General features: G+C 47.5%; 1 protein-coding gene across 1 annotated transcript; it reads left to right on the plus strand.

The window, feature by feature from the left end:
• Window positions 1-9,471: 9,471 nt before the first annotated feature.
• SLC25A10 (solute carrier family 25 member 10) lies at window positions 9,472-240,219 on the plus strand. Its single transcript, XM_086931128.1, has 11 exons — window positions 9,472-9,662; window positions 149,167-149,286; window positions 153,554-153,668; window positions 154,375-154,423; window positions 165,417-165,458; window positions 166,908-166,951; window positions 182,875-182,945; window positions 183,303-183,395; window positions 221,886-221,963; window positions 236,556-236,612; window positions 238,490-240,219. Exons 1-11 carry the CDS (start codon window positions 9,573-9,575, stop codon window positions 238,589-238,591), a joined length of 861 nt encoding a protein of 286 aa, XP_086787254.1. The 5' UTR covers window positions 9,472-9,572; the 3' UTR covers window positions 238,592-240,219.
• The last annotated feature ends 3,574 nt before the right edge of the window (window positions 240,220-243,793 follow it).

Raw genomic sequence — 243,793 nt, forward strand, 5'->3', positions numbered from 1 at the left:
CTGCTCTTGGGTCAGGCAGAAAGTGCCACTCCAGGCACCAAGACAAATGTTATTGTTGGTCCTGGGTGATGTCCCCATACCGAGCATGGGAGACTGGCAGACCCGGAGTTCCCAGTCATGGTCACAACAGGCAGAACTCGCAGTGAGCTTCTCCACGCTGATGTACAGCTTCCGTTTGACAAATTGGGAGTCTCAAGCTGCCTTTTTTTATAATCAATTTCCAGACACATTTGTGACTTAGTGTCTTTGTCTTTCAAGTTTATGTTCTGGGGTTTGCCCTCTTTGAAGGCCCCACTCCTTTGATGCACTCTTCCTTCATAGAGCAGCCTTTCACAGTAGCACAGTCTCCAATCTTGATAGTGCTAAACACAAGCCATGGGAGTGACTACACGTTCATATCTGGATGTAAGTAATGTGGAGTAATATGTGCATCAAAAGGTTACCACAAGGCCAAGTCCTCCTCTTTATGATTCCCTTATCAGCCCCATCTCCTTCCTCAGAATCGCTTAGGTCCCTTTTACCATAGACCTCTGGCAGAACCAAGAGTCCCTTTTTTATTTTCAAATCTGTTTACTGAATTTCTGGGAGAAAACAGAGGTCACCACAAACAGCGTAAAACGCTGGATAAGCATTAAGTCATTGAAAGGGTTCCTACAATAGCGAAAGGGTTGAGCAGTGAGTAGGAATCATACATCAGCAGGTACATTTTAAATAGGAGGGAGTGCCGTATAATAGCTGTATCACTTTTTATAATCCCCTCCCACTAATCACAGGACTGAAATTTATCCGTGAGGGTTTTTGCTTGGAGGTTAAAATATCTAGTTTTGCTGCCAATCCTCCTGAGTCTGAAGAACTACCCATAGTGAAGATTGTTTCTCAGAGGTCTAGGATCGAAGCTGTGGAACTTTAGAAGTGTGGTCCTGTCAGTGGGTTTGTGATACGTTTTCATGTGCAGTTTGCCCTCTTTGGCAAAAATAGTTACATTCAGAAGGCTCCTTTGCATGTGTTTGTTATATTCTATAGGGAAGTAAAGCAAGCCTTTACTCTTCTCACTCTCTTTTTGTTATTGTTTATAGCAAAACATGCCCAAACTTTTGCACAATAAAGTGAGACCCAATTTTATTTCAAAAAGCACACTGCAGGATAGGGACGTCACTCATATTACATATATATCCACACAATCCCATACTAGGATATGTCCATGGGGTCGGATATATGATCACTAAAGTGCATGGGTTTTTATTCTTACCTAATTTAGGCTTTTTTTGGGCCCCATCGCCTCTGAGTGGGTACGCACTTCCATATAGTCTCACTCTTGGGAATAAATATGTAATTAAAAGTTAAATCATCGCTACCAAGTGCCTTTGTATGTTATAGCTGATAATTAACTACAGACATTGAGGTAATCTTATTACTTATCGCTGATGGCTGCTTCTATTTTCTCCATAAAAGTGGGGGTGCTATCCACTGTTGGAGAGGCTCAAATCCAAATATCATATTGGCCAACTTGAAGAACAATCTTACTGTGTGAGGAGGGGCCTTGAAAGGGGCAGGCCCCTGTGCCGAGAAGTACCTGCGAGTCACTGCTGAACCCCATCTGGCTCCCTCCCACCCACCCCATAAAAGCTCTCTGAGGCTGGTACTGAGGTCTTGTGGTGTTTTCACACCTCTAATGGTAGTCTGCAGTTCAAAGCCTTGTAAAATGAGCTTGGAAAACCAATATTTACAATGGTTTTCAGCTCGTTTTCCCTGCCACCATGCGATATCTGCTCCTCACCAGGAGACCAAGTGGCGTAACATAGGCCTAGCTCTAGGGGGGCCCTTCAGCACAGTACCTTGGCCTGAGAGCTCCTGACTGACTCCAGAGGGTGGGTCCCTCCATGTACTTTGCAGGGGGCCCCCTCAAGTTTTGTTACGCCACTGGGGAGACAGTGTGATGGGAGCTGATACCGTGTGTCACACTAGGTATGAAATATCCTGATGTATTGAACATCAAAATGACTCTCCTCCACACTCATGATAGTGATCGATGGGTACTTATTGATTCTGTGGGGCTTTTGAACCGCGTTAAGGGTACTGTGTTGTGTCAATGTGCCAGAATATAATCACATCGTAGGTATTTCGAATCTCAGACACTATGAATTTGTGTCAACACCCAGGTGCAGAAATACACAAGCACTGCCATAATGCAAAGTTGTATGTTAATCACATAGAAAGTATTTCAAATCATTATATGTGATGCTTTCATCTCACTGGAGAAAAGATAACATACAAATATGAGGTATGATCCCGTAAGGTGAAAAAGACTAACTGTATTTGTTTGCTGACATTGGTATGCACAATGAAAGACCCAAGACAAACATATATGCCTTTAGTATCTCGATGCTAAGCCATGAATACTCTTCAGTACATATACTGTTTAAAAAAAAACAATGATAACGCATGCCACCATGTATATGGCGAGTGAGACGTTTTTTCTTAATATTTGAACATTCCTGTAGGATTTGGCATTAAATACACATAGTTATACATTTCATCGATAAATCCTTGTATGTTCACTGTTTAGATTCAGATAGTACGTGCAAAGGACTAATTTTCCTCCATGAAGTAACCGAAAGGAAAACAGACAGCGGTATACCTAAATGATACAATCGTTGGCATACGTGCCCCCCCTCCCCAGAAAGAAAAAATAATCTTGATGCGTTAAGGTAAGGTAAATTTATTGATTTATTTTCTTTTAGTTCAATTTCAATGTATTTATTTATTTGTTTTGGTACTCTTACGGAGGTCCACAAAAACACATCATCAATTTAAAAAGACAATTACATACAATACAAAAATGTCTTCCTTATACATTACTATAAAAATTGTATCAGACATACTGAAAAATTTGCAAATAATGCTATAATACGTAAAACAATCACATAACCGACCGATAAAAATTCTTATATCAAACATGCGTTTACTTCGTTAGCGCGTGTATGAGTTTTCATGAGAACATAATACTGTATTTTCAAATATCTTATTAAATCAGAGGGCCATTTATTGCCGTACTATACCTCTACTTGTACTTTGTAACCTGCACAAATGTCACTTTTTCCTCCTGTAATGCACCGTTTGCTACCTCTTGTATTTGTTAGCTCACGATTGTCACTTTTGCCTCATGTAACTTAACGTTTGCTTTTGTAATTTGTTCACTTGTAATTTTCTCCGCGTGTATCAGTTCTGTTCCTATTGTGAAGCGTTTACCTTCGGATAAAGTTTGCTGACCACGACCAGCCCATGACGCCTGTCCTGAAAATGGCAGAATTTGAGACCTCGACGCCGCGCGCAGCGCGCACCTGCACGCCTAATTACCGAGCTGTAATTAGTAAGTCCACAGCCTGTCTTCCAGATGTTTCATCTTCACTGGCCAGTGCCACGGCCAGTGCTTCCTGCAGCAATCGGACAGCTCTGCGGGCGTCTGCGAGTAATGCATTCCTCCATCAAAATCGCCATCCGCTTAACTCGTTAATTGTGTGGTTTTTATTTTGAACACTTTTACAGCTGCGCAGCAAATAGTGCCAGCTGCACCGTTTAGGCCTTTTACAGCTGCGCAGCAAGTAGTGCCAGCTGCACCGTTTAGGCCTTTTACAGCTGCGCAGCAAGTAGTGCCAGCTGCATCATTTAGGCCTTTTTACAGCCTGACGGCACATTAATCTCGGTTATTCCACCATAAACATTTGGATTATGCGCCCCCTTTTTGCCCTCTTATTTCTCCTCACTACCGCTCTCCCAGTAACACCCCTCTCATCTCTCCCTCACCCTCCTTCGCCTCATCTTCCCAACATGGCCACCTCTCGAGTTAAGTCTGGAGCCAATTGCTACAAAATCATTTATCCTCCCGAACAGACTAAAGCTACAATAAAACGACTGAAGCATAACACTATTGAACGTTTCCCGGACTCCCTTTTTGTCGATCAATTCTACAATGGTCGTCTTGGGAGGCTCAAAAACGATTTCATCTTCTTCACTCGCGACACCCCCTCTTGGTCCAACAGTTTTTACAATTCCCTTAACGTCACCTCCTCCTCCTCTATCCCTTATGGGAAACAACTAAAAATCTCCCCCTCTGAGTGCTTCAATGGCTACCTCACTATCTCACTCTTTAACAACGGTACTGTCATGATCCAAGGCAAAGACTCCTGCCTCTCGCTCTTTGACCACCTCTTCCCCTCCTTACTCCCCTTCTCTGCAACCGGGTCTCCCCTTGACTCTCCTTCCAGCTCCACCCATTACTCCCTTTCTCCTCCGCCGACCCCTCCTCACTCCAATTGGCTGCACTCTCGAGAAGCGCAGGTCGGCCCTCTTCCCTCCCCCGCCCAACTTACCTCATCTCCTATTCCTCCTCCCTCACATTATGTCCCCTCCCACATTACTTCAGCCTTACCACTAGCTAACACGCTCCTCGTCCCATCTGCACTATCATGATACTCCAATCTCTTCTCCTCCCCCATACTTCTTCCCATCACCCCCCTTTTTAGTCCACCTCTCTTCCAACCCTCTCCCCCAATTAACTTTCCCTATGCTCCCCTTATCCCTCCTTCCATCACTCCTCTCCACCCCTTCATCCCCTCGTCATTCACCCCGTTTTTGCCACATTCCCACTGCATCTCTCTCCTCCCTCCTACTCCTCCAGTACTGCTGCACTACCCCCTTTCCCCTCCTAGTTACCCCTTCCATCTCCCTCCCTCTGGCCCAGCAGAACCACTTCCCCTCCTCAACTTCCCTTTCTCTCAACCCCCCTCACCCTGCCAGATGACGTTCCCTCACTGCTACCTCTCCTAACTGATAGGACCCCCGCAACCACTGCACCTCTTTTCCTCCCAAACCTCCTACATTCCCATGACGCCACACAGGCCTCCCCCCTCCTACTTCCCTACCGATGTGTTCCGCACCTTTCTCCCTCTAAATTTGTCCTTAATTCCTCTCCCTCTTGCAACACCAACAATGACAACTTTCCCTTAACCCCCTATTCACTTACTCCCGCTCCCAACCTCCACCTTTCCCCACCTGTGAACCCCACCCCCCAACTCACCTCCTGTCCCCCCACCTCTCCCTGCCTTCCACCACCAATTCAACCCCCCCTTATTTCAATCGAGCCACCCAACCTTCCGTGCTCTGCCTCTTTTTCACTGGAAAATACGCTAGGCTCTCTGATCACCTCCATCTCTCAGCTTACAGCTGCCATTTCACTTTTATGCTCTAAGATCTCCACCCCTCCATGCACCTCTACTCCCTCCCAACTTCCCCGGAGATGCACCTCGCCCCCTCACCCCAATACAGCCAAGCTCAACCTTTTGTCTGCAAACGTCGTTAACTCACACAAGCCCTTGAACGCCACCCTTCTTCAACAGGCATACCCTAGCAACCCCACTATCTACACTATTCCGACCATCACCTCTGTCAGAACAAAGCGTCCACCTAAACCCTCCCGAGCACCCCCGCAAATGTACAATATCCCGATCACCCTTCAGAGCCCAAGTGCCCCTGTCACCAAAACAGTCTTGACAGAGCTGCGCTGTATGCTTCACAACTGCAGATCTGCAGTAAAACACAAACTTGAAATCTCCGACACCATCACCCTTCACAAATTTGACATGCTCTTCCTCACAGAGACCTCGTTCAAAGATACCTCTCACTCTATGTTTGATCTCCTATTACCCACAGGTTATTCCATATTTAGTAATGACAGAACTGAAAACACGGGGGGGGGTGTTGCAGTCATCTTCCGAAACGCCCTCCAACTTAAGGCGTCTCCTATCAGCTCCTCCCACACCTTTGAATGCCTTTCTCTTGAGCTTCAATTGCAACACCGTTCACCGCTCAGATTCCATATCATTTACCGCCCGCCTCGTAATGGCTCTTCGTTTATAGAAGATCTCAAAGACTTCATCAGTGACCAATACTCTCAAAGTGACAATCCGACCATCGTGGGTGACTTCAATCTCCACTGGGGCGTTCCGCAAGACTCCTCTGCGAACTCACTGGCCACCTTCCTCTCTGCAAATTATCTTATCCAACACTGCACTGAATCAACATACTCCAAAGGCGCTATCCTGGACCTTGTCATTTCTAAAGCAGGCATGCTTTCTACTACGACCCCAATTCATGTAGATTGGTCTGACCACCACCTCATCCCATTCTCTCTTCAACTTTCACACTCTATAACTCTTGGCCAACCCAAGAGGGCCATCTCCTGGTTCCGTGATGCCAAAAACATTGATGTCGGTCCCCTCTGTGAATCAGCTTTGCTATCACTTCCAAGGCTAGACCCGAACATAGCTGTTGACGATCTCACCTCCCAATGCCTCACAGTTCTTGCAGCTGAAATTAATAACGTCGCTCCACTCAAAAGCAAAAGGATAAGGCCCACTCCCTCAGCACCTTGGTTCAACAAATCCTTTTATGAGGAAAGGAAGTAGCTAAGATTCCTGGAGAAGCAATGGAGGCAATTGCCCTCCACTGACAATTTAGCCATGCTTCGCTCAGCAAGATCCAAGTACCACAAGCACATCTTCCTTGAGAAAGCGACGCACTTCAAAACCCTCCTTGATTCCGCCAAAAATAGACCCAAAAAACTATTCGATCTCATCAAGACTCCGAGCTGCTCTCCCCCAACCTCCAAGGTGGAGGATTCTACAAAGAGAGCAGCTGATTTCGCTATTTTCTTCGATGGAAAAGTGAAATCACTTGTGGATCAGGTTGCTCATCCTACACCTCCAGAGGAGCGTAAATCCTTAGCCATTTGGCAGAGCTTTGACCCTATATCTGAAGATGCCCTTCTCAAGTGCATACGCGAAACAAAGCCCTCCAACCATTCTCTTGACCCTATCCCCAGTGCCATTGCCGTTGACTTCTATACCCATTCCCTTTCCTATTGGACCACTCTGATCAACCTCTCCCTCTGGCAAGGCTCCCTTCCTGTCTCCTTCAAAACTGGGCAGGTCACCCCTCTGCTTAAAAAGCCCACTGCTGATGCGAATGACCTCAACAACTTCCGCCCCATCACTAACCTTCCCTTTCTTGCGAAGATCACAGAAAGACGTGTAGCAAAAAAACTCTCTCGTCATATCAAGGACAATGATCTACTTGACCATTGTCAGTCCGGCTTCATCCAAAACTGCAGCACTGAAACAGCCCTACTGCAAGTGGTTGATGATGCGCTGAGGATACTCGACTCAGGGGGGTCCTGTCTGCTAATTCTCCTTGACCTTTCCGCAGCCTTCGACACTGTTAATCACAACACCCTCCTCAATATTCTTCAACAGAGAATGGGCATGGAGGGCACTGTGCTTAAATGGTTTGCATCCTTCCTCTCTGACAGATCTCAAATGATCAAAATAGCGAACAGTCTTTCTTCTCCTGTGGCGGTGGTTCAAGGTGTTCCCCAAGGCTCTATGCTTGCACCCTCATTGTTCAATCTCTACTTAGAACCACTGGGAAACCTCCTAAGCAAATCCGGGATTCACTATCATCTCTATGCAGACGACACTCAACTCTACCTCAAGGTTGCCTCCACTCATGATCTCTCCATCCTAAGATCTACTCTTGACTCCATTCAAAACTGGATGTCAACTCATCAATTGATTCTGAATCCCTCCAAAACTGAATTCCTCCTCTTCTCCTCCTCACTCTCTCCTCCCCCGGTTCAATCATGGATGGATCAGATGAATCTACTAAACAATAAACCCATCATTGTCGACAGCGCAAAATCCCTTGGTGTCATTCTAGACAAAAAACTCAATCTAACTCCCCACATCAATTCTATTGCAAAATCTGCTCGCTACCAACTGCGCCTTCTTTGGGGAATCCGTCGCTTCTTCCCGGAGCAGGACCTTATAACCCTGGTGCAATCGCTGGTCCTCTCCAGACTAGACTACTGCAATTCTCTTCTTACTGGCCTCCCCAAATCTCACCTGTCCCTACTTAAGTCTGTCTTCCATTCAGCAGCTCGTTTCATTTATGGGGCCAAAAGAAGCGATCACATCACACCGATGTTATCCACCCTCCGCTGGCTTCCCTTCGAGGCTAGAGCTATCTACAAGACCGCTTGTATCACCCACAAAGCCTTGCACTCCTCCTCTCCCCGCTACCTGGCGAATAAACTGAAACTCTCTGGAGGCTCTAGGCCTTCACGCAATGCGGAGAATCTACTGCTTGAACCTCCCACTTTCAAGAAGGAAAGAACAATGGCCCAATCCTTTTCAGGCAACGTAGTGAGAATCTGGAACTCCTTTCCGCCTCAGCTCCGGACCACCGCCTCCTCCCAGGCCTTCAAAAGGGACCTCAAAGTTCTCCTCCTCCACAGACACCTCCAAAAGTAATTCACGTCCTCTTGCTATTTGGAGGAAGACTTCCCACTACTGATAGTTTCCACTTTCCATGACCATGGAAGTGCCTTCCCAATGTATTCCTGTGGTTGGAGTGTCTGCCTTTTTGCAGTATTTTCCATGTACCTGTGTTCGGTGCCCTTTGTAACTTGCACACACCACTTTGCCCTTGTAACACACGGTTGCTACCTCTCACATGTTTTTACCTTTGATACTTGCACAAGTGCAACCTTGCCTACGTAACGCTTGTTCTTGTGCCTGAGTGTCTAGCACTTATTGCAGTATTATACCTCAAATTATACTTTGTTTTCTCTTATAACTGCACACTTGTCACTTTTCCTCTTGTGCACCTTTGACTACCTCATGTATTTTTGACTGCTCACTATTTTTACTACCTCATGTATTTTGTTTGCTCACAATTGTCACTATTAACTTTACTACCTCATGTATTTTTGGCTGCTCACAATTTTTACTACCTCATGTATTTTGTTTGCTCACAATTGTCACTATTACCTTATGTAACGTAACGTAACGTATGCTTTTGTAATCTGTTCTTTTGCAATGTTTCTCATTATGTTTCATTTCTGTTCCTAATGTGAAGCGCTCTGACGCCTTCGGGTAAAGTCCGCGCTATATAAAAATGCATAAATAAATAAATAAAATAAAAAGTCCGCGCTATATAAAAAACGCATAAAATAAAAATAAATTAATAAGGAGACCAGCCTCAGTGAGGTAGGCCAGGACTGGGGAGGTGGTCGGTGCATGGGCTGGCAGTGCCAGTAAGAGCGCGGGGAGGGATGCAGTGTGGGTGGGGTTGCAGGAGTGGAGGTCATTTCAGCGCCTGGCTAACGGGCCTGGAGACGGAGCCATGGAGGCACAGACACGGATGCAAGAAGAGGGCTTCACAGGGCAATGACGCCCGGTCAAGGCTAACACTCTGGCCGAGGGCTGCAAGTTCCATGAGCCTGCCTCCCACGTGGTTACTATCTGCACCCTACAGGCCTATCTCCGGACCGCGGGGCGTATCCTGGCTCAGCCCCGCCCACACCCACAGTCAGCCCCGCCCCCCTCGCCCGGGCCTATACCCGCTGCTTCCACCGCCTCACGCTCGATTCCCCGCCCAGGCCACCTCACAGCAGCAGCAGGCCGAGCACGGCTGGCTCCCTGCCCCTGCCAGGCGCACACGCTGACTGCTGCACTATGGCGGAACGCCGGGTGTCTCGCTGGTACTTCGGGGGTATCGCCTCGTGCGGTGCGGCCTGCTGCACCCACCCTCTGGACCTGCTCAAGGTGAGGAGACGCAGGAGGGTGCAGCCTGGGGACCCGGGACAGTGGTGGCACCCATACGGCCAGGGATAGCTGGGGAGAATTAGTGCACAGGGGTGGGCTGTTGTTCATGGGGCTGTAAGTCTTTAACCATAGTGAGCGCTGGTGCAGCGGGAGGCACAAGGGTCGGTTCCACGGGGTGGGAGATAAGTGGCCCGTACCCCAGGAGCTCAGTGACCGCTGTGGAATCTGGCAGGCAGGGGGTCAGGGAATTTTCTCTGAGAGGTTGGTGGATGGTCCATTGCCTAATGCTATCTGTGGGCGTCAGGTGACTTGTCGAGAAACTTGCTGTGGCACGACTTGTGTGATGACCCCGTTTTGTAGGAGACTGACCTTTATGGTTGGCTGTATTCAGTTCATTATGGAAGTGGCCTACCCAGCGATTTGCGATTTAGACCAGTTATGGAGGCGACTGGTTTGTATCCAACCATTGGTATTTTTGTGGATGGTGCGCAGCACAATTTTGCAAATGGAAGGCTTGCACAAAACTGTCACCGCTGCACATGGCCAGAACTGTTTATGACTGGCCTCGGTACATCTCTGGACATTGTGCAAGTAGTTCTAATGCTCCCTTACCTTCCAGTGGGTTGTACGCATGCCGCGTTTTGCAAGGAACTGATTTCTGTCCCTGCTGTGGGCTTTGCCAGTTCTAATGCTGTGGGCTTTGCCAGTTCTGCCTGTGCTCAGCTGAGGGGATATCCAGGTTTGTAGGCAACTGATTATACTAAGTATGTGTCCACTTTCAGCTTGATGTGTGTTTAGTTTTTACCCACCTATGACTTGAGGAGAAGCACAGATCTGCAGGTGGCTGGTCTGTACTCAGCCGTAGGGTGTGTGATTGCACACACTGGTCAAGGTAAGATTTTGAAGTGAGAATAGTTTCCCCCTTGCTTTTGCAATTCGAGAGTGAATTGATTCCTTAAGGGGGTAACTGTTTAATTCCCATTTCTAACGTGAGTATCTGAAGCCTGTAAAATCTATATCTATACTACTAGTATAAAGAGAGAACAGAAACCTTTTGGCAAGGTAAACACGGGAACCACAGCGCCAATCTACACACCCAATACATTGTTGGAATCCTCAGGGTGTGTAGATGGACATAGGCGACATAAAATAAAATAAAAAAAACGTAAATTAAAAAATAAAAATGTCAAAACAAAGTAGTCCCCTAAAACTAGCGCTGGCCGCGACCTAGACATGATGACGACATGCAGGGGAGGAGCGGTGACGTGCGGCGAGGAGTGGCGGTGGAGTCTGGAGTGGGTGGCTCAGGTAAGGCAAAGAGCGGCAAGGAGAGGTGGTGAAGTCCGTTGCGGGCGGCTCAGGTAAGGCAATGGCAGGCTGGAGGCGGGCGGGCGGGAGGATCGAGGCAGGCGGGAGGCGGGCTGGGTAATGTCGGGGCGGGAGGCGGGCTGGGCAATGTCGGGGCGGTGGCGAGGCGGGAGGGATGCGGTCTGAGCAATGTCGGTGTGGGCGGGAGTGCATAGAGTCTTAAAATGCTGCCCCCAGCCCCCTTCTGCCCCGGGCAACGCCGGGGCGGGCTGCTAGTATTATATATAGTGATTTCAAATCAGATGTATTTGTGTTACAATCCAAGCATTCTTTGTTGCTCGAAATTCAGCGAATAATGCATTTCCATTGAAAATATCACTCTTTAGATAAAGCAACAACAGTAGTAGAACTTCTTCTTGTTGCATATCAGTACCAGTACTACTCGTACTCTGCAGTGAATCCATCATTGCGTATTTAGTTCCTATGGTAGTATTTGCCTAATGGCAGATTAAAACAGACCACTAAGTTGTTTATCTTTTTGGGCACCATACACAGTTCGCTTTGTGACCATCCTATTCCTTTACCTACCAGAATGGCCATGTGTACCTTTAATTTTGTTTGTGACTAGACTGGCAATGAACCCAGCCATGGTTGCAGGCCCAATACTGATTGGCTGTTTAGTTATGGTCTCTACGCAAGTCAGTGCTGCTGCTAACTAGTATGTACCCAGTAATTGGTTGGTTACACACTCCGTTATCTAGGTGACTAGGTTGTACACCTGTGAGGGCTTGCACCTGTACTAGTCTTTATGTGACTGAGCTGTATCCAGCTACAGGTTCTGCTGCTGCCAAGCCAAGGTCCTTAGGTATGATGCAGGTGAGCAGACCGTGCTTACAGCCTGCGTACACATTTACTTTGGTTAGACTGACCTGTGGCCAGCAGTTGGTTGTGCAGACGCCCAGTTCTGCAGGTGATTGATCTGTGTCTAGTCACGGTTTTATGTGTGCTGAGCTCTACAGCGTGACTGTGGTGATCCTGATGGCTGACGTTTGATACTGACTTGAAACATTTGTAACATTTAAAATGCAGAGGGTTTCTTCATGCACCGACATTAGAAGAGTGCCACAAAGCTTAAATGATTAAGCCTGCATACACAATTGTATATGTAGTAGAACTGGAAGCAGTCCAATAATTGAGATATGATAGCATTCTAATACCAAAACCTGCTGAAAAGCAGAGAGCTCAGTAGTTGTAATATACCCCAACAAGTAGGCAATCTGCTACAAGAAAGTGATTGTACAGTAGACAGGAAGTCATGTGTGTAAAACTCAGAGAGAGATTTAATTTCTAGTATCGCTGTTATTAGCGTCGGGGAATAACCAGAACAAGGTTATTTTTAATACAAGAAACCCTTTTGAATTCTTGTATTAAATGCAGTGTTGAAAATCCTTAAAGATGAATGGAGACCCTCAGTTATTATCCATGGTATCTGGGTTTGCGGGTTATAATTTACAGAAGATATTAGTGTAATAAATGCACGCACCTGCACTGCTGAAAGACACAGCACACCGGCTACTGCGAGGAATTGAGAATCATTCAAGGAACACTTTTCACATGTGTTGTGGTTAATCTATATACATCTTAAGCATAAACGAATATATTTGTATATTTTATACATAATATATATATTTGTTAAGTAGACCTAAATAATATCTATATATTGTTAAACCACAAGTAATATATATATTTGTGCAAAGAAATGCACATATCTAAATACATGTAATCAAATTATACATGTTTAAATACACAGGGATATGCTGTATGTTCAAGTATGGTGGTATTGTGCAAGCTCGTATGTATGTTGGAGTGAGGCAAAGGACACAACTCCTTCAGATCCCCATAGGTCTCTGATATGGGAGATCCCAATTAAGTCCAAATTACGGAACCCTTTAGTTCGGTTCAGGGTGCCCAGTCGTTGTGAAACCCATAGCGGGGTAGCCATAGTTAGAGTGTCAGCCCATCCCAGGTTACGTTGCACTGCGTGCCATACTTGGACTGAGTGTTTGGTTGGTCCAGTTAACTGGTACCTGCCAGGTTTAGAGTACAGGGCCGCTTCAAAGTTCCAGCCCGGCAAGAGCCACCTGTCCATTCCATACCCCGGGTCATTGCCATCACAATACCTGATTAATGGCGAGAGGTGTGCAGTAGTCTTTACGAATGTCCGGGAGTGCTATACCTCTGTCAAACCAGCCCAATGGGAGTTTCTGCAAGGAGATGCCGGGCGCTCCGGACCAAAGTAGTTCCCTCAGTGCGGTTTCAATAGCCTTGAAGTAAGACTGCGCGACCAAGTCTGGATGGTTTTGCAGGGCGTATAAAAATCTCGGCAACGCCATCATTTTCCATCATTTTAAAAAGCGACGCCTTTCCTAGCATGGACAGTGGGAGCTTCCTCCAGGAGACAGAGTCCCTCTTGAACCGCTGTAGTGGGGGTAGGAGGTTCCTGTCATACCTGGTAGCCCCTTCTTTGGAAACAAAGATACCCAGGTACTTAAACCCGTCTGTGGCCACCTTAATTGGGCCGTATTGCGATGTGGCATAAAGCCCGACTGGTCCGGGTGGACTAGTGTCGGCAGGACTGGCTTGAGCCTGTTGGCCAGTACCCTTGCTAGGATTTTGGGCTCCGCGTTCAGTAAGGATATAGGCCGGTAAGAGGCACATGAGTCTCTTGGCTTGCCGTCTTTGGGGATGGTCACGCGGCAATGTACCCCTCTCCCTGCTCTCCTCGAACATTCGTTTCAAAAAGGGGCTGAGGCCGTCCGGTTGGAGCTTATAAAGCTCGATAGGTAACCCGTTGGGCCCCATGGCTTTCCCCGAATGAAGATCACAAATATCTTGAGCCAGCTCCTCAACCGTGAGTGGCGCCTCAAGAGTGTCACGTTCTGCCTCCGCAAGGGTAAGAAGACGGATGTCGGTGAGCAGGTTAACGGGGTCCTCCTCAGGCAGGTCGGACCCTCTACCATAGACTTTCCGGTAGTGCCGCTCAAACTCCCCAACTACCTCACAGGGTTCCGTGATAGTAGCCCCTGATTCTGTCTTAAGCTCTGCCACCACCTTCTGCAATTGTTGCTTTTTATCCAGCCACGCTATAAGCTTGCCTGCCTTGTCTCCCTGGTCGTAGATTCTACCCTCCCTGTCTCTGAGTACGTGTTTAGTAGCCTCTGTGGCCAATGCCCTATATTCCGCCCTCTTAAGTGGCAGCTGATGTGGTGCTTCTGGAGCGCTCTCGGCGAGTGCCGCAGCTTCCAATTCCTGGAGATCCTTCTCCAGAGTGACCATTTACGCCTCCCTTTCCCTGCGGTGACCCGCAATCACCGAGAGGGCCTCCCCTCTAAGCACTGTCTTGAAAGCCTCCCCACAGCACTACCGAGGAGTCGACCGTGCCGCCATTGTCCTCGAAGTAGCGAGCAATCGCCAGAGTTAGTTTCTTTCTTGTGTCCTCAATTACGGAGATACCAAGCGTTGATCGGCGTTACGATCCCCTCCCTCCTTTCTCCTATCGTGAGATGCACCATTAATGGGGAGTGGTCCGAAATGCCTCTTGCCAAATGTGTGGCTGCCTGCACGGTGGTGCCCTGATGTATAGGTGCCAACATGTAATCTGTGCGAGAGAAGGTACAATGAGGGCCTGAAAAGAAGGTGTACTGGTTGTCCGTTGGGTGCTTGAATCTCCATATGCCAGTGAGGCCAAATGTCTCGGTGAAGTCAACCAACCATGTGTGGCCCTGTGGTATGTCTCTGGGGGGGTGTCTGTCGAGGTGCCCTGAGATTACTGCATTGAAATCTCCTCCCACTATAAGCTGCCCTTCCGGAAGGGATAAGAGCAGTTTCCCCAAATCTAGGTATGATTGAGTTTGGAGCCCAGGTGGGATGTAGCTAGTGACTAGATTAACTTTGAGGCCTTCCCATCTGCCCGATATAGCAGTGTAGCGACCAAGAGGGTCAGAATCTGTGCGTTCTACGACCAGTGGGAGGTTGCGGCGTGTCATTATGCCCACCCCACAGGATCCTGAGGTAAATCCGGCATGGATCACAAGTGAGTACCCCCATCTGTTAAGTGCATGGCATGAATTACACAGTAGGTGGGTCTCCTGGAGGAGCACCACGTCTGGCAAGTGACGTTTGATAAATTGCAGCACTATGGTTCTCTTGAGTTTGTTTCCCAGTCCGTTGACCTTCCAGCTCATAATCTTGAGGCTTTTATCCCACCTCATAGTAATGCTCACTACTAACTGCAATGAATACCCTGAGGTTCCTGGTACAACGCACCCTGATATTAGCAAAACGCTGTCGTGACAACACCAAACATTTCCCAATCCCTCCACCCAACCCCCACCCCTTCATTCCACCCCCCCCATTGTGCCCCCAACAATCCCCAAACAGGCAAGTCCCCCCCCCCCCCCTCCCCAAAGATCCCCCCACCCCGCTACCCTGCACTGCAGGCTTTGAACTACCCACATCCCCAATTAGCAGAGCGCCTTTCGCCCAGACCCAACCCGGAAGTGAGGAATCCTCCCCCTCCCGCTAGAACTCTGAAAGGGGAGGAGTGCACCGGCCCCAGCTCCAGCCGCCGCCTACGCCTGTCCCCTTCAGTACATAATATAGCTGTACCCAAGAGTACACTCTCATCACGTGAATACATTCTTCCAACTGTTCATGCCCCTTCTCTAGTGTTACTGCATGTGGGCCCCCCAACAGGGCCACCGACCCTCTCTCTTAGATCAGGAATGCCTTAGGTCGCCTCCCTACAGCGTCACCCTTAAAGGCAGTCGCCGCACTGTTTGTGGCGGGGGAGCCCCCCACCCAATTAGGAGCAGCCCAGAGTCTCATTAGTTCCATACAGTGTACGTTACAGTTTGTAAGGGCTGCTTCCGCCTTCGCCACCACTGAGCCGGTGTTAATGTCCGTGTGAGTCCCACTTGGGGCTAGCTGATCTCGACCGCCATGAGCGTTGACTCTGGACATCATTGTCCGATCTCCCTGCTGTGGATCCCGGCGAGGCGGCCTGGGCACCCCTCAAAGTATCGCTCTCCGTCCGAGGCTGTGTCTGAGATGACTCTCTGTCTAGCCAGTCCTGCACTTCCGATGGCGCTGTGAAGAACAGCGATTTTACCCGACAGCAATAACTTTCAGTTTGGCTGGGAAGAACATCATATATTTTAATCCCTTGTCTCGGAGGGCTGCTTTCACGCCCGCAAAGGAGCGCCGCTCCCGCTTAACTTGGATCGTGAAGTCAGGGAAGAAGCGGATAGTTGCGTTTTCGTATTTCAAGTCACCCATCTGCCTAGCCACTTGGAGTATTGCGTCCCTGTCCCTAAAGTTCAAGATTTTGGCAATTATGGTTCTGGGTGGCGCCCCCGTCTTGGGTTTCGGAACCGGTGCTCCTTGGGTGCGTTCCACCGTGAAGATAGTAGAGAGCCACTTCGGCTTCAGATGGGCGGTGATGAGGTCCTCCAGAAAAAGCTCCGCGCTGGTTCCCTCCGGCAGACCCACCACGCGGATGTTGCTCCTGCGGGCCCTTCCTTCCTGGTCCTCGAGTTTAAGGGCCATTTGTCGGTGTTGATAAACCAGATCGTTCACCCACCGTTCCAGTTTTTCAGTGGAGGTCTGGATCTCCTGTATAGCAGCCTCATTGGCCTTGGCCCTGTCCGTGGTCTTTCCGAGATCTGTCTTGAGGAGGTTCACCTCTATAGAGATCTTATCCATTTTAGTCTCAAGATTGGTTCCCAACGTTTGAATCGCCGCCATAATGGAGGTCAGAGACGGCCCACTCTTTCCTGCTTGGACCTCGGCCGTGCTTCCCCCGTGGGCCTGACCCACAGGGACTGCATATTTGTCCAATTTGTTAACCTATGTGGCGGCAATACCCTTGGGCCTCATGGTGGCGGCTCGCCCATCCAGTCCCAGCTGCAGTCTGAGGGGGTCCGTTATTTCAGTTCCCGCTCTCACTATGTGGCGCCCTTCTGTAGGCAGAGCCCGTCCGTCTCTTCAGGCCCACTGATGCCCAGTAAAGGATTGCAGACACATGCCAATGAGGGCCGCGTTCTCAGTTGGGTGCCGTCGCGCCCACAGGTCCGGCTCCGGTCCTTCAACCTCTGTAGGCAAGTCTAGGCCCGTCTCCTCAATTATGGGCGCCCTCTGCACAGCTACACCTCCTCCCTGACGGCACTAGTTCCCCGGGCTCCGGATGGCTGGCGCGCCCCGGGCCAGGATAACACAGGGGCCCCCTCACCTACCCCCTCCACGATGTCTGGCCTTTCAAATTCTGTGTGGTTTCCGGCGGTGGCTGATTTTGCAGGCCTCACCACGAGGCTTGACCGGTGTCCAGTGTGGGCTGGGCCTTCACTCGGCCCCAGTTTTGAATGTGGTCTGAATAAAACCTCTTTCGTTTTTTTTATTGTTGACTTGTATATTCTATTGCGTTTGTGTAGGGGAAGTTTGTCGTGATTGCTATTTGTTTTGAGCCAGATGCATTCAGCTTTTTGTATCTCTTTTAATTCTGCATTTCTCCAAGATGCTTGTTTAATTTTGTCATGTTTGTTGTTCTTAGTGGTATTGGGATATCAAAACCTTCCTGGAGCACTTCCTTAAGTTTTTCAACTGAATTTATTGTTTCTAGATCAGTGTTGGATGTTAGTTGTTTCTAAGTACTCAAAATTGAGTTTGGTCAATGGGTGGATGCATGCAAGGTGGCATTGGGTGTGTTGATTTGCGGTGTGCTGTGTTGGAAAGCTACAAAATCTGACCATGTGACTTGAGTAATCCTTTCAAAGGATTTGGGTTTGCAAAAATGACATTTAGGATTTGTCTAGAGATGTGTGTGGGATTTGTGGACGATCTGATGTAGGTTCAGTGTGTCTAGGCCAGGGATAATAGTTTTTGGATGTGGCATATTGGGTTTGTCTAACCATATATTTTTTTTCAATTCCCTGAATTTAACGGGATTACTATTCAATATGGAATGTGCCACTTATTTGAAAATGGATTGTGAAATCGCAAGCACTCTGATACCTTTCCCCATTGACTGCCTGAAGGCTGATGATGAATGTGTGTTATGCATTTGCCAAACCCTGTTGTAAAAGAGGAGATGGAGAAGACTCCAGTGAAACTGTTCCATTTTTGAGTGAATTTTGGGAAGTAGATCGTTTGAAATAACATGCAGTTGCACTTCTCTGCTTGATATCCGAGCAGCAAGGTCAACCAGGGAACCAGGTTTATACTTCCACTGGACAAGTAAAATATTTGGTGTGTGCCTTGGACTGCAGCTTGACTACTGAGGCTTTCAGTTCACTCCACCCAGCAGCAGTGGAGCAGCAAGTGGTCACTTAAAGAACTCACATATAGTATTCCACGTGCCAAACGGCAGGTCTTAATCGGTGGCCCCAGTGTGCTTTTCAGGTCGATCTCTCATTCCAGTGACTTCACAGGAATTCAATGTTTGCACCATTTCGAGATATACACGATTTTGACCCATTTGTAAGCCATTTCCACACTTAAAGTAGAGCCACTGGAAAATTAAAATGTGATTGTAAAGTTGGTGCAACATCACGTCTGACTCTAAACAAGCATTGGGATAGCCAATAGGTCTCGACTTTGGGACCTTATAAGTATTTAGTTATGCAGCACAATATACTTACTGCAACAACATTAACTGTTGCATGGCTAAACACTTATAAGGTCCCAAAGGGGGACCTATTGGCTATGCCAATGCTTGTTATTACTAAGAGCCATGTATCTGCCTAGTGGAGTATTACATGCCTGGAGTGTCAAATTGAAAAGACCATCTGTTCCACTATTGAATATTCTAATACATCCGCCCCATCCAAGCTAAGGGTTAATATTGCCGTATGCGTTGAAATTGAACCCTTAAGATATTGTGGCCCTTAAATGTAGCAGCATATCTTGTAAACGGTTAAATGAGAAGGTATTTTTAGCATTGTCTAAACTAAAGAAAGAAAAATCTATCATAGGACACACTGCAAACACGCAGACTGGCTATTACACTTTAAAAGGACAGGAGAAGCATTTTAGGAATAGCCCCTTTGCATGTTTATGGCGTGCAGTACGGGGTATGCAAGCAGCATTTATGTAAACTATATTAGTTTTATTGTCTCATTTATTGTGGCGCCCAACGCGCTCCCTTTCAATTCAGTCCGCTGTTACCACTAAAACAAAAACAGTAATAAACACAAATATTTCAATTATTGTGTCCACACATCAATTTTATTATAGCATCCGTGGTCAAAACATTTTTTTCAAAGTGCCCCAACCCCCTCCCTTGCGCTGCATTAAACCCACCAACCAATAGATGATTTCCACAGACTGTGTGTGCTATGGCAGCTCTGTAGATTAAGCGCCTGCTGCGCAGCTAAGTGTGAAACAGGAACTGAAGAGCATGAAACTAAAAATGCTTTGTGAAAAAGTAGGTGCACTGTGGTGGCCCAGGGGGTGGGGGGGCCTGCTGTGCAAGTCAGTGTGCAACAATTAAAGCACAGATCAGGTGCGAGCAGGGCTGCCCCCTCCCTTCATAGTTTCAATAGTGAAAGTAAACTAGAAGGCAAGTTTTTCTTTCGTGTGCTGTCGCTTTAAAACCAGATGAAGAGAGGTTTCAGGAAGTAGAGCCTGGGCTTTTGCAGATAAGAAACAAAACTTCTGCGCCCTTGTTGATGCCAATGGACGAAGAAAAGAAGAGAACTGACTGCTACGCTCAGTAAGTTTTTCCATGTTTGAAAGAATGATCACAGAGAGAAACATTGCAGGAACATGGTTTTAAACCATACACAGTCCACAGGCTGCAGCTTGAGTATGCTTGTAGGTAATGCGGCCTCGCTCCGTGTGACACTAAAACCTGCGTTGCGTGTACGTGCATCTTTTCAGGTCTACAAAATTGTGCACTAATGAATTCGTCTAAATGTTAACATAAGAATTTTGGAAAATACTCCATGCGGCAGCGGGGCAGTGAAGAACTCGGGCCAGTGACAAGATGCTTCATGTGTGTAAACTCGGCATCAACCACCACTTGTAACTCAAAAGTAGCCAATGAAGCAACCCATCTCTCAGCAGAGATAGAAAACATGACCGGAGGGGTGAGGAAGAGCAGGAGTAATGTCAACACCTCCTCCCTATGACTGAGGAGTGGAAAAAGATCTGAGGGAGAGTGTGTGATTCTGCTCTTGAACTGTGAGCAGGATACTCATATAAACAAGCATTGGCCGCGTTGCCGTGAAAGTAACACGGCCGCGCGACTGTAAAAGCGAAAGTGATGGCAGGGACGCGCTCTGTGGTAGGGAAGGGGCAGAGCAAGGCTCTTGGGAGAGCAAGGCTTAATGAGCCATGAAAGCCACATGGCGGCTGCGCACATGCTCGTGAACGCAAGCGATAGGCCAGACAAACCTTGTGGTAGCACTTTTTAAAGCCCCTACTAAATGTCTCTCCGAGTAGCGCATGCATTGGCATGCATTGGCTCAGCGAGACCTAAAAATTACAGGTCCTCTGTTAGCTGTTGTTTGCTGTATTCAGGCATCTAAATAGGTGACGATTTTTCCCATTTATGGTTCGATTCTGAGTTAGCTGGTTACATTGTGTACAAAAAACTCTCCAGGGCTAATCATTTGTGCACAGTATCTGGTGCACTTTCACGCCATGATAACATTTGCAAAAGTATTGAACTGTAGAAAATTATTTTTGGACAACTTTTGTGCACGATATTACCTCTAACGCACACTTATGCTTGAGCAATCTTCTCCAGGTAGGACTTGGAAGATATTGCCTCCGCGAAAATCAGATATGAGAGGTTTTTGTACTCGTCCTGTAATTGGCACTCGTTCAAACTTCTCGCAGGTGTCGGGCGTTCCGCAGATTTCAAAAACTTTGAAGACCTATGGGTAATTCCCTGAAGTGGAAATAATCATGCCTCTTTGTCATAAAACGGCCTTGCTTAACTGTTTACACAACCGTTCTAAAAACAGCAGTTGTTTCGAGAGAACTCAGATTTCAGAAGAATCTCGAATGTCCTGTAATAGGAACACAGGGTAAACTTTAGCTCAACTAAAACCAGTATTAGAATATAAACGGGATTAAATGAGAATTATCTGTTTCCTGCAAAAGGCCTTGTTTCTACAGAGTGCAATATTGGATGTGTTCCACTCAAACTAGTCTTGCGTGCTTCCATGCGAAACAAAAGTATTTATTTGGTGACTAACCTTTTAAATAGGGTCTGCATTTTTGTAATGTACTTTCTTATGAAATCACTGTACCGTTCAAAGCGCTGGACTTGGTATTTGGTGAGTGTTAAAATGTCAACATAGATAATGGTGCCCCAGAATGTGGTGATGCATAATTTGCCCCATGCTGCACAGTGTGCCTCCCCTCCCATGCGGCATACTTTTGACCATTTGCAGAAGTGGTTGCAATTTGCACACTGACGTTTTGTGTTGTGGATTGCAAGTGATGGCAGACCACCATTTCTGTGATTACATTCTCTAAAGGGAAAGTTTTATTTTTTATTTTTTTTAAAGCGGCCCTAGTTTTTTAACGAACTGGTGCGTCTTTAAAAAAACACAAGTTCCCATTTTGGAAGCGGGGGGGAGGGGGGGGGGGAAGCAGGCGGTGGTCCAAAGTACCAATGCGTACTACTCCCCTTGATGCTGCAACATGATTCCCATAGTGGGACGAGTCACAAGAGACCACCCTCCCCTTTGTGAATCAGTAACCACCTCCTTTGAGGAATCGGTAACTGGTTGCGTCCAGAAATGCTGTTGCAGACCATTGACGAATACCATTACAAGTCGCAATTTGTAAGGAATACCCTTGCCAGGCCCCTCACAAATTATAATTCTGTATGGACCACAAAAACAATTTTATGAGTACAAGCCTTAACACTTTACAGACCCGCAAAATGAGTTTGGTACATTTGGAATGGACGTTTTGCCCTCACAAACCCTGTGTGATTTGCCAATCGTAGGATATGCGATCGCAGAATGTTTCGTACATCTGGACTTTGTCCTTAATCGCTGTCTAGCTCTAAATAAATTTAACTACAATATGAAATAAGATAGGTGGACCTACGAATAAACATAGTGTTTGCATTTACACCTTCCAAGCCAGAGTTCTGCTCCACAATCTAATCTACTTTTGTGAGCCTTTGTGCGTATCATGTGAGAGGACAGGCCTGGGTGTGTTATTTCAACACTCGGCCCTGTCGCCGCCCACTGCCACGGGCGATGCACGTAAGCATGTGGTGCAATGCTAAACCAGAGCAAGCGCGGCTGCAGATGTGTTAATGTGTAACGTGACCACGTACGAGAAGCGTCCGCATCCGAGAGTTGCATTGGCTATACCTTTTTTTTTTTTTTTTTTTTTTTATTTCTGTAATTTTTTTATTGTATATAAAAAAATATACATTAATGGGGTAATTGAGCTGCCAACTCATGGGTACATTCAGGGCTTTAAATGGGATGAAAAAACTTGGGGGCTCTCAAAGTGCGCGGCCGAAGTAATTTAGGGCATGGCTTAAAAACACCTAAACTAACAAGCATTTACAATGCAATGGTCTCGGCATTATTAAAGGTAGAGCTATCAGCATTGCTCATGACTTTTTTAAAATCATAAATAAATGGCATTGTCATTTACATTGCCAATAGTCATTATTTGTTAGGTGAATGTATTTTGGTCAGCAGCGGTTTCCCAAAACACGTTGGTGAGCCTTTTTCACTTGAGTGAAATGCAGTACCTATGGAATTGATTGATCATGAAATCAGTTCCTTGTTTTTAATCCCGGTGGAATCCTTTAAGGGGGTCTGATAGAATAACTGCAATGCTTTTTTTCATTATGGGCGAGTGCAACTATTAGCCACTTGCATTTGTTCATTAATCAAGAGTGACAAAGCGAGTAACTTGATAAAAAAAAAAACAAAAAAAAAACATTATTGGTTACCCGTTCTAAGGAGCCATTTCGCCTAAACTGTTTAACTGAAAGTATTTTCCCTTTACTCATTCACATTTGTTCCCCCTTTATCTGTGGGTGGCCCCTACATACTGTCAGTGCTCCTAGAACCCATTATTATCCCACCTCCCTCTCTGTCTTGTTACCTCCATTTTCCACTTACATTTTTCAACCAGATTGCGTCACTGGGATTATCTATTGGGTTTCTTTGTTATTTTTAGCAAATTATATTTCTATTAATGTGCTTGTCCCCTTTAAACGGTATTACATTATGTTTTGTCTCATAAACCAACTACTTCTTTAGGAATGTGTCTGAGAAATTGCATTCTGCAGGCAAATTACCTGTCACTGATTTGGTCTATTTGACATTATTTTGCAGAATGTTTCTACTTTGCAGCCTGTAGGCGGCTGTGTGACAGTGTGGTGAGTGGCGGCTGTGTGACAGTGTGGTGAGTGGCGGCTGTGTGACAGTGTGGTGAGTGGCGGCTGTGTCAGATTGGTGAGTGGTGGCTGTGTGTCAGATAGGTATTCCGCCTCCAGGGGTACAGCTTGCTGTGCGAACGCTGCGTGCCAGGGTCGGAGGCATAGCCTGAGGCCGTGTAGTGGGAGGCCACGTTGGGTGGGGGGGGGGGGGGGGTTAAGAAAGAGCCGCCGGCTGTGGGGGGGGGGGTGAAGAGGCCGTCTGAGGGCAGAGCTGAGGTGTGGGGGGAGAGCAGTTGCTGCGGAAAGCGTGGAGGGGACCCCGGGGCATTATGTTACGGGGCACTAAGTGGTTATTACAGTACAATTAGATTTAAACAAGCATATAACCAAAAAAATTGCATTCTTTAAAAAAAAAAAAATCAGAGGTAATAATGAAGGGCAAAACATTATTTCCTTGACAAATTGGGCTGATATTTTAAGTAGTCAGCATTTTGAAAGTCAGCTTTATTACCTGTGGCCACATATTGTCGCAAACACGGTTAAAGTCAGTTAACTAGAGAGTCCACCCTTTTGAGCTTAAAACATCAGCACGTGTTGGAGTGATTATGAGGTACAAATTAATGGGGCAGTGACAAAATCTGAGTGATTATAGTATAGCGGTCCAGTGTCACCCATGCGACACACTTTAGCCTGTCCTGGCATTTTAACCATCAGCACTTTGAAGGCCAGGATTCACATGCCTAAAATGTGAACTGCAAGTCCCAGAATGCAATCTTCCTGCTAAGCCAGAACTGACCGATGGAGCCACACGAGTGGCTTAGTAGAAATGATGTAGATACATATGCAAAAGGGAACGCCTAGCGATTGGGTGTTATACAGCACAAACCACGGCAGTGGCGCACATCTGGCCTTGAGCCAGAGGTTGGTGTCTGGAGAATGTCTGAAACATTACTGAGAAATCATAATCGCTGCATTGAATGTAAACACGCACTGTGCAGCTAAAAACCTATAGATCAAAGCAACATCTGCGACCGGTACCACAAGGCCTGCTTTAGGACAATGATAAACTGTTGACAAACAAGTCTCTCCGAAACAGGTGTTATGTTTGTTTGCTGCTCAGCAAAGTCCGTGTGCACGCAGTGATCCTGCCACAGGCCGCATGATTAATTAATATTACACATGTTGCCAACCTCGGAGAAATAAACGTATGAGAAGGCTCGTCCGTACCTATTGTACATTAACCCGCTGAGCTATCCCACCAGTCTCCAACGAATAGCATCAAGGACGGAAATGCACATCATAAAGTGTCTGCGCTTGCATGAAAAAGAGAAATGGCACTCGGATAGGTAATACCCTACTCTTCAAACCACCCCCTTCCTCCCACCGCTCGCCCCCCTTACGCCCACCCTCTCACCCGTCCTTCTACCCCATCGGTAAGAAACTAACACTAACATATTTTAAAGTCAAAATATTTTATTTAGACCCTCTGGTATGGGTCTCGTTTCCAAGCTTGTCCTGGCTGAGTCCGGTGGTCCGAGGATCCGTCCAGGGGCAGTCAGGCGTGTCATGTGCTCGCGATCTCGAGGCCCTGGTCATCTCCCATCATCTTTCCACTATCTCTTTATGGGTTTGTCTAAGCAACAGTCCCGGGCTCGTCATGGGTGGCGGGACAGGTGGTTCTTTCCCTGGTCCTTGTGTAAACCCACCCCTCTGTTTTTCCACTTTTAAGCCTCTATTTAGCAGGGGCAAAAGTCAGATTGTCCAGGGTCAGAGGCAGACGTGCGCTTTCATACCGGGGCACAGTGCAGCCCCCCACCTCCTGTTATACACTGTCTTTCTTTAAGGAGGCGGAAGTCCATGTGGCTGAGGCAGACACGCACCCCCTGCCGTGCGCCCCGAAGCCCTAGGCCCTGTTCTCGGCACTCAGCTGCTTCATCAGCTCCTTGATGTAGTGGATGCTGCACCAATTTGCGTGTAGATAGATCACTGCATTCCTTCCTCATTCTTCCTCTATCTGGCCGCGAAGCGTCCCTCGAGGAAACCAGCTCCTCTACTAAGCCTGCGCTGCAAAAGACAGACCAGCGCATAACGGACGGACCCCCGTCCTCAAAAAGCCCACACCCAGGCCCACCCCCCACATCCCAGCACTGTGTAAGCGACCCCACAGGACCCGGTCTCCCCGCCCAAAGCCCGCAACCCATCCCCCGCACAGAAAGCCAGCTCCGACATCGAGAAAACATGGAAGGACCCAGGAAAAGGGAGAAGGAGGGGGGGGCGAGGGAATCACTCACCACACGGAAAAACAGCGTCCGGGGGCACTGGAGGAGATACTGCTGCTGTAGGTGCCATTGCCGTCGAGCTCCGTCTCTGCCTGCTGCTGCGTCTGTCAGGGCGAGTCACCTCCATAGTGAAAAGAGCTCTTTTAATGTATATCCAAGTGTGTTTGTCGCCCTGACTGAATCCCGTCAGTTAAGGCCACGGCAATTATGCGGTTGTGCGTCCGATGTGCTGGGGTACCATTTAACTCAGGGAAATGCGAAGCCCGCTCTCTGACCTCGACTCGCGTGCATTCTTAACAAGCATGAAGCATGGCGGACAGGGGGGGGGGCGAACGGCGCACAGACAGCAGGAGGGGGGGGGCGGGAACTTGCGTGCATGCAGGGGCTTTCGATTCGATTCTCTCTCGCAAATAGAAAATGGGCTCACAGACTGCCAGGTGGAGGAGGCTGCGACTTCTTGGGGCGGCTGTTGTCGAGAAATGGCCTAAAGAAAAGCGCCGCCATTTTCCGATTTGGGGGCGTGTTTTTTGCGCCCTGAGTGACAGACGACGTCACAGGGCTAAAGAATGCAAAAAATCACGCCCCCGAATCCGAAAAAGACGGAGCTTATTTGGAGGGACGGCTCTCTCCTCCAATGGCTGGCCTCCTTTTAGGAAGCCAGCCAATGGAGGTGAGACGGGCGAGGGAGGCGGGTTCCAGATACCTACTAAGTAGCATACGATCTCCTCCCGGAAATGCTGGCAAGCCAGCATTTCCGGTCCTCGACCGAAAAACCTGTACTTGGCATCGTTTGCCGCCCGACTGGTATTTTGCAGATTCTGTCATTGCATACAACGTGAAAGAACTATGGGCTTTGTCAGTGGTTGTTAGTTGCATACAAATAAGCAACAACAATGGCTTCATTGTATATACTATTGAAAACGCTTCCGTTCTGAAATGATGGAACTGTGAAAGAACTAAAGGAGTCTCTGAGATTACATCAAAGGCTCCGAGCAGTGGTACTGCTGCAGAGTTAAGATTTTTTTTTCACTGTGAGGTTAAGGGCAACAATGGAGAGCTAGATAGGGACCCGTCTCGGCACCTGCTTTTAAGGACACGGCCCACTTAAAGCCCTGGGTACCTTCTCAGCATGACGATGTCGTAAGAGCGCACAGGAGAGGCAGCGATTAGGAAAACCAAGACAATGGATACTAGTTCAGCAATGACGCGTGTAACGGAGATCCGGAATTCAGCGATAAGATTATATTCATACTTTTTTGACCAAGGCATCAAACGTTGACATCCCAGAATTGTTGTTCAAATTATAGTTGTGTGCTGTCCTATGGGAAACGCATATTTGTCACATCGAGGTGGACTTGGTTGTGAGCCAGACCCTCAGTGCATGTGCAGGAGGGAATTGAAGCTGGATATATCACATACGTGCAGTGCTTTAAATGGGGAAAAAGTGCAGGTACTCATCACATTGAGCTGTGGACATGGGCGGGACTTTGGGTGGGGTTAGGGGCGGTGCAAGGTGCCAGCATCCAATGAGATCAAGATATTCTCGGAGTACATCTGGGAATGTTGATGGAGAAATAGATACTGTTTGTTTGTATATTACTTCACCGACACTGGCACTGAAATATAAGTTATATAAACTGCATTGTGGATATAAGATATATGGTTGCATATAGAGCTCAAAGGGTTGAAGCCCTTTGAGCTCTACGGGCGTTGCGCGCCCGATAGCCAGTCTCATCAGAAACAGCAAGGCCTGTCCAAGCAACATTGCTACACCTTCGTAATATTAGCCTAGCTACTGCCCCAGAGTACCGGTACTCTCCCTGGCTAAGGAGAAGTTCCGGTACTCAAGGTGGAACAATTTGGAAGTGCCGGTACTCAGGACTGGTCCATTTAAAGCACTGCAAACGAGAGATAGCTCAGAGGCTGACTTTGGTACTACGTGTTGGCTGCTTCTCCGTTCATTTGCTCACACTTACGATATCTTCCTTTTAGTGCAACCCTCTGGTAGCATTGTGTCTGTCAGAGCAGCCCGAGGGCTTAATTAGCCCCGGTGGGTGCCAACACCATGTTTGGGGACTGGCACTTATTTTGCCTCTTCAACATTTCAGTTCCCAAGGGCAACCGAGGAAAACACTCAGAATAGAGAAAGAAACAAGAAGAGAAAGACGGAAACCAGGCACAAAGTAAGAAAGAAGGAAAGCAACAAGGCTGAGATAAAGGGGCAAGGGGTGGATTGAAGAGGGTCTGACACGCCACCTTCGATTCATGGACATTTACTAGCACGGACCTCGGGCTTCTGAGCAGAACTTTGACTACCAGCATTGCATCTTTTACAAATGAAGCACTGCAGCTCTCTGGAAACATTTCGCCACTCATTTTGAACTAATTGTTGGAATTTTTTGGTTCCAATGACTGTGGGCACGATTACGATACCGGTAGGATGAGCGTCCGACCAGCATCGCTGGGGTAAAGGGACTGGCCGAAAGGTAGTCTACGATCCCAAATTAGGATCCAATCGCTGTAGAGGCGGTCGTAAACATGCCTCTTTGCATTGAGGCTTGTGCGGCGGCCTGGAAAACGGGCGCAGCACAAGTCCCAATGCTAACAAGCATTTACAATGCAACGGTTTCGCCTTTGGAAAAGTTAGAGCTATTGGCATTGCTCATGACATTTCTTTTTTTTTTTTTACTTATAAATAAATGGCATTGTTATTTACATTGCCAACAGCTCTCTCAGCCCACACAGCTCTCACAGCTCACACAGCTTTCACAGCCCACACAGCCCACACAGCTCTCACAGCCCACACAGCTCTCACAGCCCACACAGCTCTCACAGCCCACACAGCTCTCACAGCCCACACAGCTCTCACAGCCCACACAGCTCTCACAGCCCACACAGCTCTCGCAGCCCACACAGCTCTCGCAGCCCACCCAGCTCTCACAGCCCACACAGCTCTCACAGCCCACACAGCCCACACAGCTCTCACAGCCCACACAGCTCTCACAGCCCACACAGCTCTCACAGCTCTCACAGCCCACATCTTAGTTAAGGGATGTTTCTTGGAATTATCAGTTTGTAAAGAGGAGCTAATTTAATCGTTTCTACAACTTATTGGGACACTCAGCAAGTTCCTATGTAAGTAACGCAGGACATTCTAGAAAATTCGGACGTGTTTGTTCCGGGGTGACTTATTTAAATATAAATATTTTCAGATTGGTAGAGTGCTGAACGCACACCTAGGAGACTGGATTCATGTCCGAATGTCTGGCTAGTACTATGTAAAATGTTGCCATTTAGGTTAATTTAATGTAAATATTCTTTGTGGATATCTCATAAATATTGCATGGAACCGTTCCTCCTGGACCTATAGTGGATGCCCATATGTAATCGAAAATGTACATAACAAATCCTTTGGCAGGGCAGACCAGTTAAATTAATCTAAAAACAGTCTCCCACAAACAAATATTATCCCAATACACATTTCGTAGCAGGAGAACCTCTTACACTGCAAGAAAAGCCTATTGCCTATAACTTTACCTCCGAGGATAACAGAGGGCTTACTTACCCACTCATGTCATAAGTGCAGCCCGGGCCACACAGTGGTTTCTTGTGGGTCCTGGTTAGTGCATGGGATTACTTTCAGGGTTATGAGCATGGCTGTTGATTTCTTCAAAGACAAGCAACGGAGAGTGAAAGGGAAGGGGGGGCGGGAACGGGCACACGGGGAGGGGGGCGGAACAGACACACGGACAGCGGAGGGGGGCGGGAACGGGCGCAGGACAGCGGGAGGGGGGGCGGGAACGGCGCACGGACAGCGGGAGGGGGGGGCGGGAACGGGCACAAAATGCGTAAACTTACAAAGTGAAAACACATTTATAAACAAAATGCTCCTTACCTGATCGCTTCGTGGGAACTCGAATCTTGCAGCCAACTCCAACAACAGACCCTTGTAAAAGGAAGAAAAAAGCCGACTCGAACAAAAAAAATAACACACACCCACCGCCGCGATGACGAACAGAAGTGGGCGGAGAGGGAAAAAATCACGGAACGCCCCCGAATCTGGTCCGGCCTTGACGGACAGATCCGGTTCCCAATGGCTAGCCTCCATTTATGGAGCTAGCCAATGGGAGCCGGGGGACGTTCCCGAAGCCCAGATTGTAAACAAAAGATTTCACCTGCGCCGAAAAGCTGCGCACAAGTGCGCAGCCTTCGGCCAGGCGAAACCTAAAAACTGGCTACTTTTTCCCTTGAAAAAGGCTTTTGTAGTACAAATTCTTCCACAATTTTGTTTTTAGAAAATGTTGTTCTTGGGTAACAGTTTTCCAAAGTCGACAAAGTTTGCAACTTTGTGAAGTTTCAGAGTAACGTTTCAGGATGGTATCAGCGATACAAAACTTTAATTGCAAAATGTTCATTTTTCATATATATATTATATGCTATCATTTTAATATCTGCATTTAAAAATAAGCACATTTTTACTAATACAGCAGTTTGAGACAAAACGTTTTCTGCTAGTTGCTAGCTGTCCACTCCCACGCTCAAACACACTGAATATGTTTGGTTGTGCATCAAATAAATACGGAAAATGACATGTAACACTTACTACACTCTTGCACTAAAAAGGGACTCATTAAGCAATATTCAAGAGTGCCCTACCACTTCCTGTTGGCTCAGGATGACAAGCAGTAATGAAGAAATGATGTAACAACACTACCCTGGTAAAGCGAAAGCACAAAGTGCAATAAAGCAGTTTCCACCGCTCAAAGTAATAAAACATTGGAAATCCCCTCCGTGTCACTGTGGAGAGAATCACGTGACTCCACGAGGCAGGACAAAATGGATAGTCCCTCTGCTTGCTCCAGGGCTGGGCAAGGCCTGATCCTTCAGAACAGGACTAATATCTCGAAAAAAGGCGGTAAACAACGCCAGGTAAACATAGCCATGATGGCAGAACAAATTCCAGCCGCCTAGCCACAGGACTCGTAGGGCAGAGCAGGGCAAATGGCAGCAGACGACGGTAGCATAACCCTGAGACCAGGCAAACAACAGCAAACAGTTCCACGAGAGAAGCACAGTTAACAGACCAGGAAAGACCTTCAGTGCCACTGGGGTTTGAAATACCCAGAAGCCTCCAGGAAGTGTAAACGAGGCACAGGGCATCGGGACGATAAACAGCACAGAACTATGGTCAACATTATACTGAAAGACAGCAACGCATGAAGGAGGGACAGACAAAACCAGGGAAATAAATAATACACATATACCGCAGACAGGAAGCACATGGCATCAGGGCGCTACACAGGGCATGCACCTGAAAGAACCACAGATCATTAGGGTATGTGGAGCACATAGTTGTCAGAGGGAAGGGCACATGCAGAAGGGCTGGTAGACATTGCATACGTAGCGCAGTGCAAGGCGCACAGCATCAGGGCGATGAACAGCGCTCGCATTCTTGGTAGAGGCCTGATATCTTCAGGGCAGTGGGCAGTAGATATGTGCACCCCAGACTGCAGGTAAGTAACACCCAAATGATAGAAAGAACACCACCAACAATGGAGGCCCAGCACTACTGCTAGGAACAGTACACATGAACCACCAACCAGGGTGCATGCCACCAGGAGCATAACATGCACTAATATGCTGGAAAGCAAATCCAATTATATCAGGCTCGCGGACAGTGCACGTATACTGCAGAGCAAGTCTAACTATATTAGGCTCACGGTCACTGCGTGTATACCATTGCTGCAGAGCCAATCCAATTATGTCAGGCTCACGGACAGTGCACGCATACTGCAGAGCCGATCCAATGATATCAGGCTCATGGACAGTGTACGTACACTACACAGCAGATCTAATTATATCAGGCCCATGAGCAATCATGGTCAGTGCACGTATACTGCAGAGCCAATCCAATTATATCTGGTTTACGGACAGTGCACATATGCTGCAGAGTCAATCCAATTAGGTCAGGCTCACGGACAGTCCACGTATACTGCAGAGCAGATCTAATTACATCAAGCTCATGGAGAGTGACCGTATACTGTAGAGCCAATGCAATTATATCAGGCTCACGGATAGTGCATGTAAACTGCAGTGCAAATCCAATTATATCAGGCTCATGGACACTGCACATGCACTAAAGAGCAGATCCAATGGAATCAGGCTCATAGACAGTGCACATACACTGCAGAGCAGGTCCATTTATATCAGGCTCATGGACAGTGCGCGTATGCTGCAGAGAAGCGCCAATTATTTCAGGCTCTTGGACAGTGCACATATACTGCAGTGCCAAGTCAATTATATCAGGCTCTCGGACAGAACTTGTATATTTCAGAGTCAATCCAATTATATCAGGCTAATGGACAGTCGGTCCCGGTTGCTCTCCCGCCCGCTCTCGACAATCCTACGAGCGGCGGGGGAGTTATGCAGGCACTCGGCAGTTGGGACAGCAGGCCGGGGGCACAGGGGCACTCACGGTCTCCTCGGCGGGGATGGGTCTCCTCCGGGAGGCTCTTCGTCGTGCTTCAGGTGCAGCTCCTCCGCCGATGGCCCAATCAGGTCGCTGCTTTGCAGGCGAGCCCTCACAACCACCCGGGAGTCAGCCAACGGCAGTGCGGCTCCCGGGGCAACCCACGATGACGAACCTTGAGCGGCCAATCCCTGCACAGCTTCAGTAGTGACGCGACGGCGCACGGGCCAATCCCGTCGCGGCGTCAGTGAGGGGGCTCGACTCCTGTGGCCAATGGGAGCGCGGCGGCTTCGATCTCAGCTACCGCAGCTCCCGGTCACGAACACAGCTTGCAGAGGGTGTTTCTGGCCCCGGGCCGCAACGGTGATTTAGCGGCCAGAGATTTTCGGGCCGCAGATCGCGGTCAGCCTGCTTCCTCGCCAGCAGATCGACACGGGGGATTATAAGGCACAGGGAAACACCACGGGTCTCCCCTCACCCCTGAATCTGTGCCGATGAGCACAGCGATCGGGCCAGCTCTTCTCGGGGGCGTTCCCGGCTTTTGGCTGACGTATCATGACGTAGCCAAAAGCCAAAGATTCTCGGGAACGCCCCCGTGTCTGGTCCGGCATTGACGGACGCCTCTCTGTTCCAATGGCTAGCCTCCATTTATGGAGCTAGCCAATGAAGCAGAGAGGCGTGTTCAAGTCACCCATACTAGAAACTACAGATTTCTCTGGAGGAGGAGCCTAACGGCTCCGCCCCCCAGCGAAACCTAAAAAGCATGTTTATAAACATCTCTGCACCCTGTGGCAGGCACCATGCAATGCCTGCCACACGATTCAGGGATAGTTACGGGGGTACCACTGCAGAGGGCCACAGGGGCCTTGCTAGGGGCTCCAATACAGTTTTTCCGCCAGCCTTGTCAGAAGAACCAACATGACTGGTGGAAAGGTGGATCGTAATACCCATGGCGGGGCCTGAGAAGGCACTACCTCCACTGTGGAGAATGTGATCCGACAGACGGTTTCAGACAGGCTCAAGGAACACTTTGGGCAGCCGGTCGGTCCCTGGAGCTATGCGGTCCGACCGACTGCTTTGTAATGTGGCGGTCTGGCCGCAGATGTAGATGTTGATGGGACCGACACTGATGGCACGTCGGAGTCTGTCCCACCGACATCGTAATTGGCCCCTGCTTGGATCAAGGTGGCCTTGTAAACACTTAGTTTTGTGAAGTGGATGGGCATCAAGCAGGCCGTTACTAACAGGAGAATGCACATGAGTAGATTGTCTGGTTGCTTTGGTTACCTGTACAGACTCTGTAGTATCTGTTTATCAGCATGACATGAGTCCTTCAAGTGCCTGCTGGTCCGTGAGAAGGAGTCTGTTTGCACCTCCGCCTCAGACAGTTAAATATTTCAGTCGCCTCAGGATTATTTAGTGGTGAAGTGGAATGGGAACTAGACTGTGATGTCCCTGCTCAACTCCCTGTTAGAGCCCGCATAGGGGCTTGTAAAAACTGAATACGCTCCATACGTGCATAAACAACACACCCACAGAATGCTGTGTTTGCACTAGGAACATTTGAAGACTAGTGCTGATTCAGGAAGAGAGAGAAAGCAATTCAGATGACTGCAAAAAATATTTTACTTTCTAAATTGAGAGAGAATGAGAAGGAATCTTCCATTGCAGGTTCCAATCTCCCTGGCACCCCCGGCCTGACTTGGCATGGGCTATGTATGCCCTTCTCTAGGGGGCAAAAGTAAAGTATCCATTTAATGAGACTGCACTGGTAGGGCGGGCGTCAAGAAAAATTGAGGCCGTGCCTATCACAATCAAACTAAATGGTCAAGTTAGGGTGTTGGTTTGTGTGGCTGTAATATGTCATGTGGGGCTGTGCTTTTGATGGCTACTACCGGACATATGGTGGCTACATCTTGAAAGGTGAGCCAGCCACTGGGCGAATGATAGCTATTTCTTGGTCAATGAAGCCATACCTGGGCATATGGTAAGATTTTTTTTTTTGTAAAGAGATGCAATTCTGTCTTCCTTAGATAGCATATGATTGCCTTTTTGTATAACATGGCAACACATCAGTTTAGTAGGCAGTGCCAAGTGTATGATGGCTAGGCAATATAATATAGTCACACTGTGTGACTGTCAGTGCTTATTTATGCAGGCTGCTCTGTCAGTCTTGATGTCTGTGGTTTTGGAAGGATTCCCATGATTTAGTTTTTGCAGCTGGACATTTGAGCCTGTCACAGGGCGTGCAGTGAAGTTGACTGAAATATGAGGGGAGTGCCTGTAATGTGATGGCTGTACTGGGCAGTGCAAGGCTGCGCCTCGCACATTAGAATGTACCCAGCATTTGATGGCTATGCCTTGTCATATTTGGCTGTACCGTGGCAAATTATGTTTAGGTCATATTGATACTGTGATTGGGTACATTGGCTGCACCTGGCAACAAAATAAACTCTAAACGATTGACTTGGTCATTGCTTTTACACATAGCTCCTTTGCCAGAGACTGGCTGCTTTGTATTGCTGCAGTGAACAGCAAACTTAACTTAATTTCCTTTATTTTGCTGTTTGCGGAAGGGCAGCATGTATGGATGTTATTCGAGTCGGTGGCCTGCAGTTTTCCCAGTCTTTCCCACAGCCGTTGCATTGATCCCCTTTGCAATTTTATCAGCTGCATAGGCCAGGAAAGTAGCAGAAGGAATGTGCTTGGTCACTTCCGTTTTTTTGTTTTAAGGAAGCATTGGCCATTTATCTGCAGTAATTGGAAGCAAAGTAGTTACTGATGAGGACAGCAAGAGGATGAAGACTCTTCGGTGCAGATGTTTTGTTTTTGTATTGTTTTGTATTCATGCCTGTTCTGCTGTTTGAGCAAGCGCACCCCATTTCGGGGTGTGTGAGGTTAGACCAGGGGGGGGCCATGGATCCCTATTCCTTCCATGCTCTTGTGATTCTATGCCTGAAGGCTGTTGTTTGTGGAATCACACAGGTGCCCGGCTGAGTACTTCCTGCCCTCTTGCTGTGTGCAAGAGTTCACTAGGCGCTTCGGGCAGGGAAGACAGAAAGTTGGTGGCTTGAACTTTGCATCAAGGTAGGCTGGCATCGCGGGAAGGAAGGGGTTATTTAGACAGGGATCATCTTGTTCTTTGCATTTTCCTTCCCGCTATCGCAGACCAGAAGGCCTGTCATGATTTACTCCCCACCCTCCCAGTCCCCAGGCATGTGAGTGAACTGCGCAGTGGTGGCTGGGAGTTGCAAGTGGATCTTATTGTGGGATAGAGGCCAATAGCAGCAGGCAATTAAAAAAAATCCTATCTACAGCGAAGGAACGTTTTCAATTCTATTAAGGAAATGGAGGCTAGGATTATGCTTTAAACTTTCTTCTTAATTAGCGCAGCAACCCAACATATACGATGGAGCAAAACATTAGACACAAGGGACTTCAAATCCTGTGAGTCCAAGCAAAAGTTTTTAAGTCAACCAATCTGGTAAGTCCGGCACCAAATATTAACGCCCCCCCCACCCCCCAAGGAACTGCACTTGCTCATTCTTTGTGTGATAAAGTCAGCTATGAGATTTTCTGCAATTAAATTGTTGCTTCTTGCAGTGCCTGTCAACAATAAAAAAGAATCAAAACTCTACACTACAATTAATCCATACAATTCAATTTACCATAATCATCAGAATAAAAGGAACCAAAAGTACAGGCACATCTCTTCTACTCTTTGTAATTGTACACTTGTACAAAAAAATGCTATCTTACCCAACGAAGAATTCAACCTTGGTACGTAGGGAAGGGATTAACTGGCAAATCTATCTTAGGTGAAATGCTCTTCGCCTACGTGTCCTTAATAGAATTGGAACTTTCCTTCATGGTAGCTAGGAAATTTGTATTGCAGGTCTGGAACGGAGGTTCAGATTATGATTGTTTCAATCTTACTTACCACAACTAAAGGCATTTGCATAACAGGCTTAAAATAGAACTTCTTAAAAGTGGAGTCATGTGATCAGTCTGCCACCTTCAAAATGTCCTCCAGAGTTCCACCCACAGAAAAGCCCGTAACCCTTTCGGTGCTCATGACAGAATGGTTCCATCATGAGCACCAGTGCTCCTGTGCTCATGATGGGACCATTCTGCCATGAGTACAGGGGCACGAAATTCCTCTGCAGCAGACAGCGGAGGGATTTCCTTTTTAGGTCGAGCTGGTGTAAGCAGTGCGAAGCGCTGTGTCCAGCGAAGCCTCTATTGTTATCTACTTTCTCTGGAACTGGGACAGGGGATGGGCACGCGCAGGGCCGTCGGCGATTTCAGCATGTGTGTGCGCGCACATACACCCATGCGCTGTGCCCATCTCCTGTCCTGCTTCTAAAGCAAGTCAGCCTCCTTCAATAGAGCACGCGCGCAGACACTCATACACACACACTCACCCACACACACGTATACACACACACCTACACACACGCATACACACACACACAACCCCACACACACACCCCCCCACCCCCACCCCCCAAACAGCACAATCATTAGACTAATGGAGATTCCCCCACTCACCCGGTCTGCGGGGGGAACTGCTCAGCAGCTGGCTGCGGCACTTTTCAGGAGCACTCCAGCTCCTCTGCCGGCACGACGCAGTGCTATCCGCTGGTCTTCACCCGGGCCCCCTCCTGGGACCCGGGACTTCAGCTCCCGCACTTCGCTTTGGCGCCGGTGCTCCCTCTTCTTAACGAAAGTTAGACATGGCGCGCATGTGCAGGAAGCCCCCGCCCTCCCAGGTCTCCTCACAGCTCTTATACTAAGCTGCTTTCTGTTTCGCTTATCTCCCTGCCTCAGCTTGTTGTCAATAGTGGTCTTCCGTGCTCGCTGCGGTGGCTGCTGTCTCTTTATTTATTTATTTAATGCGTTTTTATATAGCGCAGATTTTACCCGAAGGTGTCAAAGCGCTTGTTTGCTTGTTGTTACACAACAGCTCCGTCTGTTCGCTCTGACCCTGCATCTTCTTACTGTTGAAGTCTGTGGCTCTGCGGCATGAGGGACTTGGAGTGAATAGTTGAGGAAAACTTCGCCGATTGAAAGGACAGTAAGTATTCATCATTGTAGTATCAGAGTGCATCCTGGGACATGTAGTTCTATGGACTCTCGTTCAATGGCAGACCGATTACTCAGATGAATTTTCATGACGTCTGTAGACTTGCTGCAGAAAGAGATTGGAATGAGTTGGTGAATCCTATGGCGGAGCACATATTAGTGTTTGGAGACAACATTATTTTAAAAGTGGGAATCACTGGCTGATGTCCGATGGCAACAGGTGACAAAAAAACGTTCATGCAGTACTGCAAGCAGGGATGTCTGTCCAGGCTTTGCAAATTCTTATTGACATAAATGTAGACAACAGGTAATCAAATAGGTTTCTTAGGTTCTGAGATTATGCGGTTCCGTCATCTCATTGAGACCAAGAATGGCTGTGCTTAAATCAAGGGTTAAATAAAACTCTTTGCTAATCGGGCGGTTATCAACGGCCCCTCCCCGAGGGTCCGGTTCAATAACTGACCCCGGTACACAACGTACATCATCCTCTGTGTGTTGTTTTTCGGTAAAGTGGTTGACCAACTGTGCTGCCATAACTTTCTTACGTATTTATGTTGGATGATTCTTTGGAATAGTGCAAAGCTTTATTGTAATATGTAGGTTTTGTGTGTAGTGTTGACAATTTCCTGTCTCTAACAAATTCTTCTACGTGATTGTTTCACTGTTGCTATTCATTGAAGAAATTGATGTCAAGTTCTGCCGTAATAGCAACAGTGAAACAATTACATTTTTGGACGTTGAAGTATTTGTAAGAGACAGGAGCTTATTGACAACCTACAGATTGCAATAAAGCTTTGCACTGTTCCAGTGACCGTCCTCTCCGCCTCCGGGACAACTTGCCATATGGGCAATTTAAAAAAATTAGGCAGAATTGTACATGCAAAGACGACTATTTCCATCATGTGACATTATTGTTTGAGAAACGCAAAGACAGAGGCTATCCACGAAAGCTATTAAAGAATTCAATGAAGTGAGCATGGTTCACTTCTTGTTTTTCTTGCTTATACTTCATTGCTTAGCATTTGAAAGCTACAAAAGAAGTAGTCAATTTCTGGCGCCATTTATAACACCTCTTCTTCTTTGTTTAGTACTTTAGGCTACAAGTTAAAAATAAGTAGGATTAAAAGTGGCGCCATGTTTTTTACATGGCTTACTTTGTACGCTTTCCATTAAAAAAAGTTAGCTTAGTTTGTACGCTATCCATTAAAAAAAAGTTTGTTGTACAGCGCACAATTGCAGTGTAAATAATACCACTTGTGCGTGCATGCAAAACAATGCGCATGAACACAATGTTAAGCAATGTGCATGTATTTAGGTGTGCTATGTAAATGCTATCGCACTGCTGTCCCTCTTACACACTATGCTCTATCTAGAACACACACACATTGTTGTCTCTTACACTGCTGTCTTCCTCACGCACACTGCTGTCTCTTTCACACACACACACACACACTGCTGTTTCTCACACAATGCTGTCTTTTTTACATACAATGCTGTCTCTCATACTGACACTAACATACACCCCTCTCTCGACACCCATCTCTCGACACCCCTCTCTCGACACCCCTCTCTCGACGCCCCTCTCTCGACACCCCTCTCTCGACGCCCCTCTCTCGACGCCCCTCTCTCGACGCCCCTCTCTCGACGCCCCTCTCTCGACGCCCCTCTCTCGACGCCCCTCTCTCGACGCCCCTCTCTCGACGCCCCTCTCTCGACGCCCCTCTCTCGACGCCCCTCTCTCGACGCCCCTCTCTCGACGCCCCTCTCTCGACGCCCCTCTCTCGACGCCCCTCTCTCTCTCTCGACGCCCCTCTCTCTCTCTCGACGCCCCTCTCTCTCTCTCGACGCCCCTCTCTCTCTCTCGACGCCCCTCTCTCTCTCTACACCCCCTCTCTCTACACCCCTTTCTCTACACCCCTCTCTCTCTCTCTACACCTCTCTACACACCCCTCTCTCTCTCTCTCTCTACACCTCTCTACACACCCCTCTCTCTCTCTCTCTCTACACCTCTCTACACACCCCTCTCTCTCTCTCTCTCTACACCTCTCTACACACCTCTCTCTCTCTCTCTCTACACCTCTCTACACACCCCTCTCTCTCTCTCTACACCTCTCTACACTCCCCTCTCTCTCTCTCTGCACACCCCTCTCTCTCTACACCCCTTTCTCTACACCCCTCTCTCTCTCTCTACACCTCTCTACACACCCCTCTCTCTCTCTCTCTCTACACCTCTCTACACACCTCTCTCTCTCTACACCTCTCTACACACCCCTCTCTCTCTCTCTACACCTCTCTACACTCCCCTCTCTCTCTGCACACCCCTCTCTCTCTACACCTCTATCTATTGCCCTCACTCTATCTATTGCCCTCACTCTATCTATCGCCCTCACTCTATCTATCGCCCTCACTCTATCTATCGCCCTCACTCTATCTATCGCCCTCCCCCACTCTATCTATCGCCCTCCCTCACTCTATCTATCGCCCTCCCTCACTCTATCGCCCTCCCTCTATCTATCTATTTCACTCACTCTTTCTATATATTGCACCACCACAGCATCACTCAGCACCACCGCAGCATCACTCAGGGGCACCACAACATCACTATGCGCTACCACAGCATCACTGAACGCCACAGCATCACTCGTCCCCACCACAACATCAATCGGCGCCACCACAGCATCAATCTGTGCAACCATTCAACAACAACTAGTTCAAATATGTTCTCTCAATGTTTCAAGCTTTATTACAAATGTCACAAAAAGATGTTAATATTTCACTTCTGTTCTTGGAATTTCGTCACAATAACATACACTGAACATAATCTCCACAAAAGTTATTTACCAAAGTTTAAGCTATTGCCCTTATAAATTACAATAACTTTTATTTAAGTATTAATTATTAAAAATAAATAAAAGCCATTGTTATTTGTAATATCAATACATCAATGCTAAAGGTGTTACATTTGTGAAAGTTAAAACTATTGGCATTGGAAATGACAAAGCTATTAATTTAGCTATTTTCAAAACCAACACATAAATACAAAATTTGTCATTTACAATACCAATAGCTCAAACTTTCCTAATGCGAGACCTTTTGCATTGCCAATGCTTGTTTTTTTTGTTGGCCTCAGAAGGTTGAGGAAGAGCTTCCACATCCTCCTGAGGCGGTTTTGCATTTCCACTACAATGACAATTGCGTGCTGATGTCATTGCATTGAAAATTAAACTGAAACTTAGTTTCAGATTCACTGTTTGGTTGCTCGTGGGGCTGTCTCAGCAAAAGGTATTGTTGGAAAGGGGAGAAGCTCCCCTTTCCAATGGTACCCTTCCCTAGTGGATTCCTGCTTGGGGATCGCCCCAGGAAGGTGATCACCAAGCAGGGATCCACCCACTAGCCACCAGGAAGGGGGGGAACAGCCCCTTGGGCAAGGGCCTTTGCTCCCCCCTATAAAATGTGCCATGTCCAGTCTTTCTGCCCCCCGGGGGGGGCAGATGGGGCAGAAAGCACCCTAAATGCCAGGGATTCTTTTTTATTGGCATGTGGTGGGGGCTGCCCAGAAAGGGCATCCCAATGCCCTCACCCTACCCCCCGTAAAGAAGGCAGAAAGCCCACAAGGCACCAGAGATTTTTTTCCTCCAACGTTCTGGGTGGGGGCTTCCCAGAATGGGCATGCCAGTGCCCCCTCCCCTCCCAAAAAAATGCCAGTCTTTCTGCCCCCCCCCGGGAGGCAGATGGGGGTTGTAGCCCCTGAACTGCCCCCCCGGGGGGGGGGGGGAAATCCCACAAGGGACCAGGGATTATTTTAATTATATGCGTAGGGGTGGGGGCAATAGGCCCTTATCTGCCTTATTGGGGGGGGGGACAGAAAGCCCACTAGGCACCTGGGGTACTTATGTTTCAAAATTCAGGGATGGGGTTGCCCACAATGGGTATAATGCCCCACCTCCCAAAAACAATGCCACAGTCTTTCTGCCCCCCAGGAGGCCGATGGGGGAAGTAGCCCCTGAACTGCCCGGGGGGTCGGGGGGGAAGAGAGCCCACTAGGCGCCAGCGATTAAGCTGGCTTTTTTATATGTAGGGGTGGGGGCTGCTCTGAATGGGCATCCCAATGTCCCCCAACCCCCAAAAATAGCCAAGGTCTTTCTGGCCCCCGTGGGGGCATATTGGGCCAATAGCCTTCCGATTCTCCTCCCTCCCCAGGGCGATAGAAAGCCCACTAGGCCCCAACTTTTTTTTCGGAATGTGCCTACCTGTGGATTTCGGGTTCTTGTGCAGCTAGCACCCGAGGAAAGCTAGCAAACCTATGCATTTTTGAAAAGTAGACACCCAGGGGAATCCGGGATGTAGTGACCTGTGTGGCTCTCACTAGGTTCTGTTACCCAGAATCGCTTGCAAACCTCAGACGTTGTAAAATATACAATACATTTTCCCCACAGTTCTGTGATGGAAAGTTCTAGACTCTGCGCAGATCCGCAAACTTCCACCCACCCAGCATTCCCCAAAGTTGCCCGATAAAAATGGTACCTCACTTATTTGGGCAGTCCTATACCCGCGACAGGAAATGGCCCAAAACGCAACATGGACACACCACATTTTACAGTGAAAATTTACCCTTTTTTTGCAAAGTGCCTAGCTGTAGATTTTGAACCCTAGCTCTGCCGGCACCCAGGGAAACATAGCAAACATATAAATGTTTGAAAACTACACACCCAGGGGAATCCAGGATGGGGTGACTTGTGTGGCTATTAAGGAAAACAAGGGACCCCTATATGAATAACTAGCTATAACATAGGGAAATGAACTAAAGTAAGAAAAGTTATAGCTAGAAGAGGATATCTATCTACATACCTATAACACAAATACCAACTTGCTAGTGAAACCTAGCAAACCTATACATTTTTGAACACTAGACACCCAGGGGAATCCAGGATAGGGTGAATTGTCTGGCTCTCACCAGGTTCTGTTTAGTTTTCAAAAATGTGTGGGTTGGTAGGTTTCCCTAGATGGCCACTGAACCCGAGGCCAAAACCCAGGTGCCCCAAACAACCAGGTAGTTTTGTGATAGGTAATTTTGATGTCTCCACAATACATTTTGGGCCCTTGCCTGTCATGTGTACTTGGCCCACCCATACGAGTGCTGTACCATTTTTATCAGGAGACTTTGGAGAATGCGGGGTGGGTGGAAGTTTGCGAACCAACGCAGATTCCAGAACTTTCCATCACACAATTGTGTTTTTTTTGCAAGGGATTCTGGGTAACAAAACCTGGTGAGAGCCACACGTCACCCCATCCTGAATACCTCTGGGTATCTAGATTTAAAAAATGTATAGGTTTGTTAGGTTTCCCTAGGTGGCGGCAGAGCTAGGGTTCAAAAACTACAGCTAGGCACTTTGCCAACAAGAGGGTCAGTTTTCAATCTAAAAATGTGGTGTGCCCATGTCGCATTTTGGGCTATTTCCTGTCAAAGGCACTAGACCTACCCACACAAGTGAGGGATCAATTTTATCAAAAGATTTTGGGGAATGTGGGGTGGATGGAATTTTGTGAATCCAATCAGATTCCAGAACTTTCCATCACAGAAATGTGGGGGAAATGTGTGTTTTTTTAAAAAGAAATTAACAAAGTTTGAGGTTTGCAAGGGATTCTAGGTAACAAAACCTGATGAGAGCCACACAAGTCACCCCATCCTTGATTCCCCTGGGTTTCTAGTTTAAGAAAATGTATAGGTTTTCTCACTTTCCCTAGGTGCCTGCAGAGTTAGAGTTCAAAATCCACAGCTAGACACTTTGCAAAAAAAGGGTCTGATTTCACTGTAAAAATGTGGAGTGTCCACATTGCGTTTTGGGCCGTTTCCTGTTGCTGGCTCTAAGCCTACCCACACAATGGAGGCACCATTGTTATCAGGAGACTTAGGGGAACTCAGAATTGTAGAGCAACTATTATTACCTATTGACTTTCGATGCATTTTTGCCTACCAAATGTAAGACCATGTGTATAAAAATAAGTCACTTTAAAAAATATCCTATTATCCAAATGCTCGAAGGAGGTTGAAACACAAAAAATAGCAGAGAATAGGCTATGTCCCTGTAAAATGCGAAAACTGTGTAAAAAAGTTTGGTTCTCTGACAAAAGTCTGCCAGTCCCTGAAAGCTGGGAAGATGGTGATTTCAGCACGACAAACCCTTTGTTGATGCCATTTGCAGTGAAAAAAAATAGAAGCTTTCTTCTGCAGCATTTTTTTCCCATTTAAAAAAAACAACAAAATGTAGCTGTATCTCGCCTAATTTCTGGGTCTCCTCCAGGGGAATCAACAAACCCTGGATACCTTTAAAATCTCCATGATGTTGGAAGAAAAGGACGCACATTTGGCGTGGATATGTGGTCAAAAACGTACAAGGACCTAAGCACAAACTACCCAAAATAGCCAAACAAAAAGGCTTAGCACAGGGGGAGAAAAGACCTAGCAGCTAAGGGGTTAAAGGCCATTGTGCCACAGATTGAAAGATGTAGGGATCGATGCCCGCTTCAGTCATCACCCAACAGGCCCATCTGGCTATTGTGGAGATAGAGCCAGGCTGTAAAGGGTTTTCAGTGCAATCAATAAATGATTGACCCCAGCCTGTCGTACATTTGTGGTGAGCGCTTCATGAGCCCTAATACACCGCACTTCACACAATTTTGGGAGATCTGGGACAGCTGGTTAATGCACTGTTCTTATACTGGTCTTTGTGTTAGGTCCCACTGTCAAGGTGATGACTTCTGAGGTAAAAAGTCTCGCAGACACATCTAAGGCCCTTACACAGGATACACATTTGCATGAAATCAAACATAGAAGCATGGCTAGCTTACCTGCAAGTTCTTTCATTGAAAGGTATGCATTTTCCTGCCAGGAATCAAAAGGCATGGTACCGTATTGACGTCCCATAGTTGAGAATACCTTCATTGAGGAGTATTGGGCAGTTTTAAAAGTTTACATACCAAAGGATTCTCTTCCCTCAGGGATACCATACCAGGACTCATGGCCTGTGCAAATCGCTGAATGGGCTGCATTGATCCTCCTGTAGGTCAGACCTGCGGAAGCCACCTTCAACAAGAAATTCAGGATGTGGACTACATCTGACCCCATGGGATCCAGATCCCATTCGATACACCAAAGGGACCATCTGCGTCAAGCTGCACAATACTGCGGAGGGTGAATCTGCCCATGCTCTTCTGATTATATTTGCAGCCTGTCTCAAAAGTCCTGGGATGTCCCAAAGTACCCTGAAATCGTCAACACCATCAGCAAAAGTGACCCGTCCACGAGCAACAGATGTAAGTTTTCCACAGGTTCCTATAGCATATTCAGACTTTGGGGAAGTAGGGTTGGAAAATCTGTAGAATGTTCTAGAAGAACTGGAAACCACACTTGTGACCCTCAAATCAGAGTTACCAGGACCACAGAGGCTTTTTTTTTTATTTTAACAGACTTTATTGATGACTACATTATCTTATACAATGCAATACAATTGTACAGAGGCAGTCTTTTTTTCCTTTTATAGTAGTTACATTGCATATGCTGTATACAGATTCTGCGTATATCATTCTGTGTAAGTTATATTACCAATGATCACGATCTCAAGAATCCCGTTGGCAGTATAAGCTGAAAAACTAGATATAGGATTCGTCAAACACAAAGCCATGTACATTTCTAGTGAACAACAAAAACCTTTGTAACCCCAACTTCCCCCTCCCTAACCCACCCGCTCCCACTCCTGACCAGTACTGCTCTCACTGCGAAGGTAACCAGGGTAAATCATTCTAAACAGCACACTCTACAGGCTGTAGCTTCCTTGGGGTATAAAGTGCAGGCCTAGATCAGAGTCCGAGGTTGGGGAGCTACTAGGTGGGATTATGCGCTATGGAGTAGGGGTATCCTGCGGGGGTACTAAGTCCATTGATTCCAAATCAATCAGCATAGCCTCCCATTCCAACGAGATAGGCTGTTTTCTCAGGCCCCTCTCTTCCTTTCTATGAAGAGCTGAGCCCTCCGCTCTTCCCCACTAAATCAGGTCAACTTGCCAAATGGAGATCGCAGGACATCTGGGGGATTTCCACCTCATGGTGAGAGCTCGCACTACCAATATGAGGGCTAAGTCTAGAAATTGTAGCCGTACCTTCTGTACTCCTGAGCGCTTACGAAGACCTATGAGGCAGTTCAAAGCGTCAGTTGGGACCGGTAATTGTGTGACTGTATTCACTGTGTGGCACATACCCACCCAGTAGGCTCGGAGACAGGGGCAAGACCATAACATATGCAGGAAATCTGCCTCATCTCCTCTGCAGTGGGGGCAGCAATGAGGGGAGTCCGGGAACATGCGATGGCTCCTCTTAGGAGTAAGGATTGATCTATGAAGAATCCTCAATTGGATGAACTTCAGCTTTGCGTTATGGAATACCTTCTTGGGATGTTCCAGCAAACATTTCCAAGCCTTATCAGTGTGGTCAACATTAGTACAGAGGCTTGTTGACCTCTTGTGAGAAGTTGGCCCGATATGCAACGTTCGCTATTCTAGCGACCGCTATGTATCGTTCCAACGTCCCTTATGGTGTTTGGTTGTAAGCCAACCTATAGACCAGCTATCCTAGTAGCGTGGATACGAGCAGTCTAAGGCTAAAGACTCGAGAGGGCGTGTTAAGCCAGCTGTTTACCACACATGTACCCCTTGAACACCAAGTGAAAGGACACCACACAAGTGTTATGAAAATAAACAGGATATTTATTAAGAATCACAACAGCCCTGTACTCTTTATGAGGACAGGGTACTAAGCACAAACCAAATCTCTTTAGCAAATACTTCAAGTGCACAATAACAACAAGTGTCCGAGGACACGGAAAGGTTAAGGTCTCGGGCGGACCCGATAAGGCAAGTCGGAAGCGAGGGACTCGGGACCCTAGAGTAAGGAGGCAATGCAGGCACCGAAATGCCGAGTTACCTAGCCACGAGGGCTGCGGCTGCACAAGTCTTACAGGCGTCGGGGTCTTCGCTGACGAGCCAGGAGCCGGAAGAAAGGAGTTTGCTGGCCGGCGACCAGTGCTGAATAGTTCGTAGAGATCCAAGCCTGGATTGGAGATTGATGAAACCTGAAAGCAGAGGGGACCAAGTTCGTACTACTAGCCAGTAGTCAGAGGGTACCAGGAAGGCACCGGTTGGCCGTCACCTCGACCAGGTGAGTGGGCGACGCTAGGCTCTGCAGTCTCACGGACCAGGAGGCGTTGTCGGCGACCACGGTGGAGGTGCGAGCTGTCCCACGAAGGATGATGCTGTCGGCGTCGCTGGGCCCAGGATGGGGCAACAAGCCTTGGCAGATCTCAGGGCCACGTGGTGGGCCTAAGATGGCGTCTTGAGTGGACCAGGAGGGTCCGGGGTGCTTCTCGCAAAGATGGAAGCAAGGGCCAGTCTGGAGCAACCAAACCAGCAAGGATGATTCTCGGATGTCGTCACAGAAGGGCACAAGCCAGCGGCTAGTGACCAGACAACGTGCTGAGCAGCGAGCAGAAGGGCCCCACGCAGATCGTGGAGATGCTGGGAGACTGTACTTCGGTGCTGGAGCGGCTCAGGGTCGGGGCTTCTCGGACCCCAGAGCACTCACCAGAGAGTTACCTCGATGGTCGTGCTGGTTTTTAAGAGCGTGCAGGTTCTGATGATGGCCGGTCCCTCGAGGTCTCGTCGCACCCACAGATCACAGCTGAGCTGATGACGTGGGTAGAGGTCAGAGGTGCCAGGGAAGCCGGTTCTCGTCGAGCTGGGCCGTCGGATTCCTTGAGGAAGGACTTACAGCAAACCGCAGAGTTCTTAGTTGGTGCCCGCTGATGCAGGGTGACTACTCCTTAGTCACAAGGGAGAAATCTTGAGAAGAGTCTTGAATGTCCTTTCGTAGAAAGTAGTTCTTGAATCAAAGATGATCTAATTTGGAAGGGTCCCCGCTCCGGTCTTTATTCTAAAGAAAGGGGTGGGTACATGACTAGGTCCTGCCCTAAGGGTGGGACCAGGAAGGGAGGTAGTTACACCCCTCTCCCCTGCCGGGCTTTCCCCCAGGCCAGGGCTGTCGCCCCTGGAACTGGTTCTAACCGGCAGATGCGCAGTGAGCACCGGGGTGCCACTCCGCAGTCACCTTCTCGCCAAAGCCCTACCTACCCAGAATACACAAACCCTGTCTGGGACGGTGCGAACACCGCCCTCGACAGGAAACCCTTTGTCCAAGTGCTCCTCGCTGGAAGGACTCCCAGCAGCAGGAGGTCAGACTCGTGTCTGTGGTGGCAGCATCCATTTTGTGGAGCTGAGGCTTCAGTTAACTTTAACCGGGGTTCACAGTTACGTACATGTCGTGTCCCTCTAGAAGGGTGGGATGCTAACCTCATCGCCAGAATTGGTGAGAGGGGAGCACCCCGATTCATATGACACCTTACTCGACATGCCTTGATAGCGCGACACCGGAGTTACCGATATGGTACGCGTTATCATGGAACAGCTATTGGGTCTTGATTCCGCAAGCTGCAACCGGGCTCGGCTCGGGCCTGAACCTAGCTCACACGAGCCCACGCACTCTGCCTTCAGGATTGTTAAGGCCTGCCATAGGAGTGACTGATAGGAACTCGGGTGTCCATTGTATGGTTAGGTATAGAGCTACTATACCTAAAGCAAAGTGTGATTACACGACTTCGCCCCAGCTGTCATGCAGCCAGTTGTGTCAAATTTAGGAGGCCAGCCAGGGGTGGCATAATACATGCTGCAGCCCCTGGCGGCCCTGGGTACACCTATGCCCTGCGTTACGGGGTCTGATAAGGTGGCCCAGTACCAATTGGCAAATGCACCTAGGGTACATATCGTAATTTAGAAAGAGAACAGCCAGGCTGTGGGTCTGATTAGCAGGCCCACAGCCAGAGAAAGTCGTAAACCAGTGAAACAAAAGCAAAAAATCTGGGTGATCATAGGATTGCAGACCCTACTCTCCTACATGACCCCCCCCCCCCCAAACGTCGGAACAATAAGCTAACCTTGACCAGGTGAGTCTTCTTGTTCCAAGTGGAAATATCTGGAGAGCCCATCGGCATTGCCATGATCAGTACCAGGTCTATGCTCCACTGTAAAGTCCATCCCCTGTAGGGAAATGGACCACCTAAGCAGTTTGGTGTTTTCACCCTTCATCTGATTTAGCCACAAGAGGGGCTTATGGTCGGTCTGAATCTTGAAGTGAGTGCCAAACAAGTATGGCCTCAGCTTCTTCAGGGCCCAAACCACAGCAAAGGCCTCCCTCTCAATAGCTGACCAATTCTTCTCTCTAGGGGTCAGCCTTCTGCTTATAAAAGCAATGGGCTGGTCTTGACCATCAAAATTCAGTTGAGAAAGAACAGCTCCCACACCCAACTCAGAAGCATCTGTTTGGACAATGAATGGTTTGCAGTAGTCCGGACTCTTGAGGATAGGCGCCGTGCACATGGCCTGCTTTAGGTCATCGAATGCTTTTTGACAGCTCGCTGTCCACTGAACTTTTTTTGGCATTTTCTTACTTGTCAGCTCGTTTAATGGTGTCACAATTGAACCATAGTTCCTGACAAACTTCCTATAGTAACCAGTCAGGCCCAAGAAAGCTCGAACCCTAGTCTGGGTGGTTGGAGGAGCCCAGTCCCTGATTGACTGTATCTTGCTCTCCAGTGGCTGAACCTGACCTCCACCTACAAGGTGGCCCAGGTATACAACCTGTGTCTGCCCTATCTGGCACTTGGTGGCCTTGATAGTGAGACCCGCTGCTTGCAGTGCCTCTAACGTCTTCCGCAGGTGGACCAGGTGATCCTCCCAGGTGGAGCTAAAGACAGCAATATCGTCAAGATACGCCGCACAGAAGTCATCCAGCCCAGTAAGGACTTGATTCACCAACCGTTGGAAGGTGGCAGGTGCATTTTTCAGACCAAAGGGCATCACCACGAACTGATAATGCCCACCAGGGGTTGAAAATGCGGTTTTAGGCTTGGCGTCCTCAGCTAACCTGATTTGCCAATACCCAGCTGTCAGGTCAAACGTACTTAAGTAGTTGGCCGAAGCCAATCTATCGATAAGCTCGTCTGCCCTTGGTATTGGGTGGGCGTCAGTCTTAGTGACTGCATTGAGACCCCTGTAGTCTACGCAAAACCTCATCTCTCTCTTACCACCCTGGGTGTGAGGTTTCGGCACTAGAACTACGGGACTAGCCCAAGGGCTATCCGAGGGTTCAATGACTCCCAACTCCAACATTTTCTGCACTTCACTCTTGATGCAGTCTCTAACGTGATCAGGCTGCCGGTAGATTTTACTCTTAACGGGCAAGCTGTCGCCAGTGTCAACCTCATGGGTACACCAATTGGTCTGGCTGGGTGTTAGAGAAAACATATGTCTGAAAGACTGAAGAACCTGTTTACAGTCTCTCTGTTGATGTTCGGAGAGGCTGCCACAAAAGACAACACCATCTACCGATCCATCGTCAGGATTCTGAGTGAGCAGGTCGGGGAGAGGGTCACTCTCCTCCTCCTGTCCCTCATCTAGGGCCATGAGCAAACTCATGTCCTTCCTGTCGACATATGCTTTTAGCCTGTTAACATGAAGCACCCTGTGGGGGCTCCGGGGAGTTCCCAGGTCGACCAAGTAGGTGACCTCTCCCTTTTTCTCCAGGATGGTGTAGGGCCCGGACCATTTGTCCTTGAGTGCTGCTGGGGCCACTGGCTCCAACACCCACACCTTCTGTCCGGGCTGGTAAACAGTCAAGACAGCCTTTTGGTCATGCCAAGCTTTCTGGAGTTCTTGGCTGGCCTTAAGGTTTTCAGATGCTCTTTCCATGTATTCAGCCATCCGCGAGCGGAGGCCGAGCACATAGTCCACTATGTTGGCTGCAGGCTTTTTGAGAGGTCTCTCCCATCCTTCCTTCACCAAACACAGGGGTCCCCTTACAGGATGCCCGTACAAAAGTTCAAAAGGGCTGTAGCCAACCCCCTTCTGCGGGACTTCTCTGTAGGCGAACAAGAGGCAGGGGATCAGGACGTCCCATCTACGCCGAAGCTTTTCCGGTAGTCCATGAATCATCCCTTTTAGGGTCCTGTTGAATCTCTCAACAAGCCCATTGCATTGTGGATGATAGGGTGTAGTGAACTTGTAGTTAACACCACATTCCTTCCACATAGCAGTTAAGTAGCTCGACATAAAGTTTGCACCTCTGTCGGAGACGACCTCCTTAGGGAAGCCCACTCTGGAGAACACTCCAACTAGGGCTCTTGCTACAACAGGTGCTGTAGTGGTCCTAAGGGGAATAGCTTCAGGATACCTGGTGGCATGATCCACTACCACCAGTATAAACTTGTGCCCTGATGCTGTAGGTGGTTCCATGGGACCGACGATGTCGATCCCCACCCGTTCAAAGGGCACCCCCACCACAGGCATTGGTATAAGGGGGCATTTGTCGTGCCACCTGACTTACCACTGGCTTGGCAAGTGACACAGGAGCGGCAAAACTCCTTGGTATCTTCGTTCATGTGAGGCCAGTGAAAGTGTGAGACAAGCCTGTCCCACGTTTTCGTCTGGCCTAAGTGACCTGCTAAGGGAATCTCGTGGGCCAAGGTAAGTAGGAAACCACGCTGAGACAAGGGTACGACCAGCCTCCTGGTCATGCCAGGCTTGGGGTCTCTTGATTCAGTGTACAGGAGTCCATCTTCCCAGTATACCTTGTGGGTACCTGTGGCGTTCCCAGCAGCCTCAGCAGCAGCCTGCTGTCTGAGGGGTTCAAGAGAAGGGCAGTCTAACTGGTCCTTCCCCAGGTCTTCCCTTGAGGGTCCCCCCGAACCCAAGAATTCAACTTGATCAAGTTCGAATTCCCTAGGCTCAGTTTCCCTCAATTCCTGTAGGTCAGCCTCCTCTGAGACTTGATCCTCGACCTGGGGCAAGGGGGAAGGCGCAGCCTTAACCCTACTGCTCTTTTTCTTGGGAGGTGTCTGGTCCGTTGTTCCAGGATCCAGCACCTGTTCAGTGGGGCATTTCCTGACCTGTGACCTAGTCACAGCGAACACATGTGCTGGCAAACCTAACATTTCCATGTGAGTCCGGTGCTCCACTTCTGACCATTGTGACGACTCCAAATCATTGCCCAACAAACAATCCACTGGGAGGTCTGGACTAACTACAACCTTCTTTTGGCCAGTTACCCCTCCCCAGGAGAAAGCTACAATTGCCATACTGTGATTGGTAGTGACATTGCTTGCATTGGTCACCAGGAATTCTGTACCTGGCATGATCTGTCCAGGGTCCACAAAGTTAGGCGTCACCATGGTGACGCTGGCACAAGTGTCCCTATAGGCCTGAGCCATCTTTCCATTTATGAAAGGCGTCTGTCGGTATTTGCCCAAAGTATTGGGGCTTACGTCAGGGGATACGTCCGCGTCCCCTGTACTGACAAGGACAGCCTGAGTGAGTGTGCCAACTAAGTTGTCACGCCCCTCAGAACCCAGGGTTAACCCTACTAAACCCTTGGGAGGCGCACTACCACTGCTGACTGTACTAGGGGGCACAGGTGCCTTAGGGGCTGAAGTGGCAGGAGTCTGCCCTCCTCCTTTCTTGGTGCACTCACTAAACCAGTGAGATTTACTTTTACAGTACTGGCACCATCTTTTGGAGTGGCCTTCTTTCTTCTTTTGGGGAGCCTGACCCCCACCCTCTTTGGGTTGTTGGGGACCTGTCGAAGACTTCTGGTCATTTTGTTCCCCTTTAGAATCTTTACCCTTCTAGTCTGCTTTCTTCTGACCACCTTGATTCTGGCCCTGGTTCTGTTTAACTCTTGTACGAACCCATCTGTCTGCCTTCTTTCCCAATTCTTGGGGAGAGGTCAGATCCGAGTCGACAAGATGCTGATGCAACAACTGGTTCTGACAATTGTTTAAAATTTGTTCTCTCATCATCAAATTATACAATCCTTGATAATCAGTAACCTTACTGCCCAGCAACCAGCCCTCAAAAGCCTTAGTGGCACAATCGACAAAATCAGACCAATCTTGAGACTGCGTTTTCTGGGTATCCCTGAACAGCACCCTGTACTGCTCAGTGGTTAGGCCGAACCCTTCAACGAGTGTATTTTTCAAGATTTGGTAATTGTTAGCATCCTCCACCCTTGTGGTGAGGAGCTTGTCTCTTCCTTTACCTTCAAAGGAGAGCCACAAGATAGCTGCCCACTGACTCTGGGGAACACCCTGCACAGTGCAGGCCCTCTCCAAAGCAGTAATCCATTTGTGGATGTCGTCCCCTTGTTTAAAGGGGGGCACTATCTTACCAAGGTGTTTCGTATCGAAACTCTTTTCCCTATTACTAGGTACATTGCTGCCACCAGTGGGGACTGCCCCACTCAACTGTTGCTCTCTAGCAAAGGCAAGCCTCTCTTTGGCCAGGGCAAGTTCTTCCCTTTCGATCCTCAGATTAGCTGCCCTTTCCTTAGCTTCGTACACTCTCCGCTGAGGGGACGTCATCCCTCTTTGAGAAGAGTTGTGAGAGCCATTGGTTTGAAGGGATCTGCCAGAGTCTCTTGACAGAGATCGGGCTCGTCCATTCCCAATGTTAAGCTGACCTGATAGTGGCCCCAGGGGTCCCCCAGTACCGCTATCATGTTTGCTTAAGTTGGACCTGCTTAGTCTGACGACTTCTACCTGTCCCTTATCTGCCTCATCCCCAGAGAGGTCCTCATCCTCATCCTCCTCCACATCTTCGTTCTCAGTTGCGAGGTGGATGAGGTCAGGATCGTCTCGGGTTCCCTCGAGGGGAGGCATGTCTCCTTCTGGATTAGAAGAGCTACGAAGTTTCTCAGCTCTCCTGGCATCATAAGTCTCCAAGAGACCAATCAGAAAGGACGTTGTGGGGTTAGACCCCTGCTGAATCTTCCTGGAGTGACACAGTCGTCTTAACTCCTTGAAGCTCAGCACAGTATATCCTGAAGGGATGACCTGTGGAGGGTCAACTGACACAAGGGGAGACTCAGAGTTTCCTCCTTTGTCCGACATACTGCTTCTAGTGTGGTGTAAGTGATGCACCTACCTACACTACGTGTTTACCTACTGCACCCTTGCTAAGAGTTGTAGCCAAGGTGTGCTAAGCCTTGAGGAGCTACAACAGCTGGTTCAGTAGAACTCAGAGTATTCTAAGCTTTTAGTTATATGTACTAACAGTACTTGCGCGATCTTTCAACAAGATATTCTTAGGATACGTGTGGCAAAACAACAGCAAGCTCAAATCCCAACCGCTGCTCACCAATGTGAGAAGTTGGCCCGATATGCAACGTTCGCTATTCTAGCGACCGCTATGTATCGTTCCAACGTCCCTTATGGTGTTTGGTTGTAAGCCAACCTATAGACCAGCTATCCTAGTAGCGTGGATACGAGCAGTCTAAGGCTAAAGACTCGAGAGGGCGTGTTAAGCCAGCTGTTTACCACACATGTACCCCTTGAACACCAAGTGAAAGGACACCACACAAGTGTTATGAAAATAAACAGGATATTTATTAAGAATCACAACAGCCCTGTACTCTTTATGAGGACAGGGTACTAAGCACAAACCAAATCTCTTTAGCAAATACTTCAAGTGCACAATAACAACAAGTGTCCGAGGACACGGAAAGGTTAAGGTCTCGGGCGGACCCGATAAGGCAAGTCGGAAGCGAGGGACTCGGGACCCTAGAGTAAGGAGGCAATGCAGGCACCGAAATGCCGAGTTACCTAGCCACGAGGGCTGCGGCTGCACAAGTCTTACAGGCGTCGGGGTCTTCGCTGACGAGCCAGGAGCCGGAAGAAAGGAGTTTGCTGGCCGGCGACCAGTGCTGAATAGTTCGTAGAGATCCAAGCCTGGATCGGAGATTGATGAAACCTGAAAGCAGAGGGGACCAAGTTCGTACTACTAGCCAGTAGTCAGAGGGTACCAGGAAGGCACCGGTTGGCCGTCACCTCGACCAGGTGAGTGGGCGACGCTAGGCTCTGCAGTCTCACGGACCAGGAGGCGTTGTCGGCGACCACGGTGGAGGTGCGAGCTGTCCCACGAAGGATGATGCTTTCGGCGTCGCTGGGCCCAGGATGGGGCAACAAGCCTTGGCAGATCTCAGGGCCACGTGGTGGGCCTAAGATGGCGTCTTGAGTGGACCAGGAGGGTCCGGGGTGCTTCTTGCAAAGATGGAAGCAAGGGCCAGTCTGGAGCAACCAGACCAGCAAGGATGATTCTCGGATGTCGTCACAGAAGGGCACAAGCCAGCGGCTAGTGACCAGACAACGTGCTGAGCAGCGAGCAGAAGGGCCCCACGCAGATCGTGGAGATGCTGGGAGACTGTACTTCGGTGCTGGAGCGGCTCAGGGTCGGGGCTTCTCGGACCCCAGAGCACTCACCAGAGAGTTACCTCGATGGTCGTGCTGGTTTTTAAGAGCGTGCAGGTTCTGATGATGGCCGGTCCCTCGAGGTCTCGTCGCACCCACAGATCACAGCTGAGCTGATGACGTGGGTAGAGGTCAGAGGTGCCAGGGAAGCCGGTTCTCGTCGAGCTGGGCCGTCGGATTCCTTGAGGAAGGACTTACAGCAAACCGCAGAGTTCTTAGTTGGTGCCCGCTGATGCAGGGTGACTACTCCTTAGTCACAAGGGAGAAATCTTGAGAAGAGTCTTGAATGTCCTTTCGTAGAAAGTAGTTCTTGAATCAAAGATGATCTAATTTGGAAGGGTCCCCGCTCCGGTCTTTATTCTAAAGAAAGGGGTGGGTACATGACTAGGTCCTGCCCTAAGGGTGGGACCAGGAAGGGAGGTAGTTACACCCCTCTCCCCTGCCGGGCTTTCCCCCAGGCCAGGGCTGTCGCCCCTGGAACTGGTTCTAACCGGCAGATGCGCAGTGAGCACCGGGGTGCCACTCCGCAGTCACCTTCTCGCCAAAGCCCTACCTACCCAGAATACACAAACCCTGTCTGGGACGGTGCGAACACCGCCCTCGACAGGAAACCCTTTGTCCAAGTGCTCCTCGCTGGAAGGACTCCCAGCAGCAGGAGGTCAGACTCGTGTCTGTGGTGGCAGCATCCATTTTGTGGAGCTGAGGCTTCAGTTAACTTTAACCGGGGTTCACAGTTACGTACATGTCGTGTCCCTCTAGAAGGGTGGGATGCTAACCTCATCGCCAGAATTGGTGAGAGGGGAGCACCCCGATTCGTATGACACCTTACTCGACATGCCTTGATAGCGCGACACCGGAGTTACCGATATGGTACGCGTTATCATGGAACAGCTATTGGGTCTTGATTCCGCAAGCTGCAACCGGGCTCGGCTCGGGCCTGAACCTAGCTCACACGAGCCCACGCACTCTGCCTTCAGGATTTTTAAGGCCTGCCATAGGAGTGACTGATAGGAACTCGGGTGTCCATTGTATGGTTAGGTATAGAGCTACTATACCTAAAGCAAAGTGTGATTACACGACTTCGCCCCAGCTGTCATGCAGCCAGTTGTGTCAAATTTAGGAGGCCAGCCAGGGGTGGCATAATACATGCTGCAGCCCCTGGCGGCCCTGGGTACACCTATGCCCTGCGTTACGGGGTCTGATAAGGTGGCCCAGTACCAATTGGCAAATGCACCTAGGGTACATATCGTAATTTAGAAAGAGAACAGCCAGGCTGTGGGTCTGATTAGCAGGCCCACAGCCAGAGAAAGTCGTAAACCAGTGAAACAAAAGCAAAAAATCTGGGTGATCATAGGATTGCAGACCCTACTCTCCTACACCTCTGACCTGAGCCGTCAGCCTGGTGATCATAGATAGGGCTCCCAGTTTTATGGTATTTATTTTTTTGCCATTTCCGTCTGTATTCATATTTATTTTTTGGGCATTTTATCTGTATTTATCCACATTTATTTTTGCCACAAGCAAAAGTCGACGCTGCTGCTAGTATTTTCCCACGTTTATTTAAATTGAAAATGCACACATGCACTCGGTTGTTATTGGCCAACACATTACATTCATTTGAAAAAATTGCCATTTGCAGAATGTCCCAAATTTGCTTAAAAGTGCTATCACAAGCCATTTGTGTCAGAGCCTTGCAGTTTCTGTCATCGGCACAGAGTGCCAGATCCTCTCCCTCACTGAACACCATACTGCCCCACTGAGAGAAACACACTGCCTTCAGCTACAACCCAATTGTGCCCCGCTATAAATACATGGAAGCAACTCAATTCAAATTATTCACTAGACTAGAGTAATATGCTGCCTGAAAAAAAAGTAAAGGTGTACTGGAAAAAAGCAAACACTCACAGAGAATACACCATAATGCTTTTACACTCATTATTCAGAAATCAACGAGTGTATTTGCTTGAAAAGCGAACGACATGAAAATAAAAGTAGCGCTTCAATGGCAAACTCTAAAAGGAGGCGCTAATGTGTTTGGGTGTAAATAAAACCAAACTGGCCACTTTGCGATTACTCTGTCTTGTTTTATTTAGTTATGTATTTATTGCTTGCACCCTAAAAGCTTTTTTCTCTCCTCCTGAGGCTGCATTTTGGTGTAGAAAAATGTCAGACAAAGACATTTGCAGCAAACGTGTTTCTCCTTTTTTGGATCCATATCACAGAGAAACGAATGACAGAAAGGAGAGGAAAGAACAATCACGGTTTTCTCAAGTGAGGAGGAGCATGACAGAAAGAGAGGGAAGAAGAGGAAGAAAGAGGGTAGGGGGGCAGCAGAAGTGGACACTGTCCTTATCTTGTCCAGTAAAAAGGAAGAGACCGCAACGGTTATGGGCTATGCAGTCCAGCCACAAACTCTGCATACACTTCAGTCTGTGGCGTCAAAGGCTTAGAGTTTGTGGGCAGATTGTTCTTGCAGCCACACATACACAGTGTACTGCTCTGCAGTCCTGCCACAAACTCGGCAACACTCCACTGATGTAGCTAGACTTAGGCACACCAGGGGTTGCTGGCATTCGATTCCTGCTTTTGCCACCCCCAAAACTGCATACGCCACTGACTCCAGCCCCACCCCTCCCCTATTCCCCGAGGGCACTTACTTTTGTTTACGAAAGGCTGGTGCAGAGCTCACTCCAGGGGATGAGCGGAGCCCCGGAAATGGATTGGTCATCTACAAAAACGTTTCATGTTACTGTAGGCAGGCACTGCCCTGGAATCAGGAAGAGGGCTTGGCAACTCTGCGGGGAGCATGGCAATAGTATTTTCCCGTGTTTACATATAAATACAGACCAAGGTAAACTGCAAGGCTCTGACACATTTATATTTATATGTTTAAACGGAAAACCGGGAGCCTTGATCATAGAGAAGGGGGAAAGATAACTGTGTATCCGGCTTCAGTCCTGTAAGAATGTGTCTGTCGCCACAGCATCTACTCTCCAATTGAAGAATTGTGGAAACCTGAAGATCTATATGAGGCACCAACGGGTGTACCTGGCAAGGGCGCCATCTGTCCATGGCCAAAAGGAGACTTGGATCGAGCTTCCACAAGCTGAAATCCAACAGGTGTCACAAGTGCCAACCTGCAATGTGATTAGCTTCCCTGAGCGGTGCTCCACCTTGATCAAGATCCTCTTGTCCAGGCAGAAATGCCAAAACTCCTTGGTGTGATCAGCCAGCACCTTTGATCTCGTCCCTCTGAAATAATTGATGTATCGACTGCTGATACGTTGTCCATCTTTTACAGATTAGAACACAAGACCCTGTCTCTTTGAGAGACAGAACCGCGAAGGACCCTGCGAGCAGTTAAAAGCAGTTGACATGCAACTCTTTCCTCTTCATACCACACGCCTCATGTGGTAATGTCTCATGACGAGCTCTCTAGCCCGATCACCACATCTGGGAACGACCTGAAAATTGCACTTCCATTCCAGACCATTGTATGGTCTATCCACCATTGCATTTCCAACTTGGCCTCTGAGGACAGTATCACCATGGCTGTGTAGGAAAACCCTTTCCCAAGATAAACAGCTTTCAATCTCTGAAGAACACTGTAGTAATGGGAAACTGGGAAAATTGCCAGTATCGATGATTCAAAGAGACATACAATCCTGGCCAGATAGCACACAGATATGCGGACCTTCTAAAAGGCATGTCTCGAACTTTTATTATTAGGGATAACTTCTTGTGGGGAATATTCTGTGATGAAACCTAGCAAAAGCATGCACTGGGAGGGAGTGAATTCCGACTTCTGCTTGTTGATAATAAAACCCACATTTTGCAATAGTGATGGGCTCAGGGCAAGTATTGAAGAAGTGTTGACTGATCCTAATGCATCAATAGATTGTTGTTCCGGTACATAATTAGCTGGACCCATCTGGAGCACAGAGGCAGTACCGGAGTGCAGTGAATAGAGGAGTTGGCCTAACTGCTAGGGCGGTCGACCTCGAATCTGGGGAACTGGGTTCGAGTCTCGGCAATGACGCTGAATATCCTGTGATTCTGGACAAATCACTTAATCCCCCTGTGCCTAACAAAAATGTCCTCATGTAATGCAACTGGTGCTATGTAAGGTGCTCTGATACCCGATTCGGGTCACGTTCGTGCTATATAAAATGCTGTTAAAAAAATACGTAAACCTAGCTGTTTCACACACTGCAAAATTAGCAATGCTTAGGAAAGATTGGGATGGTGAAGTGAGTGTCCCGAAAGTCCAATCTTAGCATCCAGTCATTTGGTAAGAGAATATCTCTTACAAGATGAAGGTCTTTCATCTTGAAGGGGCTGTACACCAGCCATTGGTTGCAGTGGCGGTTCTTACATGGGGGCGTTTGGGCGCCGCCCCCCTGCTTTCTCGCCGTGCGAGAAGGCAGAACAAATGCTAGTTATCATATTATATAATTTATATAATATGATAACTAGCATTTGTTTGTGCCTTCTCGCACGGCGAGAAAGCAGAACAGTTTCCTTGTTTACGGTGGGAGTGACTGTGTTACTCGAGGGCAGGGGGAGTGGCTTGGGGGAGTGGCTTGCTCAATATTGTTAATACTGACTGTTTGGACAGCCTGAGGCCGGCGCCCAAACAGACAGTATTAACTACAGTGGGAAAGCCACTCCCCCAAGCCACCCCCCCCCCCCTGGCCTCAACTCTCCCTGTTCTCTGTATGCTGCAGCAGCAGCATACGACAGAAAATGACGTCACCTGGGGGCAGCCGGCCGCACCAATCAATCTGCGGCAGTGGAGAGGGAGGCTGCCTGCCGCCGCCGCCTTCCTGATGACGTGCTGCAGCGCAGGACAGGACTTGAAAACGAGGATGGCGGGAATCGGGACGGAGTCTCTGGTAAGTTTATACTAGTATTTTATTTAAAATATATTGGTTGTCGTTTCGTTTGTTTCCAAACCCCTCCCACCTCATCCCCTCAGGACCCCATTTGGAATCCCCCCAAACCCCCCCACCCCCACCCCGTAATGCCGGCGAATTAGAGTTCGCCATTAAAGGCTGTTCACCCTTCACGTCTCTTCAGCATATGACAAATTATATGGGAACAGGATCAGGGTAAGGCTAAAAACATCTTGATAAATGTATCATGAATTTGCTAAATGTCACCAGCATTCACCATGCCCCATACAGCCACCCCATAGGTAACTGTGGTAACAGATTTCACGGAGTAATGCTAGGGTGCAGCATGTGATAGGATCATTAGGTGCATACATGATGTCATGGATATAATGCTCAGCGTAGGTCAAAGCTATCAAAATCCAACACATCACGCTCCTCTGCCAGCTGAACTGTTTAACCGGGATGAACAATAAAACTCTGAAATTCCATTTAAACGCATAACTGAGTAACACATGTCTGCACAGGAGGAGAGCACACATGGCTGGCGCTGATTGTGCAAATGAGGAGTTAGTCGGGGAGTTAAGAATAATTATCGGTCACCATTTGCAAAGCACAAGTTTGGAGAATATTGCCAGTTGGCGCTACATTATTTTCAAGCGCTGTGCAGCCTACAAATTGTAGCCTTTTTAGAGTTATGCACACAGTTGGTTTACACAGACAGCAGCAATATTGTAGTGAAACAGTGCAGTGTCGTATCTGCAAAACGTGTGTACCCATGATGTCGTCTGTGATGCAAACAGTGCTGCACTAATGTAATGGTCGGCCTGATTTAGTGTTGTGCCGATGAGCACAGGTCTTGATAAAGCGCTATTTTGCAGTTGAGCGCTATCGTCACTTATATGGCCCCCCTGAGAGTGATTTAGGTGCTATATGCAACTTCCACAAAGGTTACACATGACGCAATGTTACCCATCCCGAATCATGGTCATTGTTTGGACCTGTTATCTTTTGGAGCTAGGAATTCCACGCACAGCCGGGTCACGCCACATTGCATGACCAGCTGACGTGTCACTGCATGGATGTGTTTGTGCTGTTTCAAGTCCTAGGGGGGTGTTTGTGCTGTTCCTGGGGGTGTGTGCTGTTCCTGGGGGTGTTTGTGCTGTTCCTAGGAGTGTTTGTGCTGTTCGTGGTGTGTCTTTTTGCTGTTCCTAGTCCTAGTGGTGTTTTTAGTGTTCCTGGGGGTGTTTGTGCTGTTCACTAGAAAGCAATTGCAGTTTTTATCGGTCTATGCTTTGTGTGTTTTTTTGGATCCATCCCTGGGAGTGAATCCCTGGAACCCCGTAGGTGGTTCAGGCTCGCCTGCTCCGCCCGCCACTTTCAAATGTCACCAGCCGCCACTGATTGGTTGAAATCTTTCATATTGATTACCAGGCGGAAACCCTTGTCTTTCTTCTCTTTGAGAAATAGATTGCTGAGAAACCCTCTCAAGTGTATGACTGAAAAACAAGAGTCCACCTCCCAGGAAATAAGAAACATGTCCTTGAACTGACAAATATGAGGTTGGGCCTTCTGGTTCGGGATATGGGTGTCGTAGAACTCTGTGAAAAACTGAAATTGTTTGTAAGACCCAAGCGTCCCCTGTGATGTCCCTCCACTTGTGGAGAAAAAGAGCCACACGACCCCCTACCCTTCGTGGGGTAGAATGGATATGCCTTACCTGAGGATCCACCTGGGTGTTTGCAGCTCCTCAGAAGCCTTCTGTGCCGCCGCAGACACAGGTCAGAAAAAAACTGTTAAAGCGCTGTTGGTCCTTGAATTGTTAGTTGAACTGCAAATTACCCTGCGACCAATGGGAGACTGTGGGGAGTATAGGTAGCCAAAAGGGCACCCCCCTGCGGGCCCCTCCAAAAGCCCATTTGCAGAAAAGGTTTTTCATGAATTGCTGGGCTTTGTCCAGCAAGGAGATGGTTGTGACAACTTTTTTTCAGTTCCTATATGAACCACTTCCCGAAGACGCCGCCATCTGCAACTGCCCCCCCCAACTTCATGTCGATAAGTAGGGAACATCTCTCATTAAAGAGGGCATAATTAGTGTTCAAAAGGAACCATATTGTTCTCTGTGGCCAGCCCAACAGTATTTCCAGGGAGAGTAGGTTGCCAGTCCCTTTAGCTTCCTAGGCCATGTCTAAAATTTTTGTTAAGGGTCTGAGAATCTCTATCAACTTGTCCTGGCAGGCCTTCCAGGAACTATCAATGCCATTTTAGGGTCTTTAATAAACTTTGTAATGAAAGTGCCCATTTAGCCATCTATCTCCAGTGTACGAGCAACTTTCCTGTCAAGGCATGGTGTGGACACTTCGCCCTAAGGTGGCTATAACTTCCTTGTCCAAGGGTTTCTGGACTTAGTTACCACATACTGGGATCTTTAACGACTGGAGCCCACACAGCAGAACACGGGAGCTAGAAAACATTTGTGTGTAGCATACCTCTATTTCCATTGCCGCCATCTTACTTACTAGGGGATGGCTCCAACCTGGGGCATTTTGAAATGCCCTCTGATCTCTAAGGTCTGCAAGGCCCACGTTCATTATTTGAATCCTTCTGGTCAGGGTCACTGTATTCTTTCCCATCAGCCTGGTCCTCACATAAAGTATGCTCTTCATTATCGATGGGTGTTAACCTAGGTCAGAGGGGATTCAAAGGATCCACTGAGGTCTTGGCTCTGAATTTTATAAACGCCAATCTGAGTTTCTAGATTGGTGTCCGAAGGAGAGGAGGAAAACATTTTAGACTGAGCCCTGCTTTGTGGTGGTGTGGCTAGGGGTTGAGGTGCCTCTTGAGGTACAAGTGACGTCTAGGGACTTATAGCTTCCACCAGTGGGAGGGTTCATGCTGCGCTAGCAACCACCATCAATAGTTTTCCCCTCATGGGCTGTAGTGCTAATGTCGGGGCTCTCTGAAAGGTGGCGTTTACTGCATCTACAAATTCCTCATCAAGAGGGAAGGGAATCTGGAGAGATGTGAGTGAGACAAACTCCCCCCCTCTGTGTTTCTGCCATTGATTGCCCTGGAACTAATATATTTTATTCAGGCCAAGGTGAGAAAATGATATCAATAGCCCAAACACATCAACGTAGATGTAGTGGGTAAATGAAGGGTATAACTGAGCCCGATAAGCCCTCACCAGTATACAATATCTCCCGGGTGGTTCAGACCGAGTTACAGAGAAAGGAGGGCCCAAAGCAAAAGCGTGTTGCCCTGTCTAATAAAATGCCCGTGGGTAGGGAAAGAAAAACCTGAATCATTGTGAGGCCTTGGCAGACATGAGATCACGCAGCTCGTTTCACTCCTTCTGGATAGCAATGAGACGCAACTCACATGAGTGTCTCCTATCGAGTAGTGTCCCTAGCTGCCAAAACTGGGCCCTGCACCCTGCAGTCTCTGTCCGCTCTGCCGACTTGCTTGGTAGACACAGCACAGAAAGCGGGAAGCCTTAGTGAGGCTCAGACACCACGCAGACCCCAATGGCAGCCTCTGGCTTGCCAAGATGTGTAATAGGCAACCTAATAGAAAGGCCTAGCTAGTATAAGAAAAACACCTGCATCGGGTATCCCGCTCATTGGACACAGTGCACCTGAATGAGTGCCAGTAAAATCATGTGCAATTAAAGCAAACGGACCATTAACTGGAGAACATAAGCACTAACGTTATGAAAACAAACATTATCAAAACTTGTAAATATCCTTAAACGTTTCCAAGAAAGAGCACTTATATGGCTGTTGAGCAGCGAAGAATGAGTAAGTCCTGCTCATTGGGGAAGTTATGTGGTGCCTGACTTACCGGATTGATTGGTTGACCTTAGCAAGCGTTTGCTTCTACTCATGGAATCTGAAGTCTCTAGTGTTTGATGCTTTGCTCTATCATACATGTTGGGCTTCTGAGCTATTCAAAAATATCCTTTAAAGCATAATCTGTAGCCAGGACAGGAATCCGGTTGGGCAGAGGTCCGGGACCGACTCTGGATGCAGGTGGTTTCCACTTGTGTATGTATTTGAGGTCGAGGACCTAAAGGCTGCGCTTGCGCAGTCTGGGGTCGGAGATTTAATGTCTCTTAGTAGCGCTTTGGAACCCGCCTCCCTGCCCTGTCTCTCCTCCGTTGGCTGGCTTCCTAAACGGAGGCCAGCCATTGGAGGAGAGATGCGTCACGCCGATTTAGCCCCGTCTTTTTCGGATTTGGGGGCGTAAGTTTTGCTGTTCTTTAGACAGTGACGTTGTCTGTCACTCAAAACCACGCCCCCGAATCCGAAAAATTCGGAAGCTGGCGGGCGCCATTTTTTCTCGTCTGCGGTGAGGTGAGGATCGATCGTCTTATGCCGCAGGACCTTGCCGCCGCCTCTTCTACCCAGTCCCCCACCCTCCTGTCCCCTGGGCACCCGGAGATCACTGCTGCCGCCGGCTCCGTTTGAAGGTAAAGCACATGATTTTTGATCTCGCGGGTCTGTCTCTTATTTTCTGCCCCGGTCTGTTAAGCTTTCGTGGACTACACTGCATGTCTTGCGCACCTCTCAGCCCTGCAAAATGGTAATGCTGCCAAATCCGCTGTAGGCTGCAAAAAACACCACACCCTACCCTCCTAGGTTTCCAATACATTTCAAATGTATTATCTGCCCGTTATTTTGAAGCTGAACACATCAAGGCTATGGGTCCAATTGCGCATATCTACCCTCAGATTGCACTGTTTACACCGATTGGGTGTAAGAACATCGTCTGCCCGGATCTACAAGAGGCCCCGTCATGCCGCAGGACCCTGCCGCCGCCTCTTCTACCCAGTCCCCCACCCTCCTGTCCGCCCGGAGATCACTGCTGCCGCCGGCTCCGTTTGAAGGTAAAGCACATGATTTTTGATCTCACGGGTCTGTCTCTTATTTTCTGCCCCGGTCTGTTACTACACTGCATGTCTCGCGCACCTCTCAGCTTTGTGTGCTTCGTCGAAAACCATGAACCATTTCATTCCCGGAGTAATTCATCAGTGGGCGTATTACCACCAGAACAAACTACTGCTTTGGATGTACTCTTAACTGCTATTTGGTTGGCCGTGACAGCAAAATTCCTTAGCTCTTCTTTTGTAGACTCTCTTCCTAGACGACTGCATGGAGTGAGCCTATTTTTGTCTCCCGTAAATAAGGTTTCCAATATCAGCAGAGCGTGCTTCAGATTGTCACTCGTGCACTAGACTATTTGTCGGCGTGTTTTCATGATTTGGTTTCGGTAGCTTTTGTTGACTGTAACCAAGGGGATCTTCCTTGGTCTGGAAAAGCAAGTCACAAATGTATAGCGGGGGCAAAGGAGTGGCTGTTTGCCATGTACATGGTGTGTTAGAGCACACATTTCTATTTCTTCCGTGATTACGCAAGAAAGGCAGTCGGTCTGCTCAAAGGGATGTGACATTTTTTTATTCCTGCTTTTACTTATGCACTTTGATACGATCGCCTGCTTGAGATGGTCGATTTTACATTTGCTTTACCCCTAATTTATTTTTAATTATCACAATTTTACTACATGATTGTGTTAAATCTAATTCTAATTCAAGCAGCTTCCATTAAAGCCAGGTGTTAGAGAAAAGACCATAAAATAGTGGTTCAAGCAACAAGCTTCAAAGGTAATCATTGCGTCAGTGTACCCGACCTACTATCTTTTCCTACCAGGTGAAGAACGTCTACTCTTTCTTTACGTGTCTTAATACCAACAAGTAAAAGAAGAGTAAGATGTAGAGAAAATGGTATACACAAGTCAGTTGTGCATTGACCATATTATATGTATGTCTGTTATTGCTAATTTGTGTGATGCTTTTTATATTAATAATTTTTTTATTCTTAAAACCATTTTAAACGTGCTTATTTTTTATTTACATTGTGTATAGGTTTTTTTATATTATAGCTGCTAGTTTATTTATTATCTAGTAATAATGTTTGTATGTATTTGAGTTTGATGTTTTTGACGAAAGTGCTGTAACGCGTTTATTACGGGGAGTACCTTATTTGAATACGTGCGGGTGGGGCACGTTTTTCACGGAAATGTCAGTTGGCGATATCTTCCGGCAAGTTCTGCAGGTAAGAACACCTTTTCTGTGATGTTAATGTAATATTTTTGGTTCTATGTGTGTAGCTGTGCGTGTGTGTAGCTCAGTGTATGTGTAGCTGCCTGTGTGTGTGTGTGTGTGTGTGTGTGTGTGTGTGTATAGATGGCTCAGTATCTTTATGTGGCTGGCTCACTATGTGTGTTAGGTGACTCTATGTCTGTGGCTAGCTCTGTATGAAGTCAGTGGCTATGTATGTGGATGTCTGTAGCTCTGTATATTTGTGTGCATAGCTCTGTGTGTCTAGCTGATTCTGTATGTGTGGCTCTGTATGTATGTCTGCGTGATACACTTTGTATGTGTGTGGCTCTGTGTGGGTGGGTCTGTATGTGTGTGGGGTTGGCTCGCTCTCTCACTACGTCACTCTCTCTCTCTCCCTAACTCTCTCTCTCTCTCACTACCTCACTCTCTCGCTCACTAACTCACTATCTCTCACACTACTACACTATCTCTCACTAACTCACTCTCTCTCTACCTCAATCTCTACCTCACTACTCAACTCTCTCTTTCTCACAGCATCACAATATCACTACCACAGTAAATATCTCTCTCTAACACACTACTTCACAACTTCATTCTCTCTCTACATCACTACCTCACTCTCTCCACATCACTACCTCACTATCTATTTCTATCTCACTATCTCTCTCACTACATCACTATATCACGACACTCTCTCTAAAGTTCACTACGTCACTCTCTCACTACCTCACAACTTCACTCTCTCTCTATCTCACTACCTCACTCTCTCTCTCTCAAATACAATAACTCACTTTCACTCTCTCATTCACTACCTCACTCTCTCTCTAGCTCACTACTTCACAACATCACTCTCTGTTTCTATCTCAATACATCACAACAACTCTCACCCTCACTACCTCATTCTTTCACTACCTCACTCTCTCTATCTCTCACTACCTCACTCTCTATCTACTTCACTCTCTCACAAAAAAAACTCTCACTACATCACTACTCAAAATATATCTATAACACTATCTCACTCTCTCTCTCCCTAACTCTCTCCCTAACATCACTCTATCTATTTCGATATCACTCTCACTACCTCACTATAACACAACTCACTCCCTCAAAATATCACTACATCACTCTCTCGCTAACTCACTCTCTATCTCACTACCTCACAACTTCACTCTCTCTCCAACTCACTACATCACTCTCTATCTCACTAACTCACTCTCTCTCTTTCTATCTCACTAAGTCACTTTTACTCTCTTTCACTATCTCAATCTTTCTCTATCTCACTACGTCACAACATCACTCACTGTTTCTATCTCACTACCTCACAAAATCCCTCTCCCTCACTAACTCACTCTTTCACTACCTCACTCTCTCTGTCTCTCACTACCTCACTCTCTATCTACCTCACTCTCTCTCACTACATAACTCTCAATACATCACTACTCGCCTCTATCTATATCTACCTCACTATCTCACAACTTCTCTCTCTAAAAACATCACTACCTCACTCTCTCACTACCTCACTCTCTATCTCACAACATCACAACTTCACTCTCTCTCTCTCTAACTCACTACATCACTCACTCTCTATCTCTCTACCTCACTCTTTCTATCTCACTAACTCACTTTCACTGTCTCTTTCACTACCTCTCTCTCTATCTCACTACATCACAACATCACTCTCTGCTTACATCTGACTACCTCACAACATCCCTCTCCCTCACTACATCACTGTTTCAATACCTCACTCACTCTCTCTCACTACCTCACTCTCTCTCACTACCTCACTCTCTCTCACTACCTCACTCGCTCTCTATATCTCACTACCTCACTCTCTCTCTGCTAATGCAATAGGTATCACATATGCAAAATATTACGCTAATGCCAACAGAAATGACAATGCCATTTATTTAGGGATAAAAAAAAAGCAATACCAATAGCTCTACCTATAATATTGCCGAGACCATTGCATTGTAAATGCTTGTTTTTAATTAACTTTGTACCAGAGTGCAGTATTATTCAAACATGCAACCAGCAAGTGTAAATAGGAGAGGGGGAACTGTGAATTAAGATGTGTTGAGTTGTTTTTGTGTTTTGGTGTGTAGCGTGTGGGTTGGCTTGCAGATGATGTCTTTGTTGGACTTACAGCTACCTGGATTTTACCTGGTGGTTCCCGCTTGGTTTCACTCACTTTCCTCCTGGAGTTTTGATTCTGCCTTCTTGCTTTGGATTTTGTGCCACCTCCAACCTTTTTATGTTTTAATGTTGGGGGGGGGTGGGGGAGGGTTCTGTCCCTCTCACTTTGCAGCTTGATCAAAGGAATTACCTTTTTTGCTCCAGTCTGCCATCTTCATCTCTGGTTTCCTTGTGCCTTTCCGTTCTCCTGTGGGTATGCCTCTCTTACTCCTTTTGGGTTTAGACCTTGTGGGTAGGTGTACCTTTCTGCTGTTTCCTACCCTTCTGCCCAGGTTTTGTTGCTTCCTCACTGCTGTAGAAATTAGAGAAATGTGGCCCGTAGACTCGCTATTCGACTCTTCTGTTGCTGTTGTGATTTCTTGTTTTTCTTTAGTGGTTTTTGCCCTATCCCACTTGTCTGGGTATTGGGCTATCCTGTGTGCTTCTTGTTGAAACGTGACCTTATCAAGGGGTGGGGTGTCTTTGTACTTTTAGTGGTGCTCCCTTTGCTACCTTATGGGGACATTGGTCCGGTGTTCTCCATGAGTTATTCTCGCTGGAATGTTGGCTTTGCAACACCTTCCACCCACCTTATTTCCTCTATTAGGGGTTGATAATGCCTAAATGTGTGACCCTGTCTGCCTTAATTGGCATTGCCTGCCTTTCGAATGTGGAAGTTGTGCCTGGTCACACTACTTTTTAGGTCTCGCAGACCTGCGTTGCAGCGCGCATGCACTGCTCGCTCGGCGAGGCTTCTTGTAATCGGGATACTTCAGAAGTGAAGTTTAAGCCCCCCCATCTTTTTGATTGGCTGACTTCATTGTCCATGCTAAACTCTAGCTTCTGATTGAAAAGGAGGCTTCTTAGTCCCTTCTTGTTACCGCCCTGTCTCCTTTTGGGACGGCCCATCCGGACTGGATCTTTTACTTGCAAATGTTACACAGTCTTCTTCATTAGTCGGTAAGCACGCACTATTTGGGAGATGGACACTGATGGGCACCACGGCGGCTGCACGCTATGCGCTCTAAAGTGTATATTTTTTTATTACTTTAATGAGCGTGGCACCCGATAGGGACAACGCGCTCACTTTATATTTGACATTTCTGTTGAGCGTGCCGCCCGCTTCAGGGACACTGCGCTCGTTTATATAGTCAATACTGTGATAATGTTGTTTTCTGTGCTGCTTGTGTGAAGAGAAGAAGAGAAAGAGGTGGAAGATTAATATAAACATCTCACTACATAAAATCCAATGCTGCTAGCCTTGCCTGTTTTGTTTTCCCTTGCACCTCTTAAGTAAATTGCATTTTCTCTCGTGTTCTTCCTTTATCGTTCTCTGCTGTAATCTAAACCTGCGCGTCTCCTTAATCTCGGCGCTTGTATGCAAAATTGCTTCAGGAGTAAACTCTTTAAAATGAAATAAGTAAACACGTTCCTCCTGACTGATTACAGACGGTTGAAAAGAGGAGCGGCGCAATCACGGCTCAGCACCAGCAGGAATTGTTTTGTGCAAGAGGTGCAAAACCACCAAGTGAAAAGTTAGAGATGAGAAAATGTCTGTTTTATATTCATTGTGATAATTTTGAGTGTTTCCGTTTGTGTTTCTCACTTAGAACCTCTGTCCTCCCAGCGTGTGCTGAAACACGTTAATTGCTTTCTCACTTTAGAGCATTGATTGAATGAATTAGGTATTTTAAGAGTTAGTTGATATCCGTGTTGTATGAACTTAGCAGAATGTCCTCATAATTACAGCCAGCAATGGTATTTTCAGGAAGGCCATTGTTTGGGCTTGGCCCTACTTAACAGAAAAATACAGACTCGTCAGTGTCCGTCACCCAACAAATAAAACAAGCATTTGCAATGCAATAGGTTTCGCATTTACGCAAGTTTAAGCTGTTGACATTGTAAATGACAATGCCTTTTATTTTTGTTTTAAAAACGAAAACAAAAATTAAATGCATTGTTATTTGCATTGTCAATAGCTTAAACTCGCGTAAATGTGAGAGTTATTGCATTGCAAATGCTTGTTCTCTTTGGGCCTGCCCTGGGTTTCCTCATTCTTGGGACTGGGACTCTGTTTTTTGTGTGATTGATCCTCGCACCATTGTTCCATGCTGGACTTGGAGTTTTGATTGGCGATCTCTTTGGACTCACTGGTTTGTTCTCTCCTTGCTTTCCCTCTCTCCTTCTCCCATTGCTGTTTGCCTTTAGGTGTGTGAGGTTGATTTAGACTGCCGTGGCGAAACTTTTTTCATTTTGCTTCTGTGACCTCACACCACCTTTTGTCTTTCGGATGGGGCATGCAACTCCAGCTGTGGGGTTCCACATGCTTGTGGCTTGTGCGGTTTTTGTGCCCCTCTTCTCCTTTGTTGTTGGTACTGTTTGCAATACTTTCTTGCCCTTCCTACTCTTCTCATCTCTGCTTGCTTGGCCTTTGCTTTAAAGGGTGGCTTCCTCTGCTGTTCCAGTACATTAATCCTCAGGTTTTGGTGATGACTCAAGTCGGGCCTCAGATCAGGGCAGTGGCTGATCTTGCTGGAGGATGAGGCTGTTTAGTTGTTTGCTTCTTGTCCTCTTTTATTTGTCTACCTATTCTTGTTTTTTGGAGGTCCTGCACTTGGCTGGTCTCGTTGTGCTGTGGTGTGGGTAAATGTGCTTTGGTGCATTGCATGCATGTATTTTCCATATCAGCTTGATTTCTTCATTATAATGCTGGGACCTGGCCTTTGTGTAAGGCGTGCCTCCCCTAGGTTGTTCTTGGCTTTTTTTTCCTGTCACGCTTTGTTCCTCTGGGATGGGTCTTCCCTTTCTGTGTGTTTGACACTGTTCAGCTGCGTTTGGTTGACTGTGGCCCTGCTTCTGAATTAACACTGTGATTGGTTGATGTGTTATTGTGTCTTGCTTCAGGTGTGTATAGTGTTTGTTTTTGGTCATGACTCTGTAATTATGGAAGTTGGATTCGTTTTGTGGGGCTCGGTCTCCTGTCTTGCATCTGGGCTTTTTGCTTGGCATTCCTATCCACCCTGTTGGTGAGTTTTGGTGTCAATTGGACTCTGGTTTCTGCATGTGCTAGGGCATGGTTCCTCTAATGGAGAGCCTTTGTGCTGTTGCATTTTTGCCGTGTCTGTCTCTTTCCAGTGTTGCTAACTGGGTTTGTTGACTGCCGCTGTGTTGGACTTGGCCCTTCTGGCAGGTTCACCCCTGAACTTTTTGCCTGGTATTATTAAATAATTATAGTGATTTCTGGTCTTTGCGCACTTTGACACTGTGGCGCAGTGTAAAGTGCGTGCGCTCCCTGAGTGCATGTGTGAGATTGGCCTGGCCTCCCATAGGAATGCATGGGGAATGTGTGTGTCCCTGGTAGTTCCTGATGCGTGGGGATTGCAGATGCGAGTTTGGTATGTGCGGACTTGTGTGATTAAATGCTGTGCGATGATGTGTGCGGCGTTATTGTGTCTAGTGTGGAAGTGCCACTTCTAGAAGTTGGTGTACCTGTGCAGTGAAGGTGCTGGCTTGTGATTGGCTGGAGCTGTCTGGTGTGCCAGGCTCCAGGAGTCAGGATGGGTCTGCCCCAGTGGTGAATGGGAGATCTGCATGTGTGATCGCTGGGGAGGAGTGCACCTGGGACCTGAATAGGGCTGGGCTTTCCCCACACAATGCTGGCTCCGCCCCTGTGGTGCATCTAATGGCCCTAGCATGGCCAGTGAATAGTGAGAGGGGCTGAGGCCATCAAGAGTGCTCCCAAACCAGCTGCGCCTGGTTTTGCCCCCACCCTGCACCTTTAGACAAAGGGATTTTTGTGTATAAAAAGAGGCTGTGACCTCTTGTAAAATGTTCTTGTTCCTGACTTGAATCTGCCAGGGGCGTACTGCTGCTGGGGCCCAGGGAAAGGCTTGCCTCCCTGGGCCCTGCCCAGCTCCTGGATGCCCTCCCCCTGGATGCTGGAGGACGTCTTCCTATGCTGGGAGTTGTTGTGCTCCACCTTGATGCTCCAAGGTTTCTGGGATCCTGTTAGGGCTCTGTTACTTAGCGCCCTGGTAGGACTTCACTTTTCCTACAGGACTGCGCTCTGATGGCAAGAAGGAGTGCTTTATTTCTACTGGTAATTTGCCCAGCTACGTAGGAGTCAGGGCTGCGCAGCACGATGATGCTCGCCTGGAGGGAATGCCCGGCGTAGGGATTCCCCCAAGATTGCCGGGACTTTGCGGGTGCCCACCCCGCTTTATCGGTGTGTTTATTAATGGCAGGTGCCCACCCTGCATTCTGACTGGTTTTATTTAAAAATGGAGCCCTGCGATGGGCCCCTGATTGTAGAGGGAACCTACCCCTGGTTATTGCGCCAAGAAAGGTGCCGCTGCTGCCGCTGCAGCGAAACCGGAAGTCAGGCTGGCCGTGACGGGGGCGGGGCCTGCCATCAGGCGGAAGTGCAGCCGGGAGGGAGAGGAAGTCTTCGGAAGAGGAGGCCGGGAGCCCACGCCGCCTCCTCAAGTGCCAAGATGTCCAACGTGGGAGGCTGGGAGCCCACCCCGCCTCCCGGAGCACAACTGCAGATTCCCGGGTGAAGAGGGAGGCGGGGCTCTCCTATGGAGAGAGAGCCCCGCACGCACCGCCGCACTGAGGAACCCCACAGGACCGGGTGAAGCGGTCCGGGTGCCTTATCGAAGCGGGGCTCTCGTGGTGAGAGAGCCCCGCAAAGCGCTACCGCGACACCGGGCAAAGGAGGAAAGCCGCCGAGAGGAGATGCCGCAGGAAAGGAGACGCCGCCTCCCAACCAGCAGGTGAGTGCAGGCGTCCCCGCGGGTCGTTCCTCTGCGCTCCCTCTGCCTCTGAGTCCCCGAGGGACTCCAGGGGGCATGATTTGGTCTTTGAGTCCCCCGAGCGGGACTCCAACAAGGGGCATATTTTACTTAAGAGCCCACGAGAGGCTCCTACAAACCCAGGGGGCATTTCACGGGGTAGAGCAGCCCCGGTTGGCAGCGGGTCGCTCCCCCACGTGGCCAGCATTTCTTTAGAGCCCACTAGGCTCCCGGGGGCATTATTGTGTTTAGAGCCCATGGCTCTGAGGCCCCAGTTTGTTCCTAGAGCCAGAGGGCTCCCATGTGCGCAGTAGAATGTGTTCTGAGCCTGGAGAGTCCCCAAAAATGCGTATTCTTTATGCCAGAGCCTAGAGGGCTCCAACCTGTGGCGCGGTTTGGTTCCTGAGGGGCTAGTAAGAGGCCCTGTCGCAATTTGCTACAGCTGCCCAGCAAGTAGTGGGCAGCTGCACCGTTTAGGGTTCTTTTCTTTCTAGGGACTTGTTCTTGGACTTAGGAGTGAGACGCACTCCTTCATCCCTACCTTGGCCTTCCCCAGCTGCGCAGCACTTAGTGCCAACTGCAGCGTTTAGGCCCTGTTCTGTCCCATGTCCTCAGCTGCCCAGCAAGTAGTGGGCAGCTGCTACGTTTAGGTTGTGGCGCGACCTGGACTTGGATGTGAGTTATGGGCTACATGTGATTTCTGCGCTAAATGTGATTTATATGCTATTATGATTCATGCGCTAATGCTTTGGGTGATAAAAAAACGCCACGCGTAGCACTGCGCATGCGTCACTCCCCGGTAGAAGTACGAGCACTTTTGACCCCGGCGTCAGTAAGAAAAATCACAGCGGAGTTCGCGTAAGCGTATTGAGCTGAGAGCAACGATTTTAAGGTGAGCGACATCGGCGTTTCACATAGATCACATAAAGTGCATGCTTAAAGAGTAAAGTCAGATCAGGCAAGCGTTTGGGCGGCCGACTAACACTGTGGCATCATTAATAAATGTTTGAACAAACGCGCTACACATTTTTCTGATTACACCAGATACGGAAGGCTGGCTAAGTGGAACACAAGAATAATTGAGCACCGAGCATTGTTCGGCTAGCGCGTAATGATTAACACGACTCTATAAAGCAGGAGCTTGTGAATAAACACCGCCATAATACTAATCCCTTATTTACGCTATTATTGTTTGTTTATGTGAACAGGACAGGTTGAAGCAAGTTTTATTTGTAAATTCACAGGTTTCCCTGATGAAGGTGCTGAGGGCACCGAAATGCATTGGAATTGATAAAATTGGGGACAAGATCAAAACATTTTTGAAGAAAAGAATACACATGTGAATACAACATGAACATATTGAAAAGTGATGCTGAATAAATTTGATTGAACCATTTTTTAAAGCAAAACAGAATCACGTTTGAATTTCATTCGCTGAAGTATCAGCCACTTCCTTGTGCCCAGGGTGAGAGGACTATGGGGTAATAGTCCTGCGACCAGTAGAATATTCATTTACACTCCAGGAGGAGAGTGATACCCAGGAGGCACGGACAACTATAGACAGAAACTAGGCTGTGCACATCCTATACTTTGTAGTAAATCCTGTTACTCAGATTCTACATCATCCCAGTCCTTACAACCTTCTCTACTGTGTGACCAGCTTTGATTGTGGTTTGTTGGGCCTCCTTTTAAGTGAACTCCAGCGGTTTCTGGGATAGGTTGTCCTCAGTTGGCGCACCAGTGTGGGAGGTGCAGGAGTTTGATTTTTGTTCTTTCTTTTTCTGGGTAGGCACCCTGTCTCAAGATGTGGACATATATCATGACTTCCCACACCAGCTCCGCAGCCGCACAAACTACTGTTTGCTCCCATCTTCCTTTGATTTTGCTTGCTTTGCTTTTTCCTGTTTTTCACTGCTTAGCTGTAACTGTGATATTTACCACATGTGACATTTACATAAAATGTCTTTATTTTTTTTTTTTTTTTTTTTTTTAATTTTTGAAAACCTTTATTTAAGAGCACAACACACAGCTATTTAGCCCAACATCCCGGAGGCAGGGCAGCCAAATATGAAGGAGGTCAATAGTGTGCAACATCAGAACATAATCATCAAAGGTTAATTTTATAAGAAAGAGAAAACAACTGGCGCCCGTGGGCGCGAAAGTGGCAGTAAGCAAAAAGTGTGAGACGCTGGGTGTCTGGGGACGGGTAGGGAGTAAGGCAGTAATACTATCGAAAAAGGAAAGAAGCAGGATGGGATAGAGGGAGAAGGGGGAGGGCTTCAGGAGAAAGAAACAATTCAAAGCTCAGTTGGTGTCACAGGTCAGGGCAATGCAGCCTCCTGCTGGTCAATTGGTTCAGGCGGTTGGCACACATCCCCCCTATATTCATTCCACGCCCCCCAGACCTTCATCCAATTCCGTGGCCTCCCCCTGGCTACATAGACTGTCTTTTCCATGAACATACACCAATCCATGTTGGCCTTCCACTGCACCAGCAGGGGGGCCGTGGTAGCGCCCCACCGCTGGGCTATGTCCCTCTTCGCCACCATGTTCCCCAGGGTAACCCACCTAGTCTGCGCGACATTATGATCGGACGGTTCCCAGACATTCAGGAGGCACCGACGGGCCTCCGCATGGGAAGCCACGCCAGTAACCTCCGCCATCACGCGGTGGATCCTCCTCCAATAGGAGGCGATCACCGGGCAATCCCAAAGGATATGGAGGAAGGTGGCAGGGGCCCCACACCCTCTGCGGCAAAGACCATCCGGGGAGAAACCCATGCGCATCAATCGGGGCCCAGTCATGTACACCCGGTGGAGGATCTTAAACTGCACGAGGCGAAGACGGGAAGAGATGGCAACCTCCTTAGGAGAGGAAACCGCACTTTGCCAGTCCTCGTCGTCCAGCTCAAGGCCATCCGCCACCCACTGATCTCGCAAGCCAAGAAGGAGGTCTGTACGTACATTTATCAGCTTCTTGTAGGCAAGGGAGATCGCACTGTCTGGCACATGCCCGTCTAGGATCCTATCCTCCAGCGGGGAACTTTCAGGAATGACGCCATCTGGCGGGGAGGCCGAGAGTAGCGCATGTCTCAACTGTGCGTAGCGGAAGAACTCCGTCGCGCCCAGCTGGTACTCAGTCTGTAACTGGGGGAAGGTCTTAATCAAACCCCTAGAAATCATGTCCTCAACCCTGCTGATGCCAATGAGGTCCCACTTGTCAAAACCTTTGGTGTGCCACAGCCTACCCAGGATGTCGGAGTCAAAGAGGGGAGTGAACTTCGTGAGCCTGCCCTGCCATCCCTGCGCCTTGGTAACCGTTTTCCAAATGCGAACCGCCGTGCGGGTGGGGCCAGTCAGTTTGCGGTCAAAGGACCTGGAATATAGGGCACGATAATAATTCCCGCCGCCCATCAGCCATCTGTCCATGGCGTATCCAGGGTTCTCCACTGGGCCGTAGAAACCATGGTTCAGGGCAGCGAGCTGCGACGACCAATAGTACCGGCGCACATCCGGGAGGGCTATGCCTCCATCATACCAAGGAAGCGTGAGTTTGTGGAGGGCCACACGGGGGCGGCCCTCCCAAAGGAGGTTACGAAGAAGGCCTTCGATGTCGCGGAAGTATCGGGCCGGGACAGGGTCCTGCGCATTCTGTAGTGCATAGAGGAATCTGGGAAGTGCCATCATCTTAAAAAGGGCAGCACGGCCCAGGAGAGAGAGTGGCAGGTGGCACCAGCTTTCGACGTCACGGCGCAGCCTCTGAAGAGGAGGGAGCAGATTATTGTCATACCGGAACTTGGCGTTGCTGGATATGTATATGCCCAGATATTTAAAGCCGCGCGACGCAATCTGGATGCCGCAGCCCCCGGGGAGGCGCGGGGTATCCCCTTTGAGGACATAGAGGGACGATTTGGCCCAGTTAATAACCAGGCCAGAGTATCGCCCAAACAGTTCGATGACATCGCAAGCCACAATAAGGGATCTACCCGGTGAAGACATGTATAACAGGATGTCATCAGCGTATAGAGAGACCCTGTCCTCAAAGCCGGGGGCCCATTCAATACCTCTCAGGTCGGGATGGGAACGCAGCTGTGCCGCAAGGGGTTCAAGAGCCAGAGCAAACAACAGGGGGGACAAGGGACAACCCTGCCTTGTGCCACGGCGCAAAGGGAAGGGCGCCGACAGGCGACCATTGACCGTGACATTGGCCATCGGGTCCGCATAGAGGAGTCTCACCCAACTGATGAAGACCGGTCCGAATCCGAATTTAGCCAGAACCGCCCATAAGTAAGGCCATTCTAGTGAATCAAAGGCCATGGTGGCGTCCAGGGACGCCAACACCGCTGGATCTCTGAGAGTGTGGGCCCGGGCCATAACCCCATGAAGGCGGCGCAAGTTCAGGGCGGTGTTACGGTGGGGAATGAATCCAGATTGATCGGGATGCACGAGGTCGCTAATAACTCCAATTAACCGATTAGCCAGGAGTTTGGCAAGGACCTTGGGTTCCACGTTAAGGAGGGAAATAGGACGGTAAGAGCGACATACTTCCCGTGGTTTACCTTCCTTGTGGATGACCACGATGGTAGCCAGTCGTTGGTCCAGGGGAAGGGAGCCTCTTTCAAAGGATTCAAGGTACATCTTGCGGAGATGCGGGGAAACCGCATCCGATCGGATTTTGTACAGTTCCACTGGAATTCCATTGGGCCCAGAAGCCTTGCCCGAATTAAGGGAGCGGATAGCAAGGTCAATCTCGTCCGCGGTGATGTCCCTATCCAGGTCTTCCCTTTCTTCCTCGGAGAGACTGGGGAGGTCGATATCAGCGAGGAAGGTCGTCGTTTCCGCCTCCGAGAACTCCGAGACAGACTCATAGACTCCGCGGAAGTAGTCCGCGAAAGAGTCCACAATGGCGCTGGGGTCCGTCAGGATCGTACCGTCCCCACCAAGGAGCTCCGGCACCACTCGGCTGGCCATCTCTCTCTTATCGAGCCATGCCAACAGTTTCCCGGCTTTATCACCCACATCGTAGATGCGGCCTTGCTGTTCCTTGGCGAGGACAAGAGCGGCATCAGTGGCCAAAGCTTGGTACTCCGCTTGTTTCAACGAGAGATTGTGGAGGGCCAAAGGGTCAGGGCCGGAGCGCAGCTGGGTCTCGAGGTGTAGCACCTCCTGTTCAACAGCCAGCATAGCCGAGTCTCTCTCACGGCGGGTGGCCGCAATGAGTGCCTGGGCCTCCCCACGGAGCACCGTCTTAAAAGCCTCCCACAGTGTGACGGCCGACTCCACCGAGCCCACATTTTCGATAAAGTAAAGGTCGATAGATTTGGCCAAAAGGGTGCGGGTCTTAAAATCGCGAAAATACCAAGGATTGACCGCCGCCGGGCGTTCCGACAGAGTCACGCCAAAGTCAAAGGAGACCCATAGCGGGGAATGATCAGAAATGCCCCGGGCAAGGAAGCGGGCCTCCGACACAGCTAGTGCGTCCGAGGCCAGCGTAAGGACATAGTCAATCCGCGAGAGACTCCCGTGCGCACCCGACAAGAAAGAGAATTGACGAAGCGTGGGGTGCAAAAGCCGCCACGTATCCACCAGCCCAGTAGAATCTAGAAAGGACGGCAGCCACATTTGCGGTCCACGTAGGTCTCGAGGCGGCTGGCGATCAAGGAGCCCAGAGCAAACCGAATTAAAGTCGCCCCCCACTATCAAACGACCAACCGGCATAGACAAAATGGCACCACCAAGGTCTCGAAAAGTACTGGACTGCAGCCCTGGGGGGACGTACACAGACAACAACGTGAGGGAACGCCCTTCCCATCTCCCGGACACAGCGGCGTACCTCCCCCTATCATCTATCAAAGTGGTATCTATCTCTAAGGGAAGGGATGAGCGCACAAGAATCCCCGCCCCCCTGGAGCCGGAAGAGAACCCCGAATGGGCCACCATTTTATAACCTTTGCGATTCAGGGCTTTACAGGCATTGCCCACCAAGTGCGTCTCTTGCAAAAGTACAACATCCGGCTTATGCCGTTTAACCAGTTGAATAACCACCCCTCTCTTGATGCGATCACCCAACCCGTTAACGTTCCAACTAAGAATCTTCAACACCCTACCCCTCATCCCTCCACCACCCGCCCCACCCATCACCCAAAGACACTTGCATCAATAAAAGTCCAGGATCACCATTGTCCGTGTGCCACAAAAAAGAAGAAAAGAGAAACACACAACAAACAAAAACTGTACCCAACCAACCCCCCACCCTGCACCCCTGCGTTAGACTAAAAAGCCCTCCCAACCTGCAGTGTGCCTGTCGCCCCATTAACTATTCTACCAAAGACCCAGAGGAGGAAGGAATCCCCGTGGAATCGTCCCGCCACCCACCATATGAATAAAGGAGAGAATAATCACACCAAAACAGTAGTCCGGCGGTCATTCGAGGCAAGGGTAGCCCCGGCTCCCAGTTCATTCCTGCCGTTCCGCTCCGCCCGAGGCGCCTCCAACATCTTCCTCTCGCTCTTCCCGTTCTGGTGTTACAGTGTCCAGCCACTCGCTCACATTGTCCGGGTAGTCAAAAAAGTATGCGCGGCCCTTATATTCCACACGGAGCTTCGCAGGGAATTGCATCGAGTATTTGAGACCCATGTCCCTGAGGCGTCTCTTAACTCCTGCGTAACTCAGCCTTTGGCGTTGCACCTGTCTGGTGAAATCAGGGTAAAAATGCACCTCCGCGTTCTGGTAGTGCAGTGGTCCGTGCGATCTGGACGCCTGGAGGATCGCATCTCGATCCCTGAAGTTAAGAAGGCGCGCCACAATGGGTCGTGGCGTCGCCCCCGTTTTAGGTGGACCACCCGGTACACGGTGGGCCCGTTCCACCGAAAAGAAGTTGCTCAGTCCAGAGGGCGCCAAATGCGTCTTGACCAATTCCTCCACAAAGAGGTCCGCCGCTCCATCCTCGGCCCCTTCCGGAACACCCACTAAGCGGACGTTCTGCCGCCTGGCTCGCCCCTCAAAATCCTCCAGCCGTTTCGAGAACTGATCGGCAGCCGATCGTAGGTCCCGGACCTCCGTTTGCAGTTCAGAGACATCCGAGGTCAGACTAGTGGTCTTAATGTCCAGCGCTCTCACACGGTCGTTCGTCTTGCCCAAGTCGGTCCTGATCAGAGCAATATCGATGGCCATGGAATCCACCTTGTGAGACAGGATCTCGTGCTGGTGTTGTGCGTCAGCACGGAGACTGGTGATGGCACCCATAATGTCCGTCAGAGTAGGATCCGATCCGTCCGGCAGGGCAGTAGCTGGGGTCCCCTTGGAGACCGCACCCGACGTAGGTGGCGATTTGAGGTTAACATACCGCTCCATGCGGTTGTTCTGCGTCTGTGGTTTGCCACGACTACCTTTATTAGATGCCCTCTCCGAATCGCCTCTGCCCGCCATGTTGGGTCCCCGAGAACAAAGGACCGGAGGTCTCAGGCAAGGGTCCACAGCCAGGAGTCAATCAGATCAGAAAAACCCCAGTCAGGTCGACCAGGGCAAGGCCAGATCACAGCGACTGCACCCAGGAGATGGCAGGCAAGGCCCCTTCCGTGCGATCGAGCGAAGTGGCGAAGTGACGAAGTCCGGATGGACAATGGCACCGTTACGGAGCGGAGTTCAGCTCGACGTAACTTCACTCAGGAGCCACCGATTTGGAATCCGATCGCAGCCCCCGCCTCAGCAGGCCGCCAGCCATACAATGCCACCAACGTGGACCAGGATTCTAAGCAGGATAATTGCGGTGGATCGGACGGTCCACGGAGCTCCGAGCTTACGCGGCCATCTTGGTCGCCCGCTAAGCTCCTCCTCCAAAAAATGTCTTTATTTTTGTTGTAATAAGTGTACTCTTCTATTAGCCACTTAAATTAGCATCTTTGTAAACACTGTAACTGTTACATTGTGTCATTGCTGCCTCAGTTACGCTTGCGCTGCATTCGCACCATTTTTCTAACTGCCGCTCATCACCTACTGCCTCAGTGCCCCTCCCTCTTCACAACCTTCTTAAGGGAGGCTGCAGCACGAGTGTGCTAAAGGCAAGCCCGTCTGCAAACCGTTGTGCCAGGATCGCGACCAGTGCCAGGAACCCTGGCTAGCCCACCACCTGAAGATATACCACAACCGAACTCGGAACCCTGGACTCCGCAACAACTGCTGTCTCACCTCGCCTTGATCCACAATAGGATTGTTCACCTGCCGGCACTGCCTCTTCTCCTGCAACACTGAAGCAACCACATGCACGGCGACCACCACAACGCCAAATCAACTTCACTGCCTCCTGCTCAACACTTACTCTATCTGCAAGCAAGCCACAGAGATCTGGGACACCATCCCTTCCCTCACCCTGATAGCATCTTCTCACCGAAATCTGTTTCAAGCTTGCATCCATGCCAGACATCGCCTCTGCAACATCAGCCTCAGAACAAGATTGCATCCTGAGACCGCATCAACAAACATGGAGGTGGAATTGATGTCATCCACAAAGAGACCATCCTCTACACCACCGTGGATGACGCCATCAAGATCATAGAACACCTCAAATCACCATGAGAGGTACCCTCACCTACAGACATCCAGAACCTTGCCCCAGCTTCTGCCTGCGACGCCATTCCTGAATTCATCGCCCTGCTAGTCATTGACTCCAAGCACTACATCTTCCTCTGAGACCTCAACTTTCACCTCAACCACACCAACACCGCAAACCTGCTACAAAGCATGAACAACATAGGCCTCTCCCAGCTAGTCACCAACAAGACACACATCGCAGGGCACACGCTTGACCCCCATCTTAACAGCCAGTGACAGTCAGTTACAGCCACATCACCAAGTTCAACTGAACAGACCACTCAATTGTCTATTTCGCAATTACAGGTTCCTCTGGCTTTTGCCACAAAGCTGTCCAGCACCCATCACCGCAGCTGGAACAAAGTATCTAAGAGTCAGTGGACCGACATCCTCAACACCTCCCACCCTCACGCCTCGAACCTAGATCAAGCTGTCAAGAATCTCCCCAACTGGATCACCGACTGTGCTGACAAAGTCGCCCCCATCAAACCCAGCATACTCAAGAGACCCTCTAAAAAAGCCGGCTGGTACACTGCAGAACTGAGAACCACCAAACAGAAATGCAAACGGCTTGAAAGGAGATGGCGCACTAGCAAAGAGCCCACGGACCAAGCCAAAGAAAGCCCTTTCCGACCGCATCGAAACCTGTTCCAACCACAGCAAAGAACTCTTCAACATAGAGAGTTCATCAACCCCTCAGCCACCGAAACATTGTCACCCCCTCACAAGGAACTCTGGGACTCCTTTGCAAACTTTTTTATGGCATCACCACCATCTACAAAAACTTCTAACCCCTACTCACTGCCGCCAACACCCCCAACCTCCTCGATCACACAAGAACAAATTACGACCACCTGTGACCAGCTCAACATTGCAAAGCACCACCACCATCATGAAATATATCCACTCTGGAGCATCCTCGAACCCCTGTCTCAACCACATCTATGATCTTGGGAGCAAGATAATCAGCCACTAATTCACCCTATCCTCATCGCCACGGCCACATTCCCCAATGAATGGAAACACGCATAAGTCAAACCCCTTCTCAAGAAACCTACTGCCGACCACAGCGACCTCAAGAATTACCATCTCCCTGCTCCCCTTCCCACGCAAAGACCTGGAAAAGGCCATTAACCAATGAACTCCTGGAGGACCGGGGGAACAACAGTCTTCTGGACACCTCCCAATCTGGATTCCACAACCACCACAGCACCAAAACTGCCTTAATCACTGCCACCGACGACATCAGAACCCCCTTGACCAGAGAGAAATGCCGGCCCTGATCCTCCTTGACCTCTCAGCTGCATTCGACACCATGCCCCACCACATTCTCATCAAGATATTCCACCACATTGAAATCTAAGGAACCACCCTCAAGTGGATCACTTCTTTCCTCATCAGAAGAACCCAGAGAGTCTACCTACCTCTTTGACCTCCGAACCCAAGAACATCATCGGCGGCATCCCTCAAGGCTTGTTCCTCAGCCCCACTCTGTTCAACACCTACATGACCCCTTGGCCTAACTCGTCAGAACCCACAAACTTAACATCATATCCTACACCGTAAACACCCAACTCATCTTCTCGCTATCTGAAGATCCCTCTACCATCCTGGCCAGCTTCCACAGATGCATGACTAGCAGTGCCCCAAAGATGAAAAACAACTGTCTAAAACTCAATATAGACAAAACAGAAGTGCTGATCTGGACAGCAAGCTCACCATGAAAAACCAGATCAATGCAGTTTACCCGCCTGCTTCTTCAGCCTTCGCATGCTCTGTGAGATCTTCAATGGCTCCACGTCAAAACAAGAACAGTCACTCAAGCCTTTGTCACCAGCCGGTTGGACTACGGCAATGCTCTCTACGTATGAATCACTGCACACCTCCTGAAAAGAATACAGACCATACAGAACTCCGTGGCCAGACTCATCCTCGACCGTCCCAGATATACCCACATCACCCCCCACCTCAGGAAGCTACACTGGCTTCCCATTCAGAAGATATGTCAATTCAAGATACTGACTCACATCTACAAAGCCCTAGACAACCAAGAACCACCAAACATCAACCATCACCTGAGCTTCCATTAACCCACCAGATATCTGCGCTTCACCTCCCTTGCTCACCCCACTACCCCCATCTGCCGAAACAACAGTGAACGACAGTCCTCCTGCTGCCAAGTCTTGGAACGACCTCGTCCTTCACCTCCGAACTTCATCCTCATTCAAGAAAGAACTCGAGACCCAGCTGTTCAACAGAACCCCCCTCCCCCCACACCGCCTCAGGGTTCAGAGTGTCTGGATACCCTCATGGCTGATTAACCACACTATACAACTCCTGAATTAGAGTAATGGGATCAACAGGTGGTCCTCAAAGCATTACTAAGTAATAACAAAAAACGTGGTCTATAGATCACTGGGAATCCCAGAACCATAATAGGTGGCCAGACTCAGAAAACATGACAGAACTATACTGATAGTAGAAACTGTTGTGATTACGGGTGTCCCTTCCAGGACAAACACTGCGCAAATGTTTGTAAGTACTTGACACAGCATAATATCTAACTTATTTCCGAAGATCCAAGATATGGCCGGTACTACTCTTTCTTGCTTTTCAACGTCTCCCTAACCTGCGGATCAAATTTTAACTTTATTTTAAAATAGTTGTACAGGTGCGCTCAGAGTCCCTGTGCCAACAGTATACCTGGATGTGCACTTCTTCAGCTTTTAAGTAGGAAGTCTGCTGGTCTTCCTTTAATCCTTTCGTGAAAGTGGTCCATTAGGTCTTCAGTTTCCTTTATTTTTGTTGCTTTGGAGAATAGTAGGTTTGTGTGTGGGATTCACGATCACGCAGATTAGTGGGAGCACCGCGCAGGTGTTTTATGTTGAGGGTCAGTGAGCTGTGCAGTATTTGATCGTTGCATATTTTCGTCGTAAGGTCTTCATGCATGCTGTTAACGTGGTAGAGCACGTAACTGCTTACTAAGTCTGCGTTGTGATTTTGACAAGTCAGCACGGGCGCGGTGGAAGTGAGTGCGTGCGTGCCGGCACGACGTTCACTTGTGAAATGAAGGAGGCCGGTAAGTCAAACAGGACCTTTTGATTTCTGACGTTCTTTGCCGTTGTCCCAGTGACCCCCTTTGCACCCATGTCACTGTAAATACTTGTAGCTTGGAGTAACCATGCAAAGTGGGAACGTGTTTACAGTCGCTTTCGCTCAGGCACGAGATTTGGCGGTTGTTTGCGTCAGGGTGGTGAAGAGGTCGTACCCTCTGCGGATCGGCACGTGCAGCCAGCGAAGCAGGAGTGACTCGAAGGTCACTGTGGAACGGCGCGAGTTTGAGTTGCTTAGTGAATGGTTGTAGTGCTCGTAAAATCCACATGTATTTATGTCAAGTTGCTGACTGGCCTGCCAGCACAGAGTTCTATTTTCTCCTGTGATGTTTGCTTTTCGGAACTGTTATTTTCTGAACAATTTAGGGTAATTTACTCTGTGTCCACGTGGTTCTTTGGTGGTGCTATGTTTGCATACCTTGCATAATGTTACCAATAGAGCTCACATTTTAATATGAAGACCATTGAAAACAACACTAGGAAAATCCATGCTTTCACGTTGAAGCCAATAGGAATAACCGGAAAAAGCACTTAAGGATTGTGTGCCCTGACTGAAGCAACGTTCAAGGCAAGGAATGTGTCTGCATTGGGGATGTCAAACTTCTAACAGGGAGGTGTGATTGACTCGGGGTTCTTATAACCTGCCTTGCTCTGAAGATGGGAAGTGTTTGACCTGACGGAGATGGTCTTGGAGTTCTGGGAAACCTGGGAGTTTTGGATGTCGTGTGCTACTGTAGATGCTTTGGGCTGCCTGAGAAGCTCCACTCTGTTTCCTTTTCGTACGGTTTCCTTGCTGAAACCAGTGTGGATTAGCAGGGTATGTATCCACCAGCCCCCTCAAAATGATGTCCTCAGTTCACAACAAAGATTTTAATATGCCGTGTACATCAGCTCATAGAACACTAGTCAGTGGAATGTTGTCAGTGTTTTTCTGCGCTATCTTCCTTACTTACTTGAAAACCAGTCTGTTCTTTGTTTCTTACTGTTGCTCTCCGAGCCCAAATCGATTTACAAAAGGGGGTGGTGATGAACAGAGTGTCTGAATTGAGCAGACCACTCTTACCCAGTCCAAAGATCAGGGCTTGATCCATCACCGTTATTTATCTCACTGCCCCATCCCAGCTCAGAACCTGGCTATATGCAAATCAGTCTGTCCCTGGCCCAGTGCATCATGGGAACAGGGCAGACTAAACTACCAAGCCAATTCTTTACCAGAAAGGAGACAAGCTACCGGGGACCGGTTTCTGGCATTTCAGCCTCTTCGGCCCGGCTTGCTTGAATCCTGATGGAGCAGTGAGAAAGGGACTCATGTCTGAGTATACCCTGCCACACCTATAGTGGCCAAAATCGATTTACAAAAGGGGGTGGTGATGAACAGAGTGTCTGAATTGAGCAGACCACTCTTACCCAGTCCAAAGATCAGGGCTTGATCCATCACCGTTATTTATCTCACTGCCCCATCCCAGCTCAGAACCTGGCTATATGCAAATCAGTCTGTCCCTGGCCCAGTGCATCATGGGAACAGGGCAGACTAAACTACCAAGCCAATTCTTTACCAGAAAGGAGACAAGCTACCGGGGACCGGTTTCTGGCATTTCAGCCTCTTCGGCCCGGCTTGCTTGAATCCTGATGGAGCAGTGAGAAAGGGACTCATGTCTGAGTATACCCTGCCACACCTATAGTGGCCAAAATCGATTTACAAAAGGGGGTGGTGATGAACAGAGTGTCTGAATTGAGCACACCACTCTTACCCAGTCCAAAGATCAGGGCTTGATCCATCACCGTTATTTATCTCACTGCCCCATCCCAGCTCAGAACCTGGCTATATGCAAATCAGTCTGTCCCTGGCCCAGTGCATCATGGGAACAGGGCAGACTAAACTACCAAGCCAATTCTTTACCAGAAAGGAGACAAGCTACCGGGGACCGGTTTCTGGCATTTCAGCCTCTTCGGCCCGGCTTGCTTGAATCCTGATGGAGCAGTGAGAAAGGGACTCATGTCTGAGTATACCCTGCCACACCTATAGTGGCCAAAATCGATTTACAAAAGGGGGTGGTGATGAACAGAGTGTCTGAATTGAGCACACCACTCTTACCCAGTCCAAAGATCAGGGCTTGATCCATCACCGTTATTTATCTCACTGCCCCATCCCAGCTCAGAACCTGGCTATATGCAAATCAGTCTGTCCCTGGCCCAGTGCATCATGGGAACAGGGCAGACTAAACTACCAAGCCAATTCTTTACCAGAAAGGAGACAAGCTACCGGGGACCGGTTTCTGGCATTTCAGCCTCTTCGGCCCGGCTTGCTTGAATCCTGATGGAGCAGTGAGAAAGGGACTCATGTCTGAGTATACCCTGCCACACCTATAGTGGCCAAAATCGATTTACAAAAGGGGGTGGTGATGAACAGAGTGTCTGAATTGAGCAGACCACTCTTACCCAGTCCAAAGATCAGGGCTTGATCCATCACCGTTATTTATCTCACTGCCCCATCCCAGCTCAGAACCTGGCTATATGCAAATCAGTCTGTCCCTGGCCCAGTGCATCATGGGAACAGGGCAGACTAAACTACCAAGCCAATTCTTTACCAGAAAGGAGACAAGCTACCGGGGACCGGTTTCTGGCATTTCAGCCTCTTCGGCCCGGCTTGCTTGAATCCTGATGGAGCAGTGAGAAAGGGACTCATGTCTGAGTATACCCTGCCACACCTATAGTGGCCAAAATCGATTTACAAAAGGGGGTGGTGATGAACAGAGTGTCTGAATTGAGCAGACCACTCTTACCCAGTCCAAAGATCAGGGCTTGATCCATCAGAGCCCAGATAGTTGTGTGGACGTCTTCTCCTTTGCTGATTCGTAATCCATCTGCTGCATAGAATTTTAATGGAAGGTAATCGAGTTGATCCAACTTTATTTACCCCCTCCCTTCTAGTTTTTGCCCAGCAGAGGTGGGAAGGTGTCCACCTGCTTCCTGTTTAACAGTTTTGCGGTGTTGCTCTTGCATATAAATTGTGACAGATCTGATATTCCTCATCGGCATTTGCTGAGAGGACGTTCGCCTCAACCCACTGGCGGGTTAGTGATTCTCTGCCCCACATGTATCCCATAACAGCAAGGGATAGAGACCAGCCCCTCACAAAGATTACAGTCGAGATCTCCTATTTACTGACTCTCTTGAATGAAGCTACCTGAGCTCTCAACCCACTGCAGAGACAAAACCACCGCTCTCAGACCCTAGATAGCTAGAGAACAGTGAATACCAATTAATAAAGGATAAAAAGTGGGGTCTGTACACATGGGCACCACCACACTTTGCTGAAAGAAACACTGACACAGTTGGAGCTGGGTCTTTAGTTATGGAAATATAATCCAGGCTGTACTCTTTCACATGTTGGAAGCAAACTAAAAGAGCAGAACCTTTCCTGCCTTAATTTGAAAAAGTCTAGATTGCATCGCAAGGGCCAGAATCCCAACGAAAGCCTTGTGACCAGTTATCAGAACCTAATCAAACAGGATACGGTACCCTAATCGGAATTGGAATGATTGGAGATATTTGGGTACTTAATCAATCAATCAATCATGAGATTTGTAGAGCGCGCTACTCACCCGCTAGGGTCTCAAGGCGCTGGGGGGAGGGGAGGGGTCGCTACTGCTCGAACAGCCAGGTCTTGAGTTGTTTCCTTAAGGAGAGATGGTCCTGGGTCAGCCATAGGTGGGTGGGGAGGGAGTTCCATGTCTTGGCCATCAGGTATGAGAAGGATCTTCCTCCGGCGGTGGATCTTCGAAAACGTGGGACGGTGGCGAGGGCGAGGCTGGCGGATCGGAGCTGGCGAGTGGGTGTGTAGAATGCGAGGCGGCTGTTGAGGAACTTGGGGCCCATATCGTGGAGAGCCTTGTGTGCGTGGGTGAGGAGTCTGAACGTGATCCTCTTGTTGACGGGGAGCCAGTGAAGGTCTTTCAGATGGGCAGAGATGTGGCTGCAACGGGGGATGTCCAGGATGAGTCGTGCAGAAGCGTTCCGTATGCGCTGGAGTCTTTTCTGGAGTTTGGCTGTGGTTCCCGCGTAGAGGGTGTTCCCGTAGTCCAGTCGGCTGGTGACGAGGGCCTGGGTGACCGTCTTCCTGGTTTCGGTGGGGATCCACCGGAAGATCTTACGGAGCATGCGCAGGGTGTTGAAGCAGGACGATGAGACGGCGTTGACTTGCTTGGACATCGTGAGGGAGGAGTCCAGGATGAAGCCCAGGTTGCGGTCATGGTCTGTTGGCTTGGGGGCGGTGCCCAGGGCAGGGGGCCACCAGGAGTCGTCCCAGGCCGAGGGAAACTGTCCCAGGATGAGGACTTCCGTCTTGTCTGAGTTCAGTTTCAGACGGCTGATCTTCATCCATTCCGCGACATCTTTCATTCCTTCCTGGAGGCTGGCTCTGGCGGTGGTGGGGTCGTTGGTGAGGGAGAGGATCAGCTGGGTGTCGTCGGCGTAGGAGATGATGTTAAGGTTGTGTTGGCGTGCGATGGCTGCGAGGGGGCTCATGTAGACGTTAAAGAAGGTGGGGCTGAGCCAGGATCCTTGAGGTACGCCGCAGATGACTTCGGTGGCCGCGGATCGGAACGGGGGAGGCGGACTATCTGGGTTCTTCCGACGAGGAACGAGATGATCCACCCCAGTGCCTTCCCTTGGATTCAGGTGTTGCTGAGGCGCTGTATTAGTGTGCGGTGGCATACTGTGTCGAACGCTGCCGAGAGATCCAGGAGGATGAGGGCAGCTGTTCCCTGTTGACAAGCAGCGATCTGATGTCGTCGGTAGCTGCGATGAGGGCGGTCTCGGTGCTGTGGTTAGCTCGGAAACCGGACTGTGAGGGGTTGAGTGATCCGTTTGTCTCGAGGAAGGCGGCGAGTTGTTTGACTGTTTTCTCGATGACCTTGGCAGGAAAAGGGAGGAGCGAGATGGGGCGGACGTTCTTGAGGTCCGTGGGGTCCGCAGTGGGTTTCTTCAGGAGTGCGCTGAGCTCGGCATGCTTCCAGCTCTCCAGGAAGGTGGCGGTGGCGAAGGAGATGTTGATGATGTCCCGGAGTTGGGGTGCGATGATGGAGTCGGCCTTGTTGAAGACGTGGTGAGGGCAGGGGTCGGTTGGGGATCCGGAGTGGATGGTGTTCATTGTGCGGGTGGTATCTTCGGTGCTGACCGGGGTCCAATTGCAGAGGGTGGTGGTGGGGGGCCTTGGTTCGGTGGTTGGGTGCGTGGTCTGTGCGCCGAAGCTGTTGTGTATGTCGGCAATCTTGCGGTGGAAGAACGAGGCGAGTGAGTCACATGGGTCTTGCGAGGGTGTGATGTCGTTGTTGCAGGCGCTGGGGTTGGCTAGCTCTTTGACGATGCTGAAGAGTTCCTTGCAGTTGTGGGTGTTGTTGTCCAGTCGTTCTTTGAATGTTGTCCTGTTGGTCGTGCGGATCAGCTGGTGGTGTGTGCGGATGGCATTCTTGCGGGCTGTCATGTTTTCTGTAGTCTGGTCATGTCGCCAGGCTTTCTCGAGGGTGCGGCAGTTTTTCTTGGAGGTTTTGAGTTTGTTGGTGAACCACGAGGCTTTCTTGCTGCCGGGTCTGCTGGGAGGGTTTTCCAGTGGTGCGAGGTCATCGGCGCAATTGGTGAGCCACTGTGTGAAGTTGCGGGCTGCTTCGTTGCGGTCCATTGTGTTGGCGGGAGGGTTCTGGCTGAGGGAGGTGGTGAGCTGGTCGGCAGTGATCTTGCTCCAGTTCCTGCGGGGAACCTGTTGCGGGTGGTGGTGGGTCGTGGTTCTCCTGAAGTTGAAGTGGATGCAGCTGTGATCAGTCCAGTGTAGTCCGGTGGAGTGGCTGAAGGAGATGTGCTTGCTGGAGGAGAAGACGGGGTCAAGCATGTGGCCGGCGTAGTGGGTGGGGGTGTTCACTAGTTGCTTGAGTCAGAGTTGGCGAGGTTGTCCAGTGGGGCGGCGGTGTTGCTGTCATTGTTGTTTTCCAGGTGGAAGTTGAGGTCCCCTAGGAGGATGTAGTCTGAGGAGGTGAGGGCGTGCGGGCTGATGAAGTCTGCGATGGCTTCGCTGAATTGTGTGCATGGTCCCGGGGGTCTGTAGATGAGAGTGCCTCTGAGGGTGGTCTTGGGGTCGGTGTGTATCTGGAAGTGAAGGTGCTCGGCGGCGGTGAGGGTGTCGTCAGAGTTGGTCGTGATGCGGATGGTGTTTCTGTGGACGATGGCAATGCCTTCTCCGGTTTGGTTGATGCGGTCCCTCCGGGTGATCTTGTAGCGTTCCGGGATATCTATGGCGATGTCGGGGGATGAGGAGGCGTTCATCCAGGTTTCCGTGAGGAAGGCGACGTCTGGTGATGTTGTGTCGAGGAGGTTCCAGAGTTCGACGGCGTGTCTGTGGACGGAGCAGGTGTTGAGCAGGATGCACTTGAGATGATTGTTGCTGGTGCCTGGCCTTGCGGATGCGGTGCATGTTCGGAGGCAGGTGAACTTGCCGGCTTGGCAGGTGAAGGGTCCGTGGGTGCGTTTCGGGGTGGCTCGGTAGCAGGCGGGGTTCTGGCCGGCGTTGAGTGCATGGAGGGTGGCGGCATCGTAAATCCGTTGTGTGGGTTGGCATAGTCGGGGGCCAGGGGTCCTGGCGCTGGGCGCGGTCCAGGCGCGGCCACGCAGCGGCCTGCATTATGAAGGGGTCGAGGGAGGGAGGAGCAGCTGGGAGGGGGAGCGGGGACCAATTGGGGGGCGGGGCCGCGGGGGACGCAGCAGCGGGAACGAGGGGGAGCAAGTGGCACAGAAACGTGGAGGGAAACAACCAACGTGAACAGAACGCAAAGGGGCACAAACGAAAAAGCGCTCTGGGAGTACAGGCAACACAGTACAGTCAATGGGGCACAGAACGTGAATCAAAAGAAAGGGTAACACAGTGGAGACAGTACAATTGGCAGCAGAATAAAGCAATAAAGTGCAGAAAAGAGAGCAAGCTCACGCCCACTGGACCACCAGGGAACGAACCGGCGGCAGCAGCGGGGCACAGGGCAGACACAGCGCTAGCACGGCAGGCTAACGCGTCGGGGGAGCGACCTGGCCTGAATCCATGGTCAAGGGTCGCTGCTAGGATAACCCATTTGAATTACAAAGGGACCCACACTCCCCGGATGCCTTATGGCATGCTTTATCATTGGGTCCCTTACCTAGAATGATGGTACATAGGGAGTTCTTGATATTGTAAGGATAAGGTATATGTTAAAAATGATCTATGGCATAACCCTACTTTGCCATTTAATAAGTGTCACCCTGATGAGATTAAACACAAATGAGTACTTCCTTAGTACTGAACCAGAACATTGGAGGCTGTCTACAGCCTTCATGGGTCTACATGTTACGCCCACCAATAGTTTGCCATTGTAGGTCAGGTTACGGAATACTAGAATATTGCTAAACAGTATTCACTGAATCTTGTTGTGATTCACATTTTGTAGTTAAAAAAAAAAAATAAAAAACATACATGCACACACTTTTGGCTTTTGGACGCTTACATATGATTTGCAGGAGACTCACTGGTCATCCTTGGTAAAGGCACACAAAAGCCTATAGAGTGCGTCGTGGGACCGGCTCTGTAGTCCCACTTGAAAGAGGACCTTGACATTGCATAGTGTCAGCCATGGTTGTGCTTGCACTTGTTGTGCAGCCAGTGGTCCAGGGATCAGTACAAATAGCCAATCCTCCCTGGGTTCACTAGGAATGGCCTATGTTTGGTTTTCTGAATGAATAGCTATATATAATACACCCAAAACCGTATGTATTTGTGTTATGTTGCTTACGGGTCTTCCTCCACATACCTTAGAGACTTTCTCTCTTGTGATTTATGGTAGTCTGAACAGTTCTTGAATGAGAACGTAGAAAGAATTCCTCGCAGCATCTATGCAATTCTTTAGTGCTCCTAACTGGCTGCAATTTTACTGACGGAGCTCTCATTTTTATGACAGGCCTATTGATAATTAACAGATACAAGCACATTTCTGGGTGGTGGATGCCACACGATTACAGTAACACTTCTCGTGCTGGGACACCTCTTGCCAAAGATTTTGTTTATGTTCCACTGATTTATAAAGCTCTTTGGGGCGGGTGGGGGGGGCTTCAGATCTGATCTACTACGACTATTGAGAAGTGTGGCTCACTGGTTAGAGGAGGCAGACCTGAAAGCAGAGGTCAGCCCAGGACCAGGGTTCAATTCCTGGCTCGGCGGGGTCTTGAGTCCTAAAATGTCCATGGACTCGACAATTCTCGCTCCGGTGCCTACTCGATTCACGAGTTCACACTCTGCGACTCTGGGCAATAGCTTGCTTAATCTCCACAACGGCCCCTCGCGGCGGGATGCCTGGCTTTCACCTTGCGGATACCCTGTCGGGGCTATCTCACAGGGGAATACCAGGATGGGTTCCCTAAGCAAGCGCTTAGAAACCGCTCGGTGATTTGCGCTATATAAATTCCAGTACATTTACATTTACATTTACATTGATCTGCTACAACCGAGAACTCCTAACCGAAACGGATCTATGCTGCAAACAGCCACCGGTCTTCAGCTGCTTTCTAAAGCATAGGTGATTGGAAGTTTTCCATAGATTTAAAGGCAAGTTGTTACACAGTGCCGGAGCTATTGCTCGGAAAGAGTGTCCTCCCTGCCTGACCAGATTGATGCTGGGTATCTCCACCAAATTCAAGACTGCCGAATGTAGAGACCTGGTAGGTTTATGGGGCAGAAGCACGGACTAAAAACTTGACACACCCTGCTTATTCATAATCTGGGGAGCACAGAGTTTTCAACTGAATGCTTTTCTCTTTTTGGAGCCAGTGCAATTTACAAAGTAGCTTAGAGGCTGAGCTGAACTTTGGCAGGTGGAAAAATAATCTCGCCACCGTGTTCTGAACAGTCTCCAGCCTGTTTTTTACATATCTGGTGGCACCCAAATGCAGGATTTTACAGTTGTCAAGGCGAGAGGTGATTCAGGACTGAATGACCATCCTCTGGGCCTGGGGGTGGAAGAAGCCAATGATAGTTTTTAAGGCTTCTAAGGATACCAAAGCAGGCAGCACACAGTTCCTTAACTTGTTGCTTGCAACATAATGCTTCATCAAACCAGACACCCAGATTATTTACAACCAGTTTTGGCTGCGGGTGGGAGGGGGTAGCAAACTAGACCACCAAAGATATCCCCATTCATGCTTATTTGCCCAACAAGAGGAGCTCCGTTTTATTGCTATTCGGCTTAGGCAGTTAGAGTGCATCCAGTCAGCAACATGAACATTGACCACGCTCTCTGTAGACCCCACCGACTGCGAAACCATAAACAATGTGTTGTCTACATAAGGCACTAAGGAAATACCAAAAGATTTCACTACGTCAGCCAACTACTTTACATAAATGTTAAAGAGGATGGGACTTAAGGCAGAGTTCTGAGGGACGGCGTATTCTAGAGTTCGCTCAGTAGATGAAAAAAATGGAGGCGATATCACCTGAAAGTATCGATCTCTTAAGAAAGGAGCACACCAGGCCAAAGCCTTGCCCCGAACTCTAATCTCTTGTAATCGCTGTAGGAGCACCTCAAGGGTCACTGTATCAAAAGTGACGCTCAAGTCTAATAGCAGTGCACCAAACCCCATAGTTACTAGGGACCGGGATATTATTCCATTATGGTGTTGAGTCTTTCACAGGGGCCTGATGGTGCAGTGGCACCGACATCATGGGACTGACAAACAAAGCAAAGAGCGGGTGGCACAACATGACTACCTGTTCATCTAGAAAAGGAGTCCATACCTTTAGCCTCAGCAGTGTTGTGGTAGGCACTTTATTATGGTGACATTTTACAGAAACTCGTTTTCTAACATTATCCAAATTTATAACTTTCCCTACTTTGCGGATTACTTCCACGAGCCAGTTGGGCAATAAATTCGATTCAGACCGCCTTACTTCTCATCAATTTAAATTGTATTACTCCTGTGTTTGAATGAGCTGTTATGATATGTTAAGATTTTCCTCCTCACAAAAACATCTACGTCAATTGCACATGTCATTGCTGTTTGCATGCCTTCCTTTAAAATAAACGGTTGACCTTTTCTGCTGCACCATTGAATTGTGGGCTACACATGGAAACCGTATAATGATTGTATACTCTACTCTTAAAAAAGGAAACAATTGTGCACCATTGTCCAATAAAACTTTGTTAAGCAGTCAATTTAAGTAAAAACGTAAGCTAAAAAATCATATGCTACCTCAGTATACATATCACCTACAAAATAATTGTAGACCCACTTTAAGAAGTAAACCATTAATACAATCAAATTATGCTTATCCGGTTGCAATTGCTATGCAAAATATATGGCTACTTTCTCCCACACTTAAATGGGGTACTCACTCGGGAGTACAGGAGTAACCCTCATCTTCCAACGCTTGTTAGATAACAAGCACTCCTCACAGTTGTTCACATACTCCTACACCTGCCTATCGTTGCCAGATCACCAAATGTTTTCCTCAAAGTTTTCTCTGAAGATTTACACTTACCCCCCAAATTACCACTACCTTGCAGAAGAATGCATTTCATACCATAAATATCCTGGAGGAACACATTTTTCATTTTGAAGTAACGAACCTGATTCCATGTAATCAAAGCCACTTAACCAGAACTATGCAGATCACTGCAAAGATTCTTATCTTTTGGCCACTCATTCGCCAAAAATTCAGGAGTACTCTCTAAAACCTTGTACTTCTGCTTCTTCATCACATACAGCACTTTTGCAACATTTACCAACATCTACGGCAGCAATTACACACTCTTCTTCATTTGTGTCTTAAATGTTGACAAACAGTCAGCTCTCACATTAGTTCAACCTGTAACATACCTTACATTGAAATTGTACTCTTCTAACTTAGACAGAATACAGGTCATCAATGGTGAGGCAATTTTTCTAAGAGATATGTTAAAGGCTTGTAGAGTGTGGGAAGAAAATGAAATGTGTACCCCCCACAAATGGCTCTTGAATTTTTCTATACCCCATGAACAAGTTAGCGCCTCCCGTTTGATGGTTCTGTGTTTTTTCTCAGCCACTTTCAATGTCCTGGATGCAAATGCAGTGGTATTATGTACACTGCCTACATGTTGGGATAGTACTGCACCCAAGCCTACACCACTTGCTTCGCCAGATAATGTGTATTCTCTCCCGTAAATATATTCATTTTCAAGGCTGGAACTTAGTCAGGATCCTCTTAATGTGTTCAAAAAACCATTGCTCAATCTCAGACCAAACACAATTCCCCATAAAAAACCTCCACTGACTTTTATCTGATGGAGAAGGAGATTCTCTTATGGCTTTTACCAGCTCATCCTTAGGCCCTCTCATTGCTCTAGATAAAAATTAGGCCAAAGTAATCCAGGGATTAAGTTAAGAATTTACATTTGTCTGTAGTAAACCAAGGCATGCCAAATGTATTTGTTTTTACTGAAGACCTCTTCCAACATGTGAAAATGCTCATTTTGATTTTCAACAAATATCAAAATATCTTCTTGAAATGCATAAATACCCACAACATCCTTAAAGAAGTAACTCCTCAACGGTTGAAAAACGCGCCGGCAGGGCCAAAAGGCATTTGTTGATAATTGCAGGCACCAAATGGTGTTCTGAATTAGGTAATTTACTGTGAATTCCTTTTTTAAAGGAAGTGGTAATGTGCAACATACAAATAGATTGCAGTGAAAAACGTGGCCTTACCAATCATTTATAACATTTCCTGAATTTTTAGTAGCAGAAATACTCCACAACAATACAGCTGTTTGAGGGGTGAAGATCTGCACATAATCAAAGTGGACTTCCAATTTTTTGCTATAATCGCAGCACTGATCCACTCGGATGCATCCACCAGTTCAATTATTCCTTGGTCACATATGTCTTTTAGATTTTTTTTTTTTAAATTCTTGCACTTGTGGGAAAGACCTGAACCTTGTGAGCTACAGGAACTATTCATTTCATCAAAATAATTTATGTTCAAATCCTTTAACTTTTCAATTTTTTCTGAGAACACATCCTCATATTTGCATAAAATATCTTCAGTCTTGTAATTGCTTACCCAATATTATTGGAGCGGTAGTGCCAGGCTTCAAAGTTATCACCAAATGGTCCTAAACAAACCAACCCTTAATATGCCTAACATTTATAGCTACTTAAGTGTTTTAAGGTATTGATCTACTCCTGAATTGAAGATTATCTTAAAAAGAAATTCAATCATTTTTATGTAATGGCTTCCATAAGCCAGTGTTTTGATATCAACCTGTTGCAATATTTTTCCAGATCCAATACTTGTTAAATGTTGTTTATGATTTTATAGTGATTGGGGACCCAGAATCCGCCATAATAAAATCCAACTTGCCAATGAGTACCTCTCAGTTTGGACATTTGGTAGTGGCCATTACACAGCAAGAATTATTTGTGTATTTTAATTTACTTTAATTTTCTTTACTATTCCTTGTGCTCTCAAAGTTTGATACACTGCTTACTCTTATAAGTCCGATACCTGTCTTAAAACTCTAATGAAATGACCCCCTTTTGAGCAGTTATTACATATTTTTCTAATTGCTGGACAATTGGAGTTCTTCCTCTTATGGTTGCGAGAACTACACTTGCATCGTGTTGCACTACTAATATTGGTCCTCTCCCTAAATCTATATCTAACTTTCATACCTTTCACGTTGGTCACCACACTTGCATTTGTGTTCCCAGATGTTTCACCTACACCTGAAATAGCCCATACAGACTCTGCTGATAGCTCTATTTCCTTAGCAAGCTTGAAAGACTCTGCAAAGGAAGGATTGCTGGAACATAGTAAGTTCTCTTGTACTAGAATGACAATTAAATACAGTTTGATCTCTGAAAACTTCTATTAATATATTAAAGTCACACATTTGCATGGACAGCCACATACTCGTCAATACTCTCCATACTGGTCTGTTTATGTGAACACAAATGTAACTTTTTCACAACAATGCTAGGTTCATCATAAAAATATTTTTCTAAAGGTTTCACTGCTTTGTTGTTTTCATCCCACCTCCTGAAATCCTCTTGTGTAGGTTGCAATTCAGGGAGATGATCAAAAACTCTTAGTTCTTCTGACCCCAAAGCGCAAAATAATACTGCCATCTTCTTTTTGGGGTTACTCATTTTTTGCATCTATGGCCACCAAATAATTCTAAAATACACAATATCATTACATTTTTTGAAACTGTGCACCAAGATTTTGTAAAAGATAAGAAGATAGTTGCTGGATGTCACTATTATTTGCCGTAGTTACAACTGGAGGCAAAGATAACTGGCATTGAAACATAGCTCAAAGCTTCGTAGAAGTACATCTATTTTTGGATCCTCTGTTACTTGCTTTGAGGGCCAACCAGCTTCCTGCTTAACCCCTTGAATGTTGATGGATGGCTAGGTGGTGTGGGGGAGCAATGGTCTGACTTAGGGGTGGCCACCCCCCTCTCCACAGCTGATCGTTATTTCTATAGCCGGATGTGGGTATGTAGGAAAGTAGGATCTGATTTCATGGTCATCCTCATTTTTTTTTTGCTGGTGTCATTATGTTTTACTGACCAGTCCGACTGGGATCCTGCTAATCAGGACCCCAGTCATTTTGCCACGTCCCTAAATTGGACATGGTGAGTATTGGACATGGTGAGTATTTGGGTACATGCTAGATTGCCTACTGGTGTTCCCCTTGTAAGTTTCAACAGTAACAACAGAGGGTCCCTGAAGACTAATAAAGTGAGGGGGGGGGGGCAGGGAAAAATAAACAGCCAGCAGCCTGAGCCCAGCAGACGTCCGACGGTCCACACCACAACACAGTCACGACTGAGACACAGTCAGTAGCACCTGGTAAAGCCTGACAACCTGAAACATTACGGCATTTTGGGGCAATTTTTCAGCAAACAATAAGAGGACCCCAACCTTCTTTGGTGCTCTTTCACCCTGGCTACCACCCAGCAAACACCAGTGTTAAAGCTTTGAAATTATCTGACCCGGTAGCGGACGTAGATGAAATGACCCTGACCCCGTGGAATTGAATCTGTGGGACGCTAGAGCCGGCCCGGTGGTACATACTATTTGCGAATCAACACTTGCTCTGCCTATTCCTCAGTTGGGCAGTACATTTTCTACATCTGGGAGCTTTTTTGCTCTTTATACTGAACGTCTGAACTTACAAGATCTGGTGTTCGTGACTCGTGCCCTTTCCCATTTATTTGGATCTGAATTCAGGTTACTCCTCAGAATCAGGAGTGTACCCCTGCATAACCATTTATTTGGATTTTTGACCTGGTATCCTAATATCCAGAATAAGAAACATTTATATGGAACCTATGATGTATTTGCGCCCTGACGAAGGAGTTTAGGACTAATAAGTTCCTTTTCCGAAACGCGCGTCAGCGCTTCTTTTTGTTTCTTCTTATGATTTTGTATTATTGATTGAAATGGACTGTTATTTACTGTTTACTTTTTGAATATTATGTGTGATGAGTTCGTGATTGTGACGAAGCTGTTTGTTTAGATGAAGTGTATGAGTGGTAGTGACTGACTGGGTATGTCTGTTTGTGTTCCTGGTTTATGGGGGTGCTTTTGTGTGTATATAATATAAATATGTATATATAGGATATTTGTTGTGTATTGTGGTCACGAATATTAATTTATATTATGCTCTAAAGTATCAGAAAAATGTGTGAATAAAAAGTGACAACATCTTTTGAATAACTTCTGTGTGTGGGACAATGTTCTTTGGCATATATATCTAGGATGTACCACCTAGTCTAAAATATTATTAAGTGAGGGGTCTGTTTTTGCTGTTCCCCTTGTAAGTCACTAGTATATGGTGCTAAGGTACCCAGGGCATAGGTACACCAGGGTTTCCCCCATGGGCTGAAGCATGTATTATGCCATCCACGGGAGACCACTCAAATTGTGACTACAGGCCTGCCATTGCAGCCTGTGTAAGCTGGTGCTAGCATACAGATATACGTTTCCTTATATCTGAGGTCACTTCACTTAAAACCTATAAGTCACCCCTAAGGCAGGCCTTTCAATCCTGATGGCAGGGTCCTCCTTTCTAGGTGTGAGGGTGTCCCTGCATGAGCAGGACACCCCTACAACCCTCAGAGTCCATTCTCCAGGGATGTAAGTGCATCAGTCATTAAGATACATAGAGTGGCCAAGCGTCATTATGCGATGACCATCTCTAAACTGGCTGTAACAAACCTTGTCGTGTTTGGTATCAAACATGTTGAAATCATACCCCCCCACACCGTTTAGGTAGGATTCCATGAATTGTAAATCTCCTTCAGGAACCCCTCAGTGCTCCCTGTACCAGTCTTCTAGACCTGGACAGCAAACTATGGGTGCTGCCGACCAGAGACATGATTCTTTCCTTCTGCTGTTGAGCCAAACTCGAGCAGGGGCAGGCGGGACAATAGGTATCCTGTCACAGGGAGGTGTGACCATCTCCCAGACAGGACTTAGTGTATTGGGACAGGGTTGAGCACCACTCACACTGCTTGAAGGGCACATTTGGTGCCCTCCTAGCATACTCTAGTCCAAACCAGTTCAGGGAGCCATTGGCTCCCACTCTGGAGCAAAACTGGACAAAGGACATGGGAGCATCCTCTCCACTGTCCAGCCCCACCTCTTGGAGGGAACCCAGAATCGTTCTAACCCTTTCCTTAGGGTACTTAAGGGCTTACCTGTGGGTGGGTCCCTAGATTTGTCGTGGTACAAGAGTCCAATCACATACCACTTCAGCTTTGACCATCTGGGCACTCTGTACCTTGCTGGACTTAGTGTTGGGAACCGAGACTGCAACTGGGAAGACTCCTGCTGCTCCTGGTCTCATCGTCCTGCATGTCTGCTGCATAGTCTGTCCCTGTGATCTACGGCGGTTTCCAATGTCACTTAACACCTATACACCGGCTTCCCTGGTGTAGGTAACCTGGTTCCTGGGGTATCCATGGGTGGGGTGACTCCCCAACCTTTCATCTTCCACTGGGTTTCTTCAGGGTCTGCTGGGAAGGGTCTTTCTTCTGTAAAATTGCAACCGCCACTTACCTACTGACTAACATTTAGCATGCAGTCATGTTCCCACTCCGCACATGATCTCCGTGGGGTTCCTAGATACTCACCTTGGGTGGTTCTTTGGGTCCCTGGCTCTTCTATGTCTTCTGGGTCCAGTCTCGACTTGGTTTGCATTCCACCATTTTAGTATATGGTTTGGTCTCTGCCTGGGGACCACTGTGTATTCTGTGCTATTTATCAATTCAATTGAAAAAGTATTGTGTGTGTTGTGTTTGTATTTCTGGGTAGGAGATAAAACATTGTGTTAGTGAGTGTTAATAATAAATACCTATTTTTTTTATAACTGCACTGTGTGGTTCTTGTTGAGTGCAAACAAGCTCTGTTCCGCTCGTGTGTCCTCGAGAGTATGAGCGTGATCAGTATCGCACTCATGCTCACCATTCTCATGATGTACGTTCTCGTGGAGAAGAATGTGGGGAATGTTATCATTAGAAAATGTGCGTTGTTCATTAACTGGTACAATATTTATTTTCGCCATTCTGCAACTGACTTGATGTTTCTGCATTGACTGGATTAAAGAGGATCTTCATCCACTCTGCGAGGGTTCATTCTTCTTTATTTTAATTGACAGAAGTAGGCTTTCTCACACTGGCGACGAGCGGGCACGAAGCGGTTTCATTTCTACATATTTTTTTTTATGATTTATAATCTTAAGGATATATTCTCCGATTCTGTTCCATACCTCCAGCGTGCAGTGTGTATCCTGTCTTCAGCGCTTCACGTTCAGCGTTTCACAAACATTCAGCGTTGTTTCCGCTGTTGTTTTCTCCATTGGCACAAGATTTAGAAAAATTTGGTTGCGACGTCGTTGCCGATGACCTCACTCCTGCTACCATAGGACGGAATTTGTTTTCCGATGTTAGCAGCCATTTCCTGACCAGCTGAATTGCGGTAGTTTTTCTACAATAGTTTTGCCTTCTCTCTCACTCGCTACCGAGTCACAGCTGCAACGTTCACGATTCTGCCCTGATCAGCTGTACTTTGATAGCGTTTCAACAAGAAATAATTGAACCTGCTATCAATCCTCACACCTGCAACACTTCATTTGTGGTAACGATTTTTGCTGACAAATATATTTCTGAATTATTTCTTCTACATTGCGTTCCTGAGCTTGTCTTTTGCGGTGACAAGCACACCTTTTTTTTTTTTTTTTGCTCATTACTCTTTTTGCACTATAAAATGGCTGGCATTGTTCCTCTGTCTTCGTTTTTCTCTTCTCCCGGTGAACCACCAATCGATTGGGAGGCATGGGAACCAGCATTTCTAGCTTATGTGCGAACCAGAAAGGAAACTAGCATTATTGAAACATTGTTTAGGTGGTATAGGTCTCAGGAATTAAAACAATTTCCAACTCTTATTGACCCTGGTAACATTAATGTGTATCAATACACATCTAAACAATTACGTTTGAGATATGGGAAAAAGAAAAATGTTGTTATGGAAAGGTTTATATTTTATTCTAGAAAACAACAATCCGATGAGTCCATCGAAGATTTTGTTTCCGCACTTAGGTCTCTTGCAGTAACTTGTGACTTTGAACACATCACCTACGAACAAGTACTTCGAGATCAAATTTTTATGAGGACTAACAATAAAAAAATTCAGGAGAGATCATGGACTACGTCTGACATGTCATTAAGTGCTGCCATCGACATAACTAAATCCATTGAGCACTCTGAGAAATTTGTGAAAGAGATCAGAGGTAATGAAAAGGTGAAGTATTTACAATTCCTAAAAAAATAGACAAATCCAAGAGAACCAATCCAGAAAATCTGAAAACTTTCAAAAATATGATAGGAAGTATAGAAGTTTTGGTGTTAACAATAGAAAACATGTATTTGTTTGTTATAGGTATCGAAGGCCTCGGCATTTGGGTAATTCAAAATTGTGCCCAGCTACTGATAAAATGTGTTCCAAATGTGGAAAAAAGGAAATTTCAGTAAAGTTTGCAAATCTAGTTCAAAAAGGGTAAATTATATTCAAATCTATCCTGATTACGAGAATCCTTATGATGATTATGAAAACAATATCAACTCTGTTATTAATATTTGTGGCAGTGAAACTTTCCTTCATGCACTATTTGTATTGATGTACAGATATTAGTAGATTCATGTGCTGCTTACACTATTATTGTAAAACAAATAATTGATAGCAAATGGCAAAACAAAAAATTGATTTCTCCTGATGTTACACCCCGTGGATATGCAGGTCATAATATTGGATTTAGTGGGATCTTTTTGGGCAAATTTGGAATTTTCAGGACGCCACACTTATGTAGCGAAATCCGGGCAATCTCTTCTGGATTGACCACAACAAGAACAAATGAATATCAAAATCGATCCTAAAGCAAACCCTCCTGTTTATGTGGTTGATGTACCTCCAACCCCTCATAATGACCATTTTATTTCTAATTTTAAAAAAAATCCTGAAGTTTTCACTGATAAGTTGGGAAAGTACCAAGGATTTAAACATTGTATTAAATTATGTGACAATGCTATTCCTATTTGTCACAAAGTAAGGAAAGTTCCATTATCCTATAGATCAAAACTTAAAGTAATTTTAAAAGATTTATGTTCCAAAGGTATAATTGAGCCCATTGAATCATCACCATTGGTTTCTCCGATTGTTATTTCGGTTAAATCCACAGGTGAGCTCAGATTATGTGTGGATTTACGCAGTCTTAATAATGTCATTTGGGTTGATGCCCATCCCTCACCTAATCGACATGAAATGGTTGCTATGTTAGCTGGTGCACAAGTATTTTCCACCATCGATTTAGCCAGTGCCTACTATCAGGTTGTCTTAGATGATGAATCTAAAAATTTCACAGCTTGCATAACCCCTGAAGATCTCTACAGGTATTGCGGTATGCCATTTGGTCTTGCCAGTGCCACTTCAGTCTTTCAAAGATTGATGAAAGAAACACTTGAAGGTCTGGCAGGCTCAATAGCTTTCCAAGGTGACATTCTTGTGTATGGTAAAAATCCTGAAGAACATTACCACAATTTGAACCATGTTCTTTCTGCCTTGTCTTCCAATGGCCTTACTCTTCACACAGATAAATGCAAATTCAAAGAGTCTCAAGTAGAATATTTGGGGCACACTATTAGTGGTGCTGGTATCAAACCCAAGAGTAACCATGTGGAGAATATCACTAATGCTGAAATTCCCAAATCCAAGAAACAATTAGTTCCTTTCCTAGGACTCGCCAAATTCTATGCTGAATTTTTAACCCCAATTATGCATCCAAAGTTTAACCTTTTTAGATGTTTTTTTTTTTAATGCAAAATTTGAATGGACCAATGATATGTCTACTGCTTTTGCTTCTTTGAAGTCCTGCATAGTTAATGCTCCTTGTCTACAACGCTTTGTAAGCGGAAAAAAATGCATAATAATGGTTGATGCTAGCAGTTCTGGTTTAGGTGGAGTTCTGATGCAGAGGGATTGTACCAAAGAATGGATTGTCGCCTATGCATCCAGAGAGTTACGCGATACAAAGAAACATTATTCTGTAATAGAGAGGGAATTGTTAGCTTGCTTGTGGGGTGCTGAACACTTCAGAACATTTATATGGGGGACCAAGTTTGTCATTAAAACTGACCATAAACCCCTCATGTTCATGATGGCACCTGGTGGTGGTCGTATTATGTCTGCAAGATTAGCTAGATTGGCTTCTAGGTTGCAAAGTTTTCAGTTTCAATTGGAGTATATTCAAGGTAAATCTAATGTTCATGCTTATTGCATGTCTAGGTCTCCTCCCTCTACCCCGGACACTGATGAAGTGATGAATTAATACTGTGAAGTAGCTTTTACTATGCATGACATTAATTCACTTTACGGTAAACAATCCATTGTTCAAGAAAATGTATGGTTAGAAGAAATGAATAAAGATGAGGAAATAAAGAGTTAAGCATCACATTCTACATGGGTGGTCTGAAGAAAGGAAATTATGTGGTGAATTGACAAGTTACTTCAAAGTTAAGGAGGAATTGGCTTTTGAAAATGATATTATTTTAAGAGGCGATAAATTTGTACCTCCTTATAATTTAAGGAAGAGCATTATTGGTTTAGCTCATGAGGGACACTTAGGGATTTCAAGTACAAGAAGACGTGTTCGGGAATCCGTTTGGTGGCCAGGAGTTGATGTGTCTGTAGATCATTTTGTTAGAAATTTTTTTAAATGTTCTTTTTGTGATAAGTTTGCAGTCTCTTTACATCCTGAATCACATCCTGTGAACTTTCCAGAGGATCCCTGGCGTAAGTTAGGTTTGGATATAATAGGACCTTTTTCTGTTTTACCTAAATAAGAATCCTTTGGGATTGTTTTAATTGATAATTTTTCAAAATGGTAAAAGAAATCACCTCAGAAAAGATAATAGAGTTTTTGGATAAGGTTTTTTGTAGAGAGGGTATTCCACAAGAAATTGTTACCGATAATGGGCCTCAGTTTATTAGTAATATATGGAATTATTCTTTCAAAAATTTTGAGTTATCCATAAGAAGATTGCAGTGTTCCATCCAGAAGCTAATGGCCAAGTTGAGAGGTTTGACAGGGTCATAAAGGAGGCCATTCAACTTTCAGTAAAAAGCGGACTTAATTGGAAAAATTCATTACAATCAATGCTATTAGCATACAGAACTTCTCCTAATTCTGTGGCTTTAATTAGTTCTTTTGAATTACTAAGAGGACGTAAAGCCAGTACCAAACTTGTTCCTTGGTGGCTAAAGGGAAAGCAAAGTAAATTAAGTGATTTTTCTGATGTAGACTATGAAAAGGTCCGGTGTAGAGTTGAAGAATACAAAGAAAAGATGAAACACAATGTGAGTAAAAAGCAGGGCTCTGTCAGCAAACAATCTGTTGAAACTGGAAACTTGGTACGTATCAAAAGGACAGATACTGTGGGGAAAGGTTATCCAATGTGGTCATCTCCCAGAAAAGTAATTCTTGTTTTTAGAAATGCTGGGAGAATAGATGGAGGTAGTGCTTGGAATCTCAACAGTATTTCCTTGTTCAAATGAAGAGCAATTCCCAATAGTGATAACGAGAGCAATGTTTTCCTTCATGTTAAGGAACAAAAATGCACCAAAGCTTCAGATTCTTGTATTACACAAATTGTTAATAGTTCTCAAAAGTACTTTCGTTCTTGTCGTCGTCCTGTGAGATTCCAAGACTGTCATGTCTTAAATTCAACATTTAATGTTTTAAACTTTTCTTTCTTTATTTTTATTATTATTTTTTTAAGGGGGGAAGGTGTGTTGAGTGCACACGAGCTCTGTTCCGCTTGTGTGTCCTCGAATATGAGCGCGATCAGTATCGCGCTCATGCTCACAATTCTCATGATGTATGTTCTTGTGGGGAAGAATGTGGGGAATGTTATCATTAGAAAATGTGCGTTGTGCATTAACTGGTACAGTAGCGATTTTCGCCATTCTGTAACTGACTCTTGATGTTTCCGCACTGACTGGATTAAAGAGGATCTTCATCCACTCTACGAAGACTCATTCTTCTTTATTTTAATTGATAGAAGTGTGCTTTCTCACAGTTCTTTTCCAATTAGCCTATACCATAAGATTAAGTGCTGGTAAAACAAGCTATTTTACACTCCTGGACTAAGCCCGAAGGCTGCTCTCCACATCTTTCTATGGTTGTTATAGACCACTAAAATCACCATAAGGGTTGACTGGATTAGTGCAGGTTGCTACAATTCCATAAGTAAGCAACAGAAACTAAGTCAGCCTCTCACACATGGTAACCCAGTTGCCACAATGGACCACTGTTAGAACTGGCTATTTCTGGTAGGCTAAGGCTGACGCCAAAGCCAGGCAGAAACCACCATTCTAGTCAGGGCAAGGAAGTCACACGCCAAGATAACCCCTGCTCACCCCCTTGGTAGCTTGGCACAAGCAGTAAGGCTAAACTCGGAGGCAATGTGTAAAGCATTTGCGCCAGCGCACAACAGCAACAACATACTAGGCACACCACAAAAGAAACTCCACACAAGGTTATTATAAAATAACTTTTGTATTGTCAAAGCATATCAGATAGTATCACACAAATTACATGGTGCCAACTTGCAAGGGCAATATTCACAAGGAATTATGTACAAGACAGGGCCACATGGGCCACTGTCATAATCAACACTTTCAGAAATAGAAATACGTGTCAAAAATTAGAATAAAAGGATATAAAATCACTGTAGCATAACATAACAGTTATAACTCACATCCAGTAACTACTGGGAACAGGTACCAGGACCTCACTAGGACCACCTATACTAAAAGAACAACCACCTAAGAATAAAATACATTTAGGGGTATAAACAAGAACACATTACCCATGATGCATGAAACATATTCAGAGGAGTAATAAAAGGAAACACATGATGTCTAAAACATTCAGAGGTGTAAGGACAGAGAACACATGATGCATTAACCTACACATCCAGCGGGGTTCAGAACAGAGCACATGATGCAATAAACTACATTCAGAGGTGCAGCGCAAGAAGACACATGATGACTAAACATTCAGAGGTGCAGCGCATGAAAAGAAAGACACATAATGCATAAGAGCATTCAGAGGTGCCAGAGCCATACAATAGCGCAAGAATCACATGATGTCTAAAAACATTCAGAGGTGCAGGAATAACACATGATGCAAGAAATCACATTCATAGGTGCAATAACCATACAATTGCGCAAAACTTACATAAGCCACCACCTGTGGCAGTCCCTAGGCCAACTGGCCTTGTGGGGCAAAGATGCCCTGAGTCCAAAGTCAGGGTGCGCTGCCATGCAGCGCCAGTCTCAAAGTACAAAAAGCCTAAACGTAGCAGGTGCCCACTACTTGCTGGGCACCTGGAATCATGAAGGAAACTGCGACAGGGTCCTCACTGACCCTTGGGCGCAACTGCACCCACTGTGGGAGCCACACAGGCTCCAAAAACACCTTCCTCGCAGGTAGGAGAGGGCGGGCACCGGCAATGTGCCCCAACGCCCCCTCTAACTAAATCTGGCCAAACGCTGGAGCCAAACAGGCTCTTAAACAAAATATGGCCCCTCTGAGCCACACAGGCTCTGTAAACAATGATGCCCCTCACGTTGGAGCCTACACAGGCTCTGACCTATTCACCACCGTTGGAGCCACACAGGCTCTAAAAACACTGATGCCCCTTGTCAACCAGGCATCGGCATCACTGGCCGTGGGGAACCCCCACTGGGGCTCTTAAATAGCATCAGACTGGCCCTCGAGCCTCTCGCGGGCTCTGCATCCACGGTGGGGCGACCCACTGCCATTCGGGGCCGCCCTTACTCAGTGCCTTGAAGCGGCACCAGCATTCAGCAGTGCGGGCCCTCAAGAGCCCCTCGCGGGCTCTGCAACCACGGTGGGGCGACCCACTGTCATTCGGGGCCGCCCTTCCTCAGTGCCTCGACCGGCACCAACAGCAGCCCCTCTGGAGCCCCCCCGGCCCTTTTGACTCACCGGGCCGCTCTCGCTGGGGACTCCACTCCTCCTCGGGCTTCACCGGCGGCGGGGGCGGGCACCGACAATGTGCCCCGCGCCCCCTCCGCTCTCTCTCCTCTTGTTGCAGGGCTCCCTCGACACACGGGAGCCCTGTTCACCGGCCATCTTTCTTCCTTGCCGCCACTCCGGTCTCACTTCTCCGAAGCAGGGCCCTCGTCATCACGGCTGGTCCAATCCCAGCGCGGCTCCTTCCTCGAGCCCCTGGTGACGACGTCAGTCCCGGAAAGAATTGGCCAATCCCTGCGCGGCTCCCGGACGAGCCCCTGATGACGCGTGGAATTCTTGGAAGCGCTCAGCCAATCCGAGCGCGGCCCCTCGCGAGCAGCCTGCCTCAGCACCCAATCAGGTCGCGGCCCCTTCGGTTCCTTCTCTGCGGCCGTGCACATGCGAACGGCGGCTTCTGGTCACCTTCAGGCCCCCGGGCAGCGGCAATCACGGCGTGGGCAGCCGAAGTTAAATAAAATTAAAAATAAGCGAGGTGGGCACTCGCCAGGTCAAATAAAGCGCTCCCAGCGCTACTGGCCAGAATAAGCGCTCCCAGCGCTACTGGCCAGAATAAGCGCTCCCAAGCGCTAGAGCCCCTCCCAAAGTCCAGGATCATCCCAAGATGGAGCAAGTAGCTCCCAAGAACCAGGGAAAGGTCCATCAGGTGCCCAGGGGCTGGGCAGAGCCCAGGGATTCCCCTGAGCCCAAGCAGCAGCAGCCCCTGGCAGATTCAAGTTGAAAACAAGAACATTTTGGAAGGGGACACAGCCCCTTCTTATACACAGAAAAGTCTTTGAAGTCCTTTGAAGTCTTTGTGCAAGGGGGCCCTGAGCCCGGTCTAAACCAGTTCTGGGGTTGCTGGAGCACTGAGGTATGTCTGGTTTCCCTCTGCCTGTCAGTATCCGGGTCAGAGGTGACAGTTGGCCCGCAGGAGGGGGAGCCAGCAGGGTGGTCAGGCAGGCACAGCCCGGCACTATCAGAGGCGATCTCCTCCCACCCCCCTGGCAGCAGATGCGGCCTTTCATCCACGGGCTAACCCCTTGGAGGCCCTGCAGACCCTGTCATCCTTAACCCAGGCAGTCAATCCACAACCGGGCCCAGGCACTCTGGGCCAGGCTCACCAGCCAATCACACGCCAGAACCAACTTACACAAATATGCCAACTTCTAAAAGTGGCGCTTCTAGACTAGACACAATCATGCCGCATATATCATCTTGCAGCATTCAATCCCACGAGTTCGTACATATCAAACTCGACCTTGCACTCCCCACACATCAGGAACTACCATGGGCATACATATTCCCCATTCATTCCTATGGGAGGGCAGGCCACTCACCACGCAGACACAGAGAGCTCAAGCACTTTACACTGTACCACAGTGAACAAGCATTAGAAATGCAATAGGTCTCGCAGCATTAGAGTTAGTGCTTTTAGAATTGTTAATGGGTTTTTTTGTAAATCTTTAGCATGAGGGTGAGGGTGAGTGAGGGTGAGTGAGGGTGAGGGTGAGTGAGGGTGGGTGAGTGTGAGTGTGGGTGAGTGGGGGTGAGTGTGAGTGGGGGTGAGTGTGGGTGAGTGTGGGTGAGGGTGAGGGATTGAGGGTGAGGGGTTGAGGGTGAGTGAGGGTGAGGGGTTGAGGGTGAGTGAGGGTGAGGGGTTGAGGGTGAATGAGGGCGAGGGAGGGTGAGGGGTTGAGGGGTTGAGGGTGAGTGGGGGTGAGTGAGGGTGAGGGGTTGAAGGTGAGTGAGGGTGAAGGTGAGTGAGGGTGGGTGAGGGTGGGTGAGTGTGGGTGAGTGTGGGTGAGTGTGGGTGAGGGATTGAGGGTGAGGGGTTGAGGGTGAGGGGTTGAGGGTGGGTGAGGGGTTGAGGGTGAGTGAGGGTGAGGGTGAGTGAGGGTGAGGGGTTGAGGGTGAGGGGTTGAGGGTGAGTGGGGGTGAGTGAGGGTGAGGGGTTGAGGGTGAGTGAGGGTGAGGGGTTGAGGGTGAGTGAGGGTGAAGGTGAGTGTGGGTGAGTGTGGGTGAGTGTGGGTGAGTGTGGGTGAGTGTGGGTGAGTGTGGGTGAGTGTGGGTGAGGGATTGAGGGTGAGGGATTGAGGGTGAGGGGTTGAGGGTGAGGGGTTGAGGGTGGGTGAGGGGTTGAGGGTGAGTGAGGGTGAGGGTGAGTGAGGGTGAGGGGTTGAGGGTGAGGGGTTGAGGGTGAGGGGGGGTGAGTGAGGGTGAGGGGTTGAGGGTGAGTGAGGGTGAGGGGTTGAGGGTGAGTGAGGGTGAGGGGTTGAGGGTGAGTGAGGATGAGGGGTTGAGGGTGAGTGAGGATGAGGGGTTGAGGGTGGGTGAGGGTGAGTGTGAGTGAGGGTGAGTGAGGGTGAGGGTGAGTGAAGGTGGGTGAGGGTGAGGGGTTGAGGGTCTTGAATATTAATATAGATATACCCGTTTGTGTGTATATTTTGCACTACTGCTGTACTTGAAATCAATTGTTTTATGTATTGATCAATTGACAAATGTATTACAAAATCTGCAGAATGTAAGGGGTTGAGGCAACACACTGGGTTATAAGGGGTGACTATTATTTACACTTCGCTGTGTTGAAAGTATATAAATAAGATACTAGGACAAACATTTTATTTTTATGTGTTTATATTTGGTATAATTCAGATTTTTTAAATTCATTCTGGGTAAACTGAGGCATATTCGAGTATTTGCGTGTTATAAACTTGGATATATTACTTTACTTAGAGCACTGCCATGATGAGTGAGTTTAGAGGTATTCGCGGCGCTAGTCCTTTTTTAGTTTCCGCTCTAAAGTTGGGATTGTGTGCCCCGGTTTAAGTCTAGTTGGTCCGCCCTCTATTTCTAAGCCCTAATATGGCGCGAGAGACAAACGCCTAAACGCAAACTTTTACTCTGGATTGTTGACGGGAGGGAATCCTCTTACCGTGTGATCCTTCCCCGTTGGATTTAATCTTCTACCCAGCAGTGACTTGAGTTGCGCTGACTGTGTAGAGCCCATTGAAAAAATGTGATCGACTCGGGACGCTTTAAATCAGACGGTCCCATTATTCGGTAAGGATTGGTAATATACGAATGACACGCTGTGTGTTATTCTTACGGGTTAATTTAGCTTTGATAGACGTGTAAGTTCCTTGTTTGGTTTAATGAGTATACTTCAATTATTCTTTACAGAAGATCGAGGAGGCGGAGAGTTGAGGCAGGCAGGCAGGCATGGGAGGAGAGGAGGAGGGGGGAGGAGAGTAGGGGAGGCACGGCCTAGCGGCCGTGCAATCAAGTAGTGAGGGGGCGGAGTTGTGGGAAGGCTGAGAGAGAGAGTAGGCGGCTGGGGGCATGTGCACGCGCATTTAAGCTCAATGCGCATGCGCATTGAGCTTAAATTTATCGTGCACTGCAAGGAATCGCCACGATTCCTTGCAGTGTGGATAAAGAGCGGATAAGTGCCAATACTCTCGCCTTGCTCGATGCGCATGCGCATCGACAGGCGAGACCTAAAAAGTGCGCAGAGGCCTAAAATCACCAACACCAGGTTCCATAAACAGGCTAGGAAAAAGCAAAAAGTCTAGGGGTGAACCTGCCCAAAGGGCCGGGTCCAACAACCACTGAGAGACCTTTTGACATTGATAAACTCCGCACTACTGATTCGTCTCACAAATGAAAAATGAAGACCCATGCGGATAGACGTTGCTGTGCTGGAGCACTTAGTTCAAAAGAGGAGACCAAGTCATTGTCAGACAGAAACGAAAACACAAGTCTAATGCTCCTTTTGATGCTGACCCTCTGAGGGTTGTGACTAAAGGACAAATGGTGATTGTTTGGTCATCATCCTGGAAAGTCTGTATGAAAGATTCTTCCTATCCCAAGTACCTGCCTCGACATTTGTCAACTTGAAATGTCGGAAGTGAGACTTATCAACCTGAGAATCCAGAAAGCCCAATGATTGTACAAATGTCTGTTGCCAGTACCAGTCCCGGACACTTGTCCGATATTTCCTCAGCCTCACGTGACAAGATCTGGGTGATTGATTCGAGCACCGAAATTACTTATTGAAGAGTTGTGATGTGTGTGTATGTGTGTATATATGGGTTATTTGTACTTTCTATTTAACAAATGGGGGGATGTAGTGTCTTGTGAGTTAAACATGATTGGATCCTTTTGGTTCCTGGTGGACTCCGTAGAACAGTGACTTGTGCGTGGATTATAGAATTCTTGATGTAGAATGTTCAGGTAATGGTTACACGCTGAGGAATAAAGATGTGTAATACTAAGCTCAGTGTGTGGCATGATCATTTAGCTGTACGCAGGCTGGGGAGGACTCTACATTGTGTATTTCTTGAGGGTGTCTATGCGACCCAAGTAGAGTGATTGCAACCCATCCTTTCCATAGCAACCTGAAGAACTGTGATAGCCTTAACTTTAAATTTATTTATGCTTGTTAACTTTTTTATATAGCGCAAACACACCCCATGGGCTTTATAGTGCTTTAGAAGAGAATAAAAACCATATATATATATAAAAAATCTATAGATTTTCTTGCAGTGGTAAAATTTTAACTTTCAGTAGGAGAGTTTTGAATGGATATGAAAAACAATGTTGATATTGATCATTGGATTTGAAGGGGGAGATGTTCATTTAACTATTTATTTATTCACTCATATATTTATTACAATCATTCTAATATATCCATTGCAAATTTGCACAATCTCTATGTATCATGAGGATAGAATATCTTTGATACACTGAAATAAATTACCTCTGGTCCAAATTCAATGAAAGGGGTGGTCAAGAACTAAAACAAAACTGAAAAGGTCAGTAAAGCCTATATATCAATCCAGAATATGTGTGTCTAATCTACTTCTGGTTAAAGTAGCAAACTGAGGACATTTATAAATGAAATTATGATGAAAAACTATGCAAGACAGACCATCAATTAGCCATCAATGAGACTAATAGATTGATCTTTGAACTGTATATACACTTTTTTTAAGGACATTTTGCACAACACTTTGTTATTTTTTGCACATTTGGGTTAGAAGTTCACAATGTTGTCAAAGTATATAGAGGAAGAAGACACAAATCAACAAGGGATTGAACCCGTTATCAGATGTTCAAGCAATTGAAAACAGGGTAAAGCATGATTGTCTGGTATTTTACCAATATTATGGAAAATCAATGCACATACCAAATCATCATTTGATATACTCAATCAACGTTTTAAAGCATCATGATATTTATTGAAATGTATTTTATAAATTGTAATAATTATGATTGCTTGGAAATGTGTATTTTGACATGATGAGGAATTAATAACTAGAAGTCTGTTTCTGTGTCTATTTGGATTAACAACATGTGACCAATTTTTGAGGCACTGTCACTTTAAATATTGCACTAGTACAACTTGCCACTGTCATGTGATCAAGGCTTAAGAGAGCCGAAATGCGTAATGGCAACTGGTGAGGAGGAATAAAATTACCTTTGCACGATATTTGGGTCGGTGTCCGTCTTTGGAGGCAAGCCTGCATCATACGGAAGGAGTGATCTATAAAAACTGCAAAACAAATGCACACAGAGGTAGAAACAAAGCTTTACTATAAGGAAAGACAGGCTGGTTTTTACAAAGTGAAACCAGAAAACCCGGATAAATTACAGCTTCCAGCTTAAATTGTGTGGTCTTAGGCAAATAATTTACTTCACCAAAACTCCTTGTTCTTCATTAGAACTTATTAGAAAATTGGAATGTTGGGAGCTCCATTGAAAACAATGGAGTGCTCTGGGCTTATAATGGCTGGTATAAGCCTGGAGCTCCAACATTCCAATGTTTCTTTGCTCACAGCTCTGGCTGTGAACAAAGGCTTCAGGGAACCTGAGGGGATTCCGATCCCCTCACGCTCCCAAAAGGCTTTGTTTTTTTTGTTAGAACATTCTGCCCTCTAGTGACAGAATGTTCTAATAGCCTTATAGCCCTTCATAGACGGGCTATACCGCTATTAAAGTCCCCCTCCCTTGTTAAAGGCCCTCGCCTTCGGCTCGGGGCCTTTAACGCTGGAGAGGGCCTTTAATAGCCGGTATAGCCCTCTACGGCGGGCTATAAGGCTATATGAAAACACTTTAAAATATGTAAATTCAGAATACTAGTTGTACAAAGCACTATTGTGTTTGATTAAAAAGTGTATTATTTTGTTCTGTTATAATCTGAGATACTTACAGTGTTTACATGACAACTGTTTTGTCTTAGTTCACTAATGGTTCATGTTCAAAAACTCACTTTTAATAAGTGCTTCTCAGTGCAGTTCTATAATGTAATGCATTAATGTCATAGCTTTCACTTGTTAAATAATTTTTTTGAATTTTGAAGAGACTTTGTCATATTTTACATTATGTTTGCGGTAAGATATACATTTCAAGCATCTTCAGGCTCGGCTCGTGTAGGAGCTCTAAGAGCCGGGTCAGAACCGTGGCTGAGCTCTCCTTGTTCGTTTGTTGGCTCGACACCTTTATGAGCAAGCAATAAAAAAAATCAGAAATAGGGCCAGGAGAATTTTAAGTAACTGAGTGATCTTAATCCCTTCAGAGGAAGTCAAGCTTTGAGCTTGCTGTTGAAATTTCTCTGTTGCTGACAAACACACATTCATAAACCCCATCTTCCCCCTTATTTCTCAACCCCACACTGTGTCTGCAGCACACCTTAGGATGCCTCCTCTCCACACCCCAACATTCAGTTTGGGGTCGTTGTGATAGAAATCCTAAAGGCCCCTGCCTCCTTTATGCTTCAAAAGGTATAGGGTGCCTATCTGCTCTAAAGTATTTTGTCCCTCTTGTCTCCCTGTTATTAATATTCACACCCAGAGTCCCGAAGGGCCCATCGAACTTGCATGCAAACTGCAAGGGGTGAGTTTAGAACCTTATTGTTTTTTTTCTCAATTTGGTATTATAAGGCAGCTCACTATCCCCCTCTCAGCTTCACAGCATAGAGCCCTTCGCCCTTAGTGAGTGGCCACTGGCCCGAGTTATGGCTGCCTTACTATGAAAAGGAACTTGGAGGTGCATTTTCTTTGCTAGCATTAGCTCCCATGTCACCATTACTACTCATGGAACCGGGCCCAAGCAACAGACCTTACAGGAATAGATTTTTTTGTTCTTCAGAAAGCAGCAAAAAACCTGTAATGGCCCAGTGAGTGGGCAGAGTGGGACAGCCTGCTAAGTGGAGCTTTGGGCTAGTTGCTGCAGAGTTAAAGCTGTTTTATTCTCTTTCCTTGCTTGCATTAGATGCCCAGGGCGTACTTCCTGGGCCGGTGTCGCGGGCAACCTCGGAGCAATGCCCCAAGTGATGAGAAAAATGAAGCAGAAGCGGCGAGGGACACACAATAGCACTATTATGAATGTTTTACTTTAGAAAGTAGGCATGGTGCTCATTTTCCTTGCAAGCATCATGGCAGATGCACCCTTGCTAGAAAAAAAGAATGGGGGTTAGCATGTGAGAGCTCACATTTTTTTTTTTCTTCAGAAAGGGTTTTTTTTCAAGATTAAAGTGATGGTCCGGCATGACGGAGAAGGAGTGAAAAAGGAGGAAGCCCGCTTCTCAGAACTGCAGACGTCTTTAGGTGCTGTTGCATTGGACCCACTGCACCCCAATTATTGGGAGTAGTGTTTCTGCTTTTGTTTGATGCCATGGCCCTTTTATTGGTCTCGCATTCCGTGTGGATTACGAGCTACAGAAATGCCCCCTGGAACGATCTGAAAATCCCTTCCTCCTGCAACGAGCCCTGCACCGCCCGATTCCCAAATCCTACCCATATCGTTTTCGAGGGGGCCCACCTCAAATCATTTTGCTTTGCGGGGGCTCAGAGCACAGCCAATTGAAGCGCTCTGCTCTATAGTTTGCACTGGGTAGATATTTGGGGAGGAATGCGGCGGGTAGGAGTGAAGTTCACACCTGACAGTCTAGACTTGCACCGTCGGTTCCACCCTCGGTGCTCTCAGCCGGCCCTGCAGCGCGTGCGGCGGATCCCACTGCTCAGCCTGTTCTACCTGCTCGGGAGCCGCAGTGAAGCCAGCGTCAGGATGAGATGGCGTATTCTGCACGGCGGGGGGAGGGCTGGAGGGAAGAGCACCCTGCCTGTTTCCATGTACCACGAGGATTGCTTCCCGCAGGCAGTCACCGTGACGCCCAGCACCTAGCACGTTATTGGCACACGTGCACACGCTTGGGTTTGCCAAACTCAATACAGCCCGGAGGCTGAGAGCGAGGGTGCAGGAGCCGACACGCACGTGCAGTGGGTACAGCGAGTCGGTAACTAAACTGCCTCCGCCCCAAGAAACGTGTGCTGATTGTGTCATTCTCTTCCCTGCACTCTCTCTGCTCCATCTTGAACGGTTTCCTTTTCGTGACTGTCACTCCCTTGCAGTTCTATTATACCTGTCCGTCATGCCTAACATTAATGGGCACATTTCTGTGACCATGGGCACAGTTTGTAGTCTTTCACCACTCGGCATACTGACATACTATATTAGTGTTGCATTAATATCTGCCGTTTATGTTACTACAATACATATCTAACTATTGGCTGCATTTTTTGCAATGGCTGTCACTGTGTACTCCTATCCGCCATGCCTGTCATTATTGGTCACGTCACAGGTATTCCTCGTACTAGTGAGCAAGCTTCAGGCATGTTTATAATTCCTTTAATGAATGGCCCTAGGCTCGCATGTATATCAAGTATGTCACCAGTGGACCCATTTCGGTGTTGCTTGTCACTATTGCACACATTCCCGAAAGCTTCTTATTGGCTGATAAGTTTCTGCCTTTCTGTCTCTATTCCACACCTTCTTGTCCTGTGTGCCAGTATAGGACACATTCATGACACATTTATACCATTGCACAAATTAATGTAACGCCTATTACTATTGTGCACAGTCCCATTCACTATTGCACAATGATTTCTCATGCCTGTGACTATAAAACACGTCATGGTTATGCCATGTCTGTCGTTGGCATGCGCATGTGTCATGTCTGTCGCTGTTTCACTCCTTTCTGTCATGTTTGGCAATTAATATACACATTGGCTGCCATTATTATAGAGTGCATGTTAAGCCTGTCCCCTTTTCTCTCGTATCATCACTGCTCTTCTATTAGAAACGGTTATGCTATGCTTGTTAATAACATTCCTTGAATGCCTGTCACACCTGAACATGTACTTTTCATGTCTGTCCTTATTACAGTCATACCGGATACAACGGCACCACCATAACGTTTCAACTATGCCTGTTACTGCACATATGTATGCAGAGGCTCTTTATAACACATTTCTTTCGGTTATGCTTGCACATACTGTACATATTTTTGTCGCTATGGACACATTCTTATCATGTTTGTTGCTATTGGACACACATCTGCCATGTATGCCCAATAGTGCACAGTCTTGCCAGGCCTCTCACTACGTCAAAGGCTTGTGCTGTTCCTTTTGCTGGTTCACACATTGCTGTTGTTGGACCTAGATTACCCAAGCCTACATATGGTAGCTTGGCACAGTAGTGGTCTACAGCTAACTCCAAGCGTTGGCTAAGTACTTACAATTCTTACCCACAGTAACACAGTGATGAACCACTAAAATAAAGACACAACACCTCTGTTTGGAAAAATACCGTTACCTTTTATAAAAATAATATGCTCTTCTTGTTATGCTTTTTAGTCAGGGATAAAAGACAATCAAATTACACATCTACATGAAATTTAAATCACTCTTCAATATTTTTCCTGCTCAGACTTTGAGAATCAAAGGTACATTTAGGTTCTGTAGTTATTTAGGGCACAAGACACTTCACTAATAGTTTTACAGGAAGGCAAAATACAAACTGGCAGAGTAATATATGTTTAAAGACACATTTGCAGGTACATTACCCCACAGCTCTTAAGCACTTTTCAGCCCCACTGAATGACCTGGTTGTAGGACCTCACAGCATTACCCACCAGTAATGTGGCTAGAAGGAAAGACACAATAATATTAGCAAGGTACACCTAACTGGTAGAGGATCTACTCCCTCTGCTACAAAAGCTCTGTAAGGGCTTTAGCCCAGGAACCCTGTGGTTCCCTTTACCACTTTCACTTCTCTCCCCCTTACACAGTTAATGGAAAGGTTTGACTCTTTATTGGCCAGTTCACTAGCTTGTTTTCCCTTCAAGTAGGTTTTGCTCTGTTCAGTTACTTGTTGGGGTTCCCTCCCCACTGTCTGGCTCCTTCGGCATTCAACACTGCCGACTCCCGCTTCCCCCTCCACTACCCGGCTTACTTGTGGGGCTTGAGGAGCTCTCACTGATCCAGGCGCGACCACACTGTGTAGCGCTGGGCTGAAGGGTCCGGGTTGGTAGTCAGCGCGTTGCACTGACTCTGGTGACTGGGGCTTGAAGGGGCAGTGCGCGCTTCTCTCTACTCGTTGTGACTCCGCTTTTCAACGCTGGCGGTGGGGAGGGGGCCTCGCTGCCGATCGGCGCCTTCGCTTCTTGCTCTCCTGGTGAGAGGCTGTCCCGCCGGATCTCCTCCGCTTCTTCCGTGAGGAGTCGACACTCCACTGGGCGTGCGCGACGCTCTCCTGAACTCTGCCTCCCACGACGCTCTACTCCTCGGCGCCTGCGCGGACCTCGCCTCTCGAGGTAGACGCTACTCTCCTGGGCCTGGTCGAACCTAGGCCCCTCCTGCCTCACCACAGCGTCTAGCTGCGGGACATGCGCGGACGCGCCTCCTCCTTCACTTGACGCGGCCGGTGCCCCTGGGGTCCCGATGCCGGTCGGAACAGCGCCGCTGCTTCCCTTCAGTTCCTCTTCACCTTGGCCTCACAGGAAGGATGTCCCCACACGGCGCCCTCGCTCCTCAGGTCGCCAGGGTGCCACAGTTCCCCAACTTCACCAAGGCGCTTCAAGGGGTTCACCACTGACTCGACACCCTGGTAGGTGCAGCGCTGGGCAGGGAATATGGTATTAGGTTTCAGAAGGAAGGTCCTGTCAGTTTTTACAGGAATGCTGATTAAGAAGAGTCTTTCTTCTCACGTAGCTCGACTTCCTTAGCAATAGTTGATGTCTTGGGAGAGGGATCGGTCAAAGGCTGAAGGGGGAACAATCCTCTGAAGTAACTGTCAGCCTCAGTGACAAACTAGCTGCTCTCAGTGTGTCCACCTCCTCTCACCACTGCCTCACTCCTCTACTCTGGTCAGCACAAAATGGCTGCTGGTCACTGGCCTTATATAGGTTGGCCTCAGACCTGCAGAAGTCTCTAGTAGATTCTGGAAAGTTCCTTAATGCTATCCTATGGGCCTATCCTCCAGTGGTGTCCGTTATGACAGTTGGTGGACACCATTTTAGGTCCCTGGAGATCCCTAAGGTTTCAAGGGGGTGACTAGGCCTCACAAGTGATGAGGGAAAAATGGCGTCATCGCCAAGGAACACCTAGCCCCCTGACAGCATAAAAAAACCTCCTGATGGACACATGAAAAATAAAAATAGAAAGTCTGGGAGGCTAAGGGGGACAAAAATAAATCATGGTGGTTAGAGTCTTCCCAGAAACAGACAGGTCTAACAGCTGTCATGTCGATTACTGTCACACACACTTTCACTCGGGTCACTAGTTACGATTATACACATTTATGCCATGCATGTCGCAATTGTACTACTTTCATGAATGTGTCACTTGTAACTGTAGAAAATAAGGTAATAAAACATAATGCAAAGTTCTACAAATAACGCAATACAAGTAAAATATAACATCAAGAAAAAATATAGAAAAATACCTAATTGGGGGGGGGGGCGGGGGAGGGGGAGGCTAGGGCGTCTGACATAAGCCAATATTGTGTGTGTGTGTGTTTAGCTTTTTTGGTAGGTGGCTCTGTGTGTGTGTGTGGCTCTGTCTGTCTGTGTGTGTCTAGCTTTTTGGGTAGGTGGCTCTGTGTGTGGGTGGCTCTGTGTGTAGGTGGCTCTGTGTGTTGTTGGCTCTGTGAATGACTGTGGGTGGCTCTGTATGTGTGTGTGGGTGGCTTTGTATGTGTGGCTCTGTGTGGGTGCAAATGCAATAGGTCTCGCATTTGCAAGCGATTTAAGCTATTGGCATTGTAAATGACAATGCCATTTACAATACTAATACCTCTAACTTTACTAATGCGAGCCCTATTGCATTGCCATTTATTTATGATCTAAAAACAACAACAAAAATTGTCATGAGCAATGCCAATAGCTCTACCTTTAATAATATAAATAACAATGCCACTTTTTTATGATGTAAAAACGAAAAAAATAAAAAAAAGTCATAAGCAATGCCAATAGCTCTACCTTTAACCCTTTCCATGCTCATGACGAGCTCAGCTCGTCATGAGGCACAGTGGAGCTGTGCTGATGACGAGCTGAGCTCGTCATGAAACGATGTAAATCTGAAACCTTCAGCACCGGAGGGGAAAATGTGCAGCAGCGATGTGGTTAATAATGCCGAGACTATTGCATTGTAAATGCTTGTTATCCTTCCAACATCTCTAGCGTCATTTTATTTCCCTTCGAATTCCAAAGGCTGTAGCTGTAGGACCATCTTCTGAGGTCCCAAGCCGGTCGGGGGTTAGGGTGAGTGCTCATTGGCGACTATGGTTATATACACTGGTTTACTAGTAGCTTTTTTGGTAGCTGGGTGAAATAGAAAATAAAAAAAGATTCAATGATAGACGTGTATTAATTAAAAAGAAGTACATTTATAACGCTGTAAGTACCCGTGGCAAGAGTGAGCACTACCTGTCTTAATAGGGTGTAGTATGGTTCAAATGAAGAAATCCAGACGAGGAAGTAAAATATCCAAGTTTGTTTATTCCAAATACAGGACCCACGACCTCCTGCTTCCAGACACGACCGTGCTACCACATTTGAATATTACTAACCTGTACGTTCCTTAAAGTAACACCACATGAAATACATTACCCCGCATTACATGGGGCCACGCGGAAACGAGCGAGGGATGAACAAAAAATATAGAATTCAACTGAAAGGTGCTCCGTTTAGGCCAGGTCCCATTTTATATATGATGTGAGAATGCAGCCTGTGTTGTAAAACACTGTTTGGGAGCCCCACAATAAGTTCATGGCCGAAGAAGCCTGTTGCATCATGATCTGACAGACTGCGCCATATAAATCGAAGTCTGAAACCCTTAACAGGTGCCAGTCTTCTATATAATACTTCTAATCCTTACCTGGTTAGCGGCGAAGAGAGTAGCAGGTGATAGTGTGCATTTCGGGGCAAGACACAGACGGGTTTTGTGGATTCCGTGTCCCCTGGTATTCAGATCAAAGGGGAAAAGCCTACCTCACCCATATTGATGCGAGAATCTTAGTTGTACAACACTGAAGTAAAGTTGGACAGCAGACTTTTTAAGTTGACTCCTTCATAAGGTGGATATACTTTTTAAAATCGTAAAACTCAGTGGGACGGCCCCTGAAGCCAGTGGTTAAAGCAAGCAACTTGTTCTTGATGTTTGGGCCTCGAGGAAACATTCCAACAACTGTTGAACATGGTAATGAAGTTGGCCCATTATCTGTTTAACAGCAATAAAGTTGGAAAGTTTTAATGAAGCGACCTCGTGGTTTCAATGTTTTTGATCAGGTCATGTCTGTGCTGTTATATAGTAAATTATTACTGGGTCTCCTTCAGGATGGTTTTGTGTAAGTTGCAGATGGTATAAATTCTAGTAATCCACAGGCTGAAGAATTGTGTTGTGTTCTCGCATCTGCAGGGAGCCTGGCACCAGTCTCTACAGATTGCTATTAATCTCAGCTGAAGGTGGCATGTGCAGTAGACATGCATGATGTGACCGAGTTAAAAAAAATCTCCGTACAGAAATATTGGCCTGCGCTTGAACCATCAATCACACATTTTCCCTCAGATATGCTAGAGGTGGAGATAGTAAACTGACCCAGTTGAACATCCGTTGGAAAATGTGCTTGACGGAATTTAAGAATTTAATGCAGGTCAAATTTAATGTAAGGAGGTACTTCTATTTTGAAAAATGTTGATAGTAGGTGTTTTTAGTCTGTTTTTGCAGGTTATCTTTCGGTCTGTGTTTTCACATTGAATTGATGTTTTCTGTGATAAGAAAAGGATGTTGCCTTCTCCCAGTTCTCTGTCCCTGTGGTGAGTGCTGTAAGTGGGCCGGGTACTGCCGGTACTGAGCACCAGCAGTTTTTAAAAGGGGACCTCGAAACGAGTCGCTATCGGGCTCTGATTTGTGCCCTGGCGAAGGCGGTCCGTTTTTGTCCGGACTCGACTCCAGTGCCAACAGGCAGCTGCTCACACTGCTAACTTCTCACTAGTGGAGAAGTTACGGCATGAGGTCATGCCAGGGGAGCGTTGTAGGGAAAGGGAAAGACAGTCATTTTCTCTCTGGATTTCCCTTTTCTTTTTGAAACTCAGGAGCAGCAACACTGTCGTGCTGTCACCAGGGCTTTAAGTGGAAGCTTTTCAATATTCTATGCAAACCATAGTTGCTTCTTATTTATCTTATGCAACTAACAACCACTGACAAAGCCAATAGTCCTGACTTGTTGTGGGTATGATGTTACTTGTTGTATCATATATCTGGATGCTATGACAGAAACAGCAAAATGCAAGTTGGGCGGCACACTATGCTAAGCAGAGATTTTTAGCTTGCGAGTTTTTAAGCCAAGCCCTTAATTACATTGGCCACACCCCTTTGAGAGACCCCCCCCCCCCCCCAGTTTTTTCATCCCACTTAAAGTCCTGCCTGTGGTGATACTCTGCATAGGGCCTGCAGCATGCTATAGAGTTGCGGCATAATGCAGGCTGCACAATGCCGCTGCCAGTGCTGATTGATCTGATTTCAGAGGGACGTGTGCTGGACGCTCTTGATTTCTGTGTACCTGCCATTGTGCTCATACTGCCATGTTTTGGGGATGGTGGCGGTTGCTCCAGAATTCTCAAGTGCCCTAAAATCATCAGTAAATCTGAGCTTACGGTGGCAAGGGGGAAGCAAGCCTACCAGCCTTCCTGTCCACCAACAAGGGTACATTTTAAAATCTTGGAAAGAATATCAAGAATTCTTCCTTAGGTACTGCCCCGGCAGAGGTAAAGGCAATCACATGTCACAGGCACAATATCAACAGCTTTTGGCATCTAGCATTTCCAGGCTGGAGACACCCATGAGACCTGTTGACTTTGTGTCCACAGTGACACGGCTGTGATGGCCCCGAGTTCTTCTAAGAGATCTCCCTCACAGTATTCATTCTCATTGGTCAACGGACTGAGTGTAGACGGGAATATGGGAAAAGGTATAATGCCCAAACCCCAACAAATGTTCCAAAAGGGGCCCATAGTACTTTGTGTAAGACTTGAAAAGGACCGTGCAAAATACTGTCCCTCCCCCCTCCAGACAAGACAGGAAGCAAGCATTGCCAAAAGGTCTCTCCCTTGGGACCTTCTAAGTTTTTAGCCTTGAAGCACATTATCCTGGGTGCTACAACATTTATTGTTCTTTAACGTGGAAGCTTTAACAGTAATCTGCATATGTGCTGCATAGGCGAGACCTAACCACGTCTAAAAACGTTCCTGCATTCTAAAACTGCTGCTTGTGCGCCCTCCTCAACCAAACTGCTCGTCACGCAGTCGTTCTTCAATGGGGGTATATACGGAAGACAAATAACAGCCCTCAGTAAAATCGATACATTTGCTATACAGGACCTTCTTAACACTTTAGCCGCAGCCGTTATTTTGTGGCAGTGCAGCGGTTCCGCGGAATGGGCGGGGCCGCGTCGGCCGTTGGACGTTCGCAGCACCAGCGAGGTAGTGCTCGCAACGGCCGACGGCAGCAGTTAAAGGGTTAAAGTAAATTTATATCAACGTAAATATTTGTTTTTATGCTGTGTGGGCGTTTCGTAGCTTTCTTTTACCCTCTTTTTCTGAAAGACAACATACCCAATTCTTACTTCTCGCTTACAATTGGGTTTTATTTCTTTTTTAACTTAGGGATGGCATTTATATAGATTCACGCATTCAAAGTTCTGCCTGCTTGATGATTTATTGAGCGCTGAAAGTGGGTTGTCTGGCATTGGACAGGGATTTCGCATAACTGGCAGCATAAAATGACGATTTTCGGCGCATGCGCACTACTGTGTCCAAGATGTAAGCGATCCGAAGGTATGCTTCCTGGCTGACTGGAAACTTTTTTGCCACAGGATATTTTTTTATTCCGCTAACCCGAAGAGCATCCGCACTGCTGTGCTTAATTTGTAAAAAATGAAGTGCAGGTGCTGAAAATTTTGCCCAGGAGGCCACAGCTCACTTCTTCCTCCGGTGACCCCACTTTCAGCACTCTCACTGCCTCAGTCTCTATCTTCTAACCTTGATCTGTTGTCTATGCCCTAAGTCTTTGCTCAAAGAGTCTATCCTCTCACCTCTCTAATTATTTCTATCATCTTTGTCACACCTGGTGTGTTACCTTATTCCCTGTATTTCTGAATTGCCTTCTATTCATTCTAGCCTGCCCTTTTTCCTCTTCACTTTTATCCATGCGCTGCTCTCTCTCCACTCGATCTTGGCTCTTTACTATCACTCTTCTAGAAGTGATTAGCTGTTTCTCCGTTTTATCATATGTCTGCTTTTTTTCCTCTATCCTCTCCTCTACGTCCTTTCATTCGATCTTCTCTCTTCCTAATGCTCTCTTCTTCACGTCATGGCTGCTTTCTCTTTGTATCTGATTTGCTCTCCTATTCTTCTACTAAGCTCTGTCTTATCTATCTCCTGTCCTGTTGTTTCTTTCTCCTCTTTACTCCTGCTCTCTCTCATCTATAACCATCCATCTCTGCCTGGTGACTCCTGTCATCAGCCTGTACATGTCCCTGCTATTTTGAACTCTGCGTTTTCCTGTTGTCATTCCTAAAGAAGTGTAAGATGGCGTGTTTTACTTTCTTACCTACAGAGTGCAAAAAACAAAATGTACACCAAATGAAAATGCTTTTTTTGCATATATTAATCAGTGCGGTATGACTGGATTTATTGCGGAACAGATGGCTGATCGAGCACAGCAGGTGATGTCACTGCTAGTGGTGCCTGTAATTATTAGGTCCGGGGATGGCGACTGCATCGGCATCTACTGCTCAGCTTGCTGTGACCATGCCTGCTACAGCACAGGCATTGTCCCCAGCCATAATTCTGCCAATGCCGGTAAGTATGGCTGTGGTGCCTACTGGACTCACACATGCTCAGCAATTACCATGCTGGGGTGCAGCGCATAGAATCTACAGGTGACGCCATGGCGCACAATAGTTGTGTTGGGCCACAGCCGCATCAAGCACGTTGAGGATAGCAGCAATGCAGGGCTGCAGTATATGCTACTCTGGCTACGCAGCAAGTGGAAAGTCCACACTTACTTTTGTATATTTTTCCTCAAGAGCCCTCACTCCCAAGTTCCAAATGCGCTCTCGCAGCTTCCTTGCCTCAACTCCGTCATGAGCCAGCCCCAAGCTACAATTAACCAATGGGAGGCTTAGGCTCAGGCAGTGGCAGGGTGCAGCAGACTCTGGGAATAGAATGTAAGCCATAGTTTGTTGATGACTTCTTGGATTTGTGATCGGCGTGATGACATCATCAATAACGTGGTGATACACAATCATGCCTGCCTGGACAGGCGTATGCTGGGCTGTCAATGAACATTTACCAGCCAGTCACCATGCAATGTATGTTATTCTTTTTATTTTGCATTTGTACTATTAACATTGAGACCACCACCTGCAGGGTCAGGAATTGTAGCCCCGGCCCTGTGAAAGAAGTGCCGGTGCTGATCACCTGAAAGCACCTGCTGAAATTAAGCACTGCCGCACTGGTTGATGATAACTGGCACATTTACATTTCTGACTGTTGCAACACCCATTTGTACGGAAATGGAGTGGCTTGATTGTGGAGCGTTGGAAAAAGTAACAAGTAATGACTGGGGGGTGGAGCAAGAGAGATGGACGGGGGTGGGGGTGATGGGTAAAGCAGAAACAAGGGAGGGTGTGGGGATGAAAACCGCAACGTAAAAAAGCAAGGGAGGTGAATTTGAGGGCAAGTAAAACGGGTTGTAAAACATGCCAACCGGGAAGAAAAGTGCAACACGCTGTGAGGCTACAGACTAAAAAAATACTTGTTTTACTTGAACACTCAGCAAGAAGCTGCAGATTAAGGCCAATCAGGGTAAAACCATGGATGGAAGAGTTTCAATATGCTCAGCTGAATATACTCTCTCCCTCTCTTTCTCTCCCCCCCAAGCCCCCCCCCCACCACCCGGAGCTCTGCACCAACAAGAGGAAGGAGCTGCATGTCCGAAATTCAGTGAGAAGCTGCTTTACAGATGACAATACCCACTCTAATAGAACTGCAATCAAATGCAAAATTAATTGTAGATTCTGGGTCATTACTCCTTGCCCTTCATGGTCCATTTTACAAAGAGCTGGCAGCCCCTTGTAGCATCCCAGCGGTAGGGCTTGAGAAGTGCTCAATATGTAAATATAAATAAATAACTGGCAGGCCCAAGATATTTCTCAGAAGCCCACTACAATTGCAGCCATCCACTATCCCCGGTAGCACTGTAAAATACCAGTGCTGACGCTACCTGTAAACCATCACACTCATGCGAAGCTGGCAGTTTGGTCTATTCCAGGTCACCCAAACCTATAAGAATAGCCTGGCTGCTGTGGTCACCCAAACCTATAAGAATAGCCTGGCTGCTGTGGTCCTGCTTTTTTTTTTTTTTTTTAACCTCTTCGATGCTCGCGTCGGCCAACGGTCGTCGCGAGCACTACCTTGGTAGTGCTGCACACGTCCATTGGCCGACGTGGCCCTCCCACTCGTTCAAACCGCCGCACCGTGGCGGAATTCATGCTGTGATTAAGCGGTTAAAAGGGATATTAATTTGTTAAAGCTGCTGCTGTTGTACTGCGTTTAAAATTATAGGGACAGTGGTACCATTTGGTGGAATGCCATAAAAATATACCTTTGCTTAGAAATAAGTATCCGTGCTGAGCGCCGACAAACACCTGCTCAAATTAAGTATTGCCATTGAGAGGCTGCAGGAAGTGCTGATTGGTATGTCAGTGACTAAGAACACACTTTGTGGACACAAGTAACACTGTGTGACCCAGACAATCATGATACACTTCATGTAATTGAAAGACCAAAACTCCAAGCTGGCACTCAACCACCACTAGGTCTGTTTTTTTTTTTTTTTTACGTTACCAACAGATTACAAAGTCGATTATTTCATCTTCAAACATCATCCCCCCCACCCCGGGTCCAAAAGAGGAAAAAAAAAAAAAGATACCACATATTATATTTACAAACATTGAGGCATAGTCATATGATAAAAGTAAAAGTTTCCAACATTATCTACAACCAACAGTGAAGAAGGGGAGAAAAAAAGAAAGAAAATATCCAATCCTAAAGAGAAGAGCAGAGGCACATACAGCACTAGAGAAGGTCAGGGGGGAGGAAGGAGGCAGCAAACGGAGGGGAGGGGAGCCAAATGGAGAGGCGGGGAGGAGGGGGACATAGGCAGGGAGTAAAAATGGGAATACCAAAAACAGTTCATTATTCATCTTAAATATTCAGAGTATCGAGCCATCTGGTCAGATGGTCTGAAACCATCAAGCCTTTTTTTCATTTCCCTTCTGCCCTTTTTAGCATAGATCGCTCTCTCTAATCTATAAGTAGCAAGTAATCTGGCTTGCCATTGACCGAAGGATGGAGGATTCAGGTCCTTCCAGTACATAGCAATACATATCCGCAAGATGGTCATTGCAACAAACAATAGTGCGCCCCCCCCTCATTAAGGTCAAGCCGATCATAAAGTCCTAACATAATAGTGGTTGGCGTAAGTTGAATATTTGAAAAGAGTATTCTGCCTGAAAACCGTTGCAACGGCCGTCGCGAGCTCTACCTTCGTAGTGCTGCACACATCTGTTGGCCGATGCGGCCCACCCACTTGTTCAAACCGCCGCACCGCGGTGGAATTCACGCTGTGGTTAAGCGGTTAAAAGGTCTATTAATTTGTTAAAGCTGCTGCTGTTGTACTGCGTTTAAAATTAGAGGGACAGTGGTACCATTTTGTGGAATGCCATAAAAATATACCTTTGCTTAGAAATAAGTATCCGTGCTGAGTGCCGACAAACACCTGCTCAAATTAAGTATTGCCATTAAGAGGCTGCAGGAAGTTCTGCTTGGTACGTCAGGGACTAAGAGCACACTTTGTAGACACAAGTAACACTGTGTGACCCAGACAATCGTGATACACTTCATGTAATTGAAAGGCCAAAATTCCAAGTTGGCACTCAACCACCACTAGGTCTGAGAGTGATTACATTCAGGTATGTAACTGCACTGGATGTTCATGGACGAGTGTAACTTTGATGGTTTATTCCATTGTTCTTCTGTTTCAGCCAAACTACTTTCCCCAAAGATCATACCTATTTAGTGCATCAGCAATAAAACACCCTGGAGCCTGTGCTTCCTCCTCCCTTGTTTCACTTCAGCCAATGTTCTGAAAATAGAGTATAGAATCGCGTCCTGCCCATAGTGATGGACAAGAAGATCAGAGCTGATGGAAGGGGCGGCCACCATTAAAGGAGGAGCACCGTGTGGGGCCCCAAGCAAGAGACAAACAACTCAAGAATTGACTTGAGACAGAATTCTTTGAGTAAAGGTAAACATCTTAGGCCCTATTTATGAACAAAAAAATATATTTTTGCAATAGTTAAAATAACAAACAATGTCTTGACAATATGAATGTTTGCCATGCAGTGTACGATAGACCTCATCATCCTAAACGTCTGACCATCCTGATGCACAATCTGTTGAGAATTTATAGACTGACTCCTCCCCAGGTCCTCTCGGCATCCACCGGAACCAATCCAAGACCCTATCCAACTCACACCTGCCAAACTGCCATGCTACCTTCTCGGGTTATTAGTGCGCTGTACAAATCAACATAATATAACTACCAGTAGTATGAAAGCTCAACAAAATTTGATTCCTCAGCTGCCCTAGAAAGGTTACTATTCAATTCTCTATACCCAGGCCTGCCTAATCAGAAGCTCCAGAAATTCGTGATTTGCTAAAAACTCACAAAATCAGCTGTTTTGTAAAAAGGCTGTGCATTTTACAAAATTGCCAGCGAAATTTTGGAGAATTTGCAGATTTTTTCCTCTCTCTATTCCCAACTCTTTGGAAACGAGGACATCTTTTGGCCAGGGATGTAAAATGATTTTTTTTGTTCCCATCTCTCTTTCAACCTTTGGTTGTGCGCAGCTTAAAAGGAGGAAATCTCATGCAGGGAAGTCTGCTCCATGACTGGTGCCAGATCCAATGAATCACGGGGGCCATCAAAAAGCACCTGTCTATTTCTGGGCTGATTTGTTGCAAACTATCTGTACAGCAAAAATATGCTTCATACTATGAGACTCGTCAGACGAAGGTGAAACAGCAGTCAACACTGCTTCATCCTGTCCTCAGAGTAGACAAGAAATGTATTATCAATCTTGCCCGCCCATAAATATAATTTTAATGTCGCTCTGCACAGATAGGAGACTAATTAAATATATGGATCTGCATATGGATTTGTACTACATTGTGACTAAGTATCTGAGTGACTTAATCCGGACAAGACCAAACTCAATGATAGGAAGCACTCAGAACCCTTGGAGCTCCCATTTCTGGCCAACTGAGTTGGGCTCCCCCCCCCCCCCCATCCCATCCCCATCGACCAAGAGCCTTGGGGTGATCATCAACAGCGACCTAACTATGAAAACTCAAATTGATTGGTTCAGTTACCCGAACTTGCTTTCTTCCAGTTGAGAAAAATAAGGAAGATCAGTAGACTCCTTACTAGGGAGGCTTGATACAGGCTGTCCTGGCTAAGGTCATATCACACATAGATTATGTCAACTCTCTATAATTTGGCATTCCACTATATCTTATGAAAAGACTGCAACTGGTGAAGAACTAGGCAGCAAACTATTTTTCCAACAGCCTAGATGGCAACAAGTCTCCCCTCTTATGAGGAAGCTGCACTGGCTCCCCCATCCCACAACGATCAGCATTCAAAGTCGGCTGCCTTCTCTTTAAGGCCTTGCACGGCACAAGCCCAAAATTGATCTCCAGCATCATTCAAAGGCACATACCTACTCACAATCTGCGCTCATCCTATATGAACCTTTTGGCCATATCCTTCTACAAACTCAAGCGCCAAGGTGGATGAAGGTCTTCTGTGCTTGCACCTAGACTCTGGAACTCCCTTCCAGCTGATATTAGAGCCTGTACTGATCTTCTGAGATTCGAAAGCTCCTTAAAATATGGTTATTCATCCAAGCCTATGACTGAAACTTAGCACATGATAAACTAACAGGACTCCAGCAGATCCTATCATCAGTGCCAAGAAACCAATTGGTGTACGTGCACTTTAAAATCATTTAACACAACGTAACAGTGACACAGCATTGAAATACTTTTTTTTTTTTGGTGACCGTATTAGTATTTTGTGAAAGCATTTGGGATTGGTGGGCTTCAGCAGTCGTCCCTTGTGTGTTTTTGTCTCGGTCTACAGAGAGATTCCTTGGGCCCCTAAAGTTTCTTTTTGTTATATGCAGATTATTGTACCAGTATACTTGCAAAAGCACAGGTAATACCAGGAACTAACAATCTGTTAAGGTTCTATGGGACATTTCAAATGCCATTTTGTCCTACAAAAATATATTTTCAAAAAGTGAACTGAAAGAAATGATGAAAGAGTGGGTAACAGAGGGCGACTTTACTGTCTGAACATAGATGAGAATCACAAAGGGAGTAGCCAACAAGAGATTGTGTTGGACAACTTTTACTGAGGCATCGGGAACACATTATGGACGAGGACACTTTGTAGCCTGGGATGGAAAGTGATTTCAAATGGTCTCCATTATAAAGATCAAAGGTGGGCAGTATATTGTACTTTTTAAATAGGAATGAATTTGAGGTACAGCAGTTCAGGAGTGCAGTTTATGCAGAATAGCACACAAAAAGTGCTGCAGAAGTAACAAATTTGTGCCTCAAAATGTGCTAATCCTTGCCGCAAAATGTGCTAATCCATGCTGCAAAATCCTAGGGGGTCTGCCTAATAAGCGAATTCGGAAATGTCCGCTGATCCAAAATTCGGGGGCCAGGCAGCTCTTAAACCTCCTTAAACGTTGCCATATCTCCCCTAAGCTTAGGGATCTTCATGCGCGATTGGCTGCAAGCATTGGACTGCTTGAAAGGTAAAGTTGCAGATGCAAGCCTTTGCTGGAAACTACTCACGCGGAATGCCCCAACGTTGCCTGCTGTGGTCCAGTATTTCTGTAGTAGGGGATCTCTGTGTATAGTCATAATCTAGAGAATAGTCCCGCCCATGTGCGTGGACCCCGGCAATCAAAAATAATCTCTTAAATTGTCAAAATAATGCAGAAACTGCAAAGACACTTAAGAGAGAATTTAAAGACAAATAATGCAGCCTATATCCACAGGCTACACTGTCCAGTACTTCAACTAGAAATTCCACCAAAACAACACCACAAACAGAACAGCCTGCTAGTTTCTACCATAGAGAAACCTGCCTCCCCCAGTCAAAGCCTCAGGAATGATAGAGAGGAAGGTAGGGACAGACAAGCCCCATAGGCTGCCATTATGTGGCTTAAATAGGATACTGTGCCTTTAAGAGAACTTTCCAGACTTCTCCCAGTATCCCAGAATGCATAGCAGGTCCAACTTACTTTCAGTTCTTTTTTCCGGCTCCTGCTTACAGGACCCTGGCATTGAGCTCTCCCTTTTTCAAGGGTTTATTGAAATTGTTTTTGCACTTTTGACTTTTAAAAGTGTTGCAGTTACTGCTTGGTGTTCTCTTCTCCCTTTTGTGCTGTTTTTTAGGCGTTTTGGGGCTCCGAAATGCCTGGCCTTTTTGTTAAGTGCCCAGCATGTGAGAGGAAGAAGGCCAAAAGTGACCCCCATGATGTCTGCATCGTGTGCCTTCCAGAAGATCATGGCCCTGAGGAGTGTGTTATCTGCCAGCAGCTTTCTGCTCGGACCCTCAGGGACAGATTGAAGATCAGGCTGGCTGGCCTGGAGGATAGGCGTCTACGAGCTGCAGGTGGGTCTGGGCAGCCTGGGAGGGATCCCTCTGCCTCTGCTGAGGCCCCTGGGGGGCTCCCCGGGGGCAGGAAGTCCAGCAAACGATCCCATTCTCCGTCGACGTCGAGGGCTTCGACGACGACGTCGAGAGGGATGACGACGGCGTGCTCCCCTTCTCCCCGGGGCTCCGGGTCGAGACGGCGTGACGGCTCGACGACGAAGGAGAAGCCGACGTCGAAGCCGCCGTCGACGTCATCGTCTTCGTCGAGGTCTTCATACCGACGCCGAAGGCGCAGGGACGTGTATCGACGCTCGCCGTCGAAGCGGCACCGACGCTCGCCGTCGAGGCGACACCGTCGGTCGTCGTCGAGGCGACACCGTCGATCGCCGTCGAGGCGACACCGCCGATCGACGTCGAGGGGCTCCTCGACGTCGGGAACATCGAGACGACGGCGGCGGTCGACGTCGAGGGCGGACCGCCCGACGTCGAGAGGGCGACGTGAGAGGTCGCGGAAGAGGAGATCGACGTCGAGCAGTCGGCGTTCGACGCCGAGGATGAGAGGGTCGACGTCGAGGGGACGGCGTTCAACGCCGGAGTCCTGGAAGCGCCATTCGACGCCGGAGAAGCGTCGTTCTGCGTCCAGCAGACAGCGGTCAGCGTCGAGGAGTAGGTCACCCTCTCCAAAACGACACAGAGGGGGCTCTAGTCCCAGGAGTCACGCTACTTCCAGTGGACGCAAGAGGAAGCGGTCGCCTGCGGATGGGGATGGCTCTCCGCACCCGTCCCCTAAAGGGTCACCGGGCTCGGTGTACTCGGAAGTGTACACTCCATCTCGGCCCAGGACTCCTACTCCTCCACCCATACCTAGGGAGGACCCTCCGCCCAAACCACCACTGCCTTCGGGGGATCCTTCTCCACCTCCGGTCCCTCCGCATGGGCCCACCCCGCAGCCGAAGGTTCCTCCGCCGAGGTCCACTTCACTGCCGTCCCTGCCTGCTCCTCCCAAGGGGACTCCGAAACCGAAACCCCGGGAGGATCCGAAGAGACCCCGTGAGGAACCACGGAAGACCCCTCCTCGCAAACCGAAGGAGCGCCCACGAGCTGGGAGGTCTCGTTCTCGCTCTAGGCGCAGATCTTCCACGAGATCGAGACACCGCCATAGGAGGCGCGAATCTCGCTCTCGCACGAGATCATCTGGGACCAGGGACTATTCCCCTACTCTATCGGGGTCGTCGGACACCAGAGTGTCCCCGATAGATGACCTGGTTGCCTTTCAGGACGTCCTGTTGAGGGGCGCGGCGAAGCTAGGCATTACACTGACAGTGCCTACTCCGAAGACGTCTGTCATTTTCGAGACTCTACATCAGAGGCACATGTCTCGTCCTCTCCTGCCCTTGGTGCCGGGCCTGGAAGAACCGGCTATGGCTCTGTTTCTCACCCTGGCGGTGACGAGAGCAGCCCCGTCCAGATTACTAAAGAAGTACCGGGCTCCCGACTCGGATCCGGCCTTTTTGAGAGCGGAGCCTCCGCCTGACTCCGTCATCGTCACGGCGGCCCGCAAACAGCATGCCACCACTCCGACCTCCACGGTTCCCCCGGACAAGGAGTCTAGGTGGATGGACTCGGCGGGGCGAAAAGTCTGTGGAACTTCCGCAACATCCATGAAAGCGGCGAGTGCCACGGCTCTGTTGGGACGTTACGACCGCGCCCTCTGGGACTCCCTCGAGCGCTTTGCGGAGCAGTTGCCTCGGGAGCAGCGTGAAGACTTCATGGAAGTCCTGAGTGAGGGGATACTGGTGGCCAACCAGATAATCAGCGCGGCTGCGGACTCTTCCCTGTTGGCGGCTTACGGATTCTGCCACGGGATCAACCAACGGCGCCACGCATGGCTCCGGCTAACGTCCCTGAAACCGGACGCACAGCAGAGGGTGGCCAATCTGCCGTTTTCCGGTGAGACCCTCTTCGGGAAGCATGCGGATGATGAAATGGCCCGCATGAAGGCGGAAGCCGAAACGCTGACGGCTGTGGGCCTGGAAAAGCCCAAGGAGACCAAGAAGCAGTACCACCCTTTCCAACGGCGGTTCGGCGGACAAGGCCGAGGACGAGGACAGGCTTCGGGGCACTCAACAGCAGCAGCCGTTCCGTAAGCCGTTCCAGAAGCGGCAGAAGGGCAGAGGAGGCCAGCAGTCGGCTCCGGCGCCCAAGGGCCAGGCGGGGTCTAGGCCCTAGGAACTTACTTCCCCCGGATCCGTTACCCACTCCGGTAGGGGGAAGCATCCAACTTTTTCTGGCAGAGTGGAGAAAAATTACTCAGGACAAGTGGGTGCTGAATATTGTTTGCAATGGATACAGTCTTCGGTTCACCAGCCCTCCTCCAGCGATTTCCCCCCGGTCGGCTCGCAGTTTCAGATGCGCGAGCTTCAGGCGGAAGCGGATGTCCTGTTAAGGAAAAGGGCGATAGAAGACGTACCTCTGTCTCAGAGAGGAAAAGGTCTGTACTCCCGGTTCTTTCTGGTTCGCAAGAAGGACAAGAACGAGTTCAGGCCCATTCTGGATTTGCGACAAGCAAACAAATGGATTCGCAGAGAAAAGTTCCGCATGCTGTCGTTGCACCAGATCTACCCTCAGTTGCAACAGGGAGACTGGCTTTGCGCTATAGACCTACAGGATGCTTACTTCCATGTGCCCATTGCACGCAAACACAGGAAGTTCCTGCGGTTCCAAGTCGGCACCAATCACTATCAATACACACTACTCCCATTTGGACTGAAGTCTGCGCCAAGAACATTCTCGAAGTGCATGGCGGTGGTAGCGGCGCACCTGAGGAAGAACAAGGTGTTTGTCTACCCTTACTTGGACGATTGGTTGATCAAGGCATCCTCCTTCTCGGAAGCGCGAGCACACTTCCAGAAGACGTGCGTTCTCTTGAACAAGCTGGGGTTGCACATCAACATGGCCAAGTCTGTCCCGACTCCGGTCCAATGCATACAGTACTTGGGAGCCTCCATCAATACGCTGTCAGCAAGCGTGTCTCCTTCGGAAGAGCGACGATTATCACTCCTTCGGAAGGCTCAGGCTCTTATAACGACTCCATCTACAACAGGGAGGACGGTGTTTTCTCTACTGGGATCGATGGCCTCTTGTATCTTCCTGACGCCACACGCACGGCTGCACATGAGACCGTTGCAGGAGTGCTTGGAGGACCAGTGGGATCAGAGGAAAGGATCTTGGGACGACAAGATTCGCCTGCCGCTGCATGCTCTTCAGTCTCTGAAGTGGTGGTGTTCGGCGGAGAATCTCCTCAGAGGGGTTCCCTTTCACAAGGACATTCCCACGCAGACTGTCGTGACGGATGCGTCTCTTCTGGGATGGGGAGCGCACTCCGGGACTCTACAGATTCAAGGCACGTGGTCACCGATGGAGACCACGTATCACATCAATTTCCTGGAACTCAGGGCTGTTCACTTGGCGCTGAAGGCCTTTCTTCCGTCCTTCCGGACCAACTCTCTGCTTGTACAGACGGACAATACCACCACGATGTATTACCTCAACAAGCAGGGGGGGTCGAGATCGCGCACTCTGTCACAGGAGGCGCAGACGATCTGGCACTGGCTCCTGGCCAGAGGACTGATGATAACGGCCACCCATCTACCAGGTGTGCAGAATGTTCAGGCAGACGCACTGAGCAGACTGCTTCAGGAAAACCACGAATGGGTCATAAACGACTAAGTACTAGGAGAAGTCTTCGCAAGGTGGGGAACTCCAGACATAGATTTGTTCGCCACCGCCGAAAACAGCAAGTGCAGAGACTTCGCCTCCAGGTACTTCCAGAAAGGGACGCTGGGGAATGCGTTATGGATCGACTGGACGAACAACTTTCTGTACGCCTTTCCTCCCATTCCCCTGATTCCGGCGGTGCTCATCAAGCTGGCCCGGTCCAGAGCTCGGATGATACTCATCGCCCCGGAGTGGCCCAGGCAGTGGTGGTTCACGGACCTACTTCACCGGTCTCTCCTTCCTCACATTCGGTTGCCGTGCAGGCCGGACCTTCTCACGAAGTTCGGGGGTCGGATTTTACACCCCAACCTCTCGTCTTTGAGTTTGGCGGCATGGCTCCTGAGATAGTGCAGTATGGCCATCTTAATCTGCCCGATGATTGCATGGACATTCTGAAGGAATCCAAGAGACCCTCCACTAGGACTTCATATGCTTACAAGTGGAAGAGGTTTTGTATCTGGTGCCAGTCTAAGAACCTTGATCCTACGACCTGTAAGGAGGATGTCATCCTTCCTTACCTTTTGCATTTGGCGCAGTCTGGCCTTAATGTGCATTCCATTAAGGTTCATCTGGCTGCATTGACTGCCTACAGGAAATGCCCTTCACAGACTTCCTTTTTCCAGATCCCCGTGATCAAAGATTTTCTGGAAGGATTGAAGAAAGTATTCCCTCCTGTCAGGCTTCCCTCGCCTTCATGGAAATTGAATGTGGTGCTGTCCAGATTGATGAAGGAACCTTTTGAACCTATTCATAAGGCTTCGTTGCAGCACCTGTCCTGGAAGGCGGCGTTCCTCGTGGCCATTACATCGGCCCGCAGGCGTTGTGTTGTAATGAACCTTATACTGTATTTCATGCTGCTAAGGTTGTTATGCGTACTCACCCTAAATTTCTTCCCAAGGTTATTTCTGACTTTCATGTCAACCAGACTATAACTTTACCTACGTTTTTTCAGAACCCTTCATCTCCAGCGGAGAGGTCTCTCCATTCTCTGGATGTCAGGAGGGTGTTAAAATTTTATCTGGATAAAACCAAAGATATTCGTAGGTCTGACCAGTTGTTTATCAATTATGGATCGGTAAGGACAGGTCTTGCGACCTCTAAGCAGTCCATCTCTAGGTGGATTGTGTCCTGCATACAATTGTGTTATCAGAAAGCTAATAAGACCTTAGGAGGTAAGCCTAAGGCTCATTCCACCAGGGGCAAAGCTGCCACGACGGCTCTGCTCCGTAACGTGCCGATTGCTGAAATCTGCAAGGCAGCCACTTGGAAGTCGGTTCATACCTTTGCTAAGCATTACTGCCTGGACACGGATGCCAGGGCAGACGCTCAGGTTGGACAGGCTTCGCTGCGGAATTTGTTCGCACAATAGTGGCATTAGGTATTTACTCTCCACCGCCGCTTAGTTGTGGGGATGGGCTTGCCATTCTATTCACTAGATTATGACTATACACAGAGATCCCCTACTACAGAAGGAGTAGTTTCTGTCCTGTAACTCCAGTTCTGTAGTAGGGGTATCTCTGTTATAGTCATAAGCGCCCTCCCGCCTCCCCGGTGGAGAATTCTTCATGTAAACAATGCTACAGGTCTGGCGTTTTTTACGCCTTCAAAAAGAACTGAAAGTAAGTTGGACCTGCTATGCATTCTGGGATACTGGGAGAAGTCTGGAAAGTTCTCTTAAAGGCACAGTATCCTATTTAAGCCACATAATGGCAGCCTATGGGGCTTGTCTGTCCCTACCTTCCTCTCTATCATTCCTGAGGCTTTGACTGGGGGAGGCAGGTTTCTCTATGGTAGAAACTAGCAGGCTGTTCTGTTTGTGGTGTTGTTTTGGTGGAATTTCTAGTTGAAGTACTGGACAGTGTAGCCTGTGGATATAGGCTGCATTATTTGTCTTTAAATTCTCTCTTAAGTGTCTTTGCAGTTTCTGCATTATTTTGACAACTTAAGAGATTATTTTTGATTGCCGGGGTCCACGCACATGGGCGGGACTATTCTCTAGATTATGACTATAACAGAGATACCCCTACTACAGAACTGGAGTTACAGGACAGAAACTACTCCTTCATTGGGGATGATTGTGAGAGTGTGCCTCTACACCAGGCTGTTCCATAGCTCATCACACAGGCGAGGCACCAGCAGGGAGGATGAGTTTGGTGTGCATTAGGAAACGCATTGTGCAAACTTCTGCGAACAGTCATTCAAAAGCAGGTATCATTTGAAAGCAATTTTCCTGAAAGGTGCACATGCATGTCAAGCTCTGTCTCCACTTGTTGAATGGGATAACTTGGGAGGGAAGAAATACATATCTGGATTGGCATATTGAAGGGGACCCAGGTGTTCATTCCCCTTTTATTTATTAATTCTTGCAAAACATAAACCAACCTAGTTACGCCTATGCCCAGAAGTCTCTGAATGCCATTGCAACAGATGGCACCAGGCACAGTACCAAAGAGGCATTGTGCACCCGAGAATGTTTAATCTAGGTTTCAACTGCAGTACATGAGTGATCGAAGAGTGGCCCTTCTAGGCCTATGATATGCATGTTGATTTAAAACACATCATGAAGTACCCACGTCGCGAGCCGGCCTATCGTAATCCGATAGGTCTTTTTACCCCTGGGGGACCTTTATTCAGTTTTTTGGTCCTTTTGCATACCATTTATTCTGGGTCTGTGATTTTCAAAAGAAACGGTTCATTAAAGCCCTGATTAAATTTTAAGCCACTGCTTACTTCAGCTGGTCGACTGATCAGTTACCCATTTAGGATCATTCCTTATCTACAGTGTGAGTTGATTTAACTCTTGTTGGAGTTACTTGCTGATGCTATCTGTATGCCCTCTTCATGTGCTTCTCCCTTATTGTAGTAATAACAAGAAACAAAGGTCCTTAATTTAGCAAAATGGAGCACTTAATGAATTATAGACAACAATGTGTACTATAAGAAAGATTTTCCAGCCTCACAATTTAATCAATGGTAATAATTCAAAAAAATAAGGTGAACAATTATACAATGGGATACAGTCCTGTATCCAGTACATATAACACAAGAAGGACAAACCAAGAAAATTACATAAAGGGGTAATTGGCAGGCAATTGTAAGGTAGGGGGACGTTGGTAGTGAGTTAGAATTTAACCAAGCTGACCACATGTAGTAAACACAGTTGAGTAACACAATGGGAAACTGGCGTGAAAACTACATAAACTGTCGACGTTTCGATCCTATATAAAATAAAGGATCATCATCAGGACTGAGGATGCATTGCCTGAAGGTTAACCATAACCCTTCCAATTGTGAGGGCTGAGAAGGAAGCAGGGACACACAACCAGTGTAGTTGTTGTCCGGGTGGATTGCTGGGCTTCTGGATTACCTGAGGGATGGTGTATTAGTCGTAGCTCCGCGGTTCTGCGGGGCGCCAACGCGTAATTAACGCACGATTACGGAAAGGCTCCAGGGCCTCTAGAGCAGTGAGGGAGTCATTGCCTCAATGGTTCCAGGGGGCGGGAAGGGTTAATTCCGAGACCTATTAATCCGGGACACAAGGTCCAATTGCCCAGGATCGGGATGGATGTGCGGCCAGCGTAGATTCGTTTCTGGCAGCGCAGGTGGTAAAGGATTCCTTGGTGATCCCGATCGGTCAACCAACGAACGCGACCAGGCGCAATGGCTTGTGTCTGCCATCTCCCTTATTGTAGGGCACCCCAGGAGCCCTAGAATCTTCTCCTTCATTACGCTGCAGGGATCACTTGCATTGGGATTGACTCCCGCCCTTCTGTTAACCTGGGAAATTCCTACCCCTTTTTTAAATAATATTTGTACCTTAGACAGGCCCCATCATGCTCCTTTCAGAGCCTTACCTGTACATTTTATTTCCAGATACTGGGTGCTCATGCCCGTCCTGATGATGACCTCACATTGGGAGAGTTCGAAACGCCATCGACAATAGACGTGTTTAGACTCCGTTCCTCAAATTGCAATAATAGCAAAAAGGAGTTGTATGTATTTTCATTTGTGATGCACGTTTTTTTATATCACTTATCACTGCACGTTAGTTCACTTATGTGTAGGCACTGGATCTCTTTACAAAAAAAATGTAAATGCATAATAACGATAAAAAGAATGCTGTTACTGAATAAACTGCTATACAGCATTTACTGCCTGCCTTTCCCCTTGTTTTGTCTTGCCTTCGGTACTTCAGTATGTGTCTTAAATCAATGAAGACTGTATTCTCTCATTTTGATTGATATCATAGCGAACAGTTGTGTTTTTTTCTATATATACTTTTTCCCGAGGTACTCAAAACCTTTTGGGTTAACCTTTGTTTATAGCACCATCCTATGCACATGACTGCATTCGAACTCACTTTCCAATGTTAGTTTCTTTATCTGTCCGTGGTCTGAAGTGGCCTAGATGACACGTGGCGCTATATAAAACATTTCAGAAGCTACTATAAAAATTATGTGTGTTGGAAAGTATGAAGAGAAGACCTGTGCACTGTTTTCGTTCTGTGGGTATTCTTTCGTGATGAAATAGCCTAGGTTTCTTAAGAATACCCATTGAAAACATGAGTTGAAAAAAAAGCATAACATCACCAACAAGCATTTACAATGCAATGGTTTTGCCTTTGTTAAAGTTAGAGCTGTTGGCATTGCTCTTGACACTCTGAAGCTCCACTCTGCATTCTGAAGCTCCACTCTGCACTCTGAAGCTCCACTCTGCACTCTGAAGCTCCACTCTGAAGCTCCACTCTGAAGCTCCACTCTGAAGCTCCACTCTGAAGCTCCACTCTGCACTCTGAAGCTCCACTCTGAATCTGAACTCTGAAGCTCCACTCTGAATCTGCACTCTGCACTCTGAATCTGCACTCTGAATCTCCACTCTGCACTCTGAAGCTCCACTCTGCACTCTGAAGCTCCACTCTGAATCTCCACTCTGCACTCTGAAGCTCCACTCTGAAGCTCCACTCTGAAGCTCCACTCTGAAGCTCCACTCTGCACTCTGAAGCTCCACTCTGAAGCTCCACTCTGAAGCTCCACTCTGAAGCTCCACTCTGAAGCTCCACTCTGAAGCTCCACTCTGAAGCTCCACTCTGCACTCTGAAGCTCCACTCTGAAGCTCCACTCTGCACTCTGAAGCTCCACTCTGCACTCTGAAGCTCCACTCTGCACTCTGAAGCTCCACTCTGCACTCTGAAGCTCCACTCTGCACTCTGAAGCTCCACTCTGCACTCTGAAGCTCCACTCTGCACTCTGAAGCTCCACTCTGCACTCTGAAGCTCCACTCTGCACTCTGAAGCTCCACTCTGCACTCTGAAGCTCCACTCTCCACTCTGCACTCTGAAGCTCCACTCTCCACTCTGCACTCTGAAGCTCCACTCTCCACTCTGCACTCTGAAGCTCCACTCTCCACTCTCCACTCTGAAGCTCCACTCTCCACTCTCCACTCTGAAGCTCCACTCTCCACTCTCCACTCTGAAGCTCCACTCTGAAGCTCCACTCTGCACTCTGAAGCTCCACTCTGAAGCTCCACTCTCCACTCTGCACTCTGAAGCTCCACTCTCCACTCTGCACTCTGAAGCTCCACTCTCCACTCTGCACTCTGAAGCTCCACTCTCCACTCTGCACTCTGAAGCTCCACTCTCCACTCTCCACTCTGAAGCTCCACTCTCCACTCTCCACTCTGAAGCTCCACTCTCCACTCTCCACTCTGAAGCTCCACTCTGCACTCTGAAGCTCCACTCTGAAGCTCCACTCTGCACTCTGAAGCTCCACTCTGAAGCTCCACTCTGCACTCTGAAGCTCCACTCTGAAGCTCCACTCTGAAGCTCCACTCTGAAGCTCCACTCTGAAGCTCCACTCTGAAGCTCCACTCTGAAGCTCCACTCTGCACTCTGAAGCTCCACTCTGCACTCTGAAGCTCCACTCTGAAGCTCCACTCTGCACTCTGAAGCTCCACTCTGCACTCTGAAGCTCCACTCTGCACTCTGAAGCTCCACTCTGCACTCTGAAGCTCCACTCTGCACTCTGAAGCTCCACTCTGAAGCCCCACTCTGCACTCTGAAGCTCCACTCTGCAGCTCCACTCTCCACTCTGCACTCTGAAGCTCCACTCTCCACTCTGCACTCTGAAGCTCCACTCTCCACTCTGCACTCTGAAGCTCCACTCTCCACTCTGCACTCTGAAGCTCCACTCTCCACTCTGCACTCTGAAGCTCCACTCTCCACTCTCCACTCTGAAGCTCCACTCTCCACTCTGAAGCTCCACTCTGAAGCTCCACTCTGCACTCTGAAGCTCCACTCTGAAGCTCCACTCTGAAGCTCCACTCTGAAGCTCCACTCTGAAGCTCCACTCTGAAGCTCCACTCTGAAGCTCCACTCTGAAGCTCCACTCTGCACTCTGAAGCTCCACTCTGCACTCTGAAGCTCCACTCTGAAGCTCCACTCTGCACTCTGAAGCTCCACTCTGCACTCTGAAGCTCCACTCTGCACTCTGAAGCTCCACTCTGCACTCTGAAGCTCCACTCTGCACTCTGAAGCTCCACTCTGCACTCTGAAGCTCCACTCTGCACTCTGAAGCTCCACTCTGAAGCTCCACTCTGCACTCTGAAGCTCCACTCTGAAGCTCCACTCTGAAGCTCCACTCTGCACTCTGAAGCTCCACTCTGAAGCTCCACTCTGAAGCTCCACTCTGAAGCTCCACTCTGAAGCTCCACTCTGAAGCTCCACTCTGAAGCTCCACTCTGAAGCTCCACTCTGAAGCTCCACTCTGAAGCTCCACTCTGCACTCTGAAGCTCCACTCTGCACTCTGAAGCTCCACTCTGCACTCTGAAGCTCCACTCTGAAGCTGCACTCTGAAGCTCCACTCTGCACTCTGAAGCTCCACTCTGAAGCTCCACTCTGAAGCTCCACTCTGAAGCTCCACTCTGAAGCTCCACTCTGCACTCTGAAGCTCCACTCTGAAGCTCCACTCTGCACTCTGAAGCTCCACTCTGAAGCTCCACTCTGCACTCTGAAGCTCCACTCTGAAGCTCCACTCTGAAGCTCCACTCTGAAGCTCCACTCTGAAGCTCCACTCTGAAGCTCCACTCTGCACTCTGAAGCTCCACTCTGAAGCTCCACTCTGCACTCTGAAGCTCCACTCTGAAGCTCCACTCTGCACTCTGAAGCTCCACTCTGAAGCTCCACTCTGAAGCTCCACTCTGAAGCTCCACTCTGAAGCTCCACTCTGAAGCTCCACTCTGAAGCTCCACTCTGAAGCTCCACTCTGCACTCTGAAGCTCCACTCTGCACTCTGAAGCTCCACTCTGAAGCTCCACTCTGAAGCTCCACTCTGAAGCTCCACTCTGAAGCTGCACTCTGAAGCTCCACTCTGAAGCTCCACTCTGAAGCTCCACTCTGAAGCTCCACTCTGCACTCTGAAGCTCCACTCTGAAGCTCCACTCTGAAGCTCCACTCTGCACTCTGAAGCTCCACTCTGAAGCTCCACTCTGCACTCTGAAGCTCCACTCTGAAGCTCCACTCTGAAGCTCCACTCTGAAGCTCCACTCTGAAGCTCCACTCTGAAGCTCCACTCTGCACTCTGAAGCTCCACTCTGAAGCTCCACTCTGCACTCTGAAGCTCCACTCTGAAGCTCCACTCTGCACTCTGAAGCTCCACTCTGCACTCTGAAGCTCCACTCTGCACTCTGAAGCTCCACTCTGAAGCTCCACTCTGAAGCTCCACTCTGAAGCTCCACTCTGAAGCTCCACTCTGAAGCTCCACTCTGAAGCTCCACTCTGCACTCTGAAGCTCCACTCTGAAGCTCCACTCTGAAGCTCCACTCTGCACTCTGAAGCTCCACTCTGAAGCTCCACTCTGCACTCTGAAGCTCCACTCTGAAGCTCCACTCTGAAGCTCCACTCTGAAGCTCCACTCTGAAGCTCCACTCTGAAGCTCCACTCTGCACTCTGAAGCTCCACTCTGAAGCTCCACTCTGCACTCTGAAGCTCCACTCTGAAGCTCCACTCTGCACTCTGAAGCTCCACTCTGCACTCTGAAGCTCCACTCTGCACTCTGAAGCTCCACTCTGAAGCTCCACTCTGAAGCTCCACTCTGAAGCTCCACTCTGAAGCTCCACTCTGAAGCTCCACTCTGAAGCTCCACTCTGAAGCTCCACTCTGAAGCTCCACTCTGCACTCTGAAGCTCCACTCTGAAGCTCCACTCTGAAGCTCCACTCTGAAGCTCCACTCTGAAGCTCCACTCTGAAGCTCCACTCTGCACTCTGAAGCTCCACTCTGAAGCTCCACTCTGAAGCTCCACTCTGAAGCTCCACTCTGAAGCTCCACTCTGAAGCTCCACTCTGCACTCTGAAGCTCCACTCTCCACTCTGAAGCTCCACTCTGAAGCTGCACTCTGAAGCTGCACTCTGAAGCTGCACTCTGAAGCTCCACTCTGCACTCTGAAGCTCCACTCTGAAGCTCCACTCTGAAGCTCCACTCTGAAGCTCCACTCTGAAGCTCCACTCTGAAGCTCCACTCTGAAGCTCCACTCTGCACTCTGAAGCTCCACTCTGCACTCTGAAGCTCCACTCTGAAGCTCCACTCTGAAGCTCCACTTTGAAGCTCCACTCTGAAGCTCCACTCTGCACTCTGAAGCTCCACTCTGAAGCTCCACTCTGCACTCTGAAGCTCCACTCTGAAGCTCCACTCTGCACTCTGAAGCTCCACTCTGAAGCTCCACTCTGAAGCTCCACTCTGAAGCTCCACTCTGAAGCTCCACTCTGAAGCTCCACTCTGAAGCTCCACTCTGCACTCTGAAGCTCCACTCTGAAGCTCCACTCTGAAGCTCCACTCTGAAGCTCCACTCTGAAGCTCCACTCTGCACTCGGTATAATCTTCATGCCTCCTACTTTCCCTGCAGCCAACCATCTCCTCGGATGACGGGCTGCCGGCGATACCTCCCTGCAGCTTGGTTTGACCTTCATGCCCTTTCCCGGCGGGTGCCCTCAATCCCGGACCAGATTCGGGGGTGTTCCCGAGAAGAGGCTTTCGGCTGACGTAGCCAAAAGCCAAAGAATCTCGGGAACGCCCCCGTGTCTGGTCCGGCATTGACGGACAGGCCCCTCGTCCAATGGCTAGGCTCCATTTATGGAGCCAGCCAATGAATGACGAGGGCCGACCCAAAGCCACACTACAGTACTCATTAGTTTTTGCCTGCGCAAAAAAGATGCGCAGAGCGCATCTTTTTGGCGAGGCAAAACCTAAAAAGGAGGTGGTGGTATTGGATTGATGGATCTGTGGCACACCTGTTGTTAGACTTGGCTACGAACGAGTAGTCTTATGCAGCGCATAACAGGAAGGCTGACCCATCCTTCTAACAGGGGCAAGGAGCATGGGATTAGGGAAATGGGGTTGACCCGAATCTTCCAGTCATCATGAGACCCACAGAGTAGTGTGAAAGGAAAACCGTCAGGACATCCGGTATGAGGGTCCTTCAAATAGCTGCAAGGGGAAAATGGAAATGTCTCCATATAGGATGGACTGAACAGCCATCGCACAGCTGGAGTCGATCATAGGATCTAGAAGAGTCCATAACAGATCCTGAGCCCAGGGAAAGCACGCTGGAAGAAGCCTCTGACCAGCATAGACACAGCGTGAACTAAACTAAACAACACGCATTGGCTAAGCCCATAAAACACCTGGCACGACGTGCTTCTGTTATTTGCTGCCAGTCCCCTACAGTAACACAAGATTTTATTTTTACTTGTGATACATATTTTGTTTACGGATTCCTCACATATCCGAGCCTCCATTGCATTCATCACCTGTGCCATTCCGATAGTGTTTTGTTATATCTGCTCAATAAAAAGAATGTCACAAAGTACTTCAACTTGTGAGTAAATGTAAAATAAATATCTCCTTTTTTAGGTCTCGCCTGTCGATGCGCATGCGCATCGAGCTAGCGAGACTATGGGGGCTTATCCACTCTTTATCCAACTTGCAAGGAATCGTGGCGATTCCTTGCAGTGCCCGTGACTTTTAAGCTCAATGCGCATGCGCATTGAGCTTAAAAGCGCGTGCACATGCCCCCAGCCGCCTGCCTTGCCTACTCTCCCGCCCCCTCACTTCTTGATTGCACGGCCGCTAGGCCGTGCCTCCCCTACTCTCCTCCTCCTACTCTCCTCCCCTCGCCGTCTGTTCCCGCACTCCTCCCACACCCCCGCTCCGCCCCCTCCCCTGCCTGCCGTGTCGCATTTTTTTTTTCAGTGTAACTGCGATCTGTGTGTTCTTTCTGCCACGTCTCCTTGATTCACATTCTGCAATATTGGTGGTCTTCGAGGACTGTGCGGTCTCTACAGCATTTTGACTCTTTGATTTGGGTTTCCTGATAGACTTGTAGTCCCAGATGCCATCTTCTTCTAAAAGACCCTCTTCTGACATCTCACAAAGACCACAGAAACTGAGAAACCAGCACTGTACGTGCTTCACCTAGATCTACGGCTGCAATTGTATACAAGCTGTAATTAATACACATTCGAATGTAATTAGTAAAGTAAACGAAAGTGTTGATTTGCTTCGAAAAGTAAACATTAAGGAGGGGATACAATACATTTATTATCAGAAAGGGCTTGCTGATAAGTTACCCGTATGTCCATTCTAGTAAAAGACATACTGAAAAATGGCCGCCAGGGCTAGACAATGCAAAGGATGAGCAGGGCACTATAACGTGGTGAAAAATGTACGAACATGGTTTTCAACTATAGTCAGTCTTTTGATCTACTACCTATAAATTCCTCTTTTTTAGTGAATTTTTATAAAGCGCGGACATTACCCGAAGGTATCAAACCTCTTGTGGAATCTAACACGGGAGATACACATACAGCCAAAAACACAGCTATTGCATGTCATATTCCCTATCCCAGTCTAAATAATCATTTGGTACCTAAAACAAAACGTGACGCCGAGCACAAGTATGTTCTATCATCCCTCCTTAGGGTATTGTATTTTTCTCGGAGAAAAGACCACTGTACTTTACCTTTTATACAAATTCCACTCTTCTCGGGAGCAACAACCCAAGCTCAAATGTACAGATGCCCTAGTAAAATCGCGCACTTTTTCTTTCTTTTCGAACAACGTCTACGAACTGTGTAGTATTTTGCTGCATTAACAATTCATACAGTTTAAATTTTGCCCAGGTGCTCAGAAATTGATGGAAAGCAGCCATTCGTTTTTTTCAAATACAGGAAATTAATTTTAGGGAGGAAATTAACGAGACCGTAGCAAAAGGCTGTGACAAAAATGTTTTACTTTTTGAATATAGAGTATTTTGCCATAAATGTTACAGTTAAAGTCCGTTATAAACTCCACTTCAGGGGCAACATCAGCGAACCCTACTTCCTCCGTGCATACGGCCGGTCAGTACTGAATAAAGAGAAGGACTGTCGGGGGGGGGGGGAGGGGGTGTAAGGCGCGCAGGCGCAATCCTAGTCTCCATTCCTGATCCAAAATGGCGGCCGCTGTCACTTCTCATTCGCTGCTTTACCGCCAGGCTGATTTGGAAGCCGCTCTTCTCGAAGTTACAGCTTCAGCAGATCGAAACGACCTAGTCCTGCAGTACGTAAGAGAGGCGGACAGCCGTCGCCAAGAGCTTCTGGTACCGGAATTCACAGAAGGTGGGTTAACGGGTAGTGGGTGTGACCGTATATAGTCACTTCCTGTTATAGACATAAAAGATGTACTAGACGTCATTTGTAACTCCTGCCATGAAATTGCTTTTCAAAGGAAACACCCTATGTTCTTTAAGCTCCCGAGAGTTAATAAAGTAATTCTACCATACAACTTATTACGTTTTCCAGACGTAAATAGGAATAGCTACTAACTTCTTTATGTACTGATAGTCTTATGGTTGGCATTTTTAGGTCTCACCCTCAACCCCTCACCCTCACTCACCCTCACCCTCACCCTCACTCACCCTCAACCCCTCACCCTCACTCACCCTCAACCCCTCACCCTCAACCCCTCACCCTCAACCCCTCACCCTCACTCACCCTCACCCTCACTCACCCTCACCCACCCTCAACACCTCATCCTCACTCACCCTCACCCTCACTCACCCTCAACCCCTCACCCTCACTCACCCTCACTCACCCTCACCCACCCTCAACCCCTCACCCTCAATCCCTCACCCTCACTCACCCTCACCCTCACCCACCCTCAACCCCTCACCCTCAATCCCTCACCCTCACTCACCCTCACCCACCCTCACCCACCCTCACCCTCACCCACCCTCACCCTCACTCACCCTCAACCCCTCACCCACACTCACCCTCACTCACCCTCACTCACCCTCACTCACCCTCACTCACCCTCACTCACCCTCACTCACCCTCACTCACCCTCACTCACCCTCACTCACCCTCACTCACCCTCACTCACCCTTACTCACCCTCAACCCCTCACCCACCCTCAACCCCTCACCCACCCTCAACCCCTCACCCTCACTCACCCTCAACCCCTCACTCACCCTCAACCCCTCACTCACCCTCACCCTCACTCACCCTCACCCACCCTCACCCTCACTCAGCGCAACCACAGCATCTTCACTAAATATATTTAATAAACTTTAAGCTATTGGCAATATAAAATAAAATCCATTTTATTTACGCATTAATTATTAATTTTTTTTTAAAGCCATTGATTTTTTTTATATCAATACATATAAGTCACATATAAGTCCCGTTAATACAAAACATGTTGCTTTACAAATGCTAGAGGTGTCACATTTACAAAAATTATAACTATTGGCTTTGTAAAGAAGAAAGCTATTAATTTAGCTATTTAGAAAAAACAACACATAAATAAAAAACAAAAAAATAAATAACACCTATAGCTCAAACTTTACTACTGCGAGACCTATTGCATTTCCAATGCTTGTTTAAATTACCCACCTGCTCCCACCGTGTTTATTTGCCTTGGGCTTGCTCAAGTCCATGAGATAAGGGCCACCTGAACTCTGTGCTGAAGGTTTCAGCTCATCTCATGTGCTTTAGGCTCAAGAGGAAGACAAGCGCAGGCTTACACAGACTGTGCACTGATGGGACAAAGCGCACTGAGAGGGCGAGGGCCGACGGATCCGGATATACTGACCGAGTAGAGTAGGTCATTTAAAGGGTCTAGCAGGGCTACAGGGGTACACTGCGCGTCATATACTTGGGGCATAAGAGCACACTGAGGGGTTATGGCACACTGAGGAATTTCAGAGGTGGGCTCTAGGCTACACTATTTCACCTGTTCTGTTTTTCCTGTTCCAGGTTCATCTTCAGACACAGCAGGAAGTGAAGCTTCGTATGACGGGCATGGCGCTCTCTGTAATACGCAATGATGGGTTCCTGGCTCTCTATAACGGGCTCAGTGCCTCTCTCTTCAGGCAGGTGAGTGATAAAGGAGCACTGGGTTTGTGGGTATGACTTCATAATGTGCAGCAAAAGTGGTAGCTGAGGTGTTTGCATTGTACAAAAAAGTAATAAAACTGTCTCCTAAAGGATTCATTAGCAAATCATATACCAATTCAATTTTATATGGAAATGAAATTGAGCAAATCAATTGCACTTCTCTTGATTTTCTAATGGTTGCTATTCTAATGTGATATGAACCAAAGACTTACATTATGTGTCAAACAAAGGTCACTATAAATGATTCCCATTAGCAATCTAATGGGAGCGTATTCCCTTGAAAGAGAATCTCAAAACTTGTTACCATTTGCCCTTTTATTGCCTATGAGGACAAAGCTGAAAAAAACCTGACATTTTTTAAATTTGTTTTTAATGTGGCTGTTTGTTTCACACAGAATCTAAGGTAAACTTTACAGCTGCCAAATAGTTCCATAGCTTGTTACATCTTAAGCCGGTTCTAGATATTTAGCAAGCATACTTTGCTTTCAGGGATTTGTAGTTTTGCTTTTTTCTTTATACACATGGGTGTAGAAATCCCAACATGCAAAAAGTTGCTAGCTAAAAACCTATTACTGGCTGAATGTGAATGAGAGATCAGTGTCATCTAGGTTATCCTAGATCTCTGCAGCAAGTGCTTAATCCGCAGAGAATGTGGGGCGGACAGGTTTATTAATGACTGTGTGAATACTGCTGACCATCTCATCCTGTTATTCCCTGTCAATCTACCTTTTAACTTCTTTTGTACTCCTGTTTTCACTTGCTATGAGGTCAGTGATTGAGAACATGAAAGGGTTAGAGAAAAATTACTTGACTTAAAGAATATAATGAGGCAAAGGGCAGGAACCCACCTGCATGTTATGCACTTTTTAAAATAGGCAACTGGTTTAAATACTAGTGTATGTGTGCAGGTCAAAATCGGGGTGCAACACGGGAACACTGTAAATGTATCTGTAATAAGATATCCGTGTTTGATGCCAGTCAAGTCCCATGACTTTCCCAGTACTTGGATATAAGTGCACTTTGCAGATCACAAAAGAGATGCCTCGAGTGACTCGCGATGTCTTAGGAGAGAGGTAGCCGTCCATGCTCCAGGTCAGGTTTTGCAATCATTATGCGCATGACCAAAATGAGGAAAACCGACAAGCTCAGGAAACGCTCCGAAGGGTGCCCCAAAATAAGGGCAACATTGCTGCACCTAAAAATCCAATAGGTGTAGTACAAAACTGCTAGGAAGATAAACTACTGTTGCTGTCACTAAGTATAATTTGAATGACCTTCAAAATGGAACCTAAGCACAGAAGAGAGCCCAGGAGCCAAAACACAAACCAAGAAGCCAGTAAGAAAAACAATAGCAATTTACAGCTAGGATAGGAACGGGATAGTGCCTAAGCCTTCCTTAAATGTCCACACTGGCCGTCATACAGTTGAGGGAATTTGAATACTAAGGAACATGAGGGTTCAGGCAGACCAGTCTGTAATCAATTGACGTGTCTGTTCACTGCTAAAACAGGCCCTTTGTGCGGCTTTTGGAGTTAATGTGAAGGCAGTGGCATTTCTCAGTAAGTGAGACTTATAGTGGGTATGAGATTTCTGAAAAGGCAGGGATTAGGTGGCAAGGGGATTAGGAGAGTAGAGAGTTTAGCGTACCATTGGAGAGTGTTTTCCGTGCCAATGTTAGGGAATACAACATTCTGAAAAGTTATTCAAATTTACTCAAGCATTGAGGTCTGTCTTGCATTAAAGCAATGTCACTGCAGGTTACAAGCTGCAAACCACATGGAATAACTCACCCAGCAGGTTGAGTGTCTGCTTCATTGATCTGTGTTGTACTTGCAGACCAGAGGTTCCAGTGACCGCAAGTGGGCGTAAGATAGCTTGACTGATTAATTCACACGTGTGTTTATGACCTCAAGGTTGTTTTATTCTATTTTTTGATGTAATGTGTACTTAAGTCAAAGAAACCGAGTGTGTTAGATGTAGCATTTTATGCCCTGCTGCTACATGTAGCATTTTTATATCCTGCTACTACACTTGTAAAAGTGGTTCAAGTGTTCTCACACATCCCCTTTGAAACATTTTGTTTTGTTTGTTAGAGCAACATAAGTCAATCAAGAATGGCCAATTGAGCTCCTTGATTCCTCAGGTACCAGAATATGTTTTGGGGCAACAGCCCACCGCTTCCTAAAGTCTGAATTATAAAGAGTTGGCAGCACACCACAATATTTAATTGCTGTAAAATTGTCAAAATAAAGAATCAAAAGAAAATAATTATTTTGTAGAATCATATTTATTCTATTACGTGTTGTAAAGTCAGCAGTTGAAGCTGAAAGTAACCTAATCATGTGGTGCGGTTGGGTAGCAGATACTTGCTTCATTCTTTCTAGTGAGACCTCACGGTACATTATGATCTTTAAATGTAGAAGGTCACAGGTGGAAAAAGTTAAGAATCAATGCTGTGGTGTTTAATTGTTGTATCAAAAAGGCATTTACTCCCTAAGTAACAAATATTCATTTTATCAAAATCAAATGAATGCAGTGGTAAAAATCAGCAGTAGTGCTGGTGTAGAGATTAATCTGCAGTTAAAGACAGGAAAAAGAAAATGCCAGGTTTGCTTCCAAGTTTTGGGTAAGGGCCGTGGAAATGCAGCTTTGAGAGGAGTTGGCGAATGCTTGTAGCCCTTCAAAAGTAGGTCCTGGTGGATCAGTTTTGACCTATAAAATGTCCATGATACAACATAAAAGTGTTACTTTGATGCTTTTTGATGAATGCCATTGTCTATAGACATCAATTTATGTCTGCAGATCATCTTAAGCTTGAGGCGTTTTACAGAGAACAGGATTGTATTTGTCTGGCTGACACCAAAACCAGAATAAGATAAGGGCATGTGAGATAGCAATATCTTATTGAGGCGTTTCTAATGGGCGCATATTACAATTATTTGTTATGTATTTGTATAGTTTAAATTTGAACAACAGAGATACACTGATGTGCCTACAATTGCACAATTTTTGGTCAAGTGTTAAAACTGGAATTGGGACCAGGTGTTCAGGCTTGTGGATCAAAATGTGTGCATTTGAATGTGCTAATAGAACTGATTCTCTTATTGGGATGTAGGATGCAGGAGTCTTCTGATAGTTAGCATGCTTCTTGGTCTAGCAGTTCATTGTCCAACAATAGATAAACACCTTAAAGCCTTGGGAGAATGAATTTTTAAGATTAAAAAGGAGTATAATATTTTCTCCCTTACTAAATAGAGGTATGAAATTTAGGATTGTCCTTCTAGGAAGGATGAACCGATATTAACAGATACTTGTAGGGCTGCTCCTATGGTTCTCGTGGTAAATTCATATTTACCATCTTTAAAAGGAGAAAAATAGAAGGGATGTCCGTTACTTCAACCCTGCTATTTCTCGCTCCCCCAACCTCCCTACTGCTAAAAAGTAAAGTGGATGCTGAAGTACTATTGGCATTTCTGCTGACCTTGTACCTACTGTCCTTCACAGCAAAAATATTTAACGCAGTGTGTCTGTGAAGCTGGTTGAAAACTAAATGTGTGAAAACAAATTATCTGGGCAGAAAGGGCAGGTATCATAGTTTAAAAACTGAAACGTTTTTGTGGACCAGTGTGTTAATGCACCGTCAGGTCTCCGTTTCATCCGTTGTTTTCCTCTCCTTGGTTTGTGTGAAAGAGGTAGGAGGCAACGGTCTAAACATTTTTGCTTGGGGTCGGCATGCGTCTATGCCTCTATTGTTGATGGTAGATGAAATCCAACATGAACACTCCTAAATCAGAGTCCCTGGGTTCCTGGATCAACTCTCAACCTCAGAAAGCATTTCTTGTGTGATTTGATGCTCCCTTACACCAAGGTAGGCTCATGATTCCAGTATAGAATGGTCTTCTGACCTTAACCCTTAAAGGAATCCCATTTGAAGTTTAGTATTGCTAAGTCAATTTGGAATTCTAAGCAGCTGGGCAGTTCTAATTCTAGGCCTGGATTTTCTTCCTCGAATACTTCACCTAGTTTCATGTTAACTCTAGCAGGCCTAATGAAGAACTTGGCATGCTGAGATGTAACCTGACACTGACATACATACCCGCTTGGTGGTAGTGATGTCCAATTCCGATACTCTCATGGTGATGTTCTATCCATCCACTCAACCGAACCTGCTCTTCTTCCTACTTGTAAAGCTGCCTCTACCCCCGGAGAGCACCCACGATAACTCCCTTCCTCTTCTATTCCTCAGATGACGTACTCCATGACAAGATTTGCCATTTACGAAACTGTGAGGGACAGACTGTCCAAAAACAACAATGGCCCCCTCCCATTCTACCAGAAGGTGATGCTGGGAGCCTTTGGAGGTGAGAAGACTTCACAGGGGAGGGGAAGAGAGTGGCTGTAGGAGAGAGGAGAACGCGAGAGAAGGCAATCGGTAGAAGGACCAATGGGAATGTCAGGGAAGGGCTTTGGGTACGAGCTGAGGATATAATTGGTTAGAACACAGGATATGAGGCAAAGCATGGGTTCAGGAAAGTGTATCAGAAGAAGAGGAAAAGGGCTAATTAAAGTAATGGAGAAGAATGTGCATGTGATGCGGGGGAATGCCTTTGGTGCTAATAGTGTCTCAGATTTCTTTGAACGTATTAGAGGCGTGAATGTGTTAAGGTGAAATATGTGTTCGAGGCATATGAGCTGCAGATACTACACTATGCATTAGATCGCCACCTGGTGTTGTATTCGAGGTGTGAATGTGTTAAGGTGAAATATGTTTTAGAGGCAGATTGATTGGTGGATTGATTTAGTACATTTCTGTAAGGTCTGCATAGATTCCTTTTATAAGTGGTGGTGAACAACCATAACCTAGTACGCAAGAGCAAATCAGATGGTTATGCTGGGAGTTCCATATTTTGGCCCAGAGAGGAACTTGAAGGAGGTGTCTGAGTCGATTTTGTGAAGTAGAAAGGTTATGGTAATGGTTGAGAAGGGTGTTCAGGAGGCACTGGTTAAGGGTTTGAGTTGGGTGTCGGATCGGAGATGAGTTATTCAATCTTTTTCTTGTGCTTTCAGGATTCACAGGTGGCTTTGTTGGGACTCCCGCAGACATGGTGAATGTCAGGTCAGTTTGCCGTGCTGTGTTCCTATTATCTTCCCTCTACATACTAGTCTCCATTTCCGCATGTTCTCTACACCTTTGCTCACAGCTCTTCCATCTTTTTTCTTCATCGTTTCTCCCATCCTGGTATCTCCTCATCCCCAAGCGCTAAGGATTCAGACCATATAATTCCTGCTTGAAAAGTGGCACACAGCTAAGCACTAGCATCTGATATCTATTGTTATTTGCAGGTCGTTAGTTTGAATCGCATCAGGGCCATCTCATCTTTTTACTATATCAGTTGTCTCCCCTTTCTCGTTTGTCTTTTTCTCACTTGTAGTGGACTCTTTGTCACCTCATCTATCTCTAGTGTCTGTAAGCTGTATCGCTCTCCTTTGTTTATCACCTCTCTGGCCTGTTTCTCCCTCTTCCGCTCAGATGCAGCATCTCGCCTTTATCTGCCTCTCTGTTATGTCACTCTCTCCTACCTCTCTCTGTGCTTTCTTTCTTACGTATCTGTCAGTCAAATCTCTAATCTCTCTGCCCTTTCTCTCCGTTCTCTATCTTTATAATCTTTCCATTTCTTCCTTATCACCCCTGTCTCAGTTGTCTTTCTAACTTGTTTCTGTCTCTTTATTGCCTTGCTTCTCTCTCTCTCTCTCTCTCTCTCTCTCTCTCTCTCTCTCTCTCTCTCTCTCTCTCTCTCTCTCTCTCTCTCTCTCTCTCTCTCATATCAACGCTGTCTTTGGCAACCTCTGTCTTAATAAATTCTCTCATCTGCATCTCTTGCTTTCTCTCTGTTGCCCCCTCGTCACATATCTTATTTCTCCCCTGTCAATGTTTCTCAACTCTTTACATGTCTCTCTTTACCATCTGTTCTCTCTTTCACCACTCTCTCCTCTGTCCCTTTTTATCCATCTATTACGCGGTCTATCACACTTGTCTCCTCTCTCATTGTTTTCTCACCATCCACCTTTGATATCCTTCCTCACCTATTTTCCTTTTTGAATGGATTTGCAGAGCGCCATGGATACTCCAAGGAGTGTCCCGGCTCTATCCTAAAGGCACAGAATCCAGTCGCCAATTCTGATTAATCCGCAGCAAATAGTGCTGTTTTCAGAATTTCTGAAACAGTCTCTCACTGCTGGTGCAGCAAAAGTACAAAGGGGGCATGTTCCACTCCTGAGCAGCCAAAACAGAAAATGAGCAGCCCCCACATCTGTTGTGATTGAACCTGGGCATCAGACGATGTGAGATCTGATGGGCCTGCATTGCAGGATGCGATCTGAAAGATATTTGAGCTCAGACCTGCAAAAACGCAAGATGGACCACAAATGGCCGCCGCACTAGCAACAAACGATCCTTAATGTTGTGACCATGGATAGCCAATGAAGGGTTTTAAGATGCTGTGAGACAGAGTCCCCTTTCGGGATCTTCAAAATGAGATGCACAGCAGCATTGTGAACTGTCTGTAGCCTGCTGATCAACCTATATGAGGCCCAGGTAGAAAATGTTGACATAGTCCTAGTTGTGATCAAGGCGTAGACCACAGTTTTACGTGATTATGTAGACAGGAATACAGAAATGTTTTCAAGGGTCGCAGCACTGCCAAATATGTGGCAACCACCGACATCACTAGAGGCTGAAAAGACAGGTTAGAATCAAATTCTACTCCCTGATTTCTGGCCACCGTTCTGGGCTGCGGTTGACTGGGGAAGATGTTCGGGCCAAAGTTCGCAAACCAGTTCTTTTTGTTCTGACCAAAAAGTAAGCTCTGTGCATTCCTAGGTTTGGACTACTAATAATTTATTCTCCTCCTCTTAAAGATCCTGGATAAACCGAATTTAAATGCGGTCTGTGTACAGGCTGACAATCGATCATTGGAGGGAATCAGCTGAGTGTTGTCTGCAAAAGAAACAACCTTAAAGCCAAAAGACTCGAACAGGACAGCTAATGGGGCCATTTATAAATGTTGAATAGGGTCGGGTCTAAGGAAGAACCCTGTGGCACCCCAAGTATTTATTTATTTATTTATTTTAAGTTTTGTATAGCGCTAGCTGGACCCGAAGGTATCAGAGCGCTTCATATCAAATACAAATAAGCATCAACAAGACAGATAGGTCGAAGTAGGGTAGGGAGAACATGGGGAAGTAAGTCATTACAATATCGGCATGAGGGCACAACATGGCGGAGATCAAGGGAGAGTCATCTGGTTCTCTCTAGGACCATAGAGATAGTGAACTATCAAAGTCAGACGAGAGTTTTAGAGATGTGTTCTTTCATGTCCAGTTTTGGGTCCAGAGTGATCCCCAGTGATTTGGCGGAGGTTGTAGGTACAAGAAGAACATTGAGGGCGTTTAAGGCTTTGAGCCATTCAAGTATTTGGGGATTTTCACTTTTGTTTGAGATGAGGAGCACTTCTGTCTTTTCTTCATTAAGTTTGAGGTGGTTGGATGAGAGCCAATGTTGGACCTCTGTGAGTGTGCCATTTAGTCTGTGTATGTCTGCGATCGAAGTGGTTTCCAGGTAGAGTTGTGTGTCGTCCGCATAGAGGTGAAAGGGGCTGTTGGAGTTCCTTAGAATTGTAGTGAGGGGCTCCATGTAGATGTTGAAAAGTTGTGGAGAGAGTACTGACCCCTGTGGGACTCCTCTAGTAATGGGGAGGGGGTCCGACTCGAAGCTTTTAATTTTGATTATTTGTGCGCGGTTGTTGAGAAAGGAGGCGAACCATTTGAGAACTGTCTTTTCCAAACCCGCTCTCTTCTGGAGGACATTGAGTAGTAGGTTATGATCCACTGTGTCAAACGCTGCCGATCGGTCTAAGAGGATGAGGAGGCTACATCGGTTGGAGTAGAGAGACATGTGTAGGTCATCCATCACATTGAGGATTGCGGTCTCTGTGCTGCAGCCCTTTCTGAACCCAGATTGGTGTGGGTCAAGAAGATTCAAGATCTCTAGGTGATGGGTTAGCTGAGACAGCACGCATTTTTCCAAAATTTTAGATAAGAGCGGAAGGTTCGAAACTGGTCTGAAGTTGTTCATGACCATAGGGTCGAGGCCGGGTTTTTTTTTAGGAGTGGCGTGACTTGACCTAGTTTAAGGCAGTCAGGAATGGAGCCATCGCTCAAAGAGCTGTTGATGATCTTGGCCCAGATCGGGGCTAGAGTAAGTTTTAGGTCTTTGGTCAGTCTTGAGGGTAGCTGATCAAGGGAGTGTGACGAGGGATTAGCGGTGGCAATGAGATCACTTATCGCTTCAATTTGGATGGGTTGGAAGGAAGACCAGCTAGTGGCTGCGGTTGTTAGTCTTGAGTGGGTAGAAGCAGTGGGGAGCAACTCTGTAAGGGCGGAGGGCATGTCTCTGAAAGATCGGTCAATTGAGGCAATTTTTTCGTTGAAGAACTTAGGAAAGTCATCGCACTGGGATTTGGACGCTGTTAAGCTGTCTGTCATAGGCATGGAGGTTTGGTTCCTGATGATATTGAAGAGATCTTTGGGGCGGTTTTTAGCCTTGTCTAGAGCAGAGCAAAAGTATGATGACTTTTTGTTCTTGATATGATTAAGGTAGGTTTTGCGAGCTGCCTTGAGTTGGTCCCGGTTGAGGGCAGTGGGGTTGTTCCTCCAGGATCTTTCCATGGCTCTTAGGAGTCTACGCTCATCGTTGATGTCAGTGGAGAACCAAGACCTGGAGGGAATGCTTCTGTTTTTTTTTTTTTAGCTTTCTAGGTGCTAGCTGATCCAGGACGCGCTCCAGGTTGGAATGATAGAGCGTGGTGAGTTCCTTGGTTGAGAGGAGCTCCGTCGAGTTCGGGAGGAGTGAGCTAAGAGCATCTTCTAGCTTGTCAGGGGGGACTTTCGATATGTTTCTGACCCACTTGGGGGAGGTTTGGGTGGGTGAGAGGTGGAGAGCCGAATGGTTGATATGAAAGAGGATGGCGTGATGGTCTGACCAGTCCACTGGGATGATGTGGTCAATTGAAATTGTCTTTTTGTCCGCAATGATTGCATCCAAGATCGCACCTCTATGGTGTGTTTCTTCTGAGCAGTGTTGGATCATATCGTGGTCTTGTAGAAGGGAGGTGATAGATTAGAGGAGCGGGTTATTGGTAAGTGGTTTGGTGCTTGATGAGTAAAGGGCCTTCCAAACAGCTTGCTCTTTGTTCTCTAGGAACGTCTTAATCCAACCAAGACCAGAACCACCCACCCCTATGTCAGCCAGTGTTTCAGAAAAATGGAATGGGATTCTCTATCCGGTGTCTTTTTCACCTGTCTTGTTGTCGCCTCTGTCCAGTCCCTACTCTGTCTCCCTCACCTATCACCTGCTCCCCTGTATGTCTCCTTATCACTTGTTTCTTTCTCTCTCATACCTTTCCTGTAATTTCTCTGATTTTTCAAATGTGAAGTAGGAGTTCCTGGAGATGGGCAGGCCAACCAGTTAATATGGAGAGCTGTGCCAAAGGTCTGGCTTGGCTCTGAGAACCAGTGTGGTCTGGTTTGGCTCTGAGAACCAGTGTAGGGTGTACGAGCAGAGTGCTCAAAATATCTGATGTGTAAACCATGCCGCAAACGTCCTGTATAAATATGATCGACTATAAAATTCAAGAAAGTGCACTCCTTTCGTCTGTGGAAGCTTTTCATTGCAATCCATGACATTGTATCATTATATTGAGTGGCATTTATTAAAAGTGATAGTTTCTAGACATAGACTTAAAAACATTAACGAACCGCTGGCCACCGCCCTCACTACTATGCCATGAGTGAGCCAAGTGACAAGTCAGTTGTCACGTGCTCCCTAAAGATGACCATTATTGTTATTATTGATGTAGCAACATAATGTTTAGATATATACAAATACAAGAATTATATTTGTTCAGAGCTCATCCAGAACTGAATTATTTGTAGGAGCTCTCAAATGTGATTACCAGGAAAAGGATTACTGTGTAGTAACTTAATTTTTAGGATCACACAATTTGGTCAAGCCGGGAGTGCACTCTGGTTTCTCATTACAGTGTGTGCAGTTCATCTGCTGCATGGATATCTCGGCCTTTTCCCCATTTAATACCAAAGGACAGGGCTCTGTGTTTAATTGTTGAAGAGCTGAATCAATACATTGTGTTGAATAACATTTATCGTAGCTTCAAGCAAGCGACACAAGAAGTCTTTCTAGAAGTAGGTAAAGAGTTGAAGGCAGGACACTCCTTTTTAGGTCTCGGCTTCGAGACCTATTGTGATCGAGTTCGCTCTCAAGGGAGCTAGAGCAGGGCACGAGCGCCGATTTCCCATCGTGGGCGCGCACGCCCAGCCCCGCCCCCCCCAGCCGTGCACATCTCTTGCTCCAACTGTGCACAGCAAGGCAGCCTCTCGCCTCTCAATCACGCGCACACACAGGAGCGCACAGACACCCCCCCCCTTACAACTAAGCGGCACACTCGGACACATGCACACACACATTCCCGCCCCCCCAGCCGACCGGGGTCTATGGACGTGCACACACACAGGCAGGCAGTCACGAGCCGTGCACACACAGACACACACGCACACACACACCCCCTCCCTCTCTGCCCACTCCCTCTCTGCCGCCCCCCCACTCACCGGGCTCTTTCCCTCGCAGCGGGTCAGTTATGGCAGCAGGACGACTCAGTGTCTTTTCCGGCAATCTTCAGCTGATGTGCACGCCCACGCTGCGTCTCGTGCGCGCCCATCACGCTGTTTCGCGCCCGTTGATCCTCAGCTTGTTGCTTAGAGCCAGTGGGTTGAACTTGAATGTACTCGACAAAATATCCTTATATAACTAAAAACTGAGCATCATCTTCATCTCACGTTTGTAAAGGTAACCATGAACACCAATTGTGTTAAAATATATTGAATACGATAGATCACCTTCCACTCGCCCATACATATACTTTAAATTCCTTATTCCTGATTTATTAGAACAAAGCAACGCAGAAGATAATTTTTGGTTGTCTGTGGTTGGGGAGATGGGGTTAGCACTCTCTGTCCTCTTTTCCTATCATTGACTCTTTGGCGCTTATAGGAAAAACCCAAGCTGCTTATACTGTAGAGGAATTCTGCATAAGGATTATTATAGTGTGAGTGCAGAGTGCGCACAGTTCAGAGTGCGCAGACTGCAGAGTGTGAAGTAGTGAGTGCAGAGTGAGTGAGCAGAGTGTGAGTGCAGAGTGTGAAGTAGTGAGTGCAGAGTGTGAGTGCAGTGAGTAGTGAGTGCAGTGAGTGCAGAGTAGTGAGTAGTGAGTGCAGAGTAGTGAGTGCAGAGTAGTGAGTAGTGAGTAGTGAGTGCAGAGTAGTGAGTAGTGAGTGCAGAGTAGTGAGTGCAGAGTAGTTAGTAGTGAGTGCAGAGTAGTGAGTAGTGAGTGCTGAGTAGTGAGTGCAGAGTAGTGAGTAGTGAGTGCAGAGTAGTGAGTGCAGAGTAGTGAGTAGTGAGTAGTGAGTGCAGAGTAGTGAGTAGTGAGTAGTGAGTGCAGAGTAGTGAGTAGTGAGTAGTGAGTGCAGAGTAGTGAGTAGTGAGTGCAGAGTAGTGAGTAGTGAGTGCAGAGTAGTGAGTAGTGAGTGCAGAGTAGTGAGTGCAGAGTAGTGAGTAGTGAGTGCAGGGTAGTGAGTGCAGAGTAGTGAGTAGTGAGTGCAGAGTAGTGAGTAGTGAGTAGTGAGTGCAGAGTAGTGAGTAGTGAGTGCAGAGTAGTGAGTAGTGAGTGCAGAGTAGTGAGTAGTGAGTAGTGAGTGCAGAGTAGTGAGTAGTGAGTGCAGAGTAGTGAGTAGTGAGTGCAGAGTAGTTAGTAGTGAGTGCAGAGTAGTGAGTAGTGAGTGCAGAGTAGTGAGTAGTGAGTGCAGAGTAGTGAGTAGTGAGTGCAGAGTAGTGAGTAGTGAGTAGTGAGTGCAGAGTAGTGAGTAGTGAGTGCAGAGTAGTGAGTAGTGAGTAGTGAGTGCAGAGTAGTGAGTAGTGAGTAGTGAGTAGTGAGTAGTGAGTGCAGATTAGTGAGTAGTGAGTGCAGAGTAGTGAGTAGTGAGTGCAGAGTAGTGAGTAGTGAGTGCAGAGTAGTGAGTGAGTGCAGAGTAGTGAGTAGTGAGTGCAGAGTAGTGAGTAGTGAGTAGTGAGTAGTGAGTAGTGAGTAGTGAGTAGTGAGTAGTGAGTAGTGAGTGCAGAGTAGTGAGTGCAGAGTAGTGAGTGCAGAGTAGTGAGTGCAGAGTAGTGAGTGCAGAGTAGTGAGTAGTGAGTAGTGAGTGCAGAGTAGTGAGTGCAGAGTAGTGAGTGCAGAGTAGTGAGTGCAGAGTAGTGAGTGCAGAGTAGTGAGTGCAGAGTAGTGAGTGCAGAGTAGTGAGTGCAGAGTAGTGAGTAGTGAGTGCAGAGTAGTGAGTGCAGAGTAGTGAGTAGTGAGTGCAGAGTAGTGAGTGCAGAGTAGTGAGTGCAGAGTAGTGAGTGCAGAGTAGTGAGTGCAGAGTAGTGAGTGCAGAGTAGTGAGTGCAGAGTAGTGAGTGCAGAGTAGTGAGTGCAGAGTAGTGAGTGCAGAGTAGTGAGTGCAGAGTAGTGAGTGCAGAGTAGTGAGTAGTGAGTGCAGAGTAGTGAGTAGTGAGTGCAGAGTAGTGAGTAGTGAGTGCAGAGTAGTGAGTAGTGAGTGCAGAGTAGTGAGTAGTGAGTGCAGAGTAGTGAGTAGTGAGTGCAGAGTAGTGAGTAGTGAGTAGTGAGTGCAGAGTAGTGAGTAGTGAGTGCAGAGTAGTTAGTAGTGAGTGCAGAGTAGTTAGTAGTGAGTGCAGAGTAGTGAGTAGTGAGTGCAGAGTAGTGAGTGCAGAGTAGTGAGTAGTGAGTGCAGAGTAGTGAGTGCAGAGTAGTGAGTGCAGAGTAGTGAGTGCAGAGTAGTGAGTGCAGAGTAGTGAGTGCAGAGTAGTGAGTGCAGAGTAGTGAGTGCAGAGTAGTGAGTAGTGAGTGCAGAGTAGTGAGTAGTGAGTAGTGAGTGCAGAGTAGTGAGTAGTGAGTAGTGAGTGCAGAGTAGTGAGTAGTGAGTAGTGAGTAGTGAGTAGTGAGTGCAGAGTAGTGAGTAGGGAGTAGTGAGTGCAGAGTAGTGAGTAGGGAGTAGTGAGTGCAGAGTAGTGAGTAGTGAGTGCAGAGTAGTGAGTGCAGAGTAGTGAGTAGGGAGTAGTGAGTGCAGAGTAGTGAGTAGGGAGTAGTGAGTGCAGAGTAGTGAGTAGGGAGTAGTGAGTGCAGCGTAGTGAGTAGGGAGTAGTGAGTGCAGCGTAGTGAGTAGTGAGTGCAGCGTAGTGAGTAGTGAGTGCAGCGTAGTGAGTAGTGAGTGCAGCGTAGTGAGTAGTGAGTGCAGCGTAGTGAGTAGTGAGTGCAGAGTAGTGAGTAGTGAGTGCAGAGTAGTGAGTAGTGAGTGCAGAGTAGTGAGTAGTGAGTGCAGAGTAGTGAGTAGTGCGTGCAGAGTAGTGAGTAGTGAGTGCAGAGTAGTGAGTAGTGAGTAGTGAGTGCAGAGTAGTGAGTAGTGAGTAGTGAGTGCAGAGTAGTGAGTAGTGAGTAGTGAGTAGTGAGTAGTGAGTGCAGAGTAGTGAGTAGGGAGTAGTGAGTGCAGAGTAGTGAGTAGGGAGTAGTGAGTGCAGAGTAGTGAGTGCAGAGTAGTGAGTAGTGAGTGCAGAGTAGTGAGTAGTGAGTGCAGAGTAGTGAGTGCAGAGTAGTGAGTAGGGAGTAGTGAGTGCAGAGTAGTGAGTAGGGAGTAGTGAGTGCAGAGTAGTGAGTAGGGAGTAGTGAGTGCAGCGTAGTGAGTAGGGAGTAGTGAGTGCAGCGTAGTGAGTAGTGAGTGCAGCGTAGTGAGTAGTGAGTGCAGCGTAGTGAGTAGTGAGTGCAGCGTAGTGAGTAGTGAGTGCAGCGTAGTGAGTAGTGAGTGCAGCGTAGTGAGTAGTGAGTGCAGAGTAGTGAGTAGTGAGTGCAGAGTAGTGAGTAGTGAGTGCAGAGTAGTGAGTAGTGAGTGCAGAGTAGTGAGTAGTGCGTGCAGAGTAGTGAGTAGTGAGTGCAGAGTAGTGAGTAGTGCGTGCAGAGTAGTGCGTGCAGAGTAGTGCGTGCAGAGTAGTGCGTGCAGAGTAGTGCGTGCAGAGTAGTGCGTGCAGAGTAGTGCGTGCAGAGTAGTGCGTGCAGAGTAGTGCGTGCAGAGTAGTGATTGTGCAGAGTAGTGAGTGCAGGTGCAGAGTGGTGTGTGCTGTTGAGTGCAGAGTGGTGTGTGCTGTTGAGTGCAGAGTGGTGTGTGCTGTTGAGTGCAGAGTGGTGTGTGCTGTTGAGTGCAGAGTGGTGTGTGCTGTTGAGTGCAGAGTGGTGTGTGCTGTTGAGTGCAGAGTGGTGTGTGCTGTTGAGTGCAGAGTGGTGTGTATTGGCAATGTAAATGACAATGCCATTTATTTATGATTTAAAGAAAAAAAAGAAATGTCATGAGCAATGCAATAGCTCCACCTTTAATAATGCCGAGATCATTGCATTGTAAATGCTTGTTATGTTTGTATCACGTTTCTGCTTAATATTGACACACATTATAGATGTAACTTATAAGGCGTACTTATTACGTCCTTGTGTTTGTGGCTGTTCGCACATGACTTTCAGTTGCAGTTAATCAAATGAGGGTGGTGAATATTAAACCTCACCTAACCACAGGAAACCAACCCTCATTTAATTGTAAGATTCCAAGTATTTAGCAACCGAGTGAGCAAAGGCTCTGCTTTTGAAAGAAAGGAATTGACAAGTATAAGTAAAGTGAAGTTTGGGCTGTTTGTGGGACAGTGAGAATTAGTTCCAATAAATGGCTTTCGTAAGAATATAACAGGAAACGAAAGGTCAAAACAGGAATTCTCTAAAGTATAACCCAATGTATGAAGAAGAACAAACAAAACGCAAATTACCAACCCCCCCCAAAAAAACTAGTAGCAGTTGGGACTTTACGGAAAGGATTCCTTGCAGCACACTGCCCCTGGACAGATGTGACATTTGTAACCACACATGTATGGCTCACATGTCCGTTTTCAAAGTAAAGTGTCTCACTGCACGCTGACTCGGTTTGCTTTATATACACTCTCAATTTAGCAAATGGATTAAAATAAATTGTTCAAAGGAAAAGCTGGTATTTCACTCAGTCAGAGTTTCTGTCATCGTTTAGTGTTTTGGATAAAACTGTGTGGCAAGGAACTTACAGGTATGCCTCAGCAGCCTTTTTCATTGGAGCTCACACTGTGAAGGGCATGGCCTACCTGAGGTGCATCCTAGAACAAACTCCGCTCAGCGAGTGGCAGAAGCCATCATTTTTTTCAATCGCCCTCTGTGTGGAGGTGTCCCACAGGGCTTTGTCTCTAAATGGACACATTGCACCTATGGAGGCTCCGTGCAGTCATTGCATTCGCTTTAACCCAAGTCTCACCGGTGTGGAGCATCAGACATGTAATGCAGAGGTTAGCTCTCCAAACAGTGTGCTTCTGACACTTCACCTCCAGAAGGATAAATAATCACAACAGGCCTGAATGCCCAGCTGCTGGAAGGCATTCCCTGAAGTTCAACACTGATTTCTAAAAACATCTAGGGCAGAGTATGTTCCTTCAGGATAAAAACAAAATTACAGTCAGTATTGCAAATTAATTTATCTGCTACCTGTAGTTAATTACAGCGCTGAAACCGGGTTACTGTCACAGTTGTGACTTTGGAGTCTAAAAGGCATCCATAATGCTAGCCAGCCAGTAACCATTGAGGATCCCTGTTGGGTATCCTCAGCCACCCGTCATGTGGGAGAGGGTCAGCCTTCCCCCACCCCACCTAACACTAAGGATCCATGGTCACAACATGAAGGATCGTTCGTTGCTACTGGGGCAGCCATTGTTGGTGTTTTGAGAGTGTAAATGCATGCTCGGGAGAGGGGTCAGTCTACTCTGGGTGTGTCCTTTCCCACGGTTGTCGGAGTGCCCACTGATAATGGGTTATTCTGGAGAGGTGGAGTGCCTCTTTCGTGCTGACTGATTATTTTTTTCTCTTTTGTTTTCAGGATGCAGAATGATATGAAGCTGCCGGCGCACCTGCGGCGCAAGTAAGGAGTGACTGTATGCAACTGTGGTGGGGAGGGCAGGTTCCTGCATAGACAGTCTGATTCCGTCCCACCCACAGTAGTGGGAATGATCAGTGCCAAGAAGACCCACTTATCCCTTTCCCGTTCGCAAGGGGAATTTTTGGCATTACCAGGGATAGCAAACCCCAAAATGTGTTGTTTCTGTGCTTTGTTCTTCCTGTGTTTGGACTGATATATATATGTATCCAGTATTTGTAAAGTGTGAACTACTCATCCCTACGGGTCTCAAGGGGCTGGGGGCCGTTGTGGAAATTAAATGAGCGATTGCCCAGAGTCACACAGTGCTCAGTTGATCTGCCGCGGGAGCCAGGGATCGAACCGTGAGCTCCGAAGTCAGCTGCCCTGGCCGCTGCACCACACCTCTCCATATATGTGTGTGTGTATATATATATGTATATTTTCTGTGTATATATATATGTCCGTTCCACACTCCTACTAATCGGCAATGGACACCGACTCCACAGACGTAGGTACAGACCACAAAACTGCGCTTTTTTTTCAGATTAAAGGTGGTTTATTAATCTTCTGTCCCCAGCATGACGCGTTTCGGCTGCAACACGGCAGCCTTGATCACATGACCAAAAGAACCAATAAGTGCAATTTATATACTGTGTGTGTCCCCAATAGTGAAACTTAAGCAAAACATAGACATAGAGAAAATACTACATGATCGGAGATATTGTCTACAACCCCATTTACAATTTTCATAGGTCTATATACAAAGGGAAAGGTAAATTGATATATATATATATATATATACAAACAATATATATATATATGTGTGTATATTTTCTGTATATATACAGAAAAGGATTGCTGTTTAAATTCTCCACCCCACATATCTCCGTCTAAGGCCCCTGATCATGAGTGCATTGCTGAGAAAGTGTCTTGTTGGTGTGGGTGAAGTGTTGTGGTCACCGTGTGTTTAAGCCATGGTTAATGGTCCAGCTCACAAGCATTTGGGTTTAAAAAGCCATCCCGCTGACTGCTTTATGTGATGGTACCTACCTGTAAACTGATTCTGGTGGGTTAGTACACACAGGGGCCTTTAATATTGAAGCCCCAGATCGAGGCAGCCTGACAGTAGAATTACCTGCCCTATGTGTGCCACCTCCCCTTATGCCCACCCTCAAGCAAATGTGTTCTGAAGCCAATTATTAGTGAAAGTAATTCTGGTCAGTGTAGCACACCGGGCTTTAACGTGCATACATTATATACATGAATCCCCTTTTGCTATGCAACACCATCTTTTTTGATTCTGCATTTTGACTGCTTGTCTTGTGCAGTCTTCCCAGGAAACCTTTTGACTTCCTAAAGTCGAGGTGGGGATTAGAATAGTTTGCCACGTTAGTGCATAAATTGCTTGTATTACCAGTACCACTAACCCGTTTTTCAATTTGTGCCCTGCAGTTACGCCCATGCGCTGGATGGAATGTACCAGGTGCTGCGCAATGGTAAGGAAGTAGTACAGAACTTAAAACAAGCGAGAATAAGGGAGACTTGAAGGGGACAAGCGGACATGTGAAAAGCCTCGTGTGGGTTACAGCAGAATGAGTAAATAAAACAGCATTCAGGATCTCCAGTGGTAAAATGTGGTGCCTATTGCTGGCTGGGAGTTCTACTGGATAGTTAAGATTTTCGTCGGTCTTGATCCTTCCTTTTTATCTGGCTATTCAGTCGGCCGTCAGACCCATGTAGTAGAATTTCCACAGTGACCTGTGGTCTTTTTCAGTGAATATATTTGCTCGCTGCTTGGAAGGTCTCTTTAGTCAGAGGGTTCCTCAGAGTAGAGGGAAATCTTGTAGATGATGTTCTTTTACTTGCGTACAGTCTCCCTGATGTAAGAGGGAGTAGATATTCTTGGCGGTTTGGGAAGGAGGTCCCTGGTGGATGGTGGTCACTCTTGGTGATTTATGTCTACAGTACATGTTTGGGTCCCTAGTGATTGGTAGGGGAAGTCTCCAGTGGGCAGGAGATGCCTTTGGTGATTCAGATTACTGATATGCGGATGTGGCTTTTCTCTTGTAGTTAGTCATCTCTAATGGATCATTAGGTAGTTGGAGAATCTGTCTTGTAAACGGGCTATATCCCGGGATCTGTTTTGTGGTTTGGAAGGCATCTCTTTTTTTGTTGTTTGTTTGTTTGGGTTCACATGGTGCCTGGTTGTGTCTTTGTACTGGCTTTGGTTATACCAGTACTTGGGCCAGTGAGTCTGGGATCTCTGGAAATATTTCTGAAAATCTCACATTAGCCACAAAGAAAGCCATAGGTATGAAAAACAAATCTGGGATTTTACACTTGAGGTGAATACATAATCATGTGGCAAAGCCACATTTAAACTATAAATAAATGTGTGTTACTGTCTGACCCCCACACGTTGGGCCATAGGATAAGTAGTGGCTACCAGGCCTCAACCATGAGGGTTGAGGTACTTTGCCTCTGATGTCCTGGGATCCGTGTGACTATGGCTCTGAAACATGGTCCACGTATCGTCCTTTCTACACTTAAACCTCAGGATAGCAAGGGCAAACAGTCACAGCCTACTCAGGGAGGTAGTGAGGGAGTGCTTGACCTCAGAGCTCAAAACTCAGTGAACAATCCAATAATGTGAATGTGCTGCCCAACGTTTGTCTTTACAAGGAAGAAAATGCTTTATTACACACTGGTTACTTAATACTACATACTTAATACTACAAGCTACGAGCAGCAAATTACAAGTGCGTGTTTCTGTGAGCTGTTTAGGCAGGTGCGGTTTGGTTTCCTCCGTGCTCCTTCTCTGTCCCTAGGTTCTCTCTCTCCCGGATCAAGGTGGCACCCCCTCACCATTTGCAAGGGCAATGGAGTAGTGTGAATCAGGCACAGATGCAGATTAAACAAGTCAAAAACAGTTTGTGTGCTTAGTCATTCAGTTCTGACCTGCTTGCAGGTGATTATCAGTTTATCCAAAGGAAACCCTCCATACCTGGTACGTCAAGCAGCTGTCGGTTCGGTGGCAACGTACCAGCAGGCAGTCTGAAAGTTTGTACTGTCTTGGTGATGAACTATATTTAGCTTCACACCAGCTTTGGCTCTACAGGTGTGCAGGGGCAGGGTCGAAGCAGTCCGGATACGTCTCTGTCCCACTGGACCAATGATGAGTGTCTGGGGCCTCTGGGTCTTGGAAACGGGCCCATGCAGGGACCAAGTGGTCCTCTGAAGAAACCCCCCGAAAGTGACTTGTGATACTCAGGAAATATACAAACCCACTTGGGTGATCACGAATTTGGAAGTAGCAACAGGGTATATGCTGCTACACACGAGCCAACACAACTTGAGCAATTGCAGTCCCACATGGGTGAAACTCTGCGCAATTGTAGATTTGTGGTTCCCGTTGGATCGTTGGGAGACTCTTGGAGGCCCTTGAATGTCTGGATCCTCCCGGATCGCTCTCCAGCAGTCTGCTCTTTTGGGTACCCCACAGCCACCTGGAATGTACAGTACCTCCTTCTTCCTGGATTGTCTCTCCTCTTTCAGGGGAGGCAGACTAATTTCCTCTCTCAGCAAGCGGGCATGCCGTTAAGCCCTTTAGAACTGGTAAACAGCTTGTTCAGGAAGAGATGCAGACTTCAAGTGATGTCCCCTCATCTCCAGGCGACTGGTAGTCTGGCAGACTCCAATCCTGGTTCACAACAGCTTGCTCAGTGCTCTGCGAAGTGATACCTTTCTTGGCCATAGAGTTCTCGCAGCTAGAATCGCGTGTGGGATAGTAGGGCCCCAACTTTATATGCAACAAGCAGTCGGGAATGGGGTTCTACTGTTTGAAATGGTGGAACTTGTTTAATGTTGTTTACCTTTCAAGTGTCCTTTTCAGAATGTTCTGTACTAGACACAGCCTTTGTGTGCACTGACTTATGCCTTGCACAACAGGATAGTCTCAAACCTGGAGCACCCACAACAGAAGCCGAAAGAGGTGTGAGGTTTCTACAACTAATGGTCATCAGCCCAACTGAAGGAGTATTCGGAGAAAGACAAACTAGCAGGCCTCACTTAAAAGCTTCTTCATCTTACACTACAAACCCATGCCAGCCACTAAATGGCAGCCTTCATGGAGGCTAATCAGCATATTCTTTATAACCAAAATGCTTCATTGAATAACTAAAGGAGTGCTTTCTCCTCACTTCACTGTTAAGCCTCCTTTCTCCTTCCAGCTTCAGGCATGTGAGCAATTCACTTACATTGTCGAGGAGCACAGTTTTCACCTTTATTTTATTTGTAAGGGTAGGTCAGGGGCATTCAAAATGGATTCCACTGGCCTCCATTACACTGGTTTGTTTGCACGCCATGCAGGCTACATACATGACATTCATTTTGAATGTTAGCATAAACAACTGTGTAATGGTATAGAAGTGGTGGAAATTTACATGAGTGCGCCCCGTAGGCCTCCACTCCAGTAACTCAGAAAACAAAGTTCTTGTCACAATTTTAATTTTCAAACCACTATATCCTGTTACCCCCAACTGTAAGTAATAAACCCATTAACATATGCAGGAGCTGACAGTCGCCAGTTGACAGGACACTTGTTGGACCCCTCCAGGTCACAGTATGAGTCCATGACCTACTCATGCCAAGAGCAGACATAGGCCTTTGTGCACATGCTCGATTTGCGTGGTACCAGAGCCAAAATCAAGTGCAGATACTAGATACATGCAATCGGGTCCTCCGAGCAGGGGAATACTTCTGTATACCGTTCAGGGAACATGTGTTTTTGTAGTAGGGGATCTCTGTGTATAGTCATAATCTAGTGAATAGTCCAGCTCATGAGCGTGGACCCTGGAGCAATCAAAAATAATCTCTTAAGCTGTCTAACAATGCAGCCCTGCACAGACACTTAAGAGAGAATTTAAAGACATATAATGCAGCCTATATCCACAGGCTGCACTGTCCAGTACTTCAACTAGACATTCCACCAAAACCACACACAGCACAGCCTGCCAAGTTTTCTCCATAGAGAAAAATTTCCCCTTTAAACAGCAAAGCCTCTGGAATGATAGAGAGGAAGGGAAGGACAGACAAGCCCCATAGGCTGCCATTATGTGGCTCAAAAAAGGGATACCGTGCCTTTAAGGAAACTTTCCAGAACTTTCTTAGTATCCCAGAATGCCCAGCAGGTCCCATTTACTTTCAGTTCTTTTTTCCAGCTCCTGCTAGCAGGACCCTGGAGCATTGAGCTCTCCCTTTTTGGGTTTAGTTTAAGAATTTTGCACTTTTAAAGTGTGTGAGTGTTTACACTTGACGTGTTTTTTGTGCCCTCTTCCTTCTCTGGTATCTGAGCACTCCCGTTTTGTCTAAAATGCCAGCATTATTTGATAAATGCCCGGAGTGCTCAAGGAAGAAGGCCAAGTCGGACCCACACTGTGTGCATCCTGTGCCTCCCTTCTACTCACCTTCCTGAGAAGTGTGAGATTTGCCAGACCTTCACCTCCAGGACCCTGAGAGACCGAAAGAAGATCAGGCTCCAAGGAATGGAAGAGAGAAGGCTGCAGAGTCAAGGTGGGTCTGGGCAGGCTGTATCTGCTTCCTCTAGGGTGCTCCCAAGCGTCAAGAAGGCCAGAAAACGTCGCTGTTCTCTGTCGACGTCGATCCCATCGACAACGGCGTCGAGAGGCATGACAGCGGTATGCTCCCTTCTCCCCAGGGCTCTGGGTCGAGGCGACTTCGGCGTGAGGGGACTGTCGAGACCGCCGTCGAGGTCGCCGCCGAAGACTTCATCGTCGGCGTCATCATCTTCGACGTCATCGTCGACACCTCGACGTCGTAAGGATTCCAGTCTGCGTCGGCGCTCGCCGTCGAGGTGACACCGTTCGGCGTCGGCTCGGCGCTCAGCGTCGAGAAGGCGCTCGCCGTTGAGGCGACTACGCCGTTCGCCCTCGACGTCGACTCGGTGATCGGGGTCGAGAAGGACCGGTTCGCCGTCAAGGCGCAGATCTTCAGCGTCGAGGAGGCGACACCCGTCGACGTCGAGACAGCGTTCGTCAATGCCGAGGAGGTGTTCTTCGACGCCGAAAAGGCGTTCGACACCTAAGAGGAAGAGATCATCCTCCAGGAGGCGTTCTGGAGCCAGGAGTCCATCCCGATCTTCAGGGGCACGACAGCAACATCGGTCACCGACGGGGGGCCTTGCCTCTCGGTCGCCTACGCCGAAGAAGATGAGGTCACCGGGCTCGGTGTACTCTGTGGTGTACTCTCTTCCCAAGCCGAGGTCACCTACTCCTCCTCCTCCACTGCCTAAGGAGCAGCTGTCGCGCAATCCTTCGCCACCACCTCCTCCTGTGCCTCCACATGCACCACCACGGCCTCCGAGATCGGTTTCACTGCCACTCCTCCCTACGCTGCCAAAGGGGGCACCTCGGCCGAGGTCCCCGGTCAGGCCACCGCCGCAGATCCCGCCGCAGGCACCAGCAAAGCCGGCGCCGCCGCAAGCACCTGCGGGAAGTCCAAGGCCTAGGAGACCTAGATCTCGCTCCGGACGGAGAGGGAGATCAAGGAGTCGCCGTCGCTCATCAACAAGATCAAGACCACGCCATAGGAGGGGCCGATCTAGATACAGCACGGAGTCGTCCAGTGCCAGGGATTACTCTCCGACTCTATCGGGATCCCCACGGACGAGGGTATCCCCTGTGGATGACGTGGTTTCCTTTCAGGAAGTCTTGTTGGGGGGTGCGAGCAAACTGGGCATCCAACTGACTGTGCCCATGCCGACGACCTCGGTAATATTCGAGACTCTCCACAAGAAGCACCTGTCGAGACCTCTGTTGCCTTTGGTACCGGGGTTAGTGGCGCCCGCCATGAAGCTCTTCCTCACTCCGGCGGTTACGAAAGTAGCTCCCTCCAGGTTACAAAAGAAGTACAAGGCTCCTGATGCGGACCCGGCTTTCCTCCGATTGGATCCAACCCCGGATTCCGTAATTGTGACGGCGGCAAGGAAACATGCCACCACCCCGTCCTCCAATGTGCCTCCGGACAAGGAGAGTCGCTGGTTGGATTCAGCGGGCAGGAAGGTGTGCGGGACGGCCGCTACCTCTATGAAGGCTGCCAGTGCATCTGCGCTGTTGGGGCGCTATGACCGGGCCCTTTGGGAGTCCCTCCAGCAGTTCGCCAACCTCCTCCCACGGGAAAAGGAGGATTTTATTGAGATCCTGAATGAGGGATTGCTGGTGTCGAACCAGCTGATCAGCGCTGCTGCGGACTCATCGCTTCTGGCAGCCCACGGGTACTGTCATGGAGTGAATCAGAGACACCACGCTTGGCTCAGATTGACATCACTGAAGCCGGAAGCCCAACAGAGGGTGGCCAACCTGCCCTTCTCGGGCGAGACCCTTTTCGGGAAACACGCCGACGATGAAATGGCCCGCATGAAGGCGGAGGCTGAGACTCTGACGGCGGTGGGCTTGGAGAAGCCCAAGGACCAGAAGAAAAACTACCGCCCGTTCCAGAGACGGTACAGGGCGCAGGGCAGAGGGCGAGGTCAACAGTCTGGACAGCAGCAACAGCAGCATCAGTTCCAGACGAAGCCCTTCCAGAAACGGCAGAGGGGCAGGGGTGGTCAGCAGTCGGCCACCGCGACCAAAGGCCCAGCCGGGTCTAGGCCCGGAGCGATTACTTCCCTTCATCAGTTACCCGCTCCGGTGGGGGGAAGCGTTCAATATTTTCTGGCAGAGTGGAGAAAAATTACTCAGGACAAGTGGGTGCTGAATATTGTTTGCAATGGATACAGTCTTCGGTTTGTCAGCCCGCCTCCAGCAATTCCACCGGTTTGCTCGCAGTTTCAGCTGCGCGAGCTCCAGGCGGAGGCCGATACCCTGTTAAGAAAACGGGCGAGAGCAGACGTCCCTCTGTCTCAAAGGGGAAGAGGTCTATACTCACGGTTCTTTCTAGTCCGAAAAAAGGACAAGAACGAGTTCAGGCCTATTCTGGATTTGCGGCAAGCAAAAGTGGATTCGCAGAGAAAGGTTTCGCATGCTGTCTTTGCACCAGATTTACCCTCAGCTGCAAAGGGGAGACTGGTTGTGCGCGATAGACGTACAGGATGCGTACTTCCACGTGCCCATCGCACAGAAACACCGGAAGTTCCTGTGATTCCAAGTCGGCGCCAATCACTATCAATACACAGTGTTGCCGTTCGGGCTGAAGCCAGCGCCTCGGACGTTTTCCAAATGCATGGCAGTGGTGGCGGCACACCTGAGAAAGAACAAGGTGTTTGTCTACCCGTACCTGGACGATTGGTTGATCAAAGCATCCTCCTTCTCGGAAGCTCAAGCGCACTTCCAGAAGACGTCCGTTCTCTTGAACAAGCTGGGGTTGCACATCAACATGTCCAAGTCTGTCCCGACTCTGGTCCAATGCCTACAGCACTTGGGAGCCTCCATCAATACGCTGTCAGCAAGCGTGTCTCCTTCGGAGGAAAGACGTTTATCACTCCTTCGGAAGGCTCAGGCTCTTATGACCGCTCCATCTACGACAGTGAGGACGGTGTCTTCTCTACTGGGTTTGATGGACTCTTGTATCTTCCTCACGCCACACACACAGCTACACATGAGACCGTTGCAGGAGTGTCTGGAGGATCAGTGGGACCAGAGGAGAGGAAACTGGGACGACAAGATACGACTGTCTCTGCATGCTCTACAGTCTCTGAAATGGTGATATTCAGCTGAGAATCTCCTCAAGGGGGTTCCCTTCCACAAGGACATTCCCACTCAGACTATCGTGACGGATTATTCTCTCCACGGCTGGGGAGCACATTCCGGGGAGTTACAGATCCAGGGAACGTGGTCTCCGACGGAGTCCACATATCACATCAATTTTCTGGAACTGTTCACTTGGCACTGAAGGCCTTTCATCCGTCCTTCCAGACCAACTCTCTGCTTGTACAGACGGATAACACGACCACGATGTATTACCTCAACAAGCAGGGGGGGCTCGAGATCACGCACCCTGTCGCAGGAGGTGCAGGCGATCTGGCACTGGCTTCTTGCCAGAGGACTGACGATAACGGCTACTCATCTACCAAGTGTGCATAGTGTTCAGGCAGACGCACTGAGCAGACTGATCCAGGAAAACCATGAATGGGTCATAAACGACAAAGTGCTCGGAGACGTCTTCGACAGGTGGGGCACTCCAGACGTGGATCTGTTCGCCACCGCCGAAAACAGCAAATGCCGAAACATCGCATCCAGGTACTACCAGTAGGGGACGCTGGGGAATGCGTTATGGATCAACAGGTCGAACAGCTTTCTGTACGCATTTCCACCCATTCCCCTGATTCCAGCGGTGCTCATCAAGCTGGCCCAGTCCGGGGCGCGGATGATCCTGATTGCCCCGGAATGGCCCAGGCAGTGGTGGTTCACGGACCTGCTTCACCGGTCTCTCCTTCCTCGCATTCGGCTGACGTGCCGGCAGGACCTTCTCACGAAGTTCGGGGGGCAGATGGTGCACCCCAATCTATCGTCTTTGAGTTTGGCGGCATGGCTCCTGGGATAGTGCAATGTGGCCATTTTTAATCTCCCTGCAGAGTGTATGGACATACCGAAGGAAGCTAAGAGACCTTCCACTAGGACTTCTTATGCGTACAAGTGGAAGAGATTTTGCATCTGGTGCAAGTCCAAGAATTATGATCCAACGACGTGTAAGGAAGATGTCATCCTCCGTACCTTTTACATTTGGCGCAGTCTGGCCTTAATGTTCATTCTATTAAGGTTCATCTCGCTGCGCTGACTGCCTACAGGAAATGCCCTTCACAGACCTCCATTTACAAAAGGGGGTGGTGATGAACAGAGTGTCTGAATTGAGCAGACCACTCTTACCCAGTCCAAAGATCAGGGCTTGATCCATCACCGTTATTTATCTCACTGCCCCATCCCAGCTCAGAACCTGGCTATATGCAAATCAGTCTGTCCCTGGCCCAGTGCATCATGGGAACAGGGCAGACTAAACTACCAAGCCAATTCTTTACCAGAAAGGAGACAAGCTACCGGGGACCGGTTTCTGGCATTTCAGCCTCTTCGGCCCGGCTTGCTTGAATCCTGATGGAGCAGTGAGAAAGGGACTCATGTCTGAGTATACCCTGCCACACCTATAGTGGCCAAAATCGATTTACAAAAGGGGGTGGTGATGAACAGAGTGTCTGAATTGAGCAGACCACTCTTACCCAGTCCAAAGATCAGGGCTTGATCCATCACCGTTATTTATCTCTATGCCCCATCCCAGCTCAGAACCTGGCTATATGCAAATCAGTCTGTCCCTGGCCCAGTGCATCATGGGAACAGGGCAGACTAAACTACCAAGCCAATTCTTTACCAGAAAGGAGACAAGCTACCGGGGACCGGTTTCTGGCATTTCAGCCTCTTCGGCCCGGCTTGCTTGAATCCTGATGGAGCAGTGAGAAAGGGACTCATGTCTGAGTATACCCTGCCACACCTATAGTGGCCAAAATCGATTTACAAAAGGGGGTGGTGATGAACAGAGTGTCTGAATTGAGCAGACCACTCTTACCCAGTCCAAAGATCAGGGCTTGATCCATCACCGTTATTTATCTCACTGCCCCATGCCAGCTCAGAACCTGGCTATATGCAAATCAGTCTGTCCCTGGCCCAGTGCATCATGGGAACAGGGCAGACTAAACTACCAAGCCAATTCTTTACCAGAAAGGAGACAAGCTACCGGGGACCGGTTTCTGGCATTTCAGCCTCACAGACCTCCTTCTTCCAGATCCCTGTGATCAAGGATTTTTTGGAAGGCTTGAAGAAAGTGTTTCCTCCTGTACGACTTCCCTCGCCTTCATGGGAATTGAATGTGGTGCTGTCCAGATTGATGAAGGAACCTTTTGAACCTATTCATAAGGCTTCATTGCAGCACCTGTCCTGGAAGGCGGCGTTCCTCGTGGCCATTACATCGGCCCGCAGGGTGAGTGAAATTCAGGCGTTGTGTTGCCAAGAACCTTATACTGTATATCATGCTGCTAAGGTTGTTATGCGTACTCACCCTAAATTTCTTCCTAAGGTTATTTCTGATTTCCATGTTAACCAGACCATAACTTTACCTAAGTTTTTTCAGAATCCTTCCTCTCCAGCGGAAAGGTCTCTACATTCCCTGGATGTCAGAAGGGTGTTGAAATTTTATCTGGATAAAACCAAGGATATTCGTAGGTCAGACCAATTGTTTATCAACTATGAATCAGTCAGGACAGGTCTTGCTACTTCGAAACAGTCTATTTCTAGGTGGATTGTGTCCTGTATACAGTTGTGTTATCAAAAGGCTAATAAGACCTTAGTGGGTAAACCTAAGGCTCATTCCACCAGGGGCAAGGCTGCCACGACTGCTTTGTTACGTAATGTTCCCATTGCAGAAATCTGCAGGGCGTCCACTTGGAAGTCGGTCCATACCTTTGCTAAGCATTACTGTCTGGACACTGACTCCAGGGCAGACGCTCAGGTTGGGCAGGCTTCGCTGCGAAATCTGTTCGCACAGTAGTGGTATGGTACTGATTTTTTCTCCACCGCCGATTTGGTGTGGGGATGGGCTTGCCATTCTATTCACTAGATTATGACTATACACAGATATCCCCTACTACAGAAGGAGTAACTCCAGTTCTGTAGTAGGGGTATCTCTGTTATAGTCATAAGCGCCCGCCCTCCTCCCCGGTGGAGACAGATGTTTATGTTCGGAATGCTACTGGTCTGGCGTTATACGCCTTCAAAAAGAACTGAAAGTAAATGGGACCTGCTGGGCATTCTGGGATACTGAGAAAGTTCTTGAAAGTTTCCTTAAAGGCACGGTATCCCTTTTTTGAGCCACATAATGGCAGCCTATGGGGCTTGTCTGTACTTCCCTTCCTCTCTATCATTCCAGAGGCTTTGCTGTTTAAAAGGGGAAATTTTTCTCTATGGAGAAAACTTGGCAGGCTGTGCTGTGTGTGGTTTTGGTGGAATGTCTAGTTTATTTATTTATTTATTTATTTATTTGCGGGTTTATATCGCGCTCGAATCGACTCCCGAAGGAGTAACTCTGCGCCCTAAGAACACCACAAGCACAATCAGGGAGAACATTTAAGAAGAGTTAGTTTTGAAACAGGAAAGTTTTAAGCTTTTTCCTGAACAGCAGATGTTCCGGACATTGCCTGAGCGCCAAGGGGAGTTTGTTCCATAACGTGGGCCCGACCACTGATAGAGCTTTACCTCCCTGTCTGGCCTTCTATGCACGAGGCACACGCAATAGAAGCTGGTTACTAGACCTAAGGGAGCGAACAGGATTATAGGGTACAAATTTGTCTCTCAGATTTGAGGGACCTAGTCCGTTGAGACTCTTGTGAATTAGACAGCACGTCTTAAACTTTATCCTTTGGCGAACCGACAACCAATGTAGCTTGTCCTTGGAGTGTGTCTAATACTCCCTCATTTGCCGATAACAGCCCATTACAATAGTCAAGACGACTAAGGACGAGAACCTGCACCAATGTTTTCCTGGTAGAGTCAGGATGCAAGGGAAACATTTTGCGTAAAAGGCCTATGATGTGAAAACAGGAGCCCACACTGTGGTTACCATGCTGCTTCAGCAAGAGCTCCTGATCCAATCGTACTCCCAAGTTCTTCACGAGCTGTTTGGGGTCGGGGACTGGCCCAAGATCTTGTGGCCACCAGTCCGGGGTCCATAGGATTTTGGCTTCCCCGAAGAGCATGACTTCAGTCTTACCTACATTACATTGTAGGCAGTTCGATGACATCCACTGGGCCACAGCCTTCATACCCTCGGAGAAGGAGGTTTTGACCTCGGTGGTGAGAGACTTGAAAGGAAAAAGGAGCTGTGTGTCATCCGCGTATGACACTGGGATGAAACCAAAAGCTCTCATAATTCTAGCCAGGGGGGCCACATAGATGTTAAAGAGTCGGGCTCAAACAAGAGCCCTGTGGCACCCCCTTGGTGATCTCTACCTCCACCGAGCGAAACGGGCCCATGGTGACACATTGGGTGCGGTTGGATAAAAAGCTCCTTAACCAGGCCAGTTCCTTGTTATCAAGACTGATGTTTGCGAGCTGTCCAATCAAGATGTTATGGGACACAGTATCGAACGCAGCCGATAAGTCTAACAGTATCAGGACAACAAAATAACCCCTGTCCTGATACATATGCAGATCGTCCGTGACTGACAGTAATGCTGACTCCGTACTGTATTTCGGTCTAAAGCCGGATTGAGAATAATCCAGGCCACCTGCCTGTTCGATAAAGTTCGATAGATGTCTATTCACATGTTTTTCTGTGAGTTTACCTAAGAATGGGAGCAAAGATATTGGTCTGAGATTGGACAGGTCTGTCCAGGGAATTGTAGAGTTTTTCCGAATGGGTCTTACCAGAGCCTTTTTCCACCTCCTAGGAACCTCGCCTTCAGCCAATGAAAGATTCACAAGTCGCTGGATCCCAGGACCCAGCGTACTGCCAACCACAGGCGTTATTCTGGCTGGGATGGTATCAGATGGACAGCCACTCTTAATCTGGCTCATTATCATTTCTACCTCTTCTAAAGAAATGGGAGGGAATTTAGCGAGGGTGAGAGTCGCAGAGTTGGATTCTTCCATGACTTGTAGTCGTGTTGCATCTCCACTAAAACACAGATCGGAGTTAATGATATTTTATATATCCTATCTATCTTATCAGTAAAGAACTGAGAAATTTCATCACACAATTGCTGTGATGCTAACTCAGAGCTCTCGCAAGCCACGGGTTTGACAAAGGACTGCAAAATTTGATATAAGACCCTCGGAGCATTACCAGCAGCTGTGAGTTGGGACGCAATGTGATTCTTGCACGCCGCTCGAATGGCTTTATGATAGCTGGTAAGGGCCTTCCAGTAACGGTTCTTATCGTCATCCAGATGGGATGATATCCATGTCTTCAAGTTTTCTGGCGACTTGTTTCAGGGACCTTAAATGCTCCGAAAACCATACTTCCTGCTTATGTGCCGGACGTGGTTTAAACAGTTTTAGGGGGACAATGGTATCCACCGCAGTAGTGATTGCCCATTCATACTTGGAGCCACCTCAATGCCCTCCATAGGAATAATGGGGGGTTCAGCAAACCTCTAATTGAAGGCTTCCTGGGACATTTTATGCCATTGTCTCCGTCTAATAGGCAGTGCCAATGGATGTGAAGGTAATTTGCAAATATTAGGAGTGTAAAATTCCAAAATGAAATGATCTGTCCAGTTGACCTGTGTCGGAGGTAGGCAGTTAATCATGGGGGAGTTGGAAAGGATTAGGTCCAGGGTATGTCCTGCCTGATGCGTCGGACCAATGTTCGCCTGCGTTAGGCCCAGTAAAGACAGGTCAGTCAATAACGACTGCACCTCTCTACACTCCTTTAATTCACTATGAACATTAAAATCCCCCAGAAGTATAAAATCACTGTCTAAATTGACATGCGGGGCCAGCGCCTCCACTAGCGAAATTGAAAAGTTTGCACATGGACCGGGAGGGCGATACACCAATGCCCCTTTCCGGCTGACCTTAGACGAGATGTTAATTTTAAAGATCAGTAATTCCAGATCCGGGGTACAATATTCATCTGGAATGGAGATATCTATTTCCTGCCTATGGACAATAGCTATCCCTCCCCCTATCTTGATGGGACGATCTAGTCTGACTATTTTATAGCCGTTCGGGATCCCTAAGGTGATGGCAGGGACTGAATGAGGTTTCAGCCATGTTTCTGTTAAGAAGCATAGGTCAGGTTCTACTGATGAAATTAGTTCCCATACCTCTGTAAAATGCTTTGGCAATGATCTAATATTGCAAAGCAAATTCTTGCAACCTAATAGCATATTAGCGCCTACCCCTCTTGTTGGTGCCTGATGAAAAACAGCAACCTCATCAAGTTGGGCCTGAAACTGAGTCTGGCAATGACGACAAGAGAAAGGGCCCTCCAGATAAGAATCCACCTCCCTTAGGCAGCCCACCTGGGGGAATGTCCGCAAGCCTAAAAGTACTTGTGAGGAGTAACTCACCCGAGTGATAGGATGACAGCCTGGGTCAGCAAATGTAAGTGCTATGGCCCCTAGCCCCGTCCGGGCGCAGACGGGCTTCTCTTTGGCTTGTCTTAGGCGCGTCCTTAGGCACTCCCCTGCGCGCGACCGCTGCGCGCTCAGAGCGACGAGGGGGCTAAATAGCCCTTCCTGTTCGAGAGCTAGAGCGCGGACCGCTCGTGTAGGTGGAAGTGTCTGGCTCTGCCTGTCCCGCCCTCCGCTCTACGGTACTAATTACCGAGTCGGACCGGCGCGGTCAGGCTGGAAATCAAGCGTAGACTTCACACAGTCAATGGAGTAAGTGACATTAAAATACGGCGATAAGTTCGACAATTTAATTTTCAGCACATTTTAAAATAATCAAATCAGGCTTCGAACAACCAAAACCACTCCTCTTCAAGTATTATGCTCTGAGAGTGCTTACTGGCATCAAGCGGGTCTGGGAAGACACTGCCACCGTCCTCCCTTAGTTGAAGTACTGGACAGTGTAACCTGTGGATATAGGCTGCATTATATGTCTTTACATTCTCTCTTAAGTGTCTGTGCAGGACTGCATTGTTAGACAGCTCCTGACTGCTTTCCCGGCAGTGCTGCATGTGCATCACTCACCGGAGAAAGCAGTTACAGCTTTAGTGCCCACAAGGGGGTGCTCTCAAAGACTCCGGTCGTGCAGGTCCTGCTGATGCAGGTAGACTGATTAATAGCCAAGAAGGCCCCAGGTGAACTTGTGTGCCATTTAGCGCTTCAGTGCTGGGAGACTTTATACTTTTATTGGAGTTGGAGTGGGACTTCTGAAACTCTGACTATTTGTAGGGCTTAATCTGAATGTCGCCTATAGTAAATGGGGAATAACCAGTACTGTTGGTGTGAGGTGAGTGGGACTCAGGAGCTGCCTATTGAAACACTAGAGCTCTGACCTCGGGGTACCGTGTATTACTTGTGAATGCCATATTTTACTTTGTGTTGGTATATAGATATAGTATTTGAGTGGACAATCATTCATCGCTGCTATTGAACGTATTTTGAGTTGTGAGCCTTGTGCCTACCCCCCACCCTTTTCCTGGGAAGCCTTGGACTGCTCAACCTGCTCTACCACTGAAAGTCGTGTTAAAGGGGCACTTGGGCTAATTGCTCAGGATCTACATTAGGTCGGGCGCAGAGAAATTGAAAGTATAAGAACTCAACCCCCAAGGTTAAGCCCAGTAACTCCTGCTTGCGCTGTGACCCTCGGAACGGGGTTCTGACAGCATCCATGCTAGTTGGGCTTGGGTGTGGTAACACTGGTGGTTGGGGGGGAGTCTCCAAGGGGACTGGAGTATGGCTCCGTAACATCTCTAGTTGTTGGGGGTTGTCTTATGGTTGGTAGTCTGTGATGTTAGTCAAGTTCTGGTAGTTTGGAGTGTCTCTGTGATGGTTTTGAATACCCAAGTATGCCCAGATGTCTCTCTGGTGAATTAGCTGCCTCTCTCTGGTGGGTCAGAAGTGCCTCTAGTTTGTTGGGGTTGGAACTGTCTCTCTAGTATGCTGGGGATCTCTCTGGTAGTTGTGTGGTTTCTCATCTGGTTCTGTGATGGTTGTCGTGAGAAATGCCCATGGTAGTTGGGGGTAGTGCTAATGTGTCTCTGGTGGTTTTGGAGGGGCTGTCTCTCTGCTTGGGTCTCTTGGAATTTGAGCGCCTTGCTAGAAATTAGGCTGGTCTCTTGGAATTTGAGCGCCTTGCTAGAAATTACTTTGATAGTTGGAGTGCCTTTCTAGGGCTGGGTAATCTGTCTGGGATCTGAGGCTAGATGTCTCTCTGGGGCCTACTGAGTCTTTCTTGGAGATGTCGGTTCATCTGGAGCTTGCAGGATCTCTGAGGTTCTCGATGGGTGGAAGTGAATTTATTGTGACATTGTGATATCTAGATGGCTGAGGTAGTTGTTGGGGGCAAGGGGGTCTCCGGTTTGTGAGGGGCTTTGGTGGATAGAGGTGTGGTTCTAGTTGCTGAATGGTTGTTCAGGAGAGCTTTTCATTTTATTGTGGGGTCTTTGTGTCCAAGTCATGTGGTTTGGAAAGTTACTCTTTTGATTGCGATGTTGTTCTCATGGCTTGCAGTAGAACTGGTAACTCGAGAATTCTCTGGTGGTTGTGGAGATAGTTTTGGTGTATAGGGTCAGGTCTTATAAGCTCTTGTGAGCGGCATCCTATCAAAGTCTGTAGAAGTCTGCAGAGCTAAACAGAGGCAATTAAACATGTGGATCATGATATAAGAGGCTTAATGCAGAGCTTAATGCAGGGCTTTGCGTTCTGCAAGCAGTGATTAAATACAATCCTTCTCTGGTTTCTCTTCAGAGGGCCTAAAGAAGTTATTCTCTGGTGGAAGCATGGCGTCCAGCCGTGGAGCCCTGGTCACAGTGGGACAGGTGAGGGTCTCTTCTTGAATACCCATCTACATTTGCTTGCACCATGTCTGCCACTTGGCATGATCGCTTCTCCTTACAGCTTAAATCTTTTTACCTGATCCCCTTCACTCTCTATCACCTCCTTTATTTACGCTGTCTCTGCTTCATTCTTTCCTTATTTATTATATTTCCCTTTCCTTTGCATTCTTCCTCTTAATTACTATTTCTGATTTATTTAGGCTTTCATTCTTTCCTTTAATGTTTCTTCCTTTCCTATTAAATCTCTTCTAAATTCTAACTGATTACCCTGTTCCTCTATCTCCTGTACTCAAGTATGCTTTCTCACTCCACCTAAACCTCTTCCTTATCTCCTTCTAGCTGGCATGCTATGACCAGGCTAAACAGCTTGTGTTGACCACAGGAATTCTGTCAGACAACATATTCACTCATTTCCTGGCCAGCTTCATCGCTGTAAGTATAAGGCTTGCCTTTTTAACTGACATTTGTATGACATTAGATTTTTAGCTCCCTTTTTTTAAAGTAACCTTCTCTTGATTTGGTAGGGAATGCTGGCCTTAAGAGAGTTGTGCAAGACCCAGTGTTGAACTTGGTAGTAGTGTTATCTTTCAGTTCTGACAGGTTATATCCTTAAAATGAAGTTTTCAAGTGATTTGATCCTGGACTCTTCGAAAAGCTCTTCAGCCTCAGGCTGCCTTTAAGTTCTAGGTTAGCAAATGTTCCTCCTGTTACCAGGGAAAAATGAGGATGACCTATTTATGTAGTATGGGAAAGGAGAGCGGCACACCTGCACTGCAACCCTGTCCCACATCGTAATGCCGCTCTCGTTATGGGCGATGAGTCCCCAAGCTCTGTTTGTTTCCCACCCATCAGTTCGTTCACAACGCGCCAGGCTCTGGCCTTTTCCCTTCCACTACAAACCAAAGTTGGGTCTCCTTCACGAATCTTGCACTGTGGAGAAGTACCAAGCCTCTTTCTTTGGGTATACAGTGCAATAGGCGCCTAACTTACCTCCCTTTTTGTCCTTGTCCACATTTTCTGTTGCTCCTTGATGTGTTGTAAGCTGTGCATTCAGAACCGGATGTAGAAGAGTTTGAAACACAAAGAGCATGTTGGGCAGCGTTGTTATTTTGTAGCTGCAAGGCTGCCCAGAAAGACCACCCAAATGCGAAGAGATCGTGTCCATCTCTTTTACAAGCAGGGCACAGGCAGTCTGTAATCTGCTTTACGGTGGGTACTCCACTGGAAAGGGAACCATGCCTTCACCAATGCCATCTAATCTTGTGAGACGGAGGTGTTTAGGAGCTAGGATTTTTTTATGTGATTTTCATTCCAGTGACCCTAAGGCAGTGTTCTTCTAACTTTTTAATGCAGTGCATTAGTAATTCATCAGCTTCTAAATAGACAAACATTTTTTCCTTTATAATTATTCTATAAACTTTGCCTTTCTGAATATAATTAACAATATAAACATCGCCATTATGTTCAGTTATCCCTTATACAAATGCAATCATGCAATCAAATACATGATTGCCAGCATGCCAGTGGCAGCCTGGACTCCCTAAAAGTGTCGGATATCCATAGTTTTACCCTTTAACTGAAACTTTGGGATGATATTTGAAGGTTATTTGGAGAGCTCATAATTCTGATATTAGAAACAAAATGTCAAATCAACTGTAGCGAAACAGTAAATGGCAATGAAACAATGTTAGCCAAATTAGATTTCAAGTGTTGGAAGTGGTCAGCAAGTCAAGAAAAAGAAGCGATTTTCACAAAAACCTTTTACAATGAGAGCTGAGTGGATAGAATTTCTACAATCATATGTTCTAAAAGGGTTAAATGAATACGTTTCTCATAGTAGCTTCCTTTAAATAGTATTAGCAAATGATTAGGAGGTTGAAAAAATCTCTTGGTTCAGAAACTGAGACACTGGGGCATTATAGGAAGACTTTCCAAATTCCAGTTAACATGAAGGAAAGACTATATGGCCTAAAATTGGGTCATAACTGTTTCATTGTTTTTATATCACTTTTCAGCATATAAATATTGTAGATTGAATATATAATCGGTAGTTGTCATTGGTGATGATTGATTGCTGAATAAAATAAGAGTCTTGTGACCGTGACGCGCCCGATATTATTAGGATGCCGCAGTACCACCATGTCTTTAAAGAGAAACGTTGAGGAAACGTGGGGAAAGTTGAATTAGAGCAATGTTAATGAAAGATGCTGGGTACGGTAAGGTTACTAAATTCATGGTTGCTGCATGAATTGCAATGTCGAAAGAAGGAGGCGGCCCCATGACCGATCATTACGTGATATCTTGGTTGTTGTTTATTTTTGGTTTTGTTGTCTTGAGTGAAATGCTGCTTTCTGGAAGATGGAACATCTGTCTTGAAACATGGCGGGGAGTACATAAAAGATAGCGCTGTAAATATATGCAAAATGTAAGATCCAGAATTGCAAAATTTAAAGAAATCAGTGAATATTTGTAGATGAAAGCTTAAATTCTCCCTTCCTTCATCCTCATCGTGTGCAGCAAGTTTAATACGGATATTCTTTTCTTTGAGGAATTGAGACAGCTGGCATTGAAGCTTACAGTTTTAACCATTGCAAAGTGTAGTAATATTGCTGTGCCTAGAGCTATATGGGCAGCCTGCTCACCCCAGATCTGTTTTTCTTTGCGTTAATAACTCTTCTGCAATTCTCTCCTTTTGCTGTGCAGTAAGCCTATGAAACCCCAAAATAAAATTCTACCATAGTCTATCCCACAGAACAAAAGAACTTTACCTTGAAAACACCTTTCCATTTCTTGTGGAGTATACCAACATAATCTCCACAAATTCTGACTTACGACATGCATCTCTTTTTTTTTTACCCCAGGCTTTCATAACACTTAATGTTCACATTACTGATAAGCATGATTATGTTTCTCTTTCTTCTTGTAAATATATCAGAGTCCTCTGCTGTAGATTTGAGTTCTGTCTGGCTCAAATCCTTTAGACTTATCACCACATCCACCTTGACTGCAACTACTGACTTTGGGGACAGTCTTGTCTTCTTATCAGCTGCTCTCACTACCACTGCCTTATCGCTTCTGGAGTAGCTTACTGTTATAACCCTTAGAGGCAGGATCTTTCAGTCCCAGGATTTTCCCAACGTCTAATTTTCTGGCGATGGTGCGTCTGTGGTTCCATCGTACAGTGATACATATGGGGCTCCACGACTTGAAAGGAAGTCTCTGTGATCTAAGATAGCCTGTGATCTGTTTAAACTTCTCCTTCGTAGAGTTTATCTTGCCGATTCGTGACACAATTGGAGTCTGACTTTGTAATATTAGCTCTTCTTTAGCTCCGACTAGATTCACCAGCTCTTCCTTCTTGAATATGTGGTTTCTTCTTAAGGCGCCTGGATGGGCAACATTCTTGGTTCTTTGGAAGCCACTTTGTGAATACAATATACTCTTAATGGAGGGTTTTGGGGCCTGTCTTTAACAGAATGCAGCATGTCACGGATGAAGCTATGAGTTTCTGATGGATACTTCTATCTGCAGATTCCCCACCTTTTGAATATTCACCAGCCATTACACTGGATCCGGAACCTTTGAAGCACTATCCCTGTGCACCGGTAGATGGCGTCATGCATCTCTGCACCAACATTGTTCTGCTTCAGAAGTTACATGTAGAACCTAATATAGGCCCCACTCGCAAGCATTGACTTTAGGTTCGAGGCATGTGGGCTGCTGAATTCATATCTGTGCATAGTCCGCCACCTAGTGTTGGGTCCGGATGATTGCACATTGTTGTCCTGGAAGAGTCTTCGAAGTATCACGAGATAGGTGGCTCCTCCCCTGGACTACAGTGCGCATGGGCATCGCCTCCATCCCCAGATTGTTTTTTTCCGCCATTGGGTTCGGATGTGTTTCGGTTCCCTCTGTCGGAACCGATAGTTGTTCTAACTTTTACTCGAGACCAAAAGGTCTTTAGGCTGGGCGTCGGTATAGTTGCGTTCGGGTTTCTTACTGACTCTCAGCTCCTATCTCTCGCTGCCCTTCCACGTGCTTTCGACGCGGACGGGCCTACACTACACCCTTTACTATGGAGCGGACTCCGTTCAAAAAGTGTCCGCTGTGTCATTCTAAATATTCGCACCTCGACGTGCAACCCGTGTGCAATACATGCTTGTCACCGGATCACCGTGAAGACACCTGCATGGCGTGTTCGAAATTTAGAAGTAAGAAGACTTTGAAGATTCGCCGGGCTAATCGGCTCCAGGCACAATTGTCGGCTTCGGCACCCCCACCCGATGACATCTTCCAGGAATCGGTCGAGGAGGAAGACGACGTACAAGGGTCGGACCCTGGCCCCGCGTCCGAGGAAGAAACCTACGACGCGGATGAGGAGGCCGGCGACGAAGCCTCCGACGAGGTAGGGGACGACGAACTGGTTTGTGCCACGATGGGAGATAGCTCGGAGGAAGAGCATCCCCAACCGGACTCTGGGGTTACTCCCCATCATACGGCCCAGGTCGAGGGATCGCCTCCGGGCCTTACCCAAGATCTAACTATAAGTCCTACGTCCCCGCCTCCGGGCCCGGTCACGGACATTTCAAATAAGAAACCGAAAGTGAAGCCAACTGGTCACGCACCCTCGGATGCGAAACCGAAACCGAAAGTGGCGTTGGTGAAGAAGGTTCTGGAGGCGTCAACTTCCACGAAGCCCAAAATGGCCGACTTGAAGAGCCACGCCAAAATGGCCGACCACAAGAGCCGCGCCAAAATGGCCGACCCGAAGCCCTCGGGGTCGGCGCCGAAAGCAAAAGCGTCCGACGCGGCTGCGTCGGCACCGAAAGGGGTCGCGGACCCGAAGACGGCTTCGAAGAAACGTCCCGCCGACGGTGCGTCAGGCCATGGGGCGTCGGCGCCGAAGAAGAAGCCTACCGGCAGCCGGGCTATCGGAGACGAAGAGTCGCTCGAGACGGTTCAGCCCTCGGCATCCCTTACAAAGAAGGTGGGAGAATCCTTAAGGCGGATCCAACAGTCCACTGTGGTTCCCAGCCAGGACACTGTGGTGCCTAGGCCCACGCCGAAGACTGCTACAGAGCAACAGCCCATTCGTTTTACCCTTCCTCCCAAGTCGGCGCCGAAGGCTTTCGCGCCTAAGCAGAGCGGACACTCTCAGGAAGTATTGACGCCGAAGGCGGCCTTGGTCGTGTCGAAGCTTCGGCTCCAGCCGCTTGCGGTGGAGGAACGTCGTGAGGTGCTCATCGACGCCAACACCGGAAAATTGTCGCTCCTCAAACGAAAGATTACGTCGGAGCCGGCCTTGGAACCTTTTAGGATTCCGCTCAAGAACAAAAGGTACTCTGCGGACTCTTCGGCTCTGATGGAACCTCTGTCTCCACAAGCCCTGGAACACTCGCCGGCCCATTCCCCCGTGCCTGATGTGGACGAGGAAGAAGCCGAGTACACCTATCCTGCGTACTCGGATCCGGACGAGGAGCATGTGCCCTGGACAGCAGGGGGCGACGCAGACGACCCGCAGTCGGGGCAGGACACTCAACTTTTCGCCGCTAAGACGTCCCCAACGGAGGACTCGGCGGCCTTCAATGCTTTAATAGAGAGAGCTGCAGCAAACCATGACGTAGAACTGCACTCAGACCCCGTGGATGCGGACTTCTTGGTCGACACCTTCTCGGTGGCCGAAAAGCAAGTCAAGACACTACCAATGCTTAAAGGGGTGCTGAAGCATGCGCAGGAGGTATTCAAAGAGCCCACCCGGGCGCGGGTGGTCAATCCTCGCATCGACAGAAAATATAAAGCGGCGCCCACGGATCCCACATATATTAAGGGACACCTGCCATTGGACTCCCTGGTGGTTTCCAACGCTCGAAAGAGGGCGAATTCGCAGACTACCGGTGACGCTCCTCCCCCAGACAAAGAGTCTAAGATCTTTGAGGCATCAGGCAAACGCATTGCTGCTCAGGCAGCAAACATCTGGAGGATCTCTAACACTCAAGCCCTGCTTGCACGTTATGATCGGGCCCATTATGACACATTAGAGGCCATCCTGCAACACTTGCCTGACCAATACAAGGAGGCGGGGGAGATGCTCATTCAGGAGGGTAAATTAATTACAAATGCATCCATCAAGTGCGCCCTAGATGTAGCAGACACTGCCTCCAGGGCTATCAATACAAGTGTGTTACTTAGACGCCATGCCTGGCTTCGCATCTCAGGGTTCAAACCCGACATACAAACCACAATATTGGGTCAAACAGTGAATCCTGACCACCTGTTCGGACCTGAGGTGGATGCCTCCCTAGAAAAAATGGAAAAAGATACCGAAACTGCCAAATCTATGGGGGCGTTACAAAGTCAGCAGTTTCGGGGTGGTTCTTTTCGCCGCTCCAATTCAAGAGGCGCCTCAAGGGGGCAGGCATCCCAGTCCACTCAATACTTCAAGGGTAACACCCAGTCCTCGTACAACCACAACAAGGGCAGGGGTGGATACAGAGGCAATAATATCAAAGGCAGGGGACGTGGAAACAATGCATCCAGGTCCGCCGCCACCAACAAGCAGTGACGTCTTGTCACTCCCCCCCGATCACACGACACCTGTCGGGGGGAGACTCCAGCAGTTCCTGTCGGCGTGGAGGTCCATCACCACGGACAGGTGGGTGAGATCTCTTATCCAGTACGGGTACTGTCTAGAACTTACGTCCATTCCACCGGACATACCGCCAAGAAGCCGTGCTATGTCCAACGAGCACTTGACCTTGTTGCAGCAGGAGGTTCTGGTCATGCTGCAAAAAGGGGCAATAGAGCTCGTTCCATTGCAAGAACGGGGAAAGGGGGTTTACTCCCTATATTTTCTAATCCCCAAAAAGGACGGTTCACTCAGGCCGATCCTGGACCTCAGGCCCCTGAACTGGTACATCAATTCGGAGCACTTCCATATGCTCACATTGCAGCAGGTGCTTCCCCTGCTTCAGCAGGGGGACTTCCTAGCGACGCTGGATCTGAAGGATGCATATTTTCATATTCCCCTGCATCCTTCCCACAGAAAGTATCTCAGATTCACAATCTTGGACCAGCATTACCAGTTCAGAGTCCTGCCGTTCGGGGTCACCACGGCACCAAGAGTATTTACAAAATGCCTAGCGACTGTGGCGGCGCATCTCCGTCGCCAGCACGTCCATGTCTTTCCATACCTAGACGACTGGCTTATTCAGGCAAAGACGGAACAGCAGTGCGTAGACCACGTGTCCCGCACCATTCACCTCCTGCACGATCTGGGATTTTCTCTGAACTACCCAAAGTCCCATCTCCAGCCCGCCCATGTGCGACAGTATCTGGGCGCCACAATCGACACTCTGGCAGCCACTGCGCAGCCGAGTTCAGTGAGAATCGCCAGTATCCAGGCGCTGATCCAACGGTTCAGACCCCAACACTCGCTTCCAGCAAGGGTGTTCATGCAGTTGATAGGCATGATGGCCTCCTGCATCTCCATTGTCCCGCACGCGAGACTACATATGCGTCCGCTTCAGGAGTGCCTGGCACGTCAGTGGACTCAGGCTCATGGGCAACTGACAGACCTAGTGTTGGTGAGCGGTCGGGCATACAACTCTCTGCATTGGTGGAATCCACAAAACCTTTGCAAGGGCCGACCATTCCAAGAGCCTGTCCCACAGATCATCCTGACGACGGACGCCTCTCTCCAGGGATGGGGAGCGCATGTACTCCACTACACTGTGCAGGGACTATGGACACTTCAGCAAAGGAAGATGCACATCAATGTGTTGGAACTGATGGCAATCTTCATGGCCTTAAAGGCGTTCAAAGTACATCTGTGCAACCAGGTCGTGTTGATCCGGACGGACAACATGACGGCCATGTACTACATCCAAAAGCAGGGAGGTACACACTCTCCACAGCTGTCTCATCTGGCTCAGAGCATGTGGAAGTGGGCCATTCAGAGGGACATCTTCCTCATGGCGGAGCATCTCCCGGGCAAGGACAATCAAATGGCGGATCTGCTCAGCAGACACAGCCATCAAATGCACGAGTGGGAGATACATCCATCAGTACTCCAACCGTACTTCCAAATGTGGGGTCATCCAGAGATAGACCTGTTCGCCACAAAGGAGAACGCAAAATGCCAAAGCTTCGCCGCCAGGTTCCCACACCCCCAATCACAGGGCAATGCGATGTGGATGAACTGGTCAGGCAGATTTGCGTACGCTTTTCCCCCAGCACCTCTGATACCGCTGGTGGCACGCAAGCTCAGGCAACACTCGATGACGCTCATCCTAGTTGCTCCAACGTGGGCTCGCCAACCATGGTACACCACGTTTCTGGAACTCTCCGTGGTACCGCATCAAAGGCTCCATCTCACTCCCAGCCTTCTGACGCAGAGCCATGGCGACATTCAGCACCCAGATCCGCAACAGCTCAACCTGGCGATCTGGCTCCTGAAGTCCTAGAGTTTGGCTACCTCAATCTTCCTCCCGATTGCATGGACATCATTCGGGAGGCAAGGAAGCCCACTACTAGAGCTTGTTATGCGGCTAAATGGAAGAGGTTTGTCATCTACTGTGTGAACCACAACATTGACCCGCTAGATGCTTCCATTCAAAACATTATATGTTACCTTTTTCACCTCTATCAATGTAATCTAGCGTACTCTTCCATCCGCATTCACCTGTCTGCTATGGCAGCATACCTCCAGAATAGGCAGCACCTGTCACTCTTTAAGGTCCCTGCTATCAAGGCTTTTCTGGAAGGACTCAAAAGAGTCATTCCACCAAGGACCCCACCAGCTCCAGAATGGAACCTCAATGTGGTTCTTACAAGACTGATGGGTCCTCCCTTCGAGCCACTGCACTCTTGTGAGCTTCAATTTCTGACTTGGAAGGTTGCGTTCTTAGTAGCAATTACATCGCTACGGAGGGTTAGCGAGCTGCAGGCGCTCACCATCCAAGAACCTTTCTTCCAAGTGCATGCTAACAGGGTTGTGCTCCGCACTAACCCTAAATTCTTACCCAAAGTGGTCTCACAATTCCACATAAACCAAACAATCGAATTGCCGGTGTTTTTCCAAAACCCAGAGACGCTGGCGGAGCACATGCTCCACACTCTTGATGTGAAAAGGGCCTTGATGTACTATGTGGACAGGACAAAAGATTTCCGCAAAACCAAACAACTCTTTGTTGCTTTTGCCACACAACACAAGGGAAACACAAGGGAAACGCTATCTCCAAAGCAGGAATTGCTAGATGGATAGTAAAGTGCATTCAGATCTGTTACGCTAAAGCTAAGCGCACTCTCACTATCCCACCAAGGGCCCACTCCACTAGGAAGTTGGGGGCCTCTATGGCTTTCCTAGGTAACATTCCCTTAGAAGACATCTGTAGAGCAGCCACTTGGTCTACCACTCATACTTTCACTAAGCACTACTGTGTAGACGTGCATTCCAAACAGCAGGCAGCTGTTGGTCAGGCTGTTCTCAAAACACTTTTTCAGACTGCTGCAGCTGGCACGGGCGGCCGCCGCTAATGGAGGGACTGCTATGTATTCTATGCACAGATATGAATTCAGCAGCCCACATGCCTCGAACTGCAAATGCTACTTACCAGTATGCATCTGTTCTTGGCATGTAGGGCTGCTGATATTCATATCGCCCACCCTCCTCCCCGGCGCCTGTAGCAGCTGCAGTTTTTATTCATATATACACATATGCTCATAGCATGGTCATCACTCACATTCTTCACTCCATCTCTGCCAATGGCTAAAAACAATCTGGGGATGGAGGCGATGCCCATGCGCACTGTAGTCCAGGGGAGGAGCCACCTATCTCGTGATACTTCGAAGACTCTTCCAGGACAACAATGTGCAATCATCCGGACCCAACACTAGGTGGCGGACTATGCACAGATATGAATATCAGCAGCCCTACATGCCAAGAACAGATGCATACTGGTAAGTAGCATTTGCATTCCTTCCTATCTGCTCCACCAGATGGGGATCCGGAGCTACTCAATATCTTAGAGGTGTTTTTTCTCAGAAATGCTATTTAAACTCCAGCGTGCAAGGGAAAATGTAATCTCCTAAGACTACAGGGTTTATACTTTGTAAGGAGTGTTTCAAACAAATGTCTGTGACCGATCCCCATCAGGTGGTTAGGGCCACAGCACGACTCCAAGGCCTGGAGTGACTGCGCCTTGCAGAATATTAAGGCCACACAGAACTACGAGGCGAAGCTCTATGCTGTCCAACACCAAAAGATTCCATGCCATAATCAGTCGTAGTTGATGGGAAGGTCCCTTTCCTTCTCCTTTAGTCATTCCCATGACCAATCATAGTCATTGGGTAAGTCCAAGAAAAAGCAAATAAAGATTAAGTGGGGCTCTGCCTCTTCCCTCCAATTGCAAACAAAAGAGGGTGTGAATGTGTCACCTGGTATCACTTCTGGAGTCGTTCCCCTTTGAGTCAATTTCGACCATTGTGCTGAGGCAACCAAAATTTCCGGGGAAGTCTGCAGTGCCGCTGCAAATTAAAGATTTCCATGAAGCCATGCTGCAGCCCATTGGCACATTACAGGCTCCCTCTAGCACACCTTTGGGCTCCAAGGAACCGCAAGGGCTTCCCCCTGGGACTCCACTGTAGGCCTACTTTGGTGCCAAGGGACCTTCTATACCCAGCATGGGCTCCGCACAAGCTTCGCTGCCTACTCCGATCTTAAGGGCATGACACACTCCAGACCCAGTAGCATCAACAATGGATTACAAATCCCAACTTATTGTGGCCTAGCGCAGTTTTGACTTTTATCGAGGCCGCAGCCTAATCCCCATGAGCTGCAGCCCTTAGTGAAATCTTCAGATTCCGATTCGTTGCCCCTGCCTCAATGAATGGCCCAAGCCCTTTATTCTCGATTAAGAACGTACACTGGCAATTATGCGTATGATGCTTGCGATGAATTTGCTCAACCTTATACAGAGGATAGTTGGTATGAGAACCTTCAGAATGCAGGTGGTCTTAACACCTCACAAGACAATGGGCTAGTTTCACCTCAGGCCCTGCCATGGAAGAAATTGCCTCCTTTGCCGTAGTCATGTGAAGGGCGGCCGAGGTTCATGACCTCCCAGTTACCATATTTGGAGGTGAAAAACATTGTCCTCACTGAGGTACTTCAGTCTGGGCAAATAAATACTGAACCCCTGCTACCATTCTGAAGCCCTCACAGACCACCATCTTGGGGCATTTGCAAAACCCAGTTCCGGGCCACCAATGAACGGTTCATGGAAGAAATGCTGTGCTCAAACCTGAACAAAGACAACGGGTCTGTTGCTTTCACTAGACAGAAACTGTTGTAATGTGCTAAAAAAATGCTGCATTTTGAGATGCCATGAAGTTTATAAAATAGTGATGGGTGAAATGCATAAATTAATCTTGGCCACTGGTAATTACTCAGGCGTGTGTCCCAGTCCATCATTATTTTGCACACTTGGCACCTCAATTTTGACCCAGCCACATGGAAACCAGTCTTTTCCCTGCTCCAATAAGAACAGTCTAGGCTGAACTGCTAGGACAGGTCTTCCCTGCACCAGAACCCAAGCAACCCAAGGCTGGTTTTGCCCTGATTGGGTCTCTTCTGTTCGTTACCAGGAACACAGTGGCCCGTGGGTGAAACACCAAGGCTCTCATACCTTAAGATTACCGACGCACGAGGAGTTATCCGTTCCTCTTGTACTTCTCTCCCCCACAGCTTCTGCCTAGACCGAACTGCCATACTCTGTGTCGGCTTGGCCACAGGCTTTTCCGGTTCATCCTACCGATACCTTTGGTTTTTTACCAACAACGAAGCACATTCGAAGCGTTTCACATTACTTGATACTGATCCTCTGATTCCCTTGGTTACTTTTGAAGCTGACCAGTTTGTCTTGGGCCCGGCCGGGTCAGCATTATCACTGGCTGTGTGACAATCCATCGATCTAATACTCTTGAATTCAGCCCTGAGGAAGTCGCTGAAAGATTGTTCCGAATGCGACGAAACACGTGCCGGCTGGTTTTTCTCGAAAATTAAAGGACTGAACAAATTCAAACCCACCAAGAGATCATCTCTATATTTGTTGGCTTACACAATGTACTATATATGTCTTCACTAACGGACTGTTATATCAAATTTATGTGTGCCTAGGTTTATGTTCTACTTCTGTCAGGTGTAGCTTGGTTTCAGTGGCACAGTGAGCACAGCATCAATGTCTAGGCACACCCATCACCTATATGGCTTCACACTGAAGTATACAAAAAAGTGATGAGTAGACTGCATCATTTAATCACAGCCACTGGTAATTTCACTGGGCTTCATTCTAGTGGTATAGGCCACCATATCAATCTGCTGGAGTTACGACCCATTCAATTGGATCTTTAGACTGTCCATTAAGGGCAAGGTTACTCAAGTCCTGATGCACAAAACTACCGCCATGTAGCACTGCAGCAAGCTGGGTGTTCGGGCGTCTCGTGCTGTGCCAGGAAGTGCTGCAACTGTGAAAGTTGCTGTGTCTTCAAGGAATACCCATAAAAGTCAGCCAGTTGGCGGGCTTCCTGAGCTCAGCAGATGTCCTTTAGCCAACCGCAAGTTTTGTCTGCACCTGGATGTATGTACCTTGAGTACATTTATTTTGCTAACGCCGAGAATGCTAAGTGTTGCATCTTACTGTGCTCAGATGGTTTGTTACTCTAATCTGCTGAGTCTGTGCCTCTGTCCTCTTTGCAAGGGCTTACTGTCCCAGCAAATGCTCAAAGTTCTTCATTCGATCTACCACAATCTGCATTTCCTTTCGTGGAGATTGAGTGGAACCAAATAAGTGGTTTTGAGCTGCTTGAGGAAATGGTGGAGGTCATATCTGGCTGCTCGTCATGCATCCACAAAGTTCATTCATTGATGGCGAGCTATCTCTCAAAGCCCAAGTGAGTGCGGCGACTTCCTCCTGTATGCACCAACTCTGGAAAATTCGCAAAGTCAGCCACTTACTGCCCCATGCCGCACTGGTTCAGGTCATCCTTTCACTGGTAATATCCAGATTGGATTTTTCCAATTCCCTGTACTATGGACTTCCTCAATCTCTGCTTCGCCGCCTCCAGGTAGTACAGAACCAGGCGGCCCGCCTCATTTACAAAATTCCCAAGTGGCAATCGGCTAAGCCTATGCTTCACAAACTCCACTGGTTGCCGATGGAACAAAGGGCGGCTTTCAAACTGGGCTGCCTTACGTTCAAAGCCCTTCACTGCACCAGTCCTGTTTTTCTGAATACACTCATCACCCCACACCAACCTACGCGCAACCTTCGATCTGCCCATCTTCATCTGCTAACCGCCCCTAAAATCAAAACCAAGAAATTTGGCGGTTGTCGTTTCGCCCACCTAGCCCCCGCCTACTGGAACTTTCTTCCTCTCACCATCAAGTCCAGCCCAACTCTGCTTCAATTCAGGAAACTGCTCAAAACTCACCTTTTTCCATCCCTAGGCTAATTCCTCCTCCTCTGGCCTTACACTCATTTACTTACTCTGTCATGCAGCGCCAGGAAACCTCCGGTGTCAGCGCGCTTTAAAAGAGTCATTTAACATAACATAACATCCTTTATGAACTCTGGGCAAAGTTTATGGCCTAGTGTGAGAACAAACTGCTGTTTGGTCTGTGAGTGGCAATGCAGGGTCTGGTCGAATTGCTGTTTGTTCCGTCAGTGGCACAGCAAGGTCTTGCTGTAGGTACTGTTAGATTTTTAGACGGGTTGGTCCGCTTTTTGCATATTCTCGATGGGCCCTCATTATTTAAGTCACCTTTTGTGATGCATTTTTTGAAAAGGCCTATATACATCTTTCCTCCTGAGCCTCTTTTTATGCCATATGGAAGGAATGCTGGACAATGCAATCATTCACCCCCCAGTTACAAGAATCTGGGTTAAATCCATCATTATTTTGCTCACCACACCACCCCAGTTTGGACCCAGCCATATGCAAATCAGTCTTGACCCTGTTCCTTGTGGGAACAGTCCAGCCCAAACTGCCAAGCCAGGTCCCTCCCTGGACCGGAAATCAGCCCCCTGGGACTAGTTTCAGGGCATCACCCTTCTTCAGCCAGGCTAGCTTGAATTCAGTGGTGTAGTGAGCACGGGACCCACGTCTGGGCATACCCTTCCCACTTAGGGTGACATATGAAAAATAAATAATTGATGGACAGAATGCTGGACAATGCAATAATTTATTTATTTTATCTGTTTTTATTGTTTTATAAATCCACACATGATCTTCATACAGCAATAAATAACGTTACTCTACACATCATATCATCAATGACTATGTCCCCGTAGGCCTACCAGATGAGCTCTTTCTCCTGCCACAATCGATACAATATAAGGTAAATCTCGATACTGGTCCCATCGTATTTCTAACTACCCCGACAGGGACACTGTATCAACATTTTTTCGTTTACCTTCTACTGATGTGAGTCTATAAATGAACAATAGAACCACCCAATCAAACTCCCCGCCCCCCTCCCTCTGCCTCCGGCGCACCCAGTCTTCCAATCTCAGTCTCCAGTATGCATAGCAAATACTCCATATTACATATCAATATATCTTGGGGACCTTACCCGCCCTTCACCCTGCACTACCCTTTCTCCCATTCACCCATCATTGAACCAAGCCCCCACCCTCCTTCCCTACTCCAGGTTCGAACAGAGCCCACCTCCGAGTCAGTCTCAGGCATCCGAAGTGCTGCCACTAACGCTTCCCACTCTCTGGCTGACTGCAGCGCCTTCTCTTTATTAGTATGCTTAGCCTGCTGCAATCTAAATGTGCTCTCACTTGTGGCCCATTTAAATAACTCCGATTTCCACCTCCCTATCGCAGGCCCCCGTCGCGACTTCAATTGGGCCGTAATCTCTGTCTTAGTGAGCAGCAATCCCAGGTCCAGAAACGTGCTCGTGATTTTTGTCTTAGGGGTGTGCAGGAACCAATGTAATATACAGGTACCCATGTCAGTGTCTATTTGGCGCTCTGTAATACCGCAAAGCAGTTTGACTACCTCCTCCCAATATGTTCCCAATTGTCCACAAGTCCACAGCATGTGAGGTAACTCTGCCCCCTCTAGACCGCAACGAGGACATCGTGCGGTATCCAATATCGGTTGATTCTGGCTGGGGTTAAATAGGCCCTATGCAATATAAAGAAATGTATTAATTGAAACCAAGCATTCAGTGAGCTCTTCCAGGACCTTCGAATCAATTGAGCCCACTTCGTTTCTGGTATTTCCTTCCCGAAATCCACCTCTCATTTTCTTCGCAACTCCGTCAATGGGCTCAAGCCGTCTGTGCTCAAGCGCCTATAGAGACACGTAATCGCCTTGAATGCCCCCGCAGCCATCACCACATATTGACACGTCACAGAGGTTTGGGGCTCCAAAAGCCCTACCTTCCAGTGGCGCTGTATGGCAGAGATCAGGGCTGCATGCAGCAAATTATCCCCTCGCGGCAGACCATACCTCTCCTGCAATGTCTGAAAAGGTAGCAGCACCCCATTGTCATATAAATCCCCCATGACCTGGACTCCTGCTGTCTCCCAGTCTGCTGGCGCTGACCAGTCCCCCCGTGTGAGAGGGCAGTGCACATGTCCAGGGGAATCTCCGGTGCATATAGGCGATCAACGTTGACTCTGCGGCGGCACCAATTCCAACATTATCGAATGTCCGCTCCTCAACAGTGAGCGACCTAAGGTGCAAGGGTTGTTGTAACATAGTAAATGAAAGGACATGCCGTAATATCCACCGACCCTCTTGGTCCTCAGGGCCCCGAAATTCTCGAGCCACTGCTTGTGTCAGCCACTGCAGCTGAGCTGCCAGGTAATAAAGTTCAAAACCTGGTACTGCTAGACCCCCGTCCACTCTAGGTCTCATCATGGTGGTTAATTTCACCCTTTTCCTGCCATTATCCCACAAGAAGACGCTAACCATCGACCTGATCTGCCCAAAGATTGCCCCCGGTATCCAAATCGGCAATGCCCGAAAGTAATATAGTAGGCGGGGCAGAGCCACCATCTTCAGGAGTGCCACCCTGCCAGCTACCGAAAGTAGCAGAGCGCTCCAAAATGTCAGATTCCCTCGTAGCCCACGTAGGGCCCTTCCCACGTTCCCATCCAGCAAATCAGCAGGGGCATGATAAATCTTGGTCCCAAGATTGAGCAGGCAGGACGGTTCCCACCGAATGCCCGCCACTCGATCAGGGCTTCCAGTGTCAGGAACCACCGGGAAGAGGCAAGTCTTCTCCCAGTTAACCCCCAGTCCCGACATCTCTCCGAACACCCGCAATAAGCGTGTCTCCCCTTCTAGCACCACCCCCGTATTGGCCAAAAACATTAGCAAATCATCTTCATACAGGGAGATGTATTGCTCAATGCCCCGCAAGGTCAGCCCCTGAAAATGGCACCCCAACCTGGCCCGCAGAACCAACTGCTCAATAGCCAACGCGAATAAAAGCAGGGACAGCGGAAGCCCTGTAGCGTTCCTCGACCCACTGCACAGGGGGAGGATATAGTCGACCATGTCTACACCCTAGCCGCTGCGTCCCGGTACAATAATCCCATCCACCCTACAAATGCCTCCCCAAGGCCGAACGCACACATAGTGTGATACAAATACGGCCACTCCAGGCTATCAAAAGCCTTTTCTATATCCACCGAGAGCACCGCAGCTCTGGGAGCATCTCCATGATCTGCATCCAGTATGCGGAGGAGGCGCCGTATATTAACAGCTGTGTTCCGAGTTGGAATGAAACCCACCTGATCACGATGAACCAAGTGCACCATATGGGGCAAGAGCCGAGTCGCCAGAATTCTGCTTAATACCTTCTAGTCGAACGTCAGCATGGATAACTGGCGGTACGCTGACCTATCCATTGTATCCCGTCCTGGTTTTGGAAGAGGGACAACAACTGCCTCCCTCATAGAGGCTGGGAGCCTCCCTGCTGCTCGGGCTTCTTTATAAATCCTCACCAGTTTTGGAACAAGGATGTCAATGTAAGTTAAGTAAAATTCAATTGGGAGACTATCTGATCCTGATGTCTTATTACACGCCATGTGCTTAATGGCACTTCGTATTTCCCCCAGTGTAATATCTTGCCCTAGCAGCTCTGCTTGTTCCTCCTCCAACCGGGGCAACGACATACCCGCAAAAAATTCCCCCAGTGTGTCATCGGGGCCCCTTGGACGACTCTTATACAACCCATCATAATATTCTAGAAACAGGTCATTAATCCCTCTTTGGGTATAGACCGGAATCCCCAGCGAAGTTCAACGCCAATATAGGCGGGTGCCGGGTTAGCCATCCAAGCCAGCAGCGTACTCGCTTTGTCGCGTTCCACGTGCGCCCGTGCCAGGTAGGCTCTATAATCATAGCAACGCAACCTCTCTGTTTGACTCGCCATCTCTTCCCTTGCCCCCACCAATTCATCTTGCACTTCCGGGCGTTCAGGTCATTCCCTTATCACACCTCGCAACCGGGTTTCCGCCGCTTCCACCTCCAAGAGCAACGTCTTCCTTACACCTGCCTGTTTAGCAATACACATTCCCCTCACCACCACCTTAAAAGCATCCCACTCTATTGCTACATCAGATGCTGTCCCTTCATTCTCAGCAAAATATTGCTCAATGCCCGCTTCTATATCCCAGCGGAAGACCGAGTCCTCCAGCGTCTTTGGTCTCAAGCTCCACATCGGGATTGCAGTCCTCTCCTGATCCCACCTAACCGTTAGAAGTAGTGGGTTGTGATCCAATATTGTTCTAGCCAAGTACTCGCTGTTGAGAACCTTCGCATGTATGTCAGGTGTGCACAATATGGCATCCAAGCACACATGCAGGTCGTGCAATGCTGAAAAGAAAGAATAGTCACGATCCTCAAGATGTTGCACTCGCCAGGTATCCACCAGACCCCATCTATCCTGCCATTCTCTTCTCATCTTAGATATTCTATGTACAGAGGCCTCCGGCAATGGGGGATGTGACCTATCCATAACAACATCGACTATGGAGTTGAAATCCCCACCCATTATCACAGGGCCAGTCATGTAAGGCGCCAACTTCCCAGATAGGTAGGCAAAAAAGGCCCTTTCGTCAACATTAGGGGCGTATACACTACATAGTGTGACATCTAAGCCATTCAGTCGACCCCACCACTACAACCTCCCTTCCGGATCCGCAAACTGACGAGTCATTTGGAAGGGCACCCCCGCTCTAACCCATATCAGTGTGCCTCTAGCAAACGCTGAATACGTGGTACCGTAGACCTTCCCCTGCCACTTCCGCTGCAACGCCCAGCTCTCAGCTCTATTTATGTGAGTCTCCTGCAGGAAGGCTATGTGTACCCCCCTCCGCACCAGATAGGCAGGCACCTTGTGTCTCTTCCGCATTGTATGCATCCCTCTCACATTCCACGTTAGGCATTTAACATCAAGTAGGGTCCCCATAGTAGGCTTCCACTTCCTGGCATCTCTGCTTCTTCACCATGGACACACCGGTGGGGTTGCGCTGAGTGATGCTGGGGTGGCGCTGAGTGATGCTGGGGTGGCACTGAGTGATGCTGGGGTGGCGCTGAGTGTTGCTGGGGTGGCGCTGAGTGTTGCTGGGGTGGCGCTGAGTGATGCTGGGGTGGCGCTGAGTGATGCTGGGGTGGCGCTGAGTGATGCTGGGGTGGCGCTGAGTGATGCTGGGGTGGCGCTGAGTGATGCTGGGGTGGCGCTGAGTGATGCTGGGGTGGCGCTGAGTGATGCTGGGGTGGCGCTGAGTGATGCTGGGGTGGCGCTGAGTGATGCTGGGGTGGCGCTGAGCGATGCTGGGGTAGCGCTGAGTGATGATGTGGTGATGCTGAGTGGTGTTGTGGTGGTGCGGGGTGATGGTGAGTGGTGCTGAGTGGTGATGGTGAGTGGTGATGGTGAGTGGTGCTGAGTGGTGATGGTGAGTGGTGATGGTGAGTGGTGCTGAGTGATGCTGTGGTGGTGCTGAGTGATGCTGTGGTGGTGCTGAGTGGGAGATGGGGAGAGGGAGAAAAAGGAGAGCAGGGAGAGGGAGAGAGGAGAGAGATGGAGAGAGGAGCGAGAGAGGAGCGAGAGAGGAGCGAGAGGGGAGCGAAAGGGGGGAGAGAGGAGAGAGACTGAGACGGGAGAGGGGAGAGAGGGAAAGGGAGAGCGGGTAGAGGGAGAGAGGGGGAGGACAAGAGCGAAGGACGGAGGGGAGAGAGAGGGGAGGGAGAGAGGGGGAGGACAAGAGCGAAGGACGGAGGGGAGAGAGAGGGGAGGGAGAGAGGGGGAGGACAAGAGCGAAGGACGGAGGGGAGAGAGAGGGGAGGGAGAGAGGGGGAGGACAAGAGCGAACGACGGAGGGGAGAGAGAGGGGAGGGAGAGAGAGAGAGAGGAGAGCAGGCAGAGGGGGAGATGGGGAGAGGATGAAAAAGGAGAGCAGGGGGAAGGTAAATAGAGGGAGAGAGGGGGAGAGAGGAGAGAGAGAGGGAGAGGGTGAGAGAGGAGAGAGGGAAGTGAGGGAAAGGGAGAGAGGTAGACGGAAAGAGGGAGAGTGAGAGTGAGGGGAGGGAGAGAGAGGGAGGACGAGAGGGAAGGAGGGAGAGGAGAGGGAGTGGAGTGAGAGAGGGAGAGAGGTAAAGAAAAATAGAAAACTGGGAAGCCTTGCTACAAAAAGAGGCATACCTTATGTTTTACTTATTTGTAACACAATACTGATATTGCCGACCACATTAAACATGTTAGGATGTTGTCAGAGCATGTGATTTCATAAGAGTTCCATCTATTAATTGGAGAACTTCAAATTGTCACCCTACATAAATCTAAATGAAACAAACGTATGTTCGACATGATATAGACTACCGATTTAAGGTGTGCATTGGTCACACAGACAGGCAGTTAGGTGTCAATCGAAGAGAGGGCGCTACTGCACGCTTAAACAAAAGACTAATCTTAATATTGCCACATAAATCTGCAGCCGCATGTGACTTTATTGCACCAGCTAACCCATAAAAATCACACGTTGATTTACTAATACATGTACACATAAAACGTAATAACCCCATGTAAAACATGTTAGCCAAACTACTAACTTTAGTAAAACATATAATTCAGTGGATCTATAGAAGCATAACATGCACACCTGAAAGCAGAAGAAATCGACAAGCAGCAATGTTGGCAATGCTAGTGCAAGAGAAATATGTATATGCAAGTCATCGCTCTGCTCTATTCTAAAATCTAAAGACCTAACTGTGTACAATATTTGGTCGAAGACGTTACTATAGGAGCAATGTGCCCGAGAAAGCATACATTTCCTCTTAGCTGCACAGCATTTGTAAGTAGTTGGCTCAAAGGATGGTAAAAGAGAAGCTACGCTTCCTAAAAAGTATTGCGTTTTAACCAGAACAAAAGTTTGCTATTACTGTAATAGGCGCAATTACATATATTAACACGTTTGCCTCCTCTTCATGGTTTGAATGTGATTGCGACATACTGTTACTCATAGTCTTTTAATGTTACTCTTAATTGCACTGAAATTATAACAATGTTACACACAAGCAAATCGAAAGTTTGGTAGCTATGTGTAAACAACAACAGAATTAGCATGGGCAGAGTATATGGCTGTACGAAGGGTCACTACCTGCCGTAATCAGTACATTTTAACACACTGCACTTTTGTTGCGCAGCGAATCTGACTGCATGCAAGTGTGCATGCAAAAGATGAATATGATCACAGCTAAGCTGCATAGGAATGCTAAGCTACGATAACAATTGACATGACAGGAAATGCATGCGGCGTATAGAAATATGTGATGGCATTTTAAAAAAATATTAAAAGCGATTTTTCAATATGTTGAATTTTAAATGAATGCTAGCATTGAAGTTTAGGTAATGCTTCGATCTCGAACCTGGAGACCTAGGTTCCAGTCTCAGTAAGGGCACTAAACAAAATGAACATCCTGTGCATATGCTCAAATGAAGTAATCTGCTTGTGCCTAACAAAAATGAATGCGTGTCCTCATGTAACGTAACTGATGGTATATAAAGCGCTCTGATATTAGATTGGTTCAGGTGTAATTCGCACTATATATATAAAACTCTAAAAACAATTGTTATTAATTGTTCATTTGCATGTGGCACTATGCATTCAAAAGCAATGCATGAAAGCACGCTCATGTTACTTACTACACAATATGTACTTAGTGAGTTTAGAACAATGTAAACAAGTTAAATAAGGAGACACGGCCTGGCGGCCGTGAAACTGAAAGCACGGCCGGCCGTGAAAGCCTTTGATGCAGCAGGGGGTGGAGCGGGAAGAGCTGCTGGCGGCACCAAGCTGGGCAACAGATGGCTGGCGATTTAATGCTGTGCACGCGCATTTTAACTCATTGCGCTTGCGCATTGAGCTAAAAGCGCGCATGCACTGCATCAAATCGCCAGTCTAGTTAAACTCTGTTTAAGCCCCTATAGTCTCGCAAGCTCAATGCGCATGCGCATTGACAGGCGAGACCTAAAAAAGGGAACCCCCACCCTTAGGGGAATGTCAATACACCAAAGCGCAGCCCAGTTCTGGTGAATGTCTTACTCCGCTATGCGTCAACCAACTCGTCTGCAGCTCCTGGCATGACCTGAGGCAGATCGACGCTCACCGAATACGATTCCTCTGATATCTTGCTCTTGCGATATCTCCGTCACTGCCTTGAGCGCCGCCGTTCTTTCTTGCACCGTCTGAGACGTCGTTGGTCTCCGGGAACGCAGCCGCCGTCTCTCCGACCGCCACGGCCAAGGGGAGCGCAGCATCTCCTTTGGCGCTGCATCTCCTCGGCGGTCCCTGTCCTGCCTCTCCCTGACCCGCCTTGTAGGCCTCCAGCCAGTCCCATGCCTCCTGAGGGGTGCTAAAGAAAAAGGTTTTACCATCCATGGCCAAACGCAAGCGCCGGAAACATCAGAGAGTTGCTCGCTCGGAGTTCCTTCTTAACCTCCAAGAAGGAGGATCGCTGCCGCTGCACATCGAAGGTATAGTCGGGGAACAGCATCACACTACTGTTATCCACCTTGAAGGGACCCACGTTGCACGCTCTATTCAAAAGTAGATCTCTGTCCTTGTAATGAAGCAGGCGTGCCACCACGGGCCTGGGTGGCCTCCCAGGATTCAACGGCCGCGCAGGCACACTGTGAGCTCTTTCCAAGGTGAAAAAAGGGGATAGTCCCTCTGGGGCTACTTCTGACTTCAGCCAGCCTTCCAGATAGGTCGCCATATCCGTTCCTTCCACCTCTTCCGGCAGTCCAACCACCCGAATGTTGTTCCGTCTATTCCGTCCTTCAGCTTCCTCAGCTCTCTTTTCTAGGACGTGCAAGCGGCGACCTACGTCCCCCATCTGTGTCTCGAGCGCCTAGCTTGCTGGTTCCAGTACACCCAAAGCGGCCTCGGTTTGCTTCACTCGGTCTGCCAATTTCACATGGTCCGCCCGGAGAAGGCCCAGTCCCGCTGACACCTGTGCTATGTCCTGCTGTAGGGTATCCCTGGTGTCCGCGATGGCCTTGAGTATCATTTCTACCTGCTGCTGAGCCATCCCCTCAGGTCGCGCCTCCGACGCCTCCATCCTCCGATTATCCGATGTCTCCGCTTCCTGTTCTGGGGGTGCTCCTCCTTGCTTGCCCCACAGTTTCCCCATTATCATCAGTTTCGCTGGTCCGGTGAGTATGGTAGCTCACCACCAGATCCCCATCAGTGCTCAGCTCCTGCCAGTGATAATGCCCTATATTCCTCCCTACGGGGCGTCTTCCCCCCACCTTCAGTGTGAGTCTGACTTCCCACAGTCCACCAGGCTCACAGAGCCCTCTCCCGGGCTCCCTTTGCTGGCTTCGACTCTATCTGGCGCTGTGCTCCGTTAGGCTCCTGGTCCCCCCGGCAGGCCCACCTCCATGAGCACCCCCTCAGTGCCCGGCATGATGGCGATGGCTGCAACCATCCGCCAAGCTCCTGGAGCAGTATGCTCAACTTGTCCGCTACCTTGCCTGGCAACCTATGGTGTTCCAGGGTCCTCAATCCCCACATTCTGGTCGGAGCCCTCAGTCTGTAACCTCCGTTCCCTTCTTTGCGCCGCATTGGAAGCGGGCCCCCCACGGCTGAGCAGACGTCAATACTCCTGAGCCTCGGGTAATAGAGACCGCCCACACCTCTCCACCACCGGTGGGCAGACCCAGTATCAGCACCAACCAGCTCGCCTCAGATCCCAGCGCAGCTGCTCCTATTGTCTCACCACCTTCTCTCCCCACTGCAGCGACAAGCTGAGCAAGTCCTCAAGCCCTGGGCCTTTAACTGGGGCCCCTACGTGCTGCGCCGGTGCTCTGCCTCGCCTTGTAGACTCCAATGTTGCAGGGAACTTCCCCCAGCTATCCAAAACATAGAACCAGCCACAGCCTCTCGCGGCAGTCAGCTGTCCTGCTGCACTGCTCCTATGAGGCTCGAAACAGCTGTTGCACAGGGACCGCAAGCACTGCGTGTCCAGTACCACCAAGAGAGCCCCTCTTTAATACGCCCCAATATAGTCCTGTGGCGCGCCGGGGCCCCCGCGAGAACACTCACCCCACCGCTGGCTTCCCCTCGGGGCCTCTGCAAAGCAATCGGAACGGAGAGAGGAGGGGACGGGGGGAGGCTCCGCTTCTTCTTGTGGCCGTCGCCGCTGCATCAGCCCCAAAGCACTCCAGAGGTCCCTAGCACTTATCAGGCAGCAGCGGTCAACAGTACACTCGCTCCGCCGCCGCCCCAAACCTCTGCCTCTTTTGTCACCACTCCTTTCACTGCGGCCGGACCCAGCACCATTTTGCGTGACCAGGGTCCTGCCGCATTTCTATCTCCGATTCGGGACAGCGAGGGCACGCCTGAGGGCACGCCTTCCAGCAAGCGGCACTGGGACCCTCAGAGGCTCGTGCCACGTCGCCAGCTGCTGTCGTGGCCCAAAACCATGGCCCCCAACCAGGATAAATGATGGGGTTGTCGTGGAGCACTCAGCTCACGCTGCCATCCGCATCAGTCTCATAGCCATGCCCCCCTGGACAATGCAATCATTACCCCCAGTTACAAGGATCTGGGTTAAATCCATTGTTCTTTTGCTCACCACACCACCCCAGTTTGGACCCAGCCATATGCAAATCAGTCTTGACCCTGTTCCTTGTGGGAACACACCAGCCCGAACTGCCAAGCCAGGTCCTCCCCGGAAGCAAGCATCCTGAGAACGGTTTCCGGGCATCACCCTTTTTTCAGCCAGGCTACATGGGATGGGTATGCCCAGACGTGGTCCCTTGCTCACTGTGCCACTGGATTCAAGCTAGCCTGGCTGATAAAGGGTAATACCCAGAAATCGGTCCTTGGATGCTTGATTCCGGTCCAGGAAGGACCTTGCTTGGCAGTTTGGTCTGAACTGTTCCCATGAGGCACAGGGTCAACAGATTTGCATATGGCTGGGTTTAAACTGGGATGACATGGTGAGCAAAAAAATGATGGATTTAACAGAGATCTCTTAAATGGGGTTGAATGTATGATTCATTCAGCAGTCCGTCCATCATTTGTTTGCGTAGCACTTTTCATCCTAAGTGGGATGGGTATGCCCAGACGTGGGTCCCTTGCTCACTGCCACTGGATTCAAGCTAGCCTGGCTGATGAAGGGTCATACCCAGAAATCAGTCCGAGGATGCTTGTTTCCGGTCCAGGGAGGACCTAGCTTGGCAGTTCGGTCTGGACTGTTCCCATGAGGCACAGGGTCAAGACTGATTTGCATATGGCTGGGTATAAACTGGGGTGGCATGGTGGGCAAAAGAACGATGGATTTAACTCTGATCTCTTGACTGGGGGTGAAGGTATGATATATTCAGCATTCCGTCCATCATTTGTTTGCGTAGCACTCTTTTTATGCTATAGCAGGACCTCAATTTGGTTCTTATGTTCTTGATGTGCGCAGCTGTTCTTTGAGGTTGCTGGCTCTTAAGACTGCACCTTCTCCATTGCTATTACTTCTGCACACTGTCAGCCAACTGCAGACGTTGTTTGTACAACCACCATATACCACCTGTTTTACGTTCGGGCTGGTGCTTAGACTCTGGCTACCTTTCTGCCAAAGGTGGTGGCGCCTTTCCTTGTGGCGCAGTTCATCACACTGCTGCCTGTTTCTCTCCACCTCATCCATTTAAAGAGGAGTGGCTTCACCTGCTGCACCCCAATATAGTTTTTAGCTTCTCCATCAGTCAGACGAAAGAGCACCGGGTGAACATCCAATTTGTTATTGGATTTGCTGTTTCAGAAATGAACCCTTTCAAGATGTGTTGTCCTCTGCACCAATTTGTCCTGGCAGAGAAAAGACTCCTAAGAGCTTTTGGGCTTATTCCACCAGAGCCAAAGTCACCACTAGTGTTTTAGATTGAGTGTTCCAGTGTTCCACCTCTACCTGGGTGTCCATCAACATCTTCATCAAGCAGGCTACTGTGTTGCAGGGAGGGCAATTTTGCGAGTACTGTCCTGCTTAACTTTCTTATGCAAAGTTGATTCCTCAGTTTCACCACCTTTCAGGAGGTATTCATTTGATAACTATTCAAAAAGTGATGAATTTGCAGTCAGAAGTGTCCATCAGAAGAACAAGTAACTTACCTTTGATAGTGCTTTTTTCTGGTGGATACTTTATCTAACCACAGATTCCTCACCACTTCCCCTCCCTGTCCTGTTGAGTGGACTGCTAGGTGTTAATAATGTTCCATGTTATCTCAGCACACTGTCACTGTTGGAATTCAGATTTAAACTGACCGCCATGCATAGGTGGGACGAGGCTGCAGCAGAGTCCAATGGTGCCACCTACTGGCAAGGTAGAGCAATTGCTGGAAAAAGTTCTGGATCCATTTAGGCGTCTCGAGGGATTTCGGAAGGTGAGGTACCTATGGTTTGATTGCGTATCCACCAGAAAGAGCAATACCAAAGCGAAGTAGTGTTCTCCTGTTCTCTCTGGGCAGCAGCTTCTAAACATATTTATTTAGACAAAGCTATAGTTTTTATCAAACGTCCAAGACTTTATAGAAAATGACTTTTTACAGCATCAGCATAATACTGCGTTCTAGTGGTTGGTCAGGCTACATGCATAAAAAAGTAAAGATTCCCTCTGGTAGTCGGCCTTGATGGCATATTTGAAACAGACACGCTTCATGACTTTTAAGTGTAGCCCATCAATGCCCTCGGTCTGTCCAGCGTCTCATTCCGTTTGGGAATTTTTGCAACTTGGAGACATTTCTGCACAGATGAATCATCAGGAATCTCACTTTCGACCATGAACTGGTCCCTCCTCTGACCTGGATCTTGACTATTCCCTTTCTGCTTAGAGTGGCACCGGATCAGCAGATGTGTTATTTAAGGCTCCTCCTTTTCACCGACCATGTTCTGTACTTTTCTTTAGCCTCTTGGCCTCATGATTTGCACATGTCTTCCAGTTGTATTTCCTTGATAATAATACCCAGGTCAAGGTAAGGCCCTTACAGCAGTTAGTTTTAGGATTGCTTGCTGTCAGGGTAGAGTGGATGAGAATGAACTCTTACGTAAATGCCAACAAATTCAGGCTTTGGTGATCAGGGGCAGCGTAGATCTCTGTAACACCGCAGTCTGGCCTTTACCACGTGGTGATTCCCCTGTGACCATTTCCCTGATTTAAAAAAAAACAGTGCTTCCAACCCCTTGATACGTGACTGAATGGTAGAATTAACTAACTTTTGTTAGCTAAATCTGTTCACATGGCTCCTGCTCATTATTCCCCTTGACAAACAGGTGCTGACTATAGAGACAACCTTCATCTTTGGCTTCTAGTCACAAAGATACTGTGCAGACATTCAACGGGCCGGGATTCAGCCATCCATAGGCGATGTGACGTCGTGAATTATGATCACGTCTCTGGCGCACAACACCGTTTTCATAGTCTTCTGGTCCAATAACTCATCTATTGTAAGACTCTCATTTTATCAATGTGCCCACGCTTTTTCGCAGAATAAACTTGAACCCAAATAAGATTGTGTTAGGCATCCATATTTCTTCTGTCATTTACCCATTTAAGGAGGCTTCGACTTTTTTGTTATTGGTGTCCTGACATTAGAATGCCTTCCGGAACGGTCCAGATCACCAGGCCTTCAGAAAGTCCATCTTATAGCATTTTGTCATGCTTTTCGGCTTCTGTCTACGCTAAGCATTTCCTCTAGCCATGCTTTATTGTCAAAGAAGCCTTGGGTGCATTGATGTATGTGCACTTCTCAACTTTAAACTCCTACTCGTACCCATGCATTGTCTTTTTTACATATGGTATCTCACAAACACAGTAAGAAGCCAAGGGCTTTGCAGTTAACTATGGCAGCAAAGCTCAGAGCCTTTTCTACTTGGGTGATAGGTTTTATAATCATTCTTTGATGATCGCACTTTCCTGTCATAGATAAAAATGGAAAATCTTTCTTTTCTCAAATGCATCATATTTGTATGTTATTGGCGGAAGTTTATTTGGAAAGCCCTCTTAGTTCGAAGCATGGAACGTATAGCAATTAGAGGGCTTCCCATTTTGGATGATTGGTGCTTGTAGAATTAACCTTTTTATTTCTAGTTTAACAGCGCTGCTGTCCTTTACCTTTTCTTACCAATTTTGTGCAAGCTTCTCAAGTTATTTGCAGGCTACTGTGCTCACTTTTGGTGCTAGGCTTCCTTTTGGAACTGCTCACTTTTGGTGCGAAGCTTCTTCCTGGAGGGTTCATTGGGAGTTCTTTGTCTTCTTGCTGTAATTTTTTTCCAAATGTTCTCTTGGTGGACCTTTTAGCTATGGCACTTTTTAAGTCCCGGGACAGTGGTTTGTGCTCCTTTGCATTTGGGGGCTTTCTCCCAGGTTATCAGGGGTCAGTGATTCCTTAATGCTTTTAGACTCGGTCTCTTTCTCCATTTTATCAGTCAGGTCTATGTTTTTTACTTGGCCTCTTCAGTGTTAGGGGCCTGTGTTTTTTTTCTGGATGTTTTTCTCCTGATCCCTCCAGACTCTGGTGTTGCGGTCTTGACCTGGCTTTAGCTTAGATTTAGGTCTCATTTCTACTGGGAGCGTGACATTCTTCTGACAGAATGTTGTATTTGGTCTTCCCTGTTTCCTGGGAGGGTTGCTTGTCCTAACTTGGTGGGGTGCTTGGGTTGCTAATTCCTCTAACCCAGGCTGGGTCCTTTCGCTCCTGGTAGCCTTTATTGGTAGTTTAAGTGCCGAAATGATGCATATAAAATCTTCCACTGTGACCTTTATTTTTCAGAGTTGGGAGGCTGGCGGTGGCCTTGGTGGTTTGCTGTTACCACAGGTGATGGCTGTGTTCTAGACCAATGCTGGGAAGTTGACTGTTCGTATTCTGAGAATTTGGCTGCTTTGTGTCTCTGTGGATGCAACAATTTACTCCACATCTCTCCTCGTCCTTATATGTTCTTTAATGGCGTTTTACCTCTGTCACTGTGGGCCGCTGCCTTGTTGTGTCCACTACTTGTTCCATCCTTTTGAAGTAAAGACTGTGATGAGGATGACTAGATAAGATGGCAATGCCACATTTCCCTACTCAAGCCGCGAGAATCCACTTGCCCGCTCGCATTTGTGAGCTAGATTTAATTAGGATGAGCTATTTTTAGGTCCTACTTGCCCTTTCTGGCGAGTAGGAAGACAAACTGACTTTTGAACTCTGCCTTTGAAAGCAGACCAAAGACAAGATAACAAGTTTTAAAGGCATCTTTATTGCTCACAAAGTAAATGAGCAATAAAAATGCCTTTAAATCTTGTTAACTTGTCACATTTGGTCGACTTTCAGAGACCGAGGTTAAGTGCATTACAGTTAGGCTGAGCAGCTGTTTCAAGTTACTAGACCTGCGGGTCTAGTGAAATGTTATGATTTTTCTAGCCCTGCTACTCATCTTCACCACTCTGAGTCTGCCTCAGCCTTGCCGCAGTCTCTCTTCTCCCCAGTCTGCTTCCAGCTGGGCTTGATAATTTTAGACCTTTCTGGTGGCTGATGGAGCTTTATGGGTAGTGATTAGGAGGAGCCATTGTCAGCAAAACAGTAAAATAACTTTCCTAAGATTTTAGAATTAAGGATTTCTAAAATTCTTGTCTTGTGGTTAAGGACTCAGCCTCATGTGCTGAGGACTGATGGCTTCAATTGTAAGTAATTTGGGAGTCAAACCACAAACAAAAATGTTTATTCCACACTATCCAAGTTGCTTTGTTCAAAGTTGCACAAAATTGGCCAAACCACAGTCTAAATAAAAAGATATTTCATACAGATACACATGATGTACTTAGTTCTGACGAATATGTTGAGTTCTGTTCACCACTGGAACTTGACACAAGATTTGATACTGACATTTTCAATCAGACAAAAGTTCCTTTCATATCAAAAACACTGGACACAGACCCCTGCCTTCACCCCAAAAGACAGTGGAGGACTTGAAATAGAGTTAAAAAAAATAGATGGTAGGAATGATGCACTGGCCAAGGATGGTGTCTTGAGCTTAGAATAGCTAACTTGATGGTATTTCTGACTTGGTATCACATAGAGGTTCTCAGAGCAGGGGGTGACAGAGGTCCATACTGAGGAGAAAGTTGTCCCAACTGCATTTGGACAGCACTGGATGCATGTAATTATATCCAAAGATACCAAACCTCGATACTACTGTCTCTTCCAAACATAAAGTTTCTGATAAGTGTCTTTAACATGCCTTTTATTGACAACACACTCTTCGAGATTAATGTGACAATGCCATGGTGACAGTGTTGTCCACATGGGGCGCACAATTACTGATGGGAGTTGTTGGGTAAAATTGTACTTTCCAGAGAAAACTGCTCTCTTTCACACAAAGGGCAAAGTTCTAAAAGATATTGGACCCCTTCCAGTCTCCTAGCCTTTTTTGGAAGCCGTACGAAAGATCATATTGTGCTGCACTTGGTGTCTATGGGACGAGGTAAAGCTGCAAGAGGAGTAACCATGAGAAAGGTCAGACACTGTAAGGAAGATGTTACAACCTCAAACTGCATTGCAAGGCATAAAGAGGGAAATGAGATCTGGGCAAAGTCACTGGTGGTTTCAGGGTCCAGTTTGCCAAGACTTTCGTGTCGCTTCCACCCCATAAACACCTCTCCCTGTTTCATCCACTCCTTCACCTTCAGCTGAGCCAACACTCCGCTAAAAAGGATGTTGGGGTCTGTTTATAGTACAAAAAAGATGGCAAGCTATGGCCCTTCCTAGACCTTTGACAGCTAAAGCAGTGAACCAAGAAAATGAAATTTCAAATAGCCACACTGCATTGGTTGTATGACAGAATCTAGTAGTCAGAATTGCATGCTGACAGATATTGTTCCCTACTAATTGTTTATAAAAATGTTGTCCCAATGGGTGTTGATTTCTTACTTTAACGCCATTGGGGAGCTTTTATGTAAAATGTATTTAGGACACAATTTTTATGTTGGTTGATCTTGCGACTGTGATGTTCTGGTACTAAACCCACTGCCTGACATAATCCCTACCACTCAAGAAGGAAATGAACCTGATTCGTGTACATCACATACCCCCATACACCCAAAGGGCTAGAAGTGAGAAATGAAAGTGATGAGGATTGTGTGGGGCATTTGATGTAGCCAGTAGGCTTTCAGCTTTGATGAGTGTTTGTGCATTAGGAGATGCATGGGAACGCATGCGGAGTTGACTTGTCTCAAGTTTCTTCATTTCAAGTATGGCCCAAGGGCTTGCCTTCAGGTGCATTTGCATCATGAGGTGCAGAATCCCCACTTAGTGTTCCCCTCCCTGTCAACTAGAATTTGGTGTATGCCTGATATCAAACTTCTGCTACTTAGCAGCTTACTAGCGAACTTTTCCATGGGTGTTAGTTCTCTTGTTGCCCCAGCCCTAATTTGCAGATGTAGAACCCAGTGCCTTAACTGCTGATATTGAAATCTGTCTCTCAGTGTTGTAGGTGTAAATTATGGATTTTCAGGTATTGAGTCCTCTTGCTTCATGGGAGATTTCATAATTTTGCAAACACAAGGAGATGATGGACGGAACACTGACACTTTTCAGACACTCACCCCCAGTCACAGATCTGGGTTGAATCCATCATCATTCTTTAGCTCACTTCGCCACCTCAGTTCAGACCCAGCCATATGCAAATCAGTCTTGACCCTGTGCCTCATGGGAACAGTCCAGACCGAACTGCCAAGCCAGGTCTTCCCTGAACCGGAATTAAGCATCCTGGACTGGGTTCTGGGTAACACCCTTTATCAGGCAGGATAGCTTGAATCCAACTCTAGCCAGTAAGTATTGGACCATTTCTCAAGTTTATTAGTTTTATTGAGACCTGGGTATTTAATCAATTTTGATGTCCATTAAACGTGTGCAATTTGTTCAGTTTGTGTGTCTGAAAAGATTACATTTAATATTTCATTACTTTAAACACAGACACTTTTTTCAGGCTCTTAATATCTCCACTATAGTGCCAGCGATGCATCTTGATCAGTTAATGTTAAAATAATGTTGTCTGCAAAGAGACATATCTTATACTGTTCTCACAGACGTATGCATCGGAATGCTTTATGCTGTCATATTTGTATTGCACAGGGTTCATTTATTAGGTCAAAGAGGAGGAGAGGTAAGGGGGTTAGTCTGTCTGGTCTCACTGTGTAATGCAAATTGTTTTGACTGCAAACTATTTACTCTTATTATCACTTCTGGCTCTTTATAACCTTTATCTTGGGATCCACTCAATTTTGTGTAACACTTCTTCTAAATATGCTTAGCTAACATGGTCAAAAGTCTTTTCCACACCAAACATTAATAAGACTGCTGGGATTCATTTACACTTCAAATTTTCCATTAGATGTACCATCCGTTGTTCCTTCCTTCATTGCCTCTCTTTAACAAATCCCAGCGGGTCTATGTCAATGAGGTAAAGCAATTTCTCTGCTAGTCTGTAGCCCATTATTTTGGCGAAGGGTAGTTGGTTAAAAGAATAAACCATCTTCTTGGTTCTTCCTACATTTGTTGATCAAGAAGATATCTGCACCTCTCATTGAGGTTGTAACACCTGTTTCATCATGATCAGAGGAGTTGAAAAAAAAGAATAGGCTCTGCTAAGTTTGAGATTTTTTTGTGTGAAAAATATTAATGTGTAATGGTCTGGCCCCGCCACTTTCCTCACTTTCATGTCTTTGAGTATGCTAAACAGTTCAGTTATTATTATAGCTCTTTCTTCCTACCTTGAGGTTGAGTTACCTTCTCTCAGGTGGCCAAGAAGTCCCTGATCTTCACTACGAGTACAGTCCCTGAAAGAACCCTCCAAAGGCATGCCTCTGCTCTTCTTCCCGAATTGGCCATATTACTTCAGATGTTGTAATATGTTCCCGAAGGCCCTTCAGATCCTCAACTGTTTGAGAAAATAGAGATCCTGCTTTGTTTCCCCTCTCAGATATTGCATGTCCTAAACTTAATAGCATATGTTTTGCTTGTTCACCCTAATTCCGTTCAGCCGGTGCAGTTCTCATTGTAGATGTCACTGAGGTCTGTGTCTCTGGTAGTGACTGTGTAACATATTACGGTCTGGTAAAGGTGGATGTTCACCACGTATAGTCAAGTCAAGTCAAATGATCTTTATTCGGATATAAGATATCATTAAAAGTGCAAATCATCACCACCAATAGGACATAAAATATACAATTATCAGGAACAAAATACATTAAAAGTAATAAAAATAGGTTTGGGTAAGTCAGGTCTAACATCATTAATAACATACAGCCAAGGTGCAAAGGATAGCAATAAAGTGCAAATAAAGTGCTGTATATACATTTGACAAGCAGCAAGACTAAGAGTACCATTGTGCAAAATCGCAGGTTATAAACTTTGGACTAAGTGCAAAGTAGGCAGTTACATGTTAATTGAATCCTTTTAGACAGGCATTACATGTGCAAAAACAGCAATATTCTATAAATAAAATGCTACAGCGTGCAGTATAAAAGACCGATTCAAAGGCGATTGCAAATATATTACATGTTTTTAAGGTATATTCATAGAGGCGCGTGAGCGTACCACAGATTGCAAGAATAAGCTTACTCGGAAAATCATATTGTCACTTCCTAACCGTAATATTTCACGGTATGCCAAATTAAAGTCGATAATGGCATGTACCTTAAAGTAGGGCATTAAATACTGTTTGGTGTATCTGACATAAAATTTACAAAAGAATAAAAAATTTAGCAGTGTTTGTTTGCTACCTATGCCTCATGGACAGCACAACTTCTCCAAATTATTATTAAAACCAATTGGGAAACAAAGTGAGTATTTTATGCTGCCATCCCTGAGACGAAAAAGTAAACTCCTATTCCATCTCCCGATGTTTTTCCTGAGATATTCCTGTGGCATATGATATTCGTTGCCTGATAACACCTGAATAGGGATATATCTAATAATTGATGGTTTACAGAGCTCGATATTTCCTCTTTCCTTACGGTATAAATCATACAATGCCCCCCTCACTGTTTTTAGATTTATACCGTCTGTGGCTACAGGGTGGAGGAAGGTGTGCTCCAGCTTCACACTGGCTAGGCTATTTTTAACTGCGCCAAGCCAAGGTATACTGCTACCCCTATCACACTTAAGGCAATCTGCGATTATCTCTTGTGTTAAAATTGCAGCTGGGTTTTGCCATTTTAACCAGAATAATGCTGGCCGGGATTTGATAAAATCCTCCACATAATGTAAATTCAATTCTTTATGGCATATATAATTGGACGATGAGATTTGTGCCCCTAGTACCTTTCTACAAAATCTATTTTCCTCGGTTTGGATCCCGCTACAATTTGCATACCCCCACACTTCGGCGCCATAAGTTGCCGTTGGTACACATTGGTATTTATAAATCTGTAATAAGGGTATCACCACCTCTACCTGCTTAGGCTGATGATAGAATTAACCGCCTTACCAAGTTTATTTCTGCCATGGGCTACATGTGTTAGCCATGATCCCGAATCTGAAAAAACTAAACCCAGGTAAGGGAAAGTGCTAGTGCTTTTTAGGGAATCGTTTCCCGACGTTATATGATTAATGCTGTGCTTTTTTGGCCCACAGGACATTATATATGATTTTTTTAAATTAGTACAAAGGTCCAAGTCTGCCATGAATGATACAAAACCCGTAATTAAAGTGCGAAGTGCTTTTGGTGTGCGGCCCATAAGGACCGCATCGTCCGCATATAAAAGTACAGGGAACAATTTACCATTAATTTTAGGAACATCACATGTCAGTTTGGACAGGGAGTTATTTAATTCGTTTATATAAAGAATAAAAAGTAGAGGGGCCAAGACACAACCTTGTCTAACCCCTCTACCGATTAAAATGTCCCCGGAGACCCCTCCTTCATTGCTTATCCTGACCCGTACTTTCAGATCTCTGTGCAAAAACGCCAAGAAGTGAACAAGTGCCTCATTCAACCCATAATTTAAAAGAATCTCCCATAAACGTGATCGATTAACAAAATCAAAGGCTGAAGTTAAATCCATAAAACCCAAATATAGTGGAACTTTTTTAGCAATAGTGTATTTACCCAATATAAGATTTAAATTCAGACACTGTTCCACAGTTCCAACATTACTCCTAAAACCCAACTGACAGCAATTTAAAATTTGAATATCCTCTGCCCAGTTCCTAATCTTATTAAAAACAACCCTGCCCAAAATCTTCAGGGTATTATCTATCAGGGATATTGGGCGATAACAGCTAGGGTTGGATCTGTCACCCTTCTTAAAAATGGGCACAATAATACTAGTTGACCAAGTTGTTGGGATTGTAGTATTGGTCAAATTATTAAAAACATTACTTAAAAGAGGGGACCAAAAGTCGGGTTCAGATTTGATAAGATCGTGATAGTCCATCAGGACCTGGGGCTTTATTCCCTGCACTTTGATGTATGGCATCTTCAACTTCAATTATTGATATACCAACCTTTGTAACTGGGAGATAACTATCAATGGTCGTTATGGGAGCTGTGTATATTCTTGAAAAATGCTCCTCCCATGACTCACTAGATATATTGCAGCTTATAGGAGTGATATTTAATCCCATGGACCTCCTAGTTTTTACCTCACTCTAAAACCCGGTTACATCTTTAAGTGCGGCAGCGCAGGCGAGAGAGTCCCACTGGCCCTTCAGTATCTCCTCTGAGCGTAATTTAGTTGCTTTCTTATAGCGCTCTCTCAATGCTCTAACCAAAGTCATGTCCCTGTGTTTCCCCAGCTAATGCTTCACGAAGGTCTCTATTGGCCCGGAAATAAGTGCCATTGAACCATCTAGGGTTCTTACTCAGGTTCGTGACAGGTTTAGAGATTTCGTTTTTAATGCCAGCGCATAACCCGGTAAAGGCCTGGACAATCTCTGTGCCTGAGCAGCTACTAGACAAACATGTCTCCACCAATAGGTAGTACGGTTTTATAATTCGTGCAAATAGGGCCTTGTTATCTATGCCCTTCCAGATCACTTTAAGTTTGTCAGTCGATGCTACCAGGTTCTTTGCCCCTTTTTCCTTCCATTTTATAAATTTGTCAAAAAATCTGATAGTTGTCAGAATTGGGTTGTGATCACTATAACTAGTTCCTAAAACTTCAGCCTTGACTAGACAATTCTCAAGAGAGGAGGATATAAAAACATAATCAATGGTTGAAGAACAGCCACGTCCTCTATAGGTAGGCAATAGGCCTTTGTCTGACACGCATCCAACCTTATCCATTACATTGATTAAATCCCGAGTGGATAGATGATTGTGCAGTTCTTCCCCTATTTTGCAAGGAATTACCCGAACAGGTGTAGCAACAGGGTTATCGATTCCGTTGTACAAATGTGCATTGAAATCCCCCCCAAACAGATTCCGTCCAATTTGCCATACCTCTGTTCATCTACCAAGTTGTCAATAAATTCTAACAAATTAATAAAATTCCTATTGGGCAGTGATGTAAAATCATTGTTATAAAAATTGATCAAACAAAGCGTGATCCCATTTGAATAGATCATAGCCTGAAAATTTTCATCATTTGTCTCCAAGGGGTTTTATACTACTTCCTGCTGTAATCTTTATCCATGTGGATAATCCCCCGCTAGGTCGACCAAATTCAGGGCTGGGTACAATATTGTTGTGGCAAACAAATCCATCAAGAAACAAATCACTGGTACACCATGTCTCTTGGAACATTAAGATGTCAAAATTACCAACCAAGTCAATCCACTCCGCTATATTCAATTTAGATTTTAGACCTGCGATATTCCAGCTAAGTATATTTAAGTTATGGTCTAAAAGTCTGGGTTCCATAATGACAGGACAGATCGATTGCGGTTCTACCGGGGAATCTTTTTGAAAGGTATCTGTGGGCCTAGGTTCGGTATCAGCCGACGGGCCATTAGTAAATCCATTGGCCCTACTACAGTAGTCAAAGATTTATTCTGTAATCAGTCCTGTCTCTCCAGGTAAGACAGAGCGGTAAATCGGTTATGTGTGAATATGTCGGGTGACTAAGTTACGAGCTCTCTGGGGGGGGTCTATAGAAAAAACCCAATGGTAACGAAGTTATGAGAGTTGGAGTACTAAAGTGGTCGGTTTGGCTTTTCAGTATCCATTTCACCAGGGAGGGGTGCCTAAAGTTCACAACTATACAGTCACCCATAATATTCTTAACTGAAGGTCCTACCCATCCCACCCGTCGCACCATCAGAATTTCATTAGCAATCTCCCACCCTGTCCCCTTATACTTTGATAACCAATCAATACACTTATTTTTAAGTTGGTCCCAGGACTCGATTTGATCTTCTTTCAATGGAGGTACACCAGCTAAAATTATGACAAAGGGGCATTCTTCCGGGGGTAAATGAAGAACAGCCTCAGCGTGTTTTTTAACCTGTATATCGAGAATGGGGTTATTACTTAAGCCCAACATCGATTTTGTGGAGTCTGGCACAGGCAATGCCGGCGGGGCCGATGTGAGTGATGAATTATTACTAGAGGACCTGTTCTCGATGGGTGCATTTAACAAAGGCAACATGCTAGCCATGGTACTGGACGTGAGATTGGGTGACAGGCTGTTCTTTTTACCATCACACTTTTCACATACATCATTAGTACCAGAAGGTATACGAGTACCATTTCCCCACGCAATGCCCTTATTAATTGCTTCCATGTCTTTTAAGAGCCGTTCACCCCTAATTTGGTCAATAATAGTAACCCCTTTTCTTTTAGTATCCTCTTTCTTCACCAAGCTTTCCAATCTATCCAAGGGTTTAAAAATAGCATTAAATTGTTTATCCATTAGACTTTTCAAACAATTAAAAGTAGAGTCCACTATAGTGTCAATTAAATTTCCATTTGGCCTTCCTTGTGCTCCGTTTACAGATGTTATCTCAGTTTGGGTGCAGATAGAATTAAATACAGCTTCTGTTGTGGTCAAATCTACAGTGCTGTCATTTAATTGCACAGTCGGACTAACTGATGTCCCACTTGTTCCAGTCGCTCCTCGTGGGGGTAGGTTGAGATTTGTTGCAGGTGGTTGTTTCCTCTTACTATTAGTCGTTTTTGATGGTCCTCTCTTCCTTTACTCCCACACATTTTTTGTAGTTAAAGCTGGGTTGGGAACACTGGTATTAACTTGAGACCCCTGTTGTATCTACTGCATTTTTATCAATCACAGAGCCCACAGGTAGCTTTACATGATGGGCAGAATTATTAATTATTGCAGTAGGTGATAACGGGGGAAGCACCATTGGACCACCCCTCTCTGGTCCATCAAACATGTGCGGATGAGATATTAGTTGGCCCATAGAGAGTCTCCTCTCAGTAACTTCAATTTCCGAGGTGACCATGTTGACGGCATTTTCAAGCATACTTTCAAAGGAGAAGGTGATAATAGTAGCACTCTTAGGGCCCGAGGTGGTTGTAGTAGCTATACGTTTCCCCATAGTACGTAGTTTGCACTCACCTCACTCAGGAGCTAAAAGGGGGGGGGGGGGCCCAGCCCAGCCTCTGCCTGCCCCTGACGGCCACAGACGGCCCGCCTTTTGCCTGGGCTTAGCCCGGTGTCACCCGCGCGCGTCCCGCGGGACGGGAGGCACTCTGCTTGTAAATAGCACCTCCAGGCGCTGGCTGTGGCGTCACCGGTGCGCCGATAGTTTATGGGGCACCTGGGGGGTGTGGTTTTCTCCCGTTGCCATTACGGCGCCTCGAAAGCCACAGAGCCACAGAGTAGCCCTGCCGCCGTTTCCCTCACGGCCGGAGCTTGCTGCAAAGTTCGTGTGCCAAGCGTATTCTTTTCTCAACCCCCTTGAGCGCTCGGCGCTCGGCTGTTAAATGACGCCTCCGGGCGCTGGCTGTGGCGTCACCGGTGCGCCGGTAGTTGCTGGGGCACCTGGGGGATGTGGTTTTCTGCCGTTGCCCTCATGGCGCCTCGAAAGCCACAGAGCCACGGAGTAGCCCCGCCGCCGTTTCCCTCACTGCCGGAGCTTGCTGCAAAGTTCGTGTGCCAAGCGTATTCTTTCACCACGTATACTAATACCCCTGTCACAATCTGTGAGCACTATCGATGTAAATGCTATCTGTGCCACTGTGTTCATCATGAATGCTAATGTTGCATGTGCCAAGGTTATTGGTTCCCATTACAGTTGTTATGGGTGAAGGTTTCCACTCTGAATGTCACTAGTTTCTGTGTCATCTGTAATGGTGGGTGTGCCCTAGATGAATAGCATTGTTTTCTGTGTCACACAGCATGCCAGGACCACCTATACCAATATGTTGTACCAACTGTCTCCTGATGATTTTTTCTCTTGCTATTTAGGGCGGATGTGCCACATTCCTGTGCCAACCCATGGACGTGCTTAAGACCCGCCTGATGAATTCCAAGGGGGAGTACCGGGTAAGTGTGCGAACAGAGAGTTAATGCCACTTCACTATCTGCTCGCTCAAACACATACTATTACAGGAAGTGTGAGTGCCTCCCCATCTTTGTCACTCTCACAGTGCTGTACAGACACTGCACATACCACAGGAGAATTGGTTCCTACAAGCATGTGCAACTGCACACACTTTAAGTGCAGTAAAACAATCCGCAACCACACAATTTAATTACGACCCAGCTTCCCCACACTTGAATAATTGCAGAGACCCTGAGTGCAGCACAAACTCTAGCATTAACTCGCTCCTGCACAAATACCTCGAACATGGCAGTGCCTTCATTGCTCGCAAGCACATTTACTTCTACTCACGTAACTGCTACAAAACTGCAAGGGCAACCTCACCAACCGTTCACATACAGTGCTGCAAACCACTAGGAGCGCAGTAACACATTCAGTATCCTCAAAGCATGCAGCCATAATGGATGACTACTGGTGGTTCAGAGCATCCTAGTGAACGTGGAAGGCTGACCTTTAAATTAGGCTCTCTGTTCACTGGATCTTCACTTCTGGCAAGCTTATCATAGCAAATTTTCCAGAACATGGTTATGAGTAATCCACAGGATAAGTTGTACAGGAACATCAGAAGATCATCTGATAAAGTTAATCATCAATATAGAGTCAAATCTGTACACAGCATTACAGGGATGGTGGCTCCAACCACTGCCCAAGAAAAACCTGGAATGTATTTGGAAGATAACATTTCACACTGACAGCCAAGATCTTGCACATGTCTTGTGCTTGATACCTGCTCATTTCACAAGTCCCCCGCCTCCTCAAATGGTACATACACGCTACACTCCCCTCCACACACCCTCCCACCATAATAATCCTAACTTTAAAAGCTAAATGTGCCATCGTGTTATGCACACATCATTTTGTAACAATTTGTTTTTTAGCAGGTCTAGCTGTAGTTCACATTATTTGGAGAATCTTGCCACCTTGTGTTGGGCACAGCTGTTTCAAGTAGTTTTCCTTTTGAAGTTTAAGTTTCGGTTTCGAGGTGACTTGTGACCCCTCCCTAAAACCTACAATGCGCTAGGTAAAGACTATCTCACACGTTCCCCCCCCCCCCCCCCCCACCCCCCCCCCCCCACCATCTGGTTCAGATGTGCATTCAAAGGTCTGGGGCCGTTGAGCAACGAAAGATCAGTGGTCCTTCGCCAAACACTGGGCTCTTACCTTACGACTAGAGAAGACACCACCAGACAAAGTCTCAGAATCAAGTCTGGAGGTTTTCTCTTGGAGACATGCCATATGATGACTCATTTGGGGAAAGAGTGGGGCGGTTATGGAGAACATTCCCTCACAGTTTTGTCCCAAGCGCTCATAGTATCTGTAACCTCTGGTTACCCAGAGGCCATGAGCAATGAAGTTATTTCACGTGCCAGGTCTTCAAAGATAAAAAGACTCTTCAATATTGGAGGGCATGCCAATGAGATCTTTATAAGATACAGCACCGAATTTGACCATCACCATTGATTTTCCTCTGTGATGAGGACTTCGTAGGAACCTACTCTGTTTGGGAGAGGCAAGGCCCAGCTGGGAGAGGCAAAGCCCAGCTGGTATGTGCCTAGTGAAATCTCCACCCAGGACACAGACCGCATCGCAAACCTCCACAGCATTTACGCCATCCGAGGATGATTCCCTCTGAGCTTGACCCAGACAGAGTCTTGAATCCAGGCTAAGTACCAGGGCTGCAAGCCCTGAGACTGCACTGAAGAGGCCTTGACTGGCCGCCAACCACTGTCCCCGAGCCCTTTAGACACCACCAGCCCACCTCTGCTTCAGAGTGCTATGAGCTCATGGCCCAAAGCCTTAACCCGTTGGCTGCGTCGAACGTTCAGCTCCAGTGCTGAACGTTCGAAAAACGGGTTGGGCACCGTCGGCCAACGGACGTGCGCAGCACTACCAAAGTAGTGCACGCGACGACCGTTGGCTGAAGGAAGCAGCCAACGGGTTAAAGCCTAACCAGGCCTTCTCGACCTGAGGCACCAATTTACCGGATTCGAAATTGAAATTGACTCGAAAGTCTGCTTCTAAACAAGTTTCATTGCCAACCTCAATGTTGAGTGGACCAATTCCTTTGGTCGAGCTGCCCAAACAGCCTTATGTTAGGTCGTTAAAGATGTTACTCCATTCTCGGACTGGACAAATGCTTGTTCATCCATCACAGCAAGATATAGCCCTGGCACCTACAATGAAGAGATTAACTTTTGAGTAAACCATATCTGAGAAACTCATCATGTTTCCCATTCTTAAGTAACACAGAAACATCACCTTAAGCACCCAATCCTGTACTTCTCAGCAGCTCTCTTGACTTCACCACCTCACTAACCTCACACTTACCCAGGCCAGGAGTATAAGCTAGATTCCCAAGACCCTTATTATGAGCCAGTCCCCCATTAAAAATGGAGGCGGTTCCTAGCAGGACTATAAGGTGGACCTCCAGGAGGATCCACCCTTCACTGTACCCAGTGCAGACTTAATCAATGGATGACACAATAATTTACCATGCTGTCGTCCATAGGACTGCATTTCTCCATAAAGCAAAAATGCATGTCATTGAAGAAGAGGAGGATTTATTGGGGTAAAACTTGTCTAATGAAGATGTGTCTGACCAGATCTTGCACCTGCTGAAGACCACGACCAAGTGTGCGGCAGACCATGTGACAACAATGCTGGTAAACTTTAGATTCGAAAAAATGTAAAGCTGGTACCTGACAATCTGCTGTCAGTTAGATTTTTATAATATATTATGCCCCCCCCCCAACCCATCCCACAAGACCCATCTGGGTGAAACCTAAAGATTCCCAGCTATGAGGAAAACACCTCAGGTCAGTGGGTCTTAGCAGTAGTCCAGTCAGGCTTTTACCCTGAATTCCAGCCCTAGCCCCCAGAATACCACCGCCATTAAATCCTTTGCCAAGGCAACGTCAAACTTCTTTAAGAGGAGGTTCAAGTACTTCCACAAAAGGGTGCGATAGATGTGGTGCGACAACTCCAATTGGAAAGAGACATGTACTTACTTTACTTCATCATTCCAAAGAAGAGCGGATCACTCTGACCCATCCTAGACCTAAGGCCACTAAGTCTATACATTCTGTCGGAGCACTTCCATATGACAACCCTGCAGGATGTTATCCTGGTGCTCTGGCAAGGAGGCTTCATAATGGAGCTAGAACTGAAGGACATCTACTTTCATATCCCCAGCCACCCTTCCCATCACTGGTACCTTTGTTTCGTGGTAAGTGGAAAGCACTACCAATTCATCGTATGCAGAGGCAGCATCCATGTCTTTCCATACCTCAAATACTGGCTCATCAAGAGCAACAGCAGACAACAATGACCTGGAGACTCTCAGACAGTGGTGTCCATGCTTCTCAACCTAGGGTTCCCCTTAAACGTAAAGAAATGTAACCAATACTTCCACCAGATCAAGCTCTTTCTGGCTCTGTAATAAACACTATTACAGGTTAAGCATATCTTAATGAGCACGGGTTGATAGCTCTTTTTCAGTCTGGTCGTCCTATCACTGTAAGGACTGTGATGACACTTTTAGGTATGATGGCTTCTTGCATACCAAGTATACCACACTACACTCTGTGAAAAGATATTTAGACCCAAACCAGAAGGCCAGGTTTTCGGTGCCAATAGGCGAGAGGGCTAAGACAGCAGCAACACTGTAAGGGACTGCAGCAGTCCTGCTTCAGGAGGGAAGCCTTGAAAAACATTCCAGAGGAGGCCAATGAGGCAAATGGCAAGGAAAGGGTAGAGGAGTCCAAGGAAAGGGGCACCTCTGTCTCCAAGCAACGGCATGCTCACTATATCTGTCGACCGGATCGCGCAACACCTGTCTGGGGAAGGGTAAGTTATTCCGTAATGGGAGGAAATAACCTCAGGCAAGTGGGTCCTGTCAGTCAACCAACAGGAAAATTGCTTGTAATTTCACACAGTACCACCAAATATTCCACCTCGCAATCATTCAGCTAAGTGGCAGACTGCTGCGTTAGGAGGTGCAATCACTTCTCAGTCAGGGTGCACTAGCACCTGTTCCACTGTCTCACTGAGTACAAAGAGTGAACTCTCTATACTCCCTCATCCCAAAGTAATACTTAATTCTAAGGCCAATACTAAAGCTCAGGCCTCTCAACCATTACACTGTGTCCGACCACTTAAGGATGACCCTGAATTATGTCATTCTGATGCTCTGTATAAATCATATGGTGTCCTTTGATCTCAAGGAGGTCTACTTTAGCATCCTTTTCCATCCGCACATTGTTACCTCGGGCAGGTTCTTGGCTGATTAGGAGCAGCTACCATCAACAATAACTAGCACACACTCAAGACGTTGTTCCTGCCTTAGCAGGTTAGGATTCACATTGAATGCCAAACAAACTCTGCCTCCAACAAATGGAACATTGTTTTTGGAGCAATATGGAGCACAGTGGCAGGCAAAATCTATCCTAATCAAGCGAGCAATGTCATTTCAGAGACTGCTTCTTGTTCAGTAATTGTGGCATCATCTAACAATGAAAACGATCGTGAAATTGTTCAGGATGATGATGTGTTGCATTGTGATAGTTCCAAATGCTTGCCTTCACACGCACCCGCTTCAGAACCATCTGTCTTGGAAATGGTTCAAAACGATGGGTCAGTAGGACGATGCAATGTTGTTGGAAACCATAGTTCAGCACAATTTGTAATGGTGGAACACCAAGAACATGTGTCTGGGCAGGTCATTTATTGTCCCTCAAATTTGGGTTACCATTAATACGGATGCATCCCTCCTGAAGTGTAGCGGCACATGTGAGAACTTGTGGAACCAAGGTACTCAAACGACCCAACAAGAGAAAATGCACATCATTATCTTAGAGCTGACAGCAGTGCAGTTGTCACTCAAAGCGTTTTACACACTAATGTGCAACATGATTTTACACACTAATTCGAACAGACCATGACTGCTGGGGCTACATTCAAAATAGGCTCAAACAATATGGCATTGGTCTATGCGTCATCCAGTTTTGCTCCAAGCAGAACATCTGCCGGGGATGGACAATTTTGTGGAACTGCTAAGCAGGACACATCAATAAACATATAAGTGGGAGATAAGGCCCAAAGTACTTCACAGTACTTTCAGAAGTGGGGGACACCTGCAGTCAATTTGTTCTTCACAGTAGAAAACACAAAATGCCCAAGCTTAGCCTCTAGGTACTTGCATCCGTAGCCCCTGGGCAATGCTCTTCGGATGAACTAGTCCGTTATACTTGCCTTCACTATCTCTGATTTTATACTTGGTGAGAAAGATTAAACAAACGTCCATGAGATGCATTCAAATCATTCCACCATTGGTGAGCAAACCAAGGTATTCCGTGCTGCAGGACTGCCCATGAGAGCAGACCTTCTAACTCCACATCACTGTCCACTAAGACATTCGATTCTCAGGACAATGAACCTTATGATTTGGCAACTGAGGTCTTGGAGTTTGGTTACCTTTAGCTTCCGGACAAGTGTATGCTCATTTTGCGGGATGCTTGTGTAGGACAGTAGGGTCTGCTTCCTATGGTCACCCCCACTTTTTGCTGTGATACTCTGGTTTTCCGGCTTTAGTGTGGCTGTGGGCCTGCTAATCAGACCCACAGCCCAGCTGTTCTCTCTTTAAATTGATACCATGTACTTTAGGTACATACCTAATTGGGAGTTGGGTCACCTTTGTGAGGCACTGTATAGTGTACCATAGGTACCCTGGGCATAGGTGCATCCAAGGCCTACCATGGGCTGCAGCATGTATTATGCCACCCCTGGCTGGCCATCCAAACTGACACCTCAGGCTGCTCACTCAGCTTGGGCAAGGTGGTGTAATCACTGCTTGCTTAGATATAGTATACCTATATCTACCCTTATATATAGACACATATATACCTATAAGTCACTCCTATGGCAGACCTTGACAATCCTGGAGGCAGAGTGCTTGGTTTTATGTGAGAGGGTGCTCTAGCATCAGCTGAGCCCTTCTGCAGCTTTAGGAACCATGTCCTTAAAGCTGTTCTATGATATAGCCATACCATATACTCTTAAGTGCATTATAATCCTTGCGGTTAATGCTAACTTTGGTTTGGCTTTACCAAAACATGTCGTGTAAGGTGTCAATCACTTTGGAATACTACCCCCTGCCAGTTCTGGCGGCGGGGGTAGCATTCCACCCTTCTAGAGGGAGAAGACATGTAGTTACTGCTTTACCCGGTTAAAGTTAAACAGAGCCTCAGCCTCACAAAATGGATGCTGCTGCCACAGACACGAGTCTGACCTCCTGCAGCTGGCTGAAACTCCGGCAAGGGAGGCCTGGGCAATAGGTTTCCTGTCAGGGGAGGTGCTAGCACCTCCCCAGACAGCCTGTAGTGTATTGGGGCAGGGTGGGTTCAATGGAAAGATGCTTTTCCAGGCACTGCCTGGGGCACACAAGGTGCTCCATGCATAGCCCGGTTCAAACCAGTTGCTGGGGCACTCCAGTCCCAGCTCTGGCGCGAAACTGGACAAAGGGAAAGGGGTGTAACCACCCCTTCCCAGGTTCAACCCATAGGAGGGACCTAGCAGGTAATCCAGCCCCTTAGATTAGTATAAAGATAGGAGCTGTGTCTAGAGACATTAGATTATCCTGGACTGAAACTCTGAAACTAAACTCTTGGACCTTCGACGTTCCATATCGACTTGAAGACTGAAGACATCTCGCTTATGGTCAAGGAGTGATCACCCTGTGCAAACGGGCACCACCAGTAACTTGCCGGTTTGCTTTGTCGAACCTCCCGCCGGAACTCGAAGACTCAGCGACCAAGGAACTGGACTTCCAGACTTCTCCGACTCCGATCCACAGCAAAGCTGAGACCCGTGGCGGACACGAGAGACGTGGGACCGGACACCCGGACTACCTGCTTTTTGCTAACCGTGCAGCTTCAGAGGTATCCTCGAAGTTGTGCATTGGGGTTTGAGAAGCCCCAGACCCGAGCGCCATTTGCACCGAAGCTCAGCCCTCCACACTCCACGAGTGCCGCGTGGGGCCTGCTCCTGTATTTCAGCTCGACGCGTCTTCCTGGTTGCTAGCCCGTTGGCTAGTGAGCCCTCCGAAGACTTCCTTTTGAAACTACACCGTTTGCCTGGTTGCTCCAGCTTCCCTGCGAAGGAGAAGCTCCCCAGACCTTGCTGGTCTGACCTGAAGCCAATCTTCCCATCTTGCGTGGATTGCATTTGCCAAGGCTTGTTGGGTCCAATCTGGATACCGACACCGCAGTCAACAAGATCCTTCGTGGGACAGCTCGAATCCAGGTCCTGGTCATCGTCGACACCTCCTGGTCCTCGTGGCTGCAGAGACAAGCTTCACCTTCACCTGAAACACTCGACATCGCCTGGTTCCTTCCTGGTTCCTTCCTGGTCACTGGCTAGTGACCCAGACTCTGTCCCCTCTGCTTTCAGGTTCTTCACATCTTCGATCCACCCTTGGATCCACCCGGACACTTTTCTCCTGGTCGCTTGCAGCACTTCTTTGTAGCTCTCCATAGGAAACAGCGACTAAACCCGACACAAAAAGACACCTATGCACCCGGCTTCCCTGGGTGAGGTAAATCGAGTACTCCGGTGCTCCCGTAGGTTAGGCACTGCACGCGTCTCCCCTGGGCCTCCTACTTCCAATGTCTTGGTTGTTCAGTGTAGCCCCAGCGATTCCCTAGGCTCTAGGCCTATTCACTATTCCTGAAGTGGTTCTTATACCACTTACTTAGTATATGGTTCGTGAGGCCCCTAGAGCAGAATTGTATTTGTGCAACTTAAAGTATGTTTAATGAGTAACTTGTGATGCATCTCGATCTCTGACCTCATAAAGAGTTCAGAGGGGTTGTGTTAGTAATAAATACATATATATTTTGATATATACCTTGTGTGGTGTCCTTTCATTTGGTATTCAAGGGATTATAATTGGTAAAACAGCTTGCTTCACATGCTCTCTGAAGTTTTAGCCTAAGACTGCTGGTCCATGCTACCACTAGGATAGCTGATCTATAAGGTTGACTTTACAACCACCATCATAAGGGTCGTTTAGACTGGTGCAAGGTGCCCACTAGAATAGTGGACATCATATACCAGGCTAACTTCTCACAGCTTGTAGACCTACCACACTGGTTTATGCATCAAAATGGAAAATAATTTTACATTACCATTGCAGATTACACAAACAGCTTCTTCATAACTCCGTACAATACATGGCTTTCCATTCATGTACACAAATTAGGCTAGAATACACTTCTGTTAGGCTCCATTTAGCATCTGTGGCTTATTATAAACAGAATAGATTATTGGGGTCCCTGTTTAAGAACCTCCATGAATGCTGAAACTGGGATCTTTAATACGTTTTTCTTCCTAAGACCCCATCAGTGCCTTCATGCAACATTAATATATTCCTTCTACGACTCCCGAGTTCTCTGTTTGAACCCTTACATTCTTGCCAAGTGCACTTTTTTGTCATGGAAAGTGGCCTTCCTAGTGGCAATTGCTTCCTTCCATAGAGAATTGCAAGCGTTAACCCTTTCGCTGTTAACCCCTGTTGGACTTGGCCCTTTTCCCCCAAACTTTTTCGCTTTTTGCCCCCCCTAATTTGAAATGTCTCCCCCATGGTAATAAACCTGTATAGGCCATGTGTGGTGTGAGACACCTTGTTAATATGTAATGGTGTGAGCACTTGTCAATTTCCCCCATTGTAAAATGTGGTGTTTTTAAAATGGCTGCCATGGCTGTGCGTTGTGCCACCTGACTGCAGGAGGTTAGTAGTCTAGTTGTTAGGTACCCAGCCACCCCTGCATTTGGAGGGAAAGCCTGGCACCCATGGTGCTCTACTCCTCCCTCTGAGCCAGTTAGAACTAGTTCGCCTGTCTGAGGTGGGTTAGCGGTCTAGTTGTCTGGTACCCAGCAATCCCAGCATTTGGAGGGACCTTCTAGAAGCTTCCAGCCTTTCTGGTACAGGGAGAGCAGTAGAGATGCGATGAGGAGAGACAGAGCTTGGACAGGAATGTGAGGGGACCTGCTGCAAGGGGATACCGCCACTTGGGCCTGTGTGCTGGACCCTGCACCCATCTAAAACCCCTCTACTGTCCCCAGGGCTTGTGAAGCCCTACTTCAGGAGTTCAGGCTGCCATGTGGGAGGAGGGCCACGCTGCAGTGGGGATGGTGAAAGCCTACCACCCTGCTTTGATGATGCCCCCACTACCTGCTGACCTGACCCAGTAGTGCTACTGCTCTGTCCCCCGGGCCCCTGAGGAAGGAGGGCCCCCCTAGGTCCCAGGAGCTGTCGGGACCCTGCACTACGCAAGTGCTGCGCCAAGAAGCGCCGAGAAGGGAAGGAGTGTTGTGGACTGGACCCCCCAGGAGGTGAGAAGAGTTACCCTGGGACCCCTGGATGTGTTACTGGGACTGTCCGCCCCCCCTTGCGCTGTGTGCCTGGAAGCGCTGGCCTGCGGAAGACTGCTCGTGTCCCCAGAGTGCTGTGACCAAGACTGCACTGCTGATTGCCTGCCAAGCGCTATAATCTGGAAAGCGCTGTGCTGCAGAAGCGCTGTATGGGGAGGATTGTACCCCCAAGGAGCTGTGCTGTGAGGAGCTGTCTGTTAAGCGCTATAACTTCAAAGCGCTGGAGAAGTGCTGCTGGCCCTTTGAGCCCCAGGGCCCTGAAAGCTTTGTGGCCCGAGTGGCCTGCGCAGGATTGAGGAGCTGAGAACCAAGTGCAGCCAGTGAGTGGGGTCTTGGTCAGACTGTGGAGGGTAGAGGGCAACGGGGCACAGGGTCGGTGTCCGCCCCCCCCATGACTTGGAATATTAGAGACCTTGGGATGGAGCCCAAAGTGTGAGCCCCCCCCCCCAGTTGGCCCTGCTTGGATGGTAAACATACCCTGAACTGGGCGACGGCCTGAAGTGCGAACTGGTGTAGGCTGGATGTCAATGCTTTGCCCCTGGGTCCCCCAAGGAGGTATTAAAGCCCCAAGAGCTAGGGCCAGGACTTATGTTAATGCTGGGTTGATGTTCAGGCCGATGGTTTCGCGCCCAGTGTGCTTATGGCCTAGTGTTAATGCCCCTGTCAATGGTGGGCATCCCCATGCGTTATACTGCTGAGGCCGACTGCCCCTCTAGGGAAGTGTTAGTCGCTTGAGAAGATATTTAGGGTTTCCCTAATGAAATGTTTATTCCTGCCCAGTGACCAGGTCATAGGAAACGTTTGATTGGTTGTGACCGGTTATTTCCGTTACTGATGCCAATGTATGTTGATGTTTCACGCCTGCTAGGTGATCCTACGCTGATTCCAGGCGGTTATACAAATAAGGTTGTGGGCCCCTGCGGATGTTATTTACCTGCCTAAGTGAGCCGAAAGTACGCACTGGTGAGGTGCGCAATGTGTTGGATGCCCAGGGTATTGCTCAGGAATAAAGCGCCAGTGTTGATATGCTTATGGTTAAATGCCTAATGTCACAGCGTAATGTGTATGCCTAAGGTTCTATTGCATACAAGGTGCCTACTACCCTGATGAGATGGTCATCCCCCTGGCCTAAGGTGATGAGACCGATATCTAAATGTTGATGTGCCCTTTTACTGCAGGTGTCCTGCCCCTGTGCTGGCCTGACGTGTCATTCCAGGCCCCGGTTTACATCCCATGTTTATGAGAAAACCTGCTGCTTTATTACAGGTGCTCCTGTCTGTTGGGATTTGCTGTGATGCCATGAAGATTTCCTTTACAGGGGTCGGGTTGGAGTTATACTGCATGGGGTGTCCTGATGCTAAACTTGTACTTTGTAGTTACAGTCTACTGCTAAGGATGAGAGCCTGAGTTGGCCCCGCCATAGTGACCCCAGGTTTAATGACAAATTTAATCACCTTCTTTATTTCAGCCATGGACTTACGGACTCAGCCCTTACTTCCCATGTAAATAATCCCCCCTGATACACTTGGCTCCGGTGCCAGTTGGCGCCCACTGTTGATGCATTTTTGCCTTGCAGGTTGGAGATATACTAAACTACTTATTGATTTTCCAACTCAAACTGGTGTCCTGCCTCTTTTGTGGTGTGCCTGGTGTGTCGTCTGTGGGTACTGCGTGAGTGCTTCACATGTCCTCCGAAGTTTGGCCTGCCCGCTTGGTTCCGTGCTACCCCGCTGGAGATTTGGTAACCCCATTTCTTACAACCCCCCACCCCTCCGCAGTGCTAAACCTTAGATCTCCACAACCTTCTTTCCACATAGCCTATCCACTCCAAATGTGTGTCCTTTTTTCCAGCATCCTTGGAATCCAGAGTTTGGAGATTCCCCTGGAGGGGACCGAGAAATTAGCCAAAATATAGCAGCATTTTAGTTTTTTTGAGGACAACAGTGCTCCAGAAGAAAGTGTTTTTATCCCCTCAAAATGGCATCAACGAAAGTTTTACAGTGCTAAAATCACCATTTTCCCAGCTGTAGAAACAGGCAGTCTTGATTCAGAAAACCACAGTTTTGACATTTTATTGGGAGATAGCCCATTTTTCCTATTTTTTGTGCTTGTAACCTCCTTCCAGTTTCTGGTAAAAACAAATGAGCTTCTAGTCCTTGAGTATAGTATTGATGAATTTATACACACTTTTAATTCCTTGTGGCAAAAGATGTAATATGATAGGCCTTATTCATGTGTTTATTATCTTTTTGTAATGTTTGCTTTTAGTGCTTTTATGCCGCAGGAATGTGGCGAAATAAAGCTTTTTTGATTGTGTGTGAAACCTATGGTGGATCCTAGAAAGCTATACATTTCTGAAAACTAGACACAACTCTGAATTCAGCAAGGGGTCATTTGTGTTAATTCTTCAACGTTTTCCTAAAGCAACTGTGTTGAAATAAACAAATATTGAAAATTTGTAGCAATAAAACGTCCAATTGTAACAAAGTTTTCACTTGTAACTTTTCATCACTATGGCAGAGTTACAAAAGCAATATATCATTACATCTGCTGGACCCTTCTGGTTGTGGAGATATATCGGGTTTGTGGGTTTTTCAAAAACTCGAGGTACCCAGAGCCAATAACTGAGCTGCAACTTGCAATGCTTTTTCATACCGGGTATAGAGCAATTCATATAGTAAAATACCAAGAGTTAAAAATTAGGTATTAAGGAAACCTGTTTATTTCCGAAATGGGCACAAGATAAGGAGTTTAAAAGCAGTGGTTACTTGCACATCTCTGAATTTCTGGGTAACCGTACTAGCGTGTGAATTAGAGGGCATTTCTTAAAATTTCTTCTTTCTTACACACTGGCTTACAATTGGAACGCACACATGTAGAGAAATACAATTGGTAATAACACTCATTCTACTATTCTGAGTTCCCCTAACTCTCCCGATAAAAATGTTACTTCACTTGTGTGGGTAGGGCAAGTGGCTGTGACACAAAAGGCGCCAAAATGCAACATTAATACATTGCATTTTCCAATGAAAGCTGTAGATTTTTGGCCCTAGCTCGACCAGCATCTTGAGAAACCGAGTAAACCTGCACATTTTTTTAAAACGACACCTTTGGGAATCCAGGGTGGGGTGACTTGTGGCTCTCACCAGGTTTTCCTACCCAGAAACCCTTGCAAACCTCAAATGTTTATTAAAAAAACAAATTTTCTCATCTCTGTGGTGGAAAGTTCTGGAATCAGCAGGAATCCACAACTTTGCTTCCATCCAGCGTTCTCCCAATAATGGGGAGCAAGCTTTGCCAAGGGGCCGCTCCCAGCAAGAAAACAAAATCCCTGGCGGCTAAGGGGTGCAATCCTGCTGCGTGATTGCAGCCCCACCTGCGATCCTGCAGCAGGAATGCACGGCAGAGAGACAGCGAGAGAAAGGAAAAACTTTCATTTCCCTCAGTACTTTTCTGCCCTCCTTGATCCCACTCCGGAGGAAAAACGTACCTTCCTCCTGGACGCACTGGAAGCAATTGCTTCCAGCGTGTCCCCAGCGTGTTTTAATGACGATGTCATCATATCACCGGGCGAGGGTTGGGGGTGGCAGTGGAAGCGCTTCCGCTGCCATCCCTGGTGTGGGCATGTGGCAGGAGGGCCTGTGGGGAAAGCGTCAACGCTCCCAACACCGGTGGGTGCCAAGATGGCTTGAAGCCCTTCTCTGCACACCCCCACCATAGCGGAGGACTGCTCCACGTCATTCTGAGCACCCAAGGGGCCTCTCATTCAGGGAGGGTCAATCAAACCATTTACTTGCCAATTTTCTTTCCACAACCGTTGTCCGCTGCAGCAAGAGCATTATGCATATTGGGTATAAAGAGGACACTAATGTATTGTATTGACTGTACCAAATTCATTTGTAAAATAGAACAACTGTTTGTGGCATTGTTCAAACCTCACATTGCTAACCCTAGTTTCAAATCTGGCCTTGCAAGAGGACCATGAAGTGTTACGCTAAAGCTGAGCGTATTCCTCTCACTATTCCTAGAGCACATCCCACTTACAAAAAGTGAGCCACAATTTATTTTCGTGGAAACATTCTTGCAGACATTTGCAGAGCAGCTAAATTGTCTATACTGGTCACTTTCACAAAGTATTACATTGTGGACAATCATGTCCAGTAAGCGGCACAGGTTGTGCAAACGGTGCTTAAAACATTATTGCAAACATCTGCTTTATCTGCTTGCAAATCTTGGTTTTAAGGGGGAGAGCACTTCTTTTCAGTCAATGAAAAGCATGTGGACTACAGCTACAAACTGAAATTGTTACTTGCCTTTAACTATCGTTTTTTTCAGCTTGTAGTGCTGTAGATTTACATGTGCCCTCCCACCTCCTCAGATGGGAGCCAGATGGTCTTTATTATATCTATTACTAAGTATTTCTCAGCGCACCTTTTACTTCCTGCTTAGCTTCTTTCCACTTACATTTGGGGGTTTAAAGCAATCTGAGGTGTAGTCTTTGTGCTTGTGCATTGTGGAATTTGGTGAGAGATTGAGTCATCTGAAAATTAAAACTTATATTTCTTAGAAAAGCAACTTGCCACGAATGTACACAAAACTAAATTGAAGTGTTCAAAGCATGCAAATCTACACTACGAGCTACAAACCAATAGTTACAGAGAAGTAACATTTTCCAGTCCAGCCAGTGAGAAAATACTTAATATGTATGTACTGAAATGCACTTTTTGCATCATCTCCCAGCCCATTAATCTGAGAGGCATGTAAGTTTGTGCATTGGTATATAATACTTAGACACACATCGACTACTTATCTGTTTGACATAGACACACCTCCACAGCCAAATCTGTCCACCAACTGCAGCTTAGAATGTGCAAGAACACAACAGCCAGTCTATATGACCTCCATGAAAGCACATGTGCACCAGTCAACTCTGCATCTGAGACCATGGGTGAAGCGGCACTTACAGAAGTGACAGGTGCCGCATCATATTGGGCTCTTGTGCAGCACACCACATCACATTAGTGCCTTTAGGAAGGGCACATATGACTTGCGCACGTGTACACACAGCAGTGTTAATCTTCACACTATGTTTGCTTTGCTTTCAGGGTGTTGGTCACTGTGCACTTGAGACTGCCAGGCTGGGACCCATGGCGTTCTACAAGGTGAGAGCATCTACAGGGTGCAGAGGGCTTTTCCTGTCCTCTTGGATGGAAGGCAACTGCGCTTTTTTTCTGGGTATCTGGGCAGTGTGAGTGATGTGAGATCTGCTGGGTTGATGTATTCCAATAATGAAAATACCCCTACGGTAGTGTTAATAGAAAAATGGACACTCTTTAATGTACAACAAAGAACTTCTAGAGTAACCCTTGACCTGTTACGGGTTCCATGTAACACCTGTCTACACCTCCTATTATATCTATGCATTTACAGTTTAAGGCAAGAAGGGTGAATGAAATAATATTAAATCCAAATACTTTTAAAAGGTTTGAGATAAGAAACTTTAAAGGAAATCTTCAAAAGGGTCAGAGATTGCATGACAACCCTAGCAATAATTTCCAGTCCCATACCTGATTCTCCAACCAAGTATACACACACACCTTTGGGACGTACCACTGTAGCTCTGTCGGTTTACGCGAGGGAGTTGGAACACTCAGGGGATTTCCGCTATAAAAGTTCATTAGTGAGTATTTATTCAAACATACTGACAACAGTGCAAAGTTCTCTCACCGGTACAGGACTACTGATAGGTTAATCTTGTGCTAGAGCCCGCGTAATAGACTTGACTTGTGTGACGTTTCTGGGCCATTGAGTCTGGATAAGATGGTACTGCAAGTGCTGTCATATTAGAGGAGAAAAAATAGGTGATAATGAGGAAATTAGTCACTGGAATGACACAGGACCATAGCTGATCTGACTATAACAAATGTTCATTGTAATTCAGGCTTCCTGTTTCCTTTGCTAATGTCAGTGGCCTACAGAGAACTGAAAAATCCTATTTAATGACCGTTAATGGTCATTCAGAGCAGTACCCCACCACCAATCAACCGAAGTTCCCTCCAAACAAGGCAAACATGACATAACTAAGTCCGGTGGTAATCGTCCATGCAGCAGGCAGAGACCTACCTGTTATGGGATGTTGTTCTGGGTCCTAACCACCTGGGATTGATGAGCAGCGAGGCTTCTAGGAAGCAGGAGATTGAATGTTTAGTGCCACGGTTAAGAAGGTCGAAGAACTGCCACGAAATGACTCCGCGTTTGAGGGGTATATGATGGAGTCTCCGCCATGGAAACCACTGCAGCAGCGCAGTGTCTATTCCCTAGCAAATAAACTGTGCTTGGAAGGACCAGCCCATTTCTTTCATTTAGGTTTGTGTATGTGCAGTTAAACTCTTTTCTAATCTGACAGCAGTTGTGCAATTAGAATGCATCCATCAGCCCCCATTGAAGCCCATTAATGTTGATAGGCATAGGTTGGCCATGCAGGCATGCATTACAATCCTATTTCCCTATGCTGGATTCCCCAGACAAAGGGAGCTAAGCGCGTATTAAAGCACATGATTTACAGGCTGTTCTGATCCTACGCTGCAGCTAATTCACACCTACAAGGAGACCCCACGTATCAGACCCCGACAGTCAGCACATGAACTGTTGCTCTCACGACAGACACCGAGGATGGAAATGGGCAAGGATTCATAGGAATACACTTCGCCTCCTTGAAGCGGCCTCCCAAACAACAATAACCGAGCCCGAGTACACGTTATTTAATCTGTAAAATGACCAGTGCAGAATCGCGTCTGTTTCCTCACCCACGCCTTTCTATTGGGTAGGACTATAGGCAACCCTGGGGTTTCAAGACCCTGTTTTCATTGTACCTCTGAAATGTACGCGTGTTTTCTCTGGTTCTTCTACCCTGTGAACATCCAGTAGAGAAAAATTTGATTTCCAAATGTAGCAAAACTTACTCTTAAAAAGACTATACTTACTTCGAACATATACGTCTTGTGTTTGAAACTTCATGGTTTATTTTCTCTCTTTCCAGGGCTTTGTCCCAGCCGCCATCCGATTGGTCCCTCACACTGTTCTTACTTTCATCTTCCTGGAGCAACTGAGGAAGTATTTTGGCATTATAGTCCCGGCTTGATCGGGTCCGAGTTTGGACCAGTGTTGTCAAAAACCAAGACGTGGACTCCAGAACTGCACTTGTGCCCGGTGTGCGTGTGCAAGGGCAGAGTATGTTTGCCAAAACACGTGTGCATCACACGTGGCAGAGAGTGCTTACCTGTGCTATATACACTTGCAGACAGGTGTATGTACATAGTTCCACTAACGAATAGACGCTAGTGCTTCCAGTGTGTGTTGTGCATGTGAGATCTTTTAATTATCACTTAGTGAATGTGAGAGAGTGTATGTGAATGTGCTAATGGATGTCTGTATAACATTAAACCTGTGAAAGACCATAATCGAGCTGATGTGCTTGGAAGCCATCTTTGCTCAAGGAGCTATTGCAGAGCCTGACATTTCAAGATTTCCATACCCTGGTGGAAGAGTATGGACTTCCATTTCTCCTTGTGAACTTCAAGACACGAGAATCCTTGTTCCTTTGCTTTCACCACCGCCCCTCTTCATGCCTTAGGGGAGGCTCCCGACCATTCCACCCACCATGCAGCCAGTACAGTTTGTTGAGCCTCACCCGTCTCCCCCGCTGTATGTCTTACATGTTCCCCATCGTGATACTGGGATACTTGTGTTTAATGGAGCATTGAAGAATGAACCATGCAGGGCAGCCTGTGGACGCACTAATGATGCCCAAACACATGGGGACAGTTTCCTGAGTCTTAATTGGAAAGGGATGAATTCAGGGAGAGATGCAGATTGGAGGGCAACAATACAGAGATACTAGGGGCAGTTATTAAACACAGGGAGAGCAGGAATACAGGGGGACTGTGGTCAGGGATTGGTTCCAGACTGTGAAGCAAGAGTACAGGAAGAATGAAGTCAGGCTACAGAGACCGAGGACACATATTAGAGGCTCACATGGGAGGGCACGAATACATGAACTGGTTTTAAAGACGCGCTGGGCATGACAGGATGGTTCAATATACAGTCTGTGTGCACCGCAGTGAGCCCCTGTGTGCGAGCCTTGCACAGAACAGTGGCTGCGATGATGAGAGGCTGGATGCATTAAGGCTATCCTCAGGCAAATGCTTGGTGAGAATACATGGGATGTTACCTGGAGAAGCAGAGCACCTCCGTACACTCTTCCCTCCTCCCCCCTTATTCACATCAGGCTATGCCGCCTTCCTCTGCAGCCCCTCTGTCTCCAGGCCACCCTCATTCTTGTCGCCCATTTTAGCTTCCTTTTGCAAAATGCTGGCTTAGCATTTTTTGCTGGAGTCATTTTCTGTTCATTATTGTCCAGCAAGACATCTGAAACACTTGACCTCCTTATCCTGGTCCTAGTTACCCCAGTAACCTTGCCTTAATTCTTCCTTGTTCTTCGTGATCTCTGGATCCCTAGACCTTCCTTATCCCTGCACTTCATCACTGCAACCTTTATCATCCCTGCTTTTCGTTGCCTCTTTTTTTTTTTTATATACCTACTCCGCACTTTGTAAAGTACTGGACCTATCACTTCCTAGCTAGTCCTTACCACTAAAGCCCTAATGTTTATATGTTGAAAGAAATCCATTTCTACGCACAATGTGGAATCAAGTTTCGGTCACTTAATTCGAAATTGTAAAAACGAACTAATAAATCATGATGAACAAACTGTTTTTGCTTGTTTTGCTTTTGAAAACGAATCCTAACTTTATAAAAGTGTATGATGAAAACACTTCCCATCATTTACTCTAGTGTGCGTGAGAAACCTGCAGATCTGAGTGAAAGGCCGTGAATTAACTCAAAATGACAATGTCCCTGTAGAATGTGGTGGGACCCCTTAAACTTTTGGGTTTCTAAAGATGCATTAGATATGACGAGATGGTCAATACTTGATAGGTTTAAAAAACTACTTGCAACGTGATCAGGAGTAGGAAATGTCTTTATCAAAACTATGTTTAGAAATACGTTGTCCAGTAAGCTTTAGATCAACTTTATGTGATTTTAAAAAACAATACATGTATACTGTCAGTCCTTGGGCAGTCACACAGTTCCCCTTTGGCATTTGCATGAATAAGCTCTCTGCACTTACACTAAGCAAGGGTTGTACCCTTGATAATGACTGTGTAACAGTAGGGGTTTAAAAGACTATTTAAATGGTTCCACAATCAGGGAGACAGCCTTCAGGATTATTATTATTATTATTATTAAATGAAATTTGTAGAGCGCGCTGACACCATGGGTTTCCTGGCGCTATGGGACATCGAATTCCGGGACTGAGGTAAAGTGCAGAGTTAGCAGGGTGAGGGAAAAAGAAAAGTTTTAAGCAACTTCCTAAAATGAAGGAGGGAGCTGCTTGATTTGATGTTCAGAGGAAGGGAGTTCCAGAGTTTCGGAGCTAAAAAGGCAAATCTTCGTCCACCGAATTTGTTAGTTCTGGTTTTGGGTGTGATAAGTGATTTTTGATAGGTGGAACGGAGGTTGCGGTTTGGACAGTAAGGAATGATAAGGGAACTCAAAAAGACAGGGCTGGGGCAGTTTAGGGTTTTGTACGTGAGACAGCCCAACTTAAAGGCCACCCTTTGTTCAATTGGTAACCAGTGAAGTTTGTGTATCATTGGTTTGGCAGATTGCCATTTGGGAGATTTAAAGATGATTCGGGCCGCCTGATTTTGGACCACCTGAAGGCGGTGGAGGAGAGTTTTTGGAAGTCCATGATAGATAGAGTTGGAAAAGTCCAAACGGGAAAGCACAAGAGAGATGATAACCTGGGTCAGGGCAGGTGTGGGAAGCAGATGGCTGACCTTCCGGATTTTCCTGAGCTGGAAGGAGCAGGATGAGATCACGGAGCCGATATGAGGTCGGAGGGAGAGTTCGGCATCAATAATTACGCCGAGGCTTTTTACAGAGGTGGAAGGGATCGGCGAGGGGCCCAGTTCGGAAGGCCAGAACTGGGTTCCCCAGGAAGAAAAGCTGGAGCCCGGGAGGAGGAGCTCGGTTTTCCCGGGGTTTAGCTTCAACTGGTTGGAGTTCATCCAATCTTGGATGTGAAGCATAGCAGAGTGAAAATTATCTATTGCATTGGGAGAATTGAGTGGAAAAATAATCTGCAAATCGTCGGCGTAGTTAAAAACTGTAATGTCCCAGTTACGGAGTGAAAGGAGTAGGGGCTGGAGGTACAGATTGAACAGGAGGGGAGACAGGGAGGATCCCTGGGGGACTCCGCAGGTTGTGGGGGTCTTGGGAGCTGTGTAGGGGCCCAGGCGGACGGCTTGGGATCTGTCAGATAGAAAAGAGCAGATCCAGTTGAAGGCGGAGCCCTGGATGCCAGCCTGTTCGACACGGTTGAGCAAGATATTATGGTCAACCGTGTCGAACGCGGCCGAGAGGTCCAGGAGAACGAGAGCCTGGGGGGTTCCTGAGTCGGCATTTCTCCTTAGTGTGTCGAGGACAGCTAGGATGACGGCTTCAGTAGAGAATGACGGCCTGAAGCCGGCCTGATTAGGCTCCAAATAACCAGAGGACTCAATGAAATTGGAGAGGCAACTGGTGACATGTGCTTCGAGGAGTTTAGAGAAGTAAGGCAGAAGCGATATAGGGCGATAATTGGAGAGTTCCGCTGGGTCCGCGCCTGGTTTTTTTAATAGTGGGACAAGGATGGCTTCTTTGAAGGATCTCGGGACAGTTCCTGTGCTGAGTGAGCTGTTCAAGAGAGGTAGTATGCATTCAGGTAAGGAGTGACATACTGTGCGCAGGACTGAGGGTGGGCAGCCATCGTTTGGGGAACCTGATTTTAACCGGGATGCGAGCTGTACTAGGGAGATCGGATTGATGGGGGGGAATTCAGTGAAAACAGAAGGGTTGTTGAAAAAAGATTCTAGGGGGGCGATCTGAGGGGTGGTGGAGATCGATGCCTTAATTTTGTTGATTTTTTGGACGAAAAAAAGGTTGAGGGCGTCGCAGGTTTCTTGGGTGGGAGTCTGGCCTGGGAGGGTTCTGTCGTCAGAAGTCAGTTCATTCATAATTTTAAAAATTTCTTTGGATTTGTTGTCCGAGGAAGAGATTCTGTCCGAGAAGTGAGTAGATTTGGCAGAAACTATGGCAATTTTATAGTCTCTGCGAGCTGAGGTATATTGTAATCTAGCTGTTTCGGAGTAGTTACGTCTCCATGCCCTTTCTGATTGACATACCTTCATTTTTAGTTTTTTGAGGTCATCCGAAAACCATCTGTGGGAGTTTTGATGTCTAGTCGGGGGAAATTTGGTAAGGGGGGCGAATTTGTCACTGGCTGACTGCAGCCAGAGGGAGATGTCATTTTCTAGTATGTCCACGTTAGTGGATGGGATAGGGGCAGGGCGGGTGTCTGATAGGTTCGCGAGAAATCCTTCCGCATCATAAGCGTTCCATTTGCGAGACAGACCTCCGGCCATCAGCGAGATGGGGGGTTTGCCACTGATCGTGAGAGTGGTGTCTATTAAATGGTGGTCTGACCAAGTGCAAGGTGAAACGGAGGGGGGGGATAGAGTGAGGTTTTGGGTCCATATTTGGTCTAGAATATGGCCCTTGATGTGTGTGGGCAGAGTAATTTGTTGGGACAGATTGAGACTAGTGAGGGCCTCGAAGGCCTCCGAGGCATGGGGCCCGGCATTGATGTCATTGAACCAGTAATTTAAATCGCCAAATAGTGCGAAACTGGGATGGGAAGTGAGGAGATTGATCAACTGATCAGACAAAGTGGCCGCGAAAGTTGGCATCGGTTGAGGGGGGCGGTAGAGAAGAAGGAAAGTTAAGGCCCCGCTATCCATGTTTAAGCTGAAGATGAGATTGTCGGCTCCCAGGAGGGATATGGATGAGGTGGAAGTGGAGTTTAGATGTTTGGAAATTATGTAGGATGTAGTGGATGTAGTGGAAACGCCTTCCTGTCACTCAGGTGCTGTATTAGGGCAGATTGAGACTCGCCATGGATAGACAGTGGGTTTCGTGCTGTCTCGCCACACTTCCAGCGATGGAGTGCCTCTTTGCAGATCCTCAGTCTCTGACATAGATTATCACTTCTTGCATTGATTTTGCTGATCTTGGCTCCTCGGTACAGCCTTCTACATCACCAACCATCGAATGCAAGCCTGCCAGATTTGTAGATAGGATAAAACTCTTCACCAATCCCATCACCATGTTTGGTGTCCAACAAACACATCAAATCCAACTCGGAAGAGACCAAAGAACCTTCAGTTCTTCAAGTAGTTTC

This window comes from Lissotriton vulgaris, chromosome 7 (assembly GCF_964263255.1).
Source record: "Lissotriton vulgaris chromosome 7, aLisVul1.2, whole genome shotgun sequence".
NCBI lineage: Eukaryota > Metazoa > Chordata > Amphibia > Caudata > Salamandridae > Lissotriton > Lissotriton vulgaris.

Coding starts and splice junctions, on each gene's coding strand:
- SLC25A10 (XM_086931128.1), top strand. CDS start 9,573: ATGGCGGAACGCCGGGTGTCTCGCTGGTACTTCGGGGGTATCGCCTCG. Junction 149,287..153,553: donor GTGCCTCTCTCTTCAGGCAG/GTGAGTGATAAA, acceptor TCTATTCCTCAG/ATGACGTACTCCATGACAAG. Junction 166,952..182,874: donor GTACCAGGTGCTGCGCAATG/GTAAGGAAGTAG, acceptor GTTTCTCTTCAG/AGGGCCTAAAGAAGTTATTC.